Raw genomic sequence first — 288,358 nt, forward strand, 5'->3', positions numbered from 1 at the left:
TGGCCTGCTTGTAGCTAAGTCAGGTCCTGCTGAGAACAGACTGGCAGGTGAGCCATTCCCTTAACAGGAGAGAGCACAGTCCAGGTCTCGTTTGGACATTTGGCTGCCCATGTTTCATACCAGGGACTCAGCCATGAATCACCATCTAGAATCTCAGGGCTCAGAGGCTAGCCTTTCTAGGGAACAAACAGTGGCCAAGCGTCCTGGTCTACCTGGCTGGACTCCAAAGGCTTCAGGGATAGCTCATCAAGGCCTTTGTTAGCATCACCCCAAGACTCCAGTAGCCGAGAGCCATCCCCCTCTTAAAAATAGCCCTTGGACACACACAGCCTCGGTGCCTCTAGGTTCCAGCATTTAACCTTTGACAAGAAGGAAATAAACCAGACCAGCCATTTGCACTAAGATCTCCAAGCCAATGTTATCGACTCAATAAGTGCTTAGCAATTTGCTTCCTGTTCTGTCTCCCTATTTTCAGCTCCATTTTAATCAGGAGTTATTTATAAAGATCTGTTCCTCTCTATGTCCCCAAATACTGCAGAATCTTGTTAAACTGTGTTCCTGAATAGGAAAGCGTCAGCTGGAAAGCTCCTCATCATGTGAGCCTGGTGGATGGCAGCTAGCTGGGACTTTGACATCAACGTCCCTGCTGTTTCTGTTGGGAAGGTGGCATGCATAAGGCACATGCCTGCTGTCTTCAGACACAGGGATTCACCAGCCCCGGGGGTTAGGGGACCCAGCTGTTCCTAGGCTGAGAGGTTCACATGTCATCCGTATCTGGAACTCCTTCCAGTTGCTTCCTCCTATGGGATGGGTGTTTCCATCCCACGGTCACTGCTGGTGGATTATTGCCTGTGGAATTGTGGATTGTGTGGGGAAGACTTTAGCCTGAATGCTCTCTTTCTGTCTTTTTTCCTCTCCCTCCTCTTGCTGTCCCATCCTTCCTTTCTTCCCTCCCTTCTTTAGTATTTCTAGAGAAACCTGTTCTGATCTGGTCCGTGTTTAGGTTGGGGACGATGCCCTGACGGAGGTGTCACTTCTGTCTTCTGCAGAGGAGCAGACATACCACATCGACACTTCAGCTTGGCATGCCACTCAGAGGAGCAGCTATGAGAAAATCACACACAGGCCCTCCACCCAACCTCACTCTGTAGGTGCCAGAACAGCCCCTGTTGAGGAGTGAGCTGGCCCTGAGGCTTCTGGCCCACTTGAGCTCCCTCCTCTGATTATTTTCTGAGCCTTCTTTCTCTAGACTCTGCCCTGTAGGTACCTGGAGCTCATTCCACACCCAGGAGGACCCAAACCTTAGTCTGCAAGGATGGAAGGTTCTGGAGCAGCTGCAGAATCACACAGGGCAGCACACATGGATAAACCAGATAAATCACACAAGGACAGGTGTGCTTATGGCTTTCTGGGCTCTGGCTGTTTCGGCCAAGGAGGGAGTTCTAAGAATGATCTGAGTTAACTGAATCCACACCTAACTGAATCCAATTCCTAAAACCATGGAGTGTCAGAAGGTTTCATAAAGACAGGTTTATCCCACTAGTAAAGAAGTGACACCAGGGGTCAGACTGTCTGCCAGGCACAAAGCCCTCTACCTGGGGAATAGGGTACTGAAGGTGGGTAACAGCCTAGCCAGACATCAGGGTTTCCCTTTCTGAGGTTGCTCAGAACCTGCCCCAGCCGGTCCCCCATAGGAGCTGGAAATGGCTCATCCAGATCTCCCCATGCCCAAGTATGAGTTGGGGTATCCTCCTGGCATATAGTGGTCCTGCCTCTGAATTGCAAGGCAGATTCCTCCTGTCCCTCAGGATGTCCGTTTCCTTATCTCTTCATTTAGAGGCTGAGAAAGGACTCGTCGGGTCTCTCCAGTGACTGCTGGGGGACAGCCATAGTGTGTAGGTCTAAGTAAGTGGTCCTTACTATAAAAGCTGCTGTGTCATTGCACCCTCCTGGGTAGCCCTACACTGGTCATTTTCCCAGTCACAGTACCCCATCATCACTCCAGGTCCCCTTCAGGTAAAGAGACTATTGTGGTATAGGTGAAGGGCTGAGACTTAGTGGCTCTGGCACTTGCTCGTGGCCAGGCCTCCAGGGGAGGGTGGGAGGGCTCTGCAGAGCTCTACAGACTGCACTCCAAACCAGGGCTGCTTGCCAGAGCCTCTTTCCAGCCGTGACCTCTATAACAGTCTTTATGCCTGGTGTACGCTTGCCCTGGAGGAGAACTAAGGCTAGCTGTACATTTTGGAGCAAGGACAGATGCCTGGAGAGGGTCGATGTTAAATAACAGCACGAGTTGTTTTATTTATTTATTTAACTTGCCGCAGGGCACATGGCAAGTTAGAGGCTCCCCTGAGCCTCACCCAGTCCCCTGACTTCCAGGCTACATGCTTTCTGCCTTAGTCAGTGTGTGTAACATTTATCAGAGGTCCAGAGAGACCTGGACATTGATGCTGGGACCTCTCTGCCCCATCCTGTCCCACAATGCAGACCACCAGTTAAATTCTGATTTAAGGTCATCAATTCCCCACGAACCAAGTAGCTGTTCAGCTGTTGTGTCTTCCTCTGTGCTAAATGCAGTTCCGGGCTTGAAAGATAGCGAAGCAGCAGCAGCAGCAGCACCAGCAGCACCACCACCAGCAGCAGCAACACCAGCAGCAAGTCAGTGACTCAGTGCTTAGGCAGGCAGAAGGGAGGAGGCTCAAGGTCAGGCTGGCTCCTGGAACCTTCTTATACTGCTGCGACAACATCTCTGCCCAGACTCAGAGAGGCGTAAACAACACTAGATATCGCTGAGTCTGGGAAGGAAGCAGAGGCTGCAGGGCTTCCTATCGGCTCCAGCCATGTATTACTGTACGCTCGTTGTGTACGCTCGTTATGCCAGGGGATACGCGATGGTTGAAGAGGCCCTTCTGGCACTCACCATCATGTGGGCACACTGATGCTAAAAGAACACTCACAGGAGCTCCGTGTGTAGATGACACTCAGGGCCAGGTTCCCAGTTATCAGGGAGAAGAGAAGAAGGGGAAGGAAGAGGAAGGACAGAAAGATCAAATCTGAATCCTGAAGGTTAGCAGCAAGCCTTTGCCAAAGAAGGCGCTCTGCCTTTGGTCTCATCCTTGACAGCCATGTAACATTTGACAAGGTTGGCTCCAGGTTCTCATGTTCTTTCCTGCTCTGTTTCTTCCTGATACAGCCCAGCCTCGCAACGTCTCTCTGCATGTTCCCCATCCCTCATCCTGTGCAGTACCTCCCGGGGCTTTCTCAACAGCAGCACTCCTGTTGCAGCTGTATCTCCTGAGAGCCACCAATCCTTGCTGTCCTCACCTGCAGGCTAGCCCTCCCCAGGAGCACCAAAAGCATGTCCGCTGGGGCCTTCCGAGCATCTGCCTCTGCATGGCATCTCGAACCTCAGCCTGTCTGTCATCCACTGACACAGGTAGAAGAGTCTGGACTCAGAGACTCTTCAATTGTTTAGTAGATTTGTGACCTTGGGGAGTTCCTGAGGCCCCTGGAGGCTCTGATTCCACATCTGAAACAGACAACACCTCAGGCCATTGGTGTCTCCAGCACTTCACTTGCTCTGACCACTTCCCAGAATGGTCCCTCGGCTCCTGATAGCCAAGGGCTGGGGTGATGGATGGAGAATGAATTTTGAGCCACAGAAATAGATGCTGTAAGCCATGCCTCAAAGGCCATTTTGCAAAAGGCAAGCCACTCATGGTGTTTAATCTTATATTCAGCTCTAGTGAGCATGGGTCTGGCTTCTAACAGATGAAGGGCAGTAGCAGGTTCTGGGCAAAGCAAGAAGTGGCAGCTAACAGTTTGCCAGCAAAGACCAAATCTGCAAGGCTCAGAAGTCATCAGGTGGCATGAAGCCTCTTGGTGAAGGGATAATTACGTGTGTTCTAATAAGCCCAAGGGCAAAACAGCTTCAGGTCCCTCCATCCTGGACGCCCAGAGACACAGACATGAAAACATCCCAACTCTGTCAGTCTACTGCCTTTAATAAGGCGAAGAGGCATCATACTTTAGGCTTTTTTCATCCTCAGAGATTCTATATAATAAAGTCTAAGTAGAAGTCTTGGTGCTTAAGACATCACCCCTCAGGTTTCTTGACATTCCTGTCTGTGTGTGTGTGTGTGAGAGAGAGACACACACACACACACACAGGGGGGGGGGAGGGAGGGAGAGGGGGGAGAGGGAGGGGGGAGGGAGGGAGAGGAGAGAGAGAAGAGAGAGAGGGGAGGGGGGAAGAAGAGAGAGAGAGAGAGAGAGAGAGAGAGAGAGAGAGAGAGAACAGGTTCCTTTCATATCCAACCTCAAAAAGCCCTTGCCCACCATCGTGAATGGGGCCATTCACCTCTTGCTGGTTCATCTACTCTGCTTGTGCCCCTTGTCATACAGCCAGCGGTACATCACCTGGAACCCAGCTGGGTGACTTAGGCCCTCATTGATTTCTCTTCCCCCACCCCTCTTTCTCTTGTGAAAGAGATGGAACCCAGGACCTCATGCATGCTAGGTAAACATTCTCCCACTAAGCTACATCCTGGACACTGGGTTAGTTTCTGGACTTAGGCATCAGACTGCTCTTAACCTTTTTTGCTTTCTAAATACGTCTGCTGTCCATTGCTCGTTGACCTTGGCTGTACCCTGGGAAGACACTAGAACAAACCCCAGGTCATCGGTGATGGAACATTCCTATTGGATACCTATGTGTAAATGGAGATTGCGTTTATGTTTTCTGGCCACCTAGACCCAAATAATTACACAAAACTATATTAATTACAACACTGCTTGGCCTATTAGCTAAGGCTTCTTATTAAGTAACTCTTACATCTTAAATTAACGCATTTCTATTAATCTATGTATCATCACAAAGCTGTGGCCAATCGGTAAGGTTCCGGCGTCTTTCTCCTTCAGCAGCTACATGGTGTCTCTATGACTCTACCTTCTTTCTCCCTGCATTTGGTTTAGTTTTCCCGCCTACCTATGTTCTGCCCTGCCATAGGCCAAAGCAGCTTCTTTATTAACCAATGGTAATAAAACATATTCACAGCATACAGAGGGGAACCCCACATCACCTGTGTTCTCCCAAGGTAGGAGGTGCTGGGGAAGGAGGAGGTAATCAGTGGCCTTTTAAAAAGTCCTTATGGTGTTCTTCTGTTTGCTGAGTGGAATTCTAATGACCTGATGTCTGACCCAGGCCTGGCCTTTACCCTTGCCCGGCATCTGTGTAGAAGCTGCAGTGGTGTTTATTCCAGTGTGAAGGCCAAGTGCAGTACACTAGAACCAGTCCACAGTGGCAAGGGAGGTGTGGTGACGGGAGTGGCCTTGTCCCTGAGGACCAGAGGGCATGGGAGTGGGTTTTTATATCTTTAGGGACAATACAGAGAGTGTAACCAGGAACTGGGCCCTCAAAGGCTCATCCCCAATGATACACCTCTGCTAGCCAGAGCCTATGTGCTGAAGTTTCCACAACCACCTCAGACACATTCAACTGGGAACTAAGTGTCCAAACACACAAACTTGTGGGGGAAATTTTCACATTTAAACCATAGGAATTCACAGAGTTGAGGGGAGGTGAAAGAGGCAGGCAAAGCCCCCAGACTTAGGCAAAGTGGTCTGGTAGGTCATCGCCACCATTCTAGGGGAGCTGTGAGAACTGTCACTAAATATGCCCTCATCTTGAGTTGACTCTGTTTAGGGGTGGGGGTTAAGGGGCACTGCCCCTGTAGGAGTGACTGTTCCCACTTATGGGGCAGTCTGATCACGGGTCATCTGCCTGCATGGTCCACTGTCCCTGGAATCCAAGGAGACCACAGAGTTAGGGCAATTGATAGGAACTTTCAGGTGCCACTCCAGGGGTCCGGAACAAGATGTTTTAAAAGTTGTCAGGAACTTCCTTACCATCCTCGATTGATGCCTTCAGTCCTAAAACGGGATGAGCTAGGCTAGATAGATGGCTATAGACAGGAACTCCTTAGGCGATGAACATGGCTACCTAGAGCTGAGCAGGAATCTGATCCGAAGGAGACAGATATAAGATGAAGGCAGAGATGTCAAGCTCTCACCGCGCTTCCAGTTACACACTGGGCGTCTGCAGGTCCCAGTGGAGTGGTGGTTTAGCAAGAGCAGCCTAAAGACCCTGTTATAAAACCAAACTTATGGCTCTGCTGCTCATTAGGCAAAGTCACACTGTCAAGGTTGGAGGCTGGATCAGAATCAGAGGTCTCAGAATACTCATAAAATAATAAAAAGCGTAACTTCTTTCAACAACTATTTTTTCTTTTTTTAAAATTATTTTTATTGAGCTATATATTTCATCCACTCCCCTCCCTTCCTCCTTCTTCCCCTTCTGCCCTCTCCCATGATCCCCACACTCCCAATTTACTCAGGAGATCTTGTCTTTTTCTATTCCCATGTATGTTAGATCCATGTATGTCTCTCTTAGGGTCCTTTTTCAACACCAATTTTTTGAGTGCACCTCTAATAGAATTACATAAATATGTACCTGGTATTTGTGCAAGCCACTTGGCCAGGGTCTGCTTGCCTGGTGAGATGTAGGTAGGATGGCCCTGGGAAAGGATACTTTCCCAATGAAAGCTCCCAAGGACTCATATTGGTCATGTTCCTCTGTCTTCAGATTCCTGCTGTGGGGCTCTTTCTGCTTTAGATGTGTTGACCAGGGGTTGAACATAGTCCTTTCTGTGGTATCGGATGGTCACATCATCTCAGGGGCTCTGTAGTAAGAGATAACAGGGGACAGATGGAAAATCACTTCCACATGGGTAACCTCTTATGCAGACTGTCCAGCCATTGGCTGATCTTCCAAAATGGACACTCCTTACCTTTCTCATCCATCCCTTCAAGCTGTTCCTTCTCTAGCTCTCCTCGTTTCCCTAGCTCACTATCAACAGGAGAGCACACTTTTCCCATTCCCTCCTTGCAGCTGTTCAAGGCCAGTCTCCTACTGAGCGTGAATCACAGATTGCTCGCCACCTTTCACCTTCCAAAGACAAAGACTATTTTCTCTCTCATATGAACGTGGTGACAACTCTTGGCAACAGACATTTAAGTGTTTCATTATGACCCTTATGAAATGTTAAATGCTGAAATCATTATAGACCCCGAGGATGCTCTCTGAGGGTCGGACCCAAACCTACAGGAATATGGGACCTAATAGTGAGGGGTCGAGGGTGAGGACTAGGGTTGAGAAATAAAGAAGACAGATATCTGGGACTTGGAGGTCTTGCATAAGTAGATGTCTTATGTCAAGCAAGCTTATTAACATCTTATTTAGTATTTGCAAGGATAGAATGGACCAAGGTAGGCAGAGAGCTAAATCAGACAATGTTGGCAAGGAGAACACGGATACATCAGGCACAGCTACCTGGGACTGATAACCACAGCCCTTCAGTGAGGAAAGCTGGGTTCCCAGAAACTGAAATCCTAATTCCTTCGAGGCCCTTGCTCCAGCTCCCAGACTAGAGCCAGCCCAGTCTGCTCCTGGATGAGGACACAGAACTAACGCCCTGTTGGTACTTTCATCAGGGCCTCTGGGAAAGCCTTGGGTTAATCTGTTTCCCAACAAGGGTCCTCCCTGAGACCTAGGCGATATCTTTTAATATACTGGAGGAAGTCACGTTTGCTCTCCTGTAAGAAGAGGATGTGTTAGCTACCACAACAGCCAACAGAAACGTTTTTAAAGGGGGATTCTCACTAGCTCACAGTTCCAGAGGCTTTTAGCCCACCGTGACAGAGAGTGCACTGAGGAGCAGCCCTGTCAGCATTGTGCATCGAGGAGTAGCCCTGGCCATGGCAATAGGATCCAGTGGTGGAAGCAGGTGTTGGATATAAGGTCCACTTCCAGTGATCTACTTCTGCCAGCTAGACCCCACTTCCTAAAGAGCCCATGGGCTACAAAATAGTCCACGAGCTAAAGAACACATGTTCAAATGGTAATAAGGGATTTTCATAAAACTTTTGAATAAACAAATATGTGAATATTCTAGGGGTGGATGGAGGTGGTCGTGCTTCATTTAATTGTTTAATATCATTTATGAAGCACACGCTGTTTGTTTTGTCATTCACTCGGCAAATATTCTCTGAGCACTGGGCCAGACTCCTTAGAGCGTTTGGAATGCAAGAGGGTGTCATAGAGGAGCTTGCAAGAGCCCTGCAAGGCTTCCCCAGATAGCACCATGGAGAGCTCTCAGGGTCAGCTTCAGTAGGGGGTGCAATTCAGCACCTGGCTGCGGAGAGAGCTTCGGACCTGGAGGAAGGGCTGTCTGGCTCCTGTCAGGAAACGGAAAGAACACAACTGGTTGGAGATAAACTTAAGGAGCTGGGCGGAGAAAGACTCTGTGATGAACAGGTGTGCTGTGTTCACAGTGTTGACTAAGATTCTCAGAGTCAGTTGGTCCTTGGCAGAGGAAAAGGACACCCTCAGGTCGCCTCTGGAAAAGCTCAACCTGGTTTCAATGTGGAGCAGCATTGCCGAGGACCAGAGTGCTGTGACATGGCCACATCCCTTCAGGAGGCTCCTGCTGGTGGCCAGGTCTGTGGGGGTGGGGCGATGGTCAATGGAGCAATGGCACATGGGGGCAGGGATGAGACACCTCAAGAAATAAGCGGAATAAGAAAACAAGCCCACAGGGTGTATGTGTGACTAGGGAGGGCAATTTCAGTGACAGCAATGGCTCCTGAGGGGAGGCACAGAAGTCCTAGTCCCTGACCCTCCCTGAGGGTGGCATTGCTTGCTAGAGGAGTGAGAGATCTGTGTGGCAAGAAAGCGAGTTGGAGAGTTTCATCCTGGCATCAGGCTGTAGAGGATTCTGCTTCCCTAAGGAGGCACTGGACCAAGTACAACATTTCCAGATGGATGGGCAGAAAATCAGGGGAACTACTCTTGGGCCCTTAGATAATATAATAGAGAGCTTGTGGAATTGTTTTTCTTTTTTTCTTTTCTCTTATTTTTTTAAAGGCAAAGTCTCACTATTTAGCCTTGGCCAGCCTGGAACTTGCTAAGAAGACCAGACTGGCCTCACTCAAACTCACAGAGATCTGCCTGCTTCTGCCTCCAAGTACTGGGACGATAGGCACCACCACCACCCCCAGCACGGGGACAATAGGCATGCACCACCACACCCAGCATGGGGACGATAGGCATCACCACCACACCCAGCTGGAATTGTTTTAAAGCAGCTTTAATGGAAGGCACTGTTCAGTGAACCCCACCTGTGGGAAGGGTGGTGGCCTCCATGCTGCCTCCAAGCTTAATGAGAGCATCTCTCTCAGGACCAGCCAGAGTGGCTTGGCTTTCCAGAGTACTGGGACTGGATTCTTGCTCAGGACACCAAGGTGATCCAGGTCACACAAAGCATTGATCTGATGGAGGGCCATGATTCTGATGTTTGGTTTCAGGGACATACAGCACAAAGATCATCCAGGAGTCATTTAAAGTGGGATTTTGGAAGAGAGTGACCTCTCAGGGCAAAGAAGGCTTGGGAATGGATGTGAAGCACACTGCAGGGTAGAGGTGGCATTAGAGGTGGCATGCCCATATCTACAGAGTCTGCTTGGAGGAGAGCCACAGTGTCATGGGAAGATCCAACTTAAACCGTCTGTTGGGCATATGGGCAACCCTCCTGTGAAATGGCTCAGCTTTGCAGGAGGGTCAGGCTAGTGTGTGTCCAAGCCTGCAGGAGGGGGGAAGCTAGTGTGTGTCCAAACCCGCAGGAGGGGGAAGGCTAGTGTGTGTCCAAACTCGCAGGAGGCGACAGGCTACTGTGTGTCCAAACCCGCAGGAGGTGACAGGCTACTGTGTGTCCAAACCTGCAGGAGGCGGCAGGCTACTCTGTGTCCTAACCTGCAGCCCCAAAGATAGGGAGACCAGGAAGGTAGAAAGCTGCCACCTCTCTAAGGACAGAGGAAGATGAGCTAGCAGTCTGTCTCCTGTGTGTTGTGGGCTCCTGCGGTGGACCGTAATGGGAAACATTACGCTACTGACTGGAAACACTGTCATCTGTAGCATGCGCAGAACTACAAAACTGACAGTGAGCTGTGTGGTCACAAGTCTACCTCAGACTTCAGCTATCACCAGGAGAGAACTACCTACGTTATTCCCATGAGTCTTGCTTGCTCAATGAGTGGGTGGGTCCAGTAGTGATTTCAAAGTGGTAAGCTGTGTGTCATCACAGAGGTAGGAGCAAACAAGAAGTTTGGGGCAGGTGAGGACAGTCTCACAGGTGTAAACAGTAATTGGGTCTTAGATTCTTTATTGGGCCTGTCTGAGAAGGGCAGGGCACCGGCAGATGTATGGGAAGGGCAGGGCACCGGCAGGCGTATGGGATAGGGGTGTAAGAGCTCCCGAGTGTCATCATGTAGGGTGGGTGCAGAAGACGGAGGCGGAGCTAGAGTAGCGGACAGCTCCAGGCATTGGGGGCCTCACACAGAGCCCTGGGACGGACACTTTGCATTCTGGGAAATGGGACAAGAAAAGAGTGAATGCTGTCATATTCTGGAAAGGTGGCTGTCAGGAGGGTGAGGGGGTGGGCAGCCACCAGGTGGTGCAGTCCCAGTGAGAGGGAAGTGAGGCTTTGCCTTTGGCCGTGGAGTGACTGCCTGGGCTTCCCATTAGACGGCGGCGAGCCACTCAGAAAGAGGAGTGAGGTGTGAGCGGGGCACGCAGGAGCCACCGTGCCTGTGGGGTAGAGAGTGGAGGGCAGCCTGCAGGCTTTTGGGAGAAGTCAACATTTAATTCTACGGGTGTGAGAACTCACTGGAGTATGTAAGCTGGGGAGGGACTTGACCTGGCAGATTCTTTCAGTGAAACCCTGTACTTAGCAAGAGATGTGGATGCTTTTGGTTTTCTCAGACAGATCCAATAAAGGATCTAAGACCCAGTTACTTACCATTTACAGCTGTGAAACTGTCCTCAATGGGGTTTCTGTAGAATGTATTTGTTGAGCCATCATCTAAGAGAGCCGTGCTCCTTTCCCAGGGTCAGGAACATGTTACATTCCCTGGCCCCAGCATGACAGATTCTGCTCTGCTTTATATACAGACCAGTGTTTGGTTTTGATTCAGGTCATGATCTTTTTAAAAAATGCTATGGGATTCTCTAGAAAATTTTTAATATCATTCATAAAAAGCATTCCAGTAAACATCTCATTTGAATAATATCTCATCAAAAAAGTTTTGTTATTTTTTCTGAATAGATCCTCGAACAAAATGATTTATGTGTGTGTGCATGTGTGAGTGTGTATGTGTGAGTGTGTGCATGTGTGAGTGCATGTGTGTGAGTGTGTGTGTATGCATATGTGTGTATATGAGTGTGTGTGTGAGAGAGAGGAGAGAGAGAGAGAAGAGAGAGGAGAGAGAGAGAGAGAGAGAGAGAGAGAGAGAGAGAGAGAGAGAGAGAGAGAGAGAGAGAGAGAGAGAGAGAGAGAGAGAGAGAGAGAATATGCCTGTGTAGGCGTCTGTCCTCTCAGTCTCTGCAAAATGAATTTTCTTGGTTAGTTCCAATCTTCAAGATTCTGGAGGTCAAACCAAATGTGGCCAGCAGGGGGCGTGTGTCACCTACTATTAAACCACTCTTAGTCACCTAGTCTTCCCACTGTTTCTGGGGCCAACCCTCTACAGAGTAAGGGAGGAAATAGGGTTGCTCTTTTTTTTTCCTGGTGAAGATGTTTGGGGTCAGAGATGCCTTCCCTTGGTAGGTCTCTGAGTGCCTCAAAATGGAAAGTGGGAAGGAAGTTTCTCAGAGCATGGGTAGGGTTCCAGTGCTGGCTGCTGCTCCATGTCCCTTCTGTCTATTTAAGAATGGCCCACCCTTCCTTGCCTTCTGAGATGTGCTGAGAATGCCATCCATTCTAGAACATTCGTTCTGTCTTCAGGTGAGTTCTGTCCAGTCCATACTGCTTTCTTCCTGGGTTCTGGGCCTTGAACCTGTTTGTTTTATTGACTTGCTTGAGATCTTCATCACACATGCATTTTATCTGTTTGCTGAACCCAATTCATACCAGGTGCAGCACAGGCCCTAAGCATGCTTCAGTGAACATGCGGCAGGCCCTTCCACTCTCATAGAGCTCACAGCTGGGGTTGGGAGGGAGATGTCCACAAGGAATGGGCCCCTTCCCAGACCAGACACTGGGGAGAATCAGAAGCTCAACCAGCAGGAAAATGGATGGAGCTAGAAAACATTGTTGTGTAACCCAGACACAGAAAGACAATTATCACACGTACTCACTCATAGGTGGTTTTAAAACATAAAGCAAAGAAAGCCAGCCTACAAACCACAATCCCAGAGAACTTAGACAACAATGTGGACACCAAGAGAGACTTACATAGATCTAATCTACATGGGAAGTAGAAAGTAGAAAAAGACAAGATCTCCTGAGTAAATTGGGAGCATGGGGACCTTGGGGGAGAGACAGGGAGGGGAACAGAGAAAAATGTAGAGCTCAATAAATATCAATAAAAAAGAATAAAAAAAAGAAGCTCAACCATGAACTTGCAGTCTGTGCCGGGCTTCTGTGGACATGGAGAACTGATGATGCAGAGATGCAGATGATGCAGAGATGCGGATGATGCAGAGATGCAGATGATGCAGAGATGCGGATGATGCAGAGATACCCCCGGGATGCAGGCCCTTAGAAGCCAGGCATGCTCCAGTAGACAGTCACATACCCATGCACATACAGACAACACTAAACAGACTCAAGGGATATCCAATATTTTAAAAATATCCATCTTAACTTTTGAAACAGTCTGCCAGTGAACTTCGAGCTCATTGGTTTGGCTGCAGTGACTGGCCAGCAAGGTCCAGGAACTGTCTGTCTCTACCGTCCCTGCAATGGGGTATCAGGTGCATGCCTCCATGCCTGGCTAATGTGGTTTCAGGGAGACGGAGTTCAGGCCCTCACGCTTGCACAAACATCGCTTTGCTGACCCATGCATCTTCCTGGCTCCTGGTGTCCTATCCGTAAAGCACTGATCACATCCATAAGCATCTCACTTCCACGACCTCATCTCCCTGCACGGGCCCCACCTTCAAGCATCTCCCAGACACAGGTTTTTCTTAATGTTAACATTCAGCATACAAATATGGAAGAGAAACAGACATTTAGTCTGTTGCAGGAGTTACAGACATTGACTAATCTTTAATAGTCTCTAGAAACTTCTGATTGATGAAGAGTTTTTCTAACTGCCAAATACTCAATAGTGGATCATTATTCTCTCTTTATGGATGGGGAAATGGGCTGTATTCCAGGCTCCCCAGCCAGGAGGCAGCACAGATGGTGTTGGTTCTGTCCTTACAGCCACCTGCAAGGGCAGAGGAGCACAAGTTTTAAGTGAATCGGAATTTTTTCTAGCATTTAAAAATCTATATAGAAACCTTACAACCGAGATTATAAGGAATGTCTTTTAAAATTCTAATAAAATGAGCAAGTAGGGGGTGTCTAGTGGCCACGGGAAGTGCTCTCTGCTGAGTAAGGGTTAGAAGGGACTTCTTACCCTTGTTCTGCCCTGGCTCAGAATTCCCCACGTGTTGAGATTAAAAGAGAACAGGGTTAGGCAGGTTTGGGGGCTGGTTCTCCCAAAGCATAGAGAGCAGTAGAGTACCCTGAGGACAGTTGACAAGGTCCATGTGAGTGCATCTTGGCTTATCTGTGCCCTTCTGGGGCCGCCTGACGATAGGTGGACTTACTTCCTAGGCTTCAGGCTGAGGGTGGCAGTAACTCATAATCAGTAAACTGCTTCGTGGGCCAAAGGTATGCTTTGAGGGGCAGCAGGACGTACCTGGAGGAGGGTCACTTCCAGAAGAGAGAGTTCTGGAAGATGGAAACCAAGAGCGGTCTCATAAGAGCCTGCCTTCTGGGTAAGATGATCGGCACTCATGCATAATGGAGAGAAACCTATCCTCTGTACCCAGAGCTCCGTGGAGTGCCCCAGCTTTGCCCTCCCTAGGACCAACCCTGGTCAGGGCATTGTCCGGTGTTCTCATGGGCTGTGAAGCTCAGGTGTCTCCTTAGAAGTGGGCCCCTACTTGTCCTAGGAGTGGCCTGGAGGGGTCCCGAGTGCCACCCTCCCCATTGTGAGGCCAGGTGGGAAGTGGATGCCAGGGCATGGTGTCACTTGAGTCTCTGCAAAGGGGTGTGGAGGGAGGAGGAGAGAGGACGACCTTTTCATTTTCATCAATAAGTGATAGATCTCAAGAAGAAGCCCCGGGGGCAGGTGCAGAGTGAGAGGAGGTGGCCCAGAACGAGCAGTGGACAGAAAGGGGGGAAAGTAAAGAAAAAGAAAAAAAGCGCTGTGTTGGGTTGAGGGACCAGCGAGGAGAAAATGTGGGACAGCGCTTTGGGATGGGGGACTCAGGAGAGCTAGAGAACAAGGCCAGCGGGATACATCCGGACCTGAAGCCCTAGGAGGAAACTGAGGGCTCCGCAGTTCTCTGAGTGAGAGGCACAGGTCTAGGGAAGGGGTGGAGTTAGACCTGTGAGTGTAGAGGGTCCCCTAAGAGGCAGGCGGCAAAATGATGCCCCAGAAGAAAAAGCGGAGGAAGAAAGACATCGACTTCCTGGGCCTGTACGAGGAGGAACTGCTGAACTACAACTCAGAGGATGACGAGGACGAGCTGGAGCACGAGTACTACAAGGCAAAGGGTGCGAGCTGCCTGTGGGGTGGTGGGATCTGTTCCTCCGTCCACCGCTTCCCAGTTATCTCCACGCCCTGTGAGTCTGGGGATCGGGGCGTGCAGGGCCCCAGGGCGCAGGAGATGAGACAACTTGCAGGTTGGCAGGGCTCCCGGGGTCCCGTGGAGCAGAATATGATAGCGGTGCTGGGACTGCCTCGCATTCTCAGCTAGCTGTACTGATCTTTTTTAATTAAAAAAAAAAAAAAAAAAAAACAAATTAGCGTGAGAACCGGTATGCACTCAGTACAGGACCGGAAGTACCAAGAAGAGTACTTACCTGTGGGCATGCGCGTGTAACCGCTTATTTAGACCAGAGCCTGGGCATTTCTAGCCCCCACAGAGCTCCTTCCTACCTCTGCAAGACCTAATAAATCTCCCGAACCTATCCCCACAAGCCGCTTTTTCCTGTTCTTTAACTTCATATAAATGGAGTCACAGAGTATATACTTTTGGGGGAGGCAGGGTCTCCCTCTGTAGCTCAGTTCCTCTGACTATTTACGATGTAGCCAAGGCTAGCCTTGACTCTCAGCACTCCTCATGCCTTAGGTGCCTGCCGCTGGGATTACAGGGGTGATTTACGTATTTTGCTGTGTGTATATTTTCGGGTCTATCATTTTTCTCAGGTGACATCCCACCTGAGAGGTGTGTGCCTGCTGTGACATGATACATAGTTTTTCTTTTCATGCACAAATACGATCGCATGTTATAAATACATCACTGGCGATTCGACCATTCTCCTGTCGAATTCGTTATGCCTTTATTTGTGTACTATGGTGAACAAAGCGGCTACAGATCTTGGACATTTGCACACTCATTTCTCCTGGAATTAAAATTGGAAGTTGAGGTGCTAGGTTACAGGGTGAACATCTGTTCACCTATGGGTGCACATAGCCTCTTCCCATTACATACAAGAGGGGCAGTAGATTCATATTCTTCCGACGCTGGTATTTATTCCTGCCATCCTGGTGGGTATTTATTCCTGCCATCCTTGGTATTTATTCCTGCCATCCTGGTGGGTGTCAGGTGGCGTTCTTCTGGGGTTTTCATTTCCCTGATGAATGATGGGACCGAACATGTTTATTTGCTCATCTCCTGTATTTGGTGGCCATTTGGATATCTTTGATGACGCATTAAGACATTTTTGCACTTTTCAGCATTGCTGAAACTTATTATAAAGTACATCCATTTTTAAATGTCCCACTCGATTAGTATTATACCCGTGTGACAAGTCAATGTGAAGAATATTTACATTAGAGAAAGCATTGTTCCCTGCCAGCTTCCTGTTCCAAGCAGCCACTCCTCTGCCTCCTGTTCAAGTAGGTCCTATTTGCTATTGATGGTTTCCCATAAATAGCATTGTAAAGAATGAGTGTTTCTTAGTCTACATATGTGCTACATAACATGTGCCAATAGCGTGTTGCTTTTCACAGCTGAGTGGTACCCAGGTTGTGGGTATACTACGGATTGTTAACCCATTCACCTGCTGATGGACATTTAGGTGCTTCTCACTCAGGTCTGCTCAGAATAAGCTATTATGAGCATTGCGTTCATGGGTTTCTATGCATCTGTGCATCTGTGCATCTGTTTTTGTCTCTCTTGGGTCAAAACCTAAAACTGGAAGTTTTAGATCTTATGATAAGTGATTGTCTATCTTTTAAAGACTCATGTGTTAAAAGTATGCAGTCCCTGTCTTATTTGTTAATGTGAATTATTCATACTTTCTGGGTATGAGTCTTTTGTTGGATGCATTCCAGGTGCCATATTTTCATCTGTGACTCACTGTCATTTCCTTGATGGCCTTAACTATAATTAAATTCAGATGAACAACTTCTATATGGTGAGTGTCTGACTTCAGGAGTAGCCGTGTACTCCTGAGGAAGCTAGGGAGTCAGCTCCCACACCTCCTGGAGCCCATATCTTCCTCTTCTCCAAATTAAGCCTTTTTATGCCATGGTCTTTCCATCGAGCTGGCCATTCTCCCGCATCGGCTTGACTCAGAGATGCCCCTGTGCACACACAGATAACGCAGGCAGCACTCGTGGCTGCCCTGATGCTGAACAGTTTCCCCCGAGGTGCAGGCTGTGATGATTCAAGCCTTGTCACAAGTCTCATGAGAGGCAGAGCCCAAATGCATGGACTACTTTCCTTCCCCACGCATGGCTCCTCGGCCGAGCTTTGTCAGGACTGGGGATCTCCAGTGTTCCTCTCAGCTCCAGACACTGCAGATCCCATTCTTTACAGGCAAGAAAGAACCACATTAGGGTCAGAGATGCCCCTGAAGGGATTCAGAATTAACCACACGCCATGTTCATGATGCTTGAGCTAATACACTGTCTGCCAAAGGAACAGGTGTTAGCTTTTGGACGAAATGGGCTTTTTTTCTGTGTCAACAATAGCTTTGAAAAAGAAAGGCTATTTATTATCTTCTACATGTCAGGGCCTCTACATTCTCAATTCCCAGAATAGTTCTGCAGAGCAGATATTACTATCCAGTCTTATAGGCAGGTAGGTACTTGTAAAGAGCCATCCTGGTTCTAAGTGGCTACCTCTAGATCTCTGTGGCATTGCATGGCGTTGATGCCCAACACTTTGTGTAGAAGGAGTGGCGGGGCTGTGCCCGCCACCCGGCTAGCTTTACCCAAAATAATTACACAGAAACTATATTCTTTTAAATACTGCCTGGCCCATTAGTTTCAGCCTCTTATTGGCTAATTAACCCATATTTAGTAATCCGTGTAGCACCATGAGGTGGCCGCTTACCAGGAGAGATCTTAGCCTGCATCCATCTCAGAGAGGAGAAGCATGGCGACTCACTATGGCAACTGCCTGAAGCGTCTCTCCTACTCTGCTTTCTCTCTCCCACAATTCTGTTCTGTCTACTCCACCTACCTAATTTTCTGTTCTCTTAAAGGGCCAAGGCAGTTTCTTTATTAATAATGAAAGTAACACATAGACACTCCTCCATCAACTTTGCCCCAGCACACAGAAGCTTGTGAGTTTGCAGTGGGATGGATAATAATCAGAACACACCTTCTCCTGGCCCAGAATGCTACAGGTGCTCAGAAGGATTGATTCTTACTCTCTACCCTCCACCCCTCAACTTTGCTACTTTGTATGTGAGACAAAACCTTTCTGTGGAATGGGCTGCGAATGGGTAGTATTGAAAGATGAATGTTTAACCCCCAAATGGTAACTCAATCCATAAGACCTTCTCAAGAGAGCTGAATATACTCTGCAGTGGGGGATCTGTTCTGAAAAGGCTAGAAATAGGAATGAGTTAGGTTTCCAGCCATTGCATCAAGTGTGATGATGGGCATGAAGCCCCTAGCTCAGGGCTAGGCATGTAGTAAGTCATCAGTGAGTGTTGGTTGTGATACAGTTTCAAGCATTGGTGTTTGTACACAGCCATAATGTGGTGAAGAGCTGGCACGGCCCCAAAGATTTCAAATACCATTTCCCACATTTGACCGGCTCTCCATATTGCAAATTCCTCCTTCCCAACACAGTTATCTCCTTCTGGTCAGCCTTCCTCACTGCACACACGTGTGGTCGGTCCCCTGAATCAGCATCTCCAGCCCACCACTGACTCAGAAGTGAGTCTCTTCCTAAAACACACTGGGGACGCACATTTCATTGGGAGATAGGAATAGCAGCTGGATAGGTTGGTGTGTGGCTGTTCCCACTTCTCAGCAGAGGTGACGTGGCTCTGGGGGTGGCTGACTGCAACACCCTGTTCAGGTTGGGTCTGTGCTAGATTCTGGGAGTTGATTCCAAAAATGGATTCAAGACACATTCCTAAAGTTTCGCCAGCACTCCTGGATGCCGAATGCCCCCACTCATCCTACCCAGTCCCCTTGGGTTGTAGCAGATCCTTCCTGTCTTGGCTAAGTTTCTTTTGCAGTAAAGAGACGCCATGACCACAATGACTCGTATAAAAGAAAACCTTTCACTGGGGCTGGCTTACAGTTCAGAGATTTGGTCCACCATCCTCATGACATGTTGCTAGAGAAGGAGTCGAGAATTCTACATCTAGATTGGCAGGCGGCAGGAAGAGAGAGACACTGGACCTGGCTTGAGCTTCTGAAACCTCAAAGCCAACCCCCAGTGACATACTTCCTCCAGCAAGGTCACACCTTCTCTAACAAGGCCACATGTCTTAATCCTTCCAAATAATGCCACTCCGTGTGAGTCTATGAGGGTCATTTTCATTCAAATCACCACACCATCATTTTTAAGGATCTCGATAGGTTCTTCCTCAGCAAGTATACAGGTGCTGACACCCTGACCAGGAATGGTGTTGGCAACAAGCCATGCAAGCTTCAAAAAGACCATTGGCAGGGAACTCAGTATCCCTGCCAAAGACACAGCCCTTGGGGGGTAACTGCATACTTCGCCCTTGGGGGGCTAACCCATGCGAAGAAGCTGGCCTTGTCTCTACGCTTTCAGATTCCTCTGCAAAAGCAGCGTCTGGCACCTACTGTGAGTTTTGGTTTAGAGTTAGTGTGGGTTTGACCTGGTTCAGGATTGTGAGAATGGGATTCTAGGTTCTCTTCTGAGCCTGCAATCTGTTTTCTTTTTTTTTCTCCTCTAGTGTACGAGGTGGTCACAGCCACCGGGGATGTTCGTGGTGCAGGGACAGATGCCAATGTGTTCATCACAATTTTTGGAGAGAATGGGCTCTCTCCCAAGCTCCATCTCACCAGCAAGTGAGTACTACTTTGGCTTGTGGGGATCCTGGGAGATTAGTTTGGTTGGCCAAGTTCTAGAACTCAGGGGTGGCCTTCTTCTCTGTAGAGGTGAACAGTTAGACCACAGCCATGTTGAATGACAAGATTTCTCTGCCAACAATCCAGATATCATCTTGAGGATTTCCCAGTGCTTTCCTTCCAATTCTCCTTTGTCCCGTTCTAGATTTTTATAAGCAGTAATGTCTAGTTTCGATCTCCCAAGGGATACTCATGAGTATCCCTTGATATTGGAGAATAAACAATCAGGACTAAGAACCCTGGGTCTAGGGCCAGCTTTACTGTTCTGCTCCATGTAACTTTGCCAAAATCTCATGGTCTCCAAGGCCTTTATTTCCTTAACTACCATCCTAGGGCAGTTGAGACAATGAATGTCACAAAGATCATTTGTGAGGGAGTCATGATCATGAGATACTCTATCCCGAGGTCTCATAATGGCCAGTATCACACTAAACCTGCCTGGGATCCATGTACACTCAGTCACATGCCGTGTGTGTGTGTGTGTGTGTGTGTGTGTGTGTGTGTGAGTTTATACAGAGCATACACACACACACACACACACACACACACACACACACATCAGACCCAAGAGCATACTGAAGAATGACAGGATTTCATTCTTGGCTAGGGGTCTTAGGAGTGGTTTTTCTACCTGGCTTTCAGTCATCCTGTACTGTCTGGCAGATTTGAGTAGTGGGTCTGGGCCCACTATGCCCTCACTTTTCAGAGCAGCTCCACTTCTGATTATCTGACCTTCCGGGTTTCTGAGCAGGATTCTAATTGAGGAAAAGGAAAAGTTCCACAGCCATTTAAATCTACTGATCTGGTCCATTTATAGGAAAACTGAGGCTGAGGAAGAAGCTCACAGACCTTCAGGGTTTTTGTTTGTTTGTGTGTGTGTGTGTGTGTGTGTGTGTGTGTGTGTGTGTGAAACGATCCTTCATTGACATTGGTGCTATAGACATTTTAATTGATGACATGACTCTGTGGCCCTGGAGTATGCAATAGACTCCGTTCTAGACCCACAGGTTCCACAGGTTGTGGTCCCTAAGGTTTGCGGCCTGGGACCTCCAAAGGGCAAGAGGTGAAGGTATAGAGAGGTGGCGTGGCCATGCTAGGAGCCTGCGACACTGCGCTTTGCAGAGTGACCGGTCTTGTGATGTGTGAGTCCTGACTAAGAGCCATGGCACGCACGTAGCAATGTTGAGATGAGAATAACCCCTTCTTTTGTCCGTTTCTGCAGAACAGGGTACCCGCCTCCTTGCACTACTCATACTGCACGTGACTCTCGTGGAAGTCTTTCCCTCCTGTGACGTGGGCACGGTAAAGGGAATACATGAAATATTCATCCTTTTTGCCATGCATCCTCCCAGAGGAAGGAGATGCTACTAGCCCTGGGAAGGTGGCCAGCTGGTTTTTGTGGTCCCCAGACTGTCGTGGGTTCTCACAGTCTTTCCTCCTTTTACGTACCCAGCATCCTTTGCTTCTTCCCTCCTGCTTGTCAGTTTACCAAACTTTCTTTCAGGGAGGCCCAGATCAACTGGTGTAACACAGCAAGAGAGAAGGGTTGTCAGATCAGCCTAGGGACAGGAGTCAGCAATCCCAGAGACCGCTGGGGTCTGCTGGGGAGGCTCCCGGAGAGAATCTCTGCCTAGGTCTGTGTCACGCTTGAGGCTGGGAAGCAAAAATGTGTGAGCAGACAGGAGCTCCATCCGCTAGTCAGGGCAGCTTGACAGCAGTGTGAGGGTGGACTTGGGTGGGAATAGAAGCTGGTGCTGCTGAGACTAGAGAGTACTGTGAAAGGAAGTGACGGTCTGTGCTGGAGGTGCAATTGGGTTTCCTGGGCCCCTGTACTTGTCCTGGGTCATAAAGAATAGGCAGAACTCAGTGGATACCTAAAATATCGTGTAGTCAGTGATACTACACAGGGAAAGATACAACCTAAGTCTTTGGTGCTGAAATAAATGGGGATAAGAGAGGAATACAAAAGGTGGGTTAGACCCAGAGAGACTGTTTGCAAGAGTTGTGGGCAGGGGAGTGCCCTGGGTGGGCCCAGCTGGAACTGCTAGTGGGAGCCATGTTGCTGTCTTGAAGCATACGGGGAAGGCTGGAGGTCAGACTCGAAGGCCTTGCCTGAAAGCCAGTCAGTGGATGCTGAGTTGACAGTGGCAGCTGATGTCACCTTAATCGTGAGCAAGAGGCCAGGATCTGGCCGCCGTGAGACACGGAGGGAAAAGGCTACAAAGACAGTTGTGCAAAATTCTGCTCACGACATCACTGCCACTCAAGCTGGAAACTGAGTTCAGGAGGGGACTGTGATTTGCTGAAGGTTCGGGATGTGTCACACATGGGCGGCAGCTGAGGTCACTTCTGAGTCCCCATGTAATGCAGGATGTGCTGCCTCCTCCTCTGTCTCCCCACACTTCACTGTCTGCCCATTCTTCTTCCTCACATTCAAACCAGCTCTAAACCAAACCCACTGAGTTACCTGCAGCACGGATCCTTGTATACATGCATGTATGCACATGCGTGGCACACACACACACACACACACACACACACTTTTGTATGTAAGACTTTTCTGGTAGCTCTGGGCCTGAGAAAGGGTTCACACTGATCAATGCAAACAAATGAGTTGCAGCTCCCCCAGTATTAAAATTCAACTTTGATCTTTCTTGGCACTTCTCCCAAACCCTTTTCTTAGCCTCTGGCTGCATCTCTCATCTCTTGTCTCCTGTTCTCCCTTTTTCTGTCTCAGCCTGATTTGAGCTCATTCCTGTGCCCTTTCCTGTATTCTAGAATACAGAATCCCACATGGCTTAGCAGGATTCACCCCTCACCCAATATAACACAATTCCTATTTCAAGAAGATCTTTACTATCTGATTCCTAAGCAGCCAAAATGACATTCACTTAGTTCCCATACACGAACCCTCCCCCAACTTTACCCCAGTGAGGTCCCTATAAAATGATCCCAGGAGGCTACGAGTTAAAGATATGGCAAAAGGATGGGGTTTCATGTATGCTATGAATGCTGTCTTTCCTGCTGAGAATCCACACCCCAGTGTGTGAGAGAGTCCCTGGCATTTTAGTCTGGAGGCTCTGCCTAGTTGGTGGCTAAGATGCCAGGTACGGCCTTCTGAGGCTCTCTCTGGGGGAAGTCCCTGCCGAGTGATGATGGGAACAGGGAGCTTTATTTGTTACCAGAGCTATGATGGGGTCCTCATCTCGCTGGGAAACGTGAGGAGCCTGCACTTGTGTTTCTTTTGGGATTTCTAACCCAGCTTTGGTCAGTTTTCTACAGCATTTGCATCCTGACTTTCTGCAAGTGGGCATTTCAGATCCAACTCCAGAGTGGATAGGGCTGGGGATTTGTTTGGGATGGTCCCAGTCTTTCCCTGAGAATGGACAGATGCGGTGGAGTTTTTCCGTAGCCCTTTCTTCTCTGAAGATGGAGTTTTCCTGTAAGCCAGAAACAGGTTGGTCTCCATGGGCGACTTTAACATCACATTTGAGCAGGAACCATCCCAGCCCCCCCCCCCAATGCAACCTTTAGATGGCCTACAGTGTCCCTGCCCCTGTTGGTCAGGCGGAGCTCCCCCGCCCTCCGTTTCTCTGTTCCCCAGGACGTGGTTGCACAGTAGCATGGGCCCCCGATGGAGCGTGGCAAGCCTTTAGGGCTCCCCTTTGTTCAGGGCAGCTCTCAGAACTTCTTTTCCAGAGTCCTCCTCAGAGGCACCTCAGAAACCCAGCTGCCTCATCATTGGCTGAAATGGTCCGGGGAACCTCCCTCCTTGCCCTCTACTTCCTGTAGCCTGTTTCCCAGGAGCCTTTAGATGACACCTACCATCCTCAGACCTTCAGAGACTGTGCCCTGTGGCAGCCCATGAGCTGCTTTGGGTGTCCTGAAGCATGGGGACTCACAAAAGCAGTATGGGTTCCTTTTGGAAAACGTGAAAATTTATACAGATAAATGTCTAGACGTGACATTGTATATTTGTATAAATTTTCCCACTCGCTGTTTTTAGATGAAGATGATGCTCCATTTGTATCAATTGTTCTGCTCTCAGATTCTATCTTAATATATTTTTAAGCTTATAAACTTCATGTTCTTTTTATAATAGGATCCTTAATAGCTACAAAGTGTTCAATCATATAGTGTCTATTCCTTACGGTGTTTACTTAATGCAGAATTTTTTTGTTGATTTATTCTAAAAAGCTATTACTTTGTGTCAAAGAGAAAATACCATTTATTCATTTTTTTTCTGTTTCTCATTCACAAAATCTTAACGCGAAGAATTGATGTCCATGTATTTTCTGAGTTATTTCACAGCAGCTGTGACAGAACCAGGGATCGGAGTGTCCCGTTACCCCACAGATGCAACCCCTACATCAGCAGACCTTCACAGTCCTGGTTTGGTTTGATTCCATTTTCAACACTGGATCCAGAAACCTTATTTCCCCAGGAAAAAGACCAACTCATTCTTTGGAGGAAACATTTTGATTGCACACTTAGAGTGGCCTTGCTTGACCCCTCTCTTTCTCCCTGGATGACACCCACCTGAACTCAGACATGTGTCACCAGCCTGGGGGTCCCTGTTCCCTTACAGCTAACCAGACACGTCCATCACTCCTCTTCTTACTTCTCTGTCCCCAGGTTTCTTCTTGGGTTCTCTTTTCCTTGAAAAGGCTGTTTTGTGTACATCTTCATGGCCTCTGCTCTTTCGTATGAGGCTCGGACCCTGCTTGATTGTGTCCCTGCCTCTTAAGGAAAGATTGTTCGCCAGAGTGGGTCTATTTGCAGAATCCCAGCCTCTGGACCCTGAAGAACCTGGAAGACCCTCTGTGCCTGACCTTCAGACTGTGGCCTGGGGAGAAAACCCTTTACCCCTTTATTTTAAAGAGCACAGATAGCCAGTAATCATTTTAAGCTTGGATTATTTAGCTTTCCATGGCTGTAACAAATACCTGAAATAAACCAATTGAAAAGAGGGAAGTTATCATGCTCTGAGGTTTTGGAGGTTTTGGTCAGTGAACAGTTGGCTGCTTTGCTTTTGGGACCACAGCAAGTCAACACCATTTGTGAAGGTATCTGTTCAACTCACAGCAACCAGGAAACAAGGAGAGAAAGCGGAGTCCTCACAGGGTCCCAACACCCTCTTCAAGGGCATCCTCCCCTGGGCCCTACCTCCTTCATTGTACAGTTCTGGGCATCAAACCCAGGGCCTCATGCATGCCAGAAAATTGCCCTGACCCACACCCCCAGCTCCAACCTCTTAAAGGTTTCCAACTAGCTACTGGGCGTGTGTGAAGTGTGAGGCTCACGAGGACTTTGGGAGCACATTTAAGGTATAAAGCTCAGCTTAGGCAAATATCTTCTGTACTTTCCTCTTCTCCCTGGCCATGTGCTGGTCCCATGAGCCCTGGCTGAGAGAGCATAGTCCCCCAAACCAGAGGGCCCAGCTATGAGGCGGGAAGAACTGCTTGGAGGTCTGGGCTCTCACAGCTGGGTTCTTAGCTCCAGTGGTGGATGAAATAGACGCCAACACGAGACTTCGGTACCCATTCCAGAAGATCCTGGGGCAAGGAGCCTTGAGCCTCCTGGGCGTAGCCACTTGAGTTTGGGTGCACAGAAGCTGGGACTCGCCTGGGCGTTGTGCTGCCTCACGCCTCAGGTGTATTTCCTCTGACGGCAGTTTGTCTTGATTCCCTTACGGCCCTCACCTCCATGGTTGCTGGACTAGAGGTGGGGGTGGGGGAGAGGTTTCCCCTTTCTCTTTGAAATGGCAGGACCACAGGTAGCCACCCAAGGTCTGCATCTACTCGGGGCTGCCATTGCAATTCTTCTCGCAGAACAGGGCAGGTGAGGGTGACCTGCAAGGGGACCTGCAGACAAGAGGCTCCAGGCATCCATGACACCTTCCTTCTCCTCTACCCTGACCAGACCCTGGTTTTTCTACCTCTAGTGGCTTGCATGTCCACACAATGGTACTGGTGTCACCCACTATGCCTGTGTTAGTGACTCACAGCCGTAATCAAAAGAACACCTGGATGTGAGTCTAAGCATGGCGCCTTCCTTCCCTTTCCTCTCCTCTCAGACCGTGTCAGGGCGAGAGCTCAGAACGGTAGCCAGGTGCATGCTGCTCTTCCCATGCATGGGATAAAGAGGGAGGAGAGGATACCAGCCTCTGGCTCTGCTTCTGCGCCAACGAGACACATTGTGAGTGGGACTGACGGCCCTGTTCCCTGCAGGAGTGAATCCGCTTTCGAGAAAGCCAACGTAGACGTATTCCGGGTGCGGACCAATAACGTGGGCCTCATCTATAAAATCAGGTGAGAGTTTGCCCCTAACCTACGGTAGTGGTGATAATCAAAATTGGCATTTTTCTGGGTATTTAATTCTCAACTGACTGGCATTTGAGGAATTACTAAAAGCCAGAATTACGCCCAATGTCCCCTCTCACCCCGACCCCCATCCTGAATCACAGAGCTCCAAACCACACCATTAGAGACTTGCTTTCACAGTCTGGACAATTGGATGCAATTCCCCACACACTTGAGACATAAGTTCTTACAAACACTGGAACATGGTAATTGGGATCAGAGCTCTAGGTCCAGGTCCAAGGTCTTGCTCTGCTGTTTTTTGCTGCAGGGTTTTAGACAGTTTACCTACCCACACCTCTGCTTCCTCCTCTCTAATAACGGTACTTCATCTATATAATGCTAACACCCACCAAGTCTGTGTGTAGAGCAGTCATTAAGCCCTCAGTGAGGGCTTTGCTGCAAGATACCTTTGGATGAAGAATTCCCCTGATACTGTTCTCACTGTGGGATTTTCTGTGAGCTGTATGAAAAGGGGTATCTTCTAGCCTGGCTACAAAGGAAGAACATCTGATCGTTCCCTTCTTCCTTTCCTAGTCTTGCCTAACCACCCCATTCCGGTTTGTGCTCACTTTAGGCTCATCTGTGGGCTGATTGTCCACAACTGGGGCCTGGACAGGGCTCAAATGCAGCTTCCATTCAGTCCTGACTCTTCTTTTTCCCACTAGAAAACTTGGGACCACACATTCCCTTTGCTGGGAGAGGATACAAGGGCCACAGGTACTGGTTGTGTACAGGGAAGGGGATACCAGCAGAGAGGGAACTCTCTCAGGGAGGTCAGGCGGGGAAGGAGGTATGTAGGGAATGGTCTGACCAGGCAGAGGCATGTGACCCTGTAGAGGACAGGCCCAATATTGGGCTGGTCATCTGTTCATTGGGGTCATGGGCTGTACCGGACTGTGAGTTCCTGGCATAAAGCTTCAGAATGATGGGCTGGAATGAAATGTTGCCTGTACTATGAGGTCATCCAGTGGCCATGCTGTAGGGAAGAAATTAGGCAGAGGTGGGGGCTGTGGGAAGTGAGGAGATTTGGGGCACGGATTCGGAAGACTCTGTGTCACTCAGTACAGAAGGCCTTGTGGCTGCTGTGCACTTAAGATACAGCTGACGCACGCTGAGTGTGTTGTGTGGATAAAATAGACACCAGGTTGTGTGTTTTTTTTTTAAAGACTTAACAGGAGAAAAAGAATGTATACCACATTGTTACATTTTACAGTGGAAGATACAGTGTATTGTTAAAATCAGTTCTATCCGTTTCTTTATATCTTCAAGGGCAAGGCTACTAGAGCAATCTAGAATTGTATGTTTGGCTCACATGAACTTTCTATGGGACAGTCTTGTTCTAGATGGTGCCCAGGTGAGGGCCACGAAGAGAGGAACTTGATAACTCAGGAGTGATGGGACAGGACGGTTTACCCAGGTGCCATGTCCTGCCAAGTCCAAAGGGCTAGGCGCTTTCTGCTCTCGACTTCTTTCTTCATGCCCGCCTTTTAGCAATCCTTTTTAGTAAGGACTGGATCAGCTGCCTTTCTCGTCGTGACTCTGATAGGCTCCCAAAGGTGATGCATGTGTACAACTTAGGTCAGAGCAGAAAGGGTGCGGCGCTGGCAGAGACCGAGGTTAGGAAGCAGCACAGGCCTTGCCAGGCACAGATCAAGGTGCTCCTACCGAGAGCCTCAGGGACTTGGATTTTCCCCGTGAAAGAAAACATTCCCCGGTGGCAGTGACAGTATAACAGCCATTAATATGCACATCTGCCTTGCAAAATATCCCCATTAATAGATGAGGAAACTTAAAACCAAAGGAAGCAAATGACTGGACCTCTCTGAAGTAGTCATTGGGTGCCCTCATACGGAAGGGGCATCGCATCCTGATTCTGCCAGTGAAGTGTGGGTGTTGGCTTCTGCCCCAGGATCGAGCATGACAACACAGGCTTGAACGCCAGCTGGTACCTGGACCGGGTGATAGTGACCGACATGAAGAGGCCCCATCTCCGCTACTACTTCAACTGTAACAACTGGCTGAGCAAGGTGGAAGGTGACCGCCAGTGGTGCCGGGACCTCCTGGCCAGCTTCGACCCCATGGACATGCCCAGAGGTCAGTAGCTAGCCTGCCTGGGCTTAGCTCCTCACTGTGCTCTGGAACCCCACCTCCCTGCTTTCCTCTTGACTTAGGCCAAGCAAAAGCCCATCTGTGCTGGCTAGTATTTGTCTGGTGAAAGGGACGCTGGGGCAGGAGAAGAGAGGCAGCTCCCCTGAGGTCAGTCACTCAGCAGAACAACACATTAGCAAAATCATGGCTCTGCCCTCTGGCATAAGCCTGCGCTGTCTCCAAGTCCCACCCGCTCTTCAGTCCACCCTGGAGGAAGTGAGCATCGTCTCCAGTTAATAGGCCATGGCTCTCCATTTCTGTACCTACCTCTGACTTCTCACCTCTCAAACAACTTTGAGCTCCAGGCATTTCTGCTTGTAATCCCCATCTCACTAAATTTGAAACCTCATTGAGTCTTTAAAAAAAATGTTATCAAGATTTTATTTTCTTACAAAGCCAAATTTCATCATTGCACCAAGTTTAGAATATAGAAACATGAAAATATAAAAAAGAATACTTTAACCCCATCACCTGGAAAAATACCACCCGCCAGTGACCGATGCATTAATTTCCAGTTCTTTCTATGCACGTGTACTATGAAATAGTGGGCTGGCATGTCTCTGTTCAATGGCATGGTTATTTCTATGCTGTCAAATATTACTTACCACTCCTACTCCCACTGGTTGTGTATGGGCTAGAACAGTGGTTCACAACCTGTAGGCTCTCAACCCCAAAGACCACCAGAAGACAGATATTTACATTACAATTTATAACAGTAGCAAAATTAAAGTTATAAAGTGGCAATGAAAATGGCTTGGGTCACCACAATGCAAGAAACTATATTAAAGGGTCACAGCATCAGGAAGATTGAGAACCACTGGTCTAGAACATGCCATTCACTCCCTGACTCTCTCATCCTTGGGCGTCTGTGGTGTGTCGCTCTCCTAAAAACACACCTAAATGCATTGTTTAGATTTTAGAATTCTTTCCCTAAGGTAAATCCCAAAGTGAAATCTTTAAGCCAAACAATAAGCCCATAGTTAAAGCTTTAAAAATTTTATTTGATATTATTTCATGTGTGTGTATGTGTGAGTGTGTTGTATGTGTGTACAAATGCAGATTTGTCAGACTGCATATGTGGAGGTCAACTTGAAGAAGTTTATTCTTTCCTCCTTGTTGTCAGGCTTGGCAACAAGTAAGCCACCTCACTAGCCTGGTTCAACTTTTGATGTGCATTTCAAATGGGCACAGGAAGTAGATATCGGACTTGCTCCGTGCCACGAATGCAGTCCTGCCCACACTTGGTTAGCAGGGTGTAATCTTCTCCAGTTGGATTACAAAGGCCTTCCAATGTTCTTTTTTGGTTACTAGTATAACTGAACATTTCATGTTTATTGACAGTTGTTCACTTTAAATTTTGTTGTTTTTTGTTTGTTTTGGTTTTTCGAGACAGGGTTTCTCTGTAGCTTTGGGGCCTGTGCTGGAACTAGCTCTTGTAGACCAGGCTGGCCTCAAACTCACAGAGATCTGCCTGCCTCCTGAGTGCTGGGATTAAAGGTGTGTGCTGCTACCACCACCTGGCTAAATTTTGTTTTTTGATAAATTGTATTATATATATTTGAGATTTGCATGAAATTCTGAGATATGTTATGGACAGTAAAATGGTTTCTCTCTCTTTCTTTCTCTCTCTCTCTCTCTCTTTCTCTCTCTCCACCTGTATGCACTCCCATACATATGGGAATTGTCTGTTCATTGCTCTTTGCCTGTCTTTTCCTCTGGGGTGAATTTCCCAGATTCTCCTCAAACTGTACATGTCTTGAGTTGTTGACAGAGTTTGTCAGGGTCAGTCTGTTGTGATATAAAATAGTTCCACACCAGACCAGAATGGAGTATAACAAAAGTTTATTTATTTGGGGGCAAACTCACAAAAAGGGTAGAGATCCACAGTCCTCTGCATGTACAGGGAACTGAAACCTAATCCAGCAGCCAAGAGGCCCACATATGCTTTTATGTTCACATTTATAGTAAATTAGACCATGCCCAAGTGGGCTAGCATCCCAAAGGCCATTGGCTGAAGGAGTTCCCATAACACCTCCTTCTTTTGTCTAAATAAGAGTCTTCCAAGCCCAATACAAAACTGTATACAATAAGAACAAATATCAAGTTTAAAAATTAGAATTACAAACAACATGAACAACACCAAGTAAGAAACATATGCTAAATGCTTCAATAGTCATCCTATCCTAAGGTGTCTAAGTCTTGTATTAGAAAAATGGCTTGCCTAAGTCACAAGAGGAAAGTAACCACAACTATCTTGTCTTCAACCCCATCAAAGACCTGAGAAGGGAAATAATATTACATGAGTAAACAGGAAGTACAATCAAGCAGCTTCCAAAATGTGCAAGAAATGATAGAGACAATAGGCTACTTGGGCAATCACCCAAAGTCTCATTTGCAACGTTTGGGCAGCCAACTTTAGCTAAGGCCTAGAGAAACTGACAGACTACTTTCAGAGGCAGGAAAATTTGAAAAATCATCTTATTCTGTGTTGGTAAGGTTTGGCAGTCTTTTTGCTTGTATCCTGCTTGTCCAGTCTGGACACGATGCATTTTGTCAGTGGTTGAGGCAGGGCCAGTTCTTTGCCCAAGGGCCAGTTTTGCCAAGAAGAAAACAAGCTCCAAGTGGTGTGTCTTTGGTGCTCAACATTTTCTCGGGAATAGATCAGAGTTACCAGGAGCAATCATGTCTCATGTCAACAGAGTCCTAAGTTATTTAAATGTCATATTCTATAGCTCTTTGAAGTGGTTGAAGATTACCTATCTATGTGGAATACAATCTCTATGCATCTAAAGAACCTGATTAGTCTAACTATGACAAACATGGATGATTATTGGCCTATAATTCTTAATAACTATATAGCTTAAAGACTAAGGCTTAATATTAAAATATCAAACAATCTTTAAACAAATGTGAAGCAAATGAGGACAATGACCTCAAAATGTAAACAATGTAAAAGTATCTTGATCAGAGGTAAAAATGTATAGTGCAATATGATAAATACATCCTAAAATTGCATCAATATACAAAATATCTTAAGCAGAGGTAGAAACATGAACTCATACAATAGGATAAAATAACTTTGCATAGGTGCATAAATATTGTAAACAGAAATAGGAGCATATTCAATATAGCAAATAGAATTTGAATTTGTATCAATATATGAGAATCTATACCAATGTAAATTATCTATAAATAATAGCTCACAAGTATTCTCACTATTACTAACTATTATTAGCGTGAGTAAGCTCACACTAATCTACCTATTATCCCATCAAATTACCATCTCTTCCTTTTCTCTTCTCCTTTTCTTGGCATTTTCCCCCACTTCCAGTTCCTCATTTTACCTCCTGCTTTGGCCATACAAAAGTCTAGGGCAGCGCCGTTGGGGGAAAAGCTCCTGGAAAGTCCCCCACTATGAAAGAATAGATGCAGCTCAATGGTCCTCTGGCTTTCCATGAGAGTCATGCACCACTGACCTGATGTCTGAGTCCTTGCTTGGGTCCAGCCTCATCACTGGCTGCAGGACATTGGGTTTTGGTACTTACAGGCTAGATTCCAGGTAAAGAAATGAAAAAGGATCTTCAAATATTAACTCAGTTCTACCAGATTAAAAAAAGGTGAAGGCTTTTTGTTTTTTACCTGGAATCCCACCAACTTGATACTTAACTGCTATTTGAGGTCTTTGATGATAAAAATAGGGAAGATAGTTAGTTCTTCACTTCCGCCGTTTAGTAGGAGGAATATTTAAAACTTGGAGAGGAGGCAGTAATAGGAGGACAGAGGAAAGGGAGCAATTTCAATTTGTTGTTATCAACCCCAGCGCTGTCAGAGGAGAGACAGTTGTTTCACAGACTCTTATTCTCCCCATCCCCAAGGGGGGCCTGCGACAAGTTCTGACTGACACCCAACTGAACCTTCTTCCCTTCAAGTAAGGCAGGCATTCTAGGATGTCCTGAGGACCCAGTCCTGAGGACCCACCCAGTCTTGAGACATCCAGCTAATCAGGCACAAGAGAGCATTCCCTGTGGGAAGCAAGAGATGGCAGCAGTGAATCCAGGACAGGACCTCAGAAGGCCTTTGCGTCTGGAGCTCCCCTTGACCGCACATCCTGGGCAAGAGCCCAACAGGTTTCCAGCGTCTAGGAGACAGCCTGGTTAGTTAGTGCTGCCTTCTCCTTTGCTGGAGCCCAGTGAGTAGAACGAGGACATTAGAAAAGGCCGAGGCAGGCGCTCATGAAGGAAGCAGGTAAATGTTGATCAACCTCACAGCTTCGCGGATAGAGGACCTGAAGATGGAAGACCGTGACACCGAGTTTGAATTTTTAGTTGCTCTCAGCAGGTTGAGAAATACCCTGTATGGCTTCTTAAGGAAGTCAGACAGCACAATCAACCAAAAAAAAAAAAAAAAAAATCCTGTCCTGTGTTTCTCTTAATTAGGCAGATCATTCCCCAATCCACCTGGGGTTCCCTGGCCCTAGCCAGTCACAGTTCACTTTCAGGGGTTTCACCTTCTTCGTTCACCATGTACGTTAGCCACCACTCTTCCTTCTTTACCTTGTCTGAGACACAGGGTGCAGCTCGTCCATACACATTGCTCTCTAGAGCTGTAAATCTCAGCTCCACTCCAGCACACAGTAACGAGGATGTGCCTCTTTAGATAATCCTAGTATACTAATCCTGGAATCTCCCAGACTACCCAGTGCACAGACTACATCTGGGGAAATACCACTGACTCCCTTTGGAAAGCAGAGCAAGAGGGAAGGCAGAGGGGTGTCCACCATAATCTCCTCTCTCCTTAAGTCCTTGCTTAACCGGTCTTGTATCTTTGAGAATGGAATGAGACGAAGGAGGTCCTAGCAGGTGTTCATTACACTGAGGTTCATCCGAGGCCAAATGAATATCACTGAAAGGACTGAGACTAGAGTGGGGGTCAGCTTATCCTCAGCTGAATTGCCTCCTGCCAGTATCTTGGGCAGAGCAAGATCAAGGGCAAATCAGCCTGGCTTTGTGAGAGCCCTATGGCGTCATCGGGGTCAGTCGTTCTAACTTCCTGCTGTCCCGGGTGGCCCTTTCTCCCCTTTACACCAGCCCTTCTTGAGTGTCAGGTAGTTCACAGCCTCCCAGGATGACCCCTGCTACTGCGAAGCAGCACTGATGAGCAGACAGCTATTTTTGAAACTGGACCACACAACTCTCCCTAGGTCTTCTGCTTGTCTTGTTCCAGGCCATGCTTAACAGACAGTATCTGTCCCACACAGCACTTCAGTGCAGACCAATCCTGGCCAGAACTCAGTGTGAGAGAAGTGGAGGGGGGTTTCTCCAGGTCAGGTCAGTCCCTTCTTTGGCTCCATCATCTTGTTTTCCTATATCATATTGTAGGGCAATATGCATTAGAAATGATCGTTTCAAACATGTTAAGGTTATAGTTCAGTGGAAGAAAGCATACTCAAGTGTTTTATAAGCAGTCCATCATCTATCTCCAGAACTTTCTCTCTTCCCAAATGGAGACTCTGTCCTTGTTAAACCCTAGCACACATCTGCTTCTGCTTTCCTCCCGGGCCCCTGTCACCTCAGGTCTGTTTTCTGTTTCTCTAAAAACCTCATGTAAATGGAATTATGAAGTAAGTGTCCTTTCATAACTAGTTTATTTCACTTAGCACAATGCCTTCACACTTCATCCACCCAGTAGCATGGGTCAGAACTATTTTTTAAGATAAATAATATTTAATTGAGTATATACTGTATCTTTGCTCATTTTACCTCTAGCTCATATATATGAGATATCGATCTATCTGTCTGTCTGTCTGTCTGTCTGTCTGTCTGTCTGTCTATCATCTATCTATCATCTAGAAAGATTTAGGTCATTAGTACCTTTTGGTAGCTATTGTTCTGGGAACATGGTATACTCACGTTGCTGCTTTCAGCTCTGCTGAATGTACACCCAGGGATAGGTTAGAGTTAGGTTAGGTCATGCGATTCTGTATAGAACTTTGAAGAATCTCCATGCTGTTTTGGATGGTGGTTGCAACATTCCTGCATCCTCTCCTACATTGCTGGGAGTTCCAATTTCTCTACATCATTACCAGTGCTTGTTATTTTGATAACACCATCCAGTAGATGTGAATTCATATCTGTGTGGTTCATATCTGTGCATTTCCATAATGATTCATAATATTAGTGATTTATTCATATGTGCTTCTTGGTCATTTGCATGTTTTTATTGGAGAATTATCCATTTAAATCCTTTGCATGTGTTTTAGATATCAAATTGTTTGGACTTTGTTCTTTTTGAGTTGTAGTTATTTATTTTTCTAAATATTAACCTTTTATCAGATATAAGGTCAGATATCAGGTATATAAATGTTTTCCTCCCATCCATCCAGTTGCCTTTCACTCTTGATAAGTGACTGTATACTCACGGATTATTTCTGCTCTTTTCCTATTGGTCAATGTATTTATTCTCAAGTCAGTACACTCCTGTTGCTTTATGGTAAGCTTTGAAATCAGACATCGTGAGACTTGCACTTTTACTCTTCTTTCTCAACATTGTCTTGTCTAGCCAGTCTCTCTTGATGGGACACTTTGTTTTAAAATTCTGGATGGTCATTAAATGTTTTTTTAATTAATTAATTTATTTATTTATTTACTTTTAATTCCACGACATTCCCAAAGGCAAACTTGTGTGCTCTACAGAGTCCAAGCGAATGCAATGATTGTAGGCATGGCCTGCCACAGCTCCTGTGTTTCCCAGTTCCTCTGTCTTGCTCCAGCACTCAACATCTTATTCAGCTAATTCCTTATAAATTACACACACACACACACACACACACACACACACACACTTTTCCTGTTTCTCTAGAGAGCCCTGACTAATGCAGGGGAGGGAAAGTTGGTTTATAAAGCTTGAACATGTGATCAACAGTTGTCTTCCTGGGGAAACCTGGCTAGGAAGGATAAATAATAACTATAATTTGTTCTTTAGAACAAGAAAACAACTAAGAAAGGACTGTAATGATGTTTCCTCAAAATGCAGCATATTTTATGGTGCCCGTCACAGGGTTGTTGGTGACATAGACAAGAGACAGATGGTTGGTTTGGGGTCCCACAAAGGTCCAGGCAGGCAGCAGGCCTCATAAAAGTTAAGAGTGTCTGGATTACCCAACAAGGATCCGTGACCTGCAGGGCAACTGGTGGTTCTCGCTGTGCTTTGTGGAAATGGGTTTGATTTGGCGCCATGCTATCTGCTTCCCATGCCGCAGTTCTTACCTATGGAGTTCTCTGTGAGTACAAGACTCTACCAGCAGATCTGCGATGCACCTCAGTAAGTTACCAGGGTACTTAAGTGTAAACAAAAGCTGCTCAGAATGGAACTGGGGTGAAACCGACATTGCTGTGTTTCCTTTAAAGTGACCCCAAACCAAAGTGACCCCTCCAAACCATCATCACTTACGATTAAAACACACGTGAGTTACACACACACACACACACACACACACACACACACACACACTCTGTATAAGTGACACGTTACAAATACATCCTTTTTAAATGTGTACATTAATTTTACGAGTTTTAAAACGGCAGGCACATTGATAGCAACTGCACGGCAAATTAGCACCTGTGCTTATCTTCCTAGTCACCATTGAGTGGATACGGCTTTTATCAATTATACATCAATAAGACTGATTTGATATATAGCATGAAGTTGTCACAGTAACATTAATTAACACACCCATCCTCATGCAATTACCACACTTAACGTGTTGAGGCCAGGGCTGTAATGTAAGGACACTCGGGTCCTACTTTCCCCCCACATTTCAAGCAAACAGTACAGTGTTGACATTCACACTCTCCATGCTGAGTTCTGGAATTGATTAATCTTTTAAAATATGCCAATTAATTTTATATGCATAAGCATTTCGTCTGCATCGCTATGTGTGTACGCTGTGCATACCTCTAGCTGTGCTCCAGCTGTGCCTGATCCTCTCCAGCTGTGGTTCCAGCTGTACTCCAGCTGTGTTTTCCAGCTGTGATTCCAGCTGTGTTTTCCAGCTGTGATTCCAGCTGTGTTTTCCAGCTGTGCTCCAGCTGTGTTTTCCAGCTGTGATTCCAGCTGTGTTTCCAGCTGTGCTTTCCAGCTGTGCTCCAGCTGTGCTTTCCAGCTGTGATTTCCAGCTGTGCTCCAGCTGTGTTTTCCAGCTGTGCTCCAGCTGTGTTTTCCAGCTGTGATTCCAGCTGTGTTTTCCAGCTGTGATTCCAGCTGTGTTTTCCAGCTGTGCTTCCAGCTGTGTTTTCCAGCTGTGCTCCAGCTGTGTTTTCCAGCTGTGTTTTCCAGCTGTGTTTTCCAGCTGTGCTCCAGCTGTGATTTCCAGCTGTGCTCCAGCTGTGTTTTCCAGCTGTGATTCCAGCTGTGTTTTCCAGCTGTGATTCCAGCTGTGTTTTCCAGCTGTGCTCCAGCTGTGTTTTCCAGCTGTGATTCCAGCTGTGTTTCCAGCTGTGCTTTCCAGCTGTGCTCCAGCTGTGTTTTCCAGCTGTGTTTTCCAGCTGTGCTCCAGCTGTGCTCCAGCTGTGCTCCAGCTGTGCTCCAGCTGTGATTCCAGCTGTGTTTTCCAGCTGTGATTCCAGCTGTGTTTTCCAGCTGTGTTTCCAGCTGTGATTCCAGCTGTGTTTCCAGCTGTGTTTTCCAGCTGTGTTTCCAGCTGTGTTTTCCAGCTGTGCTCCAGCTGTGTTTTCCAGCTGTGCTCCAGCTGTGTTTTCCAGCTGTGTTTCCAGCTGTGTTTTCCAGCTGTGTTTCCAGCTGTACTCCAGCTGTGTTTCCAGCTGTGTTTCCAGCTGTGACTGATCCGCTCCAGGTGTGCTCCAGTAGACTATCAGGCACAGCTGCTGTGCCTGATACTCTGAACGATAGTCTCTATCCTGACTCTTTGGATATGACCCTAAGAGGCACATGCGACAAACACAAATACCTGGAACTCCATGTGATGGCATGGAGCTGAAAAACTTCCCCGCAATGAAACAAAAAGATAGCCCACAGGATGAGTGGTGGCCGACGGCCAGTGTCCTAGGTGTCACTCCACAACTCTTGACTCAGCATGACCCCTGCTAGTCACTGAGCCCCTCTGATTTGCCATGGTCTCCCTGCCCACATCTGCATAACCACCTGGGGTCAGCAGTACCAAGGCCGAACACCCCAGGCTTCTGGAAGGGTAACTGGTGCCAAGATTGGGGCAGAAGGAACAGGGCAGTGTGGGTGTGCCCAACTAATGGGAGATAATTATGTCTCAGAGACGTCTGGGCTATAATTTTGGGAAGAAACTGTTGAGAACTCCCACACATACCAAATAACTGTCTGGTACTTTCAAAAACTTTGGTCCAAAATGATCCTAGGTAAAGATCTAAAGATAAGAACTATATATGAGAAATAGAATTTTGGTTAACGTCCCATAACCAGATTTTGGCAATAACACAAATTGCTACAAAAATCAAATAGTTTGGCCCAAAGCTCTTGAACAAAGAAAACTAGAAGTAACAACATCTATGACCCATTAAAAGAAGCCAGAAAATACAGACTTAGTTTAAAATGTTCAAAATAGTCTAGAGATGAATCAGGAGAAATATTAAATGAATTTTCAAAATGGCTAAAATAATGAGAATGGATACAATACATTGTATTTCTAGGAATAGAATCTAATAAAAGTTTTTTTTTAAAAAATAGAGAAATGGAAAGATATACTTTATAGATTAGAAATGTAGCAGTCTCCCCAAATATATCTATAGATTCAGCTAACCTCAATACACCAAGTAGGTGTTTCATGCCTTTTATGATAAAGGTTCAGCTAAAATTAAACTATAAACATAAATGTTATTCAGCCATTGCAAGTATAATTTTAAAAGTGATGTCAGACTATCGTGCTGGTAAACCTTAATTGTTGACACACCCTAGAGTTTGTTATTTGAGAGGAGCGCATCACCTGAGGGATTGCCTGGACCAGATGATCTACAGCTGTGTCTGCTCAGGACCGTTCTCATCGTTAACTGATGCAGGAGGGCCCAGCTCACTGTGGCTGGTACCATCACTAGGCAAGTGGTACTGAGCTGCACAGCAAGCGAGCTGGATATAAGGCGGCTTTAGAGCCAGCTAGCAAGCCGCTTTCCCCTGCTTCCTGCCATTCTTATCTTACTGGGAAGTGAGTTTCTTGGTCAGAAATAATGCCCTGTGGAACAGCAAGCCTTCAAGATCCTGCCTTGGGTTCCCGTCTTGACTTCCCACAATGAAGGGTTGTGGTCTGGAGCTGTACGCTGAAATAAACCCTTTTCTCCCCTGAGTAGTTTTCCATCAGGGTGTCTGTTACAGCGGCAGAAATGAAAGCAGGGCAATGCAGTGGTCATGTAAAGTAGACAAAGGAGCATGCTTGATGCGAATGCAGGGAGATGTGTGAAAGTCCACGACAGCAATGGTCTAACGGTGGGGTTGTTTCGATTACATGGGCTTTTATATCAAATTTCCTGGTTTTTGTTTGACAGCATTTGCTTTATTTGCCATCTCTAGTGATATTCAGATATATGAAGTCATAAATGACAAGTAACTTTGAATTTAATTTATTGTTTTAATTAGAAGAATTGATAATGTGATGTTGATTTATATATAACATATTATATATAATTATATAATTTTTAATCAGGGTCTCATGATGTACTCTTGGCTGACCCAGAAACTTTGTGTATAGACTTGCTAGTCTTGACCTCACAGAAATCTGCCTGCTTCTGCCTCACAGGTGCTGGGATTGCAAGTGTGTACCACCATGCACAACTGTTTCTATTTTATTTTTTTATTATTTTTTTTTTTTTTGGTTTTTCGAGACAGGGTTTCTCTGTACCTTTGGAGCCTGTCCTGGAACTAGCTCTTGTAGACCAGGCTGGTCTCGAACTCACAGAGATCCGCCTGCCTCTGCCTCCCGAGTGCTGGGATTAAAGGCGTGCGCCACCACCGCCCGGCTTTTTTTCTTTTTTTTAATTAAAAATTTTCATCTCCTCCCCTCATCCTCCCCCTTCCCTCCCCTCCCCTCCACCCATACCCCCACTCCCTCCCTCTCCAGGCCAAAGAGCCATCAGGGTTCCCTACACTATGTTAAGTCCAAGGTCCTCCCAACTCCCCCCAGGTCCAGGAAGGTGAGCAACCAAACTGACAAGGCTCACACAGAGCCCGTCCTTGTCATAGAGACCAAGCCCATCGCCATTATCCTTGGCTTCTCGGTCAGCTTCCACCGTCAGCCACGCTCAGAGAGTCCGGTTTGGTCGGATGTTCCATCAGTCCCATTCCAACTGGATTTGGTGATCTCCCATTAGTTCTGTCCCGCCTTCTCAGTGGGTGAATGCACCCCTCATGGTTCTGACTTTCTTTCTCATGTTCTCTCTCCTTCTGCTCCTCATCAGGACCTTGGGAGCTCAGTCCGGTGCTCCAATGTGGGGCTCTGTCTCTATCTCCATCCATCGCCAGGTGAAGGTTAATATCCAGGAGGATAACTGTATGTTTTTTCTTTGGGTTCATCTTCTTATTGTCTTCTCAAGGATCACAAATTATAGGCTCGATGTCCTTTAATTATGGCTAGAAACCGATTATGAGTGAGTACATCCCATGTTCATCTTTTTGGGTCTGGGTTACCTCACTTAGAATAGTGTTTTCTATTTCTATCCATTTGCCTGCAAAATTCAAGATGTCATTGTTTTTTATCGCTGAGTAGTATTCTAATATGTATATATTCCACACTTTCTTCATCCATTCTTCCACTGAAGGGCATCTAGGTTGTTTCCAGGTTCTGGCTATTACAAATAATGCTGCTATGAACATAGTTGAACAAATGCTTTTGTAGTATTATTGGGCATCTCTTGGGTAAATTCCCAAGAGTGGAATTGCTGGGTCCTAGGGTAGGTTGATCCCGAATTTCCTGAGAAACCGCCACACTGCTTTCCAAAGTGGTTGCACAAGTGTGCATTCCCACCAGCAATGGATGAGTGTTCCCCTTACCCGACAACCTCTCCAGCAAAGGCTATCATTGGTGTTTTTGATTTTAGCCAATCTGACAGGTGTAAGATGGTATCTCAAAGTTGTTTTGATTTGCATTTCCCTGATAGGTAAGGAGGTTGAGCATAACCTTAAGTGTCTTTTGGCCATTTGAACTTCTTTTGTTGAGAATTCTCTGTTCAGTTCAGAGCCCCATTTTTTAAATGGGTTAATTAGCATTTTAAAGTCTAGTCTCTTGAGTTCCTTATATATTTTAGAGATCAGACCTTTGTCAGTTGCAGGGTTGGTGAAGATCTTTTCCCAGTCAGTAGGCTGCCTTTGTGTCTTAGTGACAGTGTCCTTTGCTTTACAGAAGCTGCTCAGCTTCAGGAGGTCCCATTTATTCAATGTTGCCCTTAATGTCTGTGCTGCTGGGGTTATTCGTAGGAAACGGTCTCCTGTACCCATATGTTGTAGAGTACTTCCCACTTTCTCTGCTATCAGGCTCAGTGTGTTCAAATTAATATTGAGGTCTTTAATCCATTTGGACTTGAGTTTTGTGCATGGTGATAGATATGGATCTACTTTCATTCTTCTACAGGTTGACATCCAGTTATGCCAGCACCATTTGTTGAAGATGCCCTCTTTCTTCCATTGTGCACTTTTGGCTCCTTTATCAAAAATCAGGTGTTCATAGATTTGTGGGTTAAGATCTGGGTCTTCTATTCAATTCCATTGGTCGACTTCTCTGTTTTTATGCCAATACCAAGCTGTTTTCAATACTGTAGCTCTGTAATAGAGTTTGAAGTCAGGGATGGTAATGCCTCCAGAAGTTCCTTTATTGTATAAGATTGTTTTGGCTATCCTGGATTTCTTGTTTTTCCATATAAAGTTGATTATTGTCCTCTCAAGATCTGTGAAGAATTTGGTTGGGACCTTGATGGGGATTGCATTGAATCTATAGATTGCTTTTGGTAGAATTGCCATTTTTACTATGTTGATCCTCCCAATCCATGAGCAAGGGAGATCTTTCCATTTTCTGGTATCTTCTTCAATTTCTTTCTTCAAAGACTTAAAATTCTTGTCAAATAAGTCCTTCACTTCCTTGGTTAGAGTCACCCCAAGATACTTTATGCTATTTGTGGCTATTGTGAAAGGTGATACTTCTCTGATTTCCCTCTCTGCTTCCTTATCCTTTGTGTACAGGAGGGCAACTGATTTTTTGGAGTTGATCTTGTATCCTGCCACGTTACTGAAGGAGTTTATCAGCTGTAGGAGTTCTTTGGTGGAGTTTTTGGGGTCGCTTATGTACACTATCATATCATCTGCAAATAATGAAAGTTTAACATCTTCCTTTCCAATTCGAATCCCCTTGATCCCCTTATGTTGTCTTATTGCTATTGCTGGGACTTCAAGTACTATATTGAAGAGATAAGGAGAAAGTGGACAGCCTTGTTGTGTTCCTGAATTTAGTGGGATGGCCTTGAGTTTCTCTCCATTTAGTTTGATGTTAGCTGTTGGCTTGCTGTAAATAGCCTTTATTATATTTAGGAATGACCCTTGTATCCCTATTCTCTCCAAGACCTTTATCATAAAGGGGTGTTGAATTTTGTCAAATGTTTTTTCAGCATCTAATGCAATGATCATATGTTTTTTTCTTCAGTTTATTTATATGATGGATTACATTGATAGATTTTCGTATGTTGAACCAGCCCTGCATCTCTGGGATGAAGCCTACTTGATCATAGTGGATAATTTTTCTAATGTGTTCTTGGATTCGGTTTGCCAGTATTTTATTGAGAATTTTTGCGTCAATGTTCATGAGTGAGATTGGCCTGTAATTCTCTTTCTTGGTTGAGTCTTTGTGTGGTTTAGGTATCAGGGTAACTGTAGCTTCATAAAAGGAATTTGGCAATGACTCTTCTGTTTCTATACTATGAAATACCTTAAGGAGTATAGGTATTAGGTCTTGGAAGTTCTGGTAGAATTCTGCATTGAATTGAATTGAGCCTATCTCGTCCTGGGCTCTTTTTGGTAGGGAGGTTTTTGATCACAGTTTCTAATTCTTCGCGACTAACAGGACTATTTAGAATGTTCACCTGGTCCTGGTTTAACTTTGGTATATGGTACTTATCTAAAAAAATGTCCATTTCTTTTACATTTTCCAATTTTGTGGCATACAGGCTTTTGTAGTAAGATCTAATGATTCTCTGAATTTCCTCTGTGTCTGTGGTTATTTCCCCCTGATTTCTGATCTTATTAATTTGCGTGTTCTCTCTCTGCCGTTTGATTAGTTTGGCTAGGGGTTTGTCAATCTTGTTGATTTTCTCCAAGAACCAGCTTTTTGTTTCATTGATTCTTTGGATTGTTTTCTGTGTTTCTATTTTGTTGATTTCTGCCCTCAGTTTGATTATTTCCAGTCTCCTACTCCTCCTAGGTGAATCTGCTTCTTTTTTTTTCTAGAGCTTTCAGGTGTGCTGGTAAGTCTCCAATGAGTGCTTTCTCCGTTTTCTTTAAGTGGGCACTTAGTGCTATGAACTTTCCTCTTAGCACTGCCTTCATTGTGTCCCATAGGTTTGAGTATGTTGTGTCTTTGTTTTCATTAAATTCAAGAAAGACTTTAATTTCTTTCTTTATTTCTTCCTTGACCCAGGTGTGGTTCAGTAGTTGACTGTTCAGTTTCCATGAGTTTGTGGGCTTTCTGGGGGTAACATTGTTGTTAAATTCTAATTTTAATCCATGGTGATCTGACAGGACACAGGTGGTTACTAATGTTTTTTTGTAACTGTGGAAGTTTGCTTTGTTACCGAGTATGTGGTCAATTTTTGAAAAGGTTCCATGAGCCGCAGAGAAGAAGGTATATTCTTTCCTATTTGGGTGGAATGTTCTATAGATGTCTGTGAAGTCCATTTGGTTTATTACCTCCATTAAGTCTTTTAATTCTCTGTTAGGTTTCTGTCTGAGTGACCTGTCCATTGGTGAGAGAGGAGTGTTGAAGTCTCCTACTATTAATGTGTGTGGTTTGATGGCTGCCTTGAGTTCTAGTAATGTTTCTTTTACATAAGTGGGTGCTTTTATATTAGGGGCATAGATATTCAGGATTGAGACTTCATTCTGAAGGATTTTTCCTGTTATGAGTATAAAATGACCCTTTCCATCTCTTCTGATTAATTTTAGTTTGAAGTCAACTTTGTTAGAAATTAATATGGCCACACCCGCTTGTTTCTTAGGGCCATTTGCTTGATAAACCTTTTCCAAACCCTTTACTCTGAGTAGGTGTCTGTCTTTGTGGTTGAGGTGTGTTTCTTGTAAACAGAAGAATGTTGGATCCTGTCTTTGCATCCAGTCTCTTAGCCTGTGCCTTTTTATAGGTGAATTGAGTCCATTGATATTAAGTGATATTAATGACCAGTGGTTGTTGACTCCGGACATTTTTTTTTGTAATAGAGTTTGTGTGTTTTCCTTCTTCTAGTTGTGCTGGTGAAGGGTCGCTAGATGTCTGAGTTATTGTGGGCATTGTTGAACTCCTTGGTTTGTGATTTTCCTTCTATTACTTTCTGCAAGGCTGGATTTGTGGCTACGTATTGTTTAAATCTGTTTTTGTCCTGGAATATCTTGTTTTCACCATCGATGGTGAATGCAAGCTTTGCTGGGTATAGTAGTCTGGGCTTGCATCCATGTTCCCTTAGTATCTGTAGCACATCTCTCCAAGACCTTCTGGCTATCATGGTTTCCAGTGAGAAGTCAGGTGTAATTCTGATTGGTTTCCCTTTATATGTTACTTGACCTTTTTCCTTTGCAGCTCTTAATATCAGTTCTTTATTCTGTATGTTTTGTGTTTTGATTATTATATGGCGCAGGGATGCTTTATTTTGATCCAGTCTATTTGGTGTTCTGTAGGCTTCTTGTACCTTCATAGGAATATCCTTCTTTAGGTTGGGGAAATTTTCTTCTATAATTTTGTTGAATATATTTTCTGGGCCTTTGAGTTGTAATTCTCCTTCTTCTACACCAATTATTCTTAGGTTTGGTCTTTTCATGGTGTCCCAGATTTCCTGGATGTTTTGTGTTAAGAATTTGTTGGATTTGTTTTGTTCTTTAATCTGTGAGTTTATTTCCTCTATAGTATCTTCAGAGTCCGAGATTCTTTCTTCCATCTCTTGTATTCTGTTGGTAATACTTGTCTCTGTAGTTTCTGTTCGTTTACTCAGAATTTCCATTTCCAGTCTTCCCTCGGATTGTGTTTTCTTCATTACCTCCATTTCATTTATCAGGTCTTGTACTGTTTCCCTTAGCTGTTTGATTGCTTTTTCTTGTTTTTCTTGTTTTTTTGGGTATCTTTGAGAGATTTATTTATTTCGTCTACCTTTTTGTTTGTCATCTCCATTTCTTTATGGCAGTTTTTACCTCCTGTTTAAGGTCCTCTATTATTTTCATAAAGTACTGTTTAAGGTCGATTTCTTCTATTTCTTCTGGAGTAGGGTGTTCAATTCTTGTTGTTTCGGGATGTCTGGATTCTGGTGATGTCATGTTGCCTTTCATGTTGTTGGAGGAGTTCTTGCATTGGCGTCTGCCCATCTCTTCCTTCAAATGGAGCCAGGAGGGACTTAGTGTTTTAGATCAATCTTTGCTGTGACTGAATCTAGTTGGATCTCCTCAGTGTAGAGCAGGAGCTATTCCTTGCAGCACAATCTGAAGGAGCCAGCGCTCCCTTGCCGGAATCCTCAGAACTGCCTGGAGGGCAGCCTCTCTCACCTCTGGGTGGGTGGCCTTGCATTAGGGAAAGCTTGGGAGAGGCAGGGACTGGGGGAGGGGGGATGTGCTCTCTTCCAGGGCAGGTCGCCCCAGGATAGCACACACCCGTCCAGATGGAACTCCACAGCACTGAATCAGGGATTCCTGATAGCCAAGGGACACCGCAGGGACAAAATGGCAAGGGTGGGGGTAGGGTGGGGTGGAGTATCACACAGCGAACCTTGCAGCACAATCTGAAGGAGGCGGAACTCCCTTGCCAGAATCCTCAGACCTGCCTGGAGGGCAGCCGGATACGGGCTCATTAAATGTTTTTAACAATAAATTACACCGGGTTGAGGCAGTCCACGGCCTCTGTTCACCTTGAAAAATGAGCATCTGCTGCACCCCAAGTTTTCAACTCCTGCCCAGGACTTCAGGCCACTGGAGAAGCATTCTGGGTCGTCCTAGCACATCCCCACAGGAACCAGGAGCAGTGGGGTCCCTTCACTGGCTGGCTTCCCCAGCATTGCAATGTGATGGTCCAGCAGGCGGCATGCACAATTAGGCAATGCAGGCACACGTGGAGCATGCACAGGGACTTGGCAGCCATATCCCTGATTGTCTTCCACTTAGAGAGGGTATCAGGGGACCTGGCATCTTCTGGAATTTATGGAAGGCTGGCAGCCACCCCTCCGGCACATTAGCATTTGTCATCCCTAGGAACACAGGCTCAGCTATGCAACGGCTTCGAAAGCACTGTGAATTTTCTGTCCGTCCATCTGCCTCTTGGCATCCCTTCCATTATCATGTGTGCCCGACTCTTCCTGGAAGGTTTCTAGTGTCTTGTCTGGAATACAACCTGGAATCAGAGGGACAGAGCAGCCATGGCGCTGTCTCCACACCTATGGAAGCCCTGGGCCCAAAGCCAAGTTCAGTCTCCTGCTCTCTGAGACAGCATCCTCCTTAGTAGCTGCCAAAGCAAATCTGTCTGGCTGACAGCGTGGGATGCAACTCCCAGGTGTTTTGAGATGGATAAATAGCTAAGAAACACCACACTGCAGGGATGGCTGTTTGCCTCTTTGACTCTAATGAGCAAATTAATCTCTCTCTCTCTCTCTCTCTCTCTCTCTCTCTCTCTCTCTCTCTCTCTCTCTCTCTCTCTCTCAGCTTGTGCCACTCCCAGAGTAACACTGGGGTGTCTTCCTTCCCCCACCCCGCCATCTGCCACATCGATTGATTCCTAAGGGCTGGTATGAACATCGGTTGGCAATCGGTTTTTGTATGTGGGGGAAGGGATATGTGTGACGTTCCACCTATGAAGGCAGCAACAGGCAGGTGCCAAGAGCTCTCTCCCGGGAAGCAGAGCTCTTGGGTGTGAGATCACGTTTTCAGCCACTGTGTGACTTTGGGCAAGTCACTTGTGCTACCTACATTTCCACTTCCTTGTCTTACAGGAAGCCATTCTGGATGTCCCCTGGGGCCCCATGTCATGCTGGCTTTCTCTCGTCCTGTCTTTCTTGACTGGCCCCGGTTTCTACCTCCCTGATTTCTTTTACTGTAACATTGCCACTTTTGTTGTGACATTTCTGGGCATAGGGCCGACATGCAGAGTTATCCAGGCTGAGACTGCAGGACTGACAGGCTCTCACTGACCCAAGGATACTCAGGACACATTCCTGAGGCAGAGGTGGGGTGTAGGGCAATGCGGAAGGATGCAATGTAGAAGCATCTGAGATGGATAAGGTTTGACAAGATAATGAGATCTCTGGGTGCCCTGGCATTGGGCCTAATAGAGTCTGCCCTAGGGGGTCTGTGTAGTCTGGCAGTATGAGCAAGACCTGCGTAGGTCAACCATTGCCTGGATTTCTCACTCCCAACCTGTTGCTACTTCTAGCTTCCGGCCACAGTCTAGGTCCAACTCACAAGGTCATCCGTCTTGAAAAGCAGAGATGATTATGGCTGAAACTGGTACGGATCCTATGCCACCTCACTTTGGGGAAGTTTGCCATCTGGGCATGGGGCAGGCCTCTGAGACCCAGTGTCACAGTCTGTCCAGGCTGGGGGACCATTCCCTGCCCACATTGTCAGAACCCATGTTTAACAGCTTACAGACGTATGACACTTGGACCCTGTCACAAAGGGAGGGAGGAAGCCCCTGTATCCAGGGGACCCAGGTTTGCCCCTCCCCTGGTTCCTAGCTGGCACCTGTTTCCTGGGCTCTGTTAGGAACAAACCATTTGTCTTCTTTAATGGATTAAGAGTAGGGACGGTTGCTGCCAGTCTTGCTACGTACTTCACAGAGACCAGAGGACGCTTGTGAGAGAAAAGAGCTCTCTCAAGAAGTGCAGGGCCTTCCTCATAGGTGGAAGGGAAGATGGTATTTTTATCGGAACTGCCAGTCTACGTTTTGCTATGCCAAACAGCATGGCCAGTCTAGAGGTGGTCCAGACCCTCGGGGCAGGTAGAAATGGACTGTATTTATTCTCAGCACCCCCGCCATTTCTCTCGGACACTTCGTCAGGTTCCGGCCTGTGTTGCACTGAACCGTGATTGCACTGAGTTACAGAGATGCACAAAGTCTCATTAAGACCATGGCAGGCATGGTGCCCACCGCCCCGTGTATCTGAGGAGAGGACAAAACAAGCAGGGGTTGTGGTTAGCACAGGAAGGGCTTGTGCAAGCTCTGGATAAGACCTTCCAGAGGACTGTGTGGCACCAACACCTGTGCCAAATGACAGTGATCGATGCTGACTGATGGCAATAACAGATCCATCACGAGGACCTACCTCCACGTTCTCAGTTGTGCTCTGTGCCCTCCCTGCCATGGTGGGACTCTAAGAACCCGCTGAAACAGTGAGTCTGGATAAGCCCTTCTTGCTTCACACCATTTCTGTTAGACTGTGATCACAAGGATTCGAACATCACTAATACAGGGGCAGTAGTTTCTCTCTTCTAAGATCATCTGAGGACCTGAGTGTGAAGCCCGGATGTGGTAGCAGCAGCCCAGGTGTTTCCTCCCTTCTCCTACATTCTGAACTGCCCTGGTTCTTCTTGTGATTGAGATACAGCCTGCAGCTTCTGGCATCTCAGAGTTTAAAAGGACTATCAGCCAGGTGGTAGTGGCTCATGCCTTTAACCGCAGCACTCGGGAGACAGAAGCAGGTGGATCTCTGTGAGTTCAAGGCCAGCCTGGTCTACAGAGTGAGTTCCAGGACTGACTCTATAGCTACTGGGAAACCCTGTTTCAAAAAACCAAAACCAAAACCAAACAACACACCCCCACCCAAGGAAATAAATAATAAAGGAAGAAAGGGAAGGGGGAGAGAGTGAGACAGGAGTGAGGACTGTCTCTCTAGGACCCAAGAGGACTAAAGCGACAACTGTGGATGGGTTCTCAGCCTCCACAACATCTGGAGCCTGCAGGGAAAGCCTCCGTTCCCTGCTTTCCTTCCTCTCCCTGACATTTCCCCATCAACTAGATTCAGTCTTTGCCAGGGCTCTGTTGGCTGTGGATGAGCCTGAGGGTGGATCATCACTCCTTTTAGCCCTGTGGAGGGGGCTCCAGTCCTGTACAGTGGTACAGGGAAAGGGCCTGGCTGGGAGAGCTGGGGCCAGGCTTGAAGCATTCACCTCCTCTGACTTCACCCCAGCTTCCCGCCTACCCCATCTGCTCCCACCTAGCGCTGCAGAAGATCATCTCCGGAAAGAGTGGGAAGAGAGAACCACTCACAATGAGAATCTGGTGAGGCATAAAAGAGAATTTTAGGACTAAAAGGGATTTTATCTCCTCCTCCTCCACTTTACAGAAGAGAAAATGGAAACCCAGGGGAGCCAAGCAGCCCGCTGTTGGTGGCACAGCCTGACTGTGGGGCAGAGCGGGAGCCCTGGGCTCATCTGGCTCACATTGCTCTGAAGCATATTCATTCAGCCGCTCGATGAATGAACTGTTTTGCTATTTCCATGCATCAAATCCTGTGCTCACGGTGGATGTGTGCAGCTCTTTCTCTACCAGCTTAGAGGCTTCAGAAGGCAGAGTCAATAACCATAGGGCAGAGAAGAGAACGAATATGCCCAAGTGGGGATGGTTTAGGCTAATGGAGCATAGTTCAAGAGCAATCAGGAGAGATTCAAGGAGAAGCTGAAGCTCAGGCTGAATTTTGCGGAGGGGGTGGCTTGCTAGGTCTGCAATAGTGTGAGAGCCCATGGGAAAACAATGGGCTCTGTTGGCTGTGTCCCACCCACACTCCCCAGCCCCAGCATCACGGAGGCTTCCGCTCTTGCCAGGACCACAGCCAGTCACAGGCTCCTTCATCTGAGTGGCCAGAACCTTTGGAGAAGGCATGGAATCATAGATTTTCTCCAAACTTCGTTATTTTGATTCTTAAATGGGTACTTTGAAAATAACGCCTTCATTTATAGAAATAGAATATTTTCTGTTCTACGTTTTGTACCCAAGAAAGTAGAAACTTTTGGTCAGACCCTGCATTGGTCCTAACCCCCTGTGGGTGTCCAGTCCAGCACCAGTGGATTCTGGTAGCCCTCCCCTGGATTCCAGTGTGGTTTGGAGTGAGCAGTGGGAGTCTCAGAAAGGTGCCTATTTCTTGACCTCTCCTTATTCCCCTGTCTACTCCTCAGTCTTCCCTCCAGCCTCCTGGAGCTCTTTAGTGCCAAAGGCAACACAACGGCACAGGAAATTGGCAAAGGTTCTCGGGGCTTCTTTCAAACCAGAGACTGAGGCTTCCTTCGGTATTGACTGTAGGTGACTTTATTCTTTCGTTCCAGGGATAGGAAAAACATGGCCTCAAAGTATTGAGATATATGCAAAAAATAACAGAAAAATTCATAATCCTATCACTTGAAGATGGTAGCATGCAATTTTTGTTTGGTACTTACTCATTACAGGCATAATTCTTAACAAACTATCACCTACCTATCTAATGTCTGTCTGTCTGTCTTTCTATCTATCAAATCTCTTTATCATCTATCTATCTATCTATCTATCTATCTATCTATCTATGCATCTATCATAACATACATTTAATATTCATAATGACCCATGAGGAAGGTATATCAGTACCCCCACTTACAGGTGATGTTTCTCAGAGTTACCACTTTGTAAACATGGAGCCAGGAGGAAGCCTGCTGATGGAAACCAGCTCCTATGTAAGACTGCTGTGGAGTCACCCCTTGGTGAATGTCCTTCCTGTTCTTCTTCCCCCCAAATTTTGATTCATGAATGCATTCAAAATAATATATTAATTTTGATTTAGATTTGTAACCATGCCATATTTTCATTAATGCTGCCACATGGTGCAGTCATTTTGAATACATTAATAATAAACTCAGAGTTATTGATAATGCATTGGTGTCACATTATGTATAAAAATCAATAAAGCAATTCCCATTGATATCATCTAACCAAGAGCAAGCTCAAACATGAATATCTCAAATAGAGATATTTGGCTTTTCCTGTGTCTTCTGCTGTCCCCATCTGCCTTTTGTATGGATCTGAATCTGTCAGACACTTGCCAAAATGCTGCTTTATCTGTCCCTATGTGTCTGTGTCTGTATGTCTGTCCCTACCAAAGGGCTTTGCTCTCCATGGAATAGTAAAGAATGCATCCCATGGAGGATTGAGGAATACTTTACCAAAATCTTTAATGGTGTCTTACAAGGGATTGTGTCATTGACTCCAGCTGCCGAAGACTGACTCACATAACAAATCAATGCTATCAAGTGATACCCATCAACACTGATGATCCATATTCATTTTATACAGATGTTCAACATACATTGGCTGTTTTCAGTACATGATTACCATAACACACTTTCACACACATGCATTACCCTTGAGTCTGGGACACGGAAGAGTCCATAATTTAAGATTACAGCCACCATTTTGCTTAGTCTGTAAAGGCTGATTGCAAGGGAAATCCAAGGTCAGTAAGGTTGCTCGTTACCTTGTTCTCTGACAGGCAAGTTATGCAAAAGGGCTGAGCACAGTAGGACAGCAGCCTTAGAGTCTTCAGAGAGCTCATGGTGGACTATTAACTTGACTGTAGGATCCAGCAAAAGTTTCAGGTTCGTAGGATATAGGCGATATTTTTATCACAGTCCAGCATTGCCTAATCTCCTAATCATTTATTTTAAACAGCTGCATAGCAGCCCATGGGTGGAAGAACATCACAGCTCACCCATCAGTCTCCTATTTTGGATATTTTAGCATTATTAAGAATTCTGTGCTTGTAGGCACACGGAAAAGAACCATTTCTTTCCTGTAAACCATTATGTGCAGGGATCCCACAGTTAGCCCCACAGTCTGCATGTGTTCAGACTTCTGAATGTACGATATGCCAATCACTTGACTCCCAGAGAGGCTGAGCAAAGTTCTAGTTCCTCTGGCAGAGGTGAGCGGTGTCTGGGAAGATAAACAGTAGCCATGTAGAGAAGCCTGGGGCAGGCCGGGTGGTGCTTCCTGGGAGAGGAGAGAGTTTGCTCAGAGCAGCAGATGTGAGAACAAGGACAAGCGGCCACCAAGGGACAAGTGGAGAAAGCTCTGCAGAGCTGGATAGCTGACTGAGGAGGGGAGAGCAGTGAGGAGCCGGAGCTTCTACACTGTGTTCTGCCACGCCAGCTTCTCACAGGGAAAATACACTGTGTATTTATAGAGGTAATGACGGGGCAGATGATGGTCAACAGACATTTATTATAGACCAAATGTTTTATCCATTTATTTAATTTGTGTGTGTGTCTGTGTGTGTGTTAATGCCTGTGCTCACACATGTGTATGTGGATGCATGTTCATGTGTACACCAAAGGGTCTCTTAGTGCCCTGGTGCTTGACAGCCAGGCTAGGCCAGCTGACTGGTGAACCCCAGAGATCCACCCATTTTTGCCTCTCGAGCCCTAAATTACAAATGCATACCACCATGCCTAGTTCTTTTACGGGGTTCTGGGGATCAAACTCAGGCCCTTCTGCACGCAAGGCAAACACTGCATTAAGTCACCTCTCCCGCTCCCAAGTGACATAACAATGCATTGTCAACCAGGCTGCGGTGAGGTTAAACCCAGAGCTTGTGTTTGAGGCTGTAAGTGCCAGTGGGCACCACAGACAGCAGTTCAGGAGTGGGCGCCCTGTGGGCTCCAGAGCCGGTACTTCTGAAAGAGCTTGGCATGTGAGCTGGTATATATGGAAGCCTTCTGGTTCAGATCTCTTGAGATCCAGTTTAGGCCTTGCCATTTCTCAGGTATGAACCAGGTTCAGTTTCTTAACCTCCTTTCTCCCCATCAGAGGGTGGCAAGTCGCTGTCTGGTCTGCAGATTTACAGTCTCAGGCTGTGACAGAACACTTGGCAAAAGCTACTTAAGGAAGGAAGGATTGATTTAGGCTCATAGTTTGAAAGGATACAGTCCCTCACGGTGGGGAAGGCATGGCTGTGGGCAGCCCCATGGCTTTTGGAGGTTGAAGCGTCTGCTTCTCGTATGGCACTGCCCAGGGAACAGAGGTGGCTCAGGTCAGAACCGAAGCCAAGTTACAACGGTCCAGCCCTGCTGCTACAGCCTTACATATTCCAGCCAGGGTCTGCTAGGTAGGCGCCCTGTCCAAAAGGATCCACCACCCCTCGAAACAGCTGGGGCCCAACTGTTAAAATCCCAGAGTTCCTGGGGGGGGGGGCACATTCCACATACAAGCTGCAGCAGGGTTCAATGCTGTGAGGGCTGAGGTAACATTGTGACTGGCCTAGCAAACGTCCTCAGTATGAAGGGGCCTTGTTTGGGCCTGTCTGCAATAGCAGCGACCTAGAGACCATTTAAAGAAAAACACAAAAAACGCCAGTCCTGTTTGCCAGACTGGAAGAGAGAGTGATAGAATAAAAAAACACATTGTGGAACAAAGCCAAGGAAGAGCCCTGGGGTCTCTGAACCCAGGAGTTCCAAAGGCCCATCAGAGGCTGCACAGGGTATGGAGGCCAAGGAGGTGAGAGGAGATGGCCCGACCTCCTGGAGATGAGAGACACTGGCACAATCGGGAGGGGCAGAGTCGGGTTCACAGCCAGGAAGAAGGGCCCCTGGGATGAATTCTCAGGCCAGTGGTCGGTGGCCCACCTGGTCTCCCCGACCTGAGCAGGAAGGAGTAGTGCCAGCCTTGTCTGGCTGGGAGAGAACATTCTTACCTCCCAGGGAGCCCTCCACGCACCCCACCATCTCTCCCCCTGCGTTTTCATCTCCTCATCTCCTCCCCCGCACCTCCTGTGATTTCTCCCTTCTAGCACCTCAGCTGGTGTGAGCTACAGGCTGTCGGGTGAAGCGACACCACCAGCTTCCCCAGCCCTGTCACAGTCCCAAAGACTGAGGCTGCGGTCCACGTACATGCGGTCCGGGAACAGAAGAGAACACAAAGTTTACCTGTGGCTATTTCAAAAAAAAAAAAAAAAAAAAAAAAAAAAGCTGCTCACGTGCCCAGCTCCAGCCTTGGTGTGGACAGCCCTTCCCAGAGACAGGCATGTATTCAACATGTAGCAGGGACATGCCCAGCAACTTCTCACCCGTACATGTGCACCAAGATCTGGGGGGCCAACTCCTCATCGCTGAGCCTCCCCCACCGCCAGGGTGCTCTCTGGAGATGTGTTGTGTCGCTGCTGTGACTGTTCCAGACAGCGCAGGGGAGGCTGTGGGGGCGGCTGGCACACCAGGCTTAGGCAGCTAGGGCCTGCCAGATTCTTCTGCCTTTTCGGGAAGCCCACGCAGGCGCTTCCGCTGGCCTTCAGGGACAGCTTTCCTGTTAGAATGGTGGCAGCCATTGTACTTTTGCCTCCAAAGAGGAAACTGCAAAGCCAGACATGTGTTTGTGTCCACTGAGCAGGACAAGAGGCCATGACTTGTCCTTTAAGCCGACTAGAGCTCCACAGCACAGTTTGGGCCGCATTTACTTGGTTTTGGAGGGCGCTATGCGTTATCTCCAGGCCGGCTCTGAATCGCTCCTTGTGTGTTGGGAACTTGCACTGATCTTCAGCGAAGGGAGGCTGTTGCCCTCGTGGTAGGGTTGCGAGCTAAGTAAGATGTACTCATTCAATACCACACAACTTTGTAAGGAGACACTTCATATCAGATATCGGTCTGTGTGCTCAATACAATTGTCCAACAGATGGCGCCAGAGTGTCTTCAGGAAGGGATTCTTACTTGCGCTAAGTGCCTGCCTGGATGGGCTTATGGTAACCCTACTAAAAGGGCAGAGTCAGGTTTTTTTTCCACGTTGGTCACTCTTCTTATCCAATTCGACCTTCCCCACTCTTTCTGTCTCTGCTCTTCCTGGCCTCTGAGCCAGGCCAGGGATGAAAGGCGCGGTGTGTGTAAGGTGGGGGTGCACTGGTGCTGCCGTTATATCTCATACTGTATTTCCAGGCTTAGCTTCCACTGCATCCTGCGTGGTGAACAGGGAGAGCTGGCTCCAGACTATCACCAACCCAGGGCCGTGCTCCTCCCATGCAGAGAAGGGACTTCCCAGTCTCCATAACCCTGGGCTTCTCAGCCATCCATTAAAATGCCTGTTACCCAGCAGGCACAGCTCACTTTGTGGCTGGACATATTCACTCTCATCTGAGGACTGGAGTACCCGAACACACACATAGAGACCAGGGAACAGTTGAGGGTGGGTGGCGCACGCGTTCAATCCCAGCACTTGGGAGGCAGAGGCAGGTGGATCTCTGTGAGTTTGAGGCCAGCCTGGTCTACAAAGTGAGGACCAGGACAGCTGGGGTTGTTTATACAGAGGAAACATGTCTCAAAAGGGAAGGGGGAGAAAGCCAAACTTAGCTGTCATCTGTTTTGTGTGGGCAAAGAATGATTGACGCATGTATAAATGAATGAAGCCAAAGGAAGAACAATACTCATGCTGCACAAAATTCTGAGATTCCAATGAAGTATCCAAAAAAAAAAAAAACCCTTTACTGGGACACTGTTGTGCCCGTTTTGTTCATGTAGTATGGTCTATAGCTGCTTAACTTGTAAAGGGCTTCATTGAGGTACAGTGTACACCTGACAACTTAGTGCAGTTCGAGGGAAAGGTATATAGCTGCATAACCACTACCACCTGCAAACTGTTTCCGTCATCCAGAAAGTTCTTCAGGTTCTTTTACGGCCATCTCTCCTCCCCTACCTCTGGTCTAATGCATATGGTTGAGTTTGTGCCAGGGTCGAGTCATTATATCAGAGATGAAATGACCTACAAACGCCTAAAATACATCCAAACGGGCACTTTCTAGAGAAGCCGACTGACCTCACATAAGGCAGGGGAAGCCTCTGTGTGTCTTGGGAAGAACCTTGAGTCCAAAAGCAAGAGATGCATGGTTCACAGCTGAGCGTCCTGCGTGGGTCACCCCACCCTCTGAAGCTCTGGTTTCCTTGTCTATAAATGACAATAGCAACTGTGCCTGCCATACCTGTATCACATGACCGACTTCAAAGCTGTGCAAGAGCTTTGTCCTTCCTGCAAAGAAAGGTCTGCAGGAATGCTTAGTGTCACTCGCCCAAGAAAGCGGGTCACCGTTGCCGTCGTGGATGAGATGTGACCTTTGCCCTGGGAATCCTCTCTCAGCCCTTTCTTCATAGCATCTGTCTCCCTGCTTTGCCACCTCCTGCTGGCCTTTGGGAAGGGTCTCCCTAAGCCTTCTGCACATTGCCTCTTCCTTCTGGGTGGCTTAAGGTTGCCAGGTTGCCAGCCTCAAAATGCGGTCCCACATCCAAAGCTGGGGACATTTTGTCATCTTACCAACAAGCCCATCTTACGGCGAGTTCTACATACAAAAATAACTTAAGAAAAGAAGGGCTTACTGGCTCCGGCGACAGGGGCTTTCAGCCCATCATGGTGGAGAGGGCATTGAGGAGCGGTTCAATGCGCTAGAAGCTCCTCACACAGCGGCTGACTGGAAAGCAGAGGGCTTGGGTTAGAACCAGAAGCAGATACTTATTGCTCTGAAGGCCTGTCCCCAGAAAGCACATCTGCAACCTAGGGGCCACGTGTTCCCAAGGTTTCATACATAACCTCCCCAAACAGCTCTACCAGCTGGGGCCAAGTATCCAGAATATGAACCAGTAGGGGACACTTCATATTCACATGTAACGTCACGTGTGGTCACCTCTGCCTGTGGAGAAAGGCTCCGTGCACTGCCCTGTTTGCTTTTGCTTAGACTTGCTTTATCACTATCATACCGAGTAACCAGTTAGGGTTGCACTGGGGGCACTGTGCCCTTGGGCCTTGTTTTGGAAGCTGGCAACCTGGAGTTCTCAGCGAGTTCTGAGGAAGAGGTAATATGTAAAAGGGGGAGGTGACAAGCTCCTAATAATTGTCATCACCCACATATGGGGACTTTGAAAATTATGTCATAGTAAGGTGAACCCTTTTATCCCCATGGCTGCTCTCATCCTTTCCTTGGGGTAATTTGATTAGCAGTCAGCTAACATCACCCAGGAAACCACCTAGAGATTCTTTACCCCTTCTTGACATAGCTCTAGAGGCCACAAGAGAGTCCACCCCTTCCTCCCACAGTGTCTGCCTAATTTCCTGATCCCTGGACTCTTGAGCCCTGGCCCTGGCCTGCTTCTGCTAGCTTCATTCTGGCTTGGTATCTAGTCTCTCCGGGCTTGGGCACAGTGTTTCTGAAGCTCTCTTTCGGCTCCTGCATCCCAGGCTTTCCTTGTGTCTGCCACGTCATTGCAATAGAGATCAGATGGTCTACTACTTCTAAAACATGTCCTACCAGGTATTTCTCAACAAGATTTTCCTATGGTTCCCTTGATCTCTCAGCTTCCCTCCCCCATCAGTGCCAGGGAGGCCTGGCTTCCCCAGAATCTTTCACCAGTGGCATTCCTGCTACAGTGTCTCTGACAGACTGTGTGGTCCATAGTAATTGCTTAGGTATCTCTAGGGATGGGGGACTCACCCAAAGGGCACCCCATTACTTCGTGGCTATTTTATTTCTATTCAGAAATCTTTAAGAGTTAAAATTGCCCTCATTATAACCCAGCCCGGTGATGTCAAATCTGTGTTCTGGAATAATTCAGAACATACCCACTAGAGATGTTTCCTTACCTCTCTTACCCCTGCTCCACAATGCCTGGGTCCCTGTAAAATTCCACTGCTTCTCCTTACTGCCAGGTGCTTGGAAACAGCCTACAGAGGCTCCCTGGAATGCCACCTTGGCACCACCAGCTGCAGTGGCCTGACATTTTACCACCACTAAGAGGGGTCTTTCTTGCCTCTGTGTGCACGGACCCCTTAAGTGGTGCTGGAAAAGGTCGCATGGTGGTTTGAATGAGATGCCCCCATAGACTCAGGCACTTGAATACTTTGCCCCCAGTTGGTGGAGCTCTCTGGGGATGCTTAGAGTGTGTGGATTTGTTGGAGTTATGAGTTACGTCACCGAAGGCAGGCTTTGAGAATTTAAAGATCTGTGTCATTTTGAGGTTGCTCTCTCTGCTGCCTGCTTGTGGTTTGAGATGTGAATTCTCAGCTGTTTCTGCCACTTGCTGCCATGCTTCCCTGACTTGATGGACACTTACCCCTCCAGAACCATAAGCCTACGTAAGTTCTCCTTCTGTAAGCTGCCTTGGTCATGGGTTTAGTCACAGCCATAGAAAAGTAACAGGTTGTGGATTCAATCAACGACTTCTGTGGGACTTCAAGTTTTAGGAAACTGAATTCGGTTTGCATTCCAACACATTACCCCTAGGCCAGCAGTGCACTAGGGGATGAGGAAGGGAGAGAAGAAAGGAGGAAAGGAGGACAGAAGTCTTAAATATATCCCTTTTCTAAGTGTCAGAGGAGATGAAAGACTGACTTTCAGGCAACAGCAGACAGGGCGAGGCAGTCAGTCGCAAAACTCAACGTCATCACACAGATGCCAGCAGAGTCGGAGGAGACAGAGGGCAGACCCCTTTGGAGCCTGGAGTAGGAGGGCAGGGAGGGTCTAGGGAGGAAGGGAGTCAAAGGACCTTGCCTAGAATAACTAGTTTTTAATCAGTTTAGTGAATTGGGCTTGACATATCTGATAGGAAGGATTCCTTGTACATGCAAACTAGAAAACCACATTGTTGTAGGAGGCCGCTAGTTAGCTCCCAGCTGCTTAGGCCCGAAATAATCACACAGAAACCATATTATTTGCAATACTGTTTGGCCCATGAGCTCTAGTTTCTTACTGGCTAGCTCTTACATCTTAATTTAACCCATTTTTTATTAATTTGTGTATCACTACGAGGCTTACTGGCTAAAGTTCTGTCCAGCTCATGGCTTCTCTCTGACTCTGCCTTCTTTCTCCCAGCACTCAGCTCAGTTTTCCCTGCCTAGCTCTACTCTGCCCTATCAACAGGCCAAGGCAGTTTCTTTATTCACCAATGGTATTCACAGCATACAGAGGGGAATCCCACATCACCACATAGGAAGGAAAATGGAAGACAGAATTGCCTCAGTCCTCAATACTGGGTAGGGGTGATATGATGGTGAGTGTTGTTTAGGGTGGCCCTTGGGACTTCGTTAGATGAAAACAAAAAAGTCTCTCTTACCTATGACTGAAGTATTACATAGAGCTTAGTGAGGACCTTTTGGAGCCAGTGTTGAGTGTCTTCTTTCTTGCCCCATAATTGACAGTAACAATAATAACAGAAATGATGAGAATTCATTATCATCTGAACATCCGTGGGAAGGACGGATGGCTCAGTAGCTATGTATGTATCTATAACTTTCTCTTCTCAGGTTCCTAATGAGGCAAGATTTTCTCTGTCCTTGTTCCCAGGAAACAAGTATGAAATCAAGGTGTACACTGGCGACGTGATGAGTGCGGGGACAGACGCCGATGTCTTTATCAATATCTTTGGAGAGTATGGAGACACAGGTAATGGTCTGAATCATTTCCTCACAAGTCATGCCCAGTACTGCTTCCTAGAGCAGTTTGTGGTTTATAATCCCGGCTGAGGAAGGCAGCTTTAGCCCCTCCCCTTTGGTCCTTCTGTTGAGTGTCTCTCTTGTGCTGTGATCTGCCATGGTTTGTCCTGAATAGTAGGGTGTCTATGAGGTCAAATGTATATATGTGTCATAGGTTTTCTTTCTTTTTTTCATTGTTTTTATTGAGCTATACTCTTTCTCCCATAGAAGGGGAGAGAGGAGGAAGGAAGTGGTGTGATAGATTTTCAAATCCCCCCCCCCCTCTCTGTGTGTGTGTGTGTGTGTGTGTGTGTGTGTGTGGTGTGATATTCAAAATAAGTTATGCCTGGGTTTGGATGGATTGAAATTGAATAAGCTCAAATTTCCCATCTTCAGGAATTTATTCTCACTTAATTTCTCTATTGCTATAAGCTCTGTGCTTCTGTGGGTTGCAGTGGGGCATAGTCTAATTTAGTGTAGTCAGGTAGGATGGCCCAGAGTGGGGGAAGGAATGGAAGAATGCCTGGTGACGCAGAACTGCACACAGACACAGCTGCAGGTTCTGGGAAGAAGTTCAGGTCACAGGCTGAGACCGGCGGTTTGCTCTCCCTTCTGCCAACTTAGTAGAATAACACAGGAGCCAGAAAAGCTACAGAGATGTGTGAATTTGGGGTAGAATACATCAAAGGATTCATATGGATTGCTGAACTTACAAGGAAAAAGACCACTGCAGGTGCCAGGCATGAAGGAGAAACTCAACACCTGAGTATTAGCTATGGATTGATACCGTGGCTCTGAGAAGGAGGAGGGGTCACAGTCATCAATCTAGAAGACAGGATTTTGTGCTCATTGGGGGTCAGAAAAGAAGGTGAAGGTCCTGAATGAGGCAAGAGATTTGGAATTAGGACCACACATGAAGTCAGGGGCCCCTGAGTCACAGGAAGAGGTTCAGTGAGAAGGCAGAGCGATGGCTCACTGGCACAGTCACTGCGTCCCTGTCGGAACTCAAAACTGAAAACAAAACAAAACAACACTGAGAACCTGTGCTGCACAGAGACTTGAGGTCCGACTGTCACGCTAGACGTGTGGTTTCAGAACTCTTCTCTTCCCACACAGAGTATTTGGTTTAAAACGGGTATGATGGCACACGGCTTTGATTCCAGCACTCAGGAGGAAGAGGCAGGCTGATCTCTGTGAATTCTAGGTCAATTTTCTCTACATAGTGAGCTCCAGGTTAGCTGGGGCTGCATAATGAGACCCCGTCTCAAAACAACAACAGCAAAACCAAATTAGAATACTTGATTCATAGCAAGTAAATCTCCATTAGCGTTCTGCAAAAACCTTTCTAAAACTACATGAGATTCCCACAGAGGAAGCGTTGGAGCAAATTTGTTTTCCAAAACAGTAAGACTCTTAAGTACACAAATCCACCACGATGAAGCCTCAAACCGCACAGCAACCAGAATGAAATCCCCAGGGGTTTCGGATAATGGAGTGATGTGGGCTAGCCTATAACTTAAGGTATTTTAAAACTATTAACCGCATGAAAGAAAGAACTGAGGAAGGTACAGCACCATCAAAGACAACACATTAGGAAAAATAAACAAAACCACAGGAAATGAAAACATGGTTCGTAAAGATAAGCATCTTTGCAGGTGAGTTAAACAGTGCGATTACAGATGCTGAGGAGAGACTTAGTGAACTGTAAGTATATGAGCAAAACCCTCAGATGGAGGCAGGGAAGGAGCCATGAGAGCAGGGGAGGGAAGGAGGCCTGATGGAGGTTGAGCAGGCGTTCTAGAAACAGAGAATACGGGGCACAGGCGAGAGGAGATTTTCAAAGAGCTAATGGCCGAAGGTTTTTTAAAGCTCCAACAGATCTGAGTCGTCAGTTTAAAATGGGTAAATGACTCATTGAATAAAATCTATGATGGAATCTACATCACCGTGTAAAAAGAAACGATCTTAGAGGAAGTAGATTTGGCAGGTCACTTTCTATAAAAAATACCGCGTAGACGGATGGAAAATTTACAGTCGACAACAGGGGTTATAAATTCATATAATCACAGCTTCAGGATTCTCAGCAAGGATGTATGTCAGCCAGTAATTCCATACCAGAGAAGCTATCATTCCAGGCGAGGGGAAGATTAACTGTTCATTCTAGCAAAGAGAAATGGGACGTATGTGCTTTACACTCAGGCTTAAACAGCCGCTGGTAGGTACTGTTGGACGTGGTGACTCATAACTGTAAATTCCAGCACTCGGGAGACTGACGCAATGGAAACCGGTGTTTGAGGTTAGCCTGGGCTACATACTGAGTTCAAGACCAGCCTCGCTTATACGTGAAGGAAGACCTCCGTCTCTCTTTCATACACACACAAGTGAACAAAATATTGATAGCCATGTAACAAACCTAAGTAAGCATAAAATGTAACATATTTTATATATTTATATACCATAAAAGATAACAGTGACTTAACACAAGGGACAAGAGGAGTGTCTTTCTACCCAAAACATTTAAGATTGATATTTGAGAAGGAAATTGGACAAAGCATTATGAAGATTTTGTCCATTACCCATCTCCCCATCCCCAGAGAAGGTTAAACTGTGAATTGTAGACTTCATTAAGCTAAGTCTGAATATTAAAATTATAACCGTGAACACCAAAAGTTGGAATGCATAATCTATAAGTGAAAAGAATGAATAAAAGAGAAGAAAGATCCAAACTCTCAGTGGATCAAAGCGAAACAATGAGAAAACATGACTGGCAGCAGATGTAGGTTTATTGGTCATCACAGGAGAATCTGGGAAGAATAGACAGTCTTGCTGGGCACGCTTATAACCCCAGCACTTTGGAGAAGGTACAGGAGAGCGGGAGTCTGAGGTCAAGCTGAGCTATTAACATGATTCCCTTTCAAAAAAAGATATTCTCATATTATATAAAAATAAAGAAAAATCCAGCATAAATATATGAGAGGAGAAATTTGGGGATGAATCAGGCAACATGAAGTATTCTGCATAAATCTTGGGTCTGTGCCCTGTGAATGTCACCATATGTCCTAGCCTGGACCTTCAACTCAGCATCCTATAAGGTTTGATTGTCTCAAAGACTTGTAGAAGCCAATTTTAACCAATAAAGAATGAGAGTCTCAATTAAAAATTACCCAGGACTCTAGACCCACAAATTGTTTATATAAGTTAAGAAAATAGTTAAGAAATAGTTACTATCCATCCTCAATAAATAATTTTAAAGAAAAAGAGGTCATTCATCTAGTTCGTTTTATCAATTTTTTTGTTTTTTGTTTTTGTTTTTTTTTTGGTTTTTCGAGACAGGGTTTCCCTGTAGTTTCTAGAGCCTGTCTGGAACTAGCTCTTGTAGACCAGGCTGGCCTCGAACTCAGAGATCTGCCTGCCTCTGCCTCCCGAGTGCTGGGATTAAAGGCGTGCACCACCACCACCCGGCCCATTTTATCAATTTTGATGACAATATCAGGCAGGTAAAATTAAAAGAGAAATCAATAGTTTATATTCATTTATGAAAGAACCCCCCCCAATTCTAAATAAAATATTAGCACACTAAATTTGTAAATAAACATATGGATAAGAAGTCAACAGTAATTTAACATTAGGCAACCTATTCATTGATTTTCTTATAGCAGATATTTAAAAAGAAAAATAGAATTATCTTAGATATATTTGAGTTAATTATTATTTGTATTCATCACAATACTAGAAGGCCTAAAGCAAGAGGTAGAAAAAAGACATGAAGAAGAAATAAAGCTTGGTCTTTACCAGTGTGCAGAGGAAGGGCACAAAGCTTTGCAATGATTAAGTCAGAAACAACTCAGATGTCTGCCGGGAGAGGAGAGCAGAATGGCTCTTTTGTCACACGGCTCTGGTAGGGTGGTTAATGAACAAACTGTCACCAGCCCTGGGTCGTCCACGGGGCACTCACAGCAGCCTGCTGGTGACTGAGAAAATGAGATCCCACGAAGACCTGCGGTGCTGACAGCAAAGGAACAGCGGCAATCCTAGCCGTGGTGGCATTGCCACGGTGCCCGCTGTGTTCCTGGGCTGCCGGTGTGTGAGAACACAGCAGATCTCACTCACATGCCCGGTGACGCAGACACTCTTGTCAGCTTCACTGTGCAGATGAAGGACTCACGGTGGTGGGATGTGTACCCTGCCCTTATTCATGCAGAAATCAGAAATGGCCACATGTGGTCCGTGTCTCTTAGAGATGCGTCTAGATGCTGATGATTCGGGGGTGGTACACACCAAGATGGGGGGAGTAGGAGGGAGAGATGAGCAGGGAAGCCTCACACCTGTCTACTGGGTTTGCTTCTTTTTTTAAAAATAGTGAAAGGTCTAGGTGTTGGAGAGTTGGCTCAGGGCTTCAGAGCACTTGCGGCTCTTGCAGAGGACCTGAATTCTGTTCCCCGCACCCACATAGCTGCTTACAATCCTCCGTAACTCCAGTTCCATGGGCTCTAGCACCCTCTGTGGCTCCCTTGAGCACCAGCCACACACATAGTGGACTTACATACACGCAGGCCAAAACACTCATGCACATAAAATAAAAACAAATAAATCTTTTGGAAAGAAGGGGGGGGGTAAATAAACATCTGGAGCAAACTAGACAAAAGTTAGCAATTGCTACACTCTCGCATCTGGGTGGTGAGTGCCCGAATACTGGAGATTATTTTCTATATTTCTGGATGCCAAAATGTAAATTTAGAAACAAGAGACCATGGAAAGATTTAAGCAAAAAGCTGGCACTTTGGTGGAATGAGAAAGCCTAACTTGTGTGCTCGTGGTCACCAGAATGTGACAACAGAGAACGGTAAAGCAAAGAAACAGCTTAGAACGGGCTGTTAAGCTCTGTGTTCATTGCCCACACGACTTCAGACACATGGTGTCTGCTGAGAGTCGCTGGCGTGGTGTCCAGCACAGGGGCGAGCAAATGCAGCCAGAAGCTCAGCAGCAGCAGCAGCCGCCTCCGCTGCCCCTATGCCTATGCTCACTGCTCTAGTTTAGAACAAGCAATGGGACCTCAAGTCTTAGGACAGGGGTGCAGTTTGGTTCACAAGGGCAAAGGCGGCAATGAGAAACCCAGTTATGAGACCCAGGCACCCGTCACACAGGGGGCAAACTGGCTTTGCCAGAAGCCGGAAGGATGTTAGGAACCGTTAGATCGCAGTAGGGAGCCGCCCTTGACTTTGTAAGAGCTCTTTCAGTGGGTGGACCATTAAGGCCTCCAGTTCTTCTTTCTTCTCTTCTGTTCCCCATCTCTCCCCCCCCCCCCCGCCACCCCTCCCAGGTAACTTTCCTGTCTCTGTGCACTCAGGAGAGCGTAGGCTGGAAAATGAAAAGGACAACTTCGAAAAGGGAGCTGAAGACAAGTTCATGCTGGACGCCCCGGATCTGGGGCAGCTGATGAAGATCAATGTGGGCCACAACAACAAGGGGGGGTCTGCAGGCTGGTTCCTGTCCAAGGTAGGTCCAGCTGCTGGCCCACAGTCCCTGAGGCATGGGAGGGGAACGCCTGGCTTTCAGAGGCCCGAAACTGAGCCTAGCTTTCCATACTCTAGATTTGCTGACTCTGCTCTGTTGTTTAAGTTCACTGGCCGTCCATGCTGCCCTCCTAGAGGCCTCCAAGACTGGCCTTGTTAAAGCTTCTATAGCCCACGGGAGGCCTTACCCTTTCTCAGGAGTGGATGTGGGCACGGATAGGAAGGAGGTGGGAGGGAACGGGAGGAGAGGAGGGAGGGGAAACTGTGGTTGGTATAAAAAATAAATAAAAAGTTTAAAAAATTCTAGAATCCTAGTTCTCTCATCTTCTCCAGCCTTGCACGAAGCTCCTGACCCTCCTAATTGCTCCGTGTGCGTGTGCGTGCGTGTGTGTGTGTGTGCATGTGTTGTTTCCCTCATCTGTACAGAGCAGAACCCTGCTCCATCGGGCTATATAACAATGATGGAAGTTACTCCAGGACTAAGTGAAAGCATTTGTCACAGAAGATACCGTATTGACCTAAACATGCTGGCTTCAAGGCCACGCCACTCACTCAGGTATCCTGAACCTGCCTGGGAGGAAGTGAGGGCTGTGTGGCCCAGGGTCATCTGAGGCATCTCTGGCCCATCTAGAAAGGATAAACAAGAAATTGCCCCTGTTTGGTCATTTCCCCCTTTCCTCTCCATTTTAGGGGGTGTTTTAATCCTTTTTAGCCTTCACATTGGGAAGTTTTGCCTGGTAAGGCGTGTCTCTGCACCACAGAATACAGTTGACTTCACCATGAATAGGCCCCTTCTCTGTACTTAGTCTCCCCTGCAAGGACTCATCAGCCTGGTTCCCTCTTGCCTCTCAGAAGATCTGCTTTCCTTATGGGCTTGTTGGTAGGTGGGAAATATTCCTTCCAGATAATGGCTCTTGCTTTTAACATGTGTGTGTGGGCACATGCATGTGCACACGTGTGAGCACACACACACCCATCCCCAAACAAACCAGCCAACCCCTATGCTATATGCTTTCACTGTTCATCATAGAGTACATCTGTCTTTCCTGTCTTACTTTATAGCGGGGTCCAAAAGGCACATTTTGGAAAGTACTTCCAGCCCTTCAGTATGCTCTAGAAGACAAGATGTTACTAACCCAGCTTGTGGTTGTTTTGCTGGGGAGGTTTCATTTATGGCCACTGGCAGCTGTTGTTTTCTGATGTGGCCGCCAGGCCCTAGGATTCCTTGGGCCTGGTTTCAGTCCTCAGTTTCCCCCTTGCATAGACTCTGCTTCTCAACAATAAGGTCGGAAGCCCAACCTTCAGCCGGGAGGAAGCCAAAATCTCATGTGTCAGTTTTCAAATCCCCGCCTCCAGTTCTTTCATCCCAGCTCCCCGAGCAAACCCCCATACACTTCTTGCTTCAATTTTCTAAAATGCCTCCAAGCAGTGGAGGATTAGTGGCTGGGATTCAAGGAGGGGTGGCTGTCAATCATCCCTGGATGGCTGTATGTGGATTTCCTAGTAGCAGCTGTGCTCTGTGAGCCACTCTCCTTGAGGCGTGAGGAGACTCAAGAGCATCTTAGCGTATACTCTAATGACCAGGTGTGCCCTCAAGGACACTTAAGATCATTCTTTCCTCTTTTCTCCTTCTCAGATTATCATTGAAGATTTTGGGAACAAAAGGAAATATGATTTCCCCCTTAACCGCTGGCTGGCACTGGATGAAGATGATGGCAAAATCCAAAGAGACATCTTAGTGGGCGGAGCTGAGACCACAGGTAGGCTGGAGAGAGGCGAGGCCCTGGCTGGACGTCCTGTCTTTGCCAGAGTCGGTGTCAGAGTCACGTCTGTGGGCTGATGACTGTGGTCGGTCAGGTGGGAGCCAGCTGGCTTTGAAGATAGCATCTTTGCTGGCCCAGAAAATGGTCTGGTTTTTTGGGTTGCAGCCGAGGCTGTTGCTATGAGAAAAGACAGGGTAATTGCCCTAGGCATTACTAGCTATGGGTAGAGGGAACTAAAAGAGGAAGAAAGAAGGGGAATTTAGACCCTCATACATTTTCTATAATCCTTAGAGCCACCTACAGCGTAGGCATTGTCTTGTTCCCAACTCACGGATGAGAAAACTGAGGAATATCGAAGTTAATGAAGCTGTCCATGGTCACATAGCTGGTTGAAGACAGACTCAGTCTGCCTCCTGAAGTCCTCTTACCTCCATAAATTCCACAGGCCGCCTCCATCCCTCAGCCCATCTGACTTGATCCTTGGGGTTCTAGAAAACTTGTGTGTGCTTTACACACCTGAGAAATTGCTCCTCTGCTGAAGTCCATCCCTCCCTTTGACTGGAGACACAGCCAGGGTTGTGGAATGTAACACGTAGATCACAACACAAATTGGCTCCAGGTGGCCCATCTGGAGGCTCTTCAACGCTGTTCCCGCCACTTTGCAGCCCTTCCGTCTCCCCCGGCTGCACCCCTGCCCATGACTCACCCTAACACCCATACCTTCTCTTCCTGACATCTTCATCTGCGTGTCTGTCCCCTCTCCTCCCCCTGCCACGGTTGCTGTCACTCTTTCCTTCTGTCCCAGGGTTTCAGAACAAAAAAAACCCCAGAATTTCCGGTGCAAATGCGGGTGATCTTTCTTTTTCCTTTTTGCCCTATTTAGGAGTTTACGTAGCCCTCGGTGATTCTGCTGCCTAATTCCAAGGGCTCACGATGCCTCCTGACTGATCAGAATGCTGGGTGACCCAACTTGTAGTGCTCCCTCACTCTTCCTCAGCCCAGGTGGGAAGGGAGATATCAGTGCCCACTCTCAAAAGTTGTATTTTTCAACCAAAGAGCAAGCTAAATGAACCAGATGGGCCAGATATAAATCTCCATCAATGGACTTGACTATAATAATTAGATTACACATAACAAAATTTATCTAGCAGCTATTAATAATGCACACACAGTAATTAACATCAATAATACGTGCTATTCTTAGACTCTCAACTTCCTTCTTCTCTTTGTTTCTCATAATCAGGGCTGACAGTTTCCTGAAATAATAGATGCAGTCCATCACTGAACTCACACATACTAATACACAATGCTGGAAAACAGAATGAGGTTGCGAGGGGCCCTGGATGTGGTCTGAGTTTATAGAACGTGAGGGTGCATGGGTGTGTGTGGCAGGGAAGTATCTTAGCCAAGATGGAAATGGGAGTGTGTGGACGTGGTCTGCTTTGAACCATCTCTACCTTTCTCTCCACACCAGCCATAACCTATATTGTCACTGTCTTCACTGGGGATATCCGTGGAGCTGGAACCAAATCAAAAATCTACTTGGTCATGTATGGAGCCAGAGGGAATAAGAACAGCGGGAAGATCTTCCTGGAGGGCGGTGTGTTTGACAGGGGCCGCACGGACATCTTCCACATTGACCTGGCTGTCCTTCTTAGTCCCCTGAGCCGGGTCTCCATCGGGCATGGCAATGTGGGTGTCAACCGAGGCTGGTACTGTGAGAAGGTAAGGAGCCAACGGGTGAGTATTCTCGGGTTCAACTGCCTCTTCTTCAACCTTGACGTACAGACTCTGCCCTGCATCCCCGTGATGTCTGCCCTCAGTTGTCAACTATATCTGGAATTAACTCAAAACCTGAGCCTCTGGTCACACCTGAGAGGGATTTTTTTAGTTACTTGGATCATTTGAGGTAGGAAGACCCATCCTAAATCAAATCTAGGCCACACCTTCTGGTGGCAGCCTTTATAGAGGACAAGGAAGAAGGAAGCTCTTTTCTGTTTGTCTGCTTGTCTTCACTCTGGCTGGCAAATCCTTTCCTTTGCTGGCATTAGAGCCTGCCTCTTCGGGATTCCAGTGTATTCTGAAGAGCAGTTGAGACACCCAGCCTCATGAATTGAGAAACTACTGGATTCTTGGACTTCCTGTTGGTTGGTAGACAGGCATTGTTGGACTGGATGGAGCCTGTATGCCACTCTTAAATCCCATCTACGTGTGTGTGTGTACATGTATATATATATATATATATATATATATATATATATATATATATACATACACACAAATACATATACATTAATCCCCTCAGTTCTGCTTCTCTAGAGAGCTCTGACCACAACAGTCTTATTTTCTAAATTTTCCTAGCTCTTAAACCAGCTAGTTATAAAGCACGTGATCCCTTGTACAAGATCACGTCCATCTTTTTTGTCTTGTTAGTAGGGGCTTAGGGGAGTGGGGCTGTCCCCAAACACAGCGTTGTGTACCATAGGTGCCTACCTGCTGGTTATAGACGATATAATTGCTGGTGGTGTTTCCCCTTGGCTTATGAAACAATCAACAATAATTTTAGAATATATCTATGGGCCTGTACATTGCCGTGAGTCCAGCCTGGCTGACAGGAGTTCCCATGCAATCTGGGTTACAGACTAGGATCCTGTCTCACAAAGGAAGAGGAGGAAAGAAAGAAAAATTTCAATTTGATCAGCCTTTTCCTCATGTGTAGTGCTTTCTGTATTGTTGAAAGCACTTAAAGCTATGAAAATATGAGGGCCAGGACATTCCTTCTCACAGCTGCCTTTTGAGTGGCCAAAGAGGGCAGGTCTCCATGTCGTAAACCCATGAACTCTGGGTGTGGATGGTAAAGGTTGGGAGACAGGATCCAGGGGAAGTAAGTCAAGGGGAAGGCACTTGGCTCCTTATTACATTCGAGATATGAACTGATAAGCTTTTATGTGCTTCACCCTTTGGGTGGTAGAGGCCATTTAGTTCAGATTCACAGATTTTACGATGCACACGAAGAAATGTGTTGTCCAAAGAGGATGCAATGGAAGGAAAGGTCTGGGACTTGAGCTAGTGAACTGGGGGACAGATGACAGCTACTGCGGAAGACTTCTCTTTAAAATAATTTAAAAAGCATTTTTTTTTATCTGCGAAAAAAAAACAAGTCTTGAAAAAGGTGCACTCTATTGACTCGGTGAGAAAGGCAGTGGGAAAAGCATGTTCCTTTGAAGGTCCTACACAGACGCCTGTGTGCTGGGTACTGCGGAGGCCACTAAGCACTGTGAGGGGGTTCCGTCAGTGGGCCTGACGTGGGAGACTCTTGCTGTCCGTCTTCCCAGGTGGTGATCCTGTGCCCCTTCACTGGCATCCAGCAGACATTCCCCTGCAGCAACTGGCTGGACGAGAAGAAGGCCGACGGGCTTATTGAGAGGCAGCTCTATGAGATGGTGTCTCTGAGGAAGAAACGGCTGAAAAGTAAGTGTAAGGGTCTCTCAGAGAGAAGCTCAGTTTTACATGGTACAGGCCTTGTGCTATTGCGGACATGACTCCAGCATCCCCAAGCTGAAGGAGCTGCTGTCATGGACACAGGGCTAAGCCGAGTGATTCATGACAGTGAACTCTGAATTCACTAGTTACAGGATGGCGTTGTCAACTCTCCCCCACTACTAAAATGCAGTAAGCCTTTAGGCATTAATAAGATACTAAGGTGCCTTCATATTCACCACTTGTTTAATGGGTTCTAAGAACGGACACAATTGTGTATCAACTCCAGTCCTGATCACTTGATTGCCCCCCTCTTTCTCCTTCTCTGGCTCTTGGAGTTCCTGAGGTGCCTTGGTCTTTGTTGTAGAATTTCCTTGGTCCCTTTGGGTCTGGACAACTGATCTGAAGAAAGCCGGCACCAACTCTCCCATCTTCATCCAGATTTATGGGCAGAAGGGGCGGACAGATGAGATCCTCCTGAATCCCAACAACAAATGGTTCAAACCAGGCATCATCGAGAAGTTTAGGGTAGGGAGCTGGTGGATGGGGAGGGGCACATTAAGAAGAGATGGAGAGATGCGGGGCATGAGGATTCCAGTTTTGTACACCCGATTTCGAACCAAGTTTAAAGACAAAAAAAGTGCATTGGAGACTTTGGGCTCCAATTTGATGACTTATAGGCAATTTATTGAAAGTCATATAATTTATATCTGGCTCTTCCATCTGAAATGGTCTTGGATGAGGCCGGGGTCGGGGGCAGAGCAAGTATGAAATGCTTGGAGCATTCAGGAGTGGGGCAAGCAGGGGAATTGTGGGCTCAGGGGCTTGGAGCACAGTTAGATTGCTTAACCTGTCTGCATTCAAGCATAAGGACCGACTTTTAAGGGGAAACATAAATTTTGGAGCATTTGAAAGAAAATCCAGCTTTGAACTTTGCAGTATATACACGGAGCAAGTCTTTGCCCTCAGAAGTGCTGTGCCGACCTCTGGGGAGAAGCATCTGTAATTTGCTGCTCTCCTCTCTGAGCACCCCACTGGTACCTCTATTCCATCCCTAAGTTCATCGGTCTTTATGTATTTGTCTTCTCCGCTAGACTCGGGCCCCCGGGGAAAGGGCACCGCCGCTGTACTGATCTTTTTGTCTGTCTCGGTGCCCAGTAGACTCCTGGGGCTGTGGCCCTGTGCTAATTTGCAGGGCTGCCATATGAATTTTGTTCCTGGAAGATCTCATGGCTGGATCCCACTGTGGGTCAGTTATTTTTGTTCAGTTTTGCCAGCCCAGACTGAACGCTAGTTTCATATAGCTGTCTTGGTCCCATGAGCCTCTGGCTACCAGAAACACGAGAGAATGGAATGTTTGAATATGTTTAGAAGCAAACCCACTCTTACTGGGAAAAAGCAGCCCAAAGGAGCACCCACCTGCCTGTGGTCAGCTATAAGGACAGATGTATTTCCATGACTATATCCGCACAGACCTTTTAATTTCTCTTTGTAGATGGAGCTCCCAGATCTTGGCAGGTTTTATAAAATTCGGGTGTGGCATGATAGGCAGAACCCTGGCTCTGGATGGCATTTAGAAAAGGTACGGTGTACCTGGGGTGGGGGCAGGAGGGCCAGAGCCATCCTCCTTCACGATCGTGTCGTATATATTTGCCTCTGTGTTTGTTAGGATTGGAGGTGGGAAGAGTAGACATGGACCATGTGTTTTGGGAACAGTTAGGGAGAGGTCTTCCAAAATAAACAGCGGGAGAGAATGCTCAGGGGTCCATGGGTTTGCATTCTGTCCCATCATCTAGGAGTTAGGTGAGCATAGGCTTCTAAGAGACAAGGAAAAGAAAGGGAAGGTTGATCATCTGCCTTCCCCAAGAGTCATAGTGAGGAGATGGCTTGGCCTTGCCTAAGAAGAGACAGCAGACGAGACGTGGTGGTGTACACCTTTAATCCCAGCACTTGGGTAGGGGAGAGATGCAGATGCAGGCTGAGTTTGAGACCAGCCTGATCTACAAAGCAAGTTCCAGGATTACACAGAGAAACACTGTCTTATAAAACCAAAATAAAATACACTAATAATGAGAAAGCACAAAACTTTAAAAAAATGAGACCATAGAATGAGGATTCCAGGCCATGGGTGGGAATCCCTGGTAAGACCCCCTGCCTATCTCAAGACTTCCTCATTGTAGATGACCCTGATGAATACTCTGAATAAGGATAAGTATAACTTCAACTGCAATCGCTGGCTGGACGCCAATGAGGATGACAACGAGATCGTGAGGGAAATGACCGCAGAGGGCCCGACCGTGCGCAGGATAATGGGGAGTAAGTGTGCAGCTGCTGGGGAGGTGGCGGGGCTTTACTTCATTTGGGGGCCTGGAAGGCTTGTCTGCTGTGCACCATTCACCCTCTCTGAATGCTGCAGCTGACTAGTTAGGTCCATGTCTGCTGTGCACCATTCACCCTCTCTGAAATCTGCAGCGGACTAGTTAGGTCCATGTCTGCTGTGCACCGCCCACCCTCTCTGAACGCGTCAGCGGACTAGTTAGGTCCTAGCCTCATGTCTGCTGTGCACCGCCCACCCTCTCTGAACCCTGCAGCGGACTAGTTAGGTCCCAGCCTCAAGACTGGCTGGAAGGATCCGTTCCAAGCTATGATGCTAGAACTCTCCTCTGATGAGTATGGTGTGGGGGAAAGGAGATAGATAGGTCTTCAAGTTGGCAACACAACAAGAGACAAGAGGAGTGTGCACTAAACAACAGTTACCCAGGGCCTCCTTGAAACTAAAGGGAATAACTTCTTGATCTTTCAAATTGTGAAATTTGATGAATTCTCTCAATACAGTAAGGCTGGATCTGGTTTTTGTTTTCTGGGGTTTTTTTATGATACACTAACCACAAATTCTTATGTTCAAAAGACCTAGCAATAGCCCAAAGCAGAACTAAGGAACAGCTGGTTATAGATATCAGTCCCAGACCAGGCCTTCCTCTTATTGGTCCAATGACTATTTATCCTGAGATGCTACCCCTACTTTTGTATATTCAATGATATTTGTTTTTGGAAACTAAACTATCATCTCTCTTTACATAAGATGACATCAACTGATATCCATCCAGTGGAGGCTTCATGTAATGCAGAGTTCATCAAGGCAGAAATACACGTGTTCTTGCCTGAACTGCGTGTTTGTGCCAGCACTGTGCCTGCAGGCCTCAGGGAAAGGGTCCTGGGACCTAGTCTCTATCTGAGTCCTTCAACCCAGCTCTCACAATTTCAAATCCTCCGTCTCTTCGCCGGAAGTTACAGAGCACTTTCATCCCTGAGCGTTTTAGAGGCTGTTTTTTGAAGCTTCTCAACCCACAGCTCTGACTGGCTTTCTCAGAGTGCCTTATTGCCTGGAGGACTTGTTGAAGCACACATGGCTGGGCTCTGGGAGAGTATTTCCAATTCAGCAGGTCTGCATTAGGGCCCCAGGGCACGCTCGTCTTAGTTAGGGTTGGTATTGCTGTGAAGAGACACCATGACCAACGCAACTCTTATAAAGAAAGCATCTCATTGGGATGGCTCGCTTACAGTTTCAGAGATTTGATTCATTATCATCAGGATGGGGAGCATGGCAGCATGCAGGCAGATGTGGTGCTGGAGCTGAGAGTCCTACATCTTGTAGGCATCAGGAAACCAACTGAAGTCACACTGAGGGAAGCTTGAGCAAAGAGACCTCAAAGCCTGCCCCCACAAAGACACACTTCCTCCAACAAGGCCACACCTCCTAATAGTGCCACTTTCTTTGGGGACCTTCTTCTTTCAAGCCACCACCACGCTTATTCAGCTAATTTTCAGACGATCAGCACTGACCCCAGGTAACCACACTGAGAACCACCATCACTAAGGATGCCCCAATTTTCTGCTGTTTTACACCTTCCAGAACTTTCTTGCTGTTTCTGTACTTGTCTCTTCCACCAGACATCTTGGTTAGATCTTTAAAGTTGTCTACAGATTCTCATTTTCGTGAAGTTATCCAAAGGAAACATCGGCCAGTCCTTAGAATGTCCAGAATGTTCTCTGCACTTTGCCTTAACGGATACACGACTTTCTCTCAAGAATCCCCTTTTCTGTCATCAGAGACCATGGGTCACTGGGCAGGAACACATTCTCTTGATTCACACTTGCATCCCCAGACCCTTACTGTAGGTTTTTAGGACCCACCGCCATCGCTGAAGGTAGTTACATCATCTTTTGGTGTCCCGGGATCCTAAGGTAGTAAGTTGGCTTACTGGGGCAGCTGTAACAAAATGCTAAACTGTGAATTTGGTATCTTATACAACCGGAATTTATTTTCAAGTGGTTCTGGAAGCTACAATCTAAGATGGAGATGTTTCCAAGGTTCATATCTCCTGCCATCTTTCTCCTCCACTGAGGAGTGGTACTCATGCCCTCAAGTACTTGTGCCCCCAGAAATCCTTCTTCTGGTGCCTGCTCATCTGTGCTTTAGTTTCTTCCTCTGACAAAGCTGGCAGCATCCTGGATGAGGTCCCACCCACATAGCCTCATTTGACTGTAATTGTCTCTTAAAGACTCTGTCATCTCTCAATGGTCTTGGAGATCCTGGGGGTTCGACTCTCAGCAGAGGAATTTGGATTTCAAAGCAGTCCATAAGAGGCAATATCTCTTAAAGCATGGTTCAGGGTCAATTTATATTAAATTTCTCATAGTCTTTATTAAATTGCAGATTTGTGGACCAAACCCAGCTGTGCTGATTGAAGTCCCAGGGCTATGCATGTTGTGCTAGCTAATTAGAAAAGAGTCCCAGTGAGCCATTACTTTGATCAGGTTGACCTGTGGGCAAGTCTTTTGGGATTTGCCTTGATTGTTAATTGATTAGGAACATCCATTGGCTGGGTCTTACTGTAAGAATGAGCAGCAAGCCAGCAAGGACTTGTTTATTCTTTCATTGCTCTTGACTGTGGATGTGGTGGTGCGTCTAGCTGTTTGAGTTCCTGCCTTGGCTTCCCTAAAATAGTGAACTGTGATCTGGAATTGTAAGCCAAACAAGCCCTTTCTTCCCAAAGCTGATTTTATTAGGGTCTTTGTCACAGCAACAGAAATGGGCACAGGGAGTGTGAACGTTAGCAAGGGCACCCCTTGTCTTCCCAGCCTTCTAGGGACCCGACTCACTTCATCCCATTGTTGAATACCTCCGACAACTCGTCTCCCATTCCTTCTGGTGTACCTGGGTTGTTCCATTGTCGGTGTGAGGGGAGGTGTCTGAGAAGCAAACCCATGAGTGGTCATCGTGTGGAGGAAAAGCTCTAAAGACAGGCAGAGAATGCACAGATAGACAATACGTTCAAGAAACCGCTTGAAGGCAGAACTGCAGGACGTGGTGTGTCAAAGCCATGGAAACAAGCCATGGTGAGCTTCCTACCTGGGCAGCTGTTGTCCATCCAAGCCAGGGCAAGGACTCTGACAAGAGAGGTCATGGGAGGAGAGCGTTTCCAGACTCCATCTAGGCTGTGCATAGAATACAGACTGTGCGTGGAATACAGGATTTTCCTGACTGTAATTTGATGTTGTACTCTTAAAGAACCATTTCAGTGAGAAAAAATATAGTAGTTAATATAGGTAGAACAGCTGTCTGTACGTCCTGGCTATAAAGGCAGTTGGATGCCTTCTGCCAGTCTTCGGTGGTTCTTTAGCACCTCTGCAAACTCAAATTCCTTAAACTCACTTATTCTTTTTGGCTCCTGAAATTTTCTCTTGTGCTTAGAGCACACCTCTATCTTCTCTCAGGTCACCCGTGGCCTGCACTGTTCCTTGTACCACTACCCAGAGGCAAAGGCAGTGTCCCAGACCTCTAGTAGGGAACAAATAGCATGTGCATGCGTCGTTTCCCAGAGAGCCTTTCAGAGAGCGTCTTGCAGTCACGTGTAATGAGTAAACACCAATTTAAAACTGATCCTTAGAATCTGAAGCTGTGTGTTTCCACTTTACCCCTTACAAAATAATGGTCAGCCAAATAATCAATGAACGCCATATCTAGTTGCCTGGGGGCATTGGGGTGTGGCTGGGCTGGTTAGAGATGCGAACGAAGCCTGTGCCAACTCACAAGTAATTTCCACCTTGCCTTTCCCTCAGGAGGCACATGAGATGGCAAAATAAATAAGATGCACTTTTTCCACTGTGATTACACACTCCTGATGAGTGGGCAAGAGTCCGTTGGACTTGAGTGTTGAATGCTATTACTGCTCGTTAATCAGATTGAGCCATAATTTTTAAATTAAAGCCCAAGGAGTTCTGGTACTTGCCCATCTGTTTAACGTCTCTCACTGCTGATGACTAACAATGTAATTATTTTCAATTGTCCACAGATGTCTTGACAGGCAGAGTCTGGGACCTCAGTGGTTGGTGGGCTCAGAGGGATCCTTATAGACTAAGAGCTTGTCCAGACCTCCAATGGGACAGACCTTAAAATTCTGGGACATCAGGGATGGGGATCCTCAGGAATGGGATTTCTATGTTTGTTACTGTTTTGCTTTTAGGAATTTTCTAGCAAAATGACTATGAAATTAAGACTAAGTAGCAAATCAGACTGGAACAAGGCTGTGGTTGGGGGCTTTGTTGTTATCCTGGCTCTCCGTGTTGGCACATACCAGCCAATTCTGTCCATTCCTCTGGTATCGCGTCATATCACTGAGGTCATGTTCCATCTGCTCTCCTCAATGTGACCAAAAAGCTGAGGTAAACAAGTTAAAGGAGGAAGTATTTCTTTTGGCCATCATTCTCAGAGGGTTTAGTCCATGGGTATTCCTGGGCGTGTAGGGAAGCAGACTGTCATGGCAGGGAGAATGTGGCAAACCAAAGTTGCATAGAAATTAGGAAACATCGTAACAGAGAGGTAGAGATGGAGAAGAAAGGAGAAAGTACAAAATATGGCCTCCAAGGCCTGCCTCCTAAGGTCTCCTTCCAGTAGGCCTCACCTCACAAATTTTCTACCACCTTAGCAGTCTGAGGTAGGAATCCATGAATGGGTTAATCATGAGGCCAGAGTCCTACCTCTGAAATAGCACTGAGAACCAATCTTTCAACACATGAGATTTTGAGGGTGGGGCACATAAGATCCAGACCCTCACATAGCAAGCACAACGATGCTTATACAAAGAAACGTAACACTTGAATTTTGAAAGTTTCCTGAGGGAGCCGGGGATGGTTTAATTCTGAGAAAGGTGATGCTGTTGGGAGGCAATGTTGCGGGGCAAGAAGGGGTTTTCCTGAACTTCAACCCATGTGTTAAGTGTCTGCCTGCATCTGTTTTACTCAAGGCAGGCCTCCATGCACAATGTTTCTTTGCCTTAAAACAAACGCTTCGGCACAGATCATGTACCCACAGGATTCATAGTCAGATTGATTTTTCAGATGTCTCTATATGGAAATGAGCGCATTATTAAAATTAATTTTATGAACTAACCTTCCCAGTGACTGTCTCATTTCTGGTATTTTTCATCTTCATACTAGTTGGAGTGTCAGTGAATAATGCCTCCTTTTAAAAACAGCAGCTTATTGAGACAAATTCATGCATCGTTCACTTCACATGCTAAAAGTTCACAAGCCAATGGCTTCTTATCTACATTTGGCTTGTATGTACATCCATCAGGCCCATCAAATTCCAAAACATGTTCACACCCCTAAAGAAATGCTGTGCCCCTTAGGAACCTCTCCTTTCCCAGCCTAACTCTTTCCTCTGACAACCACTAACCTGGCTTTGGTCTCAGTAGCTTTGCGACTTCTAGCAAGTGGAATCATACATGTTTTCTTTCATTAGCATGTACTCAAGGTCCCTCCACATCATAGCATGTGTTGGTATTTATGTCTATTTATTTAGTGTACGTGTGTGCAGTGTGTGCATGCCGTGGTTCCTGTTTGGCAGTTAAAGGATATTTCTTGAGAGTTGATTTCATCCTGCCATTGTGCAGGAGCCAGGGATCCAACTCACACCACCATCCCTGTGTACAAGGGCCTCGGGCTGCTGAGCCATCTTTCTGGTACACGGTTTTCTTTTTAATTAATGAATGGCATTCCACTGTATGAAGGTAAGACACTCAGCTGTAGAGCGCTTGGGTTGTTTCTGCTTCTTGGTTGTCACGAACACCGCTGCTCTGACATTCATGCACGTGTTGTTGTATAATTGTGCCGTCAGGTCCATGGATGTATAACCTGAGTCAGATGGTAACTCGACCCTAATGTTTTAATCAACTATTGAGCTATTTTTCAAAAAATGGGGTGCATTTTCACCAATATCGTGGGAGGTCCCTACTTGTCTGTATCTTGCCTATGCTTGCTGTTTTCCTTCTTGAGGGTTATTTTGCCACTTTACATGAATTTGAGGAAGATCAGATGAAGTTCAACAAAGAAGTCAACTGTGATTCAAACAGGGATAGCATCAGAGTAGTTCTGTTCAGGGACTGTTGTTGTATTAGCGACTTAAGTTGCAGTCCATGGGCATGGGGTGTTTCCATGTCTGTTTATCAACCTTTAATCCCAAAACTATTTCATAATTTCTGAAGTACAAGGTTTTCACTTGTTTGGGTTAAATTAATTCCTAAATATTTTCTTCTTTTAAAAAGACACTTATTTCCATTTTTACTTTTATGTGTGTATGCACACATATGCACACATGCACATCATATGTCTGAGTGCTTGCAGAAGCCAAAAGAAGGCATCACAGGAAATTGTGAGTCACCTGATGGGGTGCTAGGAAAAAAACTTGGACCTTCTGGGAGAGTATAAAGCACTGTTAGCCTCATTGCTGAGCCATTTCTCCAGCCGTTGTTTCATTCTTTCTGCTGTAGTGGGTGAAAATCTCGCCTCGCCTCCCTCTCCCCTTCCTTCCCCTCCACTCCCTCCTCCCTTCCCGTCATCTCCTCTTCTCTTCTGATATATTTTCTTTGAGATTGGAATTCATGTGTTGTGTACACTGGCTGCAGATTCACTATGTGTCTGGGAATGACCACCTTGATTTTCGGATTCGCTGGGCTCCACTTCCCATGTGTGATGATTACAAGCGTGTGCTGCCCCCACACCCAGGCTATGCAGGGCTGAGGACTGGGGCTTCCACCTTAGGCAAGCGCTCTTCTAACCAAACTACAGCCTCAGCCCAGAAACGGCTTCTTGACTTCATTATCAAGTTATTTATTTTACAGTCTACGACTGCTGAACGTATTAACTGAAATAGCTCTTTCAGTGGATCCCTTATGGTTCCCTAAATACCGGGTCCTGTCATCCACGCACTGACACAGCTTTACTGCGGCCCATGTAGTGTGGATGCCGGAATAACTTTGCTCACCTTGTTGCCTTGCTCAAAGACTTCTAGAGTCACGTTGAACTCTTAAGTGTAGGTGTTTCACAGATGACCTTTATGAGCTGAAATTCCCTTTTGTTCCCTTTTTAAAATGGGTTTTAATCATGAAAGGATAATGTCAAATTCTTTTTGTGTGTCTATTGAGATGATCATGTGATTTTTGGTTTTTATTCTATTAGTAGGACATATTACATTAATTGGCTTTTAGAAGTTAAACCAAATTATATTCCTGGGATAAATTCTATCTTGTCATAGTGTCTGATTCTTTATGTGTGTGAACTCCAATGAAGCATTTTATTTAGCTTCTCACTATATCAAACATTTTTAATTAAGTTATACATTTGATTTTTACTGAAAATAATTTTATACAAAATATTCTGATCACGATTTTCCTTCCCTTTTCTCCTCCCAAATCCTCCCCATCTCACCACCCAGTCAACTCTTTTCTCTCTCTCTCTTTAGAAAATAAACAGGCATATACACAAACAAACCAGAGTAAAAGAGAAAAAGCACGAGAAACACACACACACACACACACACACACAGAGAGAGAGAGAGAGAGAGAAAGAGAGAGAGAGAGAGAGAGCTAAAACCCATACAAACATAAAATTGCAAACCATTCCATACAAGCAAAGGACCAGTAAGGTTAAAAAAAAATCTCCAAAATCATCATTGGTTTGTGTTGGCTATCTATTGCTGGGCAGAAGGCCTGCCCTTGAGTGTGGTTTATATACCCAGTGAGACTCCATTGGAGAAAACAGATTTTTGAATGTGTTTGTCAAATGGAGATAGCTTTTTAATCAGGCATGAGAACTCATATTTTCTCAGAGCTGGGACCCCATCTGGTTTGGAACTATGTAGGTCATGCTGTGTATGCTGCCACTGTCTTTGTGAGTTCATAAGGTAGTAGGTTTCCATACGGCCACTCAAATGGTATTAGTTGTCTCTCCCTTACCTACTTCTTCCCTCCTCTTCTCCAACTAATCCTCCTGTCCCTGTTTCTCCCCTGTCTATCCATAACTGTATTTCTGATTTCCCCTTGGGATATCCTTCCTGCCCCTAGTCCTTTGTTCTATATCTAATTTATGTGATTATACAGATTGTAGCAGGATTAGCAAAGGCTTAAAAGCTGGCATCCACACCTAAGAGAATACAGACTATATTTTTCTTTTGGGGTCTGGGACACCTCACTCAGGGATTTTCTTCCCTAGCTTTATCCATTTACCTGTGAATTTCATGATTTCCTTTTTAACAGATGAAGAGTATTTCATTGTGTAATGCGCCACATTTTCTTTAGCCGTTCATCAGCTGATGGACATCCAGGTTGTTTCCAGTTTCTGACTGTTATGAATGGAGCAGCAATGAACGTAGATGAGCAAGTGTCTCTGTAGTAGGATACAGTCTTTGGGGAGATGCTCAAAGGTGGCACTGGAGGTGGATCTAGTTCCAGTTTCCTGAGAAACCATCACACTGATTCATAGCATACAATTCCTTTTTTGTTAACATAATTTATTGATTCTTTCAGAATTTAACATCATGCACCCTAATTCTGCTCACTTCCCAGTCCCCCAATATCCCTCGCTCACCCCTGCAGTGCCCCCACAAAAGAAAATTTTTAAAAATCAGACTAAAAGCAAAAACCTCTTTGCTCCTCCATCTTTCCCGCCTCTCCAACACCCCTTCATTTGCCTGGTGGCATTGGGAACGGGGTGTCACATAGTGTACCCTTTTGTCCAATGACCTTTACTAGCAAATTTCATTGTAATGAGTCATTGGTCTGGTTCAGCTTCTGGTTTCTGTGTATCCACCATCATCACTGGATCCTCACCAAAACTCCTCAGCCATCTGGAGTCATAGAGATCCTTCCGGTATCATCCCACAGGACCTGTCCCTTCGTGAGCTCCAGCAGATTCTAGATGGGGGAGATGTTGGGGTGGGTTCAACCCAAGATCCGGCTGTGGGCCTGGGTGGTAGCTGAGCTGGTCAGTCTGGGCCATTGGGGCCACCCACCTCAGACAAAAGGGTGGAGCCAGCTCCCCTATGCCCATGCCATTAGGGTCAGTTCTCCCTCACCTCTGGTGAGGGGAGAGGTCATCTCTCGGGAGGGTAGTAGCCAGTTCTACCATGAGGACCAGGTACAGGTCTCTCGCTATAGTGTCTGGCAGGAAGCAGGGCCAGCAGAGGGTGGGGCTAGCTCAGCCTGGCCCTCTGATTTCATTACCATGGTTGCTATGCCCCCCTCCCCCCTGAGGTGACACAAGCCACAGACATCAACCCAGACCCTGGCTGCAGTAGAGTCACAGACCTAGATATGCTCCCAGCTATAGTCCTGGCCAGGAAGCCACCATGGCACCGGGTGATAGTGTGTGCCACTCAGGTCTGTATGACCCTGGATGCAGCATGGCCCTTGGGCACAGGTGGCTAATCAGACCCCAGGCAACCGCATGGCCTTTGGTTGCAACAGAAGCCATAGACATCGACTTATACCCTGGCTGCTGTAGGGCCACAGACCCAGGCGTGGTCCGTGGCAGCAGCCCAGGCCCAGATGTCCCCGTGGCCCTGGTGACAAGCAGGCCTCCCACATCAGCCTACTCTGCACCGCCTTCATTCCTTCCTTTCTGCCTCTTTCCACAGAGGACCATTCTGCTTCTCTTCTCCCATTTCTCCGCCACAGATCTGTTCATCATTGGGCAGGTGGGCCCAGGGGTGCCTTCTCAGCAGCCCAGGCTCTGAGGGCCTAGACTGGCCTATGGGTGGCTAGCACCCACCTGAGCAGAATTCCACAGTGTGTAATTCTTTATGTGCATTGCAATATTTGATTAACAGCTATTGTGTTGAGAATTTTGCATTTATATTCATTAAAGATATCGGTCTGTAGATTTATTTTCTTATGATGCCATTGCCAGATTTGGTACCAAGAACGTGTGGGTGTCATAAAATGAGCTCCCTAAGATGATCACAATCTTTGTTACAAACTTGGCTGGAATGGGTCGCCCAGGAGAATGAGATGCACCTCTGAGTGTGTCTCTTCGGTCATTCCAGAGAGGATGAACTGAGAAGGCAAGGACTACCTTCACTGAAGAGATGGCATCCTGTGGGCTTGGAGCTTAAACGGAACCAAAGAAGGACAAGGAAAAAGTCATCTACACATTAGCTTGTTGCTGCCTCTGAACAAGGAGCCACACACTCCTACAGCCACTGCCTGTCATCACCTCCCTGTGTGACGGGCTGTATTCTCTTAGTACTGTGAGCCAGTGCAAACCTCTTCTTCGCAAACTTGCTTTTTTGTATTTGGCTACAGCAATGAGAGAAACAGCCACTCTAGAAAATTGGCACCTGGGAACAAGGGTGTTTCTGTTGTTGTTGCACGAATTCTAATTGGTATTAATGATAAAAACTCAGAGTCAGTTATCGGGGTGAAAGCTGAAAGATCAGAGAAGCAGAGCGGCCAACCACTAGAGTTCTTACCTCTACCAATGCTCAGAGCAAAAGGGTGATTCTGTCCTTAGTCTACCTCCTCAGATTGACTGCCTCAGACTGCATCCTCATACTGACTGAGCTCCTGTTTCCTCCTGCTTTATATTTCTCTCTCCACCTCCCTAGTACTGGGATTAAAGGTGTGGCATCCCAAGTGCTGGGATCACCTTTGTGTGATCTCTGTTTCTCTTTTAGACTGGATCAATTTCATGGAGCCCAGGGTGTCCTTAAACTCACGGAGATCTGGCTGCCTCTGTCTCCTGGGATTAATGGGGTGTGCCACCACTGTCCGGCCTCTAGTAAGCTTAGCTTAGCTGGTAAGGCTAGTGCTGCAATCTGACCCTCAGGCAAGCTTTATTTGTTAGACCATAAACAAAATATCACCATGTGATGTAGTGGGAAACCTGGGCGCATGGTCCATAAGCCTCTGGGACTGGTTTGGGGAACGAATATGGATGAGTTTGATGATGAAGGCAAGGGAAGCCCCAGAATTCTGCGAGCTGTTCCAGCCAGAGAGAGGAAGACCAAGTGCCATTAGAAATGTTGGCAGACAAGGTTCTACTTATGAGAATCCAGAGGGAACGATGATGCTATCGAGAATGGTGCTAGAGGTCATGCATGCTATGTTCTGACGAACTGGCTGCGTTCTCCTTAGGTTCTGAAAACTCAAGTGGGGCTGCATTGAAAAGCCATGGAGTAGTTTACTCGATGCAGAGCATGCAGGCTCTGGCAGGGCTTACTGCTCACTGCCGTTACTGAGGTCTAGGGTGAGAATTTAAGCAAAAAGTGGATCAGAAAGAAGTAAAAACAAAACAACAACAAAAACCAAACAAAGAACCCCAAAACGTGATTTGGAAAGCAAAGGAGTGTGCACCTGGCTACAAGTCACGGTGTGACCGCAAATGTTCAAAGGCATTAGTGACATTAAAGCAAATCAGGAACTTTGTGCCTGAGGCACAAGATCCCACTCAGGGAATCGGAAGATGTGGATACATTTGGTGTTAGGAGATGGGCATAGGCCTTTTGGTCAAGGTTAAAACATTATGGATTGCAGACATGTGTTTAAATGTCAGGTTGACAAAGGGTTGATTTGTAATGGGTAGTCTTCACTGTCCATCTGCCTGGGTTTAGAATCACCGTGGTGACCAACACATACTTCTGGGTGTGTCCTGGGGGTATTTTAGAGGAGATTAATTGAGAGAGAGAGAGAGAGAGAGAGAGAGAGAGAGAGAGAGAGAGAGAGAGAGAGAGAGAGACCCCCACACAGAATGGTGCAAAACCATCACACGGGCCGAGGGGTGGATGGAGCAAAAGAGGAAAAGGAGGAAGTGAACGGAACATGCGCACTCATGTGGCTTATCCTTGGCCCATCCTTTCGTGAGCAAGCAGCTTCCTTTTCCTGCCATTTTCCAAACGCCTTCCTGCCAAGATGGCCTGAGTCCCTTCAACCCCAGAACCAAAGTAAACATCTGATCCCTTAAGCTTCTCCTTGCAGGTATTCGGTCGCAACTAGAATAAAAGTAAACTAATATACCTACTCTTGTTACGCAATCCTCAGAAAAAAATGTTTTTTTTTTCTTTAAATGTATAGTAGATTTCTGCAGTAAGACATGTAGTAAGGGCATCGACTTTTCTTTGTGGGTAGTTCTTTTTAATTATCCAATCTTTTTACTTTCTTTGAGTCTGTTCATCTTAAGTCAGGTTTGGTAGTCATTCTTTACTTTCAATCTATTTATGTTGCAGGATCAAAAGTATAACTCTTTGTGATAAGATACTTAGATCCATATCTATTTTGACAGTCTCGGTATGACAGATTTCCTGTTGATGTTCAACCAATGACAATTTTCAACTCTGTTATTTCTCTTGTCCTTTCTGCCCCATACCTAGGCATGCTGGTGGGAATACATGGGTCCTCTGTCCCTCGGCATTGGTAGAAATTCCGTGCTACTTGGCCCATTCCAGGATCCTTTTGCTCCAATCTCCCCTTACCGACCATAAATTCTCAAGCTCTAGATATTTGTGGGCCTTCTTCGAAGCCTGTCAAGCTCTCCCTAGACTCCCTCATTATGTCACCCACGAATCTTACACTGGCTGGTTGTGTGTGTGACGTCATTGGCCTCCATCCCTGCAGGTTGCCCACCATACTCGGCTCTTCTTGATCAAAACATTAACTCCATTTACAAGTAATATATGACATTTAATGTGATTATCAATATGGTAAGATTTACATCTGTCATGTTTTCTATGTGTTGTATTTTTGTTCCTTCAATTCTTACATTATTGCCTTCTTTAACAGTACGTGGATTTTATAAACACCATCTCTCTTTCTTTGTTGCTTCTTTTACTATCTATTATTTAAGTTACTTTCCAAGTAGTCTCCCCCAAATTACAATCCACAGCTTAACTCAGAACAACCTAGTTCAAAGTGTGTCAACTTCATTTTAGTATTTTATGAAACCTCACTCCCATTCACTTTCCTTCATGCCGCTGTTGTCATTTAGATTGCATCTTTGCCTAGGGTGTGTGATAGCCTATACTGAAATTTTGTATTTTTACATATGAAAGACTCACCAGTGCGGTTTTATAGTTATTGCTCTCTCCTGTTGTATTTTTATATAAAATGAGAGATGACAGATGTTAAAATGAAAAAAATACATGTGCAGCATCTTTGCCATTATCACTTACTCCTTCCTCATGACTCATAACAGTCCAGGTGAGTTCAGGCCACTCTCTGCTGTCTAATGGGATGATGTCCCGTTAATATCTGTTACAGAGGATGGCTTTTTGTGATGAAAGATTCTTCGAGTGTTTGTTTGTTTGTTTCAGGATACTTTAACTTATCTTTCATCCCTGAAGGGTACTTTAGTGGACGTAGAATCCTTGGATAATGCTCCTTTTCTTTCCACTTCTTGAAAGCGTCCCACTGCTTTCTGGTTTCCATAGTTCTGGATGAAAAGTTGACTGCTAATTTTTATTGTGTATCCCTTGTGCTCAATTTCCTGCTGCTCCATTTTACGATTTCCTCTTTGTCTTTGACTCTTAGAAGTTTTATTATGATGTGTTTAGAAGTAAATCTCTTTGGATTTTTCTTTCCCACTCAGAGTTCATCTTATATAAAATATCAAATATACAGATTAATGTTTTAAACTCAAATTTGGGGAATTTGGGGCTGCTTTGTCTTCAAATATTCCTTCAGTCCTGTCTACGTCTTCTGCAGCATTGTACCCTCCAGATTTCATGGCTTGAGATGGAACGCATCTACCTGCGATGACTAAAGCCTTCTCATCAGACCCGGCCCCCAGGCACATTTAACTGCCAATTTGGCTTCTGTTTTGTAAATATCGAACTGGCATCTCAAATGTATAGTGACCAGAACAGAACCTTGGTTTCCATTCCAAACTTACCCTAGAAAGCTCTCCTACCTTATCAACAACTCTGTCCCCTCACCGCCTGACCTGAAACGTGGACTCTCTTTCTCTTGATTGCCTATCTGGTCCATCATCAAGAACTGCCTCTAAATTACATCATCCTGCTATTGCCTTCTCTCCATTTCCACAGAACACCAGCCAGTTCTAGGTGCTCACAGAAGGGATTCGTCAACAACTCAGCTTTACCAAGCCGGAAGTTAAGGTTTGGGAAGTCTGAAGTAGGCCTCAGAAATTTGCATTCTTGTAAACATTTCCTGTGGGTTTCTGATGATTGACGGGCATGAAGAGCCTCTGGTCTGCCTAAACCAATCTGGGCATGAGTCAGCTCCCAAGAGGCTCACTGCAGTGGGGTTTGGGAAGCTGAGTTAAGGAACGAAGTCCTCCTAGGTAGCAGCTGAAAGGTGGATGTAGGGCTTCATCATGGGAGCAGAGGCAGCCGACGAACAACATCCCCCTTTCTGTCTGTCAGTGGCCCGCTACCGTGTGACTGTATGCACAGGAGAACTCGAAGGTGCAGGAACGGATGCCAATGTCTACCTCTGTCTTTTTGGTGATGTGGGGGACACAGGGGAGCGACTGCTTTACAACTGCAGGAATAACACCGACCTGTTTGAGAAAGGCAATGTAAGTTGCAGTGATGTGCCGCTCTCCGCCTAGTTCACACCTGCCTTGTCCTCCTGCCTTCCTGGCTCTGTCACGGTAGAGTTGGTGGTTAGTATCAGGACTCAGCAACGGGATACGATCTGTCTGGATGAGGGGAGTGGGGTCTAGGACTCCAGGTAGGAACCACTTGAAGGACACAGAAATACCTGGTGGATTGGGTCTTTGAGCAAATTTAACTCGCTATCATTTGCTAAGATCAATGGCAGCTACAAGGCTCCTAGTATTATTCAGCTAGAAGCTGGAGAGCCACCAGAGAAATCGTGGTCTCCTACCCATCCCTCAGGTTGGGAAGAACATTGGGCATCTCAAGTGTGTCCTCGAGGACTCAGGCTGGAAGAAAATGGAAGATAAAATACATTCTCTGTTAAGTGTGGCAATTAGGGGCAGCTTGTTCCTCCCCCCTCCCTCCGTCCATGGGTGTAAAAGGACTGAGTCTATTGCTAGCCACAACACAATGTGTTAGGTATGCCTCTAGGCTACAACAACCATCACATGGGTTTAATCTGGGCTAAAGGAGTCTGAAGCAGTGAACAAAGTACCAAACAGGTCTAGGGAAAGTCAACCTTAGGCCACTCACTACACGCCCCTGTGCCACACTTTCTTTGTGTCTAAAGTGAGGGAAAGGATGCCTACCTGTGACGGGCTGCTGTGGAGATTACGGAGGACGGATACACTGTAGGGTCAGATGTGGTTCACAAGGCACAGAAAATGCCCAGTAAAGAATCATTGTTTCAGGGACGTGAGCTTGGTGGAGATGAACAGGTGGAAGGAATCTGTAGATTCTGTGCCCTTCCTTCCTCCATTTACCCTTTTCTTGGCGTGCGAGAGAATTCAAGTAGAAGACTTGGAGCTAACTCTTGGATGGGCTTTTGAAGGTTGTGTTGGTGAAGCCCTTCTGAGCAGGAGGCTGTAGGTAGGCTTTGGTCCACTTGGGGAGGGGTAAGGAGACTATGGTTGCCTGTATTTTCTATTTCTGTTCCCTGTAGTAGTTTGTGTGTGCCCATGAAGGAATTGCAGCTCTTTCTTTCAGCCCTGCCTTGGAATTTCTCCTGTAGTGTGCTGGTGCTGGGTCTAAGGGGAGACGTTCTCTACACGATCTCACTGTCTTTTCTTTCCCAAAGGCCGACGAGTTTACCATCGAGTCTGTCACCATGAGGAAGGTGAGGCGGGTAAGAATAAGACACGATGGCAAAGGCTCTGGCAGCGGCTGGTACTTGGACAGGGTGCTGGTGAGAGAGGAGGGACAGCCAGAGAGCGACAATGTCGAGTTCCCATGCCTCAGGTACACGCGCCCTTTGCCCTCCCTTCTTCCAGCTGCACTGCAGAAGGACTCGCTCCTATTACGTGGAACAATAAGAAAAGTAGTGGTTGAGGTTAACAGTCGATGAGAGAAAGAGCTGGCCCGGCAGGAGGTGTATTGACCTGAGTCTCACATTTCTACCCCACCCCTGGTGGACAGAGGCACTCCAGGGCACACCAAGTGCCAACATGACAGTTTTTCTCATGAGAAACAAACGAACAAAACAAAACGACAAAAACAAATATAAAAACCTTGACACAGGGGCTGGAGAGATGGCTCAGAGGGTAAGAGCATTGCCTGCTCTTCCAGAGGTCCTGAGTTCAATTCCCAGCAACCACATGGTGGCTCACAACCATCTGTAATGAGACCTGGTGTCTTCCTTGCCAGCAGTACATTGTATGCTTAATAAATAAATAAATCTTTAAATATAAAAACCTTGACACATTCTGAATTTAAGAGATTTGTTAGGGGATTAGTCAGATACAGAATGAAATATGAATACAAGTTGCATTTCTATTCTTTTTCCTTTTTGAGACAGGGTTTCTCTGTGTAGCTCTGGATGTCCTGGAACTCGCCCTGTAGACCAGGCTAGCCTCGAACTCACAGAGATCTGCCCGCCTCTGCCTCCCTGGGTGTTGAGATTAAAGGTGTGCACCACCGCCTGGCTGGATTTCTGTTGGAACAGTATGACCACATTTCTTGCCTGGTTACACTGTTTCCAGGCGTCTGACTTTGTTCACATTTCTTTGCCTCAAGAGCTGGGAAGCGCATTTGCACTATTTTTCTGAAGCATCCTTTGCACAACCAGCAGCTCCTGGCGATTGATTCCTCAAGTTTCCAGTTGAGGCATTCTACAACGAGGAGCAATCTCAGTGTTTTGCCAAACCCCGGTGGCTCTCATTCACCTGTGCTAATTCCTGGAGGGGGCACTGCCAGATTAACTTGGGGCCTGAGCCCACACCCTGATTCATTCCTCACCCGAGCTGTGCGACTCTCGTGGTAGGGAGGGTAAAATAATTTTGAATGTGTGTGTGTGTGTGTGTGTGTGTGTGTGTGTGTAGTGTGCACACTCCTGTGAGCTCTAGGGAAAGAGTCATGAAGCTCCCAGCATGCAGACATCCATTTAGCAACACCTCATGGCAAACTAGGTTAGAGCATTTGAAGCTGAAAGGAAATAGCTTTTTAAAACTGTGTCTATTAATACATCCAAGTGTTTGGATAGCAAAGCATGTGTCATGGTTTCCTTTCACCTCTTGGGAGGGGATGGGGTAGGTAAACGGAGGAGACAGGGAGCAACAGGTGGGATTTTCTGATGGCCGGTGGCCTATCTGCTTCTATCCTTGGTCAGGCACATCCCAGCCATCTCTCCTGCAGCCTCTCGTAACTTCAGGGCTGTCAGTGACCCTGTCAAGACAGAGAAATGGAAAGTCCCAATGGTTCGATTCAAGAGACTGTAGCTAGGAGTCTGTAGTCCCCAAACTCTCTGTCACCAATGCCGAGGATGACACCAGGAATCTTCGTGTCTTGAAGCCTCCGCTTCACCTCTCTGGTGTTCTGAACCACAAGCCCTAAAGCCTACGTAAATGAACAGCATTTTAGTGTTGGCTAAAACAAACTGACAACATGATCCCCGGGAGTGGGAGCCCTTGGGGTCTGGGTATGAGATAAGTAAGAAGAGATGAGAAAGCATGGTGCTGTCTCATTGGCCCTGGGAAGGGGTTCAGGAGCCTTGAGCCCTGTGTCAGAAGGGGCAGGGAGGAGGTGGTGTCTTGATTTCTTTATGAGCTGTAGGCTTCCTTTATAGGCTTGTGTTGCTCTGAATGCATTAATGACAAACTCAAGTCACCAATAATGCATAGGTGTAACACCAAGAAAAATTAAATGAAAAAGCTTATGCTTGGTATAATTTAACCTAGAGAGAGCCCAGTTTGAATTTTTTACTTCTCCCTCCTGGGGTCTTCTGTGGTTCCTGTCTGCTGTGTGAGTTTGAATCTGCACCTGCCTGGATACGTGTGAACCTGTCTGTTCCTGGCTCTGTGTCTTCATGTTCCTAGCAAAGGGCTTTGCTCTCTCTTTACTGAACAGCACAGAAAGCATCACATCGGGGAAGGGATGAGGGATACAGAGTTGAACAAGGATTAAGTCATCTATCCCAGCTGACCCAGATTACAAGCAAGCACTGTATGCAAATGCCACTTCCGGTGTTTATGGTGAATATTCATTTTATAAGGCGGCTCTCAGCCCATTTTCTGTTTTCAGCAAATAATTACCATAACATACTTACATATAAATACACATACATATATTACTCTTGGGTAGCATGGAAGAGTTGATAATTTAAGATCACAGCTATATATAGCTTGGGTTGTACAAGCTAATGGGGAATCCAAGGCAGGTTGGTTGTTACATTGTTTTCTTAAAGGTAAGTTAAGCAAACAAGCTGTACACAATAGGACCACAGTCTCAAGAGACCTCACTGTGTATTGTCAACCCTGCCTGTGAGGACCAGCAAAAGTTCCAGTCTCTTAGAATGGAAGAGAGATTTCTTATTATAATATTGAATATTGCATCAACACAGGCTTAGGAAGCTCTGCCCTCTCAGGGGTGTGAAGGAATGGGTTTTAAAGAGAAGCACCAAGCCATAAAGAGGGAGATATGTGGCCAAGACAAGAATGTCTTGGTCTCTGCATTTCTCTAACACAAAGCTCTTCAAGTTTTTCCTCTAGTGGTCCTTTTTGCATAAGAAATTTGTATATGATCCTGGGTGTCTAGGTCAATAATATAGCTATCCGAAGTTAACATTTATGAACAATAAATAGTAAAGAAATCTGTTATAAGATGACTCTTTGTTATACAAATAATTTTATCATTTATTAGGGACAAAAATAAAAAATTTTAATTAATTATTTGAATTGTTTTTAATTAATTAGCTATTTTGCTAATGAGGTGCCTATGTTTATTGATTTTACAGAAAAGAGTTAAATATTGGCTGAACATTTGATTCTGCAGGATGTAGAGTGTCTTCAATATTTTTCAGAATTGACCAATATCTTTATTTTTGTTTTTTTTATTAAAAATATTTACTTTTCATTTTATATACCAACCCTAATTCTCACTCTCTGTCATTCTCCTGGTCCCCATTTGCACTCTTTCTGTCCCTATCCACTCCTCAGAGGGGGTCAGGTCATCCTTGGGGAGTAAACAAGGTCTGGCATACCAACTTGAGGCAGGACCAAGTCCCTCCCTACTCCCCTGCTCCATATCGAATATCTTGATTTTCTGTCAATGATGATAACTCTGCTTTGCATGAATAGATAGTACAAAATGGCAGAAGGATGTTTAGGATCATTTCAGAAATTATTGGAAATTCTATCTTAATCCTAAGGCAACATTTATTTGATAATCTCTTAAGTCAAACTCAAGCCAGAAATTCAAGCAATTATAAAAAAAAACCCTAAATATTCTAACTCAATAAAATACAGAGATATACTAGCTTGACATTTCCTGAGGAATGTTGGTAGGAAAATATTAAAGGTCTTTGAGTTCCATAATGATACTTTGTGTTTCTATAAGAGCACAAAAATGTATATACAATGTAAAAACACTGTAATTCATAACATAACATCATAACAAACAGTCTTGAATCAGGGCCAAAGAGCTTCAGGTTACATTAGTGTTACATGTGATGACATGTGCAGGAAAAAGCGTGCATGCTGCATGCATTCTCAGAGCCAAGTGAAGTCACCCACACAGCACAGGCAGGCATGGCCAACTCGGAGTTACTTTGATTCTTGAACTAAGTTTGGATTGCTGCGCACCAGAACCTCTTTACTGCTGCCTGAATTCCACACTTCCCACATTCAGCTCCAGGGCTCTCTCTAGTTCATGCTCCATGGTTTAAGAAGCCAGATCCTAGAAAGCGGTGATTGGCGCTTGGTTACAAACTCGCCTGCCTATGGGGCATACACAGCTCATGCTTGCACAATAGGTTTGTTTCGTAGGCTTGGCAATATTCCCCATGTCTTCCTCCGGGGAACAGCCAACAGAGGGCTGGAGCCACTGCTCAGTGTGACATCTTGAGTCGTAGATATCAACTCTGAGCCCTGAAAACCATGGACTTACCTTTTCCTGAGGTCAAATCTCATCTGTCTTGAAGATTCCAGTTCAACTTCCTCACCACCTTTCTGTAAATCCTTACAGCGCTTCCTTGGTCCAGCCCCACCTAATTTAGCCTATCCATCTTCTTGGTCATACTCTCGGCTACAGTAGCCTGAGCTGTGCTGTCCCAGTGTCCTCTCTTCTTGCTCTCTCCTGTGCTCTGTCCTTGTTCATCCTCATTAACCAGCAGCTCTGTCTCTCACTTGCTGTGTTCTATCTTCATGGGCCTTTCAGGAACTCTTGGACTTCCATCCCAGGATACGTTTTTCCTTTGGGATGCTCCTCTCTCTTTTCTCGGCCCACATCATATCATCTTTCCAATCTCAGCCAGCAGTCAGCCTTCTCCAGAAAGTTTTCCTCTGGTCTGGGTTGGAATACTTTGCTAGAAGATCTCAAAGACCCACTTTCTTCAGCTGAACTCAAAACTCTGGGCCTCCTGGTGACTCAGCATGGGGGCCATGATGGTTGGGGTGTCTGCCTGTTCCACTCAAAGAACTAACACCCCACCCCATTTCTCTCAAGGTGGCTGGATAAGGATAAGGATGATGGACAGCTAGTCCGAGAGTTGCTACCCAGCGACAGCAATGCCACGCTCAAGAGTGAGTTGTTCCCAACGGCCAGGTGATGGGTGTCCCTTGGGCATGACAGTTGCCTTTCCTCAGCGAAACAGGACCTAGACCTTCAAACACACACATCTTCTTCACTTTATTTCATGAAAACAGCACAGGGTAGTGGAGAAAAATGGCGTTGCTGGAGGTCTGGAAACTTCTCATGTGTCTGTGCTTGAAGGTCCAGTCCAAACCTGGTCTTGGTGTTAGGGGCTGAATATGGGTTTACAGAGTGATAAGAGTAATAAAACCAGCAGTGGCACCAAGCCCGGGGACCTCTGCTTTGTGAGCAGACATGCATTTGAAGGGGCTGTTGGATGAGGACTTTTAAACTGCTGAGCATTGTCCTGGAGCCCTGGAGTCTCCCTTACTAGTGATACATGCTCAGATGCTGCCGTCTGAGCATGTGCTTTGGATAATGTGTGAAAGAGACACACCTCCAGACATCCCCAGAGCCCAACAATGCAACACTCCATGTTTCCCTGGTGTCACTCATCTGAGCCCTGTGATAACCCCGAAAAGAGGCAGAGCTAACGTTGTCCTTTTGCCAGATGGGGAAACCAAGGCCTGGAAGACATAGACGCTAATACTTACCTTTTCTAAGGTCAGCTCACTCAGTTGAACCAGGATGTCTAGTATAGCGCCCAGCATCACAGAGCCTAAGCACTGGGAAGGAGCCCAAGGGAAGTCACCCACGTTTACGATAAGGGGACACTCAGGCCTGCAGTTGCTGATGGAACCGGGATCAGTCCCCAGAATGTCTCTGCCTTAGATTGCTGTTCTTCCCACCCCAGCAGGCTCTCATTTCACCACGCAGACAGAGAATCCACCCTTCTGCTCTCCTAGTTGGAGAAGAAGGCTTCTGGTTCCTGCTGTGTCTTTAAGCAGCAAAAGTGATCTGTTTCTCCCAGTGCCCGTAGATGTCCCTGGTAGACCCGAGCTGACAGGTGGCAGCAGATGGCCCCAGGCACGGGGCCTCGGCTTACTTTCTCCAGACTATGTTCCAGTAGGAAACCCCTGAAGGAGCAATGATGACAGGCCTTGAACTCTCTCTTCTTTGCCTAAGACACACACACCGTGGATCCTGTCTGGACAACTAAAGCTTGGCTGCTGTTCTCCCACAACTTATCCTGCCCTCTGGTGTTCTTTATCCCTGCACACAGGCTGGTGCAGAGATTTCTGGGGGATAAAATGGGATAGCGCTGCAAGGTATCCCATTAGGGGAGGGAGCAGCTTTAAATACACACCAAGAATTTGCTCCTGGATAGTGACGTTATTGTCGCCATCTCGTGGCAGGCACCTGACCTTCTGAGCTCTACATCCCTTGCCTGTAAGGTTGGGAGGAGAGTACTTAGCAATAATAGCATAGAATGTGTGCCCAACGTTGTAAGTACTGAGATGTTCTGGTGCCTTTGCCCATCAGAAGCTGGATAGGGGATTTCTGAGGATGCTCTGAGTCTCTTGAGTGTGGGTGTTTTTGTTTAAAACTTACTGCTCTCAGCACCTCCACCTCTTTATAGATGAGGGGGCTCCACAGAGATGGAGGGAGCCCCTACTACCAGTTGTAGGATCGGGACTCCAGGCTCCAGTGTCCTGCCTCCTAGCCTGGGTCTTCCCTGGCTGAAGGTTGTCCCTCCTTTCCAATACCTCGCTCCTTGTTGTACATCCGGTGCTAACTTCCTGTCTCTCTCTGCTTGGCATGCTTAGACTTTCGCTATCACATCAGTGTGAAGACTGGGAATGTCTCCGGGGCCAGCACAGATTCTAAGGTGTACATCAAGCTCTATGGAGAGAAATCTGACACCATCAAGCAAGTTCTGCTTGTTTCCGACAACAACCTCAAAGACTACTTTGAACGTGGCCGAGTAGATGAGTTCACACTGGAGACCCTGAACATTGGGACTGTAAGTATCTGTCCCAGAATCAGGTGACATTGTCTCACCACGTTCCTACATTGACCCACACGTGTCCACAGTCACGTTCTCGTCTGCACTGATGCACACATGGGCGAGCCCATTTTGAAGGAAAAGAACTGCCCACTTAGAGGTTACTGGTGAGGCATTTAGTTTCTCCCAGGGCCAGAGAAGCTGCAGATAAATAAGCAATTATGCTTTTAGAACACCTTTGAGGCTGTAATACATATTTTTTTAGTAACTTTACCCCCAACATGTTTACCTGTGTTCCAGGATTATAGACAGAGCATGGGTGCTGGAGAAGGGGACACTGGATTCGGGGGGTGGGGAGAGGAGGGAGAACCAAAGGGAAGGGATGACAATATTTCCCAATTCCAGATTTGAGTGTGCTTCTCCAAGTGTCACATGATGAGCCCTGGGGTAGGGCAGGTCCTTTGCAACCTCGTCAGTCTGCACTCTGGGGAAGGATCTTGGGGCAGTCATTTACCCCTTGAGGTTAATGAGCTTAACGTATTCACATTTGAAGTCGAATCAATAATTGTGAAATGACAGTTTGGTTCCCTTTACTGAAGGGTTTCTGGGTGTCTGATGGGAGTGGGGAGGGGATTGACAGTAGAAAGCCACGGAGACTTCTCATGTTGGTGAAACTCCCTCAGTGAATAGTGTGGCCAAGAGCTCGGGAGCCCACCATTTCCACGGACTTGCCATGTGCAAGTTATTTAATCTTGTCTTCATCAGTTTTCTCGTTCCCAATAATGGAAATGCCATGGGGATTATTATTAGTATTGACTATGTAAAGAATACCCACACGCTTACAGTCAGGGCTCAGTATATACTGCCAAACAATCGCTCCACCTCCCGTCCAAAGGGATGTAGAACTGAGTGACAGTCCTTGTCTTTTGGGAGCTCCCAGTCATGTCCGACAACAGACAACTGCCCTTGTCGTAGCTCTTCTTTATTCTCTCCCTGGAACTGTGGCAGGTCCCAGCAGCACGGAGAAACACTGGCACGCCCTGCTGCCTGGTCGGGCATTCAGAGTGCTCCCAGGCTTTATAAACCTAGCATTCTCAGGGGCCTGTGCTCCAGAAACGAAGCTGTGGCAGCTGTGACAGCATTTCATCAACAGCTGCAAAGGGGCCCTTAGTATGTGTGAAAGCAAAAACCAGGGCTTGGGTGGGCAGTTTTCTAAATGTGGACTTTGGGCACCAGACATAGGTAGTGTTACCCTCCACCCCAAACCATTACAGAGAGAAAGTCAGGCCTGGAAGAGTTCTTGGAGGCCATCTGCTAATCCCATCTAATGTGAAAATTAACCCGTGTACGGCATTCCCACAACAACGAGAACTGTTAAGCCCTGAGGAACCAAAAGCACATAAGGATGAGGTGGGACCACCTGAGCTCTCAGGCCTTTGCCTACAGGCAAAGATGTGGCCATATCAATTAGCAAAGCAAGTGACTATAGACAGTTAATGGACAGAGAACAATGGTCCTTGGGTCCAAGAGTAAGAGGCGGGTTAGATACAGAACCACGTCGGCAGATTCTGTCACCCTACTGGAAGGAAATAACAAGGAAGCAGTGCAGAAATGAGCACAATACTGCAATACTTTAAATCAAACAGAAGTAAAGCAGCAGCAGCTGTTAGACGTGCCGAGCGGTTCACTGCTCCTGTAGCCACAGTCTCGTTTTGAAGGACCTAACAGATTCCACAGTTCTTGCCAGCGCTACACCCTACTTGCTTCTCACAGCTGACCTTGAAATTGAGTTCAGCTGAGGAGGAAAGGGTGGAGCCTCTGGGCAGGAAAGGATCACCTGGGTAGGTGGTTCTTTCTTGATTGCTAGGACAGGCCGGATCAGAGCCTCTTCCAAGGCACCGGAAGTCCCAGTTGGGGAGAGATTTTTCAGAGAGATGGAGGTGGAGGCTTGCTTGAATATTCCTGCACACTGCTGCTCACACACCCTTCTGGAGTTTCCTTCCAGATCAACAGGCTGGTGATTGGGCACGACAGCACAGGCATGCATGCAGGCTGGTTCCTGGGCAGTGTCCAGATCCGTGTGCCCCGCCAAGGCAAGCAGTACACCTTTCCTGCCAATCGCTGGCTGGATAAGAACCAGGCGGATGGGCGTCTGGAGGTGGAACTTTACCCCAGCGAGGTCGTGGAGATTCAGAAATGTACGGAAGAGGCTGTGTGGGCCCTTGACATCTCCACATTCCCTGGTCCAATGGGGGAGGAGGAATAATGGAATCAGAGGGAGGAGGAGCCAAAGGAAGAAGACAGGCCACTTGGTGACTGAGTCTTATCTCCCTGTGGTGTGGAAGAGAGACACAGGGGTGGGAATGGAAGCAGGGGGGTTTCTGTTGCCTCTAGTACTGTGGGTCTGGAAGGCAACAAGGGCTCATTTCACAGATGGCAAAAATGAGGATCCAGTGGACAGAACTTTTATCTTGGAAAACTATATAAAAAGGGGGCTGTATATTCTCAACCCTGTGGCAAAATTTATGGCATAACCCACATCCTTCTTTAGGAAAATTAGCTGAGGAGGTCGGACTTTTCATTTTAAATGTACATTGAAGTTTCTCCAGCCAGTCCTGCCTTGGTCTTTGTGAAGGTCACTGTTAACAAAACAGACCAGAGTCTTGCCCTTGTGAGGGAGTGAGCAGATTGCCTTACAGGGAAGCAAGAATTCTAGGCTGGATGGAGCAGGGTGAGAGGGGAGGGTGAGCAGACAGGCTTGGTGAGCATCTTCTTCTGAGAGGCTAAAGGCCAAGATGGCCCTGGCCCTGTCTTCCAAGAACCGTGATGTGAGCCCTCACTCCAGCAGAACGAGATGAACTTGCTGGATGAATCAGGGCCAGCTGGGCTAGGGTCCCCAGCACTTACTGAGGAGCAAGGTGTGGTGTGCACGTCTGCAGTCTCAGTGCCGAGTGGGTCAGAGAGAGAGGAGATGAGTGGACCTTGGAGGTCACTGGCCAGGGAGTCAAGGCTAAGTTGATAAGCTCAAATTTCTGTGAAAGGCCCAGTCTCAAAAAATGAAGGTAGAGAGAGAGGATAACACTCCATGCACACACGCACACACACACACACACACATGCCTAACCTTACCTAAAAAGAAATCCCGATACTCTTTTCCACCAAGTATTAGAGTACTCACATCAACGGACTCATGGTGCCACAGTTCCTTAGGAAGACACATCTACTCTGTCTGCAGTGCCTGCTACTGCTACCTACCAATAACATGTTTCCACCACCCTCTAATACCTTGATAAATATCATTACAAAATATGCACAGCTTTTCCTGTGCAGAACCATGTGTTGATATATTCTGAAAGGCGCTTATATTTAAATGAGTGCTATTATCCCAACCTCTTGTCCTTTCCTCAAATGAAGGAAAAAAAATGCAGTTTTTGCTCCTTTCTGCCCTGTGGTATCTGCCTATTATCAGTAGCTTTATAATTTAATTTAATTTTTGTTGCTACAATGTAGTATTGCAATAGTATGGTAGCAGTGCTCTATAGTATTATAGACTATATAATGTGGGTTGAACACAAACTAATTGGTTTAGAGCTCTGTACCCTGGAAGCTCAGTACTAATGTGCTGGCATCTAGTGAGAGTCCTCTTGATGCCTTCTGTCACGGCAGACAAGGACAGAAAAAGAAGGGGACACACTCAATCTCAGCCAGAAGGCCTGATCGCTTCTTAAGCTTCTGCATTTCATAATCACAACTAGATTTCAGTGTGAGTCTTAGCGGGAACAAGCATTCAAACTACAGCAGGCAGGCAGATAGTAGAGGGCCAGCCCCCTTGCTCCTGGCCTCCAAGGACACATGTGCTGCAGTGGATAACGTGACGTAACAGTCGATTGTGCAGGCTTGCCATTTTCACAGCCTACTCAATTCCTCTAAGCCCAAGCTTGTCCATCTGCAAAATGCTGGCTCATCGTACTGGGGAGGTTGCAGAAGATGATGTCTGTGAAGGACCAGGCACGCGGGATGGGCTTGGGAAGAGCAGGTGGGAAGGGCTGGGGAAATGTTTGCTGCTCTTACTAAGTACTCCATTTATCCCGTATGTGCCCATCTAGTGGTCCACTATGAGATTGAGGTCTGGACGGGGGATGTAGGCGGTGCAGGTACCACTTCCCGAGTCTATGTGCAGATCTATGGTGAAGAAGGCAAAACTGAAGTTCTCTTCCTCTCCAGCCGCTCCAAAGTGTTTGATCGAGCATCCAAGGACATATTTCAGGTGTGTGAGAGTGTACCCAGGGTACCAACCCACCAGAGAGCAGGCTGCCTCCCTCCAGCTGAATGGAAGGTATTACCCGGAGGGCAGGTTAAACTAAAATTCCTTGGGTTCCTGGGGGACTCCTGGAAGCAATGAGCTGAGTGTCGAGGTTTGAACTGGGAAAGAGGAAATGTGGGTACGCATCCATGGTCCACATCGTGCCCATGAACGGTAACTTGTTTCTTGGACCTAAGTTTGGGGTCCTTCCTGGTCTTGTACTTGCGTTACTTGGTAATCTTTGAGGAAAAGTACTACCTCATCCACACCCCCAAAGCACTCCAGCCTTTGGGAATGGGTGTGTTCTTGGAGATAGTTTTCTCATGGAAGTTCAGTCAGGGATTCCTGATACATTGCCTACAGTGGCTAGTTCTTATTTCATCAGTGATGGCACCAGGACTGGGTTCCTCCGCCTACTCCCTGTCTATGGCTCTGACTCTGAGCTTCTCCCAGGCTGGTGACAGTCCGCATTTCTCAGGCAGGCTCGTGGGAGGTGGCAGAGTTTCCTAATGAGTTTTTAATGTCCTTGAGCCTCCTCTCGCCACAAGTTTTTGACTAGAAGGAGAAAATGATGTGAGTGTGAGCACATTGTTGGTAACAGGGAGGATTCAGAGGCCACTGAGTATTTTATGCTGGATATGAAAGCATTCGTGTGCGTATTTATGTATATGTATAAGCACATGTGTGTGCATCTGCAGACATGTGTGTAGAGGAAGCATGCTCATGCTGGATGTTCCATGGTTGAGGCAGCCGGTCACATCGCATCTATAGTGACAAAGTAGAGCTCAGCAGGAATGTGGCCGGGCTCTAAGGCCATGAGGTCCATTCCTAGTGACTCAGTCCCTTCAACAGGGTCTCTAAAGGGATCACAACCTTCAAAACAGTGCCACCCTCTGGAGACTGGGTGTTCAGACACAGGAGCCTGTGGGGGTCATTTCATATTCAAACCACAGCACAGCTCTGGAGCACCTCCATGGCAGGATAGGACCAGGGATAACTACATCCTGGGCCCCATTTGAGCTCAAGGGTCTGGTAAGCCAAGGTTGTGTGACTGGGAAGGTCGGGAACCTTGAAGAAATGAGGATTTTGTTTATTTGATATGTTACAAAAGAGAAACATGTTTCTTTGTTTATTGCTAATAGTGACAACATGAAGGCCCTATCTGTGGGGTGTTTTTGGTTTTGGTTTGTTTGTTTGTTTGTTTGTTTTTGGTTTGTTAGGTTGTTTTTGTTTTTCCAGGCAGGGTCTCTCTATGTAGCCCGGGCTGTCCTAAATTCATTCTGAAGACCAGGCTGGCCTCCAACTCACAGAGTTCCCCCTGCCAATGCCTCCAGAGTGCTAGGATTAAAGGCCTGTGCCACAGCCTCCAGGCTCTGTCTCTGTGTGTTTAGGGTAATAAGGAGGCCCAGGATTGTGAATAGGTTGGAGTTGGAGGTGAGAAGGGCCTAACAGAAGTCCTAGCGTTGTGAGAGAGCTGTATGAACAAAGACATAGAAGGAAGAGTAGGGACAAAAGAACAGGGAGATTAATGCCACAGTGTTGAAGGAGCGGCGGGCTGTGTCCTGCCACCTGGCCGCCAGCTAGCTTTACACCCGAAATAATTACACGGAAACTGTATTCTTTTAAATACTGCCTGGCCCCTGGCCCGTTATCTGTAGCTTCTTATTGGTTGATTCTTATATCTTGCTTTAACCCATATTTAGTAATTTATATTGCACCACGGGGGTGGCTTACCAGGAGAGATCTTAACCTGCACAGGAGTAGAAAAAAATGTTTTTCCTTAAACCTGGGGAAGGAACTTTCAAACTTCTGAGTGGGGGCCCAGACCTCTCTGCAGTGTAGCTCAGCACTGGGGGAGTCTGGGAGGATGGCAGGGGCCATGTCAGCCACTGCCCTGCACTTTGCACAGCTGGAAGCCGCAGATGTGGGTGAAATCTACAAGATCCGCCTGGGACACACGGGCGAGGGCTTTGGGCCCAGCTGGTTCGTGGACACCGTGTGGCTGAGGCACTTGGTGGTGCAGGAGGCAAACCTGACACCCGAGGAGGAAGCCCGGAAGAAGAAGGAGAGGGACAAGCTGCGGCAGTTGCTGAAGAAGGAGAGGCTGAAGGCCAAGCTGCAGAGAAAGAAGAAGAAGAAGAGGAAGAAAGGAAGCGATGAGGAGGATGAGGGCGACGAGGAAGAAGAGTCCTCTTCAGAAGAGTCCTCGTCAGAAGAGGAGGAAGAAGAAGAGACAGAAGAGGAGGAGGAGGAAGAGGAAGAGTTTGGGCCGGGGATGCAGGAGGTGATCAAACAGTACAAGTTCGAAGTCAACCGCTGGCTGGCCCGGGGCAAGGAGGACAATGAACTTGTCGTGGAATTGGTCCCAGTCGGTCAGCCTGGTCCTGAGCGTAAGCCTGGAAAAAAAGTTGGGGGGGGGATATTTCTCCTAAAGGGACCAGGGAGGGGGCAGGGTGACTCAGTATCCCTCAGGTAGAGACTAAGTAGGTGGAATCCCACTGTGGTCCATAAATACCTCTCCTGACTTGCAATGGAAAGTGACCATTGACTCGTCTGTTTGTAGCTAAACACTACCCTTGACCTGTCCCTTCAAGGGGAAACACTGGCTTTGGGAGGGACTTGTCACACATCTTGATAGAGCTGAATATGGGGGTAAAGTAGGAAGGTTGCTGAGGCCTAATGGCTGTGGATTTCATGGCAAATGCAAGCATTGTGTGGGAGGAGAGTAAGCTGGTATAGCCATAACAGTGGGACCTTCCTGCTTCCAGGGTCTACCTGGATCCAAGGGCCTGGGATACTGCTCTATCTTGTGACCCCGGTGTTCTCAATGCTGTATTTTTCTTTGTCTCCAGCCAACACCTACGAGGTCCAGGTGATCACAGGGAACGTGCCCAAGGCTGGCACTGATGCCAACGTCTACCTGACCATCTACGGAGAGGAATACGGGGACACAGGGGAGCGGCCTCTGAAGAAATCAGACAAGTCCAACAAATTCGAGCAGGGCCAGGTAGAGTGAGAACGTTCTGGCCCCTGGGTGGGTGAGAGCCAGATATGGAACAGTTTTTGCCCACAGCAACCTCAGCCAGTATCTTGTCCACTGTGTGTCTAACAGGGTGTTGCATTCAGCCCAACGAGGCCTGGCTGCAGCTACCCTTCTATAGCAGTATTGTGTGGAGAGTTATGAAAAGGCTAGAGGCACATCCCCGCGAAGGAATCCCATAGGCTAGTTGGTCCTCAGGGTCAGTCAGAGAATACTGTATTCAGACACTAAGTGAACCAAGTTTAAAAGCTAGATGTATTTCTATCTTTTGTGTATGGGTCACTTGCATGTATGTCTGCGTGCCGTGTGTATTCGGTGCCCACAGAGGTTAGAAGAGTGCATTAGCTCCCCTAGGACTGGAGTTATAGGCAGCTGTAAAGGACCATGTGGGTGCTGGGAATCAGAACTTAGTCTTCTAGAAGAGGGACAAATGCTCTTAACTGTGGAGCCATTTCTTCAGAGCCCTTGAGTTTGAGGCCAGTCTTGACTAAATAGTGAGACTCTGTCTCACCAGAGAAAGAGGTGACACTCTGGGAGGCTTGGTGGACAGGAATGACTTAGTCTGGACAGGTAAGTACAGTGGAACTGTGTGGCAGGGACAGAGAGATTCCCACCATGACCTTGAAAGAGTGGTCACAAAGCCTGGCGCTTCTTTGGAGGAAGGGAAGCCATGAATGATGTGCGTGCACCTCACTCTTCCAGGAACAAGAGAAAGACATGGAAATGAGAGCTGAAGAAAGCTGCTCTCTTGTCCTTCAAGATTTTACAAATTTGCCTCCTCTCTTCCTCCTGTTCTTGACCCTCCCTCCGGACCAGATTCTCTTGTCAGCAGAGGAAGGGACAATAAATAATATCTGCTGAAGCGCTTTCCAGCTCATGCCACGAGCTATTCCCTTTCCACCCCATGTTTTCTTTCAGCATCCCTCCCATGATTCAGTACTGGGTTTTGTTTCTGCATCTCAGTGCCTTATCTTGGAAAGTTATCGCCAGTGTATTTCTTGATTGGAGCATTCCTGTAGAGGACAGACTGGTAGAGTTGTTGCACTCGGTATTAATACTGGTCACATGTGGATAATAGCAAAGCCATGTGACATTTCAGCTGATAATGAATGGCAGGTGTGATGTGGTCCCCTAAGAGTATACCACCCAGTGGTATTGAACCATCTCAAATTGTATAAACACACAGTATGCTGTTTGTTAGTGAATTTACCTAGTAATGTGTTTCTTAGAACATTATCTCTATTCTCAAGTACCCATGACTGTATTGTATTGAAGTTAACACAAGTTTGATCATTGCATGATGGTAAATGAGAATGTCCTTGTTATTAGGGACCCACATTGAAATATTTAGGGGTCAAGGATCCTAGTATCTACTACCTACTATAAACTGTTCCAGAAAAAAACATACAAATAACATAAAAGAGAGACAAAATGGAATAATCCAACTAATGTTACATATAGGGGTAACATCTAAGAGAAGGGGGAACATAGTTATATCCATTCTTTGCAAGGTTTCTGAAGGTTTGAAATCTTTTTCAAAATAAAGAGGTTTTTAAAGATATATCCAGAAAACCCCATCCACTTACTGGGTCTCCATTTTATCTCCTTCCTTTGAAGCATGTGTTGACCCACAGACAGTTATAGGCCACAGAATACATGGCTCATATTCCATTTATCTTCCACCTAAGCGAGGGCTGTGTCCAAATCTTCTTTTTTGTAGTCTCCTTGGATTTGCTCAGGAAGGATCATGGAGGGTGTTCAACACAAGCAGGGTTGAAGGAGATTGTACACATGTGTACACTGGGAATAAGGTCTCACACATACTCATCAAAAATGTGAAATCCAGCCAGGTGTTGGTGGCACACGCCTTTAGTCCTAGCACTTGGGAGACAGAGGCAGCTGAATCTCTGTGAGTTCAAGGCCAGCCTGATCTACAGAACTACTTCCAGGCCAGTCAAGGCTATTGGGTGAAATTGTTTGTTTGTTTCCCAGCCACCCAGACTCCCGAAATAATCACACAGAAATCTGTATTAATTGCAATACTATTTGGTCAATAGCTTAAACATATTTCTAGCTAGCTCTTACATCTTAAATCAACCCATCTCTATTAATTTGTGCATCACCACAAGGTCATGGCATACTGGCAAGTTTCCAACATCTGTCTCTTCCGGCGGTAGCTACATGGTGTCTCACTGACTCTGCCTTCTTTCTGCCAGCATTCAGTTTAGTTTTGCTGCCTAGCTCTATTCTGCCCTATCACAGGCCAATGTAGCTTCTTTATTCATTAACCAATAAGAGCAACACATGTACAGAAGGATTTCTAACATCACAAGGCCACACAAAAGAAACCCTGTCTTGAAGCAAAAACAAAACATAACAACAAAACAACAAATGTGAAATCCAGCTCCCTTGTCTTCTCTTCTGCTTCCCTCAAAGTCACTATCTTTCTCGTTCCTTTGCCTTCTTTGATACAATCAATACAAGTGAGAAGTTGTCCCTGTGGGCCTGGGTTATAATGCAACAGTGTAAGAATTGGGCACAGCAGTACACAGCAGAAACCTTAGCACTTGGGAGGCAGAGGCAGGAGGATGAAAAAGTCAGGATGAACCTAAACAACCCATGGAGTTCAAAAAACCAAAAAGTATGGCGCTAACTAACACCAGACCAAAGAGATGTACTTTCCACATCCTAGCTCTGGTTGCTTTGGGTATTATGGTCTTCCTTTGGGTGCTTGAGGAACTAAAGCTGAGGGCAGCATGGGGTGGGTGTTGGGAGGGGACATGTGTTGCCCCTCTGAGTCATGCTTTCTCTATTTCTAGACAGATACCTTCACCATCTATGCCATTGATCTAGGGTCTCTGACCAAGATTCGGATTCGCCATGACAACGCAGGCAACAGGCCAGGCTGGTTCCTGGACAGGGTAGACATCACTGACATGAATAATGAGATCACGTGAGTGGGAGTTGAGGGGAGGGAGAGGAGGTTATGCCTGGTGCTAAACTAGTCCTGGGGAGAGGTCCAGGTACTGGAACATGACGTCTGAGAGTAAGGGTCGGCTGGCTAAGGCCAAGATGACCGTAAGGAATCAGGGTGAGCATTGCCTCTCTTCTCTCTCTCCCAGAAGTTCTAGTCCTGTCAGATAACAGCCCTGTAGAACACCCCCTTCAGCAGTTCACCCACAACTCTCCATGGAGAAATAAACTTAGAGCACCTGATTTTGATGCTCCAGGGGCCAAAAATCAGCAACATTTTCTAAAAGGGCCATGTAGAAAATATCTCCAGTTTTTCACAGCATTTGATCTCTGTAAAAGACTCTCTACTAGGAAAGTAAAAACTGAGCCTTAGGTGAGCAAGCTGGTATGCAGGTTTAACCCCTGCCTTTAGGAGACGGAGGCAGACAGATCTCTGTGAGTTCAAGGCCAGCTTGGTCTACAAGGCAAGGTCTAGGCCAGTTAGAGCTACATAGTAAGACTCTGTATCTAAACAACAACCTTAAATGATGATGAAGTGGGAAATGTGACTGTATACCAATCAAACTTTATCTGTAGACATTGAAATTTGAATTTCATGCCCCAAAGTGGTATTATTCTTTCGACTTTTTCTTCTCAACCAGATGCAAAATGGTTAGTTTGATGTATGTAATGGTTTGTGAGATGGATTGGTACCTGTTGGAGACTCATAGTCATTCTCTGACCTAGGCTGGGAAGGAGGTGTTTCCATAGATGGGGGAGCCCATGTACCCTGGAAGGTTGAGCCCTAACCCCATGTCTTAGTTTGGGTTTTTATTGCTGTGAAGACCACAGCAACTCTTAGAAAGAAAACATTTAATCAGGGTGGCTCACTTACAGGTTTGTGGGGTTTTTTGAGGTTCAGTCCATTATCATCATGGCAGGGAGCATGGTGTGCAGTCAGGCATAGTGTTGGAGCTGAGGGTCCTACATCTTGCAATCAACAGAAAGTAGACTGTCACATTGATAGAAGATTAAGAAAAGAGACCTCAAAGCCCACAGTGGCACATTTTCTCCAACAGGGCTACACCTCTTAATAGGGACACTCCCCTTGGGGACAACTTTCTTTCAAACCACCACATTCCACTCTCTGGTCCCCAAAGGCTTATAGCCAAACTGCATTCAGTCCAACTTCAGAAGTCCCCACAGTCTACAACAGTCTCAAACTTGTTTCAAAGTCTCTTCTGAGATGCATGGCAATCTCTTAACTGTAATCCCCTGTAAAAATTAAAATCAAAAACAGATCACATACTTCCAACACATGGTACAGAGCATATATTACCATTCCAAAACTCGAGGAAAGGAACATTGAAATGCTAGATCAAAGCAAGAGCAAAGACCAACTGGGAAAATGCCAAACTCTTCATCTCCCTGTCTGATGTCAAAACACTCTTCAGAGCTCCAACTCCATTCAGGTTTGACTGCAGCACACTTCTTTCTCTTGGGCTGGTTCCACTCCCTGTTAGCAGCTCTCCTTGGCAGGTATCCCACGACTCTGGCATCTCTAACATCTTGGGGTCCTGAAGGCAATTCAGGCTTCAACTTCACAGCTTCACACAATGCCCTTTCTACGAGGCCTCCGTTCAGGGACACCCTAACATGTACCTAGCCTCAGTGACTTTATTATGTAACTCCTTTCTTCTCACCTTAACTCTAAAACCAGAACCATGTGGCCAAAGATGCCAAGTTCTGCTGCTTATTGGGACTGGGACATGACTCTCACTCAATTACATCTTTACCAGCTTTATGCCTTTCACTGCCTAAGCTTGGCTGTTCTTGAACTTGCTATGTAGACCAGCCGAGTCTCAGACTCAGAGATCCACCAGCCTCTGCCTTCTCAGTGCTGTGCTGTGTTCCTACCACTAGGCCACACTGCCTATTAGATGAGGGGATGCAGGATGATCGAACTGGCAGAGGGCTCTTCCATGTAGAGTTCAGCAGAGGAAAGCATGCTGGTTCTGGAATAGCATCAGGGCTAATGAGGGTCTGACACTATGGGAAATTTAGTAAGCCCTTAATAAATAAATATTTGTTGGATAAATTTCTGCTGTGTCTTGAACCATGTCCTCCTTTTGGGCCAACTTCCATACGAAACAGGAGGTAACAGGACTCACCCTATTCCCCCCCCCCAAAACCCTACCTGGTTCTTTCAAGGATACCCAATGCATACCTCTCAGATAGCTCAGTGTTCTCATTGCCAAAACAATTTTGGTAACCATAGGATCCTGACCTGCGTGGATCCTCTGCCAAACTCATGCTAGGTTACCCAGCACATGTCACTGCCCCATTATGGCTGTCATTTCCTCCTCTAAGAAACTGGCTTTTTGGCACTGCCCTGCGTACTTCCCGAGGTGCCCCAGCAAGTCCAAGGCTTTCAGCTCAGAAAGGACAGGGAAAGCTGGAAGACAGGCTGGAGGGAGACCACGCTCAGCTTCCCTCCGGCTCACGCAGGGTTAGTTCCTCGGTTCTGTTGATTTGACATTTCTGGTCCAGCCCAACAATTTAAAAATTATTGTAGCTTTGTGATCTATTTGAATGCCTGTCAGCACTTGCCCTCTTTCATTATCCTCTAAGAATATTAGCTATTCTTACCTTTTCCAAATCAAGACATTAAGTGATTTGGAAAAAGAAAAAAGGCTCCTCTTGGGAGTTTGACTGTTCTGCCATTAAATGAATGTGTGGGGAATTGTATATTTAGAAATTAAAGTGCCACCTCCCAGGTACATTTCCTCTCCTGTCCAACTGTTCTTTTGTGCATCTCAGGAATTTGCAAGAACTTTTTACTCTGCATGGCTAGGGGTTCTGGTTACGACTGTGTCCAGGCGGAGTGTGTTCCTGTTCTTGCAAAGGAAGGCCCCTCGCTGGTTTTTGCGTCCTTCCTCATTTTTCCATCCTGCCCCATGTTTTTCTGTGCACATGTCGCTGGTTTGTTCTTCGTTAGTAAGAAATCTTCTTCAGTGAGGGTCTGTAATGACCTGTCTTCAACAGCCCTCACACTGACAACGAGCACAGCTTAATCTTGGAGGAAAAGAGACATTCTCACAAGTCCAGAAGACAAAACCACAGCAGCAGGTTCCCTAGACACAATGCTAAGCTCCAGGGGTCCAGGACCTTCCCTGGGCTCTCCTGAGAACTGCCAACGAGAGGGGACCACCAATGTAAAGGCTCCAGGAAGATCCATTTTTGTTCGGTTCAAGGAAGAACAAAATCTGAGCAAAATGAAGGGGAGAGGGTGAAGCAGGCTGGGACCAGAATGGAGAGACTTACAGAAGCCAGGCAGGACAGGCTTGTGTTCATCCTATAAAAGACAGAATGGAGAGACTTGTAGAAGCCAGGCAGGACAGGCTTGTGTTTATCCTATAGAAGTCAGGAGCCTCTGGAGGTTTTAGGGTAAAGGTCTGTAGGATTCTGGTCTGGTTGACACAAGATGGCAAGTAAGGAGGTTGTAACCAGAAGTGTGAAGCTGTAGAATCGCACCATATACTTATGTTCTTCTGAGCCAGGAGCCGCCATGTTCGATTAGCAGGTTGGGGTAAGTGTGAGACAGAGAGGGAGCCAGGAGATTGAGAGGAAGATAAGGATGGTGTCAGTGTTCTCAACCCCCTGACCAATCTCACTCATGAGCATTGATGCAAAAATACTAATAAGATACTGACAAATCAAATGCAAGAGCACATCAGAAAAATCATCCACCATGATTAAGTAGGCTTCATCCCAGAGGTGCAGGGGTGGTTCAGCACAGTGACTCACTCTTGCCCTCCTGCTCTGTCTTTCTTGGCCATCTGAGTGTTGGGCTGACATCACACCCTCTGATCGGCTTCTCTAACATTTGGAGTTGCAGAGGACACAGACAGAGGAGACATTCTCCAGGATACCGCCCACCCTAGAGCTGAGTTAGTTCCTAAATGGCCCTTTCACATCAGGGCAAGGAGAAGAGGAACAGACGGAGAGCAATGGCCCCCAGCTTTTAGAGGGGCTGCATGCTCAGACCTTTTGAGTTGTCCTGGGTCTTAGACATTGACCTACAGCTTCCAAGGGTGCCTTGGCATGGCTGAGGAGAAGAAAAGGGGGGAAGGAAAGAAAGAAGAGCAACAGTGGTTGAGTTAGCAGATTCCTCCAGAAAGCCTACACTTAGCCACACAAGTATGTGCCAAGTATCGGGTGGGATATGCACAAAAACATGATCCATTGTTTGTGTAAAGTTCAAACATGACTGGGGGGTGGGGGCGGAGTCCCAGCCCTCCGTTTTAGAAATCTGACAATCCTAGGAAGGAGTTTGCTCAAGATCACACAAGGGTTAGCAGGAGTCTGGGAACAGGAACCAGAGCATTGACCTATAGACGTGAGTCCTTAAGAACCCATCTACCTGTCTACCCCCTCTCCTCATTCTGGCCCACCTTCCTCTCAGGGCCCCTCCAGTGTACTGGGTCTTTTCTATGGAGGAGTCTTCATGGACATCATCTCCCTTGATGACTGGGAGGTCACTTTCTGCTTCTTAGAGACACTCTCTCTTCCCCCAATGTCATCAAAGTTCATGGACTCCATACATGGGTGTGGCGCTCCTGCCTTGTGCAGCACCCTGCCCGAGGAGCCAACTCAGATCGTCCAGGAAGGTGTAATAATGGTTCTCATAAGCCCCTCTCTTTCTAGGTTTTTCTACTCAATATATCACGGACTGAGCATGTCTCTGGATTTATTATTTATCTCAAGCAGACTGTGGGTAATTCCTAGACTGGGCTGAATGGGTGGGCAATGCCGTGGAGGTCAGACAGCGGAGTCTGAGCCCATGCAGGTCTCTCGTTCTAAGCCTGTTTCAACTCCCATATGAGATTATTTCAAAGAGATACCCCAATCTTCCTTACCCTACCCCTCAGGTACTACTTCCCGTGCCAAAGGTGGCTAGCAGTGGAGGAGGACGACGGGCAGCTGACCAGGGAGCTGTTGCCAGTGGATGAGTCCTATGTGCTACCCAGCGAAGACGAGGAGGGTGGGGGACATGGTGACAACAACCCCCTGGACAACCTGGCTCTGGAACAAAAAGGTTCCTGTATTAGCGATGACCTTCCCACCCCCCATTTTCTCTTCTCCCTCCATTTTCTCCCCCCTCCCCACTTTTCTTTCCCTTTCCCCTCTGTTTTCTTCCCGACTTATGGGCTCTGGGCACTTCCTGCTGGATACTCTAGCTGCCCTACCCTCTCCTCCTGCCACGGAGAGATTGTAGAGGTGGGGGCAGGCTCCCATATGCCTAGCATAGGACTTGGCATAAGGTGGTTCACAGCTAGGGTTGTGTTATTCAGGGACAAAATGATTGAACTAGTTCTGATTTATCTTTTGTCCTCCCTCCAGGGGCATTTCTGAGCCTGAGGTGTATTTCTGCGGGAAAAAGGTATTAGCTGACTAGAGGCCCGTGATGCTCATCTCAGTCCCTAAAGCCCTGTCCAGTGTGGAGAGGTCAGAAAGGCCAGGCTAGAGCTCCTGGCTATGGGCTGCTGACACCCAAGTCACTTCATGCCTCCCTGACCGTGTACCACCAAGGGCAGAGATGTTTCTAGGTTGTGAGGGAGTTTCTGGAGTTAAAGGCACCACAAAGAAAGCTGTTTGCAGGACTGACCGCACGAACAGACTTTTTTTGGTGACCATGACACTCACAGGTTAGGATGACACAGGGAGGAACTGGAATGACAGAGCCACAGTGGACAGGTCAAGTAGCCTTCTCTCCTGCTCCTTGGGATTCCCAGGTGATCTATGGCTCACTTCTGTGCCCTCTTCCCCCCCGCCCCCCCGCAGATAAATCCACCACATTCTCGGTGACCGTCAAGACTGGGGACAAGAAGAATGCTGGCACAGATGCCAATGTCTTCATCACACTCTTTGGCACACAAGACGACAATGGTAAGAACCACAGCATTTTCCTGGGCGCCCTGGTGGACTTAGCAGGTTCCCGGGAGGATCAGGCCACACCTGTCCCTCAGCAGAACACTGTGCTGGGTCCCCTGAGACAAAGTGGGGGAGACTGCTTCTGTTGCAGCAGCAAAGGAACCCTTGTCTTAACTGTACCCCAAAAATCACCTGGAAGAAGGGACTCTTTCAAGTCCAATAAAACTCAACCCTGGAGGGTCCCAGGGTCCCCTCCTATAATGTCTTCAGGGAGTGCCAGCATTGTTCCAGAAGCTGGATGGGGACTCGGTGAGGGTGGCACCTTCATTTAGTGCTGTCACCTTCCACTCCATCCTCCCCTGGCCATTCTGCCTGCGTCTATAGTTGAAACGATTCTTTAAGGAGTCTCCGTGCGTTAACTGGAAGCTCTGTGCTGAACACCACTGAAGAACAAATGGACTTAACCCCAGGATTCCTGTCTAAGCAGTGATGTGCTGATCCAAAGCATAGCTCTAAAACCTGATTGATTGATTCAAATTTCCATTCTGGAATTGGCTGTGTGATCAGGGGCAAGTTGCTTAACCACTCTGTGCCTTTCCCATTTGTTAGAGATAAAGTTTTATGCAGGTCTCAGGGCTGTGAGTTTTATTACACAGAACACTTAAAATTTAGGGGTCAGTGAACATCGATTGTCACTATTACTTAGGGGGCTGAATAAAGCAGATGGTATATAATGAATTAGGTCACAGCTGATAATCACTGTGCTTGTGATAGTCCCTGCATCGTTTTCCAGAGAAGGGAGGGGCTTTGCCACTGCCCTTGCTTGCCTGGGCCTCTCTGCTGTCAGCCACATTCCTGAGCGCTTAGAATCCTCGTCTTCTTCAGACCTCACAGGCCCTGTGGGGAGAGCACCAGGCCACCTTTCTGAGGGTTGAGGAAGACAAGTTATAGACATCAAGCAGTTTCCCCAGAACCACTGGATGGCAGGAGGCTGAACTGGGCACCAGGATCTGTCTGTCCTTCTGAGCACTCAAGTCTGCCTGCCAGAGGCTTTCTTCCTGAGGGCCTTGACTGGGGGAGGGGACTTCAAGGCAACATGGTAGGAGGAGGTAGGAGAGGATGGTGAAGACTGAGTCCCCCTCAGGTTTCAGGCCGACACCACAGCCAGCCCCAAATTCCACAGCTAGTGAGGGCACCTGAAACCATCTCTCCTCGTGAGTCCAAGTGTGTCTCCAGACAGTGTTTGCACATGGCATCCCCACATGAGTGTGGGGAAGGTGACCTTGTCACTGGCTCTGTCCCCATGCAGAGAACTGCCAGGCTTGTGGGAGAAGAGCCCACACTAGCTGGATGCCCTGCTGCCGTCCCCTGCAAGGGCATGGAGAGGGGTTTTCTTTAGATGCAGATGAGGAATTGCAAGTTTACATGAAAAGGTTTTTTAAAGAAATCATAGACACACACATACACACAACATACACACCACACATCATCTATATACCTACCATACATACACCATACACACACCACATATCACATACCACACACACCATACATATACCACACACACATACATACTACATACACACCATACAAACATACTCAGCATGCATACACATACAGACCACACACATACACACACACACACACACACACACACACACACACACTGGGAGGCATGGCATCTTTGATCTTTGATGGTTTGGTGGAAGTTCCAAAGGTTGGTCATTATGAGAAAGAAGAAAGGATAGTGGAAGAGCCAAGTTGGAAAAGTCTTAGAACCATTCAGTCACATTCAGTCATGCTGGGGTTGTCTGGTTGGCAGGAATCACCCTCCTGAAGTCCTCCAAGACCAACAGTGACAAATTTGAAAGGGACAGCATTGAAATCTTCACGGTGGAGACGCTGGATCTAGGAGACCTGTGGAAAGTTAGGATCGGCCATGACAACACAGGTCTGGTTTCCCTCCCTTCTGTTCTCTGGTAAAACTAGAGAGCCCACGGACAGGTCAGTGTGGGCTGCACGACTTTCAAAACAACGCAGTATCTCAGTCTCACTTGCCCAGCGGAGCCCTGGCTGCACCAGTTCTGGGCTTGTTGATCTGCACTGGGACCTGGAATAGGTGACTTGGGAAGCCTCCCTCTAGATTCCAACCTCGGGAATTTTAATGTGCAACTGGATGACAGAGCCCCTGAGAAAGCTTAGTGGGTCTCCAACCTGATGGTTCACCTAAGTCACCCAGAGTGGGAGGGGATACTAGAACATGACTTCTAGGTCCACCCCAGCATCTCTGATTTGGGGTCTGTGCTTATCTTTTGAGTCCCTTGCTCATGCATAGTTGCTAGCCTAGGGACCTCTGTTGAGGAGCCAATGAGCCAGCCAGTCCTTCCTGGAACCCAGGACTTCATGACAAAGCAGCCTGACAAAAGTTGTGTCCATATTTTTTTCATGGTACAGTAGGTCTCCTTTCTTCCCCAAACTTTCATTTCTTAGCTCAGGGAAGAAACTCTGTCGTAGAAGCAGGTGCTGTCGGGACTGTAGGATGCGGGTCTCTGCCTGACTTTCATTTCCTTCCCTAAGCTGAGGGTTTGCTGTCTCCGCTTTCGTCTATCACAAATAGAACCAGAAAGCTCTGAGCATCATCCCCAGCGTATAGTGAGGTCTCCAAGAATGCAAGCTTTCCTTAGCTCCTTGTTTAGAGCTTTGCCCACCCTGGACGCCATTTTGCTTCCCTTGCTCGGGCTTGCCTACCTTGTTACCTCCTCACCATGCTCCTCCCAGGCCAATAGTGGCAAGCGCCACTTTCTGTTGGTTTCCCTGGCTCAGCCCGAGTGGGATGCAGTTTTAGCCATGTACACATCTCAGTAAGAGTCATCTGGGCAAGGCTGTCAGCCAAAGGGTGCTATAGGACTGACGGATTCTGGGTGACCACATCAAGAAAGGAAGGGTGCTGGGAGTTTCTGAGCTCACTTCAGGAAGCCATATTGTACACATTCTTAGTGGGCTTTCTCTCTCTCTTTCTCTGTCTCTCCCTCTCCCATCTCTAGGCAAGGCCCCAGGCTGGTTTGTAGACTGGGTAGAAGTGGACGCTCCATCTCTTGGAAAGTGCATGACCTTTCCCTGTGGCCGCTGGCTAGCCAAGAATGAGGACGACGGGGCCATCGTCAGGGACCTCTTCCACGCTGAGCTTCAGACACGACTCTACACACCATGTAGGAACCCTCATGGCAAGGCTGGCCCTCCCGGGAGATGCTATAACCTGTCCCACCCAGCCCCAGCTCTTCCTCCATGGTTGACTTGGGGCCAAACCCACCTCGGAGATTCTGTTCAATTTTCTTGTCCCTTCCTCAAATGTCCTGAGCTCTGGGGTTGAAGGAGTACTGTGGGCCTAGCCCTGGACCCCCAAAAAGGATAATATTGGATTTATTCTAAACTAGACCCCACACTAGCTGATGTCAAGACATCATCTAGTCTCTCCAGGACTCAGTTTCCTTATCAAGGTCTCTGGGGGAAGGATCTGCACTACCTTCTTTACTCCCAAGGGCCCAGCACGGCTGAGCTTCTATTTCCCAACAAGCTCTAAGTAGGGTCTTTTTCAGTCCAGAGGGCCTGTGGTCATTTATGTGAACCACCTCTCCCTGTGGCTTATGGGTAGGCATCAGTAATTCCCCCCAGTTCACCCCAGAACTAGTCTTTGTAGCGCTGAAGTCAGACAAGCATGGGCTTGGGCTCCACCATAGGACCTCGGACTATTTCACCCCTCTGCGTCTTACTTTCTCCTCTGATAAAATGGGCACAGTAATACCTGCCCTATTGGAACTGTGGGGATGAAAGTGGCTGCCTAGGACACAATGCTGAATACGGTCCGTAACAAGTTCTCCCTGGGTGACTAGCACCATCACAGGCACAGATGCCACCATCCTTCGGGGAAGCCTGTTTAGTACACTGGAGGCAGATTCCTCATCTGGAGAAGGTTGGGATCTCCTAAGACCGGGTAGCTCCTAATATGGATGGCTTCCTTTAAGATCCAATAGCATAAGATATTGTATATTTGCTTGAGAACTCCCCTAGGGTTTTAATTTTTCCTTCCTTCCTTCCTTCCTTCCTTCCTTCCTTCCTTCCTTCCTTCCTTCATTACTCCCTCCCTCCCTCCCTCCCTCCCTTCTTCTGTTTTTTTGGTGCATATATATATTGTATGTGTGGTGTGGTGTATTTACTTGATAGTGTAGGTGTATGTACATGTATGTGGCTGCATGTTGAGGTTAGTCATCATGCTGTGTGTCTTCTTAATTGCAGTGCACCTCTTCTTTTTCAAGATAGGGTCTCTCACTGAATCTGAAGCTCACCAATTTGGCTAGGCTAGCTAACCACTGAACTTCAGGGATCCACCCTTCTCTGTCCTAGCTCCCCGTGCTGTTGTTATAGGCATATGACCCAATGCCTAGCTTTTTATGTGGCTTCTGGGGATCTGAATTCATGTTCTCATGCTTGCTCACGTGACAGACATTTACCAACTCAACCCTCTTCCCAACCTGTATTCATATTCTCTCCTCTCTCTCTTTCTCTCATTCTCTTTCTCTCTCTCTCTCTCTCTCTCTCTCTCTATATATATATATATATATATATATATATTGATAAATGGATATCGATATATAGATAGAGATATAGATTTCTGTGCCCAGAAACCTATAATGAATATATTCCTTCATATACATGTGAGACAAACCAACATGTCACTCTGTGTGGTATCTAATAGTGTTTTCTGTTCAGAACACTGCCAACTACTCAGCCTCATTTCATGACCTACTAATGAATCTCACCCTGTAGAAGACCCTGTTGCTTTAACTTAATTGCATCAAGCTATAGAGTATGGTGTGAATTAGATCCACCCCACAGACAATCTGGAGAGGGGCTCAAGAATCCTTCCTCTTCTAAGATCCCGCCAACAGCTCCTGGGCAGCAGATCATCAGCCCACGTGGAAACATGCTGGTCACTTGTCATGGAACAGTTGTACTGGGAAGGTGCTTGTCAGTGGGGCTAATGTGCCAACTCTCCTTTAAAGGATAGATAGTCCTGTAGCTGCTGAATGAACTGATGAATCCCTCTCCTCCGCCTGGCCAGTCCCCTGTAAGGGACATCTATAAAGCTGGGGAAGCTGAGTAAGAGGCCAGGTGTGACATGGATTGGTTCAGGGAGCTGGCACGTTTGGAGCAAATCAGGGGCTGAGAGCAATGGACAGAATGAGAAGAGAAAGGCATGCCCCTGCTGCAGCCTGGCTACCCTGACTGGTGATTTGTCTCTGAAATCCAAAGCTCTAGGTTACAGAATCCTGCTAATATTTATGCTGAGGACACTTGAATGGACACTAAGACTCCTAAGTAACTTGCCCAGGCCTCACTCATCAAGTTAGGTCCTGTATTTGAATTTGAACTTTTAAAATATACATAATCTCTATATTCAGTCAGTCTGCTGTAGTAGATCCACCATCTGAAGGATCAGGGGTTCTCTGTGGACACTAGGCTTGAGATGCTCTCTGTGAAGGCCACTGATGCTGTAAAGGACTTGACCTCATCTATGGTGTCTCCTGTTTCCTTCCTGCCACCCCTGGCCTTGCCCTCTGCTGTCCCTCCCAGTTGTCCCTTATGAGATCACCCTCTACACCAGTGATGTCTTTGCTGCCGGAACCGATGCCAACATCTTTATAGTCATCTATGGCTGTGACGCCGTGTGCACCCGGCAGAAGTTCCTGTGCACCAACAAGAGGGAGCAGAAGCTGTTCTTCGAGAGGAAGTCTGCCTCCCGCTTCATCGTGGAGGTACCTGGTTCTGTGCACTGCCCCAGAGCGAGTGGGTCAAGAGTTGCCCTTCATCTAGATGGGCCACAGCTAATAGGGGATGAAGAGCTTCTCCGGCCTCTCTGAGCTTCCATAAGTCCAGTCGGACAAGTGGATGATAAAGCTAGCTGAGCCTTCTAGGACAAATGTCAGGATTAAAAGTGATGACTAGGACCCGGAGAAACAGGAAGCATACCAACAGGACATCTTCCTGTTTCTACTGTGTCTGTGGCATGGCTTCCAGGCAGGCAATTGGGGTGCTGGGTGGTGCAAACCTCTCACAGGGGACCACACAAGGCTGCCTGCTGCTTGGCTTTCGGGCTGCAGTCAGCTGGACACAGAACTGCTGTGGGCTTCATGGGTCCTGTCAGGTCTGGCCAAGGGATTCTCTTATCTGATGCTTACCAGGGATGTAGGTTGCAGCACCAAGGAATTCCCACAAGCCTTTATGCAGAGCAGCTCATGATGTCTGCCCTGTCCTCTTTTGCGAGTTAGCTTAGGCAGGAGACACAACAGAAGAGCCCAGACTGCCTGCAAGGAACTTTATAGTTGGGGAGCCAAGCACAATACTCATGGCAGAAAATCTAGCGATTATTGCCACCACGGGTCCTGAGGGTCAGAGGCACTAACATACGGGATTCAGCTATGTTCACTCACTGGACACCTGTAACATCCTGTATGTACTCTCCTGACCCTGGTAAAGAAGGAGGGGATTGAGGCACAGCAAAGGTAATGGCTTCCCCCAAACTACACAGCTAGCATGCAAGGAACCAACCTAGGGGAACAGGCTCTGATGTGCATGTTCTTTTACTCTGTGGTAGGCTTCCAAGTGGATTGAGGTTGCTGTTGGTGTTTAGAGAAGGAAGAGCCCTGGAGGAGGTGGATTAGAGACAGGTGTGGATGTGGGCATTCTCAGGACAAGGAGAGACATTCCTCGGAGGTGAACAGCATACTCATGGGTGGAAACAGGCAAACATAGAGCTTGAAGTCACAGGGGAGCATGAAGGGACTTAGGAAGAGAGTAGCAATGAAACCAGCCTGGGAGAGGAGCCAGGAACCTTGGAAGCCTCGGTGCTCTGAGTAACAGAGACCAGTGGTGACTTGTCCACATAGTCTGGTGGGAAACAAAGTGTTGAGCTTGTCCTTATTCTCAGCCAGCTGCTGCCCCAGAGATAAAGCTTCCTCCCCAATCTCTCTGGGAGGAGTCAGCTTTGGTGGGAGGTCTGTTGTAGGAAATTCAGGGCTGGTTCACTCATCTATACAAGGTAAAGTCTCACCACGAAAGATGATGTGGCGGACGCATCAGAGTGTGATGTCATCAATGCCCAGGTCACACCTCGGCAGAACGTCTGTGGACTTTCATCAGTGAGGTCCCATTAGTAGGCAGCTATAAATTGTCAGCTCATTTGCTGTTGGTTTTTCTTTCTCAACTGCTTGGGTCTTAGGGGGATGTAGGAGCTTGGAAACAAATGGAAAGGCTTTGTTCCTCACCTGTCTTTCCTGCCTGCGGCTTCCGCCTCTCTACTCTCTTATGGCGGATCCTCAGTCCACATCTCCCCTTCCAGCCCTGACTCTGGAGCAGCCCTTAGCCAATAGCTGCTTCTCTCTGTTGTCCACCCTGAGGTTTGGCCGGGAGAAGAGCGCTGACAGGACGCCTGAGCTCTGCGGAAACGTCAGCGCTGTTCTAAGCACTCAATATGGACCAAGTTTTTGAGTGTTCATGACAGTCCCAAGAGGGTGGCAGTGCGTCAATCCCATCTCACACATAAGCACCCAGAGCAAGAAAGATTGTGACTTACTAAAATGACATTACACAGTGAATTTAGGGTCACACAGCAGCTCCTGAGCCTTCATGGATCATGCCTTCACCCCTCCCAAGGAAGAACGCCAAAGCCCTTTCTGACAGCCATGTCTTCTGAGCCCATCTAGGAGGCCACCACCCCTGGGCAGCAGTCCTCTGAAGGCTTCTTTATTGTCTATAGTGCCACAGCCAAGACTGTCCCCTGATGAAAGCAACTCAGTGCTTGCTGTAGAACTTAGGTTTCAGAAGTGCCATTGAAGCCACTAACCTCAAAGCCTATGGGGCAGGGAAGGAAAAAGAAGCCCTGGGTAGAAGAAGAGACAGGGAACTCTTCATTTCCTGGTCACTTCAGGCAGTGAGTTTGTCAGTTGAGATGCTGGGGGACAATACCCTTCACTCGGACGTCTGCACTGCTCTGGCAGATAATGATAAGATCTATTAAAAATCTCTGTGGCCACATCACTTGGAAGCCCCAATCTTTGTTTAGTGACTCCAAGTCCTCCGGGTTTGTAAGGCCTCAAAGGACCATTTGCGGCCAAGGATTCTGTTCTCTGATTCAGAGCAGGTGGCAGGTAGTGGGACATCTTGGAAGAGCAGCAAGGTCATGGCAACTGTGGCATCCTAGTCAATCTATGGAGTAGCATGTTGCTTGGCCAGGCACTTAGAGCTAGAGATCAGGTGACAACAAAAAGCATGCTGTAGTCTTTGACATAGTTATGACATCAATGGGCTGCCCCAGCCATGCCCTCGACTTTGGCTGACGAAGACACCATTTTCTGTAAGTTTGAGTGAGCACAATTTGTAGGAGTAGAGAAAAGGAATTACTGAAAGGGAAGGTCTCTTAAGAGTCGGTAGATTTTAACGTGGTCTATCAAGATAGGAGCATGGGCTGTACTAGATCTCTTCTGAGACCCAACTCAGTTCTCAGAGAATGTGCTACTATAACATCATGTCATGGAGGATAGGTAAGGTAATGGCTTCTGTGAGGAGTCAGACACACCTGGAAGATCAGAGTGCCCAAATCAAGGCCAATTAAGTCAAGACTGAAGGAAGGAAGGATGGCATGTGCAGAGGAGGGTCTTGGCCTGGCTGGTCAGTAGAGACATATGGAGAGCAAATCACCCCCTTAAGTTCAGAGGGATCTGAGGATGGATGCCCCAAAGGAGGCGCAATATGATTGAAGCCCTTCTATTAACACGCAGTGCCTTTTTTTTCTTTATGAAGTTAGAAGATGTGGGTGAAATCATTGAAAAAATCCGGATTGGTCATGATAACACAGGCATGAACCCTGGGTGGCACTGTTCCCATGTGGACATCCGCAGGCTCCTCCCTGATAAAGACGTAAGTTTGAGATGTGTCTGTCCTACTTCATTTACCTTTTCCCAGAATGAGCTCACAGCAGACTGGCCTGATGGTTGCTTCAGCTTTCAGGACATGTTAACTAGCTCAGATCCAAGGCAGATTCTTCTGGTAGTCAAAGAAAAGAGTTCAGACAATCTAGTCTGGTCTGTGTCTCTGCCCGAGTACCAAAGCCACAGGACCGGTGAGTGACCAGCATGTCCTTACTTCTATTCAGGGTCAACTCCAGAGGAAAATCAAACCTGAACAACTTGAAAAACACTAAAAAAAAATGCAAACTTCCCCAGCTAAAAGACAGTGCGGTGCTGGGGACAAGATGGATTTAAAAGCACAGAGCCTGCTCCACCCACAAACCCCAAGTGTCAGAGACAGGGCTCAGATATTTATTTTTAAGTGATCTAAGAAGTATAACCTTCAAAAGCTAACTCATCCTGCTGTGGCTGTGCAAGTCTGTAAGGCTAGGTCTCCCGAAACCGGGGCAGGAAGGGTCCCTGTGTTTTCCTACAGGGAGGCAGCTTCTTCTTCGTCTCTGGTTCTGATGAGCTTGAACATTCTGGCAAATCCCTGGAGCTGGTGGTTTCCACCTTACCGACTACAGGCTCATCTTCCTCCTTCCTCCTCACCCCAGGGTACAGAGACCTTGACTTTCCCATGTGATCGATGGCTTGCCACCTCTGAGGATGACAAGAAGACCATCCGAGAACTGGTCCCTTACGACATCTTCACTGAGAAGTACATGAAAGATGGGTCCTTACGACAAGTCTACAAGGAAGTGGAGGAGCCTCTGGACAGTAAGTCACACGGGATAGGTGGCCTTTGTCACACAGCTCCAGGACCACATCCCTTCTCACAGAACACCAGCCCCTGCCAGGTTGAAGCATCCTCACACACAAGGATGGTCTATGTTATCCCTGGGAAACTGAGGCTCATAGATGCTATGTAACTTGCCAAGTTCACACAGCTGGTAGATGGCAGGCCAGTCCTAAGAGTCTTGCCTGTTTCACTGCAAGCTTTGTGCTCAAATCCCTTCCTACTTCTACAGCATGGTACATGCCAACAGATCACCCCTACATGCTCAGTTTATTTGGCCAACACTTGGTGTAGTGTGATCCCATCTACTGTTACAGGACAATCTAGGGCTGGAGTGTAGCTCAGTGGGAGAGTATTTGTCTAATGTAGGAACCTCTGTTTTGAAACCCTGTACTGTAAAAGATTTATTTTTAAGACAGAAAAACAAGGTAGAAATATCCCAGCAAGGCATGTTTCTGGGGGTTAGGTCAGCTTCTGGATCTGTCTAAGGTCATGGGATTTTGTTTCCTGCGTGAACTCGTCACGATCATCCAGGGCTGTTATTTCTAGGCAGTATTTGAATCATCCTGACCACCCACTTCTTGCGTTTCTTCCTGCCTTTGGTCTCAGTGACATCACCATATTCCGGTTATCTTCCTGTCTCCCGAAATAGTCTGCTTAGTTCTAGGTCCTTTCTTGTGCCCACTGGCATTCGAGGTTCACTCCTCGGCTTTCTCTCCTCACCGCGCTGTTGCACAGGCATGTGCATGCACACGCGTGTGCCCTTCCTTTACCCCAGGGTAGCACTGCCCGCGTCACTCCCTATGCTGCTCAGCTCTGAGGAAACCTTAACTATTTGATAATCAGCGTCATTTCTAAAAGTCTCTACCACTGATGATACACACATGACGCCCACCGTCCTCTCCAACTGGGCTGTCTACACAGACTAGAGAAGCTCTGGGAACTTGGAAAAAACAATCCAAATTTATGGTATAATAGCTTTGGAAAAGCTGGAGTAAAACCCAGGATTCCAGGGAAACCTAAGATTCTTATAGGAAGCTGGTGGAGGCAGGGCACAGATCTTCCTGCTGCAGAGAGTCCAAAGACAAGAGGTAAACATATTTCCATTTTATATAAAACAGTGACAGCCCCTGCTTTCCTTTAATCTGAACCATCTTGCCCAAGAGTGGATCTCTCTCCATCCATATCCCTTGCTCTGAATATCCTTTGCTGTTCAGTCTGGGAGATGTGTCTCTTTTCTGCTTGGACCCCAAGATGCACACCCTGTGCTGCCGTTCCCAGCAACACTCTTGAGATGTTCTCTATAAACCATACTCCACAGAACCCACTCTGAGGTTTCTAAGGAAACACCTCTTCCCTGACAAACTGTGTGGCCTGGGTGGGACGAGAGGGAGGAGGATCCAGAAATAGCTGGATCCCGCATACCCATATTGCTCAGCATCGGAGGCTGAATTGGTTTTCTTAATTCCCAAAGGAGCAGAAAAGCAGCGGGAGGTGGATTGGGGTTGTTAGAAGACCATTCAGTCACAGCCCCAAGGACACGGCATCCCAGTCCAGGGCAAGGGCTCCTAGAAAAGGCGTCCTAACAGGTCCACCCACCCGAGATAATTTCAGATGTGGAGCAGGCTTGAATGTAGTCAGAATGATGGGGGTGACGGGGAGAGGACAGTCATCAACTGTTTCGTCTAAGCTGTGACAAGATTCCTAATGTTGTCTCAAGTTGGTGTTGGCCCGACAGACTTGGGTAATGCTGTCTCTTTTAAGCAACACAGAGACAATTTCATCATCAGCTGTGGAGGCCCACGGCATGCTTGCTGGTTCTGCACCATGCTGAGCAGAGCGAAGCCTGAGCAAATGGTCCCTGACTTTTGTCTGTATCAGAGGACACAGCTCTGTCCATCAAGTCTCATACAGCAACAAGGGACTTTGGAGAATGAGTGGCTATGAAGAGGCAGGGGGAGGGGAGGGAGGGTTTGAAGAAGGAGATGGGTACCAGTGGGATCAAGTACCACTCAGACCCATGAGTTTGTGGTGTCAGAGTCTAGTCTCAGTGGAAGTAGACCCTGGTGACAGGAGATGGAAATTTGAAGCACAGGGACCTGGGTTGAAGATAAAGATCCAGGAGGTCAAGGAATACAAACATAGGCTGTGTGAAATGAGAGAAGAGGGTTGAAGGTGGAGCTAAAGAATTTAGTGACTATGGGCTGAGTGGAAGATGAGGAACCCAAGAAAGCCAGAAGGCAGCATGGTGCTGTGAATCCAGAGGAGAAGAAGGGCACACAGGGAACCATGGGTGGATGTGAACATGTCTGTAACCGTGGGTACAAGCTGCCCACAACACACTGATTTGCCTCATTGAGTTAGAGGTGGCTGTGGGCCCACTTGCAGGGGCTGGAAAGAAAGCCCATCTCAGTCACTGTAGGAAAGACAACCATTCTCTAAGGTCGTGTAAGAACCTGAGGTTCACAGGAATGGCCCGCAGACCAGGGTAGGTCTCGCACTGCCCTGGTTCTCCTGCCATGCACTGCCATTGCGCTCTGGGTCTGTGCCAACACTCAGCATCATTTCTCTGGGTGACCAAAAACAGGGCTTCAGGAAACCCCCATCCTCCCAGTTTCCAGCCACTGCTCTAAAAGTGTCCTCCCCATCCTGTTCTCTTAGGGACAATCCAGCCAAGTCCTGTGATCCTTGACCTGAAATTCCAAATTCCCCAGGACAGAGGGCTACAGAGGGGAGAACGAGGCTTTCTGAGCATCTGTAGGAACATATGCATAGCTTGCTTGCCCACAGGTCTAGTGGCTAGGGATGCAGCTGTCTCATTGTAATAGACACCTAGCTAGTAAGCTACCCTTGCTGAGCCACGGTGGCAGAGCAAAAACCAAGACACCATGCTCATTTTCATTCTCCCCAAGATCTTTGTATACTCATCACCCTGATCCTGAGCCCTCCCCCAGGCACCAGAGGACAAAGGACAAGGCACCAGTCACTGTGGCTTTGGAGGAAACAGTTTGCCTGGGGTACTAGGGCAAGGTGAAGAGTACCAAGGAACTGAAGAATAAGTCAAAATAAGTAAAGAAGCATGCATGTGCGCACACACACACACACACACACACACACACACTCCAGTGTATCAACACTAATTAGTTAGATGGGAAGTATCACAGCATAAAGACTCAGTGGTCATAAGTGATGGCATACTTAAGACAGTCTCCTTGGATGCTGTGGGTGGAAGGACTGGGGGCCACTCCAAAAACTCCCATCTTTTGGTTCTCCGAGAGCCTCCTGAGTGCAAAGACCCCATACACTGTGCTGCTGACACTGCCTAGCCAAGCAGAGAAAGGAAGATGCTGCTACTTTGGACCAGACCTTTGTCTACCTGCGAACTCTGCTGGCTAGAGCTAACCTAGAGCTAACCTGCTGTCACCCTTCTCGTCCCTCTGTCTGTCTGCCTGCCCAACTTGATGGGCAGTTGTGTTGTACTCGGTACAGATCTTCACAGGGAACGTTCCTGGGGCGGGGACCGATGCCAGGGTCTACATCACCATCTACGGAGATCTCGGGGACACCGGAGAACGGTACCTTGGCAAATCAGAAAACCGCACCAACAAGTTCGAGAGAGGAACGGTAGGAGAGACGCACTGGATTCATGCCACCTCTCTCCTCTCTAGGTCTAGTCATCTGAATGCCAGGTCTTCTGGTCCTGAGAATGTCTTAGCACTCTGTGGGGTGCCATGCATCCTCCTTTGGGCTTTTGACATTGCTTTTCCTCTGTAAGAACAGAGTGTTCCCCTTTCACAGCTAGTGCACTTCTCTGGGTTCTACATGGGGTGGGGGTGGAGTGGAAGGCAGGCCTGATCTCTAGATTGTCCTCTGTGTGGGGATAGCCTCTTCAGAAAGCCAGCTCACTGTGGGCGGTTCATGCATGTGGAGGTGGGGGCTGCAGGGTGGCAGGGGCTGGCCTGAGACCTGATGAGGGGCCTGGAAACCTGGTTCTGCCTTCTGCTCCCTGTCTGTTTTACCTCTGCTGAACTTAGTTTCCCTGTCTCAACGATGAGGAATCAAATATAAATTGGCTAAAGTGTGTTGTACAGAGCTGAGGCCCTCGGGAATAATGCAGAGAATACTGGGGAGCAGAAGGGCTCCTTTCTGTCACCCAGGTAGACTCACCTTGACCTGGCCTATCTAGTGAGAGCCAAGCGTACTAAGATTCTGGGACTATAAAAAGGCAGGAGAGTCATGTGGCCGGTCAGTATCTGAGGCACTTCTAGCTCTGATGCACTATGATGGACCAGAAGGACAAAATCCACCCAATTGTCCCTTCTATGCCCCTCAGCTTCCCTCTCCCGTCCCTTCTGCATGCCCTGCCGCACCTCCACTGGGCCCCAGTTCCTCTCCGTCATCTCCATGTGCCTGAGTCTACCCCAAACCCCACAGGACAGGGGATCTCTGAGGAGAAGACATGGAGCCAGTCCGGCTGCAGTCTTGCCCATGGCCATGAATGGCAAGCAGCCCCTGCATGGCAGAGAGCCTGACTCTCAGCCAGCCAGACCCCTATGTACTGAAACACCTGCTACTGGTGAGGGGGGAATTAGCTCTGGGACAAGTAGCAGGTATCCTGTAAATGGATCTGTAATGCCTGGTGACCCCATGTTCCAGGCTCATAGAAGCCCTGGCCTGGCTGCTGGGTCCTCAGAGGGCATGTTCCAGCACTCTTGTTAGTCACCTGGATAAAACCGTCAGCCTTTAACTTCAAATTCTTGCTTCTGGCTTGTGAATAATAACATGATCCCCAATTAGACATCTATACTGAGAAAGAGTAAATGTACGTCATCTTCTGCCGGGGAAGATAAACACACACACACACACACACACACACACACACACACACACACACACACGAGAGAGAGAGAGAGAGAGAGAAGAGAGAGAGAGAGAGCACAACACAAGAGACATAACAGTACTTAGGAGAGGGCCTATCTTGCTCTTTCCATTTTAGAAAAATAGAAAGCCAACGAGGTCAAAATGAATTCCTGTGGTGTCCCTGGCTCTATATCAGGGACACATTTCACATTTGATCCCGTACCCAGACAATGGGCTCAGATCACCTGGACTTGGACATTGATTCTAACACTAATTGGTTATGTAATCTTGGACAAGTTACTTAGCATCTCTGTGACTCATAAAACAGTTTGGAATGACTGTGAAAGCCAGCTGAATTAAACCATGAAATACCCAACTGTGCCCAGTTGGCTCACCATGTTGGGCCTTGTTAAGGCTTAGGTGAGCTCCCCTGCCCCCACTTGCCATGGATGCCTACTGTTAATGTCTGGTAAATGCATGGGTATAATAGCAGTGTGTCTCATGTGACTGATGGATAGACTTTTGTTCATGCCAGAGCCTAGGAAAGAATAGGTGCTCGACAAATACATACAGAGAATAAATGGATGAAAATATAAATGAAGAGTGATGTAATCTATTCTCGAGTTTCAGATTCAGCTCCCCACCCCACCCCACCCCACCCCACCCCGCTATAAACAGTCTACCCCATCACATTCGCTATATTTTCTGACTTTGCTGTTTGGAGTTTTGCTCTTTTGTTTTGCTGGGGTCCTTTTGAGACAGGGTCTCACTCTATCGCCCGGTTTGACTCAGAACTCACTGTTTGACCCAAGCCGACCTGGTCATCATGACAGTACTCGTGCCTCCACTTCCCTAGTGCTGGAACTCCAGATATGGGCCACCATGCCCAGTTCTGGTCTTGTCACCCCACAGGAATTGCTGAAGCTGCATCTAGCCCGGTTCCTAGCCATGCAATCCTCAGTTCATTGCTGAGCATCTGAAAGCTTCCATTTCTCTAGCCACTCACTCTGGGAGCCAGGAATCGTTCTTGATGCCATCTTCTTCTCAACACCCGCCCCCCGCCCACATTCAACCCGTTGCCTGATCTGAGAGTCTCCCCATGAGCACCCCCAGATCAGCTAAGGCAGCTCCATCACTGGCAGCCCTTCCTCATCTGTCTCTGCCTTGAATCGAACCTGATCTCCCCAGCAGTTGCCACCAGCTTGCCAGTCAGCCATCCAACGGTAGAGCACTCACTACCTGCTAGATGAGTACTCACCACCTGCTAGATGAGCACTCACCACCTGCTAGCAGAGCACTCACCACCTGCTAGATGAGCACTCACCACCTGCTAGTGGAGCACTCACTACCTGCTAGATGAGTACTCACCACCTGCTAGATGAGCACTCACCACCTGCTAGCAGAGCACTCACCACCTGCTAGCAGAGCACTCACCACCTGCTAGATGAGCACTCACCACCTGCTAGCAGAGCACTCACTACCTGCTGGTGGAACACTCACCACCTGCTAGTGGATCACTCATCACCTGCTAGTGGAGCATTCACCACCTGCTAGTGGAGCACTTACTACCTGCTAGTGGAGCATTCACCACCTGCTAGTGGAGCACTTACTACCTGCTAGTGGAGCATTCACCACCTGCTAGTGGAGCACTCACCACCTACTAGTAGAGCACTCACCACCTGCTAGTGGAGCACTCACCACCTGCTAGTGGATCACTCATCACCTGCTAGTGGAGCACTCACCACCTGCTAGATGAACACTCACCACCTGCTAGATGAGCACTCACCACCTGCTAGTGGAGCACTTACCACCTGCTAGTGGAGCACTCACTACCTGCTAGCAGAGAACTTATGACCTGCTAGCAGAGTTCTTAGCACCTGTTAGTAGAGCAATCACTGCCCATGATCCCCCAGGGATACACAGACCACGGATATCACCAAATCTGCCATGGTTATCTGCAACTTTCAGAACCTGCCTTGCACAGTCTGCCTAGCAAGTCCCCACCAAGCCACTTGAGCCACACTTTCCTCTGTGCCTTTCCATGTATTTTCTCTGAATTCGAGCCCATGTGCCACAGAAGCCCCATGTGGTGCTGCTGTGAGATGTGGCTTCTCCTTTGCCTATGAGGCATAGTACTGGCTAAATACTTCTCATCTTGCCCTTGGCATCTCAGTGGGATGCAGTGGAACTCTACACCAGGGTATTCAAACGGAGATGGAGCTGGCTCTTCTTTGTAGCCACACGCATATCCACTCTGTGGAGAATGTTGTCCCACAGTTGCTCTCTTTCCAAAGGAGTGAGGCCCAGATGGCTTCTGAGTTCCCACTGTAAGCGTTGTCCAGCTGCACACACTCTGTGCACATGTCAAGATCTTCCTTCCACACAGAGGCAGCTGAGTGGAGGGTGTGCTCAGTTTGACTCCGGTGAACTCAGTGGTTACACTTTCTGGCCTGCAGGCATGGGCTAACATTCCTCATCTACATTGGCCAGAGCTTTCAAACATTTGCACAGTTTGTGAGACACTTTCTTCCAAACACTGACAGGCTCATCCCAAGAAAGATCTGGGCAAAGGCAGTTTTCCCCGAGGAGCAGCATACGGGAGTGGACAATATAACGGGGCCAGTGAGGAAGTGAACCATGAACTTGGACCTTAATTTGGTTCTAGAGGGGATCCCCATCTGGGAATGTCTACTCAACCCGGTAATTTTGGAGGATGGGGTTAGAGGAGTTAAAGTGAGGTGTCCCCACCAAGACCCCATGTTTGGACTTTCCAGGCCGACACCTTCATCATTGAGGCTGCTGATCTGGGTGTCATCTACAAGATCAAGCTCCGCCACGACAACACCAAATGGTGTGCCGACTGGTACGTGGAGAAGGTGGAGATCTGGAACGACACCAATGAGGACGAGTTTCTGTTCCTGTGTGGGCGCTGGCTCTCCCTGAAGAAAGAGGATGGGCGGCTGGAGAGGCTCTTTTATGAGAAGGTACCCCAAGGGGTCCTGGGACCCCCATGCAACCACAGCCTCTCGTCATTTTCCTGCCCAGGGAAGATCTTTGGAGCAGAAGGTGCCACCGCTGCAGTGAGACCAGGTTGTGCTTTTCCTTGCAGGAGTACACTGGCGACCGCAGCAGCAACTGCAGCAGCCCTGCTGATTTCTGGGAGATCGCCCTGAGTTCCAAGATGGCGGATGTGGACATTGCCACAGTGACAGGACCCATGGCTGACTATGTTCAGGATGGCCCTGGTAAGCAGAGCAGGGAGCTCTTCGGAAGATGAGCAGGCACAGGGAAACAGACAGGCTGTCACTGAGGCTCCAATGTCACTCACTGATGGAGTGGGTCTTGAGCTTTGTGCTTCACCATGTTCACACGCACAATAGCCCTGTGAGGAGAGCAGGCAGAGAGAAGCCCTCCAAATGGAGCAACGGGTAGAGTTTTGGTGATGGTCTCCTTCATCCACCAGAAGGGTATTTTTCTAAACTTTGCCCTCACCCAGACTCTCAGAACATGATTTCTGGCCAGGTGACCTGGGACAAACCAACAGAAAGTAGGACCAGCGGTAGAAATCTGCCGCCCAAACTGTGATGTTGTATGTACCCGTGTCCAGGAGAGAGGCTCCAAGCTGTTCATTCGGCTCTTAGCCTCTGTGTTTGCTTCCTCCATGAAGCAGTATCCTAACTCTTTGAGAAACTCATTTCACCTATCCCATTTTTGAGATAAGGCTGTGCTGTGTTTATTTCTCAAACATTAAAAAACCCGCCTTCTCCATTTCAGTGTGTGACCATCACGATGCCTCCCTCCAGGAAAGCATGGTGTAGGTCTGTGAGGCCAGCAGAGATTGACACCTCTTATCTACACCCCACCTTCTCGCTGTGTGAAAAATAACAGTCTCCACAAGGCAGCCATCCTGTGATCCCCTGTGGGGACACCATGGGAGCTAACAAGGCCTATATTGGTACAGAGCATCCTGCTAGTGACTCCAGCCAGGAGAGGCTAGTCCAGACAGCTTTCAGAGAGACACACAGCCTAAGCCTACTGCAGCAGGGCCGTGTCCCCTGTCAGCTGGGATGACAGGCCGGGAGAAGGGTTCTTAGCTTGTTGATTCCTGACTGCAAATGACAGGGACCTGGAGACAGTGACCTAAACAACTTCAGCACTTTCCTAGTGTGTAAAAGTTCAAAGCCAAAGCCATCTAAAGCTAATTCAACAGCTCTGGGATGCCCAGAGAGCTATGTTCCTACAGCCCTCACTCTGAAACCTCCTAAAAGGCTCCTACCCTAAAGGCCACCCAGATAACCTTCCACGATGAGAGCCGAAGTGCCAACCATCACATCCACATCCTGGGCAGAATGGATAGAAGGGTATTCCTTCCAGGAGAGCCAGACCTTTAAGACAATTACTCAGAATCCCATGTAGCAATCACTGACTTAGAACCATCCTGAGTGAAAGGAAAATGGATTTTGATTGCCTAGAATCTACATGATCTAAATGAGTTTGCTGACCACACTAACATGGATTGGTTTGGAAACAGATGTCTCTAGAACTTTCCTCAACTGTGTTACAGGTATAATACACTTTTGCTAGTATTCCCCAATTTCCACTCTCTGTGAGACCTTCCTCCTCAACAGTGGTTGGTGTTTCAGGCATATAACCCCTAGACCTGGTGGGAAGTTTCCCTGTACTTCCTTGCCTGATAGGGAGAGATTCAAGTAAGATAATTGACCAATAAGGCTTTCAGAAGCTGACACTCCAGGGGACACAAGGACACTCTCTTGGGTCTTCCCATCAGGCATTACTGACTGACTGATGAACTGAACTTGCAGCCCATCTGGAAGACTTTGTTGTAGTTGGTCTCTGAGCAAGGAAGGAAGGAGATGGATGGCTCTTCCAAGGTCTTTTCAAGTTCCTAAGCACATAGGCTAGTACGTCTGTCCATGGGGCCTGTTGCGAGGTTAGCTCCACCATCTCTTGCAGTGATTCCCTACTATGTGTCGGTGACCACTGGGAAGCACAAGGATGCAGGGACTGATAGCCGAGCGTTCATCTTGCTCATTGGGGAAGATGATGAACACAGCAACCGCATTTGGCTGGATTATCCCCAGGGGAAGCGAGGCTTCAGCTGTGGCTCTGTGGAAGAGTTCTATGTTGGCGGCTTGGATGTGGGCATCATCAAGAAAATAGAGGTGCTGACCCTGAGTCCCCACTATGGTGACTGCCCCTGGGGAGTGAAAGAAACTGGTCAGTGTGTGGGGGGTGGGGAGCTGAGAGTGGACAGAACAGAACAGCGACCTGGAGCCCCTCTGAGTTAGAGGCAGATCTCTAGCTTCCACCATCAGTTGGGGGGCTGGTGACCTCAAGTTCCCCATTTTCTGCCCCTTCAGTAAAGATATCCTGTGTTCTCATTTTCTCATTGCTATTACCAACTTGTTGGTAACTGAAAACACACACTGTCCTGGATCCGGAGTCTAGCTGGGACTTTTTGAGGCCTCCTGAGATGAAAGCAGTGTGGCCCGGCCTATGATATTTTCTTGAGCTTCCTCCCTTTCTCCAAGCCAACTAGCTATTGCCCCGATCCATTCTCTTGCTGTTGTAGGAGTGAGGCCTTCCATTCCTGTCAGCCCCTCCCTTGAGGTGCTGACCCAAACCAGTCAGTGTTCTTGAGCTAGGCCAGTAGGAGACAAGCTCCCTGGCTCCAAACATCTCCAAATTCTCCCATTTTCATAACATCCACATTCTCTCTTAAAGACCTCACCTTATGAGGTCAGGCCCACGCAGGGTGATGTTTTGATTAGCCCATAGACCTGTTGAGTTTCCTCTCCTCCAAGGAAGGTTCTCTGGCCACGAGTGTCCAGCTTATCAGGAGGAAACACTGAGGGTGAGCGCACAAGGCAGGCAGAGGACACTGAGCAGGGAAGACTTCTTTCTCAGCTCTGCCCAGATCCTCACAGGGACGGTGTACCTCACAGCTGGGCCATGACGGAGCCTCCCCTGAGAGCTGCTGGCTGGTAGAGGAGCTGTGCTTGGCGGTGCCCACCCAGGGTACCAAATACATATTACGCTGCAACTGTTGGCTTGCCAAGGACCGAGGCGATGGTGTCACCTCCCGTGTCTTTGACCTCCTGGATGCCATGGTGGTGAACATTGGGGTGAAGGTATGTGTGGGTGTGGGTGTGCGTGTGCATGTGCGTGTGGGTGTGTGTGTGTGTGTGTGTGTGTGTGTACCCAGCAAGCGGGAGACACAGGAGAGATGAAAATGAGGGATGTAAGGGAGTCGCCACTGGGGTACTGACAGAGCTGTAGCCTGGAAAGACGGCTGGACTCAGTTATCTCAAGCCAGGAGACTGTTCTCCTTTGCTCTGCTGCTACGTGACATCAGGGAAGTGTCCTGGTTTCTCTGGGCCTTGCTTTTCTCCTCTGCCACATGAAAATAACATTTTCTTTCACTGCCTGCCCCATGCTCAGTCCTGGCCAAAACCAGTGAGATCACTGACAGTCCCTGAGGAGTTTCGGATGGTACCAGCTCTGCCCAGATGTGCCTTCTCATTGGTGGCTGCACCCACAGCATAGCAGCAAGGGCACCAGGGACTGGGGGCCTCCAGATCTTACAGTATAGCATTCTGGTCACGTGAGTCCCCTTGTAGCTGGGACAGCCGAGAAGACAGGAGTTTTACTTTCTGTCTAATGGGTCACATGGGTTGGGACAAGTTGTGTAACCTCGCAGGTGGTCAGGGTCTGGCAGGAGGGAGGCAGGAGGCAGATAGCCCCAAGACACACATCTAGTTGGTGATCCAGAGGCCTCCTGGTCACTTGACCCTGTGCTTCTCTTTCTCCCAGTCACCCAGCTCTATCCAGTCATGTCACCTGTCAAGGTCCTGTCCTGTGATGGGAGCAGCAAGAGGGGCTGTACTCTGCACCCCAACATCCTCCACAGGAAACCCCCAGAAGGGGAGCAGGGGAGGAGCACCTTCCATAGCACAGACATCTCCCTCTGTGGCCAGATGGATGGTGTGGGTGAGCCTGCTGCTCATCCTGGGCTTCTGCCCTGACCCACTTCCCAGCCTCTGTGCGCCTCTGAGGCACTCTCTGTCTCACACCATGCCCTGCGCAGTCACAGCTCCTCCCAGTTCAGTTTGGGACACTGCAGATCTGCATCCCGCTATTCACAGCGCAAAGAAGGAGGGCTAGCCACTTACCCAAACAACAGCAGGGCCCTCTGGACCGGCCTCTCTCCAGGATACCAGCCAGAGTGACAGGAGCCCTGCTTCTGTCTCTCCTTTGGAAATACTCCAATTACACAAAGAGCCGCGTATCTGTGTATGAAGGGAATGAGGAACACAGGGAATACAGGGGCTGGCAGGGCATGGCCTTGGAAGCTGGTCCAAGCCATAGACACCCTCACTTTGACCTTCCTATGTTTCTTGGCTGTATGGATAAGAGCAAGAAAAGACAAGGTTTCTGCCTGCTCCCAGTAATTCCGCTAGTCCTGCCTGTCCATGCCCCACAATAGTATCCTGTGCACAACACAGCACAGTTCACAGTCTAAGTTTCCCAATCAGCATGGGGATTAGGCTCGAGTAAGACAGAACGTGGCAGGCTTGCCATCTCTCCACCTCTCCCAGACTGGCAGAACTACTTGTTGGTCTGTAGGTGCCTGTTACAAAGGGATGAGTAAGCCCAGAATGAAAGGATCCAGCACGCAGGTGATACCTCCATCCAAGGCTTCCTCTTAAAAAGAGCCACCAAAGTGCCTCAATTCAGACACCCGGAAAGAGCAAGTTCAGCCCCCCTCCAGGGCCTGCTGATAAAGGGAATCTGGCCTCTTAGGAGCAAAATCCCAGCTCTCAAAACTCCCCCGTGGTGTTCCTTGCTTACAGACATCAGGGGCAAGCTGACTGTGGCAGGACGTTGGGGACACTGAGAGTCACTGCAGTACCCTCACATGTATGGCCTTACCATGCACATAGTGCCATGCCATACCCATGACACCACACCATGTGGATGGTGCCATACTATAAACATGTTTGGCTGTACCATACACATGGTACCACAGCACATACTTGTATAGCCATTCCACACACATGGTAGGCCCAGCACCAGCACCAAAGGTATTCGAGCCGCCTGTATATCTCATTACCTGTCATGCGTCATCATAAGGCTTGTCCCCATATTTCTCCATAGAAGGAGCAAGGACAGGACCAGGACATTTGTATCATGTCAAAAGCTATTAGAGGCCAGACATGGATCTGGGTGGAGCTCTGAATGCTTTTAATACATGGACACACATGGATGAGCTCACAGAGGACTAGCGAGAGTCATTGCCTGCAATGCCTCTGTCAGAGCCCCTCCCCCAGCCGCCTGAGTGTGGTGGGGACCAGGAGTGGCCGGCCTGGCTCTGCTCCCTCGGGCATGTACAGTCAACTGTGCTAGATTCTGCTCAGAGCTTCAGGACTTGGAGAGCGAATGTCCTCTCCCTGGGGACACTGAGACGGGTTGTGTGGTTTCGTGGGTGGGACCGAGGGTCAGAAACTCGTTCCTCTCATGGTAGGTGCTTTATGAAATGACAGTCTGGACCGGTGATGTGGTCGGCGGAGGCACTGACTCCAATATCTTTATGACCCTCTATGGCATCAACGGGAGCACAGAAGAGGTGAAGCTGGACAAAAAGAAGGCCAGGTACCCAGAGGGCGCCTGACCCCTCACCCTGATTACATCCCGCCTCCTCTTAACTCTGTCCTCAGCCAGACTGGCTCTGTTCCACCCGCTGCACGCCACGAGGCCTCCTGGCTGCCTTACCGCAGTTGTTCTTTTCTAAGACTGTTCTCTTTCAAAAGCCAGCGTAAATATCCCTCCCCTAGGAAGTCTTCCTTGACTGCCAAAGTCATAGCAATTTTCCTTCCCACCTCAAAAAAGTATTTGATCTTACATGTGTGAGTGTTTAACCTACATGTTATGTTTGTGTACCACTGGGGTGCCTAGTTGCCATGGAGACCAGAAGAGGGTGTTGGATAGTTATAGATAGTTGTGAAATGCCAGGTGGGTGCTGAGGATAGAACCCTGGTCTTCGGGAAGAGCAGCCAGCATTCTTAACTTCTAAACCATCTCTCCAGTCCAGTTCTTGCCTTCTTTGTTTCCCTGTCTGGGTCTATCAAAACTATTCTCCTTGAGGTCTGTGTGGTTGACATTACTGCATCTTGCTCATTTCCTGGTTTGGTTCCATGCACTGTGTGGGTGTGACATGTCCTCAGTGGGAGAAGCAGTGTGCAGGGTGCATGGAATTGTACTTTTGGGACTTTTCTGCATCCAAAATAATTGCAGAATAAAAGTGATCTGTTATTAAAACATTAACAAATGGTTCATGAAGGTGATGATGGTAGCGATGAAGGTGACAGTGGAGCCTGGGCCGCTGAAGCGGTGAGGACCAGGCAGATCTTCCTCCGCACAGATAGAGCAGCCCATCCCAGGGGTCTGGCAAGGACACTCTCCTGCCAGGGCCAGCTTACCAACTTACCGTCTTCTGCTTCCCATCCCCAGGTTTGAGCGGGAACAAAATGACACCTTCATCATGGAGATTCTGGACATTGCTCCCTTTACCAAGATGCGCATCCGCATTGATGGGATGGGGAGCCGGCCAGAGTGGTTCCTGGAGAGGGTAATGCGGTGCCCTCCCTCGTCCCTGCCCTCCTTTCCTCCATGCTATTGGGTTCTAAGTAGCCTTGTAATGCAACCGTCCTGACCTTGGGCTTTGGTGTGAGTCAATCAGTGAATGGAGCTTTGTTTGTGGCTGGTAAGAGCTGAGTTATGGCCAGCGAACACAGCACAGTGGGCAGAGCCTGGGATGGGGAAGATCTGAGATACGAGATACCTGGGAGAAGGGATGTGGAGAAGAAGACAGACTTGAGAGAAGCAGACTTGAGACAGCAAGACTGGGTCGATGGTGGGCTTCCAGTCCCTGTCATACACTGGTTGGTAGCTTCTTTCTTCCTCCCTGCCGTCTCTCTCTAGAGGAGCCTGAGCCCCCCAGGCAGCCAGGCTGTGCCCATCCCTGAGTTCCTGAGCAGGCTGAGGGCATTCTGGGCAGGAACCATGAGAAACTTAGAAAGAGCAGAGCATGAAGTCTTTGTTTGCCTCCATCTCCCCCACCCCCACCACACCACACACTACACACAGCCACAGGCTTCCCTTCTCCCAAGGAAAGAAGGTGTCTGTGTTTCCTCATCACCGCTTGCTAACCTCCCCTGGCCTTGCAGGACAATGACACTGGGGACCAGAGGACAGCCATGACACTCACTGTTACAAAGCAGAGGGCTCCCAGTGCACAGCTCAGCTTGCTATTTTTTCATGAGAACAAATGACATAGATCCACAGTCACACCGGCGTGTTCCTGTGTCTGGGGTCAGGTGACACCACCTCGCACAGTGTGAAAATTGTCTGTAGCTGTGTAAGAAAGCTCCAGAATTGGGGAGCAGAAGATCAGGAGTCAAGGTACAGGCAGGCCATGTGCTCTCCGAAGACTCTGCATAGGGTCTGACCTTGGCTGTCCTCAGACTCTCCCAGCTGGCATACAACACTCTTGCCATGCACACGTGTCTCCATGTGTAAGTTTCCCCATCCTATTTTGTTTAGGACCCACCTTGCAACCTCATCGTATCTGATTACAGCCCTAGCTTAAAGAAGGTCGCATTCCAAGATTCTGATGATTGGGACTTTACTATACACATTCGGGATTGGAGGAACATGATTTAATTTATAAAGCAAATCCTTCTGCAAGCTTGTCCCTCATCCACCAAAGGCCATCTGTCCTGGTTCACCCCAAGCTTCCCTTACCCTGTGTAGCCACTGCAGACTTTCCTTGAACCAACAATATTGCATCCACACCAATGTGGCAAATGTCAGTGTCCTTTCAGGCAGACAATAGCTCCATTCATTTCCTTTTTTCTCACTTATTCAGTCAGTGTTTTCTGCACACATTCAAGGCATTGCTGTGGAATCTTTTCTCAGATAAATTTCCAGTTTCCAGGTCACATGGGACTTTCAGCAAAACCCATAAGCAGAACCCTTCCCACACCCAGAAGTCTGAATCAGGAAGCTTGGGGTGGGCGTTCACGGAATGGTGCTTGGGTAAGAGAGTGTATTTCTATATGGCCCCTCTCCAGATCCTGCTGAAGAACATGAACACAGGAGACCTGACCATGTTCTACTATGGAGACTGGCTGTCACAAAGGAAGGGCAAGAAAACACTGGTTTGTGAAATGTGTGCAGTCATTGATGGGGAGGAGATGATGGAGTGGACCTCCTACACAGTCTCTGTGAAGACCAGTGACATCTTGGGTAGGTTGTGGCCTCCTGCTTCCTCTTCTCTTGCCTTCCAAATCTTGAATCATGACTTGAGATTGGCTTCTGACCAGGGTATTTTACTTCACATAACCTTCTGAAGACAAATCATCTCCACAGTGTGTCCCTTTCTGTGGAGACAGAGTATTAGCTCCCAGTAGTAGCCAAATTGGTTTCTTCCCTGTCCCCTCACAGAAACGGAGAGAATTTCAGGGACACAGCCTTTGCTTGGCTCAGAACCCTGCAGCTTCCTACCACTGCTAATTGCCTCTCACCCAGGGCTATGTGTCTAGCCAGGAGGCAGTGCCTGCTACCTCCCCTCCTCCAGTCAAGACCTCTCTCCAGGGACCATTACAAGGAATGTAATGGCAGACTCGTTCACATTCACCATGGATGACTTATTGATCATGGTGGCTCGCACTTTTAGCAGAGCAGTTTGCCAAAGAGACTGGGCTGTCACCGAGGAAATCTCAGGCTAAGACGTGGGTCAGTAAATCTGGCCGTTTGTTTCCAGCATTCTCCTCTCTTTTCTCCTCATCATGTAACTTTCTCTTTATTCCTTGACGTTCCCAGTGTCCACAGGCTTTGAAGGTCCACTTTTTAGCCCTTCAGAGTGTGCTTTCAGAAAATAATGAAGTTCATTGGTAGCAACAGAAGTGTGACAGAGTGGCCTCAGGAACGCCTCTTCCAAGAGTTCTGGCTTCTTAACAGGGGCCAATGTCTTTCTGAAACACTTCTCTCCCTAGGAACAGGTGCATTTTTGTGCTAAGCATTAATGTTACTCTGAGTGCTGTTACACTAACATTAATTGCAACAGGCAAAGAGAAGGTAAGGAATAGAATTGGACACCTTGTGGTACCAGCGCTTGCTTACTGGCCCTAATGAGAAATGACTCTTAACCAGACTAGGAAGTCTGGGGCTGAGATGAGTTTATTCCAAGCATTATACTCTTATCAGAAACAGAATACAACGGCAGTTACCAGAATCAATACAATGATAGTTGCCAGGATACGATGATGTTTGAAAGCTATGTAAGGTGCATATGATTAATGTCTAAGACCAATTGTCCTGTCAAGCTTCTGCATGCTTCATTGACTTTTAGGGAACACAAAGAATCATGAGGTGGCCTGGATGCTTCACTGTCTGAGGGAGTGCCTCAGTTTCTTAGGAACTTAAAGGCACACCGTGCCCTAGGAGCTATGGACTCTAATCTGCGAAACCTATGATGTGTGCTTCTCAAGGCAGCTAGACCAGGCCAACACCACGGTTCCCAGAAACACCTCAGAGGCCAAGACCTCTTCGGGACTTTCTGATCCTTACCCTCAGTTTCATTGATTTAGACTCTGTCCTCCTGTGCTCCGGGAGTCTGGGAATAAGACCAGAGCAGAGGGCTTTGTGAAGAGATGCCAGCTCCTAGAGCCTCACCTATGTATTTCCCAGGGGCAGGCACGGATGCCAATGTGTTCATCATCATCTTCGGGGAGAATGGGGACAGCGGGACCCTGGCTCTGAAGCAGTCAGCAAACTGGAACAAGTTTGAACGGAACAACACAGACACCTTCACCTTCTCTGACATGCTGAGCCTGGGCCACCTCTGCAAACTGAGGGTCTGGCATGACAACAAAGGTAGCTACTGCCTGATGCCAGGGTGCTAAGGGGTAGACCTTCCTGGGACAGTGCTCCCTGGGTCCTCTGCCTCTCTAGGTGAGCAGACTCTGCCCACCCCAGCAGGAAGGCTATGGATCGCACCATTTGGGTGTACCATCCATTAGAGGGCCTGGGTTCCTAAGCAGTTGTTATACCTGAAGCTTAGTTCCTTCTGCTTTCTCCCTGGAAGGTTAATGATTCTTCATTTTTTGCAATATCAGAGGACAAATTCAACTTAGTTCAGGCATAAAAATTAAGAAAAAACAAGATTGGGTTGGGTCGATAGCTCAAGTGTAGCATAATTGTTTAGCATGTGCAAGGTCGTGTGATCTATCCCTGGAATGGAGAGAGAGGAGGAAATAGAGAGAAGGTAGGGAGGGAAGGAGGAAGGGGGAGAGAGAGGGAGGGAGGAAGGAAAGAAGAAAAGAAAGGAGGAAGGAAGGAAGGAAGGAAGGAAGGAAGGAAGGAAGGAAGGAAGGAAGGAAGGAGTCTCACCAAGTCTACTTTTCATGGATTTTCTATCAGTCTTACAACCCTGCATTTGAATGTAGGTATATTTATTTATAAATCTAAGCATGATAAAAGCCAAGAAAGAACCTCACATTTAACTCCAAGGTGCTTAAGTGCTTAAGAATAAATACTTTGTCCGTCGCTGTGATGGGTTCTGTGACCTCATGCCTTTGCCCACTGCTTTGCTCTCTGTAGGCATCTCTTTACACTGGCTTTGCACTGCAGCTTCTGTTGGACATCAGAGTTGAAGATTCATTGCCTGGCTTACCACCTCCATGCTTGCCACTCCCCCCAACTCATCTCTAGTGTCCTGAGTCGAGACTAGCTTCCCCCAAGTTGTCCGCTCAAGGTCCTCTCCTGACTTTGCTGTACCCTCACCTCCCACAGAGCTGTCTGCTTCATTTGATTTACCTCCTCAAATCTCACTGCGTGTGATTGCTGACAAACCCAGCTCAGGAGCTGGCTGAGCTTCCAGAAGGAGCAATGTCCCTGATTCCTTTCACCATGGGGTCACAGTCAAAGCATTTCCCATGCAACAATAAACTCAGATCAGGCAGAGAAGCTGCTCTTCAAAGCAGTCACATAATAATGCAGACTTGCCCAGCTGCCACAGCTGACAGGTTTCCTGCACCTATTTGGTCATTTGTAACCTGAACATCTCTGTGTTTCTGGTGGGCATGGGACTCTGTGAGGTATTTTGTCACTGAGACAAAATATCTGACTACAGCAAGTAGGAAGGCCAAATCTATTCTGAGCAGCATCTGAACCTTCTGTCCATGGTCAGCCAGCTCCCTGGCTTCTGACAAGGAACATAGTCAAGGAGGAGGGGCGTGGCCAAGGAAAGTCGCTCATCTCACAGCAGCCAATAGAAGCAGAGAGGAATGTAGGAAGGGGCCTAAGTGTTTGCCTTTCAATAGCTTCTCCCAAATAACCACCCTCCTCCACCAGGAAGTGCCTGGCACGGTCCCACCGCCTCTCGCCTCTCACACACCTGTTCACATTTTAAATCCATTCATTTCCTGGTGTAGTCAGTTTTAAATCTCTCAGGTGGCATCGCAAGGCTGTGGAGAGACACATTTCCATGGGACCTTCTCACATGTCTGTAGTAAGCCTCTCCTCTTCCTCAGAGGAGCCATCACAGAGATCCGAGTTCCCTTCCCCACTGCCATCTGCCAGGATCCTCCTATCAGTTGTTGGCTGGTGTTCAAAGTCTGAATGGATGAATGATACCTTCAATGTTTTCGAAGACTTGTCTTCTGCCCCAAATATTTTGAAAGATCAGGCCCAGCCCCTGTCAGGACATGCCACAGTGGCTTGCTCAGTCAAGACAGGTGTACAAACCCCAAACCACGTGTGTGTGTGTGTGTGTGTGTGTGTGTGTGTGTGTGTGTGTGTGCGCGTGCGCACACACACAGGCCTCATTAGATAGGCCTAACAGACTTGACTGGAGGGGTCAGCATGGAAGGAGAGGGTGAATGTGGTGAGAACTATGTCAACATTAGCTCCCCGCTAAAGGAACAACCAGAAGTCTCAGAACCCCAAATCCTCCAATCCTCTTCTGCCATAGCCTCCTCTAAAGAAGCCGCAGCACCAAAGTCTAATGCCTGAGGAGGAAGGTTTGGGATCCCCAAGCAGCCCAACCTATCAGCCACACTGTGAGATGGAGTTAATAACCTCCAGATGGGCCAGAAAAGAAGGTGGGGAAGAAATTGTGTCAACTAAGCCCATTTCCCTTTCTCTAAAAGGGAAGGCCATACCATTACTGAGAATGTTGAGAAAGGACCACACTTTCAGAGAAAGCAGCTCCCTTTGGGAGCCACGGAACTGTCCAAGGTTCTAACTGCAGTGGTTTCTGTCCACTCCAGACCCTAGAGCATGAGGAGGGGTTTGTGGCTTCAGGACTATTTATTTAGTTACTTCCTTTTTTCTTTCTCTCCTCCTTCATCTCTTTTTGTTTCTTCCTTTTTTTGTTTGTTGTTGTTTTAGTTTTTGAGATCTCACAGCTCAGGCTGGCACAAAATTCACTGTGTACTCCATTCTGGCCTGACTATCCTCTGGCCTCGACCTCATGAGTGTTGGGATTGTAGACGTTAGTGACTACACCAGGTGTGGCTATCTTCATCCTGGCCTCTGGTAGATACTCAGATGCTTGGCAAAATGGTTCATATCTCATGCATCCCACCCCAAACTGGAAGTGTGAAAGGCACAGGACTGCAAGTCCAGGCTCAGAGCTCACATCACTGTCCTCCACATATAAAATCTCCATCTTAGCCCTATTTACCTATCTATAAATGTATAACTCTAACCCTATCTACCTATTTATTTCTCACCTATTTTCTCCTGGGGCTTCCATCTTCCTTCACTGTGTATTTCTCACAAAGAACCTTCTAGAGTCCTCTTGGATGTTTCTGACTTCATGTTGTACCCTTCCTTCCAACCCGAGAAAGTAGAGGCTCACATCTCTCATAAGAATTCTAAGTCTTACTGGAGCATTTCAAGAGTCAAAGATAATGTTTCTTTCTAGTATTGTCCAAGTTTACATGTTTCTTGTGTGTGTCAGGGGGGGTCTTCTTACTTGGCATGATCAGTCCTTAATGAAACGATCAGCCCAGGCCCTCCACCACTGCAGCTCCAACAACCCCCATGGTTGGAATGGCGATATCAGCTACTATATTGTGACAGTCAGTTTGTCATGTTCTAAGTAGCTTTGTCATTTCCAGCCCATGATTGATAGACCTCATTGCTTTGCACCTGGGACAAGACAGGACCTCATGGCGGGAGTTGTGGCAGAGCAAAGCCACCCATATCAGGACCCAGGAACCAAATAAGAAGGAGGATGCTGTCCTTCTTTAAGGGTGCAGCCTTACATCTGAAGAACTTCACCAGGTCCTACCTCTAAAAGGTTCCATAGCCTCACAACAGTGCCGCCTGGATCCAAGCCATGGCTCTTTTGGGGAACAGTTCAGATCTAAACTATAGCAGGCAGGACTGAAGTCATGGATAAGGCTGAATGAGGGAAATGCAGCTCAAGCAAAGCCAAGCAAAGGTTTAGAGAAATTTGGCTTTGGAGTTGGATAACTAAAGGGAAAAAAGAGGAGGGGTGGAGAAATTACCTCTACAGGTTTTGGGAAGGAGGGGTTCATCTGGGGAACTCCACTAGCCAATGCTCCTGAGACCCTAAGTTGTGATGTACCGGTTCTGACTCCATAGACTCGTAGACATAAACGTAACAGAGGAAATATGAAGTAGCATTTGCTTTCAAATAGTGAATCAATTTAAAGTGGTTTAAATATTTCTCTGGGACTAGAAAGGTGGTTCTATGGTTAAGAGCACTTGCTGCTCTACAAAGGACTCGGGTCCAGTTCTTAGCACCTACATGGCTTTCACAACTGTCTATAATGCTAGTTCCAGGGGCTCCAATGCCCTCTTCTGACCTCCATGGGCATGAAGCATGCATGTGGTATACCTACATATGCAGATACAGGCTTAACACTCATACATACAAACAAAAAATAAATAAATCTTAAAATAAAATGTCTGTTTCTCCCTACAAATTCCAAGAATTTCTGGATGAGAAGTTTTGTTACACAGCAAAATATTTCAGGCCTGCAATGGAGAGATTGGAGGAGGACAGGCTTCTTTGTTTATGAGTTCAGGTTCATCAGACAAAATTGCTCTTCCTTGTCTCCTGAGAGCCCCTCATCTCCATATACAAAGCCAGGGAAATCCTCTCAGAAAGCCACATTCTTTGCTTTTTGGTCCTTGTTGTCATGTAGAATTGCCTTTTTATTTCTGAAAATTCCACTCCAATCAGAAAATATTGTGGTACATTTGAATTTAAGTGGTAGAAACACTCTAAGAACATTGTTTCCATTCTGAAATCTTTCTGTTTTTCTTACACTCTTCTCTTTAATAGCTCACTGTGTTTGTAGATCAACCATTTTTTAAATGCCACCTTGCATGAAGTTATGCATTTGGCCCAAACCAAGTTTTTCATATGTTGATATCCAAGAAATAGTTTCATACCCACAGTTCCCTTTTTCTGATACATTCTTCTGCATCCCTCAGAATCCAGGTTAGTTATCAAGTTCTTTGAGAATTTTCCCAACTATGTTGAATGAAGTTAGATGCCATCTACTCTCCACTCCTGTGCTTTCTATACGTACCTCTATTTGTAGTATGCTGATTGTGATGGTCTTGCCAATTACAATTGACAGACTTCCAATCTCTAAAGGATGGGGACATTGTTTGATTGGCATTCTCGGTGCCAGATTTGTACTTATGAGTCAGTAATAATTATGTGAGGGAGTAAACAGGTCAACCTTCTATGCCAGCTTCTTGCAGCTTCTGGGTCTGGGATGAATGGCTCCAGACTCTTTTCTAGACATCATGGAGAGCTCTTCCTCTTTTCTAGGTATTTGAACAGTTTCCAGATGTAGCAAATCATGTCTGATATTTAGTAAAGTGTTTTTGCAAAGAGTAAGAGGGTAGATGTTGTAGACCCAATAGTGTCTTCTTCTGCCCCTCAAATTCTTTCTCATCCAGAATGTCAGAGTACAATGTTTTGGGGGTATATTCTCTGTTGAGATTTCCTTTTCTAAAGTGACTCTAGCTTGTGTCAAGCTGCAGTAAAACCAGCCATCACACTTAACTTGCAGCTCCATGAGTCCTGCTGTCTTGGCCATTGTTCTTTCCCTGATGCCAAACCACTACCTGTTATATAACAGGGAATTAATGTAGTTTAGTAGAATTGAATTATATCTTCCTTTAAGGATCTCAAATCCTTCCATGTACTTTTTGCCTTCATCATAGGAGATTGTTTCCTCCAGGACTAAATATTTCTTTTAATAATAATAATAATAATAATAATAATAATAAAGGCTCTGGCCATAAATCTCAACTGAGCTCATAATTAAGACCTCTAGATGCTTACATAATTTATCCAGACAGTTATTGTGCACATATCTAGACTCTCTTGGCTTTCTTGTTGTATATTCTACTGTGCAAAACCCCAGCACCCAATTAGCCTGTTTATTCTCTCTCATTGCTGTCAAAACCCTTCAAGAGGAGAGAGAGCTTTCAGCACTGCGGACAGCGCCATTCTCGCCACACAGTAGCTAGAGGCTATAATCTCATTCAATCCCAGACTCCACAGAGACCTTGACGATGTTGATTTTTGCTTTGGATATCAAAGACTATCTGATGGCTTTGTCCTTCAAAGACTCTTGGATTCAAATAGATCTTGAATCGTTGACGTGATTCGCTTTTCCTTGTAGGCAGAGAGATGAGGTATCCTTTCCAGTCAGACTTTGGTCCTGAAAGCAAGATAATACCATGGGCAGGTGAACCTGTAAGGCTAGAACTTAAGTCCTGATAAGAATCAGGTCATCTGCTCAATTCTCTGCAGTAGTTTTCTCTTTCAGGGATGGATATTTAGACGTTCATAGAGGCTAAAACCTGCTGAGTATGTCTTTAATGGCTCTCTTTGCCATACTTTCTTCATATTAAAATTTTTCTCCCAACTCCATCTCTTCCTTGCATAGAAATGTGTTAGGATGAATGTATTTTGCTTGAGATTCCTCCACCAAAAGGTAAAGATTCTAAACAAATGTATTTAGTTAGCTTAAACCATAACGCTCTTATCCCCTGGATCTGTTACTGGGGGTTTAGATTAGTAAAACTTTTGAGCTTTGGGGAGAGTTATTTAATTTAGTGAAAACTTTTGAATGTGCACAGAAGTCAAGAAAACAGCAACATCAGCTCCCACCTACACCTACCTATTGCCCTAGCTTAACAATCATGCTTTATCACATCGACTTTAACCTTTTGGTTTTACCCTTCATCCTTGACCCCACTCAGGTTGCCAGAGCATATGAAGCTAATTCCTAAACTCCATGACACTTCACCCCGACACACTCACACTTAGTGTGTTTCTCCTGTGGAAATGGCCATTTCTCTGTAAAACCACACCACTGTCATCATACATTTTTTTTAACAATGATTTGTTAGAAATCACTCAACTTCTACTGTGTAATACAATTTCCCAGTGTGTGTCCTGGGAAAACTTACTTATAAATATGTGTGGGGTACACAGGAGGGCGTCCTGAGTATCGGAGAGATGCTGCAGATTGGCATGGTAGTATATGGGAAGAAATCTCGCTCGTGCTGGTGTTAGCGCTGGATTCCAGATGCAGTACTTGCAAGCCTGGTTGCTCCACTGTAAAGGGCGTCCTGAGTATCGGAGAGATGCTGCATATTGGTATGGTAGTATATGGGAAGAAAGCTGGATTCCAGATGCAGTACTTGCAAGCCTGGTTGCTCCACTGTAAATTTCCCCCATAACTCTCTCTCTCTCTCTCTCTCTCTCTCTCTCTCTCTCTCTCTCTCTCTCTCTCTCTCTCTCTCTCTCTCTCTCTCTCCCTCTCTCTCTAATGGCTTAATCTGCTCATGATCAATTAGAATTACAGATGTGATGTTATAACTCTGTCATTTCTTTCCCATGTACCAGCCAGGGGTTCTCTTTTAAAAACATTTGTCCCTAGGCTATTTGATTGCCATGAAATGCAGTTTGAAGAAGAAAATAAGGATAAATGATTAATTCTTCTACTTAATTCCAATTACCCAGATAGCTCTTACAGTCCTGAACAAATTGTAACAAGGTGTTTGTTTTTTAATTCATCTTGCTCTTCTTGCTTCCTCTAGTTAAATGAAAGCTCTGCTTAGTAAAGAATTTTTAACCACAAAATGACTGACATTTTTTGAATGCTGCTGGTCCATAGAAAGAGGAAGGACCTCAGAAAGCATTGTGGGAATGCTACAGTGTGCTCGCTTAGGCAGATACACTGAGACCTGAACTCAGATCTGCCAAATCCCAGGGGATTTCCTGTGGCAGCCTCTATGATGAAGCCCTTGTGTGTGTTTTAGAAAGATAATAGCTAGAATCTTGTATTCTTCCATATCCAGGGCTTTCTGATGCTTCCACAGCTCACTTCAAAGCATCCATGATCTTGCTGAGGAAATGTGAGTCACCCAGATGGGCTTTTTGCTTCTTTCGAGTTATTTTTAGGGAAGGTGTTGCTTGGTGAAGTGAATCTTTCTACCTGAGAAGAATCTCAATGGTTTGCACTGGATAAAAATACTGACAGTTGGCTTTTTGAAAGTGAAAATAATTTATCGCTTCTATGATCGTGGAATGCTAAGTAATATGATTAAGAGGTCATAAGACACAATTCCCAACCCTTGAAGTTAGAGAAGTCAGACATGAATATAAAAATAATCTTAACAGAATTAAGGCATAGTCATGACCCCAGCAGCAAAGAAACATCCCCATGGGCTTATATTTTAAACAATCTCCAGTTGGCAGTACCACTTTGAAGGCTGTAGAGCCTTTAGGAAACTGGACCTGGCTGGAGGAAATAGGGATGGCTGCCATTTGTTCTGAGTCTGTCATCCTGTAAGAGTCTTCACCATACTTTCTTGCTGTGTAAACCCCATCCTGCCTTCCCTACTGGGAGAACCCTATCCCCTGAAACAGTGAGCCCAAATGAACCCTTCCTCAAGTTGTTCCAGCTGGGTATTTGGGTCATGGTGATGATGAAAGTGACTAATACAATGGACAAGGGGCAGTGTGGGTATGGGGACAGCAGAGAGGCTCAGAGGCCGTTAGAGCCATGTTGTGCAGAGAATAGGCAGGTACTGACCATAGAGGAATAACTTGTCACCATAATGAGGAGAGGAGATGCCAAATGCATGCCTAATGAATCTGTCTCATAGGGGCTGATTGAAACCTGCTAAAGGAAGCATGGAGCCCTTCATCCCATCAGACTCAGAAAGTCGCTAGACTCATGGGCAGTAAGTAGCGCAGGGAAGTCCAGACTGTTACCAGCCTCACTCGTGGTTCCCCTCCTATCTGGGACACTGGGACCCCACAGTGATTCGGAGTTGCTAGACCTTCTACTCAAAGTGAATTTTAGGACATTTGGGGGGTAATAATCAATAATACTAGAACAGAATTCCTCCTAGGTAAGGCTGTAAATTCCTCTCCTAGAACTGCCGCCGCTGCTGTCTTCCTGTTCTCTCCTCTTCAGACTTGGTGTGGACTCACTGTGTAATAGGCTTTACTCAATAGCCTGTGTAGTTCAGCCTCCTCATCTCAGGGGCTTGCAACCCCACTGGCAAAGACAAGCAATACGATAGAGAATGATGAGAAAACAAAGTGGCTTCAGCTTAGCTAGGGGTGAGTACGTGGAGACAGAGCAAGTATTGAAGCCCGAGGAAATCCTGCAAACAGAGCCCTTTCCCAGAGGCGTCAGCCACGAGGCAGCATCAGCACCTGGAGCCTGGAGATCATCCCTTCAGGCAGTGGGTAAGCAAGAGTCTGTTAATCAAGGTATCAGAAATGCAATACAGGTGGCAGGGGAGAGAAGTGGAAAGGGATGCAGTTCTCAGGGGAGCAGCCTGGGACATTTTCTCGGACTGATGAGAAAGCCTCTGGAGAGTTTATTAGGTGGCATGGCAAAATCTGATCCGTGACTTTGAAATATCATTATGGTGTGTGGGGTGTTGTTAAGAGCACCATGCAGAAGAGAGAAAGTTGGGGAATTCAGCAGCTATCCAGAAGGAAGGACGAGGTCAGCATTTTGGGATCGCTGCAGCTCTGATTAATAAAGGGGCACACGTCTGTATTCCACTGTGGTGACCTGTGTGGAGCCTTTCCTCTGTGTGTGTAAACACATGGGGACATCGAAAGAGGACTTGGCAAGAGGTGAGCTCTCTAACAGCTAGTTTCAGGCGATTCCCTATTGGTCCACCAGGCACCTAGGGTTGGCCATCAGATGGGCATTAGACTCTGTCTGACACGCTCAACATTTCCAAAGCAGGGCAAGAAAATCAACAGAGAATACAAGGAGGCTTCTTTTATGTAAGGGGAGTTGGGAATTCGTCTTGGTTTAGGGGAAAGAGTGGCAATGCTGAGTTCTAACAGCAAAGGGGAACTGGGTGTGGCTGAGATGACCCCCACACACTACTCATGGCCGAGCACAAGGTGAGGGAGAGCCCAGCTTCTCTTCCATATGGATCTCTTTCAACCCAGCCAGCAATGTGTCTTCTCTGTCTGTGCCTCCCTTCTGTGTTCTACTGAGATGCCTCGAGAGAAAGGCTCTGACCGTCATATTCCCTCATTTCAGTGCTGCACGCATGGAGTTCCGTGATCAGCTTCATGGCTACCAGAAACCACCTCCAACATGCAGCCAATCCATAAACCTACAGGTGGGGTGGGCCCTAGTTTGTAGAAAAACGAGAAAGACACGAATAAGCTAACTCACCTCATGGCTGCCTAATGCGACAGTGTTTTACACCTCACTCCTATGAGTTCTCTCTGCTTCCTTCTTCAGTGAAGATCTGATTTTACAAAAAAAAGCCAAGAAATACAGTGAGACATAAACAACGCCAAAGACCTTTGTAAAAGCCATATGAAACCTACAGCTGTAGGAGCCTCTTAAAATAGATTTGCAACTCATAAAGGGAGTCTAAATGGAGCCACCTTGTACCGGGGAGTAATGCCTCTCCAGATGTCATAGGCTATGAAGCACAAAGCCAAGTGCTGAGTGTGGGTTGGGGGTTCTATAAACCCACAATACAATGCAAACTATTGCCATTGCTAATTTGATGCAATGATTTTACTTTGAAGACACCATATACTTGAGTCATAGAAGACCCAGAGAAATTAAGCTGGTTCTAAGCTGGAGCCTTCCTCCCTGCTGGTTAGCTTCCATGGCACCAGAGGTGCTATGTTGGGAGAGGAAAGTCAACAGCAGCCTTACCCAGCTATGGTGCTGAAAGATGCAACAATGACTAGCCTGGCATGCTCTGCCCATTGCTACAATATTGGTCAAATGTTTTGAGGATAACCAACTGCTTTATGATTAGATATAAGACCTATTCCACAAGACAGAACTAATATCTGATACTGTGAACTGGGCCAAGAACCATGGCTGGGCAGGCTATAGGCCCTAGAGGAGAATTCAGCTTAATGGACATAGTATTAAATTGCCCCCTCCACAGTTATCTTTATACAAATAGATTAGCACATCACTTAACCTTCATCAGAGAAGCGTCTTTTTACAATACATGTTGATTAATACAGACACTGATAACCAGTCAAAGCACAGAGAATACATGGTGTCCTCAACCTTTAGCGTGACATCTGTGCCACACACCCTAACATCCGAGGCACAGGGATTGTCACAGAAGATGGAGAAGGAAGGTTCTAAGAGCCAGAGGTAGAAGAAGGCTTCTGTAAAATAGTATCTTATGAACATGGCTGGGGTGTTGCACACATGAACTCACAGGGGCCATGGTTTTACACAGAGGACCAGCATAAGAGCAAATCAGCCTAAATCCCAGCATACATGGGGAGGGGCTTACAAATTCACAGCTCCAGAGCTACTAGCAATTGGTGGGTGCTAGGGGAAGAGAGCGAGCTTCAGATTTAGCCCCTGATAGGCTACCAGTGTTCCAGTGCGTAGCCCACACCCACTTGCATAGTGGCAGCACTAAGCATGCTCAGTGGGTTTCTGAAAAAATACATGAAGTGGGAGGGAAGTGGTGAGGACTCCGGAGAGGGGACATGAGAATGGTTGCAATGGAGAGGATGGGGCAGATTTGATCAAAACCCTATATGCTTATATATGAGATTCTCAAACAATATTTTTGGAAATTTGAATAATGCCAGCATATGCATCCCACCCATGAATGTAGCATCCACATCCTGAAATCTATAATTATTTCATATACTCCTGGGAACAGAAGCAGGATCTCTAGAGATGTTAATTTAGATGGTATCTGATCTGAGAGAAAGGTTTCTTTGTAACTGTGGAACTGCCTCAGAGCTCTAGGTGGCCTGAGAGACAGGGGTGTGGGAGTAGAACCCAGCTGTGTGCTGCTTGTGGGACTGCTTTGTGGACCAGTTGTGAGTAGCAAACATTATCGTACAGCCTGCCAAAGCCCTGCGGTTGCTCTCTCTGTGGGACCTGTGATGCTCCACGCTCTCAGTGAGCTTGAGTTAGAGAATGACGGAAACAGTGGTAAGTCACACACGGCTGTCAAAGCAAACCCACACTGGCCCACATGCCAGCTCTGCTGTGGTGGGGACACTTCTGAGAAAAACCCCGCCAGTTACAACAGAGCAGCTCCATGCTCATGATCAGCCCAAGATGTGTCAAATTCAGGAACACATCCCCGGAAATGGCAGCTTCTGGGACCTTCAATGACTGCTGAACAGGTCAGCCAAGAACCCCTGATGTGGGAGAGTCTTCTGTTTGTGTTGATTTCATTCGTTAATAAAGAAACTGCCTTGGCCCATTTAATAGGCCAGCCCTTAGGTGGGTGGAGTAGACAGAACAGGAAGAAGAAAGTAAGGTAGATGGCTCAGACAGATGCCTCAGGCAACCTCCATGCCTCGCCTCTCTGGGGCAGATGTGATGAAGCTCCAGCCCAAGATGGACGTACGCTAGAATCTTCCCAGTAAGGCACCACTTCGTGTTGCTACACAGATTATTAGATATGGGTTAATCAAGATGTGAGTAAGAGGCTGGAACTAATGGGTCAGGCAGTGTTTAAATGAATGCAGTTTGTGTGTTGTTATTTCGGGGCATAAGCTAGCCAGGAGGCTGGGAGCGGGGCCGTGGGAACGTGGCCCGCTGCTCCCCACTACAAACCCCCAGCGCAAACCCTAGTTATTCTCTCCGCATTCACTGAGCAACTAGTGATCTTCCAGTTTAGACTGAGCGCTAAAAACCCTATCGAGACTCAGTCTGCGCATGCACATCCCTGGTCACAGGGAAGAGACACATGTAAGTAAGAGCAACACGAATCTGAATGTGTATACCCAAGATAGGTGCACCACGGAGCATGGGGGACTCTTTGATATAGCCTCTAGAGTGATGGAGGAACATCAGGGAAGGGTTCCTGGTGGAGCTAATACCTCAACTGATGCAGGGGGTCATTGATGGGAGCTTGGAGAACACAGATCAGGAAGCAGAAGAATCCATCCTTTAGTTAAGGGGCTCCCAAAAGGTCTAGAAAACCTCCATCATGAATCAGATGGAAGCAACAAGCCTTGTCCCTTGGTGAAATGTGCACAGTGGACAGATTCTCAGTGGAAGAAGTTTGCAGGAGGAAGGTATCGCAGTTTCTTGGAGCCCACAACTGAAATCTGATGCATAAGTCCTCTAAGCATTTTTGCAAAGACCCCTGTGTTCCTCACGTTGGAGGAGTACTTAAAACTACCTAATCCAACTAGTCACACCATCAACAAGGATGCCAGACCACAGAGAGGACAAGGAGTTTGTCCAGGGCCACACGGCTAAGGATGGAAGAAGGGAGGTCTTGAGAGGGAGAAGGGGTACTTTCCACTCCCAGTGCTCTCTTCCGCAGGAATATTTCCCGGCTGGCACCTGAGCTATGTTGACGTGAAGGACAACTCCCGTGATGAGACTTTCCGCTTCCAGTGTGACTGCTGGCTGTCCAAGAGTGAGGGCGACAGGCAAACCGTCCGCGACTTCGCATGTGCCAACAATGAGATCCGTGAGGAGCTGGAAGAGACCAGTACGTGGTGGGACTGTGTGAGCCCAGCCCACTGTGACCTCAGGGCTGACTTTTCTAGTTGAGGAGGGGTTAGCTCAAACGGGACAGGGGTGTGTGTGTGTGAGCAGGTAGGCAATGGAATGGGAATGAGATGGGTTCATGTGATTGCAGAGGGAATTCCTCCATAAACTCCCCAAGAGTGGATTATTAGAACTGCTAAGATACTCGTGGCCCTGAATCACAGGTACTATCGAAGGAAAACCCACTGAAGACAGGCTGCAGCTGACCCAAGGGCCAGGCAGGGCATCTGTGACACTCTCTCAGGCTATTTTTACGCCATGAATTGTTCTGACTGATGTGTGTGATGACAACTGCCAACCTGGAGTTTCTAGAAACAGAAGTCAGGGAGAGCAAGGGTCCCCACCAGACAACCCCTCCCATGGAAGATACAGAGAAAAAATGAGTGATCAGTTCCTGAGGTGAACAGCCATCAAAGCTTTAGAAGACATTTCTGTAATACCCAGGGCAGCATCTGGGCCTGGTGATGACAGGAAAGCTCACCAGAGGCAGATCCCGATTGAAGAAGGGATTTTTCAGCCAGTTGTTAAGGCAGCCCCGCAACATCTCAGCCTCTTCACAGCACAGTTTCTTCTCACTCCTGCAGTGTGGAGTCCAGTGTGGGAGTCGGGTGAGCTGTCTTCCGTGGTGTGATGTAGGGGCCTCAGCTCTCTCCACCTGTGTCTTTGCCGTTTCTAAGACGTGGCTTCCACATTTCTTGCAAAAGGGAAACTCAAAGGCCCTCTCCCTGTGATCTCAGCATGCTAACCCGTGTTTTGTTTGGGAGAACTAGTCTCATGGCTATACCAGATGCAAGAACCATGCCCCAGCTGGGCATCTCTTGGCATGACCACTATATGCTTTGACAGAGAGGTGGGCATCTTGACTTGGACACTACACACCATCTCTGCCAGGCCATCCACACTGCCCCATGGTTGACCTAGTTGTCTCGAGAGGCAGTGGAGATTGTTGAACATTGATGAACACTCTCTCAGAGGGAAATAGAGCTCTAATTTGCTGAGTTTCTCTAAGGCAGAGAACTTATGACCTGTTCAGAGGATGCGTTCACTGCTTCTGTAATTGGACTTTCTAAGGGTTATTGGGTGCCCAGTTTTGTTTTGGATGCTGTGGGTGATATACCTTGCTTTGTGACATACACAGATCCAGGGCAGTGTCACTCATGTGTGTCACCCTCTGCAGTGCTGTGGACGTTGGGGCTCAGTGAATGGATGCTGGGTGAATGGAAGCAGCACTCTCTTCACACAGCGCCTTGTGAGACACTCAGAGGGGGAGCTTAAGCTCCTCACACAACGTCAGAATGAGCAATGGGGACTGTTCAGACCATTGGTGTTTAGAAGAGGAATACTCTGTGAAGCCCGTCTCCGTTGCCAACTCTCCCTCTCAGATTTCCAAACAGCCAAATGGCTGCCATTACTTGCAGGATTCAGGCTGTTGGGGGTGGAGTGAGTTCTGTAGGTGCAGAAAGTAGGAGAGCAGAAGCAGGGAGCCAGGAGAGGGCCTGGCCCCACCTGTCACTGTAGTGAGTACGCAGGAAGCGTCAAGGAAACACCTGCACTGCTCACATGGGGACAGACAGGTAGCCACACCCTTGTTCCTTGGTGCCAGCTGGTCCTGGAGGTCTCATCCACTGAACTTGGTCCCAACTCTCATCTGCCTTTATGTAAGGTCAAGACAAATCCACACTGGGCAGTCAGAAGTGCCATGCCTCACTCTGATTTCAGAGGACATTCCCATTCCCTCCCGGAGTTTTCCTGCTGGTGACCCTGGGGTCATTTTGGGCACTCAGTCTGTGAGTCTAAACAGCCCCTTGATGTTGACAAAGCCTCCTCAGTGTGAAGGAATTCTCTACCACATTCTCATTGAGCTCTGAAAACCCCACATCTACCCTAAAGAGATGCAATTTACACCTCTGTGTCAAAAATTAAGGAAAGGTTTTGCAAGGCCCACTGCATGGTTCTAGGATGCCTTCTCCCTATGGGGCTTGGCTGGTGCTGCTGATCTATCATCATATCAGCCCATATCAGCCAGCTTCCTGTTTCCAGGCTTCATCTCCAATTCTCTGAAGCTGCTCCAGCCATCTCTGAGCATTCATCCCTGCATGCAACTCCAACATACACCCAGAGCCAAGAGCTGCCAACACTCTTCACATATAATCCCAAGGTCAAGGCTTCAGGTGGTGCATTGCGGTTTTTCCAAGGTCTGGCTTAAACAGCGAAATTGCATGCTCATGTGTGTGAATGTGCACACGCACATACCTGGGAGGACACACGTCTCTCCTGCTGGAGCACCCTCGAGCCGAAGGGGGCCTTTGCCTTTCCAGCCTTTTGTTTTCCTGTCTGCTACTCTCATCATCCTTTAGGTTTGCTTTGTCAATTCGTCTGCCCTGTTTCCAGCTCCAGTACGGTCCTCTGCTGGCCAGTCTCTGGGGATGGAACACTCACTGCTCGGCTGGGTGTTGGAATCCACCATTCATTGTGTTCTTGAAGCCTCCACCCTCTGATAGGCCCGACGGAAGCTTCTGGGAGTGGTTAAGGACTCTGCGTAGCACATACCTAAAAACCTTATCTTTGCTGGATTCAGGAAATGTGTTTGCTCCCAGAACTTGGAAACCTGAGGTGGCTCTGGCTCCAACTCTGCTGTCCCCAGAGGTGCTACTGGTGTCAGGGTGACTCTTCTCAGCTTGATTTCCTCCAGAATGTTAGTGCCAGTTTCCCTGAACCCCAGGAAGCTGGCTGCTGGCAGTGCCAGCCTGAATTCTTACTGCTGACTAGTCTCAGAGAAGGAAGACAGGACATGTTCGGGAGAGAAACTCTGCCCATCCCAGCATGTGCTAGGGAGCTCCAGGGAAAGGAGGCAGTAAAATTTGGATGTCAACCGGAAGCATACTGCCCTGCCCTGTCATTTTTCTATGGCTGTCATGTGTTTCTGTCGTTCTTGTCTCAAGACTGCCCATCCGTTTATTCTGTCTGTGTAAGGGCCATCTCAGACAAGCGTTTGATGTGGACTCCTGTATGCTGGCGCCATCCCTGGTCTGGATCACGTGCCATGCCTTCGCTCACGTTCTTCCCTCTGCCTGGGAACATCCCTCCGTCCTCTCCTCTGCTCCTTAGTCACAGCTGTCCTCAAGGCCACGCTCAAGGGCTCCCATCCTCAGGAGGCTGTGTTTGGCCCACTCAGTTATTCATTCCTTTCTCCAGTAAATATTTACCCGCACAGCAGGGTGTCGGGTGTAGGATGTGGGCTGGGGAGGAGGGTCTTGAAGAGATTGCCCAGCAGTTAAGAGCACTTGCTGCTCTTGCAGAAGGCAAGTTCAGTTCCAGCAGCACCCGTATGGAGGCTGTAAGTACAGGGTCCAGCGCCCTTTTCTAGCATCCTCAGACACTGCATGCACATTGTACATAGACATGCATGCGGACAAAACACCATGAACACGAAAGAAAAATAAATAAAAATTTAAAATGTATTTACTGAGGGCCCGCCATGTGCCGGGCACTGTTCTTGGCAGTTGGAATGTTGTTAATGGACATGAGTGCTTTGGGGAAGGGGAAGGAGGCACAATAAGCCCCGATGGATAAATGAAATGGCGTATGGTGCTTAAAGATGGTAAGAGTGAGGCAAGGCTGACCGGCAGTGGTGGGGACCAGGCTACCACTTTAATTAGGGCACTGGCATAGACCGCCCTGAGAAGGTGAAATGGAAAAAAGCAGGAGGAGGTGAGGAAGAAGGGACACGTTCAGGGGGAGAGAGGGCGCGTGGAGGAGCTCACTCTAAGCAGGAGCTCGGAGATCAGAGGCTAGAGACGGGAAGAGAGTGAGTACTAGGAGCTGAGATAGGAGAACGCATGAAAACAGCTCTTCCCCTAATACAGTGGCACCCTGGCTCCAGGAGCCCCTGGTCAGGGTTGAGCTTGATGCCTGGAACTAGAAAGCAAATTCTAATCACCTGCCTGGTACTCCTGACACTTGGCATCCCTTCTATGGAGGTTGGCGGAGAGGGGCTTGTGCTGTAGGGGACAGCAAGGCAGGGGCTACTGTGAGGCTGGGGGAAATGGAGCTGTGTGCTCTCTGGACCCCTTAGCCTGCTGGGTCTTTGCAGGGTCCTTCCTTAGCCAGGCCTGCCTCTTTTCCCTCAGCTTCTGAGGATGTGGTTTCTTACATTTTAGTTTAGTGGCTCGTTGGCTATGAGAACCAGGCCCCAACATCTCTTGAGAGCCCCTCCTAACCTGCTTTCTTCCCCATGGCTGCCGTTCCCATGCCTGCCAACAAAGAGGTTGCCCACTGCAGTCCCGGAGTCGCCGGTTCTGATTATAGTGCCTGGGCATCAGCAAGGCTAACCTGCCTCCTACATCTAGACTGTGGCCTAAGGCCAGAGAACATTTCCCGAGGGGGAAGGACTGGCTGATGGCAAGTGGCTGCTTCCTGCTGCTGACCCTCTCCCGCCTCCTCCCTGCAGCCTACGAGATTGTCATAGAAACTGGCAACGGGGGCGAAACCAGAGAGAATGTCTGGCTCATCTTGGAGGGCAGGAAGAACAGATCCAAGGAGTTCCTGGTGGAAAATTCTTCCAGGCAGCGGGCCTTTCGGAAGTAAGGAGGGTGTTTGATGGCATGGGGGTGGGGAGAATAATACAGAGAGCTCAATAATCTCCCCCACTGAGGGGTTTACAAATGGACTAACCAGAAAGAACTTGTTGAGTACCTGCTGTGTGTCAGACCAGCAATTCCCTTGAACATATTATCTCACGTCCCTTGAATACCTACTGTGTGTCAGACCAGCAATTCCCTTGAACGTTTTATCTCACGTCTCAACCCAGAGCTCTCCCCTGCTTCTCCTGGGAGGCCTTAGTGGCTTGAACACTGCATCTCTGTTCCTGCCAGAACAACAAAGTCTCAACTCCCCATCCCTACCCCCACGCCCCTACCCCCGCTCAACCTCCTTTATCTTAGCCCAGAAAGCTGCCATATGAAACAGAATGGCTTACAAAAACTGAAATCTCTTTCCCAGATTCTTGATGCTGCTGGCAGATTTGGTGATACTTGCCTCCTGGTTCTCAGATGGGGGTCCTCTCACTGTGTCCTCCTGCAGCAGACACGGTGCGGGAGCTCCCTGGGGCTTGTTCTATAAGATTCCATTCACAAAGTCTCCACCCTCACCGCTTACTCACCTTCCAAAGGCCTAGCTCCAAATTCTGTCACACGGGATTAGGTTCCAACATGCAAACTTGGCAGGATGGCCCATTCTGTTTACCTCAACCTTTTATTCGAGTTTCCCTCTGGTGAGGACAGAGTCTGTGCTCCTCAGACTGGTACCAAGAGATTGCTCACACCCTGCCTTCTCACTACCATGTCCTCATGGGTTCAGATTCCATCCAGGTAGATTCCCCAACACCCCACTATGCTCATCGTAAGATTATTCAAAACTTGGCCCTTAGTAGAGGGTTCTTCCTTCTCCACACCCGGCCAGCTCCTCAGCCCCCCCCCCCCCACCATGTTCCAGCCTACTTAGTGATTACATGCTGGAACCCAGGAGCTGGGGGAACTTTTTCATTGTCTCTGTCTTGATTTAAAACTAGCCCAAATCCCTCACGGAATGCCAGGCTGGCTACTGCATTGCACGCTCCTTCCATGCCATCCTGGAACACAGTAGGTTTTCCCTAAGTGTTTGCCTGCCTCACTAGGCCTGGGCAGCTCACTGATCACATCTTGGTTATCTGCAGGGGGAGCACGGACACATTTGAGTTTGACAGCATCTTCTTGGGAGACATCGCCTCCCTCTGCGTGGGCCACCTGGCCAGGGAGGACCGATTCATCCCCAAGAGAGAACTTGCCTGGCATGTCAAGACCATCACTGTCACTGAGATGGAGTATGGAAATGTGTACGTACAGAGCTGAGCCTGGGGTGCAGTGCGCACTTCAACCACACGTGGGTGAGAGGGCAATGTGTGGGAAGGTGTGTCCTTCGAGACCAAGGTTACCTGGTTCATGGATATAAACCTGTAAGGCAGGACAGAAGAAGCAGTTGTTGTGGGCTAGGGCAGTGGTTCTCAACCTTCCTAATGCTGCCCCCCTTTAATATAGTTCCTCATGGTGTGATGACCCCAACCATAAATTTATCTTCGTTGCTACTTCATAACTATAATTTTGCTGCTGTTATGAATCATAATGTAAATATCTGTGTTTTCTGGTGGTCTTAGGTGACCCCTGTGAAAGTGTCATTCAACCCCCAAAGGGGTCGCGACCCATAGGTTGAGAACCCCTGTGCTGGAGGTATCAGAACTATGTATGTATCTACCACCAGAGACAGGAGACTAGATCATGTGACCTTGGGTGTCTCCTGCCTTTCAATCCAGGAAGGTTCCCTTACCAGGACAACAAGAAAGGCACACAGCAGCTCTCAGAGCCTATTCTTGCCCCTTCCTTCCTTCCTTCCTTCCTTCCTTCCTCCCTCCCTCCCTCCCTCTCTCCCTCCCTCCCTCCCTTCCTTCCTTCCTTCCTTCCTTCTATAATGACACAGAGATGATGTTTGTATGCTGGAGGCTTAGGAGCTCTCAATGAGGATAACTAGTATGGGCAAGAACAGGCCACTCAGGCATTCAATACACACCTGCTCTCCAGGTGCTTTGCATTTCTGCCATCAGGGTCTTCTGGAGACTTGGCCATTTCTGAGAGAGTAAAAGCTGCCTTAGTAACCTAAGCAATGGAGCTACAACTGTCAATTGGTATAGTTAAAACCACTTGGTACTGTTACAACAGGCCAGAAAATACCCTAAGGCAGTGGTTCTCAACCTGTGGGGCTTGAGCTGTCCTTTCATAGGGTCGCCCAATGCCATTGGAAAACACAGATATTTACATTATGATTCATAACCGTAGCAAAATTACAGTTATGAAGTAGCAACAAAAGTAATTTTATGGTTGGGGGTCACCACAACATGAGGAACACATAAAGGGTCACAGCACCACTTCTCTATGGCACTGGAAGGCCTGGGAGACGCTGAGAAGAAAAGGACGCCTAGTGGAGAAAGCCAACGCCAAGGTTTACCTGGTAGGGTAAGGCAGAGCCACATGGGGACCACACGACTAGCATCCCCTGATGGCTTGTAGGCCATCTCACCCAGGGCCATTTCTGGCCTTTCTCCCACCATGTTGCTTCCTGGAACTGCCCCTGCTCTTTCCACAGTGAAGCCCCTCCTGTCCCTAGGAAGGAGGTCACTGCCCACACAGAAGCAATATCCAGGTAGCTCTATCTCCTGTGACTCAAGTGAGTAGTGTCTACCATCTTGTTTCAGTGGGTGAAGAAGAGCAATGGCCATAACTTGTATTGATTGGGGGTCTAAGGGACCCCATTGACCAACACTGTGCATTGTCTCTCTGTATAGAATAATCTTATTATTTAATATCTGTGTGTGTGCGTGTGTGTGCTTTTTCTGCTGGGGATAGAACCTAGAGCCATGCACAAGCTACATAGCAAGCACTCAACCACTGAGCTGCATCCTAGCCCTTGGCATTCTTGTTCATCATTAACACCCTGAAGGTTCCAGTGGAAGGATGCACAGAGAGGTTTATATCCATTTTTTGAAAACCGAAATCCTATACTGTTTTATCTGAATAGTGTAACCAATAGATAAACATTATAAAATTCAAACAAGACCAAAGAGTGGGTAAAAGATAGCAACATGTCCCTAGGTCCTACCCATCAGAGACAGCCATCAGGAGGGAGCATTTTGGGTACCTCATTCTCCACAATATTTTCTGGTTCCTTTGGGTGCAGTGTCCACAGAAGGGTGAGTATGCTCTACCTGAGTTTTAAGCCAGTTCATTTCCTTTTTGCTCACTGTTTTCACCTTCATTCTTACAGGCCCCCTCCCCCACATCCAGCCAGAGCCTCGACCCCACTGGCTTTGAGTTCCACGTCTTGGGCAATGTTTCTAGTTCTCTTGTATCTGTACCGGGGAAATTTTTTTAAGTCATTTAAAATAATGATATAAATGTGTACCAGATGACTTGGATCAACTCCCAGGAAGTATTATCAAGGGGGGAGTCCAAGATGCAGGAAAACACGTTTTGTGCGATGCCGTGCAAAAAAAGAGAACACTGACGTCCCCATATGTCTGTGTGTACGTGGGTCTGTCAGAAGGGGTGGAAGGGAGGAAGTTTGGCAGGCTGCACCCTCGGCTGTCATGAGGGTTATCTAAGGTAAGGGTTGGGTGCTGCAGTAGGAACCAGAGAGAAAGAGATGCAGCCAAACAGAAAGGAAGAGAGAGACCATACTTGGAAACCCACGCATGTGACCATATAATTTGTGCATTTACATTCAATTATGAATATTACTGAATCTGTGCAAAACAGAAGCCCCACATTTTAGAAGAATTTTAAACTGAACAATGAACGTGCATCTTCTTTGAAGATATTCTGGTATGTAAAAAAAAAATCCAAACACATCAAGTCATAAATCTGACGAGGAGAGATCTCAAAACAACAAAAATTTCCTGTGAGGAACCTTTATTTTTTTCCCTTCAAAATTTCTTTCTTCCTTTCTTCCCAGTGAAAATTTTTCTATTGGCATCAAGGGCCTGAGAGGTGGCTCAGCAGGTAGATGTGCCAGTCACCAAGCCTGCTAACCTTGATATTATCCCCGAGCACACGTGGTAGAAAGAGAGAGCCCACCCCCACAGGTTGTCCTCTGACCTCCACAGGGATGCCATGGCGCTTGCCTACATTCAAGCACAAAGATACAAAATAAATGAACAGATGCAAAAAAATGTGTTTAATTCTTTATTTGCATCTTTTCAGAGCATGTAGGATTGGGTTTTGTAAGGCCAATTTCTTTCAAGTACACCATGGGTTTTTATCATTTCTCCTCTCTTTTTCATGTACCCCTTTCTGTTGGTCTCCTGCCTCCCCGACTCTTCCTCGTACACCTATATACTCATAACATTTGTGTACCTATTTTATAAAAACCTAGGATCTCTAAGGAAGGAAAATGTGACTTTTAGTAGTTTGGAGTTTGGCTTATTTTCTTAATATGATGATTTCTTCTTGCATCTATTTTCCAGAAAAAAAAAATGACAGTTTCCTTTCCTTTGTGGCTCAATAAAACTCCATTGTGTGTGCATGCCATATTCCTTCCTCTGTTCATGTGGACAGGCGTGAGGCTGGTTTTGTCATGGGGTTCCTGCGCACAGTACTGCAGTGAACATGGGTGTGGACTTAGAATCCTTGACTGTTATATTCAGGGGGAGCAGTGCCTGGGTCATGCTATGTTTTTATTTTTTGGAGAAATCCTGCACCGACTTTCACTGTGGCTGGACAGTTTACATCCCACCAGTGGTATCTAAAAGTCCCCCTCTCTCCACACTCTCACCATCTTTTAGAAGCCATTTTTTTAATTTGTTACAGTCATTTGGACCAGATTAATATGGAGTCTCAATGTAGTTTTGATGTCATTTCCCTGATGGCCAAGAATGCCGAACACTTCCCATATTCCCGGGCCATTTTTACCTTATCTTTTAAGAAACGCTTATTTTATTACTCCAAGTATTGGTTAGGTTGTCACTTCTTTGGAATTTAGTGGGTTTTTTAAAGATTTGTTTATTTATTATGTATACAGTATTCTAGCATATGTATATTACAAGTCAGAAGAAGGCACTAAACCTCATTACAGATGGTTGTGAGCCACCATGTGGGTGCTGGGAATTGAACTCAGAACCTCTGGAAGAGCAGCCAGTGCTCTTATCCTCTGAGCCATCTCTCCAGCCCCTTTAGTGGGGTTTTTCGGTAGTTCTTTATATAGTCTGGATATTAATCCTCAGGCAGATGTATAAGTAACAAAGATTTTTTTCTCCCATTCTATGGGTTATCACTTCTCTTTGCCAATCTTTTCCTTTGTTGTGCTTTTAATTGCTTTTAGATTTATTTTATGTGTATGAGTGTTTTGACTACACATATGGAATTTACCAATGAATTCATTTGAATTCTTTTGGCCTTGAGAAACTTCACATTTATGCTTCCATCTCATTGGCTGTTATATGTCTATTTAAGTTGTTTGTATCATCTAGGTTTAATTTTTGTAACTGTGCACATATAGAAATTAAGCTCTTCTGTATTTTTGGTTTTTTTTGAATACAGAGAGAGAGAGAGAGAGAGAGAGAGAGAGAGACGGGGATGGGGAGGTGGGAGGACAGACAACTTGTGGAGGTTGATTCTCCCTTTCTATCAGGTGAGTTCCTAATATTGAACTCAGGTTGTCAGGACCCCTAACAAGCACCCTTATCACTTAGCTTTCTCACAAGCTCAAATATAAGTTTCCCAAGTATGCCTTAATGATCTTCTGAATTTCACTGCTATCTGTTGTAATTAATAAGTATTTTGAAAATCCCTGGGTTTTTGTGTGTTTCTCTGCCAATGCAATAAACCAAATCCAGCCGAATTAATAATACCAGATTTAATCTGAACAAAGCAACTCCTGGGTGATTCTCAGGGGACGAAAGCAGGAAAGAAACCCCATGGCAGGTCTAGGGTCTGGGTTTTAAATACCCTGTAAGTGCAGTCTTGAGCATCTCAAGGAGAGGGGCTGCCCCTGGGTGGGCTTTCTGAGGGGCGGGGTTTGGAGAGGGAGGAGGGGGGCCTGAGGCAGAGCTTCCACCTAAACAATAATGTCTCCCTTTTGATACCTAATTTTATTGGTCTGGGTCTTCTTTTTCAGTTGTTAGTTTGGCTAAAGGTTTGTCAATCTTGTTTATCTTTGTGAAGAACCAACTCCTTATTTCATTGATTCTTCATAATATTCTTTTGGTTTTCATTTCATTTATTTCTGCCTTATCTTTATTATTTCTTCCATCTACTGATTTGGATTTGGCTTGTTCTGGTTTTTCCCAGGCCTGAAGGTGCATCACTAAACTCTGTAGTGAGGAGCAGACGGGCTGCGTTCCTGCTGCCCTGCTCCTGGCCGCCTGGCTAGCTTATGCCCCGAAATAACAACACACAAATTGTATTCATTTAAATACTGCCTGGCCCATTAATTTCAGCCTCTTACTCACATCTTGACTAACCCATATCTAATAATCTGTGTAGCACCATGAAGTGGTGTCTTACCGGAAAGATTCTAGCGTACGTCCATCTTGGGCTGGAGCTTCATCGCGTCTGTCTCCCTGAGGAGAGGCACGGAGATCTGCCCCAGAGAGGAGAGGCGGGGCAATTGTCTGAGCCATCTACCTCACTTTCTTTTTCTGTTCTGTCTATTCCACCTATCTAAATCTTGGCCTATCAAAAAGCCAAGGCAGTTTGTTTATTAGCCAATGGGAATCCTCCATCAAAACTCTGTATTTGAGACCTCTCTGGTTCTTTTAAATGTAATGATTTGTAGGTAGAAATACCCCAACCCTGCTTTCATCTGTGTGCCAGTAGCTCTCTTGATCTCCTGGATGAGTCATTTATAATTCAGTATTTTGTTCAACCCCCATGAGTTATGTCCTATTGTTTCTCTTGATATTGATTTTATCTTGTTGCAATATGACAGGATATAATGGAGGAGAGTGGGGAGGGGCATAGGGTAGAGTTTCGGGGAAAGGGGGAGAGGAAGAAGTGTTGTAATTAAACTATATTTTCAAAAATTGAAAAAAGATAGGATATAAGAAATCCTTTGAATTTTCTTTTAAATTTTGAATTTTATTTTAAAGATTTGTTTAGTGTCCTCAAATGTCATCTATTTTAAGGAAAGTTACATGGGATTCTGAGAAAAATGTGTTCTGCAGTGTTTGTGTGGAATAATCTGTAGTTGTCTACTAAGTCCATTTGGTCTGCAGTGGCATTTAGCTGTGAGGTTTCTTCGGTGTTTTTTTGTTACTTTGATTTGTCTATCAGATGACCTGTTTGTTGGTGAGAGTGGAGCACTGTTATTGTGTTGAGTTAAATCTGCCCATTTACATCCATTGGTGTTCATTTTATAAAGTTAATGTATCAATACTCAATGCATATAGGTTTACAATTACAATATCCTCTTAGTAGACTGATCTCTTAATCAATATGAAGCAACCTTCTTTATCTCTTCTAGTTAATTTTGGTTTGAAGCCTATTTTGCCGGCCGTTAGTATTACTACACCTGCTTGCTTTCTAATTCCATTTGTGTGGAATATCATTTTCCATTTTTTCACATTGAAGCTGTGCTCATATATTGCAGTGAGGTGGGTTTCTTGTAGGCAATAGATAGATGGACCTTATTTTTAAATTCAGTCTACTAGTATGTGCCTTTTGATTAGAGAATCAAGATCATTAATATCTGTAGTTATTACTGAAAACTCTGCACTGGCTACTGTCTTTTTGTTATTTTGTGATATTTGGTATTCCCTTCTTATTTGCTCATACGCTATTCTAGTGTAGTTATTCTTTCCTGTGACCTCATGGATATTTCTTTCACTACGGTAGAAACGGTCTTTAAAATATCCTCTGTAGTGCTGGCGTAGTGGTAATGAATTTCTTTAGCTTGTTTCATTACGTAATTTTTTTCTTTTTCTTTAAATTATAAAGGATGATTTTGCTGAATTTAGTAATCAGGGTCAGTAGTTACTGTCTTTCAGAGCTCAAATATACTGTCCCATGCCCTTCTGGGTTTTAGAATTTCTGTTGAGAAATCTACACATATGTTACACCTATGGAGTTGCCTTTATATATTACTTGGCACTTTGCTCTTGAAGTTTTCAATTAATTTTTGTAATCTTCATGTTTTATTTAAAGTTTGATGTGTGGAATTTCTTTTCTGGTCCTTTATGTCTGGCATTCTCAATGGCTCTTGTGTTTAACTGGTCATCACTTCTCTAGGTTTAAGCAGCTTTCTGCCATGATTTTATTGACTATGATTTCTAAACCTTTAGTTTGAACTTCTCCAATCTCTAAGATTGTGTCTTTTGTGGCATCTTTTACGTCTCAGATGTTCTGTTGTGCTTTCTTATCATTTTATTTTTGTAATTGTCTGAATGTCTTAATTTATACTTTGTATTCAAGCCCTGATATTCTGCCTCCACTTAATTTACTCTATTGGTGAATCTCTCCCCTGAAGGTTTTTTCCTTATTGAGCTTTTCATTTCCATTCTCTGCCTCCCCCTTTCTTTAGAGTATTTCTCTGTATTGAATGTCACTTTAATAGCCTGTATTGACTTCTTTATTTTATTCTTCAGTTTTTTTTTAAATGTGTGTTCTCTTTGTGATTATTCTGGGATTTACTTGTTTCCTCTTTGATTTTGTGAAATGTTCTTATCATTCTTAATTATTTGCTAGGATTCTATCCCATCTACATTCACTGCAGTTCGTTATAGTGGAATTAGTGATTCTCAGGAGTTGCATTGCTTGATATTTTTATATTTCTTGGGTTTCTGCATTGGGTTTTGTGTATTAGGTTGAAGACTGAATGCTTCTGATTACTTTTAACCGTGCATATTTGTCCAGTCTATTTGGAATGTTCAGGTAGTGGTAGGTTGTGGAAGGGTTAATATGTCATTCATCCTCACTGACCTGGGTGTGTGGCTAAACACCAAGTCTGTGTGCTTGCTCCCCATCTTTGCTCAAAGAGTAGAATCCTGTCTTCATAGTGACCAGAAGCAATATACAGACCTATGAGAATACAGCAGAAGTCAGATAAAAGCAATCACCCTTCAACATTAATAATTTGGGGGGAGTAAGTAGCACAGGTGGAATGCTATGTCCTAAGATATTAGTCGCTTCAGGTAGGGAGTGAAGTAAAGACACAGAGTCATGCTATAAATTAGTGTTAGAGCAACAGAGAAAACACAGGGGGAGATAAATAGGAGAGCAAATGGATAAAGGGAGAAGACAAGGCAGCTCCAAGTAAATATAGAATCACAAGAGAATGTAGTAAAGAATACAGTCAAGGCTGGGCAATGGCTTAGTCAGGAAGTGCTTGCCATGCAAACACGAGGACCTGAGTTTGATTCCCAGGACCCAGAGAAAAGCCTGGCATGGTGCCACACACTTGTAATCCCAGTGTTGGGAAAGCAGAGACAGCCAGCTCTCTGAGGTCCAGTGACTGACAAACCTAGACTAATCGGTGAGAGACCCTGGCTCAGAAAGAGACTCTACACAGGTACTCAGGTAGTTAGCACCTGAAGAATTCCATCCAAAGTTGACCTCAGATGAACACACACACACGGGGGTGGGGAGAGAGAGAGAAAGAGAGAGAGAGAGAGAGAGAGAGAGAGAGAGAGAGAGAGAGAGAGAGAGAGAGAGAGAGAGAGAGGAGACGGGGGGGGGTAATCAACAACCTAAAACAATCTCAATACTTGGGAAATGGGGGCAAGGAGACTCCCAATCCCATGTCACACCAACCTGTGCAGTCTGTTCCTTACAGGACCTGGGTGCTGATTCTGCCTATGTGAGGACTCACTAGAGGTTTCAGAGGGAGGGAATTGGTTCTAGTCATTTCAGGGGTGGATCACAGGCATAGGATCCACCTGTGTATGTTTTGTGTGCCTCTGTGGGCTCTCACCTGGGCAGACGCTTGGCGCAGGTGCTGTGGGTCCTGCCTTGTGTGTGTTCTCATGGGGGACGGAGGGCGGAGTGGGTACTGGTTTAAATCCTTCCTCTGGGATGTTCTCCTGGAGGTAGAACAGACACAGTCCTGCCTCTGTGCAGGCTACCACATGATGGAGGGTTAAGTCCTGTTTCCATGTGTCCAGTGGGGACTAAGGACCAGACTAAATTGCCCCTTTGCTGAACACTGCAGTTTCGAGTCACGCTTCCTTCCTCTATTTGATCTAGAGGTATTCTGCTAACAACATTGCAGTCTAGTCCTGGACACTTACTCTGGGTTCGCAGTGTGAACTGAGCAGCTGGCCCAGAAGGAATCCCGTAAAACTGGCTCCTTGCCACTGCTCCTGTGGCGTACCTCTTAGGATGGCTGCTCTCCAGCTATCCCTGGTGTCTTCACCTCTGGGCACACTTTTCCATTGTTGCCTTCCTGAAGTCATTAGCAAGCACCGGGACTGCTTATTTCAAACTCTGCTGAATTATTAGTGTTGTGGGAACGTTTCCTGGGGAGATGAGCAAACAGCTATTCACTCCAGACAGGAAACCAATGGCAGGATAAAGAAAGGCTTTTCCATCCATGTCTAGACTGGTGAATCAGTGAGTTTAATTGGGGTTACTTAAAAAGAGCATAGGAAAGTGATAAGCAGTTAAACAACTGGAGAAAAACTTTCTCCTCCAAGAATTGACAACCTAACTGTCTCCAGAGAGGGGCAGGACTTCATGAGACCTCCCCATCAGAACCATTAACTACCTATAAATTCTCAAGGAGGAACAGGACCTTATTAGCTCCCCGCCCCCCCCCCCCGCAAGCAATGGTTAACCGTCTATAAATAATCAGGAAGAGGTGGGACCTGATGTGTCCCTCCCCCACTCCGTGAAGGAATGATAATGGGTTCCATCTTGTGTTGGTCTCCTGTTGGTGGGAAATCACAGGTGCTGAGAGTTCAGAAGGGGCTAGAAGACAGCCTGCTACACCAATTTGGATTGCGAAGAACTGGAAGCAATTGTTTATTCCAGAGCTAGGGAGCAAGAAGCACAAAGCCCAGTTAGCAGGTCCTAGACATTCGTCTTGAAAAGGATGGTCATTTGGACCAGAGCAGAGTCAACAGGGAGATACTAGGAGATGGGGTAGGGGAACAGACCAGCTCATTCTATGTACATTTGAAAGGCAGGACCAACAGGTCTGGGTTATGGATTTCATGTGGAATATGAAGAACGAGGACAGAATTAGAAGACACAAGGAGCAACTGGCATCTAACCTCGCTCGGTATCTTGGTTGGAATGACGGTTGGAGGCTATGGGAGATGAAGGGGCCCTCTGGGGCATCTCCTGAACTGACGCCTGTGTGTTCTTTAATGCTCTGCCAGGTACTTCTTTAACTGTGACTGCCTCATCCCCCTCAAGAGGAAGAGGAAGTACTTCAAGGTATTTGAGGTTACTAAGACGACAGAGAGCTTCGCCAGTAAGATCCAGAGCCTGGTACCAGTCAAGTACGAGATCATCGTGACGACAGGCTACGAACCAGGGGCGGGTACAGACGCCAACGTTTTTGTGACCATCTTTGGAGCTAATGGGGACACGGGCAAGCGGGAACTGAAACAGAAAATGCGCAACCTCTTCGAGCGGGGCAGCACTGACCGCTTCTTCCTGGAGACGCTAGAGTTGGGAGAGCTGCGCCAGGTCCGGCTGGAGCATGACGCCAGCGGCTACTACTCAGGCTGGCTGGTGGAGAAGGTGGAAGTCACCAACACCAGCACCGGAGTGGCCACCATCTTCTCCTGTGGCAGGTGGCTAGACAAGTCTCGCGGGGATGGCCTCACCTGGCGAGATCTCTTCCCGTCTGTCTGAGATGCTCTGGCCCCACCTTTTAACCTCCACCCTGTGTTCTTCAGCCGTCTCCCAAGACCTCCAGAGCTGGGCTATGGCCGCAGACCTGAGGTCCAGCACTCATCAGAGGCTGCTCCTTGCAAGTGACTGTGGGATCCTCCACCTTTCCGTCTCTCAGAGACACAGGAATTATATTCATCACATGACATAATCCATGACTATACGAACTATTTTTTAAAAATTTCCTTTCCTTTTAATAGCAGCGGTGTCCAGGCTGGGGCTTGCTGCAGGGTGTGGATGGAAAATCGGGACTTCACTCAGGGGAGACAAGTGGAGAAGAAGAGGTTATCAAGACGTGTATTTTAAGCAAAAACTAATTAACACTTTTTTCCCAAAAAAGCTGGGCTAATTAAATTATTACCAACCACGCCCCACCAAGAACTCATCTGAGCATCTGTGTGCTAAGAAGTGTATGTTTTCCCAGTCCCAACAAAGCCAGAGGCAAATGCAGACAAACCGCAGGAGGAAGTGTAAGGAGGGACGATGGGCTTGTGAAAAGCGGATTTTCTTTCCACCACTGAGCAGAGGCCAAGAGAATGGGTGCTCTCGGCTCCTGACACCCTGATGGTCCCCACCACCCCCATCTGTCTATCTCTCTGTCTCTCTGTCTGCCCCCCTCTTCTGCTCCTCTCAGACCCCTCACCCCCCATCACAATATGGAGAGGATCCTCAGCTCAGAGTCCACACCCTTCTCTGCCACATCCCTCTGGCAAGTGCTCCGTGGTGGTCTCACTGTGGAACGTGGCATCTCCTGTCTCTAGGGCAGGAAGCGTCCCGTGCTTCCATTCTGTTAATGATGTGTTGCATAACTGTTGGCTTCCTGCTCTTGGGATAAGGCAGACCTGGCTCCTCCGTGTACTCATACATAGTCAAGTTTCTTGCCATCATTGTCCTGCTCTGCCGCTTGCTTTGTGTTCCTTAGGGGGCTTGTCAGAGTCTGAAGAAACCATTCCTGAAAACTCCCAATTAAACTATTGATACTTCTGCTCATTTGGGTATACATTTGCCCACAGGGCCCCTCCCACCTCTCCCACCCACCCTTCTCCAGGTTCCTAAGACCTGGACCATGTCTAGCTTGGGAAAGTCACTTCAACTCCAAGCTCAGTGTGCTGCTCACATCTTTCTTCCCTCCTGTGCCTCCTCTAGGCTCTCCTCTCTGCTTTTTCCTTGCTACCCATCCACCCCTCCATCTCACCAGGCCCTGTGTTTTATGCCCTTTGTCTCAGCTTGAGGTCTTTATTCACTGCCAGGAAATCTTTCCATTCTCTCTCTCTCTCTCTCTCTCTCTCTCTCTCTCTCTCTCTCTCTCTCTCTCTCTCTCTCTCTCTCTCTATCTTGGAGGCCTCATGTTGTGCCCACATCTATGAATGGTATGTTTGGGTGGGTACCTCTCTAACTGGACCATGAGTCTTCAAGAAGGACCAGGTCTAATTCATCTTCATATCCCTAGAACTATAACAAGGCCCAGGGCACAGTGTGTGTACTAAACCCATGTGGTACCAGAAGAATCGTGTACAGAAGGAAGGAAGGATAAGTGGGTGAATAAGATGGAGGAGATGGAGGATGGGTGGGTGGATAGCTGGATGGATGGGAGGGATAGTGAAGGGGTGGAGAGGGATAAATGGTTTGGGTAGGTTGGTGAATGGTTAGATTATGAGTGGATGGATAGATGGTAGATGGATGGGTGGCTGGCTGGCTGGCTGGCTGGGTGGATGGATGGATGGGTGGATGGGATAGTGAGTAGGTGGATGGAGGAGTAAATGGTTTGGGTAGGTTGGTGGATGGGTAGACTATGAGTGGATGGATAGGTGGTTGGATATGCTATTGAGGGGATATATATATATTTATGAACAGCTGAATTATTGTCAGAGCTTACAACACCTTCTCTGCTGAGACTCACGTTGGCTCAAGGTCTTGGGGATGCCCAATTTCATCATTTCTAGCCAGAATTTTTTTTTCAAAAGCAAACCATTCTTCTTGATCTTGACCCTTCAGCTATTCTCCATGAACCATTCCTAGCCAGCCTGGGTCATTTCTCCAAAGGTCTATTGCTTGATCTTCTTGCAAAATACCTCTCCATTAATGAAATTCCTAAATGCACTAATATTGTGAGAAATTTCCTCTGCCTCCATTTCCCTTGGAAATTAGAAACAAACCCAATGTTTTAAGTAACCAGCCCAGCATGTTTACATGAGGACCTAGGAAGTGCAACCTACCCCATCCTCCAGGAGCCAGTGGCTCCTTGTTCTGTCACTGTTTGCATGTCCTACCCAGCTGTGATCTCTGCAGGAGCAAGAGTCAAACCTAAGCCTTCTCTCCTCAGAAAGAGGCAACAACCTGCAAGCCACCCTACAACTGTGGAGGGACAGGCTCCCTTGTAGTTGCCAGGATGACTTCTGCCTCCAGAGTAATTTAGATGAAAGGGGGGCCAAATTATAAAGACAAAATTCAATTTCAGGATCGTCCATTCTTCCTCTTCTCTGGTATTCCCAGCCAGCCTCCAGCCAGTAAACACACAACTTGACTTTGTCTTTTCTGTCTATTCCCAGATTTCTGGGCTCCTGCCCATGTGTGGCATCTTTGGCAGAAGACTTCCCTGCCCAGGAAGCTGATTCTTTATAGCAACTGCATCCTCCTCCCATCCCAACCCATCCTTCTGGAAATTACACTAAAAAGTTCTGCAAATGCCTTCACATTACAGAGCCTTCTGGAAATGCCTCTAATCACACCTACACTGGGAAAAGGAACAATTCAGCCCAGGGTTGTTGCTGTGTTTTGCTCACAAGCTCAGTTTTCCTCTAGGCCTCTCATTCATGCAATCAGCATCCAGGAGCTAAGTGCATTGGGTACCCTTTCTCTTGCAGAATTGCCTTACTCTCTGTCCCCAAACGCACATCTGCAGTCCACTGAAGAACACCAGCACTGTGTGGCCTTCTAGGCTTGCTGGGGCATTAGAGACGCTCATCTCTTCTCCCAACCACTGTTCCCTATACCCATGCACAAAATAGGACAAGCTCCCGAAGAGTGGATGTCAGAGTCTTGGGGTATAGAACCAGGACTTTCATGTTCAATGAAGGTGTGCAGCTAAGCGTGGTAACCCAGGCTTTTAGTCCTAGCACTCAGGGGGCAGAGGCAGAGGTAAGGATAGACCTCTGTGAGTTTGGAGCCTTTCAGGCCAGCCAGAACTACATGGCGAGACACTGTCTTTAAAAAGAGAGAGAGAGAGAGAATAAGAACAACAACAAACCCAATAAGGTGTGCAGCTCTCATTCCCACCATCCCTGAGGCAATGGTCCCTGGTCTAGCTCATCAGAAAGCAGATGAATCCTTATCAGAAGTGTGGGCACAGAAGAGCTCAGGAGGACCCAGCAGGGAGCTGTGTGGGGGAAAAAAAACCCAGGGGTCTAACTGGTCATCAGACTGAATCAGCTCATCTGCCTATAGGTGCTCCACTGCATTTCCTTGACCCCTAAAATGTGTTGCTTTCTTGGCCCAGTTGGTTTCATCGCACTGACCACCCGCTTTCCTCTTGGGATACTCTGAGACGTCTATTGTCTCCTAAGCCAGCAGATGGCGTGGTTCTTAGTTTGTGATCCTCTGCCCAAAGTTTTCAGTTCAAACGAGTTCTAATCTTAAAATTTGAATGGAGCTATCTCCAAGTTTGACTTTCCATGTTTTGGTTGTAGTTGAACAATGAATAAATGCAGATTAAGCATCGCCCTAATTAGAACATTTGAAATCCAAAACATTCCGAAATCTGAAACTTTTTGAATTGCTGATAGGACACCACAGGTGGGAAATTCCACAGCCAGCTTTGTCAAGGGCGCTGTCAAAACACAGGTGCACTAAGAATATGGCACAAAGTTACCTTTGGGCTGCGTGTCAGGTGCATATGGGACATAAGTGATATTTTGTGTTTAAACTTGGGTCTTATCCCTGAGATATCTCATCATGTATATGCAGATACAATACAAAATCTGAAGTCTGTCTGGCCGTCAGCATTTCACTTGAGTGATGCTGACCCATGCAATAGACACATCCACACAAATACACGGACACACATGTGTGCACACGCACACACACACACACACTCACATATGCATGTATATAAAATTTTACTTCATATATTATTGGCATTAGCTAACTCTAAGTCAAGACCACTAAGTATGGTGGTGTGTTCCCTATAATATCAGCACTCAGGAGACCAAGGCAGGAGGATTAGTAGTTGGAACTCAACCTGGCCTATGCATGGTAAGACCCCGTGTCAGAAATAAAACACCAAAAAAAAGGACTCTCTTATTAAAGTCATTGGTACAGAAACATAAATAAAAACACACCTCCAATGTTTAATAAAACAGAAAATACCAGTCTCTAAACAGGAACTCAAATCTAGCAGTAGTCTAAGTGCTAATGAGAAACTGGAAACTCATCTGTCCACCCTCCACATGAACCTCCGGAAGCTAGATGGTGCCTGACTCTGCTGATGGAAAGAGTATTCATGTCACCCAGATCTTTCTGTTGCCAGGAGACAAGCAGGACTATAGAGGGTCCCATGGGACCCCTCTCCTACCCTGACCTCGTCTACTGCTGCCCAAGTCTTGTTCCGTGTCCCATACAGAGACCTCCACAGTGCAAAGAACATTAGCTGCCTGGTACCAACCCACCTTTGAGTACCCACAATACTGTTCTGGATCCCCCATCACCAGAGCTGAGAAAGTGCATATCTGGACTAAGCTGGGTTTACTTTCATCAAAATCTTGGATGGAAAGAGCTCTTTAGCCTGCGACCTGAGAAAATAAGACAATCAGCCGGGAAGGCTTTGTTTGAACCCACTTAGAGCGTAAATGTTTACTAGACTTCATGCACCCATTTATGTGTAAATAGCTTGACTAATAACAGAGGGTTTTATCTTTTCATTAAAGTAGACCCCCCGGGAATATTTATTTGAAAATACTTTCTTAGGAAATACTCGAAAGCAATACCACTATAGTTCTCTCTAAATAGTCTTGAATGCAGACTTGTCCTTAAATTTTCAAGGAAGGATGGAGCTCAACCAGTCATCCCTGTTAAAAATTTAAAAAAGAGCTTGCCTCATGTGTGAGCTCTCATTCCTCAGAGATGCTGGGGTGGGAATGAGCAGCTGTGGAGATGAAAACACAATCTTTCTTTTGTTTGCTTGTCTTCGAGCTCTAGCGAGGAGCAAGGCCAGAGAGGAGATGACATAGTAGCCCATCTGCCCATCACAGAGCAGGACCAGCAAAGACCCTGGGGCCCTGTTAGCAGGAAAGATGGAGTGAGAAGGGGGCTTTTTCCTAAAAGGAACTGTTTTCCCTTCCTCTGGGTCTCAGGATAAACACTGATGGGGTACAGAGTTCCATGGGAGCTGCAGATAGAACAAAATCTCCTTGTTGAGGTCAGGACTATGGTGAGGTAGGCAATATGCCCAGGGTGGAAAATATAAGGGGCCCCCATTCTTGTGGACCAGACTAGCACTTGCTTGTACTGAGGTTGGGCACCTGTTTAACTTTTGCGTCCTGAGCCCTTGCTTGTCTGACATTGTCCCAATGGCCCTGCTTTCTGCTTAGAATAGGGAAGGGGGTCGTTGAAAAGCAAAACATATGGGGTAAAACTCAAAGCCAGACTTTTCTCTGGGGGCTTCTCAAAGGTGCCACTCAATTCTTTCTTAGGATAGAGGACAGGAATAGGTGCCACAGCCAAGCCTGGACACAGTAACCTGGTAATAACAAAGCATGCCAGAGCCTGTCTCTTCACATGCTTTCATTCCAGAGGAGCTCGGTGTCCTTCTTCTCCACCTGTGGCCTCAGCATGACAGAAGGGCTACAGGGACTCACGTGATAAAATTTGTTGGGGACCCAGGAACCCCTAGGGAAGGTCAGTGGCCAACCCATAGAAACCATGTCTTCATTCGAAATGGTGGAGATAGAACCAGTCCAGTGGGCATCACCCAGAAAGGGGAAGAGCTACCAAATGGCAGAAAACAATAGCAGGACTGGGAAATATAAGGACACAGAAAACTCTCCTGGGAGACTTTACAAAGAAATCCTACTCTTTCTCCATGATGAGTCTGGCCTTTCCTTGAGATCCCTAAAGAGAAAGATAAAACAAGACCTGTCAGAAAATTAAAACACAGAGCACAGGACCACTCACCTGATATCACTGAAAGAGACCTGGGTAGCAAGAAACCATAGTAGAGAGAGATAGGGGGCAGAGCAATAATCTCTGCCCCACGTTCTTGTTACATGTTCTGTTTGTGACAGGCAATCGACAGTCAGAACACGAGTCACGTGACAGCACTGTTCCTTGTGGACACTAAAGAAGAAGACACCTGCACTCTGGCCAGAACTGTCTCAGGCTCCAAACCTGTTGTGCATGGCCTCTTTTGTCTTGGGGTTAGTTTCAAGAACATCTTGAAATACCACTGATATCAAGAAATCTGTGTAAGATTTTTACACAATGAAATGGTTTTCAGACATTTCCTTGATCCTCTACACTGAACCTCAGAATGTGGGACATCCACACCTCTGAAGGAAAGTGAATTCTTACCTCTGTGCCCTGCACAATGTTTTAAAATCATACACACACACACACACACACACACACACACGAGACTGTTTGGAGGATAACTTCAGAATTTCTCAGAAGACTCTACCAGAAGTTGTTTTGTTTCTCAGAAGATGATTTTGTAGTAGAGCACACTATAAAATTTGTGGTAGAATTAAAGTGGGTGAAATTGGATCTCCCTGCATCAGTAGGAGGGTGACTCTCCAAGAAAACCTCAGTGGCAGCTTCTATCTGACTTCCGTTCTGATGTGATGGACATCAGAAGGCATCACCTGAGCTGAGCGATGGACGAAGCGTGGGCAGGCCTGGCAGAAGAGAAAGCCACTCACCTCACAAAAATGCATGAGCATCCCTCCCCCTGTGAGAGCAGCTGGCCAGAGACAGGCAGCAGAGCAGCTAACTGACAATGAGGATAGCAGCCACAACTTCCTGAACAGTGAGGCAGCTTCAGAGAAAAGTTTCATCAGGTTTTGGACGCCACTCGAGGCAGTAGAACCACACAGCAGTGGTTTCCAGTATCAGGAGGGAACTCATGCTCAGCAGGATAAATGGAAGGCAAAGGTCCATCAGTTCTGTTAATGCCCAAGCATCAAGCTCAAAGCCAAAGGTGATGGTTTTTAGATGCTGGTGACAGGAAGCAAGCGGCTTTCAGTGTGGTGAATGTCTGAGAGTCTGTGCTGAGGAAACAGAAATGGCTTATTCTCCGAGTGCAATGAACATCTTTATCCTAGGAATCCAGGAAAGTGTGCGGAGCCCAGCTCTGGCCCAACTAAAGTATCCAGCTAGTTTTTTATATGTGCCGTTCCTAGCTGTGTAAGATACCCATAGAAGGGGAGGGTGGGGGAAGCCATACCTCTATTCTCCTACAGAAAACTTGCCCCATTCATCATGAAGAACCTCCCAAACAGTCTCTGACACTGCCCTGGGACTCAAATTCTTATGGTTCTACTCTTTCAATGGATACTTCTCCAGAAACACCTACAGCTGCCCAATTTCTAGTGCCCCACCATCTGACTGAAGATAAGTCCTTCCTATTGAGCTTGGTGCTAGGGGACAGGAAGAGATTTAGGGTCCAAAGATTGGAAAATTCAGCATTCTTCCAGTGGGTTATTTACCACGTAACACAAAATGTCCCTAGTTAGTTACATATGCAAACTTGAAATGCATGGACCATCATGGACTGGAGATGCTAACAGCAGCCCCCTAGGCAACTTGCCAAAACACTGAGCCTTTCAGTGTGTGTCCTTCCAAGACCATGACAGCCCTGCTGGATAGGGACTTTCTTCTCAAGTATTAGGATTGTTGTGGGAATCTATCTCTGTTCACTGAAGACAAGAAAATAGAAACCACGTGAACCCTTCATGGTCGTGTTTGTAAGTGCCAACACAGGACTTCCTGGCATTGTAACCATCTGTGTGCTTCCAATGTGTGTGAGCAATGAACATCATGGAAATGACATCATCATCTCCAAGGAAACCATGTCAGACAAACTCCGTCACTGACTTCTAAAGGGAACGTCATTCAGAAACAACAATGGCTTTTAGGATGCACACGCAGTAATGAATCTTTCCTCGGTTTCTTCTGTATCTTCCTATCAAACCTGTCTATCTGGACTCTGTTGACATATTCTAATTTGACTCATTACAAAGTACTGAAATGTTGCACAAGAGATTTCTTAAAGCTATATGCAGTGTGTCTCTTAATAGACACTATAGGTATCTACATCAGATTTGAACACAAAACTGGAGAAATACTTTTATAAAGCAACTGTATGAATCTAGGTCCTTGGGATAACCTTATCATTACCGTTTTAAAACTTGTTGTTTAGCCTGCTTCCTCCATCCCCTCATGTTTTTAACCCAGGCCCTAAACTGCAAAGGACTGGACAGTTGCCCCTGGTTTTCTTAATACACATCTCACAGACTCTCCCCAATTTCCTTCAGCTTCTGCCATTTCGTTTCTACCTGAAAATTTAAGACACTGTGGGGAAAGGCTGGCCATTTAATGGCGGGGCAGGGGCTTAAAGGTGCAGCTCAGTCGATAGAGAACTTCCCTACCATTCCCAAAAGCCCTGGGTTTAATCCCCCCGCAACCCAATAAGCTGTGTGGTGATGCGCCCCTGTCACCTCAGCACTCAGGAGATGGGGCAGAAGGAGCAGAAGTTCAAAGTCATTCTCAGATACATGGAAAGTGGGAGGCGTGCCTGGACATGTGAGACCCTCCCTGCCTCAAGTGTATAAGCTGGGACATCGATCATGAGCTGTATGGCCCAAGGCACAGATTCCCATCCCCAGTGGTTTTGGTCCTTTGACCCTTGTCTGGCCGTGACAAGAGTCTACTCTTCCTTACCAGTTACCAGGCACGTGAAGTGAGTGTCACTGACCCTGCCGCGTTCGGCAGTAGAGGTAATGACCTTCAGTCTTCAGGGCTGGCATGTGATGGCTTCCCACGCTGCCCCTCGGATTCACAGGCTTTGCTCCCCAGTTGGAGTGTTTAGATGGCCTTTCGCTGGCGTTCATTCTTCACATAATATATTAGGTGTTGATTGCCATCGTAATGTCCATGTTAAAACTGCGAAAACTATGCCTTTACTAATCGTCACCCATGATTTGATCTTTAAAAGGGGCATTGTGTGATTTTCATAGTTCCAACTATTTTTCTGTTTCAGGGAAAACAAATTCAGGTTCGTGGTAAATAAAGGTTAGTAACGTCTTCCAAGTATTCTGTTATCCTACAGCTCCTGAAACACTGACAAAGCTTCTGGAACGTCAGGACGATACAGCTGTGCTAATTTAGGGCTTGTTCCCCATTAGCCTTGCACCTGGCTTGTAGCTGAATGGCAAAAAGTAGGGAAAATAGGTGGTTGAAGCTTTAGGCTTTGAAGCTCTAAGGTCTTTCTTTAAATGAAAGCAACAATCATTTATTTAGTGAATGTGACAATATTTTTTATGTATATAACGAATCTAATGTGACATTAAAGACTCGGCAATGACGCTGTGAGGTGGGAAACACAAATGCAGGAAGGAGATCTAAGTTAAACCCTCCACTGGAGCCCAGAGTTCTGATAACATGTCTGGGCTCTTGGTTTAGATCACACGAAAGCCGTTCTGTTATATCCATAGGTCGGTGCCTAGCCCAACTTCACCCAGCAATTGATGGAAACAGATGCAGAGACCCCCATCCAAATATTAGGCAGAACTCAGGGAATCTTGCAGAAGAGGGGGAAGATTGTAGGACCCAGTGGTGTTAAGGGAACCGGAAGAAAACCCACAGAATGAACTGACCTGGGTGCACAGGTGCTCACAGAGACTGAACCAACAACCAGGGAACCTGCATGGGCCCAACCTAAGCACTCTACATATATGTTACACTTGCGCAACTTGGTCTTCGTGTGAGACTCCTAACAGTGAGAACAGGCCCTGTCTCTGACTCTGTTGCCTCTTACTGGATTGCCTCATCCAACCTAGGTGGAGCAGCGGGTGCCTGGTCTCACTGCAGCTTGATATCTCATGGCTGGCTGATATCACGGGATGCCCACCTGAATCTGAAGGGAAACAGTGAAGAAGAATGGACGGATGGGGTGGGGGAGAGGAGACGGGTGGGGAGCTGGGAAGAGGAAGGAAAAAAAAAATGTAGGTGAGCAATCCAGGCATAGTGGTGCTCATTGTTAATCCCAGCACTCAGGAGGCAGAGGTGGACAGATTTCTGTGCTTTTCAAGGCCAGTATAGTCTACAAAGCGAATTCCAAGACAGCTAGGGCTACACAGAGAGAAACCTTGTCCAAAAAACCAAACCAAACAAACAAACAAGATGTAGCTAAGGACATTCATTCCGATTTTTAGACTATGATTCTATGACCAACTTGACCAGCTTAGTTTGTGATTGTCTAAGCTATGCTGTTCCGAAAATATAGACATCAACAGTAAGAGTAGACTCACATACGTAACACACATACGCAGTGTTTGTATGTCATCCGTGGCATTTTCCCTGTATACTTATGTGATGTGGTTGTTTTCAACATGATAAAAGTTTCAAAGACTAAAATAAAGACCAATGAAACAGATGCTATTAATTATTCCAATTTCAATCGATGGAAAAAGTGAAGCATCGGGAGTTTCAGTAACCTTCCCAACATCACACAGCTACCAGGTATGCATGGGGAGCCCACAGCAAGGGCTTTCCATCAGGAGGAATGTAGGAAAGCAGCTCCAGTCACAGTTCAAAGGCAGTGCCCTGCATGTGTGGGCAAGGACACGTACCTGCCGTGCCTGAGACAGGAACATTCCTGGTAAGAGAAGGCTTGAGAATGGAAGGTGCTTCTGGGACTGGAGAGCTGGGACAGCAGAAGCTGGTGGCAGGGTGTGTTGCTGCGGGTTGTGTGTCCTGGAGGCACCGAGGACGCCCAGGAGCGAGGACAGGCTCTGCTCCTTCTTAGCCTGAGGATCATTCTAGTGGCCAGAACTCATGAAGCCCAGAGAGAGTTCACCCCTGTGCTTCCTGAGAAACCTCCTTCCTCCTGGCAGTGCAATGAGAGAGCAAGAGGAAAGACCGGGAAGGCTCAGTGGGTGGTGAGTGGACGCCAAGTTCAGAAGGGAAGCTGGTCCCGATCCCCACCAGCTCCACAACCCTGCCTACCCCTGCTCCACCTAAACCATAAACAGGAGCTAGAAGGAGCTGGGTCTGTAGAGACCCGGACTAGAGAGCTAGACCTAGCTGATGAGCCACACTGACAACACCAGGAAGAGGCAGTGTTACACCCGTGTCCCATGTTCACACAGCAGGCATGGCAGCTGGCTGCTGAGATAAGGTCTGAGATCCTGACTCATGGTTCCAATGGAAAAGGAATGCATAAAAACCCACAGCCAGAACTTGGTTCCTCTGGTTGAACATGAAGTAAGAATTTAAATGGCTCATTAACATAATGTAACTTATGGGCTTTAATAATAATGTGTCAGTATTGGCTCATGTATTGCACTAATGAACAGTGTTAAGAGCAGAGCAAGGTTGTCAGGTGTACGTGGGGGCGGGGGGCATCTATACAGACATTCTCCACAATTTATCTGCATGTTTTCTATGAGTCTAAACCCACTCTTTTAAAAAATGTCCATTGCTCTTTTTTTGTAATTGGTTGCTATGGTTTGTTTGTAGCTTATAAGACAAGGTGAGTTTTCAAGCCTCCGAGACAATACATTGGAACTAAATCCCCGGCCCATGAGTTTGGGCTCTTCCGACGGGCTGGAAACCCACTCCAGCTGTTTAAATCAAGCTCTGTTTTGCTGCAGAACAAGTAAATATATAACAGGCTGCTTGAAAGTTGATCAAAACCGGGAACTTCCCCTTTAAAAATCTATAAAGTTCGGAAGACAGATAGCAGGTGGCTGCCTCTACTAAGAGACAAAGGAACTGTTAGCCAGCTTTCTTTTGCTGTGTCAAAATGCCTGGGTAATCACCATACTAGAAGGAAAGCATCATTCGGGTTCCCAGTTTTGGGGAGCAGAACGCCATGACAGAAGAGAGTGGGAAGTCCCTGCCTGGTGGCTTACAAGTAGCAAAGAGGAGGTTAAGCCCCCAGGACACTACTGGAGTTCCCGGCCACAGTAACCTAACATTCTTCCAACAACCCCACCTCATAAAGGTTCCCACTTCTCAGAAGCACCTAGCTGGGGACCAAGCAACACATGAGCCCTTGGGGAACACGGTGGCCAGCAAAGTTCTTCTGATGTTTCCCTTCCACTTGCCTTAGGCGGGCACCAAGACAAACACTCTGCACTCGTGAGGTGTCGTTAGCAATGCAGTTCGTTTTTATTCATTGTAAATAAAGTACAAAAAAATCCACCCAAAGTGAATCTAAGCGTTTACACAATTCCTAATGTCTCCGCCTGCTCGTTGATGCACTATTGCTTTAATAGTCATAATAAATATTTTTCTAGCTTTCTGCTATAAAATAGTCTATGTAGCAAAAGGTTGCACAGCACAACAGAAGAGAACAGCAGGAGGATTACAAAAGAAGGACAATCAACACCGGGGGTAATCCTTTCACCTACCAGGGGCAGCAAATGACCCCTCAGAGAGCCTGGCATGGCCCTCTCCACAGCTGAGGGGGGAAAGACCGCATCCCAGAGTGGGGGGAGGGGCTCAAGGGTGGGTCATTGCCAGCCAGAGCATAGGGCCTGACTTACTCTGGCCCCACACAACAGCATAGCACGCCCACGCGGAGCCCTGAAGGGGGCAGTGTCTGCCAGGCCTGGCAGTGTGTGGTGATTGTGCTCCACCAGCGTGGTGGGTGACTCCACAGGCCATCTCCAAGGAAAGCAAGGCTCCGGGGTATCGGCAGAGGAGAAGCAAGGCAGCAGCAAGCAAGAAGCCCCATCACAGGGGTGGGGCCGAAGGACCACATCTGGTCTAGCCACACAGGTAGGTGGTGTGGCTACCCCAGGTCTTTATTTCCTCCTTCGTGCCAGAGCTATCCAAACCCATGGGGCCTCCTGTGGAGGGTGGAGCTACCCACCAGGCAAAGGCAGTGATGTCAAGAGCCAAGAAAGGGGGAGGGGTGAGTGAGGAGAAGAGGGAGAGGGGAGGGTCGGCATGCCAGGGTGCCCGCCCACTCACAGGCTTAATCCAGGGCCACTTCCTCGAGTCCTCCTCACCATCAACTCTTACACAGACTTGCGAGGCTGGAGCCAGACCCCTCTAACTCCACAGCAGGCCCTCGTATCTGCAGCCTCTGTGGAACACAGGCAAGGAGCGGTGGTGGGGAGAAGGCATGGCGCAATTCTATATCCCAGTGCTGGCCAAAGAGGGATGGCGCAACCACGAAGGTTGCGGATCCCAAATACGGTAGTCTGGGAGCTCTAGTCTCCCAGCTCGTTCCCTCTGGCAATAGGACATGGATCTCCGCTCAATCTGGGAATGACCTAGCCCTGAGAAAGTCCACGTTTCACACCCAAGGATGTAGCTACCTAGTTGGCCTCCTTGCCACCTGCAGGATGCAGTATTTAAGAGGACCCTGCCGGTGGCTGCTTTGACCAGCTCTCTAAGGTAATTCTTAACTGGCTCCCTCTGGTCTCCATTTCTCACCGTGCCTTCCCCCCCATACTTTCATCTTCCGTCTCTCCCAAGAGAATGAGACCCATCCTTGTGGTCTCACCTGGGACTGTGATATATTCTTTCTGAATTGGGGGACCTATCTCGGCCCCCTCTCTAAGAACAGAAAGCTGACTCAGGGAAACCCGGAACTTGCCGTTGATCCCAGGGAGCCTGCTGTGGAGCTGATGTAAAAAACAAAGTCTTCTGGCCTTCCCCTTAATAAAATAGGCTTTTTGTCTTTCAGAGGACCATGCCCGCTGTGACTGAAGGACCCCAATTCTGGAACCTTAGTGAGTGGGAGCCCAGGAATAGCCAATGACCCCCTGTGCCCTGAGACAGTCCTCAGGGGAGGGAGGAGGAGTGGAGTTGAGGAGTAGGAAGAGGGAGGGAACAAGGGAAGCAGGCTTGAGGTGGGAAAGAGGGCTGGGGGAGGGGCCAAGGGTGCCAAGTGAAAGGATTACCCCAGCCTGCTGACGAGTGCAAATCATATTTATATATGTGCTAAATACAGTCACTATGTTGGAGCTTTTCACTAGATCACAGCATACAGAATCAAAGGTTTGCATTTCGTATGGAATGTATCCAAAGAGGCCAGCACCACAGTAGGACAGCTTGCAATCACACACCCTGATAGTTTGGACGAAATAAAGTTCGCAGACTTTTATTTAAAATGGGTTTTTTGTTTGTTTGTTTTCGCAGTTGTCATCGTACCAATGCATGCAAAGCATTCCACTCCCAGAAACGACGCCAAAATGAGGTAATAGGAGCAATAAAAAACATTAGTATCCTTTCTAAATAAATAAATTATAATTAAAAATGCAAAACAACTATAAAAATAATTAAATAAGAACCCACGATATCTACAAGTTAGTCATAAATTATGATTGTTAAATATAAGGCATTGAAACTCACAAAACCCTGTAAACTAGCAACGTGCCATGTTTTTATTTTTTTGTGTTTTTTTTCTTTTTTGTTTTTCTATCAGCTGAAATCGCTCTAGCATTTGCTCTACACGCGCGCGCGGGAGATGAAACACAAGGGGACCTGACAGACGTTGCTACAGCCCCACGTGGGGAATGTTTGTCCCGCAGGCAGGGTGGCTTGGGGGATTTCTTCAAGAAAAAAAAAATAGTCTGGTGCTTTTTCTTCACCATTGAAAAAACTGTGCTTGTTCGTTAGGCGTAAAGAGTTAAGAATGCTTGCACGGAGGCTGGGGGCCTTTGCAGAGGAGAACTTGAGGCCTGTCACAGGTGGTGGCGAAAATGACACGGGAGACCTGGGGGCCTGGCCAGGTGGAGGAACGGAACGTGCAGCCCCTCTGCCCTCTGCCCAGCTGGATTCGTGGCGTTGGGTTGATTGGTGTCCTAGGTGGACCTGCTGAGCCATGGCTGCGGTTACGAGGCCCAACTTGAACCTGGGGCCGCTGTCAAAGGCACTCATGCGTCTCAGTCAGAAAAGGGTCTGAGCCCCTTGAGTTGAGCAGGAGAACTACATTCGTCTCTCTCCTGGAGATGGTAGATGTGAGATGCTGAGGCCTGGCCCTGCCTCATCTCTGGCTCAATGGCCAGTCTGGGGACCCGGAGCGGAGGCACTGGCTTTCCTCCAACCAATCAGCAGTCCCGAAACGGGGACTGGGCGGGTTCTAAGTGCTACTCCAGCCCCTACCATCAGGACGCAGGGACCCCAGATAGGTGGGAAGGGGAGGGGGCGGCAGGAACAACCCCTCCCCTGCCCAGGTCCTAATGTTAACCTAGGGCATTCAAAGAGCCTGCACAAACGGGAGCACGGGAAAGCATTCTACCCTCTCCCTCAGCCTGCCTACCTCAGCCTCTGAAGCAGATATGTGGGGGCATTAAAGGCCTCAGCAGCATGGGCAGCACGCAGCTCTACTTGAAGGATGTATTGACGTTAGAAAGAATCACAGAATGTGTGTATCGGGAGAATTTAGTGAGCATCCAATCCAACCTCCTTGTGTCGCAGCTGAGGAAGCCGAGGCCCAGCAGGGCAAGGGGTGGAGGTGGAGGTTTCAGCATCTCTCCGTTTGCCCGTGAGGAGCCGGGACTAGAATCAGGGACACTAGTTCCAGTTCCCCCCGGGGACTCTGCCAGTTCTCTTTCCCTGCCAGCCTTGCAGGACAGCCTCAAAGCAAAGACTAGAGAGTGAGTAGCCTCGGGGAGCAAAGACCTGCTTGGACCACCCCAGTTATCTCTGAGCCACAGTCGACTTCTGATGAAATCTTGGTTTTGGCACGGCCACGGGGAGGAGCAGGAGAGAATTCACAAGTCCTGGTGGCTTTTGGTCAGCAGCTCCCTGACATCCTGACTCAAACATTTTTTCCCCACCTGGTGGGTATCCAGCCCTGGCATTGGAGACATTGTCCATGCCCTTCACTGTCCTGGTCTTCACTGTCTGACCGTCCACCATAAGCACTGTTGGATGTCCCCTTCCTCTCATAATTCCACCAGGCAAAGACATCCCCTTAGTGATCATCTCCATCAACTCTTGCCCCAGTAGGCATTCAAAAGAGATTTTAGGAGACATCAGAAGATGGGTCGTGGGTGTAGCCTTCGTCTGGATAGTGGATAGCCAGCCGCTCCTTCGTGATGGTGTCCGTTGTGCTAGAAGGATCTCTCTTGAGTCCAGTGGTCCCCTGTCAATTTTGGTCCTGATTCATCCTCATGGGGTTTCTTCCTTTATCTGACCAGCACCCTAGTTCCTTGATACGAGAGCATTGAGACGGGCTAGGGGTTGGGCTGGATTCTGAGAGCAATGCCAATGAGGGACGACGAGGAGGGCCAGGGACAAAGGAAGGTCACAGCATGCCAGGTGCCCTGGCGGTTTTTTACACATGATTAAGAGCTACACTTGGGTTAGAACCCCACCTCCAATGTTCTGTCCTCCCGTCTCTCTGAAGAATTATGGAGCGGTACAGAGAGCACACTGTCATATAACATCACTAGATCACCCCATCTCTTCGTCCACGCCCATCATGAGACCCCTATGAGAGAGCAGAGCGCACACAAACGCTGGATAGCGCCACTTCTCTGATCAGGGTAAAGTAGGAATGGGGGACATGGGGACACAGGGTTGTCTCTCCCCACTGGAACTGAGGCACAGAGAAAGAAAGGGACTTTCCCAAGAATACAGACGAATCAGACAATCAAGAGGCTAGGGACACGGGCCTCCCAGCCCAGTCAAGTGGTCTCAGAGCAAGGGCCATCTCTGAGGGGCTGATCAGACAGGGTCCTGGAGGATGCTCAAGTTACTCCCAAATTTAGGGACTTGACTTCAGCCCTGAGTGCTAGCGGAGAGCACTTTGGCCAAGGCCAAGTGTACGCTGCCAATGCTATTTCATCTTCATCATCTGGTTAATTGTTTGCATAGGGAGGCAGTGGCTACATTGCCTCTTTGTGGCAAGACGAGAGCTCAGATAAAGTTAGAAACTGGAGTGTGCAGGGGGCTGCTGGCTCCCAGGAACATAGGGCCACTGTGGCTGGAGACCGCATCTTCCCTGGTTCAGTGTGGAACCTAGAAAGACAGCTGGGGCCAAGCAAATGGGTCCCAGGACTGGGGAGCTCACCTTTATATGGGGCCCCTTCATGGGTTAGGGATCCTCACCTTCCCCAAAACCCAGAGAGACCCCATCTGTTCCTTTTAAGCCCTACCCCCTTCTCAGATGCCCCTCCCACACTCCGTGCACTGTAAACATGAGAAAAACAAAGCCCAAGGAAAAAAACAAAAAAACAACAAACGAGAACCTCCCCTCCCGCCTCCCAACCTGGGTGAAAATTTTTCATCCTTTTTCACCGTAAACAGGATTTGGCTTTTTTTCTTTTTCAACCTTTGATTCCTTTTTTTTTTTTTTTTCCTTTTTGCTCATAAAGACGGGAAGATTGGGGCTGTCGTTGGTTGGTTGGTTCGGTCAGGCACCAAAACAAGAAACTCAATGAGAAATATTTGGTGCAAGTTCAGTAATAGCGACATGTCCACCACAGATGACGAGAGCACCACACACGACATTTTTCTTAAGCTAACATGCTCTGGCTGCCATCCACAGAATAGCTAGAGACCCCTACATGGTTTCTACGTGGTCAAGAGGTATATACACAATCCTTCAAAGGACAGGATTGAGGGGCCGGTCACCAGCTAGTACCCTCGAGATCACATCTAGTTCTCAGCAGCTGGGCCCCCCCGCTTCCCGCCCCTGCTCTGGGCACGGCCAGCCCCCTCCCCTTGCGCAGCAAGGCAATGAGGCAGTCACCATTCTGGATGGGTGGATCCCCCCACCACTCCTCTCCCTCAGACACTGATACCAACTCCTCTTTCCACCAAATGTGCTTGCAGGCTTCTTCTCTACGTCAAATGGCTCAGAAGGCAAAGTTTGGCTGCAAGGGCTATGGCCGTGGGGGGCGAGGGGGCGGGGCCTGGAGAAGGAAACGGGGCGTCCACTGGCTAGCTTCCTCCCTCAGCTGTCGGCTCCCAGTTGTGTCTCAATGTCCACTCGGCAGATGGGGCATTTCTTGCTCATGGCGAGCCACTGGTCCACACACAGTTGGTGGAAGAGATGCATACAAGGTAGGCGTCTGGAAAAGAGGAGAGTTGGTTTTCTGGATAAACCCAGACCCAGGAGTGAGACTATGGCCGAGATGAGAAACCATGGCTGCAAGTAACTCTCAAAGCCCTTCTTCCATAAAGGCCTTGGCATTGGCTTAGACCCCTCAGAGCCGCTAGCACACTGTCGCCACGCCCCCATGTTCATGGTCACCACGCCCTCCGCTTTACTAAGGCAACCATGAAACATTGTAGCAGTGGCCTCTCACCTCACGTCTTCTCCATCCTCCAACATAGACAGACAGATCGTGCATTTCTCATCTGTGTCTGACTCCTCCCCTTCGTCTTTCTTGCCCTTGCTGTCCTGGGGTCTTCGCTGTGAGTAGATTGAAAAAAAAAAAAAAAAGAACATTCATTTTAGTTACCTGGCACCAACTCTTGCTGGCTCTCACCCACAGGCTCCCCTCACACTGGCAGCCTCTTCATTTGCTAGGGGTCGGCCTCCTTCAGTGCTCACGGCTATCTCCTCACTCTTGCTGATGCAGGGAGGTTAAAAGCAAGAGAGGAAGAGAGGAAGAGCTACAGCCTGTGAATTTTGGCTTCCCCTGTCTCCCTCACATTGTCCACCCCCCCGCACACCCTGTCCAACATGTACCTCTGCCTCTAAGTCATAACACATCATTCATTCATTCTTCATACGCACATTCCTCATTCATTCTTTCCACTAATGTCATCTCATTATTAGATGAACACAAAATTTCTCCACCACCGTTAACCCCTTCAATTTGTGCCACATGGTTCTAAACTGTTTTCTAGAGCTGTGCTTCTCTCCCCAGCCAGAAAGTTCCCTTAAGCTACTAAGCGGTAGCTCTAGTACGAGGTTAAACACCATGCAGCTGCTGCACATACTTCCCGATTTACACATTTCTATCCCTGATTCTACGGTAATTATCTGACAACAGTTAAGCACTCTGCAGAAAGTTTTCAAGTGGCACCTGTGGCCAAGTACGAGGCATGTCATTGCTACTTAATAAATATTCTGGAGAAAGAAAAATGTAACCAGAGAATTAAATCTGTCCGCCTTCCATGTCCCTATGCCCCGTGCTGCAGACGTCTGATTGTAAGGATGAAAGTAAGCACAGATAGAAAGTCATCCAATCTGGCCTCCCTCCAGAGGCAAGCAAACTGCAAAGTCATTTTGCAAAGAGACACATGGAGTCACAGATGAAGACCAGAGAGTGACACTGGGTCCATGTCAGGACTACCTCCTCCGGTAGTTGAAAGCTCAAAAGCTCCCTACTCTGATTTCATCTGGGGGTGTCCCGCCCTGGTTAGAACACACAAGGAAGCCTATTGCTTCCACTGGCTGCACCCCGTCATGTGCCCTGTGTCCCAGCTGCAAGTGATGCCAAGCTGCTGCAAGGTCCCTTTATCCAGAAAACCAAGCAGTATCTGCTGTCCTAAATGTTGGCCACGCATTATTTTTAGTATTAATAGAGTCATGGCCATCTGCCTGCTGAAGGTCGGCAGTCTTTGTGGCAGGATTGGCTCCGCTAGAAAAGAAAGGTCCAACCAAACAGCGATAAGCCCCAGCCATATGCCTAGTTTCTATTGCTTTTACCCACCGTTTTTATGATTTCCTTTTTGCGTCACAACTTCAGTTCAGCACTGTCTTGTGTAGCTATTTCGAATCCTTCCTTCTCTCCTTTCCCGGTGCATTTCTTAGCCTCGATCTTTAATCTCTTAAATCTTTCTTTTTTTCTCCACTGTCTACAGAACTTTGTGATGTGGGATATTATTTTAACTAGGCAAAGATGTGCTACATTTATTTCTGCCATGGATTATTACTTTAACTGTGTAAAGGTGTGCTACATTTGTTTCTGCTGCCTTTGTTAATAATGTAAAGATGTGTTACATTTGTTTACGCTGCATTGGTTTAACAACTATGTAAAGATGTGTTGCTGCCAAATGCACCTGATTGGGCTAATAAAAAGAGGAACGGCCAATAGCAAGGCAGGATAGGGATTGGCAGGGCTGGACTGTAAGAGAATAAGTAGGAGGAGAAATCTAGGCTTGGAAGAAGAGAAGAATAATGAAAAGCAAAAGGGAGAAAGAGAGGCACATGCCGGGGCCAAAAGCCAGGCAGCTGCCAGCCAGATGTGGAGACAGCAGGAAAGTAAGATATACAGAAAGAAAGGTAAAAAAAAATCCCTGAGGCAAAATGTAGACAAAGAGAAGTGGGTTAAGTTATAAGAGTTAGCAAGAACAAGCACAAGTTAGGGCCAAGCATACATAACTAATTTTAGGTATAAGTGTTGTGATTTTGGAGCTGCTTGTGGCCCAAAAGAAAGCCTGGTGCAACTTTGATTTTAACTTCAACTTTTTCAGCATTTATTTAGTATTCACTACTCATCGACCTTCTCATTTCATCAACATTTCTTTTTAACTTTGATAATCTTGGTTTTTGTCATTTTGTTTTTGTTTTTTGGCTTTTCAAAACAGGGTCTTACTGTGTAGCGTTGACTGTCCTGTAACACAAAGATCCCCTGCCTCTACCCCCAAAGTTCTGGAATTAAAGGTGTGCCCTACCTACCATTCCTGACTTAACCTTGGTTATTTTATATTTTGCTTTCATTCCTCTTCCTATTCTTATTTCTTTCATATGGTCCTATTTTTAATGTCTATATATTCTATTTTTATTATTAGTTAAATACACTTTTTACTTTAAATTATTTTAGTCTCTGTTAAAAAATTTTAAAATTGTTTTAACATTGTATTTGGATCCTAAAGTTTATTAAAGTTGTCTTACCTTAATTCTTCCTATTCCTTCTCTACAATATTTTTTCTCTTAATTCTGTCTTGAGTTTTAATCCTCCTATTTTTTTCTCACTGATCCAGCTCCCTGAGCTCATATATTTATATGGTCCCCAGTTGGTGGAATTGTTTGGGATGAATTAGGAGGTGCGGCTTTGTTGGATGACATACGTCACTGGAGGCAGACTTTTAAGGTTTCAAAAGACTTGTGCCACTCTTTTTGGATCAAGATGTGAGCTCTCAGAGGTTCTTTTGGCGTGCCTTTGTTCTGCCAATGGGGTCTCCAGCCTCCTGAAACTGTAAGCCCAATTAAACACTTTCTCTTATGAGTTGACTTGGTCATGAAGTTTTATGACAACAGAAGTAACAACACGGTGGGGACACATATTTGCTGATTCGTGCTCTTTGATACTGACACCCGGAACACAGGCAGGAATTGGGGACAGCAGCTCGCCGTTGGCTGTTCCTGCGCCCTAGGCAAGTACCCGGCCCTATGTATGAAGCTGCACCATCCCACTGTGTCCTGAAGCAGCCGTGTTGAAAACAGAAGGAATGGGCCACTGTCCATAGCCACACAGCTATGCTCAGAAGAACTGAAACTAAAAACTGGCTGACTTTAGTCCCAAGTGATTTCAACTACTGCTGTGTTGGGTATCAAGAGAGTGAATGAAGGTCTCTGTGTGCACCATGATGAACCTTGGCCTGCCCTTATTTTCTTTAAATTTGTTTAATTTTTATTCGACATTAACTTTTTTGGTATAGTGATTCAAAGTTACACAAAAACTAAGCAACAACAGTGTATTTCCAACTTCCACTATAGGGAGCAAAGGAAGTCCTGAGTTGTTGGGACCAATTGGAGTCCTGGCCTTTTCAGCTGCTCTTCCCTGCTAGAGCCTTCTGATTGGAGTTACTAAAAGCTGTGCCTTGCCTAGAGGATCAGAGGATGGGGTTTTCACCTGTTGGCCCACTTGACTGTTGAGTATTTAAGCCTCCAGGGTGCTAAGAAATAAAGGGCTTTCTACCAGTGATTAGATACCCGTGTGTCTGTCTGTCTCTGTGTGTGTTTGTGTATTTCAACCTCCAGCCCCTTGCCCGAAGTTCGCGAACCGTACTGTAGCACAAAGAGTGCAGACAGGCGTTGTGAGCTGCAATGAGAGATGAAATCCTTGTTGAGTGTGTATTTTGACATGTGCACGGTCATGTCAAGGATGCCCAAGTCCCAGACTCGTGGGACAATTGGCAAATCTGTTACCCATAAGGCTGGGTCTCAAAAGAAATGGCAAAGCTTTTCTTGAGAGTCAAGTCTGAGTGTTTGTGCACATTTCATCAAGGTGTGCAAAGACTAGCAACTTCAGTTTCCTCTGCCTGGATGTTTACAGCCTGAGATGGCTCACCTACAGAGACTACCAGCCATGCTGAGGTTCTGGAATGCAGTGGTCATGTTAGATAACCCTACCTGAACCCAGCTTCATTGTCTGTGTGTCTGTGTTTCTTCATCCCCTCACTGCCCCTAGCCAGGGTTCTAGGACCCAAGCCACAAGCAGGATGTGGCCCCACCTCACAGCATCTCCTTATATGAATATCTCATATTACATGGTAAACTTGGGACAAGCGATGAACCAATACTGGCCATTATTAGCACAAGCCCATTAGTTTCCATGAGTTAAGGGTTGGAGCTGAAATGTTACAGGTTTGACTGCACACTGACTGCTTTGGAAAGCGACTGGACCCTCGGGGCATTGGTCTTATTAACTGATTAATCAATTGATGCATTCCTGATTTGGTAACATTATAGGTGGTGGGAACCAGGAGGTACGACCTCGTTGGAGGAAGTATGTCAAAACTGTGCACATTCCCTGGAAGTGTAGACCTCCTTCCCAGCATTTTCACCCACTCTGTTTCCTATCTCCAGGCCTTGCCACAGTCACAGAACCAGAGACAAGAAACCAAGAACAGACTTCTCAAACTCTGAACCCAAAAGAATCTTCTTTCCTCACAGAGGTTGCTTTCTCGGGGAGTTTGTCGCAGCAATGAGCAAGCTACCTGACTCAGATCCTGCCTTGTGGTTTTGGTAAATGCATTATGTCACCTGTTTAAACAACAATGCCATACACAATAAATTGCTGCACTAACAAAATCCCTGGCACTCTGCCTGTGCCTTCCCTCCGCAATAGCAATCCCTTATCTCTTTTCTTTTTGTTCTTTCTGTTGTATCATTTCCAGAATGTCCTATAGCCCACAGCATACAGTTTACAGCTGTGGGGGCCTGTCCTCTTTCACTTTTTAGTGTATACTTAAGTTTCCTCCACAGTTTTTCATGGCTAATGGATTATTTCTTTTTTGTTATAAAACAACAATCCATTATGGATGTTTACTTATCTACTTATTAAAGAACATTTTGGCTTCTTCCACGTTTTCATTTCTTTTAGTTAAAATAATGCTTTAAAAGCTCACATTTCTGGGTACCAGCCTTACAGATTCTACTTCTAAGGTCAGTGGGTACATTCCACAGTTTTGAAACTTTCAAACATCCCCAGAAGAGCCCAATCCCACACTGTTTAGAGGCCTTCTTTACCCCTTTGTCCTTAAGCCATAGGGCTTTGAATTGTTTTCTAAGGTATTTTCTATTAGCCTTGTGTGTAGGACCCATTGCTCACCAGACTGGCGCACAAACACTGATGTGTCTGTACGGCTACACACACACACAAACACGCACGTGGCCACTCTAGCCAACATTTGCATGCTCGGCCTTTCTCCCTTCTCTGTGTAGAGTCCCATCTTCCCTCCTGACCACATTTGCTGTGAGCCAAGAGAAAAATCCCGAGGAGCCATTCAAACAGTGCAAAGGCCTTCTGGGCTTTGGACTGTGTCCCCTGCAGATAGCCAGGCTGGTTCAAGCAGCCACGCTAAACGACTCCCTTCCCAGCCCCTGACTGTGCAGGCAGTCTATGCAGGCAGTCTATGCAGCCTCACCTTCTTGTACTTGTGGGGGAAGGTGAACCTCTCGATGGTGTTCTGTACAGCTCCTCGGGTCACATTTCCCAACCTGTCCTCGAGCTGCAGCAGCTCCTGTAGAAAGGAAAACACAAACGTGTGCTCGACGTGTACGGATAGACATAAACACACGTGAGAGGAATGAGCAAGAAAGACACGTGCAGGAAGCCGGCATGCTGCCAGCCGGATGCGCTGGTGCAGTGTGGGAAGCTGCGATTTCTCTTCATGCCCTTGTTCTCTCTTACTTTCAATCCCGGGACTCCCCACCCCCATCGGCATCTACCCACTTATACAGACAGGCAGAGAGAATGGTGTGTGAACGATAGCTCGCCATCCAGTCGGTGCCGCTGTACCGGGAAACGTACCTCGTAGCTCTCCCGAACAGCAGAGGTGTGCCGACTAGGATTTAGTCCCTGGAGTGCGAGGAAGTGAAGCTGTGGGTAAGGGTAGTTTCGAATTTCATGGACCACCTGACAGGGAGAAAACAGTTTAGAGAGAGTGACCAGCCATCCCTGGCTTCTCCTGGGCTGGAGAGGCAACCCCTCTTCCCTCAACCACCAGAGAGCACACCCAGACCTACTGCCCAGCAGGGCTGCCCCTCCTGATCTTGTTTTCTATCCTGTTAATGAAGAGCCAAGCTTGTTGTGCACAGACTCTGATGACCATCAATACGGTGACGCTGACCCTGACTAAGCACAGGCTACACAGTAGCGCTATTCTGCGTGCTTCCCGTGACCAAGCATTTAACTGCCTCACCTGATGGAACCTGCAGGGACAATTACAAATCCCCCTTCTACTGAGGGGGATGAAGACGGCACCAGTAGATTAAATAATCAGCTCATGTCACTCAAGCAAGTGACAGAGTCAAGACTCAGGCCCGGGCAACTACTATCTCCAAGAGCAACAGGATGGCTACGGGTCATCTCCGGGGCCAAAAAGGTCAGTAACCAAGGCAAACAGTATTGTAATGCAGTGTCTCTAAGTAAAAGCAAATTTTTAGAAATCCATGAGGAACAAAATATTAGTCTTTTAAATACAGACTCTAGCCCCAAACTTGCTGATTTCTGTTTTATTCAGCCTTCCATAACCCTGGCGAGGTGACAGACCAGCTGCCATTAAGATTTCCACTGCATACACTGGAACCAATTACTTCATCTCTCTAGGCCTCAGTTTGCCAGCGTGCAAAATGGACATCATGACTGGCTGTACAGGGTACTGGCAGGAGGAAGTAAGATTAGTTATATGAGGTATTTATAATCGTGTCTAGTGTGTAGTAAGTGCTCCTTTTCCAAGCCACGGGGTGGCTAGGTGACAGAAACAAGGGTTGAGAAGGGAGAATTCTATTTGGGGACAGCAACAAGCATTTCTCTTGGTAGTATGTGTCACTGGCAGCCTCAAACCCAGCCTGAGTTTTCTGGCACATTCCGGGTTCTATAACCCCAAGAGGGCTACTCCTGGGAAGTGGGTGTCCTAGGTCTGTGGGGAGAAAGGTCCCTCTAGGATGTATTGTGATACCCTCACCAGCCCTGTGAGAGACACATGTGTGGTGTCTACATTCCTTCTCACAAAAAAAAAAAAAGCATAGTCACGCCCGGGAATGCTGCGGGGCAGTGGTCCTGTAATTTGTAAAGATTTGTCACTTGTATTTTAATAAAATGCTGACTGGCCAGTAGCCAATCAGGAAGTATAGGCATGGCAACCAGAACAGAATTCTGGGAAGAGAAAAGACTCAGTCTGTAGTCATCACAGATTAAGTCAGACACAGAGGAAGCAAGATGCCAACGCCTCACTGATGAATGGTACCAAGCCACATGGATAACACAGACAATTATGGGATAAGGCAGGATGTAAGAATTAGTTAATAAGAAGCCTAAGCTAATAGGCCAACCAGTTCATAATTAATGTAGACCTCTATGTGTTTCTTTGGTATTGAACAGCTGAGGGACCAGGAGGGACAAAAACCTCTGTCAGCACAGAGAGACAGGAGTGTGCATGTGTGTGTGCGCGCGCGCGTGTGTGTGTGTGTGTGTGTGTGTGCGTGTGCATGTGCGTGTGCGTGTGTGTGTAGGCCTAAGGTCAGCTTCAGATATTGTCCCTCAGGAGCTGCCCTTTTCATTTTGTGAGACTGAGGTGCTCAGAAGCACCAGAGGCTCACTGATTAGGCCAAGCTGGCGAGCCAGAGCCCCCTGGGGATCTCCTGGCCTCCACTTCCACAGCTCTGATGTTACAGACACACACCACCATGCCTGGCTTTTGGTGTGGGTGCTGGGAATCAAACTCAAGTCCTCATGCTTGTACAGCAAGGGTTTTTACTGACTGAGCCATCTCCCCGGCCCCAGGGCAGAGTCTTTCAGCACTGGGCATTACCCCCAAAGACTACAGCCTGCCATGCTGCCTCTTCTACCTGACACCCCTCAGCAGGGCTGGCATTTGGACTAAGTTACTTGCTCTGTCTCATCTTCCTCAAGCCGGAATAAGAACTGGGACTGAGAGTGGAGGGCAGCTACTGGTCTGCCTAGGAGCCAGGACTCAGAGGACCCTGAGTACAGAGAGGAGAGCCCTGGCCTCACCTTCCTCACCGTGTCCCTAGCTTGCAGGAGGCAGTGAAGACGTTCATACCCCGCCCAGCTCCGCCCCGCCCAGCCCAGCCCCGCCCCCAGGACTCCTTCACTCACCATCTGTGTGGAGGAAGAGTTTCTGGGGAAGTGGTGCATTCGAGGAGTGGCTAGGTAATGCTGATAGTGCTGAGGGATGGGCCGCACCTGGAACTGGGCAGGACTCAGGCCGGCGTCCACACTGAGATCCCTGTGGGGACACAGCCTCGTGAGCTACAAGATCGGGGAGGTACCAACCCTTTTCAGAAGAGGTCTCACACACCACCTTGGGGCTAAGTCGGAACTCGAGCTACCGACTCTGCCCTTCAGAGTGGAAGAAAATGGCATTGATTAATCTTCCTACAAGCTGCCTACCCACAACAGCCGTTTCCCTGTCTCCCTCCACTCCGCCCCCTCCCCGGACCCGCAGCTAATACCCGAGGCACCTGAAGCAGCACAGAACCTTAAGAACCATTCTCCAAGAACCAAGCCCAAGGCTCGCTCCCACGGAAGAGTCCAAATGGAGTATGTCAGGGATACCGAGCAAAGGAAGCCAGGACCAGATTGAGGACCGGCGGGCAGTGACCGTATTTTCCCCACTTGATAAAACCACAAGCGAGTACCCTACAGGCTAGAAAGGAATCCCAGTCCACCCTGTCACTTCCTAAAAGTTTAGGAAAACTCACTTCATTTAAACATGAGTTTCACTAAAACATTTCCAAATTCAATGGAAACTGTAAACCTACAGGCTCAAAATGATAAGCAAATTTCAACATTAAGAAAATAACTCAACATACATAACAATAACATTTTAAAAATAATAAGGATAAAAGTTTAAAGCCAACCTGAGATTAAAGAAAAAGGCCCCTTGGATAGAGAAGGGTACAAATTATCACAGAAGCAGCCAGAAGAGAAAGAACTGACAGCAATAAGAAGAAACCAAAAAGATAATATCAAGCATGAAGGCTGCATCCAGTAAAAAACGATTTTCAAAATGAAGGTGAAGCAAAGCTTTGTCGGACGAGCACAGGCTGGAAGGAGGTATGGGTGCTGATGGGCCAGCACCACAAGAAATAGTCAAGTAAGATCTGCACACAGGAAGAAAATGATGCAGGTAAGAACTTAGATCCACACAAAGAAACAAAGAGGAACTGGTGGCTAACGAGAAACGGAGCTCATGTGGGGTCTGTGGAGAACATGTAAGAAGAGAAACTGGAGCATTCTGCCATAACCAAAGGCAGACACGCTATTAATGTGCACCAGGGTCACGGCAGAAGCAATCTTCCTGAAGAGGCTTGCAGCAGCCAGGTTTGGATAATGTGCATGTCAGTAACTGTAACTGCAAAAAGATAGTGAAGCCCATGAAAGACATTAAATGTGGGCTGAGATGATGCTGAACAAGAGCATCCTCTCCGAAGGATGCCAAGGGACCAGCTCCTAACCCAGCACCCAGTAAACAAAGGGAAGACCCAAGCATCTGACTTGCACTTTCCCTGACTAAGGTACTTCAGGGTAACCAAAGGGTTGATGAGAGTCATTTCTCATATGAAGCTTTCCAGCAAGCATACGAACAAGAAATTATTAAATTACCTGACACCATTTTGCATCCTCCAAATAGATAAAGACCCAGACAGAGGTCATCAATTGCTGCCAACATCACAGAAGAACAGGCAACCATACCAGAATATTTTCTAGTAGAAAAACATAGTATTTCCAAAGTGTTTCTGCTAAGAAACAAGACAGGGAGAGAGAGGCAGAGAGAGGGAAAGTGAAGGACGAAGTGAGGGAAGGAGAGAGAAAGGGAGAGGGAGGGAGGGAGAGACAGAGACAGAGGAGAGATCTAGGGACTTATTTAAGACAGAGCCTTACTCTGTAGCCCAGGCCAGAAGTGAACTTACAATCCTCCTGCCTCTGCCTTCAAAATGTTAGAATTGCAGGCATGAGCTGCCATTGCTCCACTTTCGGGGAGCATCTGAAGTGATTTCAGAGTGGTCAGAATGTAACAGCAAAATCTAAATAAGGGGAACTCAACAGGAGGAGCAGTCTCGTTTTCTCCCTCCCCAAATACACACACACACACACACACACACACACACACACACACACAGAGAGAGAGAGAGAGAGAGAGAGAGAGAGAGAGCCATTAAAGGCATCCTGCTTCCCGTCATGTTACAGATTCTATACAGCATCTACGTTCAGATATTGCATAAACTAGCACAGAGCTGACCCAGGCGACCCTACAGCCTCACAGGCTTTGCCAGAGAAGGTATCCAGACCAGACACACAGTGATACTTGAGAGAGACCGGTGCTCTCTCAGGTGGAGGACTGGCTCACTGATTGCCAGGAGCTGTGGTCTCTGATGTCCGTGGTACAGTATCCTGAAGAGGAGGAAGCTGCATCAAACAAGAGCTCCAGAGGTCAGCAGTGTCCCCTTTGAGTCTTTGCTGAGCAGTAAGGTATATGGGTAGGGCAGCATTTCTCAACCTGGGGTCACAACCCGTGTGAATGACCTTTTCACAGGGGTCGCATATCAGATATCCTGCATATCAGATATTTACATTACGATTCACAGCAGCAGCAAAATTAAAGTTATGTAGTAGCAATGAAAGTAATTTTAGAGTTGTGGGTCACCACAACATGAAGAACTGTATTGAAGGGACAGCATTGGGAAGGGTGAAGACCATTGCTGTAGGGTGACATCATCACCTGTGGAAAGAGTGAGTGGTCAAGAAACATTTGAATTCTGTTGGAATGAGACTTCTTGCTGATCACTAAGGGCATTTAGAAGACTCCAGAACACTCCTCTAAAGCCGGCCTCTATGCTTCGTTGGGGCAGATCTTGCTGATTTAGGGATATTTGAGATCTGAGATCATAAGACTTAACAAACCTCCAAAGGCTCAAACAGATTCACAAATGATGTTTAACAGAACAAAGCCCAATACTCCACAGATGAGCAAAGCAAATCTAGTTACTCAACAATCTGTAGCTCACAATGTCCATTGTTCATAGGAAATAACTGGTCATGATTAAAAAGAAGAAGGAGGAGGAGGAGGAGGAGGAGGAAGAGGAGGAGGAGGAGGAAGAAGAGGAGGAGGAGGAGGAAGAGGAGGAGGAGGAGGAGGAGGAGATGATGAAGATTATGTCTTAGAGTCGGGGGAAAATCAGACAACAAAAATACCTGACACAAGAAAGTGACAGAGATGGTGGAATTAGCAGATAAAGATGCCAAGATAGCGACTATAACCATATTCAAGGACATGGATGGAAACACAAAAATAGGGAAGAGGTTTTAGACCATAATCTCAAAAGAGCTTCTTGGGATGAATGAAAAACACAATGTCTAAAATGGAGACTTCACTGGGGTTGGGTCAACAGTAGATTAAGATCAGTGATTTAATCACAGCAATAAAAATAATCTAAATAAAGCATGCATACAAAAAGGAAGAAATATTTAAGCCTTGTTGACAAGGCTGAGGGAGCAGCCTCATGCGACAACAAGGGTTACCCTCTCCCAAGGGCCAAGGGAGGTAAAGGAGAGGACACATGTCAGAAAAACTTGCAAAGATTTCCAAAACTGCTGAAAAGCAAAAGGACACAGATTCAAAACCCCCAGCATACTTCAAACAGAGCTGCAAAAAGAGAATCTGCTCAAGATACATAAATTGCTAGAAAATATTAATAAAGATAAGAGTCTGAGACCAGCTCAAGGACACAGAAGAGTCATGAACAGAGATGAGGATTTCGGATTTCCTACTAGTCACAAAGCAAACAGAAAACAATGAAATGATATCCTAAAAAAAAAAAAAATACTGTCAACATGAGAGCCTATGCCCAGCAAAAATGTCTTTCAGAACGAGGTGGCATAAGACATCAGAAGACAACTGAAATTGAGAGTGCAGCTGACCAGCACAACAAGAAATACTAAAGGAAGTGTCCAGACAGAAGAAAATGCAGATAGAAACTCAGATCTAAGAACAGGAATAAAAAATCTAGAGTCAGATTATATAAGAAATATAAAAGCTTCTCTCAATCCGTTAATTTTTCTCTTTGAGATCTGATTGTTTAAAAACAGACATTAGCAAACGTTTTTCTATAAAGAATCAGCTAGTGACTTTTTTAGGTTTCAAGAGCCAAACATTCTCTATCACAGCAATTACTCCATGCAAAAGCAGCCACAAACCATCTGTAAGCAAATAGACAGGCTGCGTTCTAACAAATCTACTTAAAAACAAAAAATCTAGGATTAGGCCAGATATGACACATAGTCCACAGTTTGCCAGGCCACTAGTTTAAAACAAAAATTATAGCAATGAATTGCATCAATTACAGTATATATACACACATATACACACCCATAGATGGAATAGCAAACAATATTAAAGGAGAAATGTAAGTTATACAGCTTTTAGTATGTGGTTCCACTTCACACAAAGCTTTGTAATCTAGGGTAGAGTGACAATATATGCATTTGTAATTAATAAGTCCATTGATAAAGTAGTGACACAACTTTGAATCTAACATTTATTTTTAGCACTCAATCAACCCAAAATAAGGAACATGATAGACAGAAAAGACAAGGCAAACAGAAAACAAAGCACAAGACAGTAGATACAGCTTTAACTCTATGGATAATTATAATAAATGTAAATGTTCTATATATTCCTATTAACAAGCACAGACTTTCATCTGGAAAACAACAGCCAACTATTTGCTATTTTTAAAACAAAGTCATAAAAAAGTAAAAAGGAGCTGGGCATGGTGACACGTGTTTTTAATCCCAGCACTCAGGAGGCAGAGGCAGGCCAGTCTCACTTGTCTGAGGTCTACCTTGAAAGTTCCAGGCCAGCCAGTTAGAAGAAAAAAAAAGGAAAAAGCAAACATTATTAGAAGAAAGTTAGAATGGCTATATTAATATCAGACAAAGCAGAATTTTGACTAACAAGCATAAAACCAAAGATAGAGAAACATGACTGTGGGGTCAATTCATTTGGAAGACATAACAACTATGTAAGCCTTAATATATGAGAAATACATAGCCTAACATTTCTAAATCAAAGTAAGTGAAGCAAAAACCGACCGAACAAACAGGAGACAGAGAGATGGCTCATTGGTTAAAAGCGCTGGCTGCTCTTGCAGAGGACCCAGCGTTAGTCCCCATCACCTACACACTAGTAATTGACACTCCATTTCTAGGGAATCTGACGCCTTCTTCTGGTCACCATGGACATTGCACACACACGATACACTTACACAAGGCAAAACACTCAAGCATGTAAAATAGAACAATCTTTTAAAAACAGAAAACAAATACATAATTATAGTTGTAGACGTCAACCTCCTCCCCTCATAATTCACAGAACAAGGCAACAAAATTAATCAGAATGAAAATTAGAAAAATGTTCTTTCCTTAGTTAGACATTCACAACTTTATATCCTTACACTAGAAAAGAAGGAAGATGTACCATGACCTAAAGGTCCCTGACTGCTCCTTGGACTGGCAAGGGAGGGGGAGGGGACTTAAGGGAGGCGGAGAGAAATGGGAGGTGGGGAGGAGGTGGAAATTTTTAATAATATAAATAAATAAATAATAAATAAATAAATAAAAAGAAGCTACAAGGAGGAATGGGGGGAATGAAGGGGGAACAATGAGAAACATCCTTCCTGGGCCCAGGCTCACTCAGCCAGGGCTGTAAACTCACCAGGAATTTTTCTTCAGTTTTTGAGATTATAACATAATTACATTTCTCCCTACCCTTTCCTCTCTCCAAACCCTCCTGACTCTCCTTCAGATTCATGGTTTCTTTATTCCCTAATTTTTATTGTACTAATTTATTAAACCAGCATAACCCCCAGCAACAGTCTATGGACATTTATTCTTATGCCCACAAATACATGTAGTCTTTGCTCCTCATCAAGGAAACTTCTCTTGCAATAGATGGAGAAAAAAAAAAAACACAACCAATCAAAACGTGCTGTTGTGGGGTCGCATCCCACGGAATACATCCACAAAGCCGACTCGTGATCATTCTAGACCGGATCTGTTCCTGGAGACATCATTTCCTGTGGAAGCCATTGTACCCCTTCCTCCCATTCCTACCATCCTGTGACAGCCAGTTTGGGGAGTTCACAGAATTAACCCTGAGATGTGCTGTAGAAATGTCTTACGCCCTTGCCTTGCATGTGAGATTCTTTTCCTCTGTGCACACCCATCAAGCTCAAGGTTATTTCACTGTCAAGTTTTGCAAAACGTGATGTGGTCTGGTTGCTATGCAGAGTCTTAAATTCTTCCCAGAAACCTGTCCTCAATGTTCCAGAATCATCCATGGGTGACTCTCGACGCTAGAGCCCTCAGGACTTGATAGAAACAGGGCTGCCTCTGAGAAAGAACAGCAGGAGGTCCTTATGATTTCTCATGCCTTCCTTACAGGGCTCAGGTACCTGTAGGACTCCCCACAGGTGGAGCTGGGCACAGTCCATCCTGGGAGTCAGAGTTGGAACTGAGACACTGGAGCTGATCAGAGCGGACCCATGACAAGGATGGAGACGCTGGGCTCTGGCTCAAGTTCAGGGTCAGGTTTCAGATAGAGATGGAGAAGAGGGCTATTTGAGAATTATCTCCCAAGGCCTGATGCTCTCACTCACTCTTAGGCCAGGATATCTACTTGAAGAATCGACTGGGAAGGGTATGATATCACAAAGTAAGACCAGGATAGCCTTCAACTTGGGGCTGGCCCAGACCTGAGGCCAAATCCTCAGAATGACCCAGGGCGGAATTCAGTGACTTCTGAAGGTACTAGAGGAAAGGTGGCGGCTGTTGTGACAACCCCTTCCCTTCCAGGAGGTCCCTGCAGAGGATTAGAAGATCTTTCTCTACAAAGCATCTCCTGTCACCTAATTACTCGGCTGTCTCCTGGAAGATAAGCCAGCTCCATAGAAGAGAAAGAAATAGTTAGCATGAGTGATGTACAAAAAAACAAAGGGGAAAAAAGCCTTCTCACCATTGGGTCCACCCTTGCTGAAGCAGAGCTCCTTGCAGGGAGGAAAATCTGCTGCCCCAGTGGGGACAGGACCAGCAGAATGAGCTCAGGGGTGGGTCCACACAGGACCAGCAGAATGAGCTCAGGGGTGGGTCCACACAGGACCAGGCTCACCAGCCTCCCACATCCTTATTCTTAATGTTTCTCAGAGCAGCAGGGAATGCAGAGAGGTTGACAAGAGAAAGAGGAGGAGGTTTGGATGCATAAACCAGCTAAGGACAGGGATGACGCATCGCACTGCTCCTGACTCCTCCCAAGGGCGACATCCCACTGTAGAGCCCACCTGTGCGGTACCCCACACCGTGTCAGACCCCATGTTTGTGTTCAAATCGCTCAGCTGTGAACAGAGTTCTGGGGGCTCCGTGTGTGCTGAATTGAATCAAACCAAATTGACTTTACTACTGAGGGACAGAACCGAATCCAGACTGCAATCAAAGCCTTCCTAATTTGAATCTGCTAATTGGGAAAAAGGCTGGGCAGAAGTTGGCTGTAGTGCGATCCGTCTTTTAAAAGAGATTGTTCAGCTTAGCGGGGAGTACCTGAGAATGCTGAAGATGGCAGCCAACAGAGCATGCTCACAACACTCTCTTCTGGCGCCCAGAAGCATGGGAAGCAGTGAAATCAGTCCCAGCTATAACGGAAGGGGCTCCCAAAGCCGCCCTGACCTAACCAGCTTTCCTGGCTCCATGTGTGGAAGATGGCACACTGGCATGTTGTCGCTCTCTTTCCATTGAGGAATATTCTACCCACCCCTTCTTGTATTCTTTATCTAAAAGAAAAACAAAGATTTCCAGGATCTGCTTCACCTCTATTCCCCCCAAAAGCCACCATTACAGCCTATCTGTTTCTTTCTGTGACTCTTTATGTGTACATAAGTACACATATATATATATATATATAGATAAGCGTATGTGTAGACGGGCACATACATGTCTATATGCACATCCTTCTTTAGAGTGAACTACCACAGTAAATCACTGTCCTCTGAACAAAACTGCCACCACTTTCACAAGACAAGCTGTGCCTGCTTGGGCATCGATCAGGACAGGGCCTGGAGACTGCTGACATCCCCTCAGAGAAGGAGGGATGGAGAGGACCACTGAACTGTCCAGTGAGGCTGCTTTGGGGGTTCCCCATGCTCCTGTAAGCATCTCCCTGAGTTCATTGGTTCTCAAGGGGAAACTTTGGTGAAATACAACTTTTGATTCATCATTTGGACCTTGAAGGGAGTGTGCAGACACTGTCCCGTTTCCCCAAGAAAGGAATTTTTTCAACAGTGACTCAGAAACCCATGATGCCTTTTACCCAGACATACTCAGTGAACTACAGGTCTTTTAAAATTATCTGGGGAGGTCTAGTCTGACTCTAGTTAAGACCAGATCTCTCCTGGGTGACAGCTGAGGAGGTGAATGGGCTGTAAAGTTCCAGAAGCACAGAAAGACTTCCTAGGGGTCACCTGTCTCGAAGACACAACGCCCTCCAACTTCCTCTTTTGCTCCTAAGTCCGTCCCTCACCTCTAACTTCTGCCCACATCACACCCCATGCATGGCCTTGCTGGTGAGTTTTACCATAGCTCTGTGGATTCTTCCGACCATCCTCTTCAGAAAGCTTTCCCTGACCACCCTGGCACCTCTGCGTTCTCCTCCCAAGCGGTCCTCTAGAGTCTACTGGTTTGTAGCTCTACTGAACCTGGGAAATATTTCACATCCTGTCTCCCTTCTTTCTGGCAGGACCATCAACCAGGCTTGGCCCAGGATAGTGTCCGGTTACACTGAGTTCCTTCCTGTAACCACACCCTGTAGGTGACTGAAGTAGACACCAGGTCTCAGTAGACTGGGGTTTAACCTGTACCCTTTGAAAGTGATACAAAACGAAAGCCCACAGGTCTGGCGAGATCTCTCTCCCTCCCTCCTGCGCTCTGCAGCATCCCACCCACCCACCCACTCACCAGTCAGTGCCCTCAGCCAGATACCGGGGCTGAGGTGTCTGCAGTTGGTGGCCAAAGTCAAAGCTGGGATGGAGGCGGTGGGGGTGGACAGACACTCGATCCTGACTCCGCCTGTACAGAAAGAAAGAAGCCTTTGTGTTAGGGGCTACCTAGGCCAGCCAAGCTCTCAAGAGCTCTGAGTGACACTCCCTCCACCTACTGCGAATGCCCCAACTCTGCTATCCTCACAGAAACTAGAGTTCCCTAACACCAACGAATTTCCCAGGTGAACAGAAACTGGTTCCCTGAATCCTCCGTCTGCTCCCACCATCCGTCTCTCCACCACACTCTTCCCAGTTTTCAAGGAAGAGTTCTCCTTCTCCAGGAAGCCTTTCCTGAACACACTATATCATGGCAGCCTTGCTCCTTAACTTCCCACGACACTGTCTGGCGGCCCCAGCCACCCCAGCTGTCCAGTCACAAATGCCTAAGGACCTATCTATCATGGAGCCTGAGCTCTCCCAAACACCTGTAGGAGTCTCTGAAGTCCTTTAGGAAGCTTGAGAGTGAAAACAACTCTCTATTTTCCTTTTCACCCTTCACTCTCTTGCAAGCAAACAATTGAACTTTCTGGAAACTTTGTGACATAGGTAGGACTCTTCGAGGTCTAGTACAGAAGCAGACATGAGGGCACAGATAAGTTCTACTAAGCTGTGTGTCACAGAGACTTACAAATACATTTTGAGTGGCTCTTATAAAAATATGCTCATTTTTATAAGAATATTTTATAGCCCTGGGAATCCACAGGTCTCTCCAGCCAGGGAAGCAGTTAGGCTAACTGCAGGTCTTTACCTCCCCATCCTTTCTCCAGATCCAATCCCCTGGTCTTTATCCCACCTCTGTAGCAGACTACCTTCTGTGGCCTCCTCACCCCTCGGCCCCATTCCCAGGGGATTAGCCAGATTCTCATGGAACACCCTGATATCCTCCCTCCTGTGGACCCCCTTAACACCCCTGTTAGTCCATCCCAATTTATAAGTGTCAGCTCCCAATACCTAGAAACACATTTTGCCCGGAACCCCAGTGGCCACAGCTGTCAGGATCCCAGAAGAATCTCCTACCAGGCAACACACAGTCACCACGCTCTCCCAGGAATCAGAGAGGAAACAGAAACCAAGGAACAAAGCACCCAACAAAAACAGGAACAGACATCAGCACCTAGAATTTCAGTCTTCCCAAACCCAGATGCCCAGACACCAGCATAAAAACGCAAACAATAATAGCCAGGATGATATGTCTTCATTAGAACCCAGAAACCCTACCACAGCAAGACCTAAAGTTTCTAAAACAGCTGAAGCACAAGACAAAGACCTTAAAACAGCCTTTGTGGATACCATAGAGGCACTTAAAGAAGAAATGGACAAACCCCTTAAAGAATTCTATGAAATCAGAAACAGTGGAAATAAAGGAATAAACTATTCAAGACCTGACAGTGGAAAGAGAATCAATAAATAAATACCAAATTGAGGAAAATCTGTAAACGAAAAATTCAGGAACAGAACAGGAACCTTGGAGGCCAGCCTCGTGAACGGAATGCAAGAGACAGAAGGGAGTATCTCAGGCACTGAAGACCCGACAGAAGAAATGGATAGCTCACTCAAAGAAAATGTTCACTCTTTAAGAAAACAACCAGGAAATCTGGGACACTCTGAAAGATGAAAGCTATGAACAATAGGAATAGAAGAATAAGAAATCCAAGTCAAAGGTACAGAAAATATTTTCAACAAAGCCATAGATGAAAATTTCCCTAACCTGAAGAAGGAGGTGCCTATCCAGGAACAAGAAGCATAGAGAACTCCAAATAGACTGAACTAGAAAAGAAAACTCCCTTGGCACATAATAACCAGAATGCTAAGCATGCAGAACAAAGAAAGGAAACTAAAAACTGCAAGGGAAAAAGACCAAGTAACATATAAAGACAGACCTATTAGAATTACACCTGACTTCTCAGTGGGGACTTTAAAAGCCAGAAGAGCCTGTACCGACATTCTATAAACTCTAAGAGACCACAGAGGCCAGCCCAGACCCAGATGCCACACCCAGAAAAACTTTCAGTCACCATAGATGAACAAAATAAGACAATCCATGATAAAACCAAATTCAAGCAATGTCTATCTACATCTCCAAACCTACAGAAGGTGCTAAAAAAGAGAACTTTAACCTAAAGAGGTTAACCACACCCAAGAAAACACAATAAATAAATAACCCCAGTTCAGCAAATCAAAGAGGAAAAACACACATACACATGCATGCATGCATGCACACACATACACACATGTGCCCCCACCCATACGTCAGGACAGCCAGAAACACATGGTAAGATCCTGTCTTGAAAAAAGAAGAGGAAGAGAAGGAAGAGGAGGAGGAGGGGGAGGAGGAGGAGGAGGGGAAGAAGAAGGAGGAGGAAGAAAGAAGAGGAGGAGGAGGAGGAAGAGGAGGAGGAAGAAGAAGAAGAAGAGGAGGAAGAGGAGGAGGAGGAGGAGGAGGAGGAAGAAGAAGAAGAAGAAGAAGAAGAAGAAGAAGAAGAAGAAGAAGAAGAAGAAGAAGAAGAAGAAGAAGAAGAAGAGGAAAATAAAAATTTTCTAGAACTGAATGAAAACAAGTATGCAGCATAACCAAACTTCTAGAACACAAGGCAGGCAAGATCTTGGGACACACAGCTCTAAATGGGACATCTCTATCAAATGCCTCCCTTCAGAGCTCAAGGGACCCTGAGAAAGAGGAGATGGAAAGTGTTTAAGAGCCAGAGGGGATGGAGGACACTAGGAGAACAGCACCCTCTAAATCAACATGATCAAAACTCATATAAACTCACAGACTGATGCAGCACACACAGGGCCTGCAGGGGTCTGCACCAGGCCCTCGGTGTAAATATCATGGCTTCCAGGTTCGTGTTTTTATGGGATTCCTGATTGTGTCTCTGATTCTTGTGTCTTTTCTTGGGTTCTTTTCTTGATGTTGGTCTGTTTCGTCCAATTCTGACTGCTAATTCCTTGTTTATTTTATCTTATTTCATTTCATTTTATTATTACCCCTTAGAAGCCTGCTTGTTTTCTTTTTTTTTTTTTTTTTTTTTTTTTTTTTTTTTTTTTTTTTTTTGGTTTTTCGAATTTTTTTTTTTTTTTTTTTTTTTTTTGATTTTTTCGAGACAGGGTTTCCCTGTAGTTTCTAGAGCCTGTCCTGGACCTAGCTCTTGTAACGAGGGACAGGAAGGGAATGGATCCCGATGGGAGGGGAGGTGCTGAGGAACTGGGAGGAGCAGAGGGAGAGGATATCGTAATCTGGATATATTGTGTGAGAAGAAAATTCTATTTTCAATAAAAGAATTAAATTAAAAAGAGAAGGTTTTATTAATTTAGCATGAGGAGTCTATTGTTATTTTTAATGAATTAATAGATGCCTTAAAATTTCTAACGTGATAAACCCCTGTAAGCAGAGGTTCCCTGAACCCAGAAGACAGAGAGGCACCCAGCTGTGCTCATCCATTTCTTCTTTACAGCTGAGGGGCAGAGACCAGTAGTGACCTGCCACATTAGGACATTTGGTCACTGCTAATTTTATTTGGTTTCACGGGTGTACAGCCAGTCGCCAACGCCAGCCTCCAACTAGACGCTGGCCCTTTGGAGGCTCCCTTTGGTATTCTGGTGTGGTTTGGGGAAAATCAAAATCAGGCCACCATGAGAGCTGGCGGGGACTTGAGAGACCTTTAGTCAAACCTCCCGAATGCTACAAACGTTCTTCGTGCCGCTGACCCCGAACCTGGGTGATGTGAGGAGTCATACTAGATTCTGACCTGAACGAATGCCACTAACGGAGGCAAAAAGTCATCCCCTGCAGAACCACTTGCGACTGCATCCAACTTTGGCTGCTAGAAGCCCAGCCGCAACCCTTGCCCCTCCGCGGCCCCGCCCCCTTTCCTCGGTCCCGCTCTTGCCAACCTGGGATGCGAGACGAGCCTGCGGTGCTGAGCTTCCAGGAGCTGCTGCTGCAGCAGGTATTGCTGGTGCAGGGCCTGAGGTAGGAAGGAGGGACCTGTGACGTCCTGGAACTGCAGGGTGGGCAGCGGGGTCAGCGACTGGTGCAGCGCGCCGCTGTGCTGGTGGGCCGGGGCCATGTGGGCGCTGAGGCCCGGCTGCGACTGCACGGGGTGTGCCAGCGGGAAGTCCGGGGCTAGCTGCTGCGGCTGCGGGGGGCCCAGGTGGAAGTGGCGGCAGGAGGTAGCGTGAGGATGCTGAGACCTTTGAAAGGGGGCACCTGTAGAGGCAAAAGACAAAGAGGTCTCCGTGAGGACCTGCAAAGGCCTCTCCCACATGAACTGAGCGGGGTCCCCACCCCTGGGCAATCGGAGCTGGTGAAAAGCAAGACCTTCCTAACACAGCTGATCCTACAGTTTTTAATATGGGTGCTGCCATCTTTAACTCTCCCAGGTAAAGGTCCTGTGTGCGCTAGCAGAGAAAGATCGTTTGTTTTCATGAAAGGAGAAGTAGCCTTTTTATAAGCACACGTGTTTAAAGGTTCTAAAGCCGGCCTGGCTTTCTTGAATTAGGCTCCTCCCATGCAATTTCTTATGTGCAGAGAAAATTCAGGGCGACTTAGCCAAGCCCCGGGTTTTCCGGAGCAAGTTCTAATTCCAGCATAAGCAACTAAAATTTTGTGTTGCAGTTTTAAGCAGGAAGGGATTACAAAAAATGACCTTTTGAAATACCGATCAAGCCTGAGGTTGTTAGCTCAGGCCTTTAATCCCAGCACTCGAAGGCAGGCGAATATCTGTGTGTTTGACACCAACCTGATCTACATAGTGAGTTCCAGAACACCAGGGCTATGTAGAGAGACTTTGTCTCAAAAAAAAGGGGTGGGGGGTGAGAGGAAGGGAAGTAAAACAAAAATTTTTAGTCAAAAACTAAATACCAATCTACTTATGGTAAGATTAGAATTTACTTAGAAGCAACCAAATTTTGGTATAAGCTAGACTCACGTAATATTTAACTTAGGCTCCAGTATTTTGTGAATAGAATTGAGCTTAATTACAAAGTTTTGTAGATGCCTGGTTGGAGAGCAGAGCATCAGCACTAGAGAAGTCCTCCCATGGGGCAGCCAGCAGATTTTACACTGTAGAAAGATCCCCAGAGGAATTCCTGTTAAAACTGGTAGATTCAGCCAGGTGATGGTGGCACACACCTTTAACCTGAACACTTGGGAGGCAGAGGGAGGGGTTCTCTGAGTTTGAGGCCAGCCTGATCTACAAAGCGAGTTCCAGGACAGCCAGGGCTATTACACAAAGAAACCCACTCTCAAAACACCACAAACAAAAACCTGGTAGATTTAATCCGCATCTGGATCTTCCCCAATCCCACTAAGATAAGAGCGAAAGGATAAGAAAAAGATAGGGACAGAGGGAACAGGAGGGGTGACACCAGCAGCAGACAACAGAGTTTGGAAAGCAGATGGAGAAATTAGCAAAACTGAGAAATCAGAAACCCACCACCTCCCAAAGGGTCAGGGTGAGTCACAAGCAGTGGGCAGATGCCCTGTGAGGTTAGAAGGGTCAGGAATGGAGGCAGCAGCTACTTTGGAAGGTGGGCTGGAGACAGCATGGGACTGTTAAACCTAGGGAGAAGGATGCTAGGTCTGATAGCTGGGCTACAATGCACAGCTCCTCCCCTTTCTCATCCTCCCAGAAAGGCCCCAGTGCATGGGGGAGGGAACACTAGGCACAGAAGGCTGGGGTACAAACAAAGCCAAACAGGGTCAAATGAAAATCCATCCCGAAGTCTATGGGACTTTGGGACTCCTTCTTTCCTCTGTCATCAGCAATGTGACATGGCTCTGCATTCTATACAGGCATGGTGGGCTGGAAACTGGGGGCTGCTTCTTCAAAGAAAGCCGCTGGTCCCAGAAGTGCTCTATGGGTGCTTGTGGTTCAGAACACTGCAATAAAATGTCCAGTCTATGTACCCTGAAGCCCACTTGTCAAATTATTTCTATATGTGTGCATCAGGTTTCTAAACAGCGTTTAGTGACCTGCTCTGACACAATCAGGAAACCCTACAGAGTGAAGAGAGAGAACATGAGAGAGAAAGAAAAAACAAGAGAAGAGAGATAACGCAGGGACCAGAAAAAAATTTCAATATCTTTTTAGAAATAAGATATGAAATCTGTGGAACAACAGGAAGTGCTCTCAAAGGGAACAATGACAAGGATGGAGAACGCTTGGAAATTAAAATCACAAGGTAAAATCTAGAGTTCAACAGGAGGGCTGGAAGGCAAGCTGAGGACACTCCCCAGGATGTAGACGGGAAACTCTGAAAAAGGGAGAGGATGGAGGAGATGCTGAGGAGAGGACGGAGAAATGCTGAGGAGAGGATGGAGGAGATGCTGAGGAGAGGATGGAGGAGATGCTGAGAAGGGGATGGAGGAGATGCTGAGGAGAGGATGGAGGAGACGCTGAGGAGGGGATAGAGGAGATGCTGAGGAGAGGATGGAGGAGACGCTGAGGAGGGGATAGAGGAGATGCTGAGGAGAGGATGGAGGAGATGCTGAGGAGGGGATGGAGGAGATGCTGAGGAGAGGATGGAGGAGACGCTGAGGAGGGGATGGAGGAGATGCTGAGGAGGGGATGGAGGAGATGCTGAGGAGGGGATGGAGGAGATGCTGAGGAGGGGATGGAGGAGATGCTGAGGAGAGGATGGAGGAGATGCTGAGAAGGGGATGGAGGAGATGCTGAGGAGAGGATGGAGGAGATGCTGAGAAGGGGATGGAGGAGACGCTGAGGAGAGAATGATTGGGGGAGGATTTTTAAGAAATACTTCCCAGACAGATGATCTGTTTTTCCAGATAGGAAAGGTAGTCTCAGCAGCCAACAGGACAGGTGGTAACAAGAACCACACACCAGGACATACGATAAATGTGTAAACAATAAACACAAGGAGACACTTCTAGAACCCTCCAGAAGGAGAGTACACAGATCTGCAAATGGTCACAAGTTAGAACACCATAATGTATTTTCAATTCCATTATGATATGATATCATTAGATATTAGACGAGTAAAGATTATAGGGTATGTGCCTTCCAGATATTGGGGGCAGGAATTCGACACAAAATCTAGAATTCTTTTTTTTATTTCATTTTACATTTCAACCACAGTTCTTCCTCCCACTCCCAATATCCAGAATTCTGTTTCTAAACAAACTATCAACCAAAACTAATCAATTGGGAGAAGAGAAAAATATCCATTTCAGAGTGTGTTGGTCTTTGTTGACAGTCTCATGTAGCCCAGGCTAGCCTCTGTTAGAAAGAAAAGAAATGGTGTTGCTTTTAACAGATATCGGTGAGAATAAAGCCAGCTCTGCCACAGAGTTATGTGAGACACACACAGGTAACTTTTAATTTTCATACCAAAAGAGACAGGTAAAACTAATTTCAGTTCTCATAAATTAAAGAGGTTCATAGAAATGAGCTGACATGAAACTGCCCTTCCGGTGAGCTTTACTGGGAGAGAGAGCCTTGCAACCACAGGAGCCATGGCTGAGCCTCGAAATGGGAGCTCATGGCAAGAGACACAGCACCATTGCATAGCAGCCTCATGGGGCCTTGAAGTCCTTCCAATCCAGAGAACAAGGAGCATTTCTGACTCTTAGTGGTATTCAAAGGGGTGGGTGCACAGCCTCCATACCACATGGTCTAGCCTGGCCTACTTGCCAGAAGGTAGAAGGCAGGAAGGCACTGGTTAAACTTGCCTTGGACCTGGACAGCTGAGGGAAGAAGACTTGGCCTGCCCCCTCCCACACACACACAGACATACTCTTTGGAGGGCTGTATGCTCTCAAGGTGCCTGTCAGCCCTTTGTCCTGAGGGACAGACTGACGAGCAGAGACAAGCAGCTGACGGGTCTGTGACCTCATTGTCTAGAAGAGTACAGTTCACCACAACATGGGGAACTATACTAAAGGGTTGTGGTGTTTGGAAAGTTGAGACCCACTGGCCTAGAGCTTAATGAGTTCAAGGATGGCTTTGAACTTCTGACCCTCCTACCTCTGCCTGCAGAGTGCTAGGATTATAGGCATGCCTGGTACAAACATTAACCACCTTTGCTCCTTCTATAAGAGACGGTGACACATATTTAGAAAGAAAAACAATGAAATAGGAGACCATACTCTGAAGAGGTGGGATATTCCCAAGCATACAGCTGCTGAGGACCCCAAACAGGTTGGGGAATCGGAAAGGTTGTCTGGGAAAAGGAGGACAAAAATAGTATTTGAAGGAATTTTACACACTGATAGAGACTTCTGTAAAAATCTGCATGAATACCATAAGAATCTAGGCAGCTATAAAGGGGCAGTGATGGTCTCCAGAGAGATAAAAAGTTATGCAAGCAAGTGTAATTACACTACTTGGCTCAACAATGAAAAATGTATACTAACCATAAAGCAACTAATAAGAACAAAATTATCAGAACAAAAACAGTGTGAAGAACATGAGCAATGGTCAGGAATTTTTATATCAACAAATAGCAATCTAATGATTTAGTTTGAAATTTACGTAGTAATGTGTGTAATTCAAGAAGTAAATGCCCAGCTCGAAAGAGATAGAGGCCCTGGGGAATTTGACTCTCAAGGAGAAAGTAGAGACAATAGTTGTTTGGCTAAAGTCATTTCATGTTGAAGTTTGTAGACAATGCACAGTCTGAACATCTTTGTAACCTGCATATTTGGAACGTGATGCGAAAGTAAAATCCATTCTTGCTTGACTCCAAGTCCGTCAGAGAAGATTCGCCAAAAACATCAATTCCCATGAACATCTAGATAAGTCAGGTCCCTCAGTCATATGAATCTGGCTCAGGTTATCCAAAAACCTTCAGCCTGAGCGGGCCGACACTAGTTCCCCCTTCTCACGCCTCCACCCATCATCAGGCACACTAACGGGAGGAGCGAGTCAGCAAGACAGAAGGAAAGAGGGCTTGAAGAAGAAGGAAAAGGCTGCTCTGAAAAGATACAGGAGCAGAAGACAGGGGGGACTACACGGGAAAGAAAGAAATGGAGTTGTCTGTCTGTCTGTTTTTGGTGAGACCAAAGCTCTGCCCAGAGTTATGTGAGACAAACACAGGAAATTTAAAATTTTCACATCAAAAGAGACAGGTACAATTAATTTTAAGAACATGTAACAATATACCTAAAATGGTCTCCTAACAGGTATTCAGTATAAGAGTGTTTTGAGCTTTGTTCTGTCTTCTTTTCATACAAGTCTCCATGGTCGGCTGTGGCTTTGCCCTTCCAATGCCTTCTAGTCAGTGGAGTCTGTGGTGTGTGGCTTCCCTGTGGATAGTGCAGCTATCAGGAAGAAGCCAACTCCACAGAGATCCAGGCTTTCCCAGATGGTCTTCCTTCCAATGGAATGGGTGTTATTCTTTTGGTCCCCGCCCCTTTCCACGCCCACTCCCAGCGACCTCTGGTCTCTTGGAGTCATCCTGAATCTTTTCTCTTCCCTCTCTCTCTTCTCACTGTCCCCTTTTGCATGTGCACACGTGCCTCTGTCTCTCCCCCTTCTCTGTCTCTCTCTCTGTCTCTCTGTCTCTCTCTCTCTGTCTCTCTCTCTGTCTCTCTGTCTGTCTCTCTCTGTCTCTCTCTCTCCCTCTCTCCTTTAATAAAGCTTTATGCCTATTTTTTGTGTCTCTGCCGTTAAGCTGACACCACCGCCATCTACCGCCGCCATCTGCCGCCGCCATTCGCCGCTGCCTGTTCACGTGTGCTCACCCGCAGCCCTGGTCACACGTGTTTCGAGAGTCTCCGCGCAGCTACACCAGCCCACTGGGCTGGCAGCTACGCACAGCTGCCCAGCTACTATCTTTTTAAGAACAAAAATGGGGAGCCCTCTCCTTCTTACCCGTGAAACCCACACACCATAGCTTGCTGTTAAAGTGTCTCCTTCTAGTCTGCCTAAGTCTTATATGGTGTGGATGGATGTTCATTCAATGTCTGGGTTTCTACCTGGTTATGGGAGGAAATGAGGGGAAAACAGGGGGGCTAAGGGTCTGGGGCCAACTGAACTCAAACCAGCTTGAAATGAGCAGCAACAGCGAGGAGTAAGGAGGTCCTGGATGAGCCATGGGTTTAACAAGGGCAGAGCAGGGACAGATCAGGCCAGCGTCCTGTGTCTTCCAGCTCTGCCCCGCTGGAGTCTGTCTTGCTGCCAGGAGCAGCCACTGCCCCTCCCATCCCATCGCCCCTCCTGTTCCTTGAAGAGAGATTCACACTCCTGCAGCCTCTAGCTGGCCTATGTGAAAAGGAAGACAGAGTGAGCAGCGGAGGAAGCGCCTGTCAAATAACACTAAATGCAAGTTTTGTCTGCAGAGAACTCTTCTCTTGTGGGACCAGGCATTCCCAGGGAGTTCCTGGGCCTCATCACCTCTACCAAAGTGCATAGAAGCTAGGGACACCCTACCTAAGCCCTATGTCATGTAGTCTTCATGAAAACAGCTGCTTGGTTTGGTTTCCAAAACCAACAGTGAAACTCAGGAGAATGTGGCATCTTTGACAAGCCAACAGCCAGAGACATCTGAACGACCCTGACATCTCCAGTCCCCCCGCCCTTTAGGAGACAACACACATTTTTTTCCCATTAGAGTCATTCCATCTCATTAAAAAATAATTTCCAGATGTTCCTGATTATTCTATGCATTTATCATATGTCCCCAGGGTTAAAATGCCACCAACTGCAAGATTCATCATGGACTAAATAACATTTTCAGTGAGTAAGGAAATAAACAAAACCCACCATATTAAATAAACACATCAATTATAAGACACAAATTACTATCAGAAGGAGGAAAATGTATGTCTTAGGATGGTGGAAATAGATGCTGACAATTACCACCTCTTGAGACTCGGCCAGGAGCAGTGCTGACAGAGGGGGGAGGGGATACAGTTGCAGGGCTAGGGATGGGAAGCTCAGGTCAGGTGTGTGGCTCACCTGCTGCTCACCTGGTACACATGGGACACAAGACAGATGTTCCATAAACGCCAAGGAACTGGTTGTGTCATGCCTCTCAGGCAAGGAACCCAAAGAACCCAGCAGCTGGAGAGTGGGTCTAAGGACTGAGATAACCAAGAGCGGCAAGCTTTCAAGTCTGAAAGGTTTACTGATTCGCATAGCACACGCCCGTTGGAGTGAGTGACAGGTGGAGATTTAAGCCTAGATGTCTCCTAAAAGCCACAGTGAGAAGATGGGCAGAGCAAAGGCGCCTCGAGGCGCCATAAAAGAAGCTGTGGTCTGAACGTCTGCATGTTCAAATCCAAACTCCCAGTGTGGTTGTATTAGGAGGTAGGGCCTTTTGGGGGTGATTAACTCTCAGAAAGGGATTAATATCTTTAGAAAAGAGACCCCAGAGAGCTCGCGCTGGCCTGTCACAGTGGAAGGATACAGCTGGAAGGCACTGTCTAGGAGAAAGAGGGCCCTCCCCAGACACGGTGTCTGCCAGCATATTGACCTTGGACCAGACGCCAGAACTGTGAGCAATGAATGTCTGTTCTTTACAAGTCACCCAGTTTATGTATTTTGTTATAGGAACCCAAGGGGTTCAGGATGGAGCCCCCACAGAGGACAATTATGACGGTTCATCTTTATTGTCAGCCTGATATCACTGAGAATCACCATGTCAATAACTCTCTAGCCATGGCTGTGAGGAGTTGGCCAGGTGGGCTTCATTGAGATGGAAAGACCTGCCCTAAAAGTGGGTGGTACCACTCCTTGGGCTGGGGTCCTAGAATGAATCGAAAGGCAGAGAAGTAAGCTAGGCACGACATTGGTCCCTTTGTTTCCTGACTATAAATACAATATTACCGGCCACCTCTGTTCACACCACCATGTCTTCCCCTCCATGATAAACTGTGTCCCCTTGACTGGGAGCTGAAATAAACCTTCCTTCATAGACTGCTTTTGTTGAGTATCTTATTGCAGTAACAAGATAATTAAGGGATGATGCAGGGACAGGAAGAAGGTACCTAGAGGACACCCTGCTCTGTCTGAAGCCTTCTCTGACTGGATGAAGGCAGTGGAGTCAGAACTGGGCCTAGGTGGAAGCCAAGAGCCCAGCTAAGACCAGAATGCTCAGTGCCAAGATCCCGAAGACCAGCAGAAGTTCCTCCAGGGAACCCACATACAGAGGGAGGGGGAGAGGAGAGTTATTTCATTCTACAGGCAGTGACTCGCATTCTCAGAACTTGAGGACTGAGACACGCTGCATTCAAATTCTCAAAGATGGAGCTGTCTGGGTGACGGATAACTTCTGCCCATGGATATGTCGAGCACAGGCCTGTGACAGACTTCCCAGCTGTCCTGTGCTAAACCTTCCCTGACTCCTCCCAGGAGTAGGTGCAAGACCCTGGGGGTGGGGAGCAGGGAGGATGGGAACCAGACCCTCTAGGAGGGCCCCTAGGAAGCTGGCAGCCTGCCCCCTCCTGCTCAGACTGGTTCTCAGGGTGTCTAGTTTCCTGTTGTTTCAGCTCATTGACCCAGGCTACTCCCCATCAGCCCTGGGACAGAACAGAGAGCAGGTACTGGAACAGAGCCCCTGAGAGAATGAAGCGAAGGTGCAGGCCAGAGAGACCCCTCCTCAGGGGCACTAGGCTGGTACAGAGAGAAGACAGGGCCAGCAGCAGGGAGAGAAGGACCCAGTCTCACTCATGGAGCTTTGTGTACTTCTTTTCGTAAAGCTTACACGAGCGAGAGACCAAGTCCTCCTCAGAGCCAACGTCTGTCCACAGAGGCCACTTGGCAAGCCACTTCCAAGGGCAGGCCCTCTGGTCTCAGAGCTCCATCTAAGAGGTTAGGCCACCTCTCTCACGTTGACCTGTGACCTGGTGTATCTGCTAACAAGGAGCCCCCAGATGAATACCTTTGGAACAGGCCTCTCCCACTCATTCACAGGAAAGCCAAGAAGAAGGCATAGGAAGATTCTGATGAACCAAATTCATGGTGGCCTGCAGGGCCCCATTGCTAGATAGGTCTGACCTTGTCCCAGGCCACCATGCCCTGCTTGAGATGGGCACCTGATGCTGGGAGGTGGGAAAAGCCTGTGTTCCAGGGACCACTACCCTCACCTTCCTAGAGCCCAGCTCTGAGCATTCTGTCTCCAGCAGGCTCTCTCCCAGCTCCACTTCCGCCTGTGTAATCTTTTCTCTCATCTTTTCCAGTCTGTGCCCCCACACTAGGGTCCTATCCTGCCTCTGGGCTCTCCATGGCTGCTCTCTATCCGCAACAGTGGCAGAGGCACCCCTCTCCTCCAGCCGGGCTGTCATATCCTTTCCACCCTTGACTGCCGAGCAGATGACAAGTGTCCTTGGAGCCCTCCAAACTCATCCCTAATGATGAAATCACGCTTGTGCTGGATGTGTGGGGTTTGCCTGCTGTGCTTGGGGTTTGAACGGGAACTTTACTTCTGGTGAAAGCTGTAAAGTGGTTGGTTGTTCTCCCCAAACGCACTTCCTTTTCAGGGACTTAGATACATTCTAAGAGGGAACAGGATAAAGAGAAGGGAGGAGAGGGGGCAAAAGGAAGTAGGAAAAGGAAGGAAAGAAGAAGAAAAACCTTCATTATCTTAGAGAAAGTAAGGATTAGGTTACCAGCTGATAAGGAAATTGATTCTTCAGATTGTCAACTATTCCAACTAAATGAGGCCAAGATGGTAAGGACTCTCCTCCAAACATGAGGAAGGGCCTTGAGCTCATGAAAGCTGGGATGATGTGTCCCGGGGCTCTCAGGCACTTGGAACTAGACTTTAGACACTCTGAATCCTGGTGTGCCGTGCCCTGCCCTGTCTGCCACAGAATCCTTCCTCCCTCTCTGGCTTCCTCATACACTTGTCCGTGTCTGCACATGGTCTTCCCAGAGAGGATCCTCCTGCAGACTGGATGCTGAATAGGAATGGCACGCGTTGGCCCTGGTGACCCCACCTCCCTTCCCTTTCCCATGCATTTCCCAAGCTACCCTAGGAATACGTCTATGCTTGCCTAAGGAAATAACTGTGAGCGGGCAGAGTGCATCTGCCTCTGACGTCACGTGGAAAGCTGGAGAGGTGACGAGGGACAACACATAGCGAGATGGCTCAGGCCATGCTGGCCAGTGGCTCCAGCCCCCTCTCTGGGCTGAGATCAAGGATGAGTCCAAGAGCATGACAAAATGAGGGCCTCTCTAGCAAGACAAGGCTTCAAGAGTTTAACTTCAAGAGTTTAATAGAGTTTAACTGACAGAAGAGCAGACGCGTCTAGAGTTCTGGGAACCACTCAAACACCTTGTATTAAGGAGGACATTCATGAACTGGCCCCTGATGGTGGAGAGTGGGGTTGTGAGGCCACTCAAATTATCCAGCATGAAGAATTGATAGATATCTAGTTGTAATCAGGGAAGCAGTTAGAGCCATCATCAAAGGGACAAAGCCCTTCTGACAGGGAGATTGGGGGTCCACATCAGGAGGACATCCTTCAGGAGACACTTTGTCCACCAAAGTTCCTGATCGCTGAAGATGCCACAGAGAAGGGGAGAGAGTGCCAGCTTTTGAGAGGAGGGGGCAGGGGTGCTTTCTGGGCTTTCCAGAAAGATAGCCCAAGTTCTTGACATTATCTACCACCTATTCCCCTTTTTGTATGTTGGTTAATCATAGGTGAAATTGCCAACTGGTCGACCTGATAGCCTTGATGCTGGGGGAGGACAGTAGGGACTGGGCTGTAGGGAGAGTAAGCCACAGTACAAGGAGATGCAAGCTCCCCTTCAGAGCTCCTCAACACCGATCCCAAGAGCCCCCTCTCCTTGGGATAACACATTTTACAATCCTGTTTCCTATATTCTCACTGCATCCCGGGAGACATTCAGACTTGGACTCCTTGGGACAAGGGAATGTATCTCTTGTGGTTCATTCAGAAGCAGATGCTTGGGGAAGCGCCACAGGAAAAGAGGAGGAAGGGGACCCAGTGGAGACTCATGAATGACAGCCTGGGAGGCTGGGGTGTATTTGTAAGTCACTACTTGTCTGCAGCCAGGCAAACTGGAGATGAAGAAAATGAAAGTGGACCATCTGCCCAGAACCCAGCTGCCTAGGCCCCTCTTCCAGCCTGCCTTACCTCCAGGTAACTGCTCAGCTGTTGTTCTGCGCTGATCAGCCCTAGGAGGCCTATTTCCAGGCTGAGTCTCTTGGGCAGCCAGAAGTCTGCTTCCCTCCTTCTCAATATTTTGGCTCCCTGTCCAATGGAGGCTTAGACAGGAAACGATATGCCCAAAGGGGTCCTTTACAGCCCAAAGCAGCTTTGTGCTGCTTCCCCAGGGCCAGTCTTTGATCTCTGATGAAAAGCTCAGCTTCTCCCAAGGAGCCGGATTCCTTCTCTCACAATGCTGCAGGGAGGGGACTGTGCAGTCTGAGGGAACCGATTTGTCCATGGTTTTGAGGCAATTAAGCGGCGTGCCTCCAGCTAGAAGCAAGGACCAATGTCGTGACTCCGTTTGCCCCATGGGGCAGGAGAGCAGGACGATGAGAGCTGGGTGGTCAGAGACTGAATATAATCACAGAAAAGAAACCACTTAAAGCCATTAAGGTGTCAGCAAGCACTCTTCCTCACTATAGGCACAACAGAGCGTTTTCTGGAAAGCATCTGGAGTCCAAAGACAGTGCTACCCAAGGCTAGAGCTAGGTCTGCCTCCTTCCCCTCCATCCCAGCACGTGGCAACAGACACCAAAACACACAGAAGCCTCACTAAATGAAGACTGAGGGAGGACATATGGACGAGTGTGTGTAGGAAGCAGCACTGGGCTGCAAACTTCAGGAGAGTTCAGGTCAACGCCTCCCAGCATTTGAACCCAGTGTGGAATTGCAGATGTCAGGGGACTGGAGATCATTCGAGTAGACATGAGCAGGGAGACTAGCCTGGAATAAATACAGGAAGAAAGACCGTTCTTTACAACGAGCATCGAGTCACGTGACCAGTCCCGTGAGGCGTCAGTCAGTGTGAGTCACCGTCAACTAGCAACCGTCAACCCCAGAGAAAGAAGTGCCTTCAAGAGCCAGAGAGGAAGCTCCCTGCTGCCACCATGGCAGAGGTAGAAAGCCTATTCTGCAAAGGCATTAGTTGGTGTTGTGGTTTAGAATGTTACCTCATGCATCAAGGGCTTTGTTCCCAAAGCCATGTTCAGAGACGGGCCACAAGTGCCTAAACTCATCAGTGGATTCATCCACTGCTGGACTCATAATTGGGTAGATGACTGGGAGCTGGTGGAAACTGTGGTAGGTGGGGCCTGAATGGAGGAAGTGAATTGCTGGGGAGGAGGGGTGCCTTTGAGAGCTAGATCTTGTGCCTCTCTCTGCTTCCTGACTGACAGGAGATAAGCAGCCCCTGTCATGTCCTCGTGTGTCTCTGATATTCTGTCTCACTTCAAGCCCAAAGCAATGAGACGAAGCAACCATGGATGGAAACCTCTAAAACTGCGAACCAATAAACGCCTTCCATCTTAAGATAATTTTCTCAGACCTTTGTCATGACAATGGAGTCCCAGCACAGTCAACTTACATAAATCATAAAGTCTTCTCAGGTCATGAGTTCAGAGAGTTTCCTAACTTATATCCTTAATAAAACTCAAGTTAAGGCCAGGCACTGGTGGTGTATGCCTTTAATCCCAGCACTAGGGAGGCAGAGGCACATGGACCTCTGTAAGTTTGAGGCCATCCTGGTCTACAGAGCAAGTTCCAGAAAAGCCAGAGCTACATAGTGAATAGTTAAATCATGTCTCAAAAATATAGATAGATGATAGATAGATAGATAGATAGATAGATAGATAAAAAACAAACAAAAAAAGAAAGAAAAGGAAAAAACACTCAATAATACTCTTAAGAAAAAGGAAAACCACCAAACCCCAACATCTTCCTAAATGAGTCCACTCTACATAAACACTGCTCACTTAACTGGGTGCTCAGAGCAGTGAAGCAAGTTCACACCCCACCCAGACCTCCCTATCGAGAATGCAGAGCAAGGCTTATACACACACAGGCCAAACTGACCTCCAGGATCCTTCCTTGGCCTCCACTGCTCAGAGAGAATTCTGACATCAGATCACTGCTCCCCTCTCTGCCTGGATATGACCCCTGAGCAGCGATGAAGGATGACAGAGGCGAGCTCTGGCGGTGGCTTTTCTCAGGGCATCTGTTTCAAGAGATCATGTTCTGGGATTCCAGACAATAGCCTGGTGACGCATTGCTGTTCCGGCCTCCCCATCCTCCCAAAAAGCATCCGAGAGGTGGCTGGGTATCCGCTTGCCTTTGGAGGGAGCCAGAGTCGGTTAAATTCCCAACCAATACCTTCCTGGGATCCTCCATCTAGCACTCCAGTGTGTGTGTGTGTGTGTGTGTGTGTGTGTGTGTGTGTTTGTGTGTGTGTGTGTTTGTGTGTGTCTGTGTGTGTGCAACAAAGAGAGAGAGACAGAGACGGAGAGACACAGAGAGAGGATGTTTGTAGAAATAAAAGAGAAAGGAAGGTGGGAAAGAGATAAGGTTATAAAGAACAGGAAGGGAGATAATAAAAGAGAGAGAGGAGGGCGGACGGGAGGGAGGGAGGCAGGAGAGGGAAGAGGATACTTGGGAACCAGAGAGTTGAAGGTTTCTCGTAGCTGTAGCTGGCGGATCCCAGAGGCTGGTCTTGCAGCAAGGCCCATTTCCTCTCCTCTCATGTGACTCCCTCAGCCCTCTGGCTGTCTCTGGTTTGTACTGTGTACTCTCTTACCTTTCCCCAAGAAGACCTGGCTTAGCTGGACCTTGTGGCTTCTGGTAATCATTTAGACTCCTGCATAGATGTTTCAGGCCAGCCTCCCTTCCACCTCAGGTCCAGCCTTTAGCATTCTGACTGTCTGAGGTGGCAGGTGACACTGTGACGGTGTCCCACCAAGTAGAAACATTTTCAGGTTTTACTGTGCCAGCCCAGAGCTGACTGCAGACACTGGGCTCAGCTGAAGAGCCGTTCTGGTATTGGAGCTCCCCCAAGATTATGAGAGCACCTATTCCCCTCTGCCAGCCCCCCTTTCTGTCCAACAGAGGGCAGTCTGCCAACAGTAGCACCCCAAGCTGACACCACCTTAGGGGAGAACCAGGGACTCCACTCTGGGAAACCATAGTGTTGTAAGAGCATTCCCGCTAGAGCTCAGGGAGGGGACTGTCGCTCTGGATTAACCACTGATCCTCTCACCTCTCATCCATGTTCAGAGTGGAGATGTGTGAAAGAGGGTAATACATTAAATCCCTACTGTGCGGGGTGGGGGAGTGGGAAACCATGGCAACGCCGAATGGGGTGGCAGGGCTGGGGCACAAAGCCTAGTTCCGCCCCAGCAGCTGGGGATCGAACAAAGTGCTTAATAGCTCTCTCTGGGTCACACTGTCATGTCGCAAAATTAGATGTCACTCAGAACTTGACTTATTCATTCAGAATAATAAGGCTATAAAGAGCAGGAGGGGCACGATTACGTGCCTACTATGTGCAAGTAATCTGAGGGCAAGGAGTCCGGTCACAGCAAAGCTGTCAAAACCCCTGCCCCCGAGGAAACGTGGTCTCCTTCTGCAGTGCTCGGGTGACTAGCACAACAAGAAACAATGCACATACCAGACTCCAGAGATTTAATAGCAACTTATTTAAAAATGAAACAAAAAAATCTTTAAATTGATTACATGTTGAAATTCTACCTTAGATCTATTAGATTAAATAGTGAATATTATTAGAATTAATTTCACTTGTTTCTTTTTATTTTTATGTGGTTGCTAGAAAAGTTTAAATGACAAAAGTTTCTTGTATTTTCAAGGACTCTGGTCTAAAGCTGAGTAGACACAGAAGAATTTAAGTGGTTTATTAATGGCGGTGGTGATGGTAGTTATGCAGAGACCTAAGGCAGGGAAGGATGGGGCAAGGGATGCCCCAATGCAAATAGGTCGGCCAGGAGAGCCTTCACGGGAAGGTACCTTTCTCATAAAAAAAAAATGAATGAGGCAGATGAACTACACATGCAAATGCCCCATGGTGAGAAGGACCCTGGATGCATACTAGGAGATTTGTGTGGTAGGATTTGGGCAAGACAAAACTTGGTGGATGGCATCGGATCACGCAGGATGTTATTGGTTATACATATTGACTTCCACTCTGAATAAGAGATTAGGAGCCAAGAAACGAAAGAATGTGATGATCTCCCAGGAAAAAGCAGCAACTGAACAGGAGATAATGGTTTTTTGGGCCAGGGCAGTAACGGTGCAGAAGGAACAAGGATTGGCCAGGTCTAAAATATTCCTCTGTTCTAGAGAGAGGGAGCCAGCTTTGCATGTGGGGTCAAAGCAGAACATGAAAGACAGAGGACGAAGAGCAATGGTATAGCTGATAATTTGCTGACATGGCCTCCTCCTCCCGTATAGTCGCCCACTGTAGCTCTTCTGTCAGGAACTGTTTCCTACCCTCTTGAGCTGGCTTGGTCATGTGACTGGCTTTGGCCAAGAAAACAGAGCAGAAGTGACCCCATGCCAGTTCTGAGCCTAGACCTCAAAAGATTTTGAAGATCTCTCTGTCTCTCAGTAACTCTCAGTCTGTCTCTCCCCTCACTCCTCGCTCAGCTACCACCATGAACATGCGCAAGCACAGGCTAACCCCTGCAGGGGGAGAGGTCATGTGGTGCAGACTGTCCTAGCTGAGGACCTAAGGTGGCCTTGTACAAGCCAGTCTGGTGGCTGTTTAGCAGCTGAGCACAGATAAGTAGGTAGGCCCAAATAAGACTGAAAAGACTTCCTAGCCGAGCCAAGTCCAAGCAAGCTGAACAAATAGTGTTGTTTTTTCTTTCCCTGGGTCAAACTTAACCATTCTGATAATGTTGCCAGTTAGTAAGATCAAGATTATATTTTGAGTTCTGTTCTAATTGGTCTGAACATTACATTAATCTAAACACTTAGCAAAAGCCTCATCTTTTCTCCCTTAAACACCCAGATAACCCTCAAGATGGAGCTAGATGGCAGATGGGGTGGGTGGGTGGATGAGCAGGATGGATGGATGGATGGATGGACAGATGGACGGATGGGTGGATGGGTGGGGTGGATGGATGGATGGATGGATGGATGGATGGATGGACGGATGGATGGCAGGCAGATGAGTTGGACGGATGAATGGAGGGATAGTGGGTGAGTTGATGAATGGATAGGAGGATGGATGGAGGGCAGGTGGGTAGATAGATAGCAGGAAGGATGGATGGATGGATGGATGGATGGATGGGAGGATGGATGGAGGACAGGTGGGTAGATAGATAGCAGGAAGGATGGATGGTGAATGGTTCATCAATTGGATCTCTGATCACAAGCTAGGGTCCTATCACCCTTCTCCTGACAAAGTCAGAGGAGCACATCTTGTCTCCCTCCCTGCCCACTGCTCTCTTGAATTTGCAGAGAGCCCTTGATTTCCTAGAACTTTTAGGACAGAACCCGTGCTAGCAACAAAATGTGAAACCTGCCGATCCCCATGTTTTCTTTAGAACATGAAGTACTGACTCTTAGCTTGCTTTGACATCCCACACCCAGCCTCTCCCAGACGTTCTAGCAAACAGACAAATCAATTGTTTTGAATTTTTCTCCCTCTCCACCCCCATGCCATGTTAATTAGCAGCAAAAATGCCAGCAGCAAAGTCAAGAAGGCTGAGGACAAACCCTCGTGCTACCCAGCCAGCCAGTACTGGGCTCCCTAGCTCTCCCTTACGCTCTGGTTTCTCTGCTCCGCACAGATTCCTGTCTCCATGCTCAGCAGTCCTCCCACCCTGGTGCTCCACCTTCCCTGTAAACTCTCCTGTTGTCCCTCTGTGGGGGCCTCAGATTGGCACTGGATCACTTGACAGCTTAGAAAGCTTTCCCAGCTCATCACTACTGCAAGGACAAGATATGGGCTCATGGGGTCAGAGATAGGAAGCCTGGGTCAGAGATTTGAAGCCTGTGGTCCTGATTCTAAGCCTGTCTTTCATTCCCTGTCAGCACTGTCAAACCCGTGTTCTGTGTAAAAGGTAGGCTGCTGAGGGGCTCCCAGAGCCAGTCACTTGGCGACCATGGGGGTCTCTCCCCAGACTGCTCCAGCACAGTGGGGTGATCTGGCTTCTGCCTTCTCCCCGCCCCATCCTCTAGACATAGGCTCCAGATGTTACCTGACGTGTGGGACGTCCTTGAGCCTAGAATAAAGGTCCAGCAGGAAGTGTGGCTTAGATGAGGCCCTGATCACTCACATTCTCCTGTAGCACTGGGTGTCAGTCCTGCCTTCCCAATTACAACACTGTGACAGCATAAAACGGATCCTAAGCAAACCCAGTGTAACCTTTCTTACAACCCCTTTCCACACCCTTCTGCTGAGGCAAGAGAAGTCCTGAGAATCCTGATTCCACAAGCGGTATATGACCTTCTGAAGAGAGTGGGGGAGAGAGAGGGAGAGGGAGAAAGTGTATGTGGTGTGTACAGGAGTGTGTACATAACCAGAAAGTGGGTGGCCTGAGCACCCACCCATCCCATGGGATAGTCACCCTGCCTATTGGGAGTGCCTACAGATTCCTGAGTTGCTAGGCCAAGGACTTTTGAGTTTTTAGATGGGGTCTCATCATTTAGCCCACATAGGTCTGGAATGCAGCCTTGCCTCAGCCTCCTGAGTCCTGAAGATACAGGCTCTGCCATTCTACCTGGCTCCAGTGACTTTTTTTTTAATTAAGCCACTGTTCTATGCCAGCACGACAGAGAGGCTTTCTTGAGGACACATCCGGGAAGTCAAGCTGCACGCAAGTCCAGCCTTACTTGCTGTGTGACTTTAGCAGATACCTTAGCCTGGCTGAACCTCAGCTTCCTGACCTATGATATACTATTATCTCTATTCTAGGGCCATCGTGGAGTCAAAAGAGACATGCTGCAGGAGATGGCTTTTGTAAAGTGACTTTCACAAATGGGGCCTGATGTTACTGCCATGAACATTCACAACCCAAGAATGCGGTGAGAGTTGCATGAAGTTGTGTGAATCTAACTGAAGCATGTATGCCACACAGTAAATACATGAGAAAGGCTCATGAGCTCTGAGCACAGCGGTTTCCATGAGGTTGTGGTTGGGAGAAGGGAATGTGGGTGTCTCTGGGCACTTGTACCCTTTCCCACTACAGCTTCTGCACTGTGTGCACATGTGATGTGAGGTTTTAAATACTTTGAGTGGTTCTTCAAAGCAATAAAAACATGAGGCAAGAGAAACGGAAAAGGCTGTACTCACCTGCCCTCTCTTGTCCCCACCTCCCAGCCCCAGGTGCCTAGGGTTCCCACAGTAGAGCCCTTCTTTTCCCAGACTACAACCCTGAATTTGGTCTCTGGGACCCACATGATGTAACCAGACTGTAGACCCTCCCGGCCCCCAATAGAGATTAATTAGAGAGATAACTCCGCTGGCTGCTGGGCCTGAGGACCTGAATTTGGTTCCTGGGAACCACATGATGTAAGGTGAGGGTCAACTCCTATTGACTGTCCTCTGACTTCTACCTATGCACGTGTGGCTCGAGTGTGCACGCATGCATGCGCATGCACGCGCACAAAACTTTTATAAAAAAAATACTGAAGTTCAAAGAAAGCGAATGTCATGCTGTGACATCCCAGAGCACAGTGCTGGGCTGATGAGGGATCCAGGGCCTTGAGGATGCCAAAAACTGGGAGTATCCCACCCCTTTCAGAGCTGATGGGAAAGCTAAAGAAAGGCCACCCATGGGAGTGTGAGCTCAGACATATATGTGTAGCATCTAATCACAGGGCCTACTCCCTTACTGGTTGGACTGCCATGGCACCAGCTAGAAAGCTGGGATTCACCTGGACACCTGCAAGTTCTCAGAGTTGGGTTGTGGGTTTAGAATCGTTCTTTGCATCCAAAGGTCTCATAAGTTTTGGTAGGTCTTCAGGGAGGAGTTCTGATCAGGGAGAGAGGGGATGTGGCAGTGAGCCTTTGGGTCTCTTTGACATGTGGTGACAGAATGTGGTATCATATGGCCTTGAGCGTGCCATGCTCTCTAGAGAGCATGAAAGGTAGTCACTTGATGTCAGCCGTGGGCAGCAGACTCCACTTCTGTGAAGGTTCCCTCTGAGGTGACCTGTCTGTATCTAAGAGCGGTGAGAGGTGAGATCATAAGAACCACCTGAAATTGCCCGCATCTCTGCCCTCAGGCCCTGGGGACATCTCACAGGCAGCACCTGAGGTGGAGCTGGGAGGAAGGAGGAACAGGTGAGAAAATAGCCCCCTGCAGCCTTGTCACCCCAGACAGCACCCTGACCCTCAGAGTCCTCTCCACCTCCCTGGGCAGAGGCAAGTCAGAGCTTAGCTCCCAGCAGGAGTGACAGACAGAAAGGTGGCTGCTCTCTCTGACTTCTGAGCCTGACAGACAGCTGTGAGCTGCCACCAAGAGTTGTAGACAAAGATGCAGGCAGGGACACATCTGCTCACAGGCTTCAGGGTGAGCCTCTGGGCTGCCAGTCAACCAAGATGCCAGGACCGTGGCTTGCCTCCAGTCAGCCGGGCAACATGATCACAACACAGTGTGCCACAGCACTGACCCCCGAGACCTCCAGAGTCCGCCCTTCCACAAACCAGCCCCTGTAGTCGTGCAGGGTTCGTGAGTAGCTCCCCAGTTGGGGATCTGATACTGGAGGGCGTGGTGAAAGAGCTGTGGAGTGGGAGGGGGCTGTGCTTTGGTTCCCAAGGCTGAGAGATGAGCCGCTCTCTCCCGCTGAGCTGGAGCTCAGCTCTTGGGGAGAGAGGGTGTTTAAAAATAGCCCCAGCTGCCTTGAATACCTCTGCTCCCTGCCTGCTGCAAGTCAGGTCCTATTACCCTGCTGAGGAGAGGCTTTTAGCCCGGAGAGCTTGGATCATGGATGCTACTCCAGGGTGCTAGGTTCCATGGTGCCCAGTGTTCCGCTGAGCTTCCAAGGGCCCTGGATGGAGGGATTAAGGAGGTAGAGCGTCCGCACACACGGCCCAGCCACACACCTGCTTTCCTTGCCTCTTTTGCTTGCATGAGGTGAGCATCCCCCAACAGAAGGTCCCTGGCTGAGACTTTACTTGGGAGCCTCATGCCTCTAGAATATAAAGTTTATCAAGGTATGCCCCTAAGGTCCAGCACCCCTCATTTGGATGAGTTCCTGGTCATAGGTTATGACACAATACATACCACTAACATACGTATGGAGAATCACTTCCATGAGGCAGGACCTTAGCTTAGCTACTGGCCTGGCTGCCAGCTTCTGACAGTAACTTACCACAGGTGTGTTGAAATAAATCCATCACTAGAAAAAATACTTGGCAAGGAAATCCAAATTGTAGCCTGACCGTCCTCTCTATTGATTGCATGGGTGAAAACTAAGCTGACTCAAACATGTGTCCTGATGGCAATACGGCATCATGTCATCAGCAGAGGCCAGGTCCTTAGACCCCTTAGGAAACCTGCCTTTCCTTTCTCCGGCACAGCCACTGGAGTGCGGTTCTCTCCTCACAAGCCCACCCAATCCAGAGCTACTTGTAAGTGGCCCCAAGTAAACAGCAATCCTCAGAACTGAAGTGCTCTCCAGATGGGCTTGCTTCTCCTGTCTGCTCTGGCTCGCAACCTTCATCAACTCATACCGTTTTCAGATGCTTAGGGATTGCACGCTCAGAACCGTCAGCAGCAGGTGCCAGAGTCCAGTGGGCACGCTTCCTTGCCTTGGCACGACACCCATCACTATCCACAACGTGCTTTATCACGAGGAGCCTTGTCTTAGAAGGCTCCCCAGGATGGAGATGGGGCCTCAATTATCTGCAACCCTGGCCTGGGAAATGTCTGAGTAATAAGTCAATGTGGGCATGTAGAGGGAGTCTCGTCAGAGTTGCACAGGCATATATAAAGAATGCAGGGATCAGCTGCTGGCCACACCCATGGGCAGGGACAACTGAGGGAATATAATAAGCAAATCTTCCATGAGCCAACTGCATCTACGACAACAGAAGCTGCAGTCCTGTTCAGGTTTCTGTTTACACCTCCTTTGGGATGGACCTCCAACTCTTTGTTGGTCATTACCTCTTGCCCGCTCCATCATCTAACTCCAGGGACTTTGCTGGTGTGAGATTTGGGTGTTTTAAGGTGTGGTTTCAGAACTCTGCTAAGAACTAGGGCCTATCAGCAACTGCCTGGGGTTGAAATCAATATCAAGGTGTCAGGGGCCTTGTGTAAGCTTGCTAGTTGTGATACTCTTGCTGAAGGCTGCAGAGAACCCAGGGATCCCCTCAGGCTCATTTCCCCAGAATGAGAACAGCAGGATTCTGACCTTCACCTTGTAACATGGGCTATGCGACCCCAGCCTTGGGCATGCAGATGTGTGTGCATGAGAGCTGGATACAGGGGCAGTCCCGACACTTCTGAACTGGAACACACAAAACTCTCTCCTTCTCTCTTCTTCTCCCTCCTGTTCCCTCTCACTCTGTTCTGCTTCCTCTCCATAGCTAGAGAACAGAAAGGGAAGGATTGAGGCCTGAGGTGCAGGAGAGCAGCAGGGCCGGAGGGCCATGCTACCTGAGACTAGAGATAATTAGAACATCGCAGGGATGCCTACTTCTTGCCCTAGAAGTAAAACAGCCACACCCATAGCTTGCCAGTAGTGTGGCAATTTGGTGCGAACTTCACAAAGAACTGTCTGGCAGTGGCCATGGGAAGGGACAACCAACTGACAACTCCACTTGGCACCCTGAAAACAATCACACACCAACTTCATGAAGCTAAGCATACACACCAGCACCTGATACCTGTCAGGTCAGTTGGAGACCAGGGTAGTCCAAGGCCAGCTCTGGCTCAGAGAAGGTTATGGGGACAAGAGATGGCAGGCAGGGCCTGCTTCCAGAAAGACACACTCACCTACTTTGTGGCAGTCATTGTCCCTTAGAGCAGAATCAGATACTTCCTGCTCATCCTCCAAACCGGCTGTCGCAGCTCAGGCCCAAGGCCTCCTCTCCACCTCAGGGGATCATTGCCACCCTGGATTCCTGAAGATGCTGCTATGCCTGCCCCCACCCCACCATGCTTCTCAATAACTCAGGCAGGCCTTCAGGGGACCTTGTGACATTGGTGATGATGTAATACCTGGGCTTTTTAGATGAGTGGATCTTGTAGATTGCAAATTCCTTCTATGCAAGAGTTACTTGGTATGCCTCAAGGTTTAGAGCCCTATGCCAGCTCACAGCAAGTGTTCCCTTGCTCTTAATTTAAAAATCCAGCTATGACTCATTTCTTTTTTTTTTTTTTTTTTTTTTTTTTTTTTTTGGTTTTTTTCGAGACAGGATTTCCCTGTAGTTTCTAGAGCCTGTCCTGGAACTAGCTCTTGTAGACCAGGCTGGCCTCAAACTCACAGAGATCCGCCTGCCTCTGCCTCCCGAGTGCTGGGATTAAAGGCGTGCGCCACCACCGCCCGGCTATGACTCATTTCTTCCCATGCAAACCACTGCTGGTCTGAAAATGCCCTGGGCCTCAGAGGGGACTAGCCTCCAGCATAAAATAACAACGAAAACAAAACACACGAAGCAGCCCTCATCTGCCTGGGGAGAAAATCTAGATGGATAGGCTAACGTGGACCTCCTGGGGGATGGGATTAGAAAGGATATTTGTCACATTTCCTGATCCGTGATTCTGTAATGGGGAGAGTTAGAGCCATGTAACTACAATAATAACAATAAACAGTGTATCCCAGAGAGGAAAAACACATGAACAAATCAGCAGCCATGCTTGAAGAATAAGGGCTGCTGAAAGGAGGAGACAGGGCACCTCGGAAAGATTGGCAGCAGGCTGGAAGTAGAACTGCTAGGCCAGAACTGGTTCCCCCACACTGTGGGTTAAGGACTGAAGTGGCACTAGAAAAGGCAGGCGTGGTCCTGTAGCACTAATCCCAGGACTTCAGATAGGTCTCAAGAACGACGATTCAGGCTGAATGAAAGCCAAACAGTTTTCCGTGTAAGATGCAACTTTTAAAACTCATTTCCCACCACGTAGAGGCAGGGGCAAAAGTCAAGGGCACAGAAGTTTTAGGCAACTCTCAAGTAAGAGTTCTGTAGTCATTTTTGAAGGGAAATTTGGCTTTCTGGCAACATGACAAGGCGGTGTCAGGAAAAACAGTTAACCGTTTAGCTAGTCCATCCTTGTGTGTTCCCATCAGGTCAGGAATCAAGAAGAAAGGGGTCAAAGCTCAGAGCTACCCAACACCTACCTTCCCAGAAGCCATCCTGTCTCAGACACTAAGCCAGCTCTCTGCAGGGCATGTGGGGAGCACATGCAGACCCACAGGTCAGGACCTGGTCCAGTCATTGCTGGCAGGGTGTCATGTGCCTCACCTTTTCATGCATGTTAGAGCATGCATCTAACCACAACTTGCCAGCCTGTTGCTCTGAGGACGCCTGCCTCAAACATACATACCTGGGTCTTCAGTGCCCAGCTTGTCCCAATCTGACAAGCCTTCCCTGAGCCTTGATCCCCTCACGCACACACAGAGCCAAGTGAAGAGCCCTTTAGCTTCTTACAGTGCTGAGATTAATTACGTTCCAAAGCCATCTGGCCTGGTGGGTACCATTGGTCTAAAATTAGTAGACTAGAGGTCTTCAAGCACCACAGATGGATCACCGCGGCTCCTATCCCCAGCCAGCGTCTATAAGGTCAATGGTGATGGGGAGCTGTTGTACCCCGCTACGGACCACTTGGCTGCTGCCATGGCACAGCTTCTAGGCATCAGTCCCCACTATCTGAGGAGGCTGAGAGCGTATGAATATACAGAACAAGGGCGGACTGGGACCTGAAGTATGTGCCAAGTGAGAAGGCACACATCCATGTGGCATGTATGTGTCTGAGTGTATGAACTGAGAGCATGTGGGGCTAGGGATGCGTGTATACAATGGAGTGTGGGAGTAGGTGCATAAAAGGCAAATACATTCTGAGTATGTTCACATGTGTGTGAGGGGAATGTTACATGGGAAGGGAAGTGTGTGTTGTGTGGTTGGGTGTGTATGTGTAAAGATGGTCCCACGGAGAAGTTGTGTTGACAGGGATGCTTTGGAGGGTATATAAATTGACACCCCCAAGAAGAGCTCCCCTTAGAGCATGATCCCCAAACTGTCACCCCCTCCAGACTGTAAGAAGCTCTGCTTTGACCCCATGTATATTACCCTTGACTCATCAAAGCAAATTTCTTTCCCTCCAACTCCCGGTTCTCTCTCTTGGGATACAGGACCCTGGATCCTTCTGAGCATTTTGGTTTTGCTGTCTTGCCCTCTCTCTTTCTGGCCAACTCTTCCCTGGCTTTTATGGTTTCTTCCACTTCCTGTAACCATCCCCAACAACCACTTCATCCCCCTGCCTCCACCGTGCATCCTTCCGCGGTGGCCCCACTGCCACTCTAGCATGCTTAGCCAGTCTACTTCCAACTTCCAGCCCCCCCCCCCCAGCTTCCAGCAGCTGCACAAATGACCTCTCTTACCCCAGGCCCACCCTGACCCCATAACTTCTGGAGAATCCTTAGAATCGAAGAGTGACTTCCCAGCACTTGAGCTTAAAAGCCCAGTATGGGCGTCTGAGCTCTCTGTGTCCTAGAGAACACACAACAGATGTGTCTAGAACAAATACGCTATTATTTGGAAAGAAAGTCCTATCTAGAGGAAACTACATGATGAGCTTAATCTAAAAAGTGGACAGGGTAGCCATACAACACTTGCTTGGAGTTAAGCTCTACACTGTGTGTACCATGGAAAGGTAAGAAACCTTGGGGCCCAACAGAGCTGAATGAGAGTTCCATATCTGCCACAGGTCCGTGTTGCTGTGTGACTTCTCTGAACTTCTTCAGCCTCACTTTCCCCAGCTCTGCAATGGGACTGACCGTCAGGGCTGTTGTGTTCTGAGAGGGAGGTGATGCAATGTATCCCAATGCTATCTGGTGTCTCACATGGTCCACACTTTCGTCACCCTTCCTCCATCCTTGACCTGCCCTCCCCACAACTCCCGAGCAAGAATTCATTGAGTGAAGAAGTAATGGAGCCATTCAGCGCCAGGCTGCACCCAAACCTTCCAGCACATGCAACTGTAGTCCTGCGCTAGGAAAGCGCTTACAGATGTGCCTGGACCAACCAAGCCATACTGAGAACTCAAGAATCCTGCAGGGGCTGCAGGCTATAAACTGTATTTAAAATTTCTTACAAGGAAAAATGATGAGATCCAGAACTTGCTGTGGGAATAGAAAGCACCTTGACAAATGATGGAATTTGAAATGGTTTGTGATTGCTTAGAAAGATGAGGCCCAGGAAGGGACCGAGGCTCACCAGGGGCCAGCACAGCTCCCTAAACTATGTACCTTTGTGATGGGGTCAGCCAGGTTTGTAGATGAAGGACACTAAATTGTAATGAATCTCACTCTCACCAGATAGCTGGCACATTGCGTAAGGAAGCTTTCAATATAGTCATTGAAATGAATGGGTCAGAAAACTGAAGCCGGCTGCCTTGAAATGTTCATGGGTAGAGATGAGCAATGTTGTCTGGGTTACAGCTACCTCACTTCGGTCAGCTGCCCCACGTTGTGGGCTGTGGTTCACAAAGAGGGCTGAAGGGAAGAAGAAAAGGGGGAGAAGCACCCCTGGGCGGGTGTGCTGGATCATGTCTCCGCCAGTTATTGACTGAAGACCTTCAAACCGGGCGAGCCCAGTTTGATGACATTCAATCCCGGTAGAGTAGGACACTCTGCTAGGTGACAAGCTATACTCCCTAAGATTCAAATGGCCTGGAAGTGTGACCAAACTGACAGGATGAGTTCTCAACAGGCACAGCAAAGGTCAAACCTGTGAGGTGCCCAGAGGCTTGGGAGGCCAGCCTGAAAGCAATCCCAGCAAGAATAAGTCTGGGGTCCAAGCCATGGGACATGGCTCAGCAGGTCTAACACAATTGAGACTACTGTTGGTGAGACTTGGCACAGGGGTAGGGGGAGGTGGGGCAGGAGTCAGCTCTCTGGGTCATGGACACACAGCTCCCATGTCTTTGTTCGCAGACAGGGCTTATGGGGAGCAGCCTTGCTCTTGTCCTTACCTCTAAATAGGACCAAGCGGTTCCTGGGGGGCCAAGCATGCAGTATCCCGAGGCTGCAAGCCTGTGTCTGTAGCCCTGAGAACTCAGCCTGGGACAGAAATGCTCCTTGTTTCCTCCCCTAAAATCTCAGCTGGAGGCTCAGTTTGGGAGGAGCTGCGGGATCATCTGCGCTTCACAGCCGTCCTCTGTCCTTCTGCCTGACCAATCAAGAGCTAACAAATCCAGGGCATCATAGGTTGTAAATGCCTCAAGTTAGCCTAACTCTGAAACCCTGGCCAGGAGTTCATTCAAATGAGAGACCACAAGGACAATCAAATGGTTACACAACAGTATTTGACGGTGGGGAACACGGTGATAGGGCCGCAGAAAGTTGGCGTTACAGAAAGAACCCCTCCCAGGTTGTGTGGCCACAGGTGAGAGTGTGTGTTAAAGTGCCCCGCAAACGCCACCAGCAGTGAGGGGGAAAAAGCTAGACAGACAACCAGAAAGCAAGGGCAGGCTTAGCCAGGGGAGGACACAGGCAACCAGAGCGTTTTAGCCAGAGGTCACAAAGTACGAATACTAACTGTGAGTTGAGAGTCCAATCTACAGCGCAGGGAGTGGCCTAGGGTGAGTCTGTCTGCTTCTTGGTTTCCTTGCAGATAGATAGAGAGATGAGAGAGAGAGAGAGAGAGAGAGAGAGAGAGAGAGAGAGAGAGAGAGAGAGACAGAGAGACAGAGAGACAGAGAGAGAGACATAGAAATAGATGATAGATTAGATAGATAGATAGATAGATAGATAGATAGATAGATAGATAGATAGATAGATGATAGATAGATAGATAGATAGATAGATAGATAGATAGATAGATAGATAGATAGATAAAATATCTTCCATTGTGGCTGCATGATTCCCAGAGCTCTATCTGTACTCCTAAGAGCACAGGCCAATTCAGGCCTCCAGAGTTAGTCAAGACAACTCAAACCATTGCTTCATCGTCTCTCCTTTCCCCTCTTCTCAAGAGCACACATTCCCAAGAGGTTCTGTTAGTCTGACGGGAGGAATTTGATGGAGGAAGGGAGTAGGGGTCCCTGTATCCATGGGCCCCAGCACAGCCCCGCCTATGACCAGGCTAGCCCATTCTTCTCAGCCACTCCTGAGCACTGCCCTGGCACCAAGAGTCTGTTGTCATCCCAGTTCCATCCCTGTTGTTTGACCCTGAGTTGGCCCTTCTCCTAGATGCTGGCTGGCAATCATCTAAATAGTGGGCACAGCTGGGCATCCCATAGGGCACAAGTGAGTTCAAGGAAGACCCTACAGTTGGGGGTATTTTGTCAATCATAAGGCTTAATGCAGTTCCTCGGGACCCATCATGACATCGTTAACTGCACAACATCATTGTCCCATGTGAATTCTTATCATTGGGATCTCTAGGACCACACCCAGGGTCTGCTCTCTCCCAGATGCTCTAGGGGGCTTTGGGGCCTAGTAAAATTGCTAGTCACTGGCCTATCTGTGAGTTCTAGATGGGGGATGGATTCACGTCTCCTAGAGGTCGTCAGTTGCACGTCTCCTTTGAGATATGGATAAGAGAAGGACAGAAGCCGCAGGCCAGTTGTCTCCATAAAATTCCCAGGAATTTTATGAGCAGCAGGCTCTTGGTTCAGCAGCAAGTGACTGGTGACAGCCATCCCCTAGCAAATCCTACCAACCCTGAAGTGCCAGCCCAGCTGAACCCAACCCTGTCCCTCCCTCCTCTCTCCTCTTCCAATGCCTTAGTCCTCAAGCCCTGGCTATACCATTGCATGCTACAAAGATCATCCAGAACCCTTGCCAATTGTCTCACCCTGTGTCAAAATGTGTCAGGCTTGTGTCCCCACCATGAAGCACCTGGGGCTGAATCTAAGATGCTTCTTCTAGTCCTTCCATAGCTTTGGAGAGGCCCAGGGAATCTGGCAGACACTTAATGCTCATATCTGGTCTTCTGGTATTTATTCTTCTTACCATCCTGCATGATTCCTTCTCTTGCCACCTCACCATGACCACACACATGCACAGACACGCACACACGAGCAACCACACACCTTCCCACCTCACCATGACCACACATATGCACACACACCTATCATCTCACCATAACCACATACATGCACACATACCCCTTCCCACCTCACCAAGACTACACACACACACACACACACACACACTCCCTTTAACATCTCACCATGACCACACATGTGCACACACGTGCACACACACACACACTTTCCTCCCACCTCCTCACACATGTATAACACCCTTTTTCCACCTCACCATGACCACACACACATGCACACACGTACACACACATCCTTCCACCTCCTCACACATGCTTACACACCCCTTCCCATCTCACCATGACCGACCACCCACCCACCCACACACACACACACATCCTCCCACCTCCCCACACATGCACACACACCTTCCCACAAACACACCTTTTCATCCCACCACACATACATGAGAATGTTCTCCACATACTATGAACATGCATATACACACATTCCCTGATTGCACTATCATTACACAATCCTCTGGCTCGGCTCCCATCACCCATAAGAAACTGCACACCTTGGTCTGACGGGCTCTGTCCTAGACTTGACAACTCACTTCAACAAAACTTGACTTCAGTGGTCTTTGTTCCAGATCCGCCTACTGAATTCAGCTCCAGCTGTCCCCAAGAGGAGCCAAGGACAGTGCTCAGTTCACAGCTTAGTTGTCAATACCATGTCCACAAATAATCATGTCCATTAGGGGGCTGCAGCATGACTCCACATTTACCTGGTTTCCTCCACTCCTGATGGCAGTCTCCGCTTCTGGGCCCAGGAAGGGCTATAGGCAAGGACCTGAGATGGGAATGCCGCCTAGTTAAGGTCTGTCCCTCATCTTCCAAGCTGGGCTTAGGAAGCAGGGGCATCTTTGTCGCAGGCCCTTCTGGCCAGCACCAAGCCTTAGCCTGGCCCAGGCGAGGCGAAGCTCACTGACTCCTGGCACAGACAGCTTCCTGCTTCTAAGAATCTAGCCTTAAAGGCGGTGCTGCCCTAGCTGCTTCACACAGCCAGCATTGTGATGGCTCTCAAGCCTGTCTCAGATTTCCCCTCCAGAGCTCTCAGGCTTTCAAAGGAACGGAGAGCCAGCAGGCTGTTTCAGACGCCCGCTGCAGTTGGCTGAACTAAGCCATCTGAAAATCCACCCAAGTCGCATCATGCCAAGACTTTGTAAAGAGTTTCCAGAGACTTGGCCCCTGCCACACCTTCCTCTTGATGGCTCAAGCTGTCTTGGCCGAGTGGAGTACGCTAGGCCGGCATTACCAGAGTTGCTCAGATCGCTTTCCTACAGTCCCATAACTAACATGATTATATGTGGACATGGTCTTGACAGCCAGACTGAAGACTGAGCTGAATCCAATAGGCAGCAGGTACTAACAAGGGCCACTGCCATCAAATTACATTGAAGGGAGTTGGTATGAATGAACTGGATTAAGTTTATACTTAGCCACTATTAACAGAGTCTACCGTGAACCAGGCACATGCTAGATCTTAGTGCTCACGTGCTAGGGATAAACACTGGGGATAATGACCATACCGTCACAGAACTTACATCCTGAGCAGTGGCAGGGATCTGTTTTGTGTCTGGGTGGCAAGAAACTCTGTACAGATGCCTATGCCTGCTGATATTTCCCTGCTTCTCTGGTGAACCCTGAGTTTCCCATAGCTAAGTCAGGACAGATAAGCACTATGCCAGGACAGCATGGCATCTGAGACACCACATCCCACACCTCCGCTGTGCATGGCATCCGAAACACCCCATTCCATACCTCCACTATAAGGTGACTCTTCATCGTCTCTGGTCAAGAGAGGAGGTCTATTCCCTGCCATGCAACTTGGCTAGCTTGGTAACTTTCTGGCCAGTAGAGAAGGGCAGAGACTATTCCACTTCTGAGCCTAGGCTTCTGAGCATCTTACACCATCCTCTCTCAGACTCCTGCTCCTGCCATTCGAGCAAAGCAGAGATCACCCACCACACCAAGGAAGCCACAGGGAATAAAGCCAGGCTGGCCAGGCCGTCCCACCCAGGTCCACAGACACCAGAGAGTCAAGCCACACCTTCATGGATGAGCCCCACGGAGCCTACACACGTGTGGAAGGATGAGCAATGATAGTAGACGTGTACTTAGCTGTGGGTGATTGTATAACATTACCATGACGATAGTAACCAACCTGCACCCAAAGCAGACAACCTACCGCAGAAGAACAGCATCTCCATCCACTTCCTCCCATCACCATCTGGCCTTGGGGAGACTCCGAGGAAGAGAATTCAGAACTTGGGGCACCCGCTCCGGACACTATAAGCTGCATCTCCCCAATGCAAACCTAGGCGGGTTACTAAGTAGTGCACACGGCTGAGAGCCTCCACTCCAGGGAGATCTTGTGTGTGGAAAGAGTTAGGAATCCTGGTCAAAAGTCAAGAAAACAAACTTTGGAAGAGAGCAGGAGGTCTGGCTTTGTGTCATAATGAAGATGGATGCTTAAAAAAAAAAATCCCACACTAGCTCAGAATTGAGGATAATAGATGATTATTTATTTAGGAGTAGGCTCACAAATCAATATCCTCTGCTGGAATGGAGAACAGCAACCAAATCTCGCAGCCAGAAAAGAGGCTGGATGCACGCTTTACATCTGCATAAATAGTATAAGAGGCCACGCCCCAGTGGGCGGGTAACTTAAAGGCTACTGGCTGTAGGATTTCCTACAGCATCAAAATGTTCATGGTGTGGGCCAGAGGTGATATTGAGAAAGTCATGGTTATTGTCCAGCTGTGTGCCCCGTGAAGAAGGGAGGCGGGGTCAAGTCCCAGTGGTCTATCAGGATGGAAGACGGCCCAGGCCTCTGGATTCTCTCACGCAGATGCCACAAAGAACAAAGGCATCACCCACAGAGAGGGCACACTGATGAAATAGTTAAGAGAATTCCTAAAAGTACATCCTGGAACAAAAACTCTCTCTCCTGGGACTAAAGGGGAAAAGAGCAGGGCCTAATTAAAAGTCTACCAGTAAGTAACAGCTACCATCTGATTCATCATAAAATACAAATGCCTGGTGTTATGTAATGTGTACGCAATTTAATTCATACGCCAGAATTCAGATCATGAATGGATAACAAAATTTTTGCTGGATAGTCCTGACTTAAGTAAAATTGGCTTTATTTAAAAATAGCAATCCTTAAATTGTTTAAAAATAGCAAATCCAGTTCAATAAATACTATTACTGTTATCTTGTTCTAAAGATAGGGGTGAGCTAGTAATGTTTGACTTTCCTCAAAGATGAGAGATGGCCCCTCAAAATCTACTGAAGATTGGTTTTATACTTATATTCATATGAAGGTTATGTAAACATATTTGAACACGGGGGGCTGAACCTCTTCACCCTTTCAGAACTGAGCAAAGGTTAGTCTGTGCTTCAATTTGTGATTATTTAACTTTATCAGCAACAGCTAAAGATAAGGAGGCAGGTGTCCCATCGTTCTTGAGTATGCTGATTTAATTAGAAGTCTCTAATCTTAAAAAAACACAGCCTTTTACTACTGATGGGCATGTTAGCATAGTTATGCGCAATACCTTAACAAATGAAGACTATTTAACACTTCTCTCTCTCTCTCTCTCTCTCTCTCTCTCTCTCTCTCTCTCTCTCTCTCTCTCTCTCTCTCTCTCTCACACACACACACACACACACACACACACACACACACACACACACATAAAATCCATAGACTTTGATGTTGGGCAGACTCAGGTTTGAGTCCCAGGTCTGTCTGTTACTAACTGCAGAGAAGCAAGCTGATTTGTTAAGGCCTCACAGACTCATCTGTATAACAGGGATGGTGCTGAGCTGGGGCCTCAAAGCCTTGCCATGAAGACTGCATGTCACACATGTGGAACATCTGGGGACATCTAGGAGCATTTATAATTGTTGAAACTTGGGCAGGTGTACCATTGGTTTGTAGTGGGGAGAAGCCAGAGATGCTGCTGAAAAAAAAAAAAAAAAAAAAAACCTGCCATGATGACCACAGACCTCCAGACTGCCCAGCCAGTGTCCAGGGTACTGAAATTAAGAAATCCGGTTCTTGGAGCACAGCCAAAGATAATGGCAATGGCTGTGTAACTCCCTGGGAATGTGGGGCGTGGCAATCCCTGCGTCCTTTCGGGGCTCAAGGAACACTGACGGCAAATACACTAGACAAAGAGCCACAGGCCTTCCGTTTTGAATTCACTCAACCCAGAGCCTGAAAAATTGGAGAGAGTGCAGCTTGTCTGGGCCGAATTCAGGCGGGAAGCTTGCGCTGTCAGGGAGGCGTCACCCTGAGTTTCTGACAACGCCCTGGCTTGCCGAATGCTCCAGGTACATAGGGTTCCTGACACCCTCCCACAGGACAACTGTTTTAAAAGAACTACCCCGTTCCTTGATTCAGAAAGCCCTTGGCAGAAACAGTGTGGGGACCATTTCTGAGATCCACAGCTACTCTTGCACAGTGATGGACATGGAGGGATGTGGATCTCATAACTGTTGGGATTGGGATGGTGTAGAGAGGGGTCGCTAGACTGGCACAAGCATGCCTCAAACCGGTTGAAACTGCACGCCATTTGATGAATCTGGGTAGAGGGCTCTCTGCAACCATAGTCACGAGAGCGAAGCGAGACTGAGTGCCAGGCCTAGCCATGGCAAGGAGAGGATGGAGAGTCGTAATTCACAGCAGGAAATATCTCCAAGGACCACGTGGACATCAGGTGGCAGACTATTTGGGAGGGAGGGGGAGAGCCACGGCAGGCTTGAACCCATCACAGCTGACTTTCCAGGACAGCTGGCAGGCTAGACAGTGGACAATGCTTCAGGAGACAGGAGACATGACTGGCCAGGGCTACAGCTTCCCAGATGAGGGCTTTACTTGCCATTGTCCCAGAAATATGTTCGCCACAATAACGTCAGGGAAGGTACTGTCACCTCAGGATCCCCTTTTCACCCTGTTTAAAGTCTCTCCTCTGCAAGGGATGGGTGCCGTTAGTCTCACCATCTCAGTCACTTGTAGTTAAGTGAAAAGAATATTCTGGAGGCAGGAGATCAATGACAGCCTGATCTCCAACAAGGCATGCACTCTCTGGGGCAGCAGGAGGTTAGTGGGGAAGGCGGCTCATCTAATTCAGACTCTTATCTGCTTCCTGTGGTGCTGAAGACAACCCAGTGGAACCTTCCATTGGAGCCCCCTATATTCCAGCCAGGTGGTGGGCATCTTATCTCACTGGGCATCCAAAAGGGTTAATATTAATGGTCAACTTGATGGGATCTAAAGCCACGCGGGAGATGGGCCTCTGGGCATGCCTGTGAAGATTAAGCATGGTTAAACTAATTAAGACCCACCTCAATTGTGGGAAGGACCATTTTCTGGGTAGGAGATCCTGATCTACATAAAATGGCTAAAGGGAGCTCAGAGCAGTAGGTATTCAGTCTCTCTTCTGATTGCTACAGCTGCTTCAACCTCCTGCCGCCTTGACCGTCTGCCATGACGGATGGTTCCTGGAGCTGTGAGCTAAAGAGACAATCTCTCCCTCGAATGGCCTTGTCAGAGTATTTTATCACAGCGATGGGACAAGAAACTAAGACAGAGTGACAGTATCCGGAAGGGTTACCCTGTAAAGATTTGTTTCTTGTACTTGTTTAATAAAACGCTGATTGGCCAGTAGCCAGGCAGGACATATAGGTGGGGCAACCAGGAAGGAAGTAGAGGCAGGCAATGAGAACAAGAGAATTCTGGGAAGAGGGAAAATTCAGTTTGCAGCCATCACCCAGACACAGAGGAAGCAAGATGAGAATGCCTCGCTGATGAAAGGTATCAAGCCACATGGCTAACACAGACAAGAGTTATGGGCTAATATAAGTTATAAGAGTTAATAAGAAGCCTGAGCTGATAGGCCAACAAGTTTATAATTAATGTAAACCTCTGTGTGTTTCTTTGGGATGAATGGCTGTGGGACCAGGCAGGACAGAAACTCGATCAACACCACAGAGCTACTGGGCAGCAGACAGGCTTGCATTCGGCCTTGCAGATCCAGTCTGGCTGGGCCATAGGAGTGCTCCCAACTGCTAGTCTCTCCCACACAGGTGGTGTGTCTTCTCTACTTACAGGCCATGTCCCCAGTGACCCCTGCAGAGCAGCCAGTGCTCCGGAACACTGGGACATGTCTTCCCAAGTAGATGTGTGAAACACCTGGAGAATTCATCCAGGTTGAGAGGCACCTGGAGTGGGTGACAAGGGGTCACACGGTGTGAGGACAAACTGGAGTCTTGCTAGATGGAAGAAGTGAAGCTCTGGAAGAAAGAGAAGGGAGCCGGCCTCTCCAGTTGCATTTCTACGTCCCTAGGAAATGAGGATGTGACATGGGCTGTGACATGGACTTCCAATGTGGCCTTTTATTTGGGCAGCCCGACACTTAGAGAGAGCCTCTGGTGGGTTGGGTGGGGTCTGGCCAACTGCCCTTCTCACCTGAGACCCGGGGTACCCACAAACCCAGCACAAGGCTTGGTAGTGTTCACACACACAACGGGAAACGCTCAGGAGAATGCAGGTGGCCAGGCTGTCTTGCAGCTTAGCATTCATAACACAAAGACCTTTCTGGGGGTGCTTTTATTTCATTTATTTCTAGTTTTCATTCAACCCAAGCTGGCATCAAACTCACAGCCATCACCTGCCGTAAGTGCTGGGATTACGGGCATGAGCCACCACACCTGCCTCCCTAGTGCAGCTTTTAAGTGTAGAATCTGCACATGTGGGAACCCAGGAGAGCTTGTGCATCCACACGCCAAAGCACTCGTCCTGCCACTAAGTGACTCCGGGCCTGTGCAGCTCTCTGTCCTCTCTGGTTCTCTCACCAAGGGACAGCAAAGACTCCAAGTTCCTGCATGTCTCTTGTGTTCCTAGAGGCGGCGCATAGAGGTAGTAAGAGGCCCTCCATAAGGGCAGGCCCACGTCATCTTGTCTGTTCAACTCCACAAAGGTTTGCTATCTTCCTCATCAGCGAAGCAGTAGGCCCAGGCTAGGAAGGCTGAGCAAGGGACAGTATCATACCCAGTCTGAGGTTAGATCAGTCTTGACCCCAAGCCGTGGGTCTTCCCCAGTGAACTGGCCCATGATTTCCAAACATGTTCTTCCTGAAGCAACCTCTGCTGGATCCGTGTCCACTGCCCAGCAAGGCATAGCCACAGACCACAGGGAGACATGGAACACTGACAGAGTGGTTCTCGTGGGCTGGCAAACAATAAAATAATATGTACGCCCTTGTCACCTTCCACCAAATATGGCCAGCAAGGGACAGTTGATGGGATGGACATGTGGACCGTGCAGACAGAGAGAAGCCCAAAGCTGAAGCCTACCGAATGTTCCGCTGAGCATTCAGGAAGTGGAGGAATCGCCATGGCCTGGAGTAAGGCAAACACCTTTGGGGAAGATGGAGATCCAAGGTCGAGGCCAGGGAAGGGGACGGGGCGAGACAGATGACAGAGGCGTGAGAACATGCATGGAGGCAGGAGTAGAAGCTGTGTGTGGAATAGGGGTGCTGTATGCGTGAGGAAGCCAGCCCTGCAAAGGGGAGGTGGTCACATGTCACAGCATAGGAAAATGGCCGGTGACTATCAATCAGCTGTGCCAAACTTCTCTCCCATCCACAGACCAAGAAAAGCACCTCACGCTGGAGACAGGTGGGAGAGCCTACTGCTCACACGGACCCTGCCTCAGAGACTTACCCAGAAGGAGCCCCCAGAGCCCAGGACTTCTTCAGGGTTCATGGCACGGCACAGTGAGTCTCTTATATAGAAGAGCTGCTGATGGGTATGGGGCATCAGCCTGGCATTGCCACTTCCCTAAACTGGAGAGCGTGTGGTGATCGCAGCACCACACCCTGCCCTTCAGCCTGGCCTTGGTTCTCAGGACAGCTTCCCAGAGCTCATCACCCTGGGTAGACGGAGAGCCTGGTATCCCCTGCCCCTCACTGCGCTATGAAGCACTGCCCATTGTGTGGATGAGGGAGATAATACAAAGACCGAGGGCACCAGCACAGAGGTGGTAAAGAGAGCCAGATCCAGCCCGGTCTAGAATTCAGAGTCAACATCACCCCACATCCTTTCGTATCTCCTCCGTCTCTGTTTACACCCCGAAAGTGCTCACGAATGGTGGCCGAGGGGCTTACTGTCTTTTCCAAAACAGAGAAAGAAGAAACTAGTCCATAATCATCACTCAGAAAAGGGCCAGGGCTCCCTTCTGTAGGAAACTGGGATGCTAAAAGCTGTAAATTTGAGTTCCATTGAAGACAGTATGTGTGAGTGTTTCCGTAAGATGCTGAAGCAGCACCACACCAGCTGAGGACACAGGAGCAGCGACCCACCCCGTCACTGTCACTGGCTCTGTGGCCAGTGATGGCTGGCAGACCCTGTTAGACCGTTATCCAGCCCAATCTCTGTGATGCCCCCCTCTGTGCTAGGGCCACCTTTGGGACTAGGAAGTGCAGAACCACAGGGTCAGGAGATGGTAAGAAGATGGGGCTTTGCTGCTACCAGGAGAGATGGGCCTAACCATTGAGACAGCGATTGGCAAGGGGAAGCAGGGGAAGCCAGCATTCCGGATGAGGAGTCAGGCCACATCCTACCCAGACTCAACCAGTGTGACCCAATCTGCCAGAAGGCATCAGCAGGGTTGGTGCAGGCAGCCCCAGAGGACACAGGGGAGAAGCAGAGAACAGAGTGGTCACTGCTGGAAGTAGCCATCCTATTTCTTAGAGAGGGCTGCTCTGGCTTGAATAAGATCTAAGGAGAATGCAAGAAAGACCCTGGGCAGGCCAACATTGCCACAGCCAGGAAGGCCATGTTTGCGGGGGTGGACAGGAGCAGGTATAATAGCCCCCCACCACAGTCACCCCTGACAACAGCACATGCTGGACCATGAGTGGGAGACTCCCTGTGAGCCTTCAGCAGGGTGACTCCTCCAGAGCCCTACTCAATGTTTCTTTGCCTACCAAAGACAAGAGTTGAATTCAATAACAGACATGTATTGTGTTCTATAACATACCGTGTATCTGTCACATAGGAATTTATCAAAAGCTTTGAGAACTTTTAAGGAGTGACAGCATGTTTGTCAACACTGCTAGGGAAGAGTCACACAAGTGAATTTCTCCCACAGCAGAAACACACGTGTCTAGTGTAGAAAGCCTTCCTACATGTTCACCCTTGCTCATTCTTGGCTCCTTGGGCAGGGAATAAACACGGTGGGCTTGCTCTGAGGAGTCCTCATTATGTAACGTTGAGCTATGAGACAGGGAAGTAGGCATGAGTCCTCTGTTGTCAATTCCTGGGGTCCCTAAGCCTGGGACTCCCCTTCAAAAGGGTTGTTCCATTTGCTGTGAACTTGGAAGCTACTCCAGAGCTGGTGGAGCTGTCCATAAACTGGAAGTCAGTAAACTACAGAGGAAATCCAATAAACTGTGCCAGAGCTGGGAGTACAGGCTTTTTAACCTCTGCCTTCCTGGCTCTGATCTGATGTGATCACTGTTTGGGAGGCCACTGGTGAATCCAGGTAAGCACGTTTTCTGTGCGACCTCCCAGCCCTTGGGTCTGTGTTTATGACTGTAAGCGGGTGTTACCATGTCGCTCGAACTCCTGCCCACAATGACATCTCTCCAGCTCTTCCTCGGCTATTCCCTTCACTAGGATGTGCAACTTTCTTTGAATTGTCCTAAAAGCACCTCTCCAAAGCACCTCTTTTTCTTGAATAGGACTTAGTAAGCCTAACCTGCCAGAGGCAAAAGAAGCCATAAAGATTCATTGCACCCCAGATCCCGGCTGATGGCAAGTTTATTTAGTGCCGACGCCATGCATTTCCTGAGCCTGTGACCATGGACAAGTCAGACTCTGGGAATGCATATTACCTTGTACCTGTCCTCTTGGTTGGTCAGAGGTAGTGAGTTATCCCAAAACAGTAGCTTCTATGCTTCCAAAGGGCCCCAGGACCAAACCCACAATCACCCAGAGAGTAAGGAGTTAAACAGGTGCTCCTGCCAACTCTCCTAGTCCTTAGTGTATCACAGGATCAGAGAGCCTTTAAAGGAAGCAGCTGTTTTGAATGGAATTTCTCAAGCTCATCCAGCCAGGGAACCCAAGCTCTTTCTGAAAAGGCCACTTTACTAAGTAGCTGCCAGCTTTTCCTCAGCTCTAATCGACAAGAGTCATGTGACATTGGGCAAATCATCTCTCCCCTCAGGTTTATATTTTCCCCGTGTCAAATAATGGGGTAAAGGTCCAGATCAGAGTTGGTAAAGAGGTTTACCTGGGCCTCCAACACCAACTTGAATATTGGGAAGTCGCAGCCTGGGAGCTGTGTTCTGAAGGGTTCTGATGCTACATTCCACTTGGGGTGGAAAACGCCATCATCAATTAAACTGCTGCCATCCCAAGAGCCAGGCTATCAGCCTGAGAGCCCAGCACCAGCTATCCCTGTAACAGACTGTGTGTAGGTCGGAGGTAATGGTGATGTTTCTGATAAAAGAGTGGCCAAGGAGTCAGAGGTCACAGCATGTGGATGGAGAAGGCTTTATTCAACACAGGAGCCAGAAGGAAGAGCTGCAGGAGAGTGGGTACCCAATCGCAGTCCCACAAACATTCTGTCTGAACCAATGGGCCAAGGCATTTGCTGCTGAGGCCCCCTGAAGCTGGGTGGGCGTGAACCCCAGAACCTCCTTTTCAGCAAAAGATATGCAGATGCCCTGGAAGCAACGTTTTCCTGAAGGTAGCGCGCTGGGACTGGCAGAGGCCACCATGAGGCAGTCAAGCCCCATCAGCTCATCTCATGGAGACAATATTACAATCTCCTCGGTATGGATTAATAAAAGCGATTCCTCCAGCTCTCGACGCCTCGCCAGGCTCCACTGAAACACCAATCACTTTCAGAGGGAAAGAGCACTTCTCCAGGAAGAAGGCAAACACTGATTTATTAATTAATTACCTCCAGGGGGGTCCTGCCAAACTGCAGGTGCAGAGCAGGAGGGAGGCTGGGGAGGCACAGAGAAGCTGTGAGAGGTAGTGGGGCGCTGGGCTCACACTCCAGGTGAGAGCTGACACTTCCAGATCAGGGCTGTGCCTGTGGTGAGATTCATCTCTGTATGCATTTGAAAAGCGAGCCTTGTTCCCACTGCCATGCATCAGCAGGAAGGAGCAGAACTGGGGGGCTGGGGATAGGGGTGGGGAGGCTGTCCTAGGGAAGAGCAGAACTGGGGGCTGGGGATAGGGGTTGGGGAGGCTTCCTAGGAAGGAGCAGAACTGGGAGGTTGGAGGGGCAGGCTGTTCTGTGTCCTCACAAGTCGGCAGAGCCACCACGGAAAATCTTCCAGTCCCCAAACTGACATCCTCAGTTAGACATCACCTTCCTCTTCAGTGCCCCTGCACACGGGTGCGCGCGCGCGCGCGCGCGCGCACACACACACACACACACACACACACACACACACACACAGTCTGGCTAGTGCTCAGAGCCCTCCAGACAAGACAATGTGTTGTCAGTATTTACAGCCACTCCTGATGATGAGCCGCCACATCTGTTCCCCAAGGGAATTGGCAAAGTGACTCACATTACTGTGCTATTGGATTTGGACCTAGAAAGCAACCTTTTAATTCGGAGACAGGATGGCCTTCCTCTGGCCCCTGACATCACACATCCTCTCTGGGACACGGTAAGGTTGGCAGCAGCGTGGTAAACAGGACCCTTGAGGATGCACAGCACTGGCGGCTGGGCCATCTTCCAGTTGATATTAGAGAGGTTCGCCAGCTGAGAATTGGAGGGGTCCCTGGAGACCACTCCAGAAACCCCTTTGGGAGGGGACAAAGCCACCATTTATAGATATGCTCCCTGCTCCATGCACCAAAGTATCCAGCAAGGAGCTAGTGGGAATGAAGCCCTGGCTCAGGGCCGCCTCTGTGAAATGAAACACCATTTCCTAATTTGTGCAAAGGTAGAGGGCTGGGCCAGCCACAACCCATGGAGCAGGGTCAAATGAGAGTGTTTTCGACAGTGTTCCTCTCCTGCTGCCACAAGGCATCTAAGTCAGTGGGCTTGCTCACGGCAAGGGTCACGTATGTACCCAGGTGGCTGTGACTGAAGCAGGTATCCACGAGAAAATTTCGAGGAGAAAGGAATAGATTTGGAAGACCGAGAACAGGAGGCAGTGCACTCTGGCTAAGAATCATTCCAAAGGCATGCCAGCAAAGGGTCTGCCCAACCTGCCTGGGGGTCGACCCATCTAGGTGTAGCTGAGCTGAACCAAACTGCATAGAAGGACCATCACTGGAGAATGGGCCAGTCATTTGTGCTCAGTGATCCTAAAGATGACAGTCTCTTCATATATGATGCCCAGCATTCTTCTCCTCTGTGTGCATGCATTTATACACATACATGTTTTTATATCTTACTTCCAACCAAGGGAGTTGCTTTGATGACTCCTTTATTAACTAATAAACTTCTCCCTACTCGTTTTGCCCTATGTAAATGGACTAAATATTGTAACTATAATTCTTGCTTGATAACTGTTTGGTGTATGTAATTTTACTATGTTAAAGTTAAAAATCTTCCTTTTTATTTAGACAGAAAAGGGAGATGAAGTAGGATTCCCCTCTGTATGCTGTGAATTATGTTTTATTACCATTGGTTAATAAAGAAGCTTAGCAGACTAAAGCCAGGCAGGAAATCCAAACAGAGATAGAGAAAGAGAGTAGGCAGAGTCAAAGAGACACCATGCAGCTGCCAAAGGAGACAGACACTGGATCCTTACCAGTAAGCCACAGCCTCGTGCTGATATATAGATTAATAGAAATGGGTTAATTCCCACAATGTCCCAGATGACAACTCTAGAAAAAAAAAAATCTGCCTCCATGCCTCTGCCCTTGAGCAAAACCAGTTACACCCTTCTCTCACCTCCCAGACCTTATCTACAAAGGAACCTTTTCCTCAGACATCACCTCTCTCCAGCCCCGTGTCTGTTGAACCCCCACCCCCACCCCTGACTCTCACCTGGCAAACGCAACAGTATTTCTATTGCTTCTTCCATGGTGCATCTTAAAAACCGTCTCGAGCTGGTCAAAACATTTTGGAGCTGTGTTGACACCACCTTTTGTTCGTCCTGCCCCAACCACCATACGGAAAACACACACCCACTGTGACTAGCACAATGCCCGAGGCAGAACGTGTTCCAAGAAGGAGCGAGGGAGCACATTTTAATACCATCACCAATTTCTAGGCTTAGTGCCATGTTAAAATCTAGTTATTGACAGTACAAGGTTGGCTGGTTAGAGTGTGGAATTGTTTGTTTCAGTTTTTCGAAAGAGGGGCTTCTTACATAGCCCAGACCGGCTTCAAAATCATGATTTCCTGCCTCGACCTCCAGAGTGCTGGAATGCTGGTACCACAAGGGCACCTTTGCGTCCACTTTGTGCCCACTCTGTGCCCAGCTTTGACACTGTAAGTTTAAATATGACTTCTCTTAAACCTTCTTCAGGTCTGGAATGTTCACCACTAGAAAAAAGTGCATGGTCAGACCATGTGCTGCTCTGGTGTCAGACATAAGGACATACAGAATCTTTCCTCAGGACAGAGAGACGATGGCCACCTCCTTCCTGTAGCCTGGAGGCGACCCATGGATGGCGTTGGTTTCACCCTGGAATCTCTCTCACACTCTGCCCAGAAGTGACTCTTAGCTGGTGCTTGCTGAATGAACTTCAGATGAACTGAGGCCCCCAAAGATGCTCCTATCCAAGTCACGAAGACACGATCCAGCAGCTTCCTACCTTGGCTGGCCTAACAGTCCAGTGGGCTCTACAGGACCATGGGGTCCTCAAAACCCAACCAACCAAGCAACCAAACAGACTAGAAATTGCATCCCTATTATGTTTTGGATCTGAAGGGTTTCCCAGGAGAGCAGGTACTGAAAGGAGACTGGTCTCCAGTGCAGCCGTGCAAGGAAGTAACCAGGTTATGAGAGCTCTGACTTGCTCTCAGCCCCCCCCCTGCCCCGTGTGTGTGTGTTTGTGTGTGTGTGTGTGTGTGTGTGCCAACTGAATCAACCATGGAGCAAATCTATGAGGTAAAACAAGCCCTTTCTCCTTTCAGCTAACCGCTCTTCAGTATTATCATAGCAAAAGAAAACAGATTCCACGGGGGCTACTCTATGCCCACACTCCTTGTTATCACTGTCCAAGAGCAAAATTCTGTCTGGGTGCATCTGGGTTGCACTGGGCTTGCTCCTTGCCCCGCTTGTCCATAAAGCCAGCATGATTGCCCACAGATGAGGTGCCCAGCTCCTATGAGTCCCGTGCCATCTACTGTCATTTGAGAGAACTGAATGGACGGGTAACCACTTTGCCACTAGGCTGGTAAAAGTCGGGAACTAACAACAGGTATATGGGGGAGCCTGCTGACCCTCGGCCCCAGATAGGAAACACTCTGGCAGCCAGTGCTCTCTGTGGCTAACACTGGCTCACTCACTCATTAGCGAGTTCACTGATCCCCAGACTTATACAGTGAAATGTTATCGGCCCATTTTGCAGATGAGCAAGTGGAAACAAAAGAAGATGGGGTAAGTAGCCCAACATTACAGACTGTTGTCAAGGGCAAGGATTAAGCCTGTTCTGTGCCCTGAGTACAGGGATGCAGCTGCCATCAACACACAACTGTTTGGTGTGCTGTCCATGACGGCTGGAATGAATTGATGTCTCAATAGAGCCTCGGCCTTATGTGCGACTCCTATCCCGTAATATTGTCCCTGTCTTGTCCATCACGGGGTCTGAAATTCCATATGCAATCTGGACCTCCACAAGAGTTCTGGATCCAAGGAATGGGAGTCTCCAAGGGCAAGCAAGGCTTGGAGGATGTAGGGGACAGACAGTGAGGTACTATGGGAAGTGTGGCAGGGCCAGTTAAAGCCAGCCTGGACAAGATATGTATGGAAAAACCCCAAGTACCTAAGACAATGAATACTGAACCTATCTCAAGACCTCTACTCGTGTGAAAATGGTCTGGGAATCTGGCTGGGGCCTGAGCCTGGAAGAGGACACAAAGGGGGAATGCTGGGAGAGCAGCAGGGGGCATGGCAATGGAGAAGGCCCTCCTCCTCCGCGCCCACAGTTGGGCTCTATGACCTGAGGTCAGTCAAACGGTCTTCCTCCCTTTCTCCAGGACATGAGATCTATTAAAGGCAGAAACCCAGGAGCCCCCAGCAGGTGTCTCCAGAGATTCCAAGGCTGTGCTGGTCCCCACACCCCGCAATTCAACAATGGCCCACTCCTTTCGTGTACCCTACTTCAGGGCCTGCAAGTAGAAGAAAAGGTATCGAGCCACCTGGCTGGGGAAGACAGTTCTGATTCATGCTATGGCACAGATGAACCTTGAAGGCATTATACAGAAAGAAATAAGGCAGACACACATTCAGACACTTACATGGGTATGAGTCTATGAGAGACCTAGAGTGGATAAATCCACAAGCAAAATGTAGACTAAAGTCCGCTGAGGAGAAACGGGCAATCAGAACATAATAGGTAGCGCTGCTCTGGAGATGAACAGCAGGGAGAGCGGTACAACCCTTGTGAATGTACTTATGCCACTAATTGTAGTACTTAACATGGATTTAAAAGCCAAACATACATTCTATGTATCTGACCATAATAACACTGTAACCATTTTAATGAACTAAAAGTCATCTGGCTGGTACCCAAGTCTCTTAGTGACCTCTGCAAGCTTCTCATGGCTGGTGCTCTTGTTTGTGAGGGCTGTCCTTGGTAGGGAGGGGATGTGGGGGACAGGGTACCATGAATGGCCTTGGCCCAGCTTGCACTCACACCATGGGGAGAAAAGAACACCAGGAGTAATTAGAAACACGAGGGGCCTGAACTTACCATGGGAACTGCAGCACAGGGCGCCACAGCCTCTTTGTGGGAGCCTCCTTCCATCTGCTTCTGGGAAAGCAGGCAGCTGCCAGGAGAGCTCAGGGCACAGGCAGGTCTGGGAGCCCAGCACGCCTCGGCTCTGCTCCCTTAGGCATTGAGTTACTCTGAGCTCAGCACCCCTGTGTGTGATGCAGATAATAGCTCCTTCTAGTCCCTTGGAGAATCCTCGGAGGGCTGAGTCCCAGGAAGAACCATGCAAGCCACGCCTATCCACCTCAGTGATGTGCTGACTTCAGAGCCCAGGGGGTATAGGTGCTCAGCCCTCATCCAGGTTTAAGTAGGCAGGGTTTGTTAAGCTCTTGCAGCGAGCACTGTATTTTCTCTCTTGCCACATCATTCTCCACAGGGTATCCATCACCAGAGGTACCCTCACAGAGATCATTCACTCCTAGTATCCAGCCAACTCTGCCAGCCCCTTCTGCCCCAGGACGTGGGACTCAGGAAGCCTAGAGAGAGCTCACGACTCCCCGGCACCTCTAGCCCAGGCCTCCAAGCTCCCTCGGCACCTCCCTTTCATCATGAGCCTGGATGGCTGGTCACCTTCCTTGGGACTCTGGGCATGAAGGGTAGAGACGGAACCCTCACACTGCAAGGCCACAGCCACATAAGGGTAAGGGCAAGAGCTGTGCTGCCAAGCTCAAGGCCCTGAGGTCTTGGGAGGCCTTGGAGGAGAATACAGATTTCCTGGCTAGGACAACCAGGGCGAGAAGCTCTTGTGCTCATGTCAGTGTGCGACCTGGAAGGATGAACAAGCCCTATGTCCATGTATCACCACTGAGCGTGAGTCCACTCTGCACATCCCACACGCGGTCACACGGACACAGACACACATGTACATTCTCCTCCCTTCCTCCCCCTGTGAGTGGGAGGGTCCCCCCATCACTGCAGCTGTGCTGGCGCCATTTTGGAGGTTGTGGGGTGAGGTGCGGTGGTGAAGCTTCTCTGGTCTGTGCCCTGATGGCTTTTTGAACTCCATGCAGTCATCATGGGACAATATTGCAATATAAGGTCAGAATAAGGGAAGCACAGATTAGAGTCTCTCCAAATGTCCAAAGCTGAACAGTATGAACAAAACAGCCTGTTTCCATAGCTAAGTGGGAGACTCCACTCCCTCCTACTCCCAGATCCTAATAGGAGACACCCTCAGACTAGCCCTTTTGAGACTCCTGTGAGGTCAGCATCCACACCCCTGCTTGTTACCACGGTAACGTAGACTTGGTCCCACAAATAGTGGATCTCTTTTCTGGGACTTCGGTAAGCTGACAGAAGCTGGGAATGAGCCTCGTAAGGTGGCCCCACATCGTGGTAAAAAAAGATATGGGTGTCACATAGCACTGTGAGGGGTGGTGGCAGGCGTATCCCAGCGGAGGAATGATGGAAGAGCCAGGCAGGAAGGAGTGGAATGAATGACCAAGGATGCAGTGAGTGGATTGTGGCATCCCATGGCTTAGCACCCAGCTGGTGGTGACTTTCGTAAGTGTCCTCTGAGGAGCCCCATGCAAAGGCTCAGGTGCCACATTATGGCTACAGAAGCGACCCCCGTCACCAGCACTGCCATCAAGTGGACTTCTGAGTAGATGTCAGTCCCTTGATCTACCCTAAGGGTACCACGTCTTCTCTTTAAGACACTGTCCAACATGGCCTATCCAGGGCTCTGTACTCCGCTTGCAGAAATGATCTATGGTCAAATCCAGTTCATTGTAGGTCAGTTTATAATGCATAGCTGTTGGACAAGCAGATATGCGTGAATAATGAACAAAAGGATAACCCACCCACCTCTGAAATACATATGTTCTGCAACTTTGCTAAAAGACCCCTACTCCCATCTATCCCTGCCTCTGGCCCAGGGCTTGCTCTCTCAGCTATAACACTGGGAACAAACCCTACATAAAGCCTTTCAGATAAGCAACAATACTTCGTGGAGCGGGTCCCCAGACCATGATTTCAGTTCTCAGTTCCTACATATGTAAACTAATCCTGCTGTCTCCTCAATACCAGATACTAGGTGGGGGCTCTATGCCCACATCATCATCCAAACCTACTGCTTCTTTAAAAATCTTTGTGTTTGCACAACTTTGTATAATATGATTCCCTCAACTTCTCTCTCAACCAGAGGGCATTGCTGAGTGATTGGGGATCCAGCAAGGGCTGTGTCATTCCTCAGACTGTTCCATGGTCAGACACCCCCATCCCCAACCCAGATGCGTTACCCTTCCCACTCACTGAACTCCGCCATGCCCCATCCCTCCCCTGTAGCTGTCCCTCCTGTTTGCTGGCCTCCTCTCCTCCCAAATGCCTCTTTTCCTGTACCTACTACTCCCCCAGAGCCCACACTAATTCTGTTCCCTGAGCACCACAGTTCTCTAGGCTGACCTTCTGCAATGTGGGGACCCTTGTCTCCTCACAACTGTCCCTCCAGCCTTGTCACCTAGAAAGTGACTCCCGAGAATGAGGGATCTCTTTAGGGCTGGCAGGGGGCAGGACATGGAGAGGCTTTGACCCACATCTGGAATGTCCAAGCTCGAAGTGGAGACAGGGACCTGGGGACGAGGCTTCAGTGTAGAAGTGATTTTTTTTCTCTATACCCAAGGACAGAAAAAAGAAAAAAAAAACATCAAGAGACCTGCTGAGGGAGTTGTCTTTCTCAGCCTCTCTTCACCAGGACTCTGCTCACAGAACTAGGGCTGTGTGAAGAACCAGGCCAGGCAATAAATTCTGAACACTGATCTCCTTCACACAAATTCTACCTCCACCCCTTATAAGTAAGTGGTCTTGTCTTGGACAAGATAATGAGCCATTCCTCGGTCTTCTTCTCTGTAATGTTACATCTCCCTACCTTCCCCATAGAGGATGCTCCACGGATAGATGTGAAGCCCACTGAACAAGACAAAGCTGGTCCATTCTAGGGGAAGGGAATCCTACCCTGAATACCTAAAGCCACACCTCAGAAGCCACCTTTTGAGGCACCTGCCACCTCCCTCAGTACTCACATGTGTGCAAACATTCCCAGAGGCTCCCATGTCTTACCCATCCACATGCCGGATTCTCTAGGTGTTGTCTCTATCCTGGTCTTGTTATATATATACACACACACACACACACACACACACACACCAGACTTCTACAAGCCCCTCTTCTCAGCCTCCTGCTTCTCCGTCGAGTCTAATACAGGCAGTCCCTGACTCAACCTAGCCTACAGGGACGTCATCATCTGTGTGACTCTATCTGTGTGACTCTCTAATGGCCCACAGGTGCCTACAAACTACATGCTGGCTCTGCATACAATTTTCTGGTTTTTCCATAGAACACTCACACAGAGAAGGAAAAATGTGGACTCTTAAGTCACAGAAGGCTTAGGTTTGATTCTGGACATTTTGTTTCCACGCTGTAACCCCAGGCTTCAGTCTCTCTTTGGTCCAGCATTTCCCCTTTATGTCCCAATTCCTCCCCTTTTAGAATTGTAATATACATTCTGTGCCATTGTGTGTTATGAGGATATAATTTGCTTTCTTATTCTGTAGGGGATTACAGTTAAGAGATTGCTTTGAGTCTCAGAAGAGACTTTGAGTCTTTAAACAGTGTTAAGACTGTTAACGGCTATGGGGACTTCTGAAGTTGAACTAAAGGCATTTTGCATTATGATATGACCACACGCCAGTGGGGGTCAGGGAGCAGAATGTGATGGCTTGAATGGGAATGGCCTCTAGAGGCCCCTATGTTTGAACACTTGGTTCCCAATTGATGGGACTATTTGGGAAGAATTAGGAAGTGTGGCCTTGTTGGAGGAGGTGTGTCACTGGGGGCAGGTTTGGAGTTTCAAAAGACTCATGTGATTCCCAAAGTCTCGCCATGCCTTGTAGTTGATTGTGGATCAAGAGGTAAGCTGTTCCCTGCACCATCGTGGAGTCTAGTCCTCTGAAACCATAAGACAAATTTAGTGCTTTCTTTTATAAGCTGCCTTCAGTCATAGTGTTTTATCAGAGCAATGGAAAAGTAATCAAGATGTGGAAAGAGTTAAATGCTTTATCGAATACATTTTGTTTTCTATTCTAGGTCTCTGGAACCCAAGTCTATCTCACCCAACAGGAGTATATACGCACAATCTCTGTCTCTAAGGATGAATCCATTTAGTGAATTCTAACAGATTTAGCACAGAGAGGATTTCTCTCATCAAATACACGGGTGCTAGAGATTCAAAGAAGCAAGCAAGGTCTACAACACATCACTACCAGTGTGCATCAGAGTACCCACGTAGGTTCTCAAGTTCAGCCTCAGAGCTGCTAATTCAGTAGCTCTGAGGAGAGGCCCGGAAATTCACCTGTTTAACAAACTCTACACGTGGGAGTGTTGCCTAGGAGATGACATCTAGGGGCTCAGTGGTTTCAGGTAGTGGTTCTCAAACCTGACTGGGCATCAAAACTATGTATCAAGTAGTTAAAAGTAGAGATATCTCAGTAGAAATGAAGTAAAAGTATCTTTTTCCAAGGATCTCCCAGGAAAAAAGTGACATTTGAGCTGAGTATAAAATAAAAAGGAAGGGTTTGTTTGGTAAAAATTTTGAAAAGGGGTTTAGAAGAGAGAACATCAAGTTCATAGAAAGGCAAAGTTTTGCAAAAGTAGCCAGCCTTGCAAGAGACTGGGTATGAGTAAAGGATGAAGGGAAAGAAAGCATACGCCTGTCCCCTAACCAGGCCTAGCCTCAGTCAAATAGTTTCTTGTCGTAAGCATCGGATAGAATGCGAGAGAACTAGTCTCTAACCTCACATCCATGGGGTTTAGGGTATGATCTTCACTATAGTACAAAGCCATAAGTTGCAGGGAGAGTAGCCTAAGCCAGTTTGGTAGAGTATGTTGCTGAGGGTCATACAAATACAGCTTGTTCCTTGTCGGTCTTATGTAGTGTGGGTTAAAGGCCCATATAGAAGCCCATCTTTTCTCTGAACATCTGATTATAAGGGTAACAAGAAATGAGCCCTACAAACCTATCCACCATTCAGTAGCCAACTGTTAGGTCACAGTCTTAGTACAAATGAGCAAAAGTAGAGCTTATTCCTTCTCTTCTAAGCAGAAGCCCGCTGCCTTCCAGGCCTCTGTTATGAACAAGCCATCCCCATTGCCTATGCATGCAGTCCTGCAATTGGAGTTCAAATCCCAGTCTCCTGCAAAAACTCCAAATTGTTGAATTTTAAGGCAGACGGAAACATCAGGAGTCATCTGGTCTATCCGACATCTGGGAAGCAGATAAGGGAGTCAGTAATAGAAAACTCTGGATAGAGCTAGCTGAATGAGAAGCTAAACATCCTGAAAGGCCTTTAGCAAACCTGCCAAACTCTAATTGTAAATAAAATAAAAAAGTAAAATAAAATAAAAAAATTTCCTGTCCCCCAGCACTGGGGCAGCCTAGCAGGAGCCTTTCATCCAGGCAGCCTGTGTCTTCTTGTTGCTTGCTTTAGAGGATTCAGAATGTTTTGGTTGGTCACTTACTTCTTTTTTCTTGGAAGTTAAGTATATGATGAGTTACCTCTTGGTGTGAATCCCAGACGAGTGCAGGAATGGGCCCCAAGCCAGTGTTAGGAAACCCCTTATTTCCAGCAGGACACCAGGATCTTTTTCCGGACGTGGATCTTCCTGCTTGGAGATGGCTGTGTTTGCTAAAGCTTCCCCCAGCCCCGTGCTGGGTTCAGAGTGGGCACCGTGTCCTGTGTACTGAGCATGTGGGTGATGGAGTTGGTGAAGATGAACAGGTGAGTGGAGCTGAACTAGCTGTAGAGTGCTCTGAACACAGAGGTGAGGGCAGCTGAACATCTGCAGATACTGAGCTCCCCGGACACAAGCTGCCCGATTTCACTGGTGAAGGCTTGCACACTCTATGTTTACAATGGCAACATTTTGGGGCTTTCTTTTGCCCAACAAGAGGTGCCAAGCTGAGCCACTGTCCATTTGAGTGACTTCTATGTTACCTTTCAGGGTTCCTGGTAACGTTAAACCCTGGGCCCTAAGGATGACATCTAGAATGGAACCCCAGGATTTGGCAGAGCAGCCCAAAGCTCCTATGGCCTGCCAGGCCTCCACAGTTCTCTACTCCACAACCCACTCCTTTATGTCAACCCTCTTAAGAGAAGTTTCTTAGGAGCATCTAGCTGGCATGTAAACCCTGCATGCAGAAACCTTACGGGGAAAACCGGCTTTCCCAATAACTCATCCCAAGGGTCTGCCGTGCCCAGGCCACGGCCTCTGGAGAGAAGCTACTGTTTGCCCTAATCTGTTTCCTTATCTTGGAACTTGCCCCCCAAGCAAACCTAGGGTATCCCTATGGCACCCCACTCATGAGTGGGAGCTGGGAGCAGGAGGGGGTGCCTTTAGCAAACCAACCATAGTCAAATTCGAGCTCCATTTTGCTTGCAATCTGGAAATGCCTTTGAAATCCTTCAGGGACACAAATGAGCTATTATCTTCAATGCTGCTCTATTTCTAATTTCTTTAAGTGGGGAAACGGGGCATGAAGTAGATAATAGGATCATGGAAATTTGAGCTAAAAGGGATCTTCAAAAGCATATCACCCAACCCCCTCTCCTGCTAGTGCAGAAGTCTAAGGACTGGGGAGGGACAGAGAGCGTCACCCAGGAGCACACAAACAGAAGAGGAGAGGGTGACTGGTCTCTGGGGTCTCTAGCTTGTACTTGAAGAGGAGCTGGTCTCGGCTCTATGAAAGAAGGGCTCTTCTATAGAGAGCCAGCTTGTTGGCTTGCTGCTTCTCCCTCATTCTATGATCGTGTGCACACAATGACAATCACAGAGATCAAAGGGGCTGAGACGGAATGACCATGACAATATTTGGAAAGGTCCAGAAAGAAACCCTGGAGGGCAACCAGCCCTGGGGAAGGAGTGTTGCTTGTACACAGTGCCTATCCTTGGGCTATTGTGCAATGTGCCTGTAATTCCCAATCAAATCATAATATGCACATACATAACATATATATGCATATACACACACTACACACAGTGTTTTCTATGCCGTTTTACATGTCAGTCTCTTAATACACTTCTTGTTCTTCTTAGAAAAGCAAGTCTACAGGGATTGGATTGAAATTTCATTCCAGAGAGCATGGCTAAGTGGTGTTTTAACATCTGGAGCGGGAAAGCGTCCAGTTCAGAGCACCCAAACACTAATACTGGATTCAAGTAGAACAGAAGCCATGGGCTGGGTGGGGTAGAGAAGCTTCAAAGTTCACATCAAGAAAAAGACACCTACACCTCCTTTGTCACCAGCTGGTGGCAAGAACTTGGGTAAGATGGTCCTCTTCCCAGCAGTGCCCCACCTACCCTGCACTTCTGGGACAGCTGAAGGCTTAATCCCACCTCAAGATGCAGGATTCCATGGAAACCCCCTTAGAGGATGACACCAAAGATGCCCACTCTGGAGCTAAGGCCCTGCCACTCCAGAGCTCCATAGTCCAGGGGGAGCAATCCAAGGCTGGACATGCATGGACTTCCCCTACAGAGTGAGCTCTGTGAATCTTCTGCTGTTCCTGGAGATCCCTACACCTACTTTGTAGCCCAAGGGAGACAGAGAACACAGGCCTGTGGGAATGATGATGAGGTAGGCCAGGGTTTGCAGCTGAACCTCCTTCCTCCAGGAACACTGACAGCTTCCCTAATACAATAAGGTCTTTTCCTGGTGCTGCCGGGCTTCACTCCCCTTTCCTACAGAAAGGAGAGGGGAGGAAAGAAGGGATGAGGTAGAAAACTGGGATTGCTGTAGAAATACCTTTAAGGAAAAGACACAGTCCACTTGTGTTGGGACCAATTAAGTCCTGCCTTCAGCTGCTCTTCCCTGTCTAGAGCCTTCTAATTGAAGTTACTAAAAGCTGTACTTTACCTAGAGGATCAGAGGATAGGATTTTCACCTGTTGGCCATTGACTGCATTGTATTTAAGCCTCCAAGGTGCTATTAAAGATGGGCTTTTGGTACCAGTGTTTGAAGATCTGTGTGTCTGTCTGTCTCTGAGTGTATTTCCTCAACCTCCAGCCCCTTGCCCGAAGCTCACAAACTGGGTTCTAGTGCATATAGCGCAGATGGGGGGGGGGGTAGGTGGTGCGCGACACACTTGGGTTTCAAGAGTGTTTTTGTGAGGGGTTCCAATTGCATTTTCCTTAGGAACCTCAAGCTCCCAGGGCAGTCTGAAAACCCTAGTTTGGGCAAAGAGGCCAGGAGTTCCAGCCACCCAGATGTTACACCCTCTGCTGAGACCTGCTCTCCCACCCTTAGACTGCTTTCTCTCCAGGTACCTCTTATGTGCCATGTTCTCAGGAAGACTACCTGACACTCCCTCCCTTCTGCCCTCCCAGAGCTGCCCACACTGCCCCTTTGTTATCGCTTGGTGAGCGCCTTACCTAACTAAGACTCACCTTTCCTATCAGGCTGACCTAACCCACCAAGCAGGGAGCCGACAGGCTTGGCCACCTTGAGTCACCTTGAGTCCCCGGGCCCAGGCACCACACTTGGAATTGCTGGGCCAAATCTCGGAGGGTAGCACAAAGCCACACTACAGAATGCCAGCTTCTCATAGCTGATGGCTCTTTCATGTCCGCCTTGGGTGGATCGTCCTACCTCCACTTCACAGAGGATAACCAAGACCCAGGACTTGCCATGATCAGTGCCAGGACCGGAGCCCACAGTGGGATGGATACAGGGGAAGGGGACAAGAGCTGTGCTTGGACAAGAATAGGGGGTAGGGTGACTGAGAGAGTCGTTCCATTTGTTGTGGTTCTGTGAGCGAGCTTGGAGCAGGGGCCATCAGTCTAGTCACGAGAGGGGTCTCACTCACCCAGGTTTCTCCACAGACACACAAAAAGGAAAGGAAATGGGAGAGAAGCAGATCCACAGCACGAGTAGAACAAGGAAAGAAAGGGCCAGTCCTGGGTGTTTGGAGAATGTCAGGGGCCAAGGCTTGGGTGAAACGTGTCAGCTTATCCAACAGTTCAGAGTACAGTCATCATAGTTCTCTTTAGCCACCATGCCTGAAGCCTAGGTATTGGGAAAGGTCATAGAAGCATGTCTTCATGTACACACACACACACACACACACACACACACACATGCGCACAGACACACACATACACACCCCCCCATAATGCTTCCTGCAAGGGAGGGGCAAATGGATGGCCTCCAGGACAGGCTGTAGCCTCCTAAGTCCCTGCCTTACAGTTCTAGCAGGCAGCCTGAGGGGGTCAGGAGCCGGCTCCTGCGGTGCGTGAGGTTTATGCATTCCTAACTCGATTGTTGCATTCAATCACAATCACTGTTCATCATCACCTCTGCATCACTGAGTTACCCAAAACTATGGAGGTCCCCATTCCTGGAACCCACTGGGACCCACTCTCCCTCCATTGAGTCTTCCTCCTACGCTCCTCATACCCAAGTCTGCACAGTTAATCCTTGTGGCTTGAGCTCTATTGCCCCAAAAATGGTAACGCTGGAGTCCTAGGCCAAAGCTTGCGAATGGGAACCTCTTTGGAAATAAAATCTCCGCAGATGGAATCAGTTAAGGTGAGATCCTAGTAACGAATGGGTTATACGACCTAGAGAGGCACTTAGATGCACAGAGAAAACACAGGTGATAACACAGGTAGAGGCGGGAGTGTTGTGTGCACAAGCCAAGGGACTCAAGCACTGTCAGCATCAACAAACTGGGGACGCTGCTGGCCCCTCGAGTCCATGACCCCATCCTCCAGGGCTGGGAGAGAATTGCCGTTGCTCTAAGGTACAGTTTATGGCACTTTGTCACAATGGCCACAAAAAAAAAAGGACAATATTTACCATGTCTGATGGATGGTTGTCTTCCTTCCCAAATTGAGAATGAGGCCCGAAAGCATCAGGAGTCTTGTTCCCCACGTACCCCAGGCTTCAAGCCCAGTGCCCTTGAGCAAGAATAAATAAAGGACTGGTGGCCTAACAGATGACCCAAGGTTTCCCAAGTTCCTTCACAATCACAAGGAATTCTGGGAAGGTCAGGAAATTTTATCCTGACTGCCACCTCCTCCAGCACAGCCTCCAAAAATAGGTCAGTCCTTCCTAAAATATGTTCACATGCACGTGTCTCTCTGTGGATCATGTGCTCGCTGTCGCTTCCACGAGGCTAAGCCTGATAAACTCCATGTCATGTCTCATGCTGGGCTGGGTACTCAGAGTATTGACAACTGTGACCTCCGGGAAAGGGGCCCAGCAGGTAAGGGGACAGTAGGGGACAGGAGCTAGCAGAAGGGCATTGTCTGCAGTCAGACCCCGGCACAGCAGCTGAAGCAGAGGGCTCTGCCGCTCTGAAGGACACCCCACACCCTCTGGAGTCCCTGTTTTTCCATGCTGTGAATCCTGTCACTAGCACCATGACTGGAAGTGACCAAGGTCTAAACCTGATGCAGGAAGTTATAGAGAAGTGGCCACACAGTTAAAAAAGAAAAAAAGCCCATGGCAAGGACTTAGAGAAGAGCCTGGAGAAGGAGAGGGTGTAGAGGCCTAGAACCCCTCAGCCCTTCCTGGCTGGTGTCTTAGGCAAGACTCATGGAGGCTTCACGGGGTCTGACTCGGTGTGTGCTTAGGTGATCATGGCTGTCCTTCATATTGACTCTTAGTGACGCTTAGGGATTGAGTTCAGATCCCGCTCAGATTCCCAACCCCAACAGTAGTCAAGTCCCTGAATAAGTGGCATAGTAGCTGCATATAACCCACGCACATCCCCCACGCGCCTTCAATCCCTCTGGATTATAACAGCAATAAATGCAAATTTGCTGTGTCAGCAGTTGTTCAACTGCGTTGTTCGGGGAAGAGTGGCAAGAAAGAAACGTCTGTGTTCAATACAGAAACAAGACATTTTCTAGTTTTCTGTGGCCAGAAATGAATGGCTGAATCCTTGGATATGGAACCAACTGGTGTTGAAGGCTGATTACACTACCCTCTGAAGTGTCCAGGCTAGCCACATAATGTCACACTCAGACAGAACCCAAGGCTCATGGTTGATGTCCACAGGGCTCCCTCTTTCACTGCCCGAAACTTGAGGGCACTGGCAAACATAACATCAAGGAATAAGATCTGCCCTGCATGACACACAGGGCAAGCTCCTCTCCCCACCTCCTCATCAGCATCACATCCCCCTCACCTGAGTCATTTTGCACGGTGGCACACGTGACCTCTGATACACTACTGACCGGTCTACTGTCATCTTCTCTAACAGAGAACAAATTCCACCAAGTCGGGTCTACTCACTGCGGCATCCTCAGCACCAGAGCATGCCAGGAGTGGGGCAGAGGCGGCAATGGACGTTGGAAGAATGTGCGAGTGAGCGAGGGAATGAATGAATGAATGAATGAATGAATGTGTGGGCATTCATAAGGCAGTATCTTTCTCAGCTTCTGCAGAGTTCCTTCAGAGTAGGGCCTTAGTAAACACTTCAGTAATAAATAAAAACAATAATAAAAGTTGTTGTGGACTGTGGCCCCCCTCCCCCGCCTTGCTGGAGTAAACAACTTGCCTTACTATGCCCTGCTCTGAACAAACTTGTTTTGCAGCTGCTCTGAGCACAAGACCCTCAGGAGTTCCTGATGGCAGGGAAGTGGTTTCTGGAGAGCTTGCAGCTGAGAGTTAGGGCGTGGCCATTAGTCAAGGGGATAAGCTGCCCTGGAACACAATAAAGGGAGCATTCTTGGGTAATTCTTGGTGTTACCTCTCTCTCTCTCTCTCTCTCTCTCTCTCTCTCTCTCTCTCTCTCTCTCTCTCTCTCTCTCTCTCTCTCTCTCTCTCTCTCTCGTGTGTGTGTGTGTGTTTCAATCTCCAGCCCCTTGCCTGACTCACCAACCTTCCCACAGTATAATACAGGTGAGGTACCGTAGTACACATAGTACAAGCACTACAGGACCATAGTACATGTAGTAGTACAGATGCTACAAAGAGGGATGGAAATTTGGACCATGGGCCAGTGGTGTTAAACTACGGTAGTGGTTAAGTGGTTAAGAGGCCCAGAGCTAAGAGCTACTGAGATTGTGCCGAGGAAGAATCCGACTAGTGCCTGAGCCCTCTAGATCATCACAGTCATTGCTATCACCGTCACCGTCACCATCACCTACGGCGGTAGTGGGCCCAATGTGACAAGACCAATCTGGGTATTTAGGTGGAGCTGTTCTGCAGGCACAGTGAGCCATGCGAGACTCTGGCCGTGTGTGCAGAGCTGAGTCTGGGAAAGGACTAGGCTACTAAATACCTGAGGGGTAGGGAAACGGAGGGGAAGCCAAGGAGCCAGGGGACAACAGGGACCTAAGGGCCATTCCAAGATACTTAGAGATCATGGTTGCTGGGGAACAAGAAACAAGGAGGGGACAACATCCTTTTAGATCATCTTATGGAAGAGATTGGTGTCCTGACTTCATCCAGTCACAGGAAGGGGACTCGGTGACCAGTCTGTGAGGAGGAGGGCTGAAGCTAGTGCTTTTTCTGGAATTAATTCTGGGGTTTGTGTTTCCTCTTCAAGCCTTCTTAACATCACGTATCTTCTGAGAGTCTCCTTAGGGGCTACACTGTAAAGAAGAAAGAGGAGGTGTGTGCATCCCTGGGCCATGAGAGAAAAGATCCAGGTTGGCCTTCTGGGGACTCTGGAACTTTACCTCCTAATCCTCTGACTTTTGACCTACTTGGATGTGTTCATCCCTTCAAGTGCTTGAGTTAAACTACGAGGAGAAGCCTGAGTTAAACTACACATGTCACAAGCATGATGGAGGAGAAGCCTGAGTTAAGTTACACATGTCACAAGCATGATGGAGGAGAAGCCTGAGTTAAGTTACACATGTCACAAGCATGATGGAGGGGCAGCCTGAGTTAAGTTACACGCGTCACAAGCATGATGGAGGGGCAGCCTGAGTTGTTACACGTGTCACAAGCATGATGGAGGGGCAGCCTGAGTTAAGTTACACGTGTCACAAGCATGACACAGGAGAACGACTAAGGTAAGAAAGAAACCTACGTCTTAAAACCCACAAACTATTCTGTGGATTTGTGGTTTCCAAAGCTTTGTTTACGGATGTCAAATGGCATCAACCCTACAAGGCCCTCGATTTCACCATTTCTTTACGAGTCACTGAAAGACTTCCAGGAGGAAATTAGACTAGGGTACACCATCATGAGAAAGCATAGTCCATTCCTAAGATGTGAGGTGTGAACGTATATGTACTTTCGGATCCTATGACAGCTAGCAGTAGTGAGATGTTCTTTGAAAACCCCAAAGGGGACCAGGTAGAGACCCAGAAAATAGTCCAACTGACATCAAGTCTCTCATAAGGGTTTTCCCCATGGAGCCTGTAAGACGGGAGAGCACATCGCCATCCTGCCAATAGCACGGATGGTTTGAGAAACTCCATGTGCCTGTTCCACAGGGCTTTCTGCTTGTTACATCTTCTGTGTTATGGTGTGGCTATGAAGCGCCCTACCCCCACCCCTCAGAGCCCATGTGTTGGAGACTTGGTTTCTAGATGGTGTTCTTGAGAAGTGAGGATGGTTAATTAACCCATTGATGACTTTCTTCCTCAGTGGCATACCGGGAGGTGGGGCCGGGTTGGAGGAATGCCAACCTGTGAAGGTTCTGTTTGGCCCAGGCCCCTTCCTGGCTCTCCCTCTGCTTCTGAGGTGAGCTATGGCCATCTACCAGGATGTCTCGCTTCATCGTAGCCCTGAAACTACAGAGCCAGCCCAGCACGGAATGCAACTGCCAACACAGATCTCCCCTCCTTTACCTTGATTCTCAATAATAAATAATAAATAATAATTAGTCATAAAAGCTAACACATATGGTGGGAACCTTAGCTTCATTACAAGGAAGACACGATTGTCCCAGTCTGTGGGTTACACCAGCTCCTCCACCCTAATCCTGGAAACCGTGTCTGACTTTTCCACACCTGCCCTTCAGCATGCACCAGTGAGCTTTGGAGCTGGCATTTGAACTCAAGCTCACAATTCCTGACCTTGAAAAACTCACCACCACCACCTCTACCACTACCTCCTCCACCACCACCACCACCACCTTCACCACCACCACCTCTACCACTACCTTCCTCCTCCACCACCACCACCTCCAGCTCCACCACCACCTCCCCTCCAGAGGCTGCCCTCCTCCACTGATGGTACTTCTGCCGATACATATGCCCCTCTCTGAACCACAGCATGGAGGAAAACACCAACAAAATATAATAATCTATAGTTGTGAGCAGACAAAAATCTATAGTTGTGAGAGAGATGCAGGGTTCAGGATGACTTTGAGATTCCTGTTCTTCTGTGTCTCTGTCTGATGGACCTTGGCCAAGTCCCTTCCCCTTCCAGAAAGTGAAGGGTAAGGGGGCCAAATATCTCTAGGGCTTCCCAGTCTACAAACCCCGAGAGCTATGTTCTGGTGGACTAGGACACAGAATGACATGGAACCCAACCAAGCCACCCACCTTGCTATTCCAGGTCCCAGGCTCAGATGTCTGAACTCTCACCATGGGTCTCTTGTGTCTACCTGTCTCTTCCCAAGAGCAGCCTCATTTCCTCAGAAAAGAGAAGAGCTGGGCAGGAGTGGAGGGTGGTAGGCACAGCCCTAAGAAGCAAGAGTCCTGGCTTTCCACCTGTCAGCAGCTGGGTCCTGGGCCTGTTGTTCTCACTGTCTCTCAGAACACTTCCCTCACTTCCATCTACAATGTGGAGTGTGGTTACATGGCAGTGATGCCAGAGACCATGAATGGGCTAACACCGAGTCCATAAAACTAGTTAAAAACAAAACGGATCTCACTTCACTCTCCCAACAGCTGGCTTGGGAGGTTTTGTGACTTGGCTCACACTGAAGAGCCTGACCCAGGTCCCGGACACTGTGCCAGGCACCTCCTATGGACTCTCAAGGAATGTCTCCATCAACCCAAGGGAAATGCCACAATTCCATCTCATTCCGCAGTTGAGAAAACTGAGGCATTGTTGGTAGTTCTAGTGAGGGTTGTGGTGGTTTGGATGAGAATGGCCCCCATAGGCATATATATTTGAATGTTTGGTATTCATTTGGTGGAAGGATTAGGCCTGGCATTGTTTGGAATAGATGTGTTACTGGGGGGTGGGCTTTGAGGTTTCAAAAGCCCACACCATGCCCCCCTTGCCTAGCACCTGTGGATAAGGATGTAAGATTTCAACCACTGCCCCAACCCCATGGCTGCCTGGCTGCCCATTGCCATGCTCCCTTCCATGATCATAGACTCTAATCCTCTAGAGCCATGAGTCCCAATAAACTCTCTTATAAGTTTTTTTTAGTCATGGCATCTCTTCCTAGCAACAGAAAAGCTGCCTTGGTTACAGCAACAGAGAAGTCACCAAGACAAGGGTCTATTTATACCAGTCCTGGGATAGGCATGTCACCATCGCCATCGTATGTTTTGCTCAGTTCTACAGGCATGTGGGAGCCTGCATTCCCCTAAGAAAGATCTGGACCCTGAAGGCAGGGTAAAGACTGGATAACGGAGGAACGTGCGCAGTTCACTTTAGCAAGCTTCCAGATGATTCTTACAGAGTGTAGGTTCACAAAAGTGAAATTTCCCAGCCAGATGACACCCTCCCCAGGGTCTCCCTCCCAGCATGGATGGTGGCGTGTCCCTGTCTGTCCTGATCTATCTGCAGAGCAGTCTGCCTGCCAGGATGTCTCCTTGGCACGTGAGTGCTGGGGTTTGCCTAGCAGGAGCTCCCGCCCTCTGGTCTCAGCGGTGCCAGCGTCAGCCATGATTGATGGCTGGGACTCGTGCACAGAGAGACCTGGAAGGATGCTCACAAACTTAACCCAGTCTTCCTCTCCTCCCAGGTACCGGGCACATCTGATGATGGAAGAGCTTATAAACAGCTATCGTCAAATTAATCTCGATGTTGGAGAAATCATAGCGGCTGTAAAGAAGACTGAGTGTGTCTGGCTCGCCAGCTCGTTAGGGCACTTCATAAAACAAGGCAGCAACATTAATATCATCCGGCCTCTTCGACTCCACAGCAGGGGTGGCAGAGGTGAGTGCCCACCTCAGCCGGGGTCAGGACCAATGCCTGGGGCAATAGGGGAAACACCAGCCATGGTTCAACCTCCGTGGACTGTGCCCATACCTGATGCTCAGACCTTAGGACCGGGACCACGGGATGCGGTAACTCTTCCCGGTACCCTCTGCATGGTCTCTACACCCCAGTGCCTCCTTTCTCTCACTCTGTCCCAGCTCAAGATCCACCTCCTCCGGGTGCCCTCCCAGGCCACTCACCATCACTCAGGGGCCTTGTGATGTCCGCTTTACCAAAAATTATAGAGACCACACCAAATCAGCAGGGCCGTCATCCTTGGCGGTGGTGGCCTCCCCTCTCTACCTATGTTTCACAAGGGTTCACGGAGGCAGCAGAGCCCTGAGGACAGTGATTAAATAGGTGTGTACATACACGCTATGAGGCTAGCCTGGGTTCATTAGTATGATCAGCCTGGCTAGGCCTGGAGATGAACCTGGCTAATGACCTCTGTCTCTATGTTATGATAGGTATCTTGGGAATTTGGTGATGGCAGTGTGAGGGTATCATAGGGCTCGGGAGACAGGTGGGAGAAAAGAAGGCGAAAACCCAATGACAAGACACTGAAGCTTGAGTTCCTGTGAATAACATGTATGTGTGTGCACACACGCAAGCAGTAAGTGCTAAGTGTGGATGACTCAAACAAAAGAGATCCTCCTTCTTCACCCATGTGAAGTCACAGCAAACAGAAAGCTGTCAGGAAGTGGACTCTCTCCACACCCCAAATTTGTTGACACCTAGATCCGGGACTTCCAAGGTTCCAGAACAGTAAGAAATGAACTTCTGTGTTTGTTATTGCAACTGGAATAGACTCAAATAGTCCCTAAGGATGGGTCGTCTTAGAGGAAGATCCAGGTGTCCCCAGTCAACACGCCGCCCCCCCCAATATAGGGAAGCTGCCTTTGACCAGCCTTGACCTAGATTCCCAGGTGAATCCTTCCCATGTCGTGTTGCAGACATCAAGTTTAATGGATGGTTCTAGAAGTCATACTCTGATTCACATATGTGTGCACATACAGAACACAAATGTCTGTGGTTGGACAGTTTGGGAAATGATAGTGAAGGAAAACCAAAGATCTCCTCTTATGGCAGGCCCTTGCCGAGCTCCGAACGAACACAAGATGAAACTCTTCATGCCAGGGGCATATTACAACCCTGCAGGACGGTGAGCATCTGTAACCTTCCCACGGGAAAGCCACTTAGCACCAAAGGGCCCTGGCATCTGGTAGAAAGGCATGAGAATTGCACACTGAGCTCTTCTGTCAAGTTCACTCCCATCTGCGTCTTCTAGAAGTCTCTTGGACACACACCACTGCTTCTCCTCCTCCAAGCCCCCAGGCCCTAGAAGCATGCTAGCTAACCCCTTACTGAGAGCACCCCCCATCACTGTTTTCTGGGAGACTGCGGGGATCCTGGTGTGCTTTCATGGTCTTCTAGAACAACACCTAGCTCACAAGCCTGGGCTCATGACTATGGATGCTTGATCCCCGGGCACCAGGCAATGTTGTTCTGTCGGTTAAGGTTGACCGTGAGGACTGGTGATGCCCCAGGTCAGCCTGCTCTCAACAGAGCTCCTTCCCCGCCATCCCTTCCTTCCCTGCAGCATGATCCCCACCCCCGGCCTGCTCAGGGTGCATCCTTTAACCCTTGTTCAGCCTCAGCACCTCCTCCCCCATCATATCCATCCCCAGACTAAGAGAACCATTTCCCAGAGTTCCATTTCTTCTGGGCAGGTAAGGGACTGGGACCATGCATGGGCACAGAGTGAACATTACACAGATGTCTGCTGATGCTCTTGTGTTGGTGCCATCCTTCTGTCCCCAGAACCTGGGCCGAAGGCAGAGACCTGTGCTCAGTGTGCATCTGCTAGATGAGTTGAACAAACTCATACCTACTTAATCAGGGCCTCCTTATAACTTTATGACCTATTGGGAGGTCACTGTGATGGTTCCCATTTCACAGATGAATGTGTTGAGGCTCAACCTTCTTCCTCTTACCATATTCAAGGTGGCAGGAGGCAGCAGAGGGCATCTGCACATGGCAACTCCCAGCCGGCAGCCACGTGTAACAATGAGGCATCTGGCTACACACCAGGCCTCACTGCAGGTGCAGGACATGCCCAGCTTACATCATCGTGGCAGGTGAGAATGAGAACCCTATCATCAGAGGTTAGAACCAACGGCCGGGAACGGTTGGCCACAGAAGACCTCGGACATCCCGTCACCCCTCACACGGCTCTTCTGAAGTCAGAGAAGTCCCCCACCAGGGCACTGGGGCAGGTTCAGACCAGCAGAGGGGAGGGACAGGAGAGGAAGCAGAGAAACAGCAGAAATGACGGGACCAGCAGGAAGGCAGGAGAAAGTGGATGGAATGGGCGGGATGATGATGAGGCGAGGGGGACCCAATACTCCAGAAAAAGAAAAGAAAACTCAGACAAAAGTGACAGCCACAGGACTCTGACATTTACCTCTTGGATTGGATGTGGGCCCATGTGGGCGGGGCGGGGTCAGAACTGGCCTGACAGCTGCAGAATCCAGACCTCCCTCCCTTCGAGGACCGCCCAGACTTTTGTGGGGTTGTGTGGCCTCTCCCCATCGCATGGCAAAAGAATGGTCTACCCTGATGCCCAGACAGACCACTGGCTTAGTTCTGGTTGTGGGGTCTGGCGATGCGTTCTCTACCCGCTTCAGGGGTGTTCAGAGGTGTCCCCGGGGAGGCTGTGGCTAGAGGCCATCTGTGTCTCTGCCACCCACAACCCAAAATGGAGGCTCATTAACTGCTTAGACAAGTAAGCTACATGCGCCAAGCCTGACCGTTTCCTGTCTGCCTAGATCCCATATGTACCTCCCAGTACCCTCGGGACCATTTCTGACCCGAACAGGCAGGCAGTGCTTGCAGGAGGGTAGGGAAGCACACCGGTGAGGCTCAGAAAATGACCATCTTTTGCTAAGTACTTCCAGGCCTTTGCACATCTCACACTCTATAGCCATCATAGTTGGCTTCTGTCTTCTCATGATGCTGGGATTAAAGCAACTCTATCCCAGCCTTTCAGAAGGGGATAGCAAGGTTCAGAGAAGACAACCAAGTTGCCTAACTGGTAGATAAGTGAGCCAGATTGCCTGAGGGCAACAGCTAGGCATTCTTTTCTCTCTCTCTCTCTCTCTCTCTCTCTCTCTCTCTCTCTCTCTCTCTGTGTGTGTGTGTGTGTGTGTGTGTGTCCCTCTCTTCTTCTCTCTCCTACCCCCTCCCCACATATACACACACCACCACCACCACTACACCATGCCTTTCTGAAGGACACTCAGCAAATGTAGGCCCAGCCCTACCTGGGAACAGGCCCCTGGGAATTGGGAAAAACTAAAGAAACCTTAGTTTGACGTGATTAGGGAAAGGTTTGGAGATAGCAAACAGTGATGGCTGCACAAACTGTGTGGGGGTATATGTAATACCACTGATTTAAAAGGCAAATGTTATGCGATATGTATTTTACCACAAGAAGAAGAGAGTCCTTAAGACATCTCAGAGCACCAGGGACAGCTCCAACTGAGCGTCTCCTCAGGAGGCCTCTCTCAGGCCCCAACCGTCGATTCATCCTCAAGCTCTGACCCCTTTGGCCCAGTTACAACCCTGTTGTCTTCAAGACTCACTCAGGCACATCTTCTGTAGAGCCGCCCTTAACTTCCCCACCTAGAGGGAGGGGACGCATGGCACTTCTACGTGGTCTTAGGTCAAGACCCCAGAGCCTACTGGCCCTCAGAGTCAAAAGACCTGGCTCTCATCCTTACTGGGATTTTAGAGAACAGAGTCCCACCCCCAGCCACCAGATAGCTTGGGTCTCCAGCACAGGGAAGATGAGGCTTTGGGCCAACCAAGTATTCTTCCTCTAAAGCGCTCCCATTTAGAAGGGGTATGATGCAACCCCACAATCGGGCATGGCCTAGATTGGATATATTGCAAAATTCTAGCTTTTCCCTCAAGTTCACGTAAAGTAGGATTCCTTGCTTAATTTATCTAAAAATCACTTTTTCTACAAATTCTGAACTGGAAACTACAGTTTGCCCCGCCTTAAGTCCAGGCCCTTTTCTGGCCCCAGACTCGGAGTTCTGGGATCTTCCAAGCACATATCTGGTTTCCCTGCTGTCTAGAGGCGGACACCCACTTGCCAGAGGGCCACAGATCTGGAATCCATGGGACTGATAAATGCCCCTGTTTGGGTGAGTCTGAGGGCAGCAACAATGGAGCCAGTCTCTGTCACCCCTCTAGACTCTTGTCCTGTCTGCTTTCGCTTGCTCCCACATCTCTCTGGGGAGGCAGAGGGACCCTCCAGAAGGACCACCCCAGGTTAGCAACCAAGCTTTGCGTTCACCTCTTCTGCCTGCTCTCACTTGCCAGGAATCACGAAGCCAAGGGCCTCACACTGCGGCTGGCCTATCTTCTCACCCATGCATGCCACAGCTTCATCCCTGCATCCATCCCTTGCGGTTCTGCAGCAGGCAACACCCTGCAGTGGGGCCACTGCAGCATCCCTCAGTTCCCTAGCGCTGGGTGCCTCCCTCCTGACCTGGGCTGACTTCTTCCTCTGCCCACAAGGTGAGGCGTAGGCTGTGGCTTGCTCACTCTGACATCCAAGGTGAGGGGCTCTGGGGAGCGCTGACTGGACCAAGATTGAGACCTGTCTCCCACCCCTGTGGTCACCCTCCCCTGGCAGAAGCTGGATACAGTTTGGGTTGCAGGATGACAGTAGTACAGGAAGATGTGAGAAGAGATGTCCAGGCCTGTCTTCCCATCTCTCTCCCCTCTCTAGGGAACAGGACCTTCATTCAGCTCTGGTCAGCAGGCCAAGACTTCAGTGGTAAAGAGACAAGTAGTGGGAGGACTTGGGGCTTTTCACTCCAGGGAATGCACCCTGTCAAACAGGCTGAGGTCTTGTGGAAGAGCATCTTTTGGTAAGGAAGGACAACCCAGAGTGGGAATGGTAGCATTAATCCATGTTCCCACAGAGCTCAGGAGCCAAAGCTGTTGCTCTGGGATAGGGGTGGGCCAGAAAGGCAGGCAGCCCAGAAGTTCTCAGGAAGGGGGCAAAAGGGGATTCTGGAAGCTGAGGAGGAAAACTAGAGCAGCTTAAGCTGTCTGGTGAGAGAGGGAGCAAGGCAAGCCCTCAGCTCCTGCATCAGAGGGGAGAGAAGCAGCCGCTGTCCAGGTTTCTTCCGTCCTTGAGACAGGTGCTAGCTGAGCCTTGCTCCCTCCAGTATGAGGTTCCTGCCCCTCCGCCTCGTCTCTGACATTTCCTCTCCTGAGCTAGGGAGGCCAGCCCTAAGTGCTAGGAAGCACATGTTGGCATCACCATGCCCAAGCGACCATGCCCAGGAAGCACACCTCCTTCATGTTTCAAGGAAAGTCGCTCCTACCCAGCACCACTCCTTCCCTGACTGCAGCACCCTGTAACCTGCCAACAGAAGGGCACTCACCCACCAGGTGCCAAGGCACAAGTGGCTGCCTCCCAGAGAAAAGGCACAAAGGGCAGAGGAAGTGCAAGTTCACACCAAGAAGAAATCATGGCTTTTTAGAGCAGGAAGGGTAATTAGGCCAATTATCTCCTTGGCAGACAGGAAGTGAAGTAGGAGAGGCCTCGGCTTTGGCCAGCCTCACAGGGTGGGTAGTGACAGAGAGGAAGCCAGGGCTACTTCCACTGAGCTCTGCAAGGGCCTTTATATTACTCTAGCCTCTGGCTGGCTTCTCTGCGTGTTTCATGTGACAAACCCCAGAAAGCACAAACTCCGGAGTAGCCATCTGCTGAGCAGAGTCCCAGAACTGATGGGAAGACATCCTTGCTCCTGGCAGAAGAAGCACCAGACCCTGGGCTGCTGATGAGTTTATCTCAGCTGCACGTCTCCTCTAGCCCCTCGCCTGTACCCTCATTGAGCCTGAAGACAGAAGGGCCTGGTAGAGGGCAGGGACTCCCACAGTAACCCTTAGCCAGGGTAGGCCGACCTGGAGAGGCCTGCAGTCCTTGACACGCGTGGTGCACCAGGAACGTTTCTAGGGAAATGTTACACAGTCCCTAAAGGTGAATGCCTGTGAGGACAGCGCAGAAAACTGTGGAGCTGCTCATGTCACAATGTTAAATAAAAATAGAGCGCGTAGCTGGGCCTAGTGGTGAAAGCCTCTAATCCCAGCTACACTCTGAGGCAGGTCTAGACAACTTGGGAAGACTCTCAAAACTTTAAAAACAAAAAGCAAAATACTTGGGGGGGGGGGTAGTATTTTTAAAGGCCAGGATGAACTCTAGAGTGAACACTTGCCTCGTATATATGAGGCCTGATTCCATCTCCAGTACTGGAGACATACATTGTTTATATGCCAACTCTAGGAGCACAAGTGTGTATACAGACAATTGGGAAGGAGCCAGGCGGTGGTAATGCATGCCTTTAATCCCAGTACTCGGGAGGCAGAGGCAGGTGATCTCTGTGAGTTCGAGATCAGCCTGGTCTACAGAGTAAGTTCCAGGAGGCTCCAAAGCTACAGAGAAAACATGTCTTGAAAAAAAAAAAATTTGGAAGGCATCTCCTGCATGTGCTCACTGGATCACACCAGGGTGAGTGTGGAAGGCATCCCCTGCATGTGCTCACTGGATCACACCAGGGTGAGTGTGGAAGGCATCCCCTGCATGTGCTCACTGGATCACACCAGGGTGAGTGTGGAAGGCATCTCCTGTACGTGCTCACTGGATCACACCAGGGTGAGTGTGGAAGGCATCTCCTGTACGTGCTCACTGGATCACACCAGGGTGAGTGTGGAAGGCGTCTCCTGTACGTGCTCACTGGATCACACCAGGGTGAGTGTGGAAGGCATCTCCTGTACGTGCTCACTGGATCACACCAGGGTGAGTGTGGAAGGCGTCTCCTGCACGTGCTCACTGGATCACACCAGGGTGAGTGTGGAAGGCATCTCCTGTACATGTTCACTGGATCACACCAGGGTGAATGTGGAAGGCATCTCCTGCACGTGCTCACTGGATCACACCAGGGTGAGTGTGGAAGGCATCTCCTGCACGTGCTCACTGGATCACACCAGGGTGAGTGTGGAAGGCATCTCCTGCACGTGTTCACTGGATCACACCAGGGTGAGTGTGGAAGGCATCTCCTGCACGTGCTCACTGGATCACACCAGAGTGAATGCCCTCACTTTACTTTCTAGACTTTGCAGATTGGGATCCATCATCTCTGTGATATAACGCATGTCTTCTGTGATGCCGCCAAGGTGCTCTAAGAAATACTGCAACGCGGACTCCCGTCATGAGGCATTGCTCGTCTATCTGTGGAAACCAGGGCACAGGCTGCACCTCCCAGACCTCTGGCAGCTGCCTCTGGGTAAGCATCTAAAGGTAAAGAACTTACCATCCCAGGACACAGCTCCAGGCTGGAGACATGGGGGCAGTCCTCCAGGCATTCTAACCCTGAATTGCAGTTCCCTTGTGGGGACACTGGCTCCCTGCCGAGAACAGAAACCTCCTCGTAGCCTGACATCCCCATATGGACACAGAGCCTGGCTTTCTGGAGTTGCTCCTAACAGATACAAACACCAAGCAAAGACTCCTCGCATATGCTTACCTCAGTGTTGGGGGGTGGCAGTGGGGTGGGTGTGTGGGGTTCCTGACAATCTACAAACTACATAAGACACAGGGGGAATCAACTCTGGGTGGCTAGTCACCTTGGATCAATCACTTGTATCAATAAGGAGAGGGTGGCAAAGGCTTTTAGCACTTTGGGCCTCAATTTCCTTCCAGGTTCTCAATTACCTCCTCACAGGCCATAGCTATACCTGGAGGAAACGAGATGGTATTGGACCAACCCTGAGTTTACACCTCACTAGAAACACACCCCTTCTTGGTCTCATTGCCACACCCATGCCTTTGATTCCCAACTCTGTTCCCCAAGATTGGTTCCTTCTAGCTTCTTCTCCCCCATGGTACAGGTGACTTTTCCTCTCACCTCTCTGCAAACCCAGCTAGGGCCCTGGCATTCGGATGCTTTGGAGTTCTTTCCTTAAGGGTTGAAACTCAATGAAACTTCAGACTGTGACAACTGGACAGACTGGCACAGCTTCCAGAGGAGCTGAGGTTTTGAGACAGGCAGCTCCCAGGGCGAGCCTAGTGGATACGGGATATCTATCTAGATGTGGAGAGAACATCAAGACAGAACGGGCAACTCTTACTAGTTAAGCTTGTGTCCTGCTCCCGCTAAGACTGCAGAAGAGTCCCAGAGGTCTCTGCTCCCAGACATTGTCAAAGTCCCCTTCCCTCTGCCAAATTCCATGTTTGTCCACATGCTGGGCTGCTCATAGTTCCCCAAAGCTGGCTGTTCCCCTTGTCTCTGTTTGTCTTTGTGATCTTACACTGTCCAAGGCACGCTAAAGACCTATACTGTCTCTCGTTCCTCCACATCGAATTGATCCTGGTCATACCCCCCACCCCCCGCCTTTCAGGGAAAGGCCAGTGATGGAAGCCTTCCTCTTACTCCTTAGACCTGGACCTTGAGCCTCTAGCACACCTAGAAGGCTGCATGGCCTCCCCCTGGCCTCAGTCCCTTAGTATCAGCTCTCAGACACCAGTTCCAGAATAAGTTGCACGAACACCTCTGTTTGTCCCGTGAGTTCCAGTGGCCAAAGAAGCAAGACCAAACTATCCCAAAGGTGTCAGAAACTGGTCTCCCCCTTCCAGACTAGGCTCTACATTCTAGAGACCTTGTGCTATGCAGCCCTGGAGTTAGGACTTAGGGAGACTTGTTCAAGCACTGGGCCATGATGAAACTGCAGAAAGCAACAGCTCCATACAAGGTCTCTCCGTCATCACCCGTGCACACATACCACATGCATGTCCTGTTCTTGGGCACTTGTCTCCCACCCCACCTGGTATTCTCTACCTCAGTGTACATCCCTCCAACATCCCTCCACAATACCGTCTCTGACTTTACATGATCCTGATCCTTGGGATCAGGATCCCTGGGACAGTAAAGTACATAGTACAGCTATGAACTGGTGCGGGGAGAGGGAGGGCAGGGAGGCAGCTATCTACCCTGTCTTTGACACCAGCTGTGAGCCAGGTGCCTTTGCATAGTTTTTACCCTAGGAGGTAGGGTTTAAGATGGTCATTATCCAGATAATGCTCAGAACAGTCCCTAAATTCCCCTTCCAGATCAAGACAGCCAGGACTCAAGTTCTAGACTACTCCAACTGAGGCCACTCTGCCACCCCTGTGGGCCATTTGCTCAGATGTCTCGGGGAGCCTAAGTCTTAGTAGGTCTCTCTTTGGCACTCCTTAGCGCAGTGTTTGGTCCAAGCAGGTATCTAATGAATATTCATTAACTCAGATGAATGAACAAGTAAGCGAGTGGTGGGATGGATGGGTGAACACATGAGGAACAGGCATTGCCAGCGCTTCGTCAGTCACCTGAACCGAGCTGCTCCGAGGGAAAGCCCCTGTGTGGCTGAACCATACTAGAAGCTGACGCTAATTTGCTTCACACTATGCTAAGCCGGGAGTTTTTCTGAAAGCTATTTACATCCATGGAGAAACTAATGTGAAAGTATCCTAGACATTTGGGCAGCTGTGGTCCGGATAGAACTGAGACACCCACAGTCATGGGTAACAGTCAAGAGCTGACTGTCTTCTGGACAGCCCTAGGAAAACTCCACCTAACACCAGATACAGCCCAAAGCCGCGGCTTCACCTCTCAAGGAAGCCATTGAAGTTCCAAAGAGAAACTTCAAGATGTTTATTTAAAGAGAAAAAGAACATGGGGAAAGGAAGGGGAGAAAACGGAAAGAGAGGTTGCCGGGCTGGCATCTGACACGGGAACGTCAGCCGTCTGGGCGGCCTTCCCCTGCATCTGGAAAGTGTAGTTGTATTTGTTGTTTTCTGGGAAATCTTTACTTAAGAAGACTCGTTAATTAGCCGGGCTTATCGAATGCTGGTCAGAAGGGAAATCCAGAGAAAACTGGAACAAGAGCAATACTCCATCTTCTGGGGGGCGGGGGGTTGGGGGGGGCCGTGGGATGCCTGATCCATTTACAAGCGACTTGTGCAAAATCCTGAAGTCAGTGTTCCTACAGTGGATGGATGGCTGAGAGAATAAAGACAACGTGCATTGACTCTGTAGTCATTGGGTCTTAAGCTGGGGGAGAATTCTTCGGAACATGTTAGATGTTTAGTTCTGATAACCCAGGTCGTGGGTATTGCTAAGGCACAAAGGCCATTAAGCCAATTGCATTCTGTACTATTTTGGACTATTAAATAACTATCCTTGAGATGTACTGCTAGCTGGAGAATTCGGAAATACTGAACATTAACTAAAAAAATAAAATCTTACAGTTGATTAATATTGATCTATCTTTAGGGAGAAATGAAAGTGGCCACCCAGTTTGTTTTAATTGTTACTGAGGTTGGATGGAAGTATTATTTTGCTTTACCAAACTTAGGTCTCAAATAAACCAAAAAGAAAATCAATTAAAGAAAATCCAGAACCCCTTCCAGGGTCTGGCCTCATAGGCCTGCATGTCTCCCTTTACACACACCACAGGACAAGCCTCCGCCAAGAACATCCGTGTGTGTCTATGTGTCACAGTAAATCATTCAGTTTTTCCACCCAGGCTGGGAAGAAAAGAACAAAGGGCCAGAGCCAAGAGGGCAGCTCTTGGGGGTGGGGAGTGTCTCAGGAGGCCACAAAGAAGGCAAGGAAACGCTGTGGTCAGGCAGCAGTGAGGTAGCAGGCCATCCTCCCTGAGGGGACCATTGGAGGCCGGCCGAAGACCGAAGACCGCCTAGACAGCACCAACTAAGCACATCCGCCAAGAGAAACGGCTTCAAAATGATGACCCCTTGAAGGAACCATGAATTTCTTTAATCAACTGATTTCCTCTGGTGTCTAAAACGCCTCATTTAACAAGGCTTGTTCTGGGCTGAAACTGAATAGATGTAATTGACAAACGCTTGAATTTGGGTTCCACTCTTGGGGGGGGGGGGCGGGGAAAACACTTCTCTGTTGGCTTTTCCAAAGCAATTATAGGAAGGGGGTAAAGACACTTGGAAGGGTTCTTGCGATTCAATTTGGACACAGGTCCTGAGTTTCCTCCTGACCTCCCAACCCCCATTCCACGGAGCACACAGTCTGAGACAATGGCCAGATCTGGTTTGCTTTCTCCCCAGAGAGGCCCTGGGGCCACAGATGAAGCAGCTGTCAGGCTAGCAGGCTATAATCAGCTTTAACTGGCTCACAGCCCACAGAAAGAACAGATTCTTATTCCAACAGTCCCAGGTGGGGCTGACTTCCCTGGGATGGGGAGGGACCTCAGGAGCTTCTGTCCCAAGCATCTTCCTTACCAGGGATCCAAATGACAAACTTACAATTGTAGGTCTCCAGGATGTCAACATACATACAGAGAGGGATGTTTTGGCGCTTTGGATCATGGCTTCAGCTACATGTCACGTGTCACCCCCAGAATGATTTATAAGGACAGTAAATCAATGAGACAGTGAACGAAAAGTTAAAACACAACTCAAAATGGGTTTTTCAGGTGAGTCAATACTACAAGATTGCTAGTTAAGTACAGTACCCCTTTTCTCAACCCCAGTGTGATTTCTCCTTTCTTTCCAATGCCTTGTAGCTTGGACACTAAGATGCCAAGTGGACGGAATTGAGGACACAGGTGGCCAAAATAGAGGATCTCTATGCAGTTGGGCTGTTTCAGTGTGACAACTGACCCATGGCCCCAGGCTTCTATTGTTATAAGATATGGGCTACATGAGATTAGAGTCACCATATCTATACCACAAAAAGGGAAAGGAAAAGAGGGAGAGAGAGAAAGAGGGGGGGGGAGGAAAAAGGAAAGTAAAAGAAAAGGCATTCACTCAAATCTTACAATGGGAGGTGGGGTGGTGGGTGGGCGAGGTTGAGGACAGAGAAGCAAGGAGGTTCTAAACAGCAGGGAACGACAATAAATGGGAAAACAGCAAGAGAAAAAGCACACTAGGTTAATATAGGAAAACTAGTTCTTTATTGAGATTGTATATTAGTATTAGTGGATTCTGTGTGTAACAATGTCATCATGCACACGATACAAAAAAAAGGAAAAAAAAAGAAAAAAAAAAGAAAGAAAGAAAAGGCTGGGCCCACCATGCTTCGGAAGGGTAAACAGAACAAAAGCAGCGTACAATGAGCAGATGGCCGCACTACACGACCACAGTACGGTTCAGCAGGGGAACGTCTCTAACCGAGTGCTGTACATTGTCAACTGGGGGGTGTAAAAAAATACAGATCATGCTTTAGTTTTAGTACAAGAAAAGGTGAAAAGATACACAACCAAAAGGATATTTGATACATAAAAAATTACCCACAAAATAAGAACAGGAAGTAATTCAGCACAGCGGAACACGCTACCCCTGTTTAATGGAAAACCATTTTGCTGAGGTTTTTTGTTTGTTTGTTTGTTTGTTTTGGTTTGGTTTTTTGTTTTCCGTTATTTTATTTTGTTTTTGCGCTTTTCTTTTTCTCTTCAGATTGCCAAACAGCGTTCTTGGGAGGCTACTTATGACTATTTTGGAAGGGCCCTCAAAGTAGGCACCTTCTTCTTTCACGACTGCTGCTGTTCTCCGTTTTCAAGCAGGTCTGGATGGCCAGGCAGCAGAGGGAGCCGGCTGTTAAAGGGGCATCCCTGAGGGCCAGGGTAGATGTCCAAAGATGCTCTTGACATTGTACAATTAAACAATTAGGACCCTATGGCCACAGTGGCTGCCCTTAAGCCAGAGACCTTGGTGCACCAATTTTTCAGAGGCTAAAATAGCAGCAACTGTCATTCTCATCATAGAATTTCTTTTATATATTTAATAAATTTTGCCTCCAACTAAATTTTATGCCTGGGTGCTGCCAGGAGGCCAGCTGATGGTCACCCAGACAAGTGGAAAATGGGCTGCTACAGCCTCCAAGCCAAGGCAAAAGGAATCCACTTAACAGGGATTTACAGTGCAATGTACCAGCTAAACAAGATGAAGATACAAAAATGGTTATTTCTCTACATCTATTCTGAAATGGCCTACATCCTACACTACTACAATGGAAACTAAAAGAACAGGCTTAAGCTAGCAGACTATCTAATAGTTTTACAAGAAAATTGTGGTTTAGGACCTTTGAATTAAGCATTAGTATCCTCTATCAGAAGGTCATGAGCTCTTAGCACATTGTGCTGAATTTTACCCACAGCCCAACTCACCCCTCAGACCCTAAAATTTCCAGTGGGTGTGTTTACCGTGAAAGTTTGCCATTGCAATTCTGACAGGCAGAATTGGTTTTGTTGGATTTTTGTTGGTGGAGGGAAGGGTTATTAAAAATAAGTTTTAAAGGCAGCTGAACAATTTGAATTTCAAAACCTGGAACCAGCATGCTGCAATGGTATTTAGAGATTGGTGGTATTAATGAGGATGATAATGATTTAATCAGGATAATTATACTTTCAGGCTCAACACCCTTCTTAATCATTTTTGAATTTCTGCCGAGTGTCATGTTCCACACCCGTTTTAAGAGGAAATGCCAAGTAATAAGAGATAATTGTGTATTGGGGAGGTGGGGTGGCATTTCAAGATCTAGTCTGACCTCCTACTCCCCCGCCCCAGCCACCACCACACTGGCCTGAGATAGGGATACTGCCGCTTAAATAGCAATGCCTTCCTCGGATGGAGACAGGAAATGGTTAAGAGGGTGTCACAATACAGCAAAATGCGGAGGCAGAAGGGTCACAGCGCACACAGCAGCGAGTTGACCATTCACTGAGCTACACAATGAAGAAAAAAAAAGATTTGATAAATGCAGAATGTCATCATTCTATCATCACACACAAAAAAAACCTGCAGTTCAAACAGGCCTACGGGACCAACCTTGCCTTTGGGTTTCTGGGGAGAAGCGCGGGGTTGGGGACAGTTTGAATGAAAGAGGGCTGGGCTTTCCTAGCCTGGTGCAGTCTGGCCCCTGGGGCGCACTGAAGCGCTGGCTCTACGACCCCCTCCCCCCACTCTGACTCGGAAGACCAGAGGGGGTCCGCGAAGGGAAGACATCATTCTTGGAAAGGGAAGGGGTGCTCAGCCAGTGGGAATTTAAGCAAATGTGGAGTGGGAGAGAAGAAACATTTCCAAGAGAAATGTGAGTCCAGAGGCAGAATACAAAAAGAAGGAAAAAAATGAATTGATGTATCTCAGATTTGCTTTGGGTGGTGGGAAATTTTGATTAAAAGAAAATGGAAGAAATGTGGAGTGGGGGGAAGAAAGGGGGAAACCAAGCTATTGTTGCAGGGGAATGTAAGGAAAAGGGGGTGTGGGAAAGGGGGACCGTGCAAACACACCCCATATACCACAGTTAAAAACAAAGACATCGCCAGCCTGCTGCTTGGTCAACCCTGCCCCGGGCTAAGGCCTGGCGTGGGGCAGCTTCCCACCTCGTTCTCACTCACAGCTCAACACCCAAGAAACAGACAACCCGCTCCGGACGGGCCCAGGGGTGCAAGGCAGCGCACGTCTGATTTCCGAAGCGCGTAAGGACGCGCGCACACACGTATACATGCATACACACACAGACACATGCACACGCATACATACAAGCATTTTGAACCTGTAACTGCAACTGTCATACAAAGACAATTGCGGGGAGGGAGGTATGCAGGGCCACAGAATAAGGGCAATGAAACAAAAAGGATTAAATGAGAGAAAAGGAAGGGACAAGAAGGTGTAAGTACCCATGAGAGGGAAGAGGTTGGAGCATGGGATAGGGCTGATCCCAGCTCACTGGCCATTGACCTTAAGGCTCCCAAAATAAAAAATTACAAAACAGAACAAAACACACATATGCCCTTTAAAAAAAAAAAGCAAATCACAGAAAATTAAATCTATTCACCACCACCACCCCTCTCTGTTTCTCTCTCTCTCTCTCTCTCTCTCTCTCTCTCTCTCTCTCTCTCTCTCTCTCTCTCTCTCTCTCTCTCACACACACACACACACACACACACACACACACACACACACACAGAGCATGCATCTCCCTTCGGTCACACAGGGCTAGGGAAGGGAAGGGGCTGTGATTTGGAGGAACCACGTCCGCCGCAAATAATAATTAAAAATATGGGGCTGGGGAAGAAGGGACCCAAATTCACCAAACCCTAACTTCACTATAAAAGCTCCCGCGAGGGTGCCACCCCACACTCGGGGGTCTCCCCAGAAGGGGCTGGGAAGTAGCACTGCTCGCCTCGCCTCGCCTCGCCCCGCGGCTGTGCCTGCGCCCCCGCCCGCCGCGCCCGCCCCCGCCCCCGCCCTCGCCCGGTGCCTGCGGCGATCCGCGCTCGGAAGGAAGCAGACCCCCGAAAGGAAAAAGCGATACCTCTGTTTCGCACAGAGCCAAACACTGGAAGCACGAGATAGCCGACGTGGACCAGGACCATCCTGGCTCCTCGCGCGGCGGCGGCGGCGGCGGCGGCTGCGCGCGGGCCCTTTGTGGCGCGGCTCCGGGGCGCGGGCGGCGGGGCTGCGGGAGCCGCCGGGGCGGGAGGCGGAGCGCGGGGCGCAGGCGGCGGGGCGGCGGCTGGCGGGGAGACAGATGGCCCATGGAAAGGCTCCCTTCCCGGCCCCTCTCGACATTCAAAGGCGCTGGGGCCGCAGCTGCCGCCACACAAAGGCGCGCGCAGCCAATGGGAGCGGAGCGCGGCGCGGCGCGGCCTCGCCGGAACCGCGGGGGACAGCGGGGACCGCGGGCGCGCGGGGCGGGGGAGGAGGTGACGGCTAGAGGAGCGGGCGGCCAATCGCGGGGCCCGCTGCGGTGCGCGCGGGGGAGGAGGGACGGCCGCGGGGCGCGTGGAGCCTGGCGCGGTCCTCCGGCCGCAGCGCACGGCGCTCTGTGCGCGCGCGCACACACACACACACACACACACACACACACAGGCTGCGTGCACACGGAGCATGCACACGACGGGAGACGTGCTCTCGGACATGTGAATGTGCGTTCGTCAGCGCAGTGACAGGCAGCGAGTGCACACGACCCAGAGGTCCCCGGGCACCGCACATGGGTCACTCGGGGACGTGCGCACAGAGGCTGACGCACGTGCAGAGCCTGACTGCAGGCGCAAGTGAAGCTGGAAAGCCAGCAAGCAGCCTCAAACAGCACCCGGGTACTGCCGCACAGACACACTTGCACACAACAACGAACAAATGCCTTGTGAAAGCAGGATGCGTGCCGAAAACGCATTCCCAAAGACACACAGATGGAGACACACAATGCAGTCACGGGTAAGACTGCACACTCCTAGCTCTCTGCCTAACACACCGCGATCTTGCTCTTGCAGAGCACAAAGCTCCCCAAAATTTGCTTAACTGAAAAGCACACATTCCCTGAGATGTGCACACGACCAGTACAACGATACACTGTACAGAAACCCAAGCTGCCTTCACCTTTCACCTGCTCTGCCTCCGGCACCTCCAGCTATTTCACAGGCACGCCCACTTCCACATTCACAGGCAAATAGGTGCAGATTTGCACGCGGAAGCCCAGGTACCATGTCTTGTGTGACCCTTGGCCAGCCAGCTAGATATGTGGAGATCAAACACCTTCTAAAACTCTGTAGACAGAGTAGACAGCCCAGACTGCCTCCAGCACGTTTGGCCTACCTGGTAGAAAGACGGAGAGAAGGCTTCCCAGTCCATACCAAAGCCAGTGACTATTTTAATTCATCTAGTATGGACTAGCTTGGAAACCACATATGAAAGTGGAAGGAATCTCACCCCACTCAGGACATCCATCTGTGCTCAGTCGCGGCACTGAGAGCTGGTGCACATAAGCTTGAGAACTCAAACCTCAAAGCCAAGAATGCCTCTGTAGTGCCAAGAGGAAATCCCCATTGAGCCTCACTACCACCGCCGGCCGCGGAGATATGGAGATGCGCCACCGGGTGCTTGCTCTGAAAGGGAAATAGCTACCCTGGAGAGGAGCAGAAGCTGGCAGAGCAGTAGAAAGGACTCCAGCAAAATGTCTTCTGACATCCCTGAGATTGGCGAGCCCCAGCGAACTCCGGATGAAGGCAGTCAGGGAAACCTAGCAAAGCCCCATGCCCCGCCCTCACATAATCAACTCAAGCGAGCCAGCCAGCAGTTCTTTCCTGTTTTGTTATCTATTAAACGTGCCACCACTAAAAAAGTCAAAGAACAAAGACTTTAACCGACACCGCACTAGGAGAATTTCCTCTGTCCTCTTCCAGGCCTTGCCTGCCGCGTGCACGTGTGCTGCGTGCACGTGCGATGTTCTCGCTGTTGTCATGATCTACATATTTTTACCTTTGAACGCGTGGCTTGTTTTCCTGCCCTTTAATAGTCCAGCTAGTGAGTGTGTTACAAAATTACTTAGTCATGAGTTACTTAGGCTACTGACTTGTTCCCAGTTTTCTGTTATTATACAGCATGGCCCCCTGCATTGGCTGAACCATAAACTGACTAAACTCCCGGACCCGGCATTCCTTATTCCTAGAAGGCAGGGTTTTACAGATCTTGCCATATATTGCATTAAAAAAAAATAAAATAAAACCCACTTGTCAGTACTACAACCACATACATTATGTCTGCTCCAATGTCAAGTTGCTAGCCTTAGGGAGGCTTTTTTTAATCATACATTCAGTTACGGCAGCTCACAGGGTTTCTTACTATCCAGCTCAGTCTTGGCATCAGTGTGGGAAGAGTGCAAACTCTGACACCAGATTGCCTGCCTGGCTTTCCAACCTGACTCTGACAAAATTTCAACCCTAGGTCTTGGTTTCGATATCTGGAAAATGGGGGTAAAGACGGCAGCTATACCCTAGAATTAATCTGAGCAAGTGTATTGGGGCCAGGAGAGTACATAGACTAAGACCTGGCTCATCTGACCATTTGGCTTTTTCTCCAACCTGTCCTTCTCTCCTGACCCATCACCTTTTTCTGTCCAGGTACTACTTATGACTGCCTATTTATTGCATTCAGGGTCCAGCAGACAAAAGTAATCAATGACAGAGTAGCAATGATGAATACACCTAAGAACTGCATGCTTTGAATTCACACACCAAATGCCCACTGCTTCCTTATACCAACATCCACCACAGCACAGGTCTTCTGTGAAGAAAGAACTATTGTGGAGTAGGAAGAGGAGTTTCAATGTTAATGAAACCTTGACCTAGCATCTCATAGTTCTCAGCCTCAACATACCCAAGTGTCTAAATGGGCACAATATCTCCTGCCACACATCTGCATCACCATGGGTTTGTCATGAGGAGTAACTGAAAATAATACAGAGAAATACAAAAGCATAAATGCAATAGTGGCTCCAAGAATGAAGTGTGGTTGTTATCTTGCCCACATAGGCTTTATAGATGAGGAAACGGGCTCAGAGACAGAGTGTGAACAAGGCCGCCATCATTCCCGGCTGAGTTAGAACCTGAACCCATAGCTCCTTAGGTAGAGTCTAGGTATAACTCATTTCTCTCTCTTTTTTAAACCCATAATGTTGGGATAAGTGTTTTCAACTCTCCCTCCCATTAGTTAAAAATCTATTGAAAGCACAATAAAGCATATTCCCAATACAAAAAGGTTCTGTAGACGTTTTCTGCTTCCTGAGGAAAGGCGGTGGCTTCTTCACAGATTGTTTCTGTCCCTCGCCCAAAGTCATGCACTGCTTGCTTGCAGGCTTAGCGTGAGTCTCAACAAGCGTGCAAAACCAACAGTGAAGGCCGTTTGTGCTTGCTGGGCTAAGACGGTAAACATGGTCCTTTAGAGTTAGCAGTGTCGGGGACAGGGGTCCAGCCCAATGGCAAAGCTCCTCCCTGACACGCATGTGATCCTAAAGCCAATCCCCATGACAGCAAAAACTAATAAATGGGGGCTGGAGAGAGACAGCTTGTGTTAAGGGCATGTGCTGCTCTTCCAGAGGACCTGGGTTTGATGACCAGAGCTCACCTGGCACCTCACAACCATCTGTAATCTGAGATCTGATGCCCTCTTCTGACCTCCGCAGGCATCCGACATGCATGTGGTACACAGACATACGTGCAAGCAAAATACCCATCCACATAAAATTAGTTAATTTAAGGAGAAAAGGTGGAGATTGAACAGACTCAATGCTGTCTTTTGTCCCAGACCCACACTTCGAGTCCTCTCTTCCTGCTCCACTGTGGCCACCCACGGGAAAAAAAAAAAATTCTACAGCTCAACATGTTTCTGGAGCCTAGAGCATCTGTTTTGAGAACAACCTCAGAGCCTGTTCGGTTTGGATACAAAATATTCCCAGGGGCTCATGTGTTGAGGTTTGGTCTTCAGCTGGGGGAGTCACTGAGCGGTAATTGAACAAAGGCATTTACCTAATCAATAGATTAATCTGTAGCTGTGTGCACTATTAAGAGGAGGGGTCTGGGGGAAGGAGACTGTTGTGAGGGTGAACCTGGCCCCTGGCCCCTTCCTCTCGGTTTGCTTTCTGGATACTGTGAGGTGATCCCCACTACTCTACCCTCCACGCTCATCACCTTGATCCTCCATCTTAGTCTGGGCCCTAAAGCAATGTAGCCAGAACTGATCTTTGGTTGGTTTTCTCAAGTATTTTTCGCAGCGATGCAAAGCTAACACAGAGCCCAGCACTGATCCAAGCTGTGAACAATCATTGCTCTTGAATCCACAGATGAAAACAATCCACCACAGGAGTCAAGTAGATAGAAAAATGTCCAGGCCTAATGATGAAAAATCCCCTACTCTTCTCCATGCCGAGCTGGTATCAAAGTCTGTGCAAAGCAGCGGTGCTTCTTTGGGTGAACACCTCCCGCCCCCCAGCCTAGTGCCTCCATGTTGAGCATGATTGGGCTTACAGAGGCAGTCAGCCAAAGAAAGCGGCTCAACTCCTGAGGGTCAGGCCATAAACTCAAGAATCTCTAGGCAGTGGTGATGCACGCCTTTAATCCCAGTTCTTGGGAGGCAGAGGCAGGCGGATTTCAGTACGTTTGAGGCCAGCCTGGTCTACAAAGCAAGTTCCAGTACCGTCAGGGCTACGTGGAGAAAAGAAAAAGAAGTGGTCAAGAAGAACCTCTCACACAGGCCAGAGAAAGGGTGTGGTGGAATTGAATAATCAAAAAAATCCTCTCAGTGTGTCAGGCTGAGATGAAGACCTTAACGTTTTGATCCATCTGGAACAGGCTGAGAAGCTTGGTTTGACACTGGGGAACAAGCCTCAGAAGGAAAGTCAAAGAAAGAAAAAGGAGGTGCTGGTGTGGGGAGGGGGCTGGGGGCCAGGGAGGAAGGCGAGAGAGGCAGAGGGAACCCTCAGCCATTTGGGATGTAGCTCTGTGTGCAGGCTGATCTGATAGTCTGGGCTGAGGTACGCGTAAGAACAGACAGGACCGGACTCCCGTTCGTACTCAGCACACAGTCACTGCAGAGCCTGAGTGCTGGCAAATGCTCCAGCAGAATGAGGTAGTTCTGCTCTAGCCAAGTCCCCCCGGGTGTACAGTGCCCGTCTCCGGTACCACAGGGAAATGATCCTAGCCCCTGGCTGTCCAGTTGAGACACTAAAGATCCTTAAATCCCTAGTGAAGTTGGATAATATCATGAAACTCAGAGATGTCGTGAGGTGGCTTTCTCAGAGGATAACGCTCCTTCTGGAGAGAGGCTAGAAACTGGTTAGATGCAGGGAAGGAACAAAGCAGAAACCTTCCCTTTCCTCTCCAGACTGC

General features: G+C 47.8%; 2 protein-coding genes across 4 annotated transcripts; one reads left to right on the forward strand and one right to left on the reverse strand.

The window, feature by feature from the left end:
- The first annotated feature begins 14,536 nt into the window (after positions 1 to 14,536).
- Positions 14,537 to 167,664, forward strand: Loxhd1 (lipoxygenase homology PLAT domains 1). 3 transcript variants are annotated; one of them, XM_038331143.1, is made up of 41 exons: positions 14,537 to 14,666; positions 19,290 to 19,404; positions 25,695 to 25,775; positions 27,736 to 27,920; positions 58,496 to 58,594; positions 63,971 to 64,119; positions 65,773 to 65,896; positions 67,374 to 67,624; positions 69,235 to 69,370; positions 69,747 to 69,907; positions 70,875 to 70,961; positions 71,560 to 71,695; positions 86,097 to 86,251; positions 87,412 to 87,572; positions 92,271 to 92,347; positions 94,064 to 94,260; positions 96,248 to 96,440; positions 98,349 to 98,509; positions 100,455 to 100,935; positions 101,398 to 101,552; positions 104,405 to 104,538; positions 109,469 to 109,635; positions 110,382 to 110,486; positions 112,294 to 112,422; positions 113,516 to 113,680; positions 116,103 to 116,284; positions 119,328 to 119,444; positions 120,091 to 120,253; positions 123,742 to 123,896; positions 127,907 to 128,116; positions 128,242 to 128,377; positions 130,107 to 130,315; positions 131,099 to 131,284; positions 133,678 to 133,805; positions 134,664 to 134,781; positions 136,286 to 136,460; positions 137,904 to 138,089; positions 151,056 to 151,226; positions 155,736 to 155,868; positions 156,999 to 157,157; positions 167,184 to 167,664. In XM_038331143.1, exons 1-41 carry the CDS (start codon positions 14,537 to 14,539, stop codon positions 167,662 to 167,664), a joined length of 6,843 nt encoding a protein of 2,280 aa, XP_038187071.1. The 3 variants fall into 3 exon arrangements, with proteins under 3 accessions (XP_038187071.1, XP_038187072.1, XP_038187073.1); XM_038331144.1 differs by lacking the exon at positions 131,099 to 131,284; XM_038331145.1 differs by lacking the exons at positions 100,455 to 100,935; positions 101,398 to 101,552.
- An 18,172-nt stretch (positions 167,665 to 185,836) lies between these two features.
- Rnf165 (ring finger protein 165) lies at positions 185,837 to 283,072 on the reverse strand. Its single transcript, XM_038332139.1, has 8 exons — positions 283,012 to 283,072; positions 207,290 to 207,605; positions 203,313 to 203,423; positions 194,406 to 194,535; positions 192,096 to 192,200; positions 191,710 to 191,805; positions 186,192 to 186,298; positions 185,837 to 185,954 (listed from the first exon to the last, which is right to left on the reverse strand). The coding sequence occupies exons 1-8, from the start codon at positions 283,070 to 283,072 to the stop codon at positions 185,837 to 185,839; spliced, it is 1,044 nt and encodes a 347-aa protein (XP_038188067.1).
- Positions 283,073 to 288,358: the final 5,286 nt, after the last annotated feature.

The sequence above is a fragment of the Arvicola amphibius genome, chromosome 5 (genome assembly GCF_903992535.2).
Source record: "Arvicola amphibius chromosome 5, mArvAmp1.2, whole genome shotgun sequence".
Taxonomy (NCBI): domain Eukaryota; kingdom Metazoa; phylum Chordata; class Mammalia; order Rodentia; family Cricetidae; genus Arvicola; species Arvicola amphibius.

Excerpts from the sequence above, each read along its gene's own strand:
- Loxhd1 (XM_038331143.1), top strand. The coding sequence starts at position 14,537 with ATGATGCCCCAGAAGAAAAAGCGGAGGAAGAAAGACATCGACTTCCTG. Across the intron at positions 69,908-70,874 it reads GCATCATCGAGAAGTTTAGG|ATGGAGCTCCCAGATCTTGG; the intron begins GTAGGGAGCTGG and ends TTCTCTTTGTAG. Across the intron at positions 134,782-136,285 it reads CAGAGTGGTTCCTGGAGAGG|ATCCTGCTGAAGAACATGAA; the intron begins GTAATGCGGTGC and ends GCCCCTCTCCAG.
- Rnf165 (XM_038332139.1), bottom strand. The coding sequence starts at position 283,072 with ATGGTCCTGGTCCACGTCGGCTATCTCGTGCTTCCAGTGTTTGGCTCT. Across the intron at positions 203,424-207,289 it reads AGGCTCGTCTCGCATCCCAG|GCGGAGTCAGGATCGAGTGT; the intron begins GTTGGCAAGAGC and ends CTTTCTGTACAG. Across the intron at positions 192,201-194,405 it reads ACTCTTCCTCCACACAGATG|GTGGTCCATGAAATTCGAAA; the intron begins GTGAGTGAAGGA and ends TCTCCCTGTCAG.